The 288,358-nt window shown below is 41.6% G+C and overlaps 1 protein-coding gene across 1 annotated transcript; it reads left to right on the top strand.

Moving 5' to 3' along the window:
- The first annotated feature begins 96,769 nt into the window (after positions 1 to 96,769).
- Positions 96,770 to 227,013, top strand: LOC114647684 (B-cell lymphoma/leukemia 11B-like). Its single transcript, XM_028796301.2, has 3 exons — positions 96,770 to 97,098; positions 143,194 to 143,520; positions 224,462 to 227,013. Exons 1-3 carry the CDS (start codon positions 97,047 to 97,049, stop codon positions 226,243 to 226,245), a joined length of 2,163 nt encoding a protein of 720 aa, XP_028652134.1. The 5' UTR covers positions 96,770 to 97,046; the 3' UTR covers positions 226,246 to 227,013.
- The last annotated feature ends 61,345 nt before the right edge of the window (positions 227,014 to 288,358 follow it).

Raw genomic sequence — 288,358 nt, 5'->3', positions numbered from 1 at the left:
GGACTCTGTAGTTTGTACACACAGCCCTGCTGGATACCTTGGGGGCCACCGGGAGTCGCTGTGAAGGGGCTAGTGGGCTCTTGCATGCCCTATAACCCGGGAGTGCGTCACAGTCACGTGACTGGAGGAAGCGACGTGCTCCCGGGATGAAAAGGACTGTTTGCCCTGACCCGGAAGGAAAACGGACTTGTGGGTTTGGCCAGGAACCACTTCCGGGTCAGGGGCTATAAAAGGATTGTGGGAAGCCCAGAACACTGAGCTGAGCTGGGAGGTAGGGTGGCAAAGTGTCTGGGCGAGGAGGATTGGTTATTGGAGAATAGTTTATTGGTTATATGAATGGGGTTGTGGAGAGTGCTTTGTGCACAATATTCTTATAAAATAAAGAATATTTATACTTTTACCTGGTGTTCAGAGTGGTACCTGAGGGTTCAAATGGTGGCTCAAAGCCATATCTGCTACACTGGCGTAGTCGGCAGGATTCTCTGGCCGTCGGATTTGACAGAGGACCTGAATTTAAATAAATTTTACTGTGGACAGAACCCTGAGAAGACAACGTCCAGACACGCAGTAACATCGCCTGAACCTACCTTCACCACGTCCGATATGGGGAAGAAGAAGGACAAGCAGAGCGACATCGCCAGCGGGAGAGCCACGCTCGTAATGGCCGACACCCGGGAGGAGCTACGGAGCAGCTGCACAACTCGGGAGAAACCTCCATGTACAGACGATCGCTCTAAGGTACGTGCCGGGAATTTAACAAATAATGCATTTGAAATAACACTTTGTCCCGGGCATGTACCTCGGAAAAGATCACTTGGAGGCTCCGCGGGAAAGCAGGGATATTCCCGAAGATAGTGACACGCTCCTGTTCGAGCCAATGAGCAGTAATGGCAACTTCCGCATGTCGACGGTCGGCGAGGAACACGTGATCGACCCTGGTATGTTCTGGGAACGAGGAGGTCCGCGTCCCGCTGTTTGTGCCTTCGTCTCTGATCGTTGGAGAGCTGGGAGCTGCGGCTGAAGCACCGTTAAGAAAGGTAGACGAGTACCTGCGGCGGTTTGGTCAAGAGCGTCCCGTGTTATATGATTTGGCGGTACAAGTAGGAAATACCAGTACCGTATATAATGAAATAGGGACGCAGTATGAAATGGGCCCGCGTTTGATAAGTAGCGGGTGCCAAACCACTGCGAGCCCTACACGAGAGTGTGGGATAAGGACAGAAGGGGCGGGGGAAGCGCCAATCAAACCGGAGCAGTTGGAAGGTACTGTCTCTCGGGGCGATAAGGTGCTGAAGACGCCGCCTCCTTCTAATAAAAAATCAAAGGGTGTTCAGACAGAAAAAGGGCTCTCTTTTACTAATAGAGAGAGCCAAACTGTGGATATACCCCAGATTAAAAGGGCGGTTCAGGGAAATAAAATCTGTGCCGTACAGCATAAAGGGACACAGTGTGATCCGGCACCACGTTTAATTAGTAGCAGGTGTCAAAGCACTGTGAACCCGACAATAGATTGTGGAATGGTGACTGAGTGGTCGGGTGAAGGTCCGATCGAACCGGGACAGCGGTATGAGACAGCTTCCCAGAGCGATACGGACCTCGAGACCCCGACCCACGTGATGAGGGAGTTGTCGCTCGTTACTGGAGGGGCGGAGGAAGTGCCGATCAAACCGGGGCAGCTGAAAAGTGCTGTTACCCGGGGCAAGGTGGTACTAATGATGCCGCCTCCTATAATGCGTAGAACAACGGGCGTGCAAACAGCAAAGAGGCTCTCTCTTTTCCATAGAGAGCCTCACGCTGTGCACAAGCCCCAGAATAAGCAGGAGATCCACAAACTGAAACACGGGTCTCTTGACAAGACAGAGAGAAGGGCTGAGAGCAGCAAAGTGGCCGTAAAACCCTCCTTGGCGGAGGGAAGGGCGGAGCAAACATTGACAGAGTTCCCGAGATGTTTCTGGTCTCGCAGAGGGGGACAACCGGGCCACGTGTGGCGAAGTTGTCCCCAGAGGACAGGGGAGCGGTGGGACAGAAGATACACCGTTCCCCCAAGGTTCGCTGGGGAGCCTAGACAACGTAGCCAAGGTCCGGCTAACGCGTCGTCCTGGAGGAGGACGTCCCTCGTGGGGCTGGTCGTTTCGCCCCAGTTGGCTTCGCTAAGGGGGGGGGAATTGTGGTGGATTGCCGGCTTTCGATTCCGGTTCTCACCCCCAGGCCGCCAGGAGGAGCTCTCCCAACAGCGTGAACGTCCCCCGAGTTCCAGCAGGGCCTCATGGACTATGTAGTTTTTATACGCAGCCCTGCTGGATACCTTGGGGGCCACCAGGAGTCGCTGTAGGAGGACTCGGAGGCTCTTATGTGCCGTATAACCCGGGAGTACGTCATGGTCACGTGACAGGAAGATACGATGTGCTCCTGGGTTGAAGAAAAGGACTGTTTACTCTGACCCGGAAGGGATAAGGAACTGTGGACGGATTGGACAGGAACACCTCCGGGTCAGGGTGTATAAAAGGACGATGGGAAATCCCAGACACTGAGCTGAGCTGAGAGGAAGGGTGGCAAAGTGTCTGGGAGTGTGGAGGATTATTGTTATTGTTATTATTATGTTTGTTATTATTATTATTGAGTATTGTGCAGAGGAGGGTGCTTTGTGCACAATTATTATTATTAATAAATCATTATTTGGACTTTTACCTGGTGTCTGACGTCTAGTCTGAGGGTTCAAGGGGTCACGGAGACCATAATCTGTCACACCCATTTAGTTACTTTTTTTTTGTGAGCAATGAATAATGTAACAGACTTACTTTTAAAAGTAACGTTCCCCAGCGCTGATGCTCACTGTTGTCCACTCTCACATGCGCATACAGAGCCCACCCCTACAACTTAAACCTTAATGGGTGAGTCACAGGCTGGTCCGATGTACTGTATATCGACCCGCAGTTTCAGGGCGGAAGTGACATCACTGCATCTCTTGACAGGCAATTCAGAATACACATTTATAGGTCGTCACAAATCAAATTGCTTGACGCGCTAATCTCACCAAACCCTAATGTTAATAAAACTAACCCCACACCATAACCATTTATCCTACGCTACGCTAGCCATACTAACCCCTAACCTTAAGTTCCATCCTTCAACTGCTGGCGTAGACCTGTGGTGACGTATGGCGCTCTGGCTCTGCAGTTGGATATTACTGGACTTGTCTGACTGAGTCACTGGGTATGTCACATTATGTAAGTGGTGGTCATTGGAGTGCACTGCCAACTGTCCCCAAACCGAATTGCTAAGATTATGTAAGTGGAGTGTGTAACTAAAATGCACTGTGAAGGTTGTGTAATATGGCAGCGCCCTACAGTGACAGTCATGTAATATGACATGCTGAGATGAGAAGATCAGCCCCTCGAGTTATTAAGTTTGGTATGCCCTTCCAACAAGAAGTCATTTAATGTGAGGTAGTGGGTAGCATTGCCACATTACAGATAAAGTGACTTGGCCTTCAATCCCATGCCCAGGTGCTGTTCTTGTGGAACTCGCATGTCCTCCATGTCCCTGTATCATCATGGGTTTACCTCGGGGTGTTCCTACTGGTTAAGTGAAGTGGTGATTTCAAATTTGTGGCGTGTGGAGGTGTATTTGAGTTAATATTTATATCACCTTGACTTATTTTGTCTAACTTACAAGGCACGTCACTACTTTAAATTGGTTCCATGTCTTTTGGGGTTTTTTTTGGTTAATATTACATCCAGGTGAAGTGAGTTGCTCAGGGTCACATGGTGTCGGGTCAGTAGCTTGCCTTGAACACTCTATTCGGGCCTGTCTCCAGGTAGATTCTGTTTCTTCCTCACTAATCCAATACCAGGCCAGGATACTCTTTTTTTATATTTGTGCCTCTACATAATTAGGGGCCGTGAATCCTCTTTGTCTGCCTTTTTGCCCTTGTGAGGCCCTATGATGAGCTTCTTCTCCAGACAACATGGCTCTTAGGGTCATGGGGCACACAGACCTCTCCACCACCCTACACTGGCGATTCCCAGAGAGGAGTTGGAACACAGGTGGGTGAAGTAACTTGATTGGTGGTCACACCGTGTCAGGTCAGTAGTGGGATCTGAACCCACAACCTCAGGGTTTTGAAGTCCAAAGCTTTAATTTCTATTCCACACTGTCTGCATACAGCTGGCCTTACAATGCAGTGGCCCCTCTGTCCAGAGTTGTTTCCTTCCTTGCACCCAATGCCAGCAGGAGACGCTTCAGCCCACCACCACCCTGAATTGAATTACGTGGGCTTGGGGGTGTTTTACATTGCTATTCCTACACTGAAAAGTAATTCATAAGTGACACTCTTATTAGTGAGAAAAATGTGAGTGTTGCATTTAAAAGTGTGCAGTTGTGTACTCTGGAAGTGTGACATTTCACACCTACACTGTTGGTTTAACGCTAATTCATTTCCTGCGTGGCTTCCCTGATTTAGCTCTGTGACTCTATACACAAATGGAATGCCGTAATACGTGATGATTGATTTGTTGACCTCATGAACCACAGAGTCCATGAGGGTTCAAGTCCAGTACACTGACAGAGTGGTTGGGGCCGCTGCCACAGAGCCAGCGTCTTAATGCAGAATTCCACACGCTGTTGCTGTTTATGTGGAATTGGCACACTTTTGGTGTTGTCGCTATCCAGTTCCTAATGCCTAATGCTGCTGGTGTAGGCTTTGCCCTCCATGACACCGTGACAGACGGCAGTGGCGTAGCTCGAGTTCGCGCCACTCGGGGCGGGGCAGGGCTTCAATTTACCGCCCTCCAGCGTATCTGAATATGTTAACTTATTTAAATAGAAAATTAAAATGACGTATTGAGAAAAATTAAGATACATTTTGCATAGATATATTTATACAGTGCATCCGGAAATTATTCACAGCGCAAAATTTATTAAAAATAAAAAAACTGACAAATCCCACGTACATAAGTATTCACAGCCTTTGCTCAATACTTTGTCGATGCACCTTTGGCAGCAATTACAGCCTCAAGTCTTGTTGAATATGATGCCACAAGCTTGGCACACCTATCCTTGGCCAGTTTTGCCCATTCCTCTTTGCAGCACCTCTCAAGCTCCATCAGGTTGGATGGGAAGCGTCGGTGCACAGCCATTTTAAGATCTCTCCAGAGATGTTCAATTGGATTCAAGTCTGGGCTCTGGCTGGGCCACTCAAGGACATTCACAGAGTTGTCCTGAAGCCACTTCTTTGATATCTTGGCTGTGTGCTTAGGGTCGTTGTCCTGCTGAAAGATGAACCGTCACCCCAGTCTGAGGTCAAGAGCGCTCTGGAGCAGGTTTTCATCCAGGATGTCTCTGTACATTGCTGCAGTCATCTTTCCCTTTATCCTGACTAGTCTCCCAGTTCCTGCCGCTGAAAAACATCCCCCAGCATGATGCTGCCACCACCATGCTTCACTGTAGGGATGGTGCCAGGTTTCCTCCAAACGTGACGCCTGGCATTCACACCAAAGAGTTCAATCTTTGTCTCATCAGACCAGAGAATTTTCTTTCTCATGGTCTGAGAGTCCTTCAGGTGCCTTTTGGCAAACTCCAGGAGGGCTGCCATGTGCCTTTTACTAAGGAGTGGCTTCTGTCTGGCCACTCTACCATACAGGCCTGATTGGTGGATTGCTGCAGAGATGGTTGTCCTTCTGGAAGGTTCTCCTCTCTCCACAGAGGACCTCTGGAGCTCTGACAGAGTGACCATCGGGTTCTTGGTCACCTCCCTGACTAAGGCCCTTCTCCCCCGATCGCTCAGTTTAAATGGCCGGCCAGCTCTAGGAAGAGTCCTGGTGGTTTCAGACTTCTTCCACTTATGGATGATGGAGGCCACTGTGCTCATTGGACCTTCAAAGCAGCAGAAATTTTTCTGTAACCTTCCCCAGATTTGTGCCTCGAGACAATCCTGTCTCGGAGGTCTACAGACAATTCCTTTGACTTCATGCTTGGTTTGTGCTCTGACATGAACTGTCAACTGTGGGACCTTATATAGACAGGTGTGTGCCTTTCCAAATCATGTCCAGTCAACTGAATTTACCACAGGTGGACTCCAATGAAGCTGCAGAAACATCTCAAGGATGATCAGGGGAAACAGGATGCACCTGAGCTCAATTTCGAGCTTCACGGCAAAGGCTGTGAATACTTATGTACATGTGCTTTCTCAATTTTTTTATTTTTAATAAATTTGCAAAAATCTCAAGTAAACTTTTTCACGTTGTCATTATGGGGTGTTGTGTGTAGAATTCTGAGGAAAAAAATGAATTTAATCCATTTTGGAATAAGGCTGTAACATAACAAAATGTGGAAAAAGTGATGCGCTGTGAATACTTCCTGGATGCACTGTATATAGAGAAACAGCAATATTTTTTCACATATAATTATTTATTAGCATCAACTAGACAAGAATATAGTAGAGACGTAGATAAGCTGTGTTCTAATTATTAGTTTAATATAATTACGCTGCGAAAACCAGAACCGGTGTGGTGTACAAGTGATAGGTGGAGATGAGCAAGAACGCATTCGGATTGATAACGAAATGAAATTATACATTGTGAATTAGTTCTTTATCTTCCTAGAAATTATTATCTGTGTCATGTTTCTGTTTATTTTTGTTATTGCCTCATAAGATTTCAACTGCCGTGTCTGATGCCTTCACAGAAGGACCGTCTGAAAATGATTTTTGAAGCATTTGTGGATGAAAATCAGAGAATTTGACTTTTTTTCATCCATCCATCCATCAATTTTCCAACCCGCTGAATCCAAACACAGGGTCACTGGGGTCTGCTGGAGCCAATCCCAGCCAACACAGGGCACAAGGCAGGAACCAATCCTGGGCAGGGTGCCAACCCACCGCAGGACACACACAAACACACCCACACACCAAGCACACACACTAGGGCCAATTTAGAATCGCCAATCCGCCTAACCTGCATGTCTTTGGACTGTGGGAGGAAACCGGAGCGCCCGGAGGAAACCCACGCAGACACAGGGAGAACATGCAAACTCCACGCAGGGAGGACCCGGGTAGCGAACCCAGGTCCCCAGATCACCCAACTGCGAGGCAGCAGTGCTACCCACTGCGCCACCGTGCCGCCCTTTTTTTCATTCATGAGTGATATTTTTCTGAACCCTGCTGCTTACACGTGAAGTGTTCTGAGCCTTTTGGCCAATAATGCCGCCCCCAAAAATGTGCTGCCTGGGGCGGACCGCCCCCTCCGCCCGCCCCTAGCTATGCCACTGATGGACGGCACCCCTGTCAGTATGGGATTCCTATCCCTTACCTGGCTGAGTCCATGGCACTGAGTGGGCACAAAAAAGAGCAAGATGTTTTTTGCCCATACAGGAAGATTGATAAAACACGCCAATTTGCAGTTTGTTATGGTGGCTTCCTGGCAGGGATTGACCAAAGACTCTGGCTGGGCTGGGAGGCCTGTACAATACAATACAATACAATACAATACAATACAATACAATACAATACAATACAATACAATTTATTTTTGTAGAGCCCAAAATCACACAAGGAGTGCCACAATGGGCTTTAACAGGCACTGCCTCTTGACAGCCCCTCAGCCTCGACTCTCTATGAAGACAAGAAATAACTCTTGTAGGGAAAAACAAAATGGAAGAAACCTTGGGAAAGGCAATTTAAAAAGAGACCCCTTTCCAGGTAGGTTGGGCGTGCCATGGGTGTCAAAAAGAAGGGGGTCAATACAATACAATACACAGAACAGAACACAAGTAATCCTCGATGCCATCGTAATATTACAAGTTCAGAGCAGAATTCAACAGTAGATGATATTACATAATATAATTTGTAGGGTGGAAGAATGGAAGTGCTCTTACTCCCTAGACACACTAGGTGGCAGCCTTCCTGTGCGGGTACCCACAAGACATGCTGGGAACTGAAGTCCCCAAGGGCAGCCTTGTCGGGTTCTGTAAGTGCCCCCCGGGGGGTGCTTCAGGGATTCATCATCCCTACTTTGTGGAACTTTGACCTGGAAGTACTTCCAATGGGCTGTGCCCCAGTACCAGCAGTATGTCTGGGTTTAAGATAAAAGAAGCCACTCAACCTCCTTCTTGCAAGTTGGAGTCGGGTGTGAAGGACAGACAAAGCTCAACTGGAAGGAATGGAGGAGAAGCAAGAAAGATAGAGAGACAAAAAGAATTTGAATTTTGATTGTGTTATTAAGAAGCCTTTTGTAAGGCGATTCATTATAATAAACCTTGTATTTGCACTTGGCACTTTGTGTCTGGGGTTTGGGGTGCTGCAACACCCCCTACTGGTCACAACACATTTGTGGATTTAATGTTGCTCTTTTAATCCTCTTTAATAAAATCCCTGTGTGCGTCCAGGTGTCCGTGTGTGTGTGTCTTCTGGTGAAGTGAGCATGCGCGGGGCACGGTGCGATACGCAATATAAACTGTCAGAGAAAGTTAGAGGCATTTTATGGAAATACAAACCAGTATTACTGCGAGAGGAAATTAAAGGTACACAATACAGTGGCGCATATTACAGCCACATACAAGCCAGTATTACTGTCAGAGGAGATTAAAGGCATATTACTGACGCGCACGCCTGTATTACCGCCAGAGAAAATTAAAGGTATATTACGGACGTACAAGCCAGCGGACATACAAGACAGTATTACTATCACAGAAAATTAAAGACACACAATACACGGCAGGGCGGCACGGTGGCGCAGTGGGTAGCGCTGCTGCCTCGCAGTTGGGAGATCTGGGGACCTGGGTTCGCGTCCCGGGTCTGCCCTGCGTGGAGTTTGCATGTTCTCCCCGTGTCTGCGTGGGTTTCCTCCCACAGTCCAAAGACATGCAGGTTAGGTGGATTGGCGATTCTAAATTGGCCCTAGTGTGTGCTTGGTGTGTGGGTGTGTTTGTGTGTGTCCTGCGGTGGGTTGGCACCCTGCCCGGGATTGGTTCCCTGCCTTGTGCCCTGTGTTGGCTGGGATTGGCTCCAGCAGACCCCCGTGACCCTGCGTTCGGATACAGCGGGTTGGAAAATGGATGGATGGAATACACGGCAGCAGCCCACGAAGAACGGTCAGCTCAGCAAGTAAACATCAACAAAAGAAAGGCTGAAAGAGAGAAAAATACGACCAACAGAAAGAATGAGGTCAAAGTCCCTTGCCATTTAATATAGACTGTTCCTACTAATGTTTATACACTACTGTTCTAGCGCCCGCTATTGTAACGGGCTAAATGACTAGTAATATAATATTCTCATTCCACTTAAACCAATTTAAGGTTTCAGGAGTCTGGAGTCTTAATAGTATCATTGGGTTCAAGGAAGGTGTGGGAAACAGCCCAGACACAGACAGGTAGACATGATTTTATCACCCAACACACATTTGTTTACACTATTTACACAATAAGTGACCCACACAACCCAATGCCGCAGCACCAATCACCCCAAAGTCCAGGCCCCACAATGCCTTTCTCTTCTCTTCAGGCCATCTCCACTCCTCTCCTCCGAGCTCCGTCCTCTTCCACCTGACTACAGCCATCGAATGGAGGGAGGCGGCCCCTTTTATACACATCCGAACGTGCTCCAGGTGCCTCCCGATTAGCTTCTGCCGGTATTCCCTAGTGTGGCGGAAGTATCGGCTGAGCACCTGGAAGCACTCCGGGTGTCCCTGATCTTCTTCCCCCCTCCAGAGCACTTCCGGGTGTGGTGGAAGTGCTGAGGGCCAGGGCTCCTCAGGCATTGGGGTGCCCCCTGGAGGTGACCACGGGCCCCCATAGGGTTGAGCTTCCAAGCTCAGTTCCCGTGGTCCCCAAAGCAACCAGCCCCCTCGTGGTCTGGAGGAGGTGTAAGACCTCCTCCGGTCCTTCTGGGGGTCCCAGCTGGGTACCACTCCCAGCCGATTGCCACAAAGCAAACAGCCCTGGATAAGATGCCAGTCCATCACAGGTCACAGTGGCACCAATTTAAACTCGGGAATAAGGCACATTACACATTTTTAGTGATAACTCAGTTATAATTCAGTTCAGTTTATTTTGTATAGCACCTCACAGAGTGCTGGTGTACAGCACAATGACAAGTTCACAGACAGGTATAAAATTATGTTACACATCAGACAATTTGCTATTAAACTGCACACTGCAGACATTCATTTAAGTGGATCTGCATACATTTCAGTCAAACCATGTAGAAATGACAACACTTTTTCTACATGATCCCCCCATTTCAGAACACCATAATGTTTAGGACAATTGGCATTGTGTTTGTGATTTCTCAGGTGTGTTTCATGGCTTCATAAAATATCTCGGCTTGTTTCTGTCCTTTGGAGTTTGTAGTTGCCAATATGAGGACAGGAGCTGTGCCAATGAAAGCCATAGAATCCACTATGAGGCTGAAAAACAAGAATGAAACCATTAGAGACATCGGTAGAACCTTAGAATGACTTTAATTCACTGTCTGGAATATCATGAAGAAAAAAGAAGACTCTGGTGAGCTCAGAAATACAGTACGTCTTTGTATTATAAATCACTGATTACATAACACAGATTTGTTTAAATGCTAACCACAAGGAGGCACCCCAGAACCTGAACAACAGGCACAAGTAAGGTGAACACAATTCAGGGTTAGAATAAAATGATATTTATTTAATAATAACACCCTGGCAAGCTTATTTAGGTCCAGCATATTATGGTTAAACTAAGCAGGCCTCTCCATCTCTATCTGCTCCTCCTTGTCATGTGTTGGTTATCCTTGACCTCCTGACTATGAGTCTCTCCGATGAGGTAGGGCAGCTCCTTCTATGTAGGACGTGGGGATACTTCTGGTATTGCATGCTGAAAGAACTTTCCGGCCCCACAGAAGCTGCATGATTGGGATTAATAAAGTATCTATCTATCTATCTATCTATCTATCTATCTATCTATCTATCTATCTATCTATCTATCTATCTATCTATCTATCTATCTATCTATCTATCTATCTATGAAGTATGAAGGTTCTCTTTCTCCAGCGCCCCCTAGTGGCACCCAAGGACCCCAACATGCAGAGATGCTCAATTCATTGGGTAACATAGTCATCCACCTAAGATGCCATCATCTGAGGGGCGCTGTTTATCAAAATTAAGGGTCACACTCTCTGGTCACTGAAGGGGACCCCCACCCATTAGGCTGTCAAACTCTGATGATACTGAGCAGGCATCGTTACCCACTGGGCACCATTAATGAAAGTAAAAGTGTGCATGCTGTGTACGCCAAGGGGCACGTGCTCTGTAAAGTCCCACAGAGGGGCATCTTTTGTGCTGCTAAAGGACACTAAGGAGGAATAAGTTAAGAATAAGACTACCCTCTGTGGATAACAATGGACAATGTCTGTCCATCCTGCCTAGGGCTCCAAAGGGGCTTCAACTGACACAGCTAACAGTGTCACCATTGCACACTACAGTTCCCAGGCAACCTTGCTGGTGACCAAGTTGGGAACAAACATGAGGAATGCTACCAACTCTTGTCCAGGAGGATGAATTTTTCATAAAATCCAACCACATAACCCATCCATTATTCATTCATCTCAACTGGGACAGAAATTGAGGAACTTCCTGGCCAGCTTACGCTTTCACTCCTGTGTTCTTTCCAATACGGCCTCCCACCCGGGTAGGATATCATCCTCAACCCCAGTCGGGATGCCAGTCCATCATCTCCAGCACTTCCAAAACAGACAGAAAATAAAGCTCTTCAGAACAGATTAACATAAATAGAACCTAACAATATCGGTCCATTAATGTTACCATTGAGCAATGGCAAACTGATGATGGAGGAGAGGAAAACCAAAAACCCCAGTCAACAGCATCAATGGGGAAATTAAACCTCTGGGGGGATCCACGGTCAGTTATAACAGTCAGACGCAGTCACAGTCCGGAACACCTCGACCAACTGGCTGAGCACACCCCGCTAGTTGTTGGGGAAAAATCCTGAGAGGAACAGAGGAGAAGAACCATTAGTTTCTAACGCATGTATATGAAAAGCACAAGTCACCACAGTGAGTGATGCCCCCCAACAGCATATTTACTAGGCTTTTCATAACAGAAGGAGACAATACCAAATTATAGTCCCAAGGCTTTAACCTTCAATATTCAGTAAGTAAATACATGAAGTGTAAGAACATTCCTGTCTGGTAAATAAGTCTGGAGGACACGCACTTAATGACCTGGCAAATGGACAAACAGATGACTCAAAAACCTAAAAATGAAAACTCTACCATAATGCATTGCTTCTGTTTTCTTCCTCACATAAGTGCCAGACCTTTCTATTTGCATTTACTTTATCAGTCAGTCAGTCATTATCCAACCTGCTATATCTTAACACAGGGTTACGGGGGTCTGCTGGAGCCAATCCCAGCCAGCACAGGGCGCAAGGTAGGAAACAAACCCCGGGCAGGGTGCCGGTCCACAGCAGGGCACACACACCAGGCACAATTTTAGGATCACCAATGCACCTAACCTGCATGTCTTTGGACTGTGGGAGGAAACCCACACAGACACGGGGAGAACATGCAAACTCCACACAGGGAGGACCTGGGAAGCAAACCCGGGTCTCCTTACTGCGAGGCAGTAGCGCTACCAGGGCGGCACGGTGGTGCAGTGCAGAGTTTGCATGTTCTCTCCGTGTCTGCGTGGGCTTCCTCCTACAGTCCTAAGACATGCAGGTTAGGTGCATTGGCAATTTTAAATTGTCCCTGGTGTGTGCTTACATTTACATTTACATTTACATCATTTAGCAGACGCTCTTATCCAGAGCAACTTACAACAGTGCTTAGTAGTCTACGACTGTTCTTCAGTCTTTAAGGCTAGGATTAAATCTACTGTCATTAAACAAGTTACCGCTGACCAAGTTGTACACAAAACCATGCTAGAAGAAAAATAGTAAGTTATTAGTACAAAATTTTTTTTTTTTTTTTGAGAAAAAGGGTAGAAAAAAGTATGGGGACTTTAGTCTAAGTGCTGTTGAAAGAAGTGTGTCTTCAGACGACGTTTGAAGACAGTGAGGGTCTCCGCTGTTCGTACAGCAAGAGGAAGTTCGTTCCACCACTGAGGAGCCAACACTGCAAAGAGTCTTGATGCATGTCGTCCTCTTCTTTTAAGTAGGGGTGGTTCGAGACGAGCAGTGCTTGATGTTCTGAGACAACGAGAAGTGACACGCTGCTTAACCAGTGCTGATATGTAAGGTGGTGCAGTTCCAGTTTTGGCCTTAAAGGCAAGTGTTAGGGTTTTGAACCTGATGCGGGCAGCCACAGGGAGCCAGTGCAGGTTCCGCAGCAGAGGTGTAGTGTGCGAGAATTTGGGAATATCAAAAACGAGTCTTGCAGCTGCATTCTGGATCAGTTGAAGTGGTCGTGTTGCCTTTAGTGAAAGTCCAGACATCAGAGACATGCTTGGTGTGTGGGTGTGCCCTGCGGTGGGCTGGTACCCTGCCCGGGGTTTGTTTCCTGCCTTGCGCCCTGTGTTGGCTGGGATTGGCTCCCGTAGACCCCCGTAACCCTGTAGTTAGGATATAGCGGGTTGGATAATGGATGGATGGATAATACATCACTTGACAATTGCTCCATTTTCATCCAAAGGATACTCAACATATGGTGTAGTGGAGTCAAAATATGGATGACCCTGAAGAACAGAAAAAGCAATTCCTGCATCCATTTTAAATAAAACTAATGATGGTTGTATGGAAGGGATAACAGGGGGAACAGCAATAGACATCATATTGCCCAAAATTTGTAATTTTACGATTGTACAAGATGCAAGAGGTACAATACAATACAATTTATTTTTATATAGCCCAATATCACACAAGAAGTGCCGCAATAGGCTTTAACAGGCCCTGCCTCTTGACAGCCCCCCAGCCTTGAATCTCTAAGAAGACAAAGAAAACTCCCAAAAAAACAAAATGGAAGAAACCTCAGGAAAGGCTGGGTGTGCAGTGGGTGTCAAAAAATTGGGGTCAATACAATACAGTAGACAGAACAGAACACAAGTAATCCTCAATACAACATAACAGTGCAATAGAAATATTACAAGTGCAGAGCAGAATTCAACAGTAGATGATCTTCTTCTAGAATACGCTACCGTGGCTGTTCGTTTGTCTGTCCAGGATTTTAAATCACCTGTAACTCGCAAATCATTTGACCTATTGACCTGAAATTTGGTACACATATACTACGTGACGTCTACTATCCGCTTTCAGGGCGATGATTGAACTCCAAGGTTATTCCTCTTTTTATTTTTATTTTATTGTAGAATCAACTCTCAGCAGTGGCCATGCGGCACATGCATACGGTCGCCGTTCTCATCCCTACCACCATCGCTGTCACTTCCCCTACCTCTTCATATCTTAAATCATTCTTGAGGCAGATTGAAGACTTAAGTGCCAGCTTAGGTGAAAAATTAAAGAAAAATGTCCTAATCTGGGATCCTGAGTTGGTTCGTCACGCGGCAATGCGCTGTATAAGTGTGTGTGTGTGTGTGTGTGTGTACTAAGTAATTGCAACACAAACGTTGACTTAATCAGTTTTAACGCGAAAAGATGCCAACGAAAGAAGAGAAGAAGAGAGCTGCTAAAATGGAGAAAAGAAGAGCTGCTCAGGAAACAGCAAGTGCATCAACCTCTGAGCAAACGAATGGTAAACGTACAGAGAAAGAGGAGGAAGACTAGGAATACTCAAGTCAAGAGTATTCACTGCACGCTATCATTACTGGTATCACATTATATGATTTGGATTTGTTCAGACTCCTGGAGACCTCGGCCATCAAGGTATCTCCCTTTATTGGCCATTCCACAGCTGAGTCAAAGCTGGGCCAGCCAATCTGATGAAAGAACCCCTCTACCCGATGATTCCCATGAAGAGGTAAGAAGACCAACATGGAATATTTTCCACCCTATTGCTTAAAATTTAGAAAATGCATGTATGGTGTAACGTTCAGGTGAGTTTGAGGGCTGGGTGGGCATTGCAGGCCTCAAAGGACTGTGTTCAGCAGGTCGGTTCTAGAACCTTCTCAATATGTTTACGGGTGAGTGAGTCAAAGGCTATCCCACCAGAGTTGGTCAAAAAAGGATGGAAACAGGACTGGACAGGACCCTACAGGGACCACTCACAAGCATATAAACTCACCATATTTACACACTGCGAATCTCTTCTTGAGCCTTCCTTGCTTGAACATGTCTGGTCGTGGAAATTTTCCTAAAATGGAACTTGCAAAGCTATTCAGTTATTGCAAAAATAAGGTAATAACAGGAGAAAAAGACAAAATTTATTATACTAACAGACCATTATGAATACCTGGTGAATGTGGCACTCTGATGGTATTGTACAGTGTGACCTGACTTTCAAAGTCCCAAAGTTGGTCACTTGTGCTGCATGTATGTCCACACATAAAGTCTCATTTGTTCAATGGCTCTCATCATCATCAGAGATGGGATCAGGGCTCGAGAAAAACACCTCCATAAATAACACAGAGAACTACACACAGAGCTTAACGTGGAAACAGATACATGGCAGTAAACGGTGTGCTTTAGTGTGCTTTTTAGCCCTTCGCTTGACTCTGTTCAGATTTAATACAACTTCCTAATCACGTGCGTTTCCCCCCTTGGAGTTTCATGCCAATGTTATATATTTATTGTGACGATGTTTGTGATACTAAAAAACTGTAAAAAACAAGGATGTACTGTATCTGTTACATTTTAACACCCGCTGTCTTACAGGGCCTGTCGATTCTGCACTTTGGATAACCGGCAGAATTTAACACTTAATCTAACAAGTAGGACCGCACCTGACACAAGTAGCAATGATACGTCGTCTAGATTTATAGCAGCTGCCCGATCATCCGAGTCAGATGTGATGTTGTATCTTTTTAAAGGAATGTGCATGCCTAGATTAAGTTGGTGAAAAGTTCATTGTGTACTGAGTTTTGTTTTGATAGATAGATAGATAGATAGATAGATAGATAGATAGATAGATAGATAGATAGATAGATAGATAGATAGATAGATAGATAGATAGATAGATAGATAGTCCAACAACTCTCAATTTAGGCCATTTTTTAAGCATACGTTATGCAGGAAAGTACAACTTTATGATAAAGAGTAAACCGATAGGTACTTTTGGTAAAAGCGATCAAGACTTGAAGTTGTGAAGGCCACATCAACTGATCCTTGGGCTTCACCCACTAATGGTATACAAGGGGTCGAATGGAACCCCTTTTCACAAAACTTGGGATTGGTAATATAGGCAATGTGCAGTGTTGTTTATTGCTGTTTTTAGGTTGCTAGTCATGAATATGATCATAATTATTCTTTGCTGGTGGCCCTAGCTCTCTAAGAGCCACTACCAGAAGATTACAAATGACAGATTTCAAACTTAAGCGTGTGAGGTATCATTTTAGACTATTTCAAAATCAATAGTTAAGAATACTGTGTTTTTTTTTTATTTTTAATCCTTTATTAAGCTTGTATCAGAAGGTAAAATTGACCGTTTACTATTACAATCGGCAATACTTAGATTGTAAACATTTCAACGGAAGCACACATTTTAATATTTCAGTTATTCTTGTTTATTATGTACTGCTCATGAATCATTATACTGTATTTCTTACGAACTTACTGAATTAGGGCAGCTTATGTTTATTCATACTTTTATTGCTTTTGGTTTTGACCATTTTGCGTTTTCAATAAACATTTGATCAGCAAAATTAATATATTTTTGTGGCTACTGGGCCCAAATTTGCAGCTCCTTCATGTAGTGTCTGCCGGAAAGCTAGATGTAATTTTTAACTTGGCCATAAGATGGCAATCGAGTCCACGTTTTCAGCAGACACTTGCTCTCGCTCGTTCTCTCTCTCTCTCTCTCCGTCGTCGACTTTAAAGAGTTTCGCCAGGTTTTCAGAGGCGGCGGCAGCGGCAACAGCAGCAGCCGCAGCTCCTCCTCCTCCCACTGTCCGAAGTTTTTCACGGTGTGTTTTGTCATGAAGATGTACCGACACTGTGTACTCAAGCTAAACAACATTTCTCAACAGGTGTTCTTAAAAATTGTTTTTGTTAGAATTTCGCATCTCTTATTTTTGGACCAGGTATATTCCTTTCACGTTTCCTTGTATTTTCTATGTTACTCTAATTTGTTAATACTCTATACCGAATGACTGTTATTGAACCTGACTTTCCCGTTGATTGAGTGTGTGTGTCTTCATGTGTAGGCTACCACATGAAAGACTGGTACCTCCTACACGATTGGTTTTAATCAACATAACAGAACACGTAAAGATACATTAGAAAGTATCTTAACTTATAAATTCAAAAGACGTTCCTTTGGGTTGATTTGTGACTTGAAAGCAGGGTGATATTGATGAAGTTTCTGAGTGTGTGTGTTTATGTGTGTGTGTGTGTGTGTGTGTGAGAGAGAGAGAGAGAGAGACAAGTGCTGGACTAGCCTCCCACCCAAAATGGACTCCTGCCTTGCATCCAGCTACCTGGATTGGCCCTGGCTCCCTGCTAATCCCTGTAGTTGCATTTGACAACACATCCACAGATGATCACCTGGATTGAGATCTATGGAATCTGAAGGCCAACTTGAACTGTTCTTCATGTTTTTTATAGTTTCGAATAATTCTTGCAGTGTGGCACAGAGAATTATCCTGCTGAAAGATGCCACTTCCAGGAAATATAGTTTCCATTAACGGGTGTATCTGGTCTCCTATAATGTTTAGGTAGGTGGCACATATCAAATTAACATACAGTAAATGTTCTGGCCCAGGGTATCCCAACAGAACATTGCCCGAAGCATCATACCCCCTTCACAGGCTTATCTTCTTCCCATTGTGAATCCTTTTGTCATCCCTTTCCCAGGTAAATGACACACATGTACCTAGCCATCTACACAATTAAACACAAAATGGAATTTATCAGATAGATGACCTTTTTCCATTTACTGTATACAAGGTTCAGTTCCAATGCTAGCATGGGCTTAATAGATGCTTTGATGTTGGGCAGGGGTTAGTGTGGGCTCTCTGACTAGCTTGTGGCTACACAGTCCCACACACTGTAGAGTCTGATGTACTGTGTGTTGTGACACCATAATCATCATTAAAATTATTTGCGATTTCTGCCACAGTAGCCATAATGTGTGTTCGTACCAGATGAAATAGCCTTTGTCAACCTCTCACATGAATGTGTGTTGGCCGTCAGCTGCCTCCTCAGACTCCCGTCAATAGGTACTTGCCAACCGCTGACAATGAGCACAGATGAGCCTTGCCATTTCAGTAAAGCTCTGACCAAGCTGTCTGGTTGTAATGATTTGGGCCTTATCAACATCACTCAGGACTTTACATCTGCACATATCAATATGTCCACTACCTGTACCTACTGTCAGCTTGCTGTCCCTGACCTTGACATGTACAGTTGTTACGAAATAGTCGGCATCCTTTGGGAGTGCTAAGAATGTTTTAGATCATCTACTGTACATGTGTGCTGCTACATGTCCATCTGTCATCTGCTGCTGCACATTTATCAAAATTAAAATGTTTTTTATTTGTCACATGTACGAGGGAAGTGTGACAGTGGTGAGGTCTGAGGTAGGAACGACGGATGCATTCAACGTGGAGGTGGGATTACATCAGGGATCGGCTCTGAGCCCTTTCTTATTTGGAATGGTGATGGACAGGTTGACAGATGAGATTAGACAGGAGTCCCCATGGACTATGATGTTTGCTGATGACATTGTGATCTGTAGCCATAGTAGGGAGCGGGTTGAGGAGACCCTGGAGAGGTGGAGATATGCTCTAGAGAGGAGAGGAGTGAAGGTCAGTAGGAACAAGACAGAATACATGTGTGTAAATAAGAGGGAGGTCAGTGGACTGGTGAGGATGATGGAGTAGAGTTGGCGAAGGTGGATGAGTTTAAATACTTGGGATCAACAGTACAGAGTAATGGGGATTGTGGAAGAGAGGTGAAAAAGAGAGTGTAGGCAGGGTGGAATGGGTGGAGAAGAGTGTCAGGAGTGATTTGTGACAGACGGGTATCAGCAAGAGTGAAAGGGAAGGTCTACAGGACGGTAGTGAGACCAGCTATGTTATATGGGCTGGTGACGGTGGCACTGACCAGAAAGCAGGAGACTGAGCTGAAGGTGGCAAAGATAAAGATGTTAAGATTTTCATTGGGTGTGACGAGGATGGACAGGATTAGAAATGAGGACATTAGAGGGTCAGCTCAGGTTGGACTGTTAGTACACAAAGTCAGAGAGGTGAAATTGCGTTGGTTTGGACATGTGCAGAGGAGAGATGCTGGGTATATTGGGAGAAGGATGTTAAGGATAGAGCTGCCAGGGAAGAGGAAAAGAGGAAGGCCTAAGAGAAGGTTTATGGATGTGGTGAGAGAGGACATGCAGGTGATGGGGGTCACAGAACAAGATGAAGAGGACAGAAAGATATGGAAGAAGATGATCTGCTGTGGCAACCCCTAACGGGAGCAGCCAAAAGAAGAAGATTTGTCACATACGAATTATACATAAAGTACAATTTGCAGTTAAATGCTTAATTGCTAAATGCCAATGACCATGTGTCTAAGAAGAATATAAAAGGACAATATAACTAACATTGGGGGATTGCCTGTAGTTTACACACATGACCAGTAGACGTCAGGTGACTCCCACCATTTATAATCTTCTTTCACAGTTTAATTTCTTTCTGCTTCTTATCCTCACCTGGAGGGAGTGAGATACCCGTGTCTTCAGAGCTCTGGGATTCTTCAAGCTCCCTTACGCCTAAAGTACAAATCTCATTGCCACCTTTTAGACTCTGCCTTATTTTACTTCATTGCAAAATTTCCTTACAAAAGCTCTTCCGACAAGAGTTCGGTTTTTAAACCCAATGTTCACTGCTCCCCTTGACTTGCTGTCTTGCTTCTCAGTTCCTTTGCCTTTAAACTGTTTGTTGCAGTAATCATGTCACTTCACTTTATTGAAGACCACTGTGACAGGCAGCCACGGCCATTACCCGGCTGGGATACCAGCTGGATGGAAGGACTGGGGAAGAGAGGATCTGCAAGACGTTATACTGTATCAATCGGAACGCTAGAGGCTGTGGCACCACGGATTTCCACAGGGCATGCTGGGAGTTGGAGTTTGGTACAGCCCTGGGGGCCACCAGGGGGAGCTGCAGAGCCCTACAGTGGACTTCCACCACACCTGGGAGTGATTCTGATGAGCCACCTGGAGCATTCCCTGGAACTAAATAAAAGGAGCCACCTCACTCCATTCGGAGAGCCAGAGTCAGGAGGAAGAAGGACAAAGCTTGCCGAAAGAGGAGTGGAGGCGGAAGGACAGAAAGAGAGAGACGAAGAGAAGAAAAGGACTGTGAATCATGTACTATTGATGCTTTGTACTGTGCTGTGTTCTGGGCAGTGAGGAATAAGTAATTCCCAGCTGTACAGCAAGTGTGTTGTGTGCTGGAACTCATGTCTCTGCCTGTCGGTGTCGGGTTAGGGCGGCTGTACGCACCTCGGTGGTCCACACCACCCTTTACTGGATACTGTAATTTCATCACACATCCCAAAAACATGAGATGACAATTATTAGATGACACTAAATTGACACAGAATGAGTGTCCATGGGTGTGCCCGATGAGTGACTCTTATTGCGTTTCTTGATGCGTCACACCAGCATTGCCAGGACAGGCCATACATGAATTAAATTACAGGTAAATGCCGTGATTGCAACACCAAACTAATGCTAAAATGGGGGGGAAATGATCAAAGAAAGCACTGGCCACTATAGAACTGGATAATAATTAACAAATGTGTTAAATAAAATAATGAACTTTTATAAAGCACTATTAAAATGAACAAAGTGTTTGAATGCAAGGTAAGAAATGCAAAAACTCAAAATCCAGCCTGGTGTAACATTTAGGTGTATTCAAGGACTTAACTGTTCGGAAAGTTGAAGCATTTTAAATTTTTGTTCATTTACTTCATTTAAGAGACAGATGTCCTATTTTAGTTTATAAAATAATTTTAAATACAACACCTCATATTCAAAACTAACAGTGAGAACAGAATTTAACTGTTATGAATTATTTTTGTTTTCATTTGTTTTTTCATCACATTTTTCAAGATTTTATTTGCGTTTTTATACATGCAATTATGTTTTGGTTTTTTTTGGGGTTGATGAATTAATTTCTCAATCTGAATTCATTTTATAAGAGCTTCCATTCTGAATCTGAATTCATTTTATAAGAGCTTCCATTCTGAATCTGAATTCATTTTACAAGAACTTCCATTCTGTATGTGGGTTCCTTGGCTAGATGGTTGCCACCACAGGATAACCAGATGCTATTGGATCCGCAATCCGAGAGTGTATTGTTTTTGCATGTAGAAGTGTTTAGGAAAGACAATTTAACCCATAAGATTCTTTTTATATTGGTGGACAAGGCATTACTGGAAATGCCTAAATTATTAGCCTTGGTTTACATGTATACCCCGCTACACTTTGCTTTTAACATTCACTTTTCATTTCTTTGCATCACAGCCAGCAATGGCCGAGGCTGTTTACCTCCGCTTCAATACCTTAGCAAGAGCTAGAAGTTGCTCTGCTGACAAGCCACACTTCTGTTGGGATGTCTGAATCAGTACCCCTGAAATGGCTACATTTTATAACTACACTAGCAATATCCTGAAGCCACCTCAAGACCTGTAATAATAATATAATAATACATTTTATTTATATAGCACCTTTCTCATGCTCAAGGCACTTACAGAATATAATAAAGAATGGCAGCGTATACAGTATATAGCATTGTACAAACCAGATAAATAGATAAAGAAGATTAAGGCAGTGAATTCTGAACAAAAAACAGACAACATAATTGATGGTCTTGCACACACACACACACACACACAGGTTACATTAGCATTGTGACAGAGAAGTAAACTGAGAGAAGGGTAATAAAGTCAGGCAGAGCTAAAAGCCTTCCTGAACAGATGAGTTTTGAGTTGTTTTTTAACTATGGATGTACTATGGATGGGATACATACAGTGCATCCGGAAAGTATTCACAGCGCATCACTTTTTCCACATTTTGTTATGTTACAGCCTTATTCCAAAATGGATTAAATTCATTTTTTTCCTCAGAATTCTACACACAACACCCCATAATGACAACGTGAAAAAAGTTTACTTGAGGTTTTTGCGAATTTATTAAAAATAAAAAAACTGAGAAATCCCATGTACATAAGTATTCACAGCCTTTGCTCAATACTTTGTCGATGCACCTTTGGCAGCAATTACAGCCTCAAGTCTTGTTGAATATGATGCCACAAGCTTGGCACACCTATCCTTGGCCAGTTTCACCCATTCCTCTTTCAGCACCTCTCAAACTCCATCAGGTTGGATGGGAAGCGTCGGTGCACAGCCATTTTAAGATCTCTCCAGAGATGTTCAATCGGATTCAAGTCTGGGCTCTGGCTGGGCCACTCAAGGACATTCACAGAGTTGTCCTGAAGCCACTCCTTTGATATTTTGGCTGTATGCTTAGGGTCGTTGTCCTGCTGAAAGATGAACCGTCGCCCCAGTCTGAGGTCAAGAGCGCTCTGGAGCAGGTTTTCATCCAGGACGTCTCTGTACATTGCTAAAGTTATCTTTCCCCCTTTATCCTGACTACTCTCCCAGTTCCTGCCACTGAAAAACATCCCCACAGCATGATGCTGCCACCTCCATGCTTCACCGTAGGGATGGTGCCAGGTTTCCCCCAAACGTGACGCCTGGCATTCACACCAAAGAGATCAATCTTTGTCTCATCAGACCAGAGAATTTTCTTTCTCATGGTCTGACAGTCCTTCAGGTGCCTTTTGGCAAACTCCAGGCGGGCTGCCATGTGCCTTTTACTAAGGAGTGGCTTCCGTCTGGCCACTCTACCATACAAGCCTGATTGGTGGATTGCTGCAGAGATGGTTGTCCTTCTGGAAGGTTCTCCTCTCTCCACAGAGGACCTCTGGAGCTCTGACAGAGTGATCATCGGTTTCTTGGTCACCTCCCTGACTAAGGCCCTTCTCCCCAGATCGCTCAGTTTAGATGGCTGGCCAGCTCTAGGAAGAGTCCTGGTGGTTTCGAACTTCTTCCACTTACAGATGATGTAGGCCACTGTGCTCATTGGGACCTTCAAAGCAGCAGAAATTTTTCTGTAACCTTCCCCAGATTTGTGCCTCAAGACAATCCTGTCTCGGAGGTCTACAGACAATTCCTTTGACTTCATGCTTGGTTTGTGCTCTGACATGAACTGTCAACTGTGGGACCTTATATAGACAGGTGTGTGCCTTTCCAAATCATGTCCAATCAACTGAATTTACCACAGGTGGACTCCAATGAAGCTGCAGAAACATCTTAAGGATGATCAGGGGAAACAGGATGCACCTGAGCTCAATTTGGAGCTTCATGGCAAAGGCTGTGAATACTTATGTACATGTGCTTTCTCAATTTTTTTATTTTTAATAAATTTGCGAAAACCTCAAGTAAACTTTTTTCATGTTGTCATTATGGGGTGTTGTGTGTAGAATTCTGAGGAAAAAAATGAATTTAATCCATATCGGAATAAGGCTGTAACATAACAAAATGTGGAAAAAGTGATGTGCTGTGAATACTTTCCGAATGCACTGTAGGTATGGTACTCTGCTCCCAAAACCATTACCATTGAAAGAACTGCAGAAATCAAACATGGATGAATAAGACTGGCTTCCTCAGCTTCAGTACCTTTGCAGGGGCCAGAGAAATGCTTATGTCCTTTGGCTTCTGCATCAGGACCCCTGAAAAGGCTGCACCAACAGAGACCATGGCAACTTTCTGTCAGGGTACCTTTATCCTTTGCTCTCCTGATCTCTTCCTCTGAAAGACCTTTCTGTCTCATGTAGGAAATCAGCCTCTGCAAATTCTCATCTTGACCCAAGCTATCCTGCATTTACTTCCATCCACCCATCCATTTTCCAACCCGCTGAATCCGAACACAGGGTCACGGGGGTCTGCTGGAGCCAATCCTAGCCAACACAAGGCACAAGGCAGGAACCAATCCCAGGCAGGGCGCCAACCCACCACAGGACAAACACACACACACACACCAAGCACACACTAGGGCCAATTTGGAACTGCCAATCCACCTAACCTGCATGTCTTTGAACTGTGGGAGGAAACGGGAGCACCCAGAGGAAACCCGGGGAGAACATGCAAACTCCACGCAGGGCGGACCCAGGAAGTGAACCTGGGTCTCTTAACTGTGAGGCAGCAGCGCTACCACTGCGTCACAATGCCACCCCTGCATTTACTTTCTTCCAATTTTTTTTTTTTTGCTAAATTCCTGTTTAAATACACACAATCACAAATAACAAATCACATTCAACATGTGGGGCAGATGATATCACTAAACAAGGCAAGCTTCAGTGAGATAATATTCAAAGTTTAATTTAATTGTTTCTTTGCAGAGAACCCAAGCAAACTTCCAATACTACAAGTCAGAAGTAGAAGAAAATATACAACCTGAACAGTTCAAATCAATGTTCATACTGCAAGATTTGCTTCAGTATATCCGAGACAGAGAGATGTCTATGCAAGTTAAAGAGTTCATTGTTCTTACTCCAACTAATGCGTTCTTTAATAATATGCACCTTCAAGGGCAGCCTCTGTCATCTTCTTTATTCGGGTCCATGTTAGATGACACTGCACTTTGGGCCTTTGACAGCATGAAGTTTCTGTGCATCTTCAGAACTGCTTACAGCCTTTCTTTCTTGTACCAGACACTGAATTTTAAAATTCTCCTCTTTCAAAAGCATCAATAGAAGTGCAATCTTTTATATCATGGTTTGATGGAAAATTTTCATAAATGATATCATACAAAAATTGGATGATTGAAAATTTTCCTTAGCCTTTCCACTTGTCAATTCAAAGTAATTTTAAGCTAATTATGAGATACAAGTTAAACAGCAAAGTTCCCAAAAGTCACTATTTTACATCTTCTTGCAGTCATATACACTCTGGCTGGTTTATCTAAGCTTAAATATATAAATTATAATGGATAATAGCACTTTTATTAAGATTTGCTTTACATTTGTATATTTTTCTAAGAGTTCTTAGCTTTTTTCAATCCCAGAATTCAACACTCTGAGCAAACACATTGTTATTCCCTTCAATTTGTTTAGCTGATTGCTCCCAAGAAAAACAGAAAAAACAAACCCCTTTTCCACAGTGGTCTCAAACCTGGCCGCCAATGTTTTTACCTCTAAACCCTTATAAGCCCATCCTTTCTGTCTCATGTAGGAAATCAGCCTCTGCAGGTTCTCCTCCCATCCCCAACAGTCCTATATTTGCTTTTCTCTAAACCATTTTTGGTAAACTGCTTTTTAAATATACACAATCACAAGTAATAGTAGTTTTTTCCCATATGAGCAGTGCAGGATTTATGTATAAGCTACACAAGCTATAGCTTAGGGCCCCCGCCTTCTTGGGGGCCCCCAAAACAAATTGTCCGAGTGAGCAATTGTCATATATACTTAAATATACTACAGCATTATTTGTCCCAATCAGGCCTGGCCTTAGGCATAGGCGAAGTAGGCGACCGCCTAGGGCCCCGGCGTCCAGGGGACCCCGGATCGACTCCTTGGTCTAATTTTCACGCATTTCACAGAGCTTCCAGGGGGCCCCTGGACCCCCCTTTAGCCTAGGGCCCCATAATACCTAAGATCGGGCCTGCCTATGAGCTGTATAATAATGAGCTGGTCAAACAGTTTAAAAGTTACATCCATCATCCAACCTGCTATATCCTAACTGCAGGGTCATGGGGGTCTGCTGGAGCCGATCCCAGCCAACACAGGGCACAATGCAGGAAAAAAACCCCGGGCAGGGCGCCAGCCCACCGCAGGACACGCACACACACACCAAGGACAATTTAGGATCGCCAATGCACCTAACCTGCATGTTTTTGGACTATGGGAGGAAACCTATGCAGACACGGGGAGAACATGCAAACTCCACACAGGGAGGACCCGGGAAGCAAACCCTGGTCTTCTAACTGCGAGGCAGTAGCTCTACCCACTGTGCCATCATGCCGCCTAAAAGTTACATCTTATCTAAATTATCCTAAAGTAAAAACAATTCAAATATTATGAGTTATTACCTAAACTGAAAAGACTTATATTTTTATTCCTCATTTTTTGTGGATTAAAGCTTAACTTGTCAGTGTTTGGTTTGCTTTGTTTCTGATTTTAAATAATAGACCTCTTTATCAAGCAGCTCTGAATTACTTCTCGGAATTGGACTAAAAGTCTGACTAGGATCAGAATCTGTCCTACCTCAGAGAGCAGACCAGAGGATTTATTTATGAAGCGCCCTACACCCACTCCCAGCTGGGATTTTACGACATAGCGAGCCATAAAGTGCTACTCATCATAACGCTTTATGGTTTCCTTGAAAATCATAATGGTACTCTGTAGTTTTCTGATTCTAACATAGTGGCTTTGCCACACAAGTAATCCTCTTTAATAAAATCCCTTTGTGCGTCCTGGTGTCCATGTGTGTGTGTGTCTTCTGATGAAGTGCGCATGCGCGGGGCACGGTGCGATGCGCGATATTGCCGTTAGAGAAAGTTAGAGGCATTTTACGGAAATACAAACAAGTATTACTACGAGAGAAAATTAAAGGTACACAATACAGTGATGCATATTACAGCCACATACAAGCCAGTATTACTGTCAGAGGAGATTAAAGGCATATTACCGATACGCACGCCTGTATTACCGCCAGAGAAAATTAAAGGTATATTACGGACGTACAAGCCAGCGGACATACAAGACAGTATTACTGTCACAGAAAACTAAAGACACACAATACACGGCGGCAGCCCACAAAGAACGGTCAGCTCAGCAAGTAAACATCAACAAAACAAAAGGCTGAAAGAAAGAAAAATAAGACCAACAAAAAGAATGAGGTCAAAGTCCCTTGCCATTTAATATAGACTGTTCCTACTAATGTTTATGCACTACTGTTCTAACGCCCATTATTGAAACGGGCTAAATGATTAGTAATGATACAAAATTGAAGGAGTAGGAAAACATAATAAGGTAGGATATTGTATTAAGCTTCATGTGATTGTTGCCACCTCTCAATAAAATCAAAAATGATACGGTAACAAGCACCGAAATAGAGTGACCAAAACACGCACACACTGAATGAGTGTAAACCCCAATAATGGGCTTGTTGATTTAACACCACAGCCGTACTTTCAGGTGAATCACCTTCCCGCTGTTATGGCCACGGGAAACAACTTGTAAAGTAGCAGTTATACTGAAAGTAACCATGGCTATAAGCTGTGCTTACTCTTCCAGTTTTCCTGATTGTCCTTCACTGTAGTGTGCCGTGCCTCTCTCTGTGATCCCCCTGATCTTTTGTGAGATACATTTATTTATCAAATTCCCTGGGAGTCTGTGCCTGCCTTCTTAAACCTTCCCAGGCTTGTAAAGTGTAATTGGTATGTTTCAGGGGGTCATGGAATACAGAGCTCAGTGCACCTGTGTGACATTTCACTGTCAGTCAGCTATTGAGCCCTGCTAATCTTCAGAGTAATGTGATGGCTACTACAATTGGCATCCATAAGCACCTGTGTGTTGATACTGTGATATCACATGTGATTAATGTATGCATCCTCATCTACAGTTGGTGCAATGATCATTATGTGCGCTGATTTGCTTGAATGCAGCTTCCTTTAACATTACCTCAAGCGAAATGTATAAATCTGCATATTAGCTCGTGTGTTGTGAGAGCATTCAAAGTTGGGTGTAAAATTCAAGAAATACTTGGTTGTGACATAATCAAATCTTCTCAATTCACAAAACGTTACCAACAGTTTCATTTCAGCAGAGTGCATGGCTTTTCCGGGTAGATGTAGCGATTGTATAATGTAAAAGATTCATATTATTATTAATTATTATTATTAGCCCAACTTTGTTAAATTGATATTGTTTTCTAAGTTTATTGTTGTCCAGCATTTCCAACACATTCTGCTTTTCCTGGGATGTGAGGGGTGATTTCTGCCTGAACACCTTCCTCTAGCATCTCTTAGAGAGTTCGGACAGGTCACAAACTCTCCTAAATTATGTTCAAGTAAGGAGTCGTTTCCTAAATGAGGAAAATTGATACAACGGTTTTACTCCCACTTTTTAGAAAGTCAGATTTTGAGCCAGGATGATCTTCCTACTCGTAGACACTTGATGAATACGGACACTGAGTTTTGTTTTTCTGACCATTTTCTAAATAACAATTGAGTTTGGTAAAAAAAATAAAAGAAAAGGATTGGTTTTGGGTTTGGTCTTTAGCTTGGCATAATGAATTTGTAACTTCTCCTTTTTGTTTCAATAAAAATCACTTGCCTTTACCTCAGGCACAAGAGTAACTACTTGTATTAGTTGAGCACATAGAATAAATTACATTATTTAAATGGCGTTTTACAAATCCATTTTTCAGGATAGGGTGGCCATTATCAGCAGTCAATTCTCACCCTCACTGCCACCCATTATGCCTCCATCCATACATCACCCAAAATACTCTACACTCTGCCACTGACGTTTCCTTCCTCCTCTCCAATCACCCTTTACCTTTCCACTTGACCCTATCCCCTCACATCTCCTTCAGACCATCTCCACCTCACTCATTCCTGTAGTTACACACATCATTAACACCCCTCTCAGCTCAGGTATATTTCCTACCATCTTCAGATTCGCTCTGACCCTCTTAAAGAGGGGGGCCACCACCCTGGTCTACCAATCCAAAGGCACTGTCCCCGATGTCCATGCGATGTTGCAGAGGCATGTCAACCAAGACAGTCCACGGTCGAACGCCTTTTCCAAGTCCACAAAACACATGTAGACTGGTTGGGCGAACTCCCATGCACCCTCCAGGACTGTGCTAAGGGTGTAGAGCTGGTCCACTGTTCCGCGACCAGGACGAAAACCACACTGTTCCTCCTGAATCCGAGGTTCAACTATCCGACGGACCCTCCTCTCCAGAACCCCCGAATAGACTTTTCCAGGAAGGCTGAGGAGTGTGATCCCTCTGTAGTTGGAACACACCCTCCGGTCCCCCTTCTTAAAGAAGGGGGACCACCACCCCGGTCTACCAATCCAGAGGCACTGTCCCTGATGTCCATGCGATGTTGCTGAGACGTGTCAACCAAGACAGCCCTACAACATCCAGAGCCTTGAGAAACTCCGGGCGTATCTCATCCACCCCTGGGACCCTGCCACCAAGGAGTTTTTTGACCACCTTGGTGACCTCAGTCCCTGAAATGGGGGAGCCCACCTCCGAGTCCCCAGGCTCTGCTTCCTCATTGGAAGGCATGTTAGTGGGATTGAGGAGGTCTTCGAAGTACTCCCCCCCACTGACCCACAACGTCCCGAGTCGAGGTCAGCAGCACCATCCCCACCATATACAGTGTTGACAATGCACTGCTTCCCCCCCCCCCGAGACTCCGCATGGTAGACCAGAATCTCCTCGAAGCCGTCCGAAAGTCGTTCTCCATGGCCTTCCCAAACTCCTCCCTCGCCTGAGTTGTTGCCTCAGGGTGAGAATTGACTGCTGATAATGGCCACCCTATCCTGAAAAATGGTATTGTAAAACGGCATTTAAATAATGTAATTTATTCAATGTGCTCAACTAATACAAGTAGTTACTCTTGTGCCTGAGGTAAAGGCAACTGATATTTATTGAAACAACAAGGAGAAGTTACAAATTCACAACCACCGAAGCAGCATTCCGCTTGGCCTGCCAGTACCTATCCAGAGTCCCACAGGACAAAAAGGTCCTGTAGGACTCCTTCTTCAGCTTGACGGCATTCCTCACCGCCGGTGTCCACCAACGGGTTCGGGGATTTCCTCCATGACAGGCACCGACCACCTTACGGCCACAGCTCCGGTCAGCCGCCTCAACAATAGGGGCACGGAACATGGCCCATTCGGACTCAATGTCCCCCACCTCCCTCGGGACGTGGAGTTGAGGCTACTTCTCACAGGGGACTCTGCCAGATGTTCCCAGCAGACCCTCACAACACGTTTGGGCCTACCAGACCTGACCGGCATCCTCCCCCACCATCGGAGCCAACTCACCACCAGGTGGTGATCAGTTGACAGCTCCGCTCCTCTCTTCACCCGAGTGTCTAAGACATGTGGCTGCAAGTCCGACAACATGACCACAAAGTCAATCATCGAACTGAGGCCTAGGGTGTCCTGGTGCCAGGTGCACATATGAATACCCCTATGCTTGAACATGGTGTTCGTTATGGACAATTCATGACGAGTACAGAAGTCCAATAACAAAACACCGCTCGGGTTCAGATCGGGGGGGCCATTCCTCCCAATCACGCCCGTCCAGGTCTCACTGTCATTGCCCACATGAGCATTGAAGTCTCTCAGCAGAACGAGGGAGTCCCCAGAAGGTATGCCCTCTAGCACCTCCTCCAGGGACTCCAAAAAGGGTGGGTACTCCAAACTGCTGTTCGGTGCATACACACAAACTACAGTTAGGACCCATCCCCCCACCTGAAGGTGGAGGGAGGCTACCCTCTCGTCCACCGGAGTTACCCCCAATGAACAGGCTCCAAGTCAGGGGGAAATAAGTATGCCCACACCCGCTCGGTGCCTCTCACCAGGGGCAACTCCAGAGTGGTAGAGCCCCTCTCAAGAAGATTGGTTCCAGAGTCCAAGCTGTGCGTCGAGGTGAGCCCGACTATATCTAGCAGGAACCTCTCAACCTCGCGCACTAGCTCAGGCTCCTTCACCTTCAGAGAGGTGACATTCCACATCCCAAGAGCCAGCTTCTGTAGCCGAAGATCGGACCACCAAGGTCCCCGCCTTTGGCCACCACCCAACTCACACTGCACCCGACCTCCTTGGCCCCTCCCATAGGTGGTGAGCCCATGGGAAGGGGGACCCACGTTGCCTCTTCGGGCTTTGCCCGGCCAAGCCCCATGGGTGCAGGCCCGGCCACCATGTGCTCGCCATCAAACCCCACTTCCAGGTCTGGCTGCAGAGGGGGGCCCCGGGGACCCGCGTCCGGGCGAGGGAAAACGCCATCCAAATTTTTTGTTGTTCATAGGAGGTTTGCTGAACCGCTCTTTGTCTCATCCCTCACCTAGGACCAGTTTGCCTTGGGTGGCCCTACTAGGGGCATAAAGCCCCAGACAACAGAGCTACTAGAATCATTGGGACACGCAAACCCCTCCACCATGATAAGGTGGCGGTTCGAGGAGGAGGGAGAAGGACAAACAAACTGTAATTGCTTTTATTTCACTATTGGCACGTAGACTTATCTTGCTCAACTGGAAGAACCCTAACTCTCCTCTTTTAAGTCAGTGGGTAACTGATGTTTTATACTATTTGAAATTGGAAAAAATCTAATTTGCACTTCGAGGATCGGTTCAAAACTTTTTTAAAACCTGGCAGGACCTGATCGATAATATTTTAGAATAAGCGTTTATATTGGGGATAAGGACTCCTTTCTCACTTTACTACTCTCAATAGTTTTATTCTGGTTGTTGGTGTTCCTCTCTTTCTCATGGGTGGGGGTTGATTCAATTTTAGTTTTGTTAAGCTTGACTTAATGTTATGGATTGTTATATGCTGTAAGAAAGGCGCTATATTGCACCCGACCCGGCACAGACTTGACACGGGAGGCACATATAAAACAAAAAGACTTTTATTTTTTATTCAGCTGGAGGGCATGTCTTCCCTGTGAATCCCCCAGCTACAACACAGTCACAAGCACTAAACACTAAAGTCAAAAGCACTCCTCTCTCTTTCATCACCACTCCTCCACAGCTTTGTCCTCCTTCCACATGACTCTGGCCATTGTGTTGTGGTTGCTGGCTCCTTTTATGGCCCTCCCAGAAGTGCTCCAGGTGCTTGATCACTTGTTTCCGGTTGCACTCCCGGGTGGGGATGAAGATTAGTCCAGTTGGGCTCAGGGTCCCATGCCGTGCCCCCTGGCAGCCACCCCAGACCCCAACAGGGCTGTGGAGAACTCCAGCTCCCATGAAGCCCTGCGAGAGACTGAGGCACCGCTCCAACCCAGGGGGGCGTCCATCCAGCGTCCAGGGGGAGGTACTGCACTGTCCAGGGCTGCTCCCCCTGAATACACATTGAGGAGGCGTCCCGGCCAGGTGTGGGACCTGGCCGTCCACCACAATGCTTTAAATAAATTCAATAAAAAAAAAGAAAGAAAGAAATGTTGTTGTTGATGTTGCTGTTGTTGTTCCCTCGATCCTGACCAGTCTACCTGTTTCTGCCGCTGAGAAGCAGCCACACAGCACGATGGTGACACCACCAGGCTTCACCGTGGGGTTGGCGTTAGGCAGGTGTTCATCAAACGTAACACTCGGAGATCTACCTAAACAGTTTAATTTTTGTCACATCCTACCAGAGACTCTTTATCTCTAATGTTCTCAGAGTCATTTAAACTATCATTTGCCTTTAACTCAAGATTGGCTTCCATCTTGCCACTCTGCCATTAAAGCCTGCTTGATGAAATGCTGCTGGGATGGTTGCCCTTCCAACAGATTCCCCCATGTCAGCAAAGCTCTGTTAGACTGACCATTCGGTTTTTAATCACCTTCCTGACCAAGGCCCCTTTTGCCCAGTGTTACACATACAGTAAGTGCTTTGGTGCCATTTTCAAGGCTATAAAAGGATAAGACATACCACTGCAGACCAGGAGGGGGCACCATTGTTAATACTTTCTCCTTCCTCATTCACAGTACGGAGGCTTTTAGACTAGAAGACCACTGCCATCCCTTCCATGTCTGCCTCATACAGAACTCGTTTCTGCCTGCCCACCAACCTAAAAGCAGCCAAGCCAAATGAACTCCCTGTTCATTGAGGACCTGAAGACCATCCTGAGCACCTTCATTATGTTTTCTACAGCTGTAGCTATGGTTTTTGTACTCTCATGTGCTATTTACTTTGCCTGTTTTTTCATCCAACATTAAATAGGGTTGTCACCTGACTCCCCAGTCTTGAACCCATGTCTTTATCTCACACCGGTTTCTCAATAGCCAACTCAAGAAAGTGTCCTGGTGGTTTGGAACTTCTTCCATTTCAATTATTGAGACCACTGTACTCCTAGGAACACCCAAAGCTTAAGATTTTATTCCCTTGACCTGATCTATGCCTCACCACAATTTGATCACGGAGGTCTTCAGAGAGCTCCTTGGACTTCATGGTTTCATTTTTGTCCTGACATGCAGTGTGAATTGTTGGATCTTCTATACACAGGCACACAGATGCCTTCCTAAATGGTGTCCAACCCATTTCAATTTGCTAAAGGTGGACTGTAATCAAGTTCTAGAAACATTTCAAAGAGAATTAAAGCAAACAGGATGGACCTGAGCACAATTTGGAGTGCCACAGCAACAGGTCTGAATACTTATATGAATGAGAAATTTCAGGTTTTGAATTTTAATAAATGTGTAAACTTTTCTGAAAACATGTTTGTCATTGTGGGTAATTGAGTGTAGACTGATGGTCAAAAATGGCAGATTTATCTATTTGAAGTTAAATCTACAACACAATAAAGAGCACAGAAAGAGATGATGCCCAAACACTTTCTGGCTATCTGGCCTTCCTCTCCTTCTCATGGGTGGGGGTTGATTTAAACTTAGTTTTGTTAAGTTTTGATTTGATTGTATGGAATGTTATATGTTTTTTTTAATAAATTCAATAAAATATCAAAAAAAAAAATGTTGTAAGGAGACAGGTGGAAAGGCAAAGCGAGTTCCAAAATAGTTGGTGCCTACCTGGCAAACCCAGTTTAATTAAAAAAATAAATTAAAAAAGAACTTGACAGGTGCATGATGGCACCCACAAACAGTACAGGTTGGCTCTTCTCATTGCCCTCTATTGGCGTTTTCAGGCAATTACGGTCTGGAATTGCTCCTGACAGTGGGGATCTCAGTTCTAAATGAAACACAGCATTCTGGGGATGTCTCCCTTTTTATATTGGCCAGACCACAAAGGGCGGGGCTTCTCTGGCTCCAATGCCCTCAAAGGATTGTTTCTCAGCACTGTGAGCAAAAAAAAAAAAGAGAACAAAACTGTTAACAACAGCGCCCCCTCTCACCCTGGGGTGGTATCAGATATCTTAGGTGTGTCTGGAAGGTGACCCTCAGACATGCATTCATGTCAATGAATTGTCTATAGTATACAGTATAATCAAACAAATCACCAGGACCAGATAATATTTATCCTTGAGTTCTTAAGGAGGCTAGTGAGTACACAGTTAAACCCTTGACACATATTTTTAGGAAGTCACTGAGCACTGGAGAGATTCCAAAGGACTGGAAAATGGCAAATATCATCCCGTTATATAAAAAGGGTGACAGGGCAGATCCAAGCAATTACAGTATAGGCCAGTAAGCTTAACATGCATCACAGGAAAATTAATGGAAGGAATTATTAAGGATAAGATGGAGCAGCACATGGCAAGGACAGGAGTTATTAGGAACAGTCAGCATGGGTTCAGAAGAGGGAGGTCGTGTTTTACTAACATGCTGGAATTCTATGAGGAGGCAACAAAAGGATACGATCAAAGTGGACCACATGAGATTATTTATCTGGACTTTCAGAAAGCACTTGATGAGGTGCCACATGAGAGGTTGGGCATCAAATTAAAAGAAGTGGAAGTTCAGGGTGATGTTTGTACAGTGCATCCGGAAAGTATTCACAGCGCATCACTTTTTCCACATTTTGTTATGTTACAGCCTTATTCCAAAATGGATTAAATTAATTTTTTTCCTCAGAATTCTACACACAACACCCCATAATGACAACATGAAAAAAGTTTACTTGAGGTTTTTGCAAATTTATTAAAAATAAAAAAAACTGAGAAATCCCATGTACATAAGTATTCACAGCCTTTGCTCAATACTTTGTCGATGCACCTTTGGCAGCAATTACAGCCTCAAGTCTTGTGGAATATGATGCCACAAGCTTGGCACACCTATCCTTGGCCAGTTTCGCCCATTCCTCTTTGCAGCACCTCTCAAGCTCCATCAGGTTGGATGGAAAGCGTCGGTGCATAGCCATTTTAAGATCTCTCCAGAGATGTTCAATCGGATTCAAGTCTGGGCTCTGGCTGGGCCACTCAAGGACATTCACAGAGTTGTCCTGAAGCCACTCCTTTGATATCTTGGCTGTGTGCTTAGGGTTGTTGTCCTGCTGAAAGATGAACCATCGCCCCAGTCTGAGGTCAAGAGCACTCTGGAGCAGGTTTTCATCCAAGATGTCTCTGTAGATTGCTGCAGTCATCTTTCCCTTTATCCTGACTAGTCTCCCAGTTCCTGCCGCTGGAAAACATCCCCACAGCATGATGGTGCCACCACCATGCTTCACTGTAGGGATGGTATTGGCCTGGTGATGAGCAGTGCCTGGTTTCCTCCAAACGTGATGCCTGGCATTCACACCAATCTTTGTCTCATCAGACCAGAGAATTTTCTTTCTCATGGTCTGAAAGTCCTTCAGGTGCCTCTTGGCAAACTCCAGGCGGACTGCCATGTGCCTTTTACTAAGGAGTGGCTTCCGTCTGGCCACTCTACCATACAGGCCTGATTGGTGGATTGCTGCAGAGATGGTTGTCCTTCTGGAAGGTTCTCCTCTCTCCACAGAGGACCTCTGGAGCTCTGACAGAGTGACCATCGGGTTCTTGGTCACCTCCCTGACTAAGGCCTTTCTCTCCCGATCGCTCAGTTTAGATGGCCGGCCAGCTCTAGGAAGAGTCCTGGTGGTTTTGAACTTCTTCCACTTACGGATGATGGAGGCCACTGTGCTCATTGGGACCTTCAAAGCAGCAGAAATTTTTCTGTAACCTTCCCCAGATTTGTGCCTCGATACAGTCCTGTCTCAGAGGTCTACAAACAATTCCTTTGACTTCATGCTTGGTTTGTGCTCTGACATGAACTGTCAACTGTGGGACCTTATATAGACAGGTGTGTGCCTTTCCAAATCATGTCCACTCAACTGAATTTACCACAGGTGGACTCCAATGAAGCTGCAGAAACATCTCAAGGATGATCAGGGGAAACAGGATGCACCTGAGCTCAATTTTGAGCTTCATTGCAAAGGCTGTGAATACTTATGTACATGTGCTTTCTCAATTTTTTTATTTTTAATAAATTTGCAAAAATCTCAAGTAAACTTTTTTCACGTTGTCATTATGGGGTGTTGTGTGTAGAATTCTGAGGTAAAAAATGAATTTAATCCATTTTGGAATAAGGCTGTAACATAACAAAATGTGGAAAAAGTGATGCGCTGTGAATACTTTCCGGATACACTGTAAATGGTTGCAGAATTGGATCAGAAACAGGAAGCAGAGGGTGATGGTGTGAGGAACCTCATCAGAACTGGCTGATGTTAAGAGTGGTGTCCAGCAGGGGTCAGTGCTGGGGCTGCTGTTATTTTTAATATATATAAATGATTTAGATAGGAATATAAGTAACAAGCTGGTTAAGTTTGCAGATGATACCAAGATAGGTGGATTAGCAGATAATTTGGAATCCGTTATATCATTACAGAAGGACTTGGATAGCATACAGGGTTGGGCATATTTGTGGCAGATGAAATTTAATGTCAGTAAATGTAAAGTATTACACATAGAAAGTAAAAAATTTTAGGTTTGAATACACAATGGGCAGTCGGAAAATCGAGAATACACCTTAGGAGAAGGATTTAGGAGTCATAGTGGACTCTATGGTATCGACTTCCTGACAGTGTTCAGAAGCCATTAATAATGCCGCACCCACTACACAACGAAACAACTTGGGACCCAGTTGCCAACCCCCCAGGCAGACACGCAGTCCAGTCTCACCCTCCGGAAATGACCCTCTATCTGACGCAGCCAGGTGTTACGTGGGTGACCCCTTGGCCTGGTCCAGCCACTCGGGTCCCCAACAATGAGGATCTTACGAGCCAGATCACCCTCGGGGAAACGTGCCACATGGCTGTAGTGCCGTAACTGACGCTCCCTCACAATGTAGGTAATGTGCCTCATTTGGGACTCCATGAAAAACTGCTCATTCGACACAAAGTCAAACCAGAATGTTAAGTTATATAGCACGGTGTGTGGAGTACAAGGAGATTCTGCTCAAGCTTTAAAATTCACTGGTGAGGCCTCATCTGGAGTCCTGTGTGCAGTTTGGGTCTGCAGTTTACTAAAAGGACATAGCAGCACTTGAAAAGGTCCATAGAAGAGCGACTAGGCTGATTCCAGGGCTACAGGGGATGAGTTATGAGGAAAGATTAAAATAGCTGAGCCTTTATAGTTTAAACAAAAGAAGATTAAGAGCAGACCTGACTGAAGTATTTAAAATTATGAAGGGAATTAGTCCAGTGGATCAAGACTATGTCTTTAAAATGAGTTCATCAAGAACACGGGGGACACAGTTGGAAACTTGTTAAGGGGAAATTTCACACAAACATTAGGAAGTTTTTCTTTACACAAAGAACGATAGACACTTGGAATAAGCGACCAAGTAGTGTGGTAGACAGTAAGACTTTAGGGACTTTCAAAACTCGACTTGATGTTTCTTTGGAAGAAATAAGTGGAAAGGACTGGCGAGCTTTGTTGGGCTGAATGGCCTGCTCTCGTCCAGATTGTTCTAATGTTCTAATGTACAGTATACATACTGTAAATACTAGGTAAGCAAAGTTGATTTTGGAAGTCATAGTTGAGGGAGTTAACAGTCTGAAACAAACACAATTAGATGTTTTCTCTACTCAGCCATTTTCTAGCTCACTTCAGGTCAACGGAGAGCCAGTGCCTATCATGGTAGCATTGTGCTGAAAATGGAAACTATCACAGAGTACACTTACACACACACACATACACACACTTACACACACAAATGTCATCAATTAACTCAGCAATTCATTCTCAAGCTTTGCATGCAAATCGTTAACAGTAAATATTTCCATTGTGGCCCAGGGGCATCTGCCGGCATAATTTTTGTTCAAATAATTTTTGTCCAAATGGTATTTTGCATGACAATTTCACAAAAATATGCCTAAAAGCAATTTTGAAATGGTCTACAAAAAACACCCCAAGCTAACACATTATCATTTTTCATCTCCCAACTACCCAGTTTTAATTTGTGCAGACATTTTCTTTAGCCTGTTTTGATGCTCACGACATCATGTGCGTTGTTTGTGTTTCTGACTGTTGCAAAACTGCACCGCCACCCCGCCTGAGCTCGCACATACTCAGCTAAATCATAAGCCAACTGAGAGCCCAAGTCAAGACCAAAGAGCTTCAAAGCGCCCACAAGATACTTTTCTTGTTTTCAGCTTACATGTGCACACACACAGACACACACTACCAGCGGTGGCTGGACTGGTGCACTTCAGGTCCAAAATAAGAAAAGGAGAAGACAGGATTCAAAAGCACTTAAAAAACACATCTGAGGTAATACCACAAGATACGGAGATTGAAAGAGAGGTAATCACTACCCTAGAAACCCCACAAAAGGCAGTGGGAAGCCCAAAGTGCAAAGCTAATGCTTTACAGATAAGGGATCGAGGTGTGCAAGCAAAATCTGCCTCGCCAGCATCCTACAAGGTCATCTAATTGAGATTACTCTTTTTTTTTTTAACCACTGCAGAAGAGCAGCTTTTCATCTACTGATGAAATACACGCTAAGCCGAGACTCACACACACACACAAAGGGGGCATGGAGGTGCTGCGAGCAGTTCGTGGCTCAGACCACAGCTGCCGTAACAGACACCACGCCTGTGAGCAGGAAGTTTGAAGAGCTGCACAACGTGAAACCGAGAAGGCTATTAGTCAAAGCCGAACTGACCTCCTTTCCTGTAGGCTAACGGTCCTGTCGGAGTAAAAGCACCATCTCATGTTACTGCCCTTGTATATTTAAACACCATATGTACAGCCCATGCAGAAATGAAGTGGAATGGTACAACATCCAGGACAGCTTTCTGCCTTGGGTCCAGTGCTGCTGAGATAGGCTCCATTCAGCACTGTGGGTTTAAGAATGATAGAATATGATATGGCATGGTACAGCATGCTACAATCTGGCGAGCTATTATATGATATATTATGGTGTGGTATAGTATAGTATGGCATAGTATGTTATTGTGTGGTATGGTATGGGTTTGTTTTGTGTTGTAGTGATATGTTAAGATATGGTAGGCTATGCTAAAATGTGGAGTGATATGATGTTCTACAATATGACATGGCATGGCATACTACAATATGGTATGGTATGTCATGGTGTGCTGCATTTTAATATGATTTGGTATCCTACAAAATTGTATAGTATTGTATGGTATTCTTAAATATGGTGTGATATGGTAAAAAATATGGCATGACGTGGTGTAGTATAGCATGGCATGATATGGCACAGTATGGTATGTTATTGTATGGTATGGCATGTTATTTTATGGTATTGTATAGTACGGTATTGTTTAGTGATGTATGATATGGAATGGTAAGCTATGCTACAATGTAGTGTGCAATGGTGTATGGTATGGTATGGTATAATACAGTGTGGTATTGTATGGAATACTACAATATGGTATATATATATGGGCGGAGTGGTGGCTCTGAGGCTAAGGATCTGCGCTGGTATCCAGAAGGTTGCCGGATCAAATCCCCGTCACTGCCAAAAGAGATCCTACTCTGCTGGGCCCTTGAGCAAGACCCTTAACCTGTAATTGCTCCAGGGGCGCTGTACAATGGCTGACCCTGCGCTCTGACCCCAAGGGGTATGCGAAAACTAACAAATTTCTAATACGAGAAATCGTATAAGGCGAAATAAGGAACAAAAAAAAAAAAAAACATGGTATATGTTATGATATGATATGATGTTGTGTGGTATGGCATATGATGTAGTATATGGTATATAGTATACACAGTTTGTATGGTATATGGTATATATGGTATATGTTATGATATGATATGATGTTGTGTGGTATGGAACAATAAGTTATATGATATGGCACAGAGTATATATAGTATATATGGTTATATGGTGGGTGGCGCAGAGGTAGCGCTGCTGCCTCACAGTTAGGAGACCTGGGTTCGATTCCCGGGTCCTCCCTGTTTGGAGTTTGCATGTTTTCCTCGTGTCTGCGTGGGTTTCCTCCGGGCGCTCCAATTTTCTCCCACAGTCCAAAGACATGCAGGTTAGGTAGATTGGCGATTCTAAATTGGCCCTAGTGTGTGCTTGGTGTGTGTGTGTGTGTGTGTCAACTGTGGTGGGCTGGCGTCCTGCCCGGGGTCTGTTTCCTGCCTTGTGCCCTGTGTTGATTCGGATTGACTCCAGCAGACCCCTGTGACCCTGTGTTCGGATTCAGTGGGTTGGAAAATGGATGGATGGATGGATGGTATGTGGTATGGTATGTGGTATATACAGAACATATGATATGTATGGTATGGTATGAAATGGTATATTATTTTGTGATCTGGTGTGATATGGTATGATATTCTCCAATATGGTATGGTATGATATTGTGTTATATAGTATGGTACAATATGGTATGATATGGTATGTGGTATATACTGTATAGTATATACAGTATATATGGTATGTGGTATATGGTATATGTTATGATATAATGTTATGTGAATGATATGGTATGAAACAATATGTTATATGATATGGTATATGTAGTATACTGTATATGGTTATATTGTATATGTAATGGTATGGTATGGTACAATGTGGTATAATATGGTATGTGGTATATACAGAACATATTGTATGTATGATATGGTATATATTGTGAGATGTGCCCGGACACCACCAGACTGAGACCACATCTTAATAAAAAGCACACGTTTATTTAACAGTCCTGCACAGCACACTGTGCTCCCAGCACTAAACACCCCTAACGCGGGCCTTTCTTCAAATGTCCGTGGGCCGCCTTTCCTCTCTCCACAGGAGCTTCGTCCTGCTCCCACTCCCGACTCTAGCTCCCTGATTGTAGGGAGGCGGCCCCTTTTATTCTCACCCGGATGTGCTCCAGGTGCCTGATGACATTCTTCTGGCAGCACTTCCTGGTGTGGCGGAAGTGCTGCCATTGCACCCAGAAGTACTCCGGGCGTCCCTGGAAGGCTCTTCATCCATCTTCCCGGGTGTGGTGGAAGTGAATGCCTCCCAGGCTCTCTGAGGCTTGGGGTGCCCGCTGGCGGTGGCCAAGGGCCCCAACGGGCTTGAGCCACCTTGCTCTTCTCCCGTGGTCCTCTCCCGATCCAGGGCGGTTGCCCTCTCGCAGCCCGGAGGACGCAAACGTCACCCCCCGGTCCTTCCAGGCATCCGCCCCCTGTGACAATATGGTATATGGTATGATATGATAAGGTGTGGTATGTTATGGTGTTAGAAAATGACTGACAAATCTCTGTTTTGTGGTCCACCCAGGTACATAAATACATGCAGGAAATAGTGTGCTTGTATGAGAAACAGAACTGATTGATTGAAGTTAATCAATCAATTAATTAATTATCAGTTTTGCCTTTGGAAATGCCAGTAATTAATTCAATAATTTGGTAAGACTCCCACCTTATTTTCCTAATCTTTCCCTGTTGTAGGAGGTGGGTTTCTGGCTGTTACAAATCAAGGTAAATGAAGCCCACTTGTTTTAGGAAATGGAATAATCTAATTTATTAAACACAAGAATAAAATACAATATGTTGACATAGAAGACAGGACACAAGGCACACAAGACAGACAAACATGTCTGTTTACTGTTTGTTTAGAATTCTAATTTATCTTAACACAGATACTGCGGTGGGTTGGCACCCTGCCCGGGATTGGTTCCTGCCTTGTGCCCTGTGTTGGCTGGGATTGGCTCCAGCAGACCCCCGTGCCCCTGTGTTTGGATTCAGCGGGTTGGAAAATGGATGGATGGATGGATTAACACAGATAAAAAATTTTTTTACAAACCAAGTCTTTAAGGATGATGTCTGATGTTGTGTGGAGTTGAGTGTTATTGCTCTGGGTTCAAATAAATCAAGGAAAAATGGGGTCTTTGTCCAAAACATTATGGAGGCCACTGTAATTGCAAACTGCCCCAATCTCCCTATGAAACCAGGAAACTATAAAGTACACTTTTGTCAGAAGGGGACCTTGTTTTTCGATTTCCTGGATAATCCAGTTGCTGATTGTGTCAGGGTTGTCTGTGTAGGTATTTGCTGTCTTGCAAAGGAGTCACCGCTTTGAAGTCTGGCTGGTTGAGTATACAAACAAATACAAAGTTGTGATAAAAGAACTGCTGCTTCCTTGAAGGATGTCTGTATTTACCTGAAATTAACATGTTTGACAATATTGGTTTCTAATCAGCAGATCTGTACTTATTAATGGTTGGTAACAATACATTTTGTTAACTTGTGTTTTCATTAATTGTTAAACCCAGGAAATTTAGATAGATAGATAGATAGATAGATAGATAGATAGATAGATAGATAGATAGATAGATAGATAGATAGATAGATAGATAGATAGATAGATAGATAGATAGATAGATAGATAGATAGATAGATAGATAGATAGATAGATAGATACTTTATTAATCCCAAGGGGAAATTCACATTCACGTAGATGTGCCATTGATTAAACTGATTGTCCAGGACTGACAACAGCAGGGACTGAAGGAGATTTAAACTCCTGGCCAGCAGAAGGCAGGGGGGACAGTCCACAGAAAACGCTGCCAAGACACTCGGACAGAGCACAGGGGCTTGCAGGCAGACAAGGGTACGTGGTTGGCATGATGTGAGGCACAAGAACGGCAACACTTCCAGGGAGGAAGAGACAGCTCCTCAAGGAGACGCCGGTTGTGGGTCCAGCGAGAGAGGGAAGCCGCATGAAAGGACCAAGCAAAGCTGACAGACGAGACATGAAGCGTGCCTAGGTCACAGCAACACAAGGAGCCCAGAGTGGAAGAAAAGGGAACAACGAAGAGACGCTGACAGGGATTCAACAATTTGACACAACTTTTGTTGGGAAACGAGTGTCCGGGGAACAAAGTGCATCCATGGACAGTTGAACAATTAAGTGTTAGGGTAACACAGTGCGCAAACTGGACTCTGCATCACTAAAGGTTGTATCCTCCACTTCTTGCTTTTAACGGACTTTTAGAGTGTGGACTGTGTGCTTGCCTTTTAAAAAAAAAAGAACATTTGTTCCTGATATGTTTAGATTTTGTTAGGTTCATTTATCTTTTTAACGTATTTTTTTATTGTCTTGTGTAATAGAACTTACTGTTGCTTTTTTCTGAAATTACTGTTGTGTCTTTCATTGTGTGTTTACTCACCACCCAATTTAAAGAAACCTGTGTGCTATTATTGGTAAATTTCAGGAGTTCCCAGTCTCTTAATAAAACTGGGTGGCGTAGTCGGATATTTAAATGGTGTCTAAGTTAGATTACCTGTAAGTGTGACCAGACACCTGTTACACTTTACTTTGGAGTTGGCAGGATGAGCTTTTATAATCGAACCCTGTTTAAAAATTCTTTACTTATGGCAGCGTTAATAGAAGAACATCCCTTGCAGGCACTTACTGATTCGGGAACAATAGAAAATTTCATTATCACCTGTTTTGGTATGACAAGCTGAATTTAACTCTATTTCTTTAAAAATAAAACAGCGTATTGTTTCTGTAGATGGGAATCCTTAAGGACGGGTTTTGTTAGAACTCATGGCTGAAGCTATCAGACCTGAGGGTGGGAACATTGCAAAATGTTAACTTTTCTTTTTATTCCTAGTTCATACGCCTTTTTTTATATTAAGGTTTCTATAGTTAGTAAAACACAACCCTGTCATTAACTGGACACCCAAAGCAGGGATGTGCGGTGAGGGGAGGCAGGGGAGGCAGAGCCTCACCTGTCATCATGAAAAGTAAAAAAAACTAATAATGTTAACAATAAAATTAAATTTGTCTACTGGTCTGTGCTATAAATTTGTTTTCTGTATGATTCCAACATTTTTGGTCATTTTTATAGTCAAAATCGCTGAATTGGCGCATTTCCTATTCAAATACAGGGGAGGTGCAGCAGTGACGAGACGAGACGAGCCTCACCTCGGACTGCACTCTCCCTCTCACACGGGGCTGATGCATGCAATTGGCGCTTGCCTGTTGCTGTCTCTCAGTATGTTGCCAATATAATGTCTACAGACATGTATAATAAACCACTGTCTGGCTAATACCTTTAATGAATGTGTGTGACATATTTAGTCTTGCTGATCGGACATAAAACCGCAGCGAAAAGGCACAAGATGAGGCAGACAGTACCGTGCCGTCCTAAAGGGGACAGATGTGAGCCCAACAGGTGCTCGTTGCTGCTGTTCTTCTACACAGAGGCTCTGGGCGCCAATAAGTTAGCGATATCAGAAAGTCAAGGGCACTGCAGAGGTCCGTTTATTTTAATTTTTTAATTCTGACTGACTGCCAGAATGGAAGATTAAGACTTTTAAAACTAAAGGAAAATAAGGAGGACTTTTACAAGAAAGTGACTGAGATTTTCGTAGAGAAGGATAGGCACATGGACTTCATCCTCTTTAATAAAATCCCTGTGTGCGTCCAGGTGTCCGTGTGTGGGTGTCTTCTGGTGAAGTGCGCATGCGTGGGGCATTGTGCGATGCGTGATATTACTGTCAGAGAAAGTTAGAGGCGTTTTACGGAAATACAAGCCAGTATTACTGTGAGAGGAAATTAAAGGTACACAATACAGTGACTCATAATACAGCCACATACAGGCCAGCATTACTGTCAGAGGAGATTAAAGACATATTACCGACGCGCACGCCTGTATTACCGCCAGAGAAAATTAAAGGTATATTACGGACGTACAACACGGTATCCTTCAATAAGGGTGCGCACAAAAAGGTGAGCCTCAAAAGGGCGACCTCAATTGGGCGCAGCGAATAAAGGCGCGCGTAAATAAAGATCTGCACCTTTGTTGCTCTTCACATATTCCAGAGCCATTTGAACTAAATTATCTACGAACGCCTTTACTCGCTGCGCCCAATTGAGGTCGCCCTTTTGAAGCTCGCCTTTTTGTGCGCGCCCTTATTGAATAGAGCCGTACAAGACAGTATTACTGTCACAGAAAATTAGACACACAATACACGGCGGCAACCCACGAAGAACAGTCAGCTCAGCAAGTAAACGTCAACAAAAGAAAGGCTTAAAGAAAGAAAAATACGACCAACAAAAAGAATGAGGTCAAAGTCTCTTGCCATTTAATATTGACTGTTCCTGCTAATGTTTATGCACTACTGTTCTAGCGCCCGTTATTGTAACGGGCTAAATGACTAGTTTACAAATAAAGGTATAAGACCATAAATGGTTTTCAATTACATAAAAAATGGGATCAGACTAAGAAATAAAAACAATCCAAAATTTAAAAACTTAATTATGCCCTTAAGTAAAGTATTATTTTGTTTGTCTTTTTATCCTTTTGTTGAACAGTTTACTTCAAATTAATTAAAGCATCAGAATTAAAAGCTTTTAAAAACAACTAAAAATTTCAATCAAAATCAAAATTGAAATCTGTTTTTTTGTACACCACTCTCTACTTTCATTTGTATTGTATGTGTATGAATTATGGAATTGGGAACAGCAAATTTAGAACACATGGAGGGTGCAGAATAAATGCGCTCTCTCTCGCTGCTATAAATGTGACGTTCTTTCTTAGCCAAATATGAACCTTACCTATCTGTGTGTAAAGAATGCTAGTGAGATATGAAACATAACCAGTAGTCAAAGTGCATGCTGCCAATTGAATAGTGAATAAACTACTCTTTTGGGTTCATATATTTGTAAATCTGATTCTGAAGGAGTCACTGCCTCACCAGCCATGAACCTCACCGCACGTCACTGACCCAAAGACATCGTAAAATGGAGTTCTGAGTGTCACACTTCTTTTTTATGAGAAGTAAGATGTTTGCCAGTCTACCTGAATTCAGAATCAGTCTCCCCAAATATTAGGAAGAATTCTATTCAAGGCCTATTCAGCCAGCAAAAGTCAGGGATAATATTAAATGTCTTATCTTACCGAGAAGCAAGCCATCACACACAGCACCATTTTCGAATGTAGTTCCCAAAACTACTCTTTCTCAGAATGAATGAATCATTAGTTGAGCTAGGCCATCTTGCCACAACATTAATGAGACACATTTTTGCATCACAAATAATTTGCACATTAATAGAGTGGAAATGCTTTCCATTTACATAAACAAATTCATTTTCTGAAGGTGTCTTCAAAACAATGTGCAACAGTCGAATGCTCCAATTACATTTGGAAAACCGGATTTTTCAACCACAGTGTAAGGAAATCTTATCTGTCTGAATGACAAGCAGATAATACCATCCTATACAGCTGGCATGAGGCAAAACTCAGTGATGTTTGTGAAATACTCGTTCGCTCAGTCAGTTTACGTTGAAAAGCTCCTGTGGCTAAAATCCTCGAGGGATAAACAGAACTTGCAAAGGAAGAGCACAATTTCTCAAAATCTGCCTTTGTACAGCACACCACGCCAAGAGGAGAGCTCTTGGAAATCAAAATCGACTTAAAAGCCAGTCATCATCATGGAACACAAAATCAGTATGATCTCTAATACGCGCTATCTTCTAATTCTTCCATTTAATGATGTCTTCTAACAACGTTACACGGTAGTTGGAATAGTTTGGGCATTCTGTGCACCATTAGATAATTACAGATTGATTACACTCAAGTGCCTAGAGAAAAGCCAAGCAAAATGACACCTTTTATTGGCTAACTAAAAAGATTACAAAATGCAAGCTTTCGAGGCAACTCAGGCCCCTTCTTCAGGCTAGATGTAAGATGTATAAAGATGTCTTGCCTGAAGAAGGGCCCTGAGTTGCCTCAAAAGCTTGCATATTGTAATCTTTTTAGTTAGCCAATAAAAGGTGTCATTTTGCTTGGCTTTTCTCTACATTCATAATGGCTAACACGGTACAACACCCTAGTACTACTCAAGTGCCTTAAATTTGTAAATGATATACAATTAATTTCTATGTATTTGATAAAGCCTGCATCATGGATGTAAATCTAAAAAAGAAAGGGAAACCACAGAAACAATAGTACTGCTTTGATGGTGGGTGCTGTTTATTTAAAAAACCATGCAGAAACGTGCGTACGTATGGTGTGAGGCTTCCACCAAGTTTAATTGTTATACATTTTGACAAGAGTGTGGAAACAGACATATGCAATATGAAGCTCCAGGAGATGAAAAGCAAGTAACGTTGAAGTCAGGACAGGCAGAAGGCCAAATCAGAAGATTAAAAGAACTGTCCACCAAGAGCAGAACACAAGACGAGAAATAAAAGTCAAAAGCTGAAGGAAAGTCGAAACTAAACTTAGTGCTAAGACCTGTTTGTCATTCAAACTGGCTTTGCTAAGGACATTTTAAGAAAGAGTTGTATCCACTGACGTATAACGCATACTGAGCCAGCTGCCATATTTATACTGTGTGGCGGACGGGAAGGCCCGGAGGAGAGAGTGTGCTCAGGGCATTATCTCCCCCTGGGACGCTATAGGGCAGCCCCCTTGGTTACTGCAGGACCCACAGGGCATGCTGGGAGTTGCAGCCCTGTTGGGTTCTGTGGGTGCTGCCAAGGGGTGCTGCAGAGTATTACTATGTTGGGCTTCCACCATACCTAGCACTAAAGAAGCCAGCAGTCATTACTCGGGGTCCGGAGTCGGGAGGTGGAGGCCAAAGGTTACCTGGAGGAGTGGAGGTGGATTGAGAGAAAGAGCAGGAGAAAGAAAAGAGAAGAAGGATTTGGTGATTTGGAACTGTGCTGTGTGGGTGGGAAATGGGTGGGGGGGGGGATAAAAAAGTGTGTGTTAAACTTATGTCCAGTGTCTGAGTTTGGGCAGCTGGAGTGCCCTCTGCAGGCCACAACCATCACATACTTGATGGCTGTGACAGCTGCAATCCTGTGACACATCCAAAGAGTGGCATATAAACAATGACAAACAAGACAGAAAAAGTAAAAACCTTTTCAAAATGAATTAGAATAAAGTTTGAACCTCACAAATGAAATCCTGGTAATTAAAATGCATTATATTAATAAAAGTACAAGTGTTACAATATCACAGTAATGAAGTAGCAGTGACAATTTCTTGGTCCACAAGTACAAAGACTAGTCTGCTTCATATGCCATAGTCACGAGTTAGGCTGCAGAATTCTGCCATGGACGAGGAGCGCGTTGACGCACCGATTACATAAAGAATCAAGCTGGATTGGGACCCGAGTCCAGAGGGTGACATCTCAGGACAACACAGGTACAGTGTGAGGTTTTCTTATAGTGGCTGGAGTGCCAATCCTGCCAGCAATCCCCAAGTTGGAGGACCTGCTTACAGGGCTGGATGCAGATTAACATCATACCCAAGATGGAGCAATTACAGGATAAGGGCCTCGCTCAAGGGTCCAATGGAGTAGAGGACATCTCTTAAAGATGAACTGAGGTCAGGCTGACGGCTGATATCAGTAATGGAAGAAAATGTTAATTAATAAGGGGCAAAGAGTCCCAAGGAATATTGTGGGAAGCCAAAGCATCCAGGAGATGCAAAAGCAGTGACAGCAATGTCAGAACTGGCAGAAAGTCAAAAGAACTGGCAACCAAGAGCAGAAGGACAAGACGAGAAATGAAAGTCGAAACCGAAACAAAGCCAGACCAAACCTAGCACTAGGGCCTACTGGATATTCATTCAGTCTACAGTAGCTGCACTGAGGATTTTTAAGAAAGAGTTTTACCCATTGAGGGATAACACATACAGACGCTGCCGCCATTATCTACACCATCACATTTGTTTTTGTTTTTTTCTTCAGCCAAACTGGAGTTTTTTTTATTTTTTTCTGTCCTCCTGGCCATATGACCTTAACTTTTTCTTTGTTACACACTGTACAATATTTTTGCCTAATCTCGTTTGTTGATATTTTATTTTAACTTCCTTTTATTTAATTTTGTGAAGCACTTTGAGCTGCATTGTTTCTGTGAAAGCGTACTACTTAAATAAATATTGTTGTTGTTGTTGTTGATGTCAGTAATGTGATGGCTATGATCACATAATGCATCCAAAAAGTGTCACATAAACAATGAAAAACAAGATGAGGAGAAAATAAAAATTAATTAAAGCTAAATTTAAACTTCACAAACATAATCCTGGTAACAAAAAAAAGGTAAAAAAATTCAGGTATTAAACACACTATAATTTTGCAGCAGGGGAGTAACAAAGAGTGACAATACTGTACACTATAGCAGCATTTTCTACCCTGTGGCCAGCATCAGGTGTGTCATGGCTGACCCTGAATGAAACCCTGCCAACCTCACAGTTCTGATAATCGCACTCAATTCACTGCACCAGCATTGAAGATGGATAGCGACCAGTCCTGGATGACCTCCCTAACTCCTGTGTAATTCGTCAAGGTGGAAAAGCATTGATGATCGCACTTGATTCAGTTAATGCTCTGAATTTCTGGTAATTGACGCAAGACGCCCAATCCCTTCCCTCCACATTAATAAACCAACTTAATTTAACGAGGGGGACCACCAAACTTCCTCCTCTCATACGATCAGGCTAAATTCATGTAGGGGTACCCCTGTGGGTCGTACTAAATTCACAAAGGGTGTCCCAGTGTGTTCACATGTACAAAAATGGGTCATGACACAACTGGGAAACACTGCATTATGGGATCTAATCATGGGCTGGCCGGTTCAGTCCAGTCATCATGAACAATTGTAGTAAATTTAAGGAGGATCTGAGTGCACATTGAATATCCCAAATGTTGATTCCTAAAATGAAGCATCACTGCATCCAATATTCCATGAAGAACTCCATTAGGAGTGGTGAATATTTACAAGCGTTTCGTAGTTGGTGAACAAACACACCAGTTATGATAATGCTTGCTTAGGTTCTAAAGGTTGCCCTAGAGAGACAAAACTGCCATTTTGTGACATTGTGCTAGGAAGGCCACAGTGGGACGTCTTAGAGTTTTGCTCAGATGATGTTGAAGTGTTAATTGAGCTCTGGATGCTTACTCACAAGAGGTACTGTAAGCGGGACCATTAGACTTTGATTTGAAACATCTGTATATTTGACTAAGTCTATATGTATTTTTCTTTTATGTTATTTTAGTGCATAGCTTGCATCATAAACTTAGCTCAGATATTAGACAAATGACTTCTCTAGTCTGCTCTTCTCTGGCATTTCGAAGGAAAAGGCTGCATCATTTCATGGTGTGATTTTTTTGTCATAGCTACAACATGACAGGCTGTGGAACTCCCTCCCTGATTACCTGAGAGCCCCACAGTCGACTGAGGCCTTTAAGCGAAACCTAAAAACTCATCTTTTTAGAAAGACATTTTGTTAAAGTATTTTATAGATTCTTCTGTTTTTATTTTTTTATTTTTACTCTGTAGCACTTTGGGATTGCTAAAATATAAAGTGCAATATAAATAAAATTTATTATTATTATTATTATTATGACAGAGAACTTTTCACTGTTAAAAGACAGAAAAACGTGACTGTTCCCTTCTACATGGGGGTGAATATAGAATGTTATTTTCTTAAACATATTGTACAGTGGATTCAGAAAGTATTCAGACCTCTTCTCTTTCTGCACACTTTATGGTGATATAGATTTAATTTTAAATGGATACATTTGACATTTTCCCCCATCAATCTGCACTCAATAATCCATAATGACAAAGTGAAAACATGTGCTCAGAAAAGTTTACTAATTTATAAAAAATAAAAAATCTCTCATTCCTAGAAGTATTCCGACCTTTCCCTGTGGCACTCCAAATTGTGCTCCTTGAGATGTTTGTAGAACTTAATTGGAGCCCACCTGTGGGTCTCTGAATTGACTGGACACTGTTTATAAAGGCACACACTTGTGTATTGAAGATCCCACAATTCAAACTTCATGTCAGGACAAAAACCAAGCCATGATGTCTAAGGAATTCTCTATAGACCTCTGCGATCAAACTGTGGTGAGGCCGAGATCAGGGGAAGGGGATCAAACCACTTCTAAAGCTTTGAGTGTGCCCAGGAGAAGCCTGGTATTATTATATCAGATCAAAGAGACAGCCCATGTATTAAGCAAAAACCATGAGATCTACTGATTACTTAGATTTCAACGTGTCTCAGAAGGTAGCACACTTAGTTCAGAACGTGAGTTCAAAAATACCTTTCAAGGACGAGGGAAGATAAACTTTTTAAAAACCTCTGATGCAAAAAACAAACAAACCAAAGATGCTTTACACAGTACTTAAAGACTTTAATAAAGAATAAAAAATCAGGAGCGGTCTCCTCAAGACTTTATCGTATACTTAGATATGGGGATGAATATTTGAGGAGTAAACCGCAAGACAATGATTATATTTTTATATCATGTAAATTAAAGAACCATCAACAACAAATTAAATCATGTTAATGATATAGTGAACAATTATTATTTGTATGGAAAATATGGTTGACGTAAGTGAAAGCATATTGAAGTTATCGTGTTTACACACACACAGACACATAGACATAATTCCAAAAATGGTATTTTCGGACTCAGGGAAGTCTAAAATGTCGAGATTCATCAAAATCTCGAGGTCAAATTTTTGGACGATTACAATACTTTCCCTATACTTCGTATTTGAGAAAGTAAAAAGTAAGGCTGATCAAAAAAGGAGTAATAAAATAACGTAAACAAATCACAAAAATCACTAAAACAAAACATTAACTTAAGCAATAGTAGGGGTCAAAAGCTAGGAAATCCAATCATGTAAAACTTTAATCAAAAAACAGGAATCCAAACATAAATCTGTAATTCGTCTTCTTATTTTATATAGCTGGGACAGTCCAGCAGCTGCATCATCACAGGCCCATCTCCTTGGCCTCCACATACAGGATGCAGGGCAGATAACACAGAAAAGTAGTATATAGGCACTAAGTATATTACAAAATAAAAGAAAAATAGATAACACCATATTAATTAGAATAATATTACATACAGTATATTCAGGAAAAACTCAGACCCCTTCACTTTTTGAAAACTTTATTGAGTTTTATAGATTTAATTTTAAATGGACAAATTTGCCTTTTTTGTCCATCAATCAATCCTCAATAACCCATAATGACAAAGTGAAAACTTGTTTTCAGAAAGGTTTGCAAATTTATTAAAAATCAAAAACTGAAATCTCTCATTCCATAGAGCTATTCAGACCCTTTACTGCGGCACTCCAAGTTATGATCAGGTGTATCGCATTTTTTTTAATTCTTTTTGAGATCTTTTGCTTTGTGTCCATCTGTAGGACACTGAATTGATTGGACATCACATACTGTAAAAAGGCACGCATGTAAAAGGTCCCACAATTAGGTTCTATTGAATAAGGGTGCGCACAAAAAGGCGAGCTTCAAAAGGGCAACCTCAATTGAGCGCGGCGAATAAAGGCGTTCGTAGATAATTTAGTTCAAATAGCTCTGGAATATGTGAAGAGCAACAAAGGTGCAGATCTACTCGTAGTCGAAGGCTACACATTGCGTCCAATTGAGGTCGCCCTTTTGAGGCTCGCTTTTTTGTGCGTGCCCTTACTGAAGGATATCCACAATTCACACTGCATATCAGGACAAAAATCAAGCCATGAAGTCCATAGAGCTCTGTGTAGATTTCCAACCTCAAACTGTAATGAGGAAGAGATCAGGATAAGGGGTGTAGAACTATTTTTAAAGCGTGGAGTGTTCCCAAGTGAACAGTGACCTCAATAAAAAGTTTGGAACCACCAGGAATCTTCCTGTAGTTTGCAGTTTGGTCAAACTCAGTAAAAAGACAAGAAGCTCCTTGGACAGGGAGGTGATCAAGGACCCAGTGGTCCCTCTACCACAACTTCAGAAGTCCCCTGCTGAGATGGGAGAACCTCCTGGAAGAATAACCATGCCAGCAGCACGCTGTCAGTCAGACTGAAGCTCCTCTTGAGTAAAAGGCATATCACAGTTTCCGTGGAGTTTGTCAAATTGTATTTAAGGGACTCGGAGAGGAAAACGATTCTCTATGCTGATGAGACAAAAATTAAACTCTTTGGGCAAAACTCCAAGCAGTATATCTGACAAAGACCAGGCCTAGCTAATCACCTGCCCAATACCAAACCTACAGTGAAACATGGTGGAGGCAGAGGCATGTTCTGAGGGTTGCAGGGACATGGAGATTGGTCAGAATTGAGGCAGGGATGAATTCAGTCAAATACAGATGTGTCCTGGATGAAAATCTGTTCCAGAGTGCGCTCGGCCTCAGACTGGGGTGACCATTCAGACCTTTCAGCATGACAATGCCTCGAAGCATACAGACAAGAGAATGGTGAAGTGGTCCAGCCAACACCCACACTTAAACCCATAAGACAGCTAAGGAGAGACCTGAAGATGGCAGTTTACAGATGCATCCGATCCACTTTAATAGAGCTTGAGTGGATCTGCCAGGAAGAATAGGATCAATTGCCCAAATCCAGGTGTGCCCAGCAATGTTCCCTCTAAGGAGTAGCATATAGTGAGCAAAAAACATTGTTTATGAGCGACATTTTGTTTAAGCCAAAAATTTATGAGCACCAACTCCGACGGTCGGAGTGAGCGATTGTGCGATAAGTACGAGCGACGCCGTCGGAATGAGCCATCGTGCAGGAAGTATGAGCGACGCTCTGAATTCGTGTGAGCGATCGCTCACGCGCTCAGCTTAGAGGGAACATTGGTGCCCAGATTGTAGAGACTTGTAAAGACTCAAAGCTGGAATTGCAGTCAATGGGGCTTCTACAAAGTACTGAATTAAGGGTCTGAATACTTCTATGAATGAGAGATTTTAGTTTTTGATTAATTTAACTTTGCAAACATTTCTTAAAACATATTTTCACTTTGTCATTATGAGTTATTGAGTGTAGACAGATGTACAAAATTGTTAAATGTATCCATTTAAAAGTAACTAAAGTGTGCAGAAAGTGAAGGAGTCTGAAAACTTTCTGAATCCAATGTATGTACGTCTCATCATTTTGTTTTAGATAGATAGATAGATAGATAGATAGATAGATAGATAGATAGATAGATAGATAGATAGATAGATAGATAGATAGATAGATAGATAGATAGATAGATAGATAGATAGATAGATAGATAGATAGATAGATAGATAGATAGATAGATACTTAATTAATCCCAGGGGGAAATTCACATATTCCAGCAGCAAAAATATTAAATTAAAGAGTAATAAAAAATGCAGATAAAAAAACAGACAATAACTTGAATAATGTTCAACGTTTACCCCCTCTGGTGGAATTGAAGAGTCGCATAGTTTGGGGAGGAATGATCTTCTCAGTCTGTCAGTGGAGCAGGACAGTGACAGCGGTCTGTAACTGAAACTGCTCCTCTGTCTGGAGATGACACTGTTTAATGGATGTAGTGGATTCTCCATAATTGATAGATAATTGTTTTGTGTTATGGTTAGGGGTAGGGTTATGTTGTGGGTCTTTTTCATATGATGTTTTAAATTATTTTATAGCCCACTGAGTTCATAAATAGGAATAACTTCAAATTAAACTGATCAGACTGTTTGATGCACTATGTGATGAATGACAGAGCAGGGCTGAGTATTTTAGGCAGTAAAATGTGTCAGAGTTTTACAAGGCCCTAGTAATGCCACGGAAACTTGACCTGACAATGCTATAACTTGTTGCCATGCTAGGATCAGAAAATGACCTCTGGACACTGTAAGGGTTTGAAAATAGCCCAAGTTGCTTTAGGATGAGCGTGCGCAGATATGCATGGAGTCAAATGAGCTGCTCAGTTTTGATCTACCCAGTCACTGCCAATTCCTAGCCTGTTAAGAAAAAGAAGGAAGTAAATAATTTTTAACACCAAGTAAAATACAATGAAGTGAAAATAAATAAGTAAAAGGACAGACCGAAAGCTGTGACTGCTACAACCACCTTTGTGAATTTCACAGGGAAGTGAAACTGGTATTATTGCTAATTTATGAGACTTCAGGCGGAGGGCCGACAAGGGCCCCTAATTAATGCACTAATGCATAAGTGAGACCACATCTGAAGTGTTTGAGCAGTTCTGGTCAGCACGCTACAATAAAGGCACAGCAGCACTTGAAGCTGTGCTGAGGAGAGCAGCCAGGAGCATCCCAGGACTGAAGGACATGTCCCACTATGACAGACTCAGAGAAATAAACCTGCTTATGCTCAAGCAGAGGAGACTGCGTGGGGACCTCATCGAGGTCTTCAAAATCCTCAATGGCATTCATAAAGTAGATCCATCAACTAAATGTCAAATCATATACTGGAGGACATCTGTGGAAATTAAAGGGAAGAGCATTTAGGGCTGAAGTCAGGAAGCGCTTCTTTTTGCAAAGAGTTGTGGGGCTCTGGAACAAACTACCGAGACTTGAAATTAAAGCAGAAACCTTGACAACCATTGAGAAGAATCTGGAAGAAATATTAATTATTAGCTAAACAGACAGGCTCGATGGATTGAATGGTCTTTCCCTTGTTTATCAAATTTACTAGTTGTCCCCCGCGGCTCCACCTGTGTAGTAGTGAAACGGGAGAAACTTTAAAAATCAATAAAAACATTTTAAAAAATGTAATAATTTGTATTGAGAAGAATTTATATTGATAGCTTTCATATCCAAGACCCTCTTGATAAACAATATTTTCAGTTTTGCTATCAGAGGCGAGAATGTAGCTGTGATCTCTTTGTCAGAAATGTAAAAAGTTGGCAAGGTATCTCTGGCCAAGCGGAAGGTAGGTATGCTCCAACGTCAAACGTTGCCACTGTATCTGATCGTGTTCAGCTCTGATGGCAGAGTATCCTCCGCATTGGGAGAAAAGCACAGGGCCGTGATATCTCTGCCAATGAGCAGGTACCCCCTAAAACACACGTACCTGTGATCTCTCTCTCTCAAAAACATCAAACGTTACCCTTTAACAATCTCTAGATGATAATGTCTGCTGAACAAACAGGTATCGCTAACTAAGCGGAGATACACTCCAACACGTGGCGAGAGGAAGAGCGACTCGAAACGGAGGCTGGCGCGTGAGTGAGGAGGGCTCCGCCCAGCTCCCTACTCCTGAGGTCCCGCCTCCCCCTCCCCTCGGCCCGCAGCCTCTCTTTCGGATTCGCGCAAATAAATCTGTGCCACAACCGAACTGTGATACTTAGCACAATGAGAGAAGTCGCAAAATCAACCGGAACGTTCAAGCAAATTATAGAAAAAAACCCGATCTAAATCCGTTAAGTAGTTCTCTCATGAAAAGCAGACAGACAGACGTTGGATTTTATATACAGTATAGAGAGATGTTCTTTTGTTTTAAATTAACTGACACCTTCCATTAAGAGCAAAAAACTGTTTGGGACAACATCATTTAATAATTTTGTGGAAACATCTAACAGGGTGAATACTTCCAAGTTTGAGGTAAGAAAGTGCAAAAGGAGATGATAACAGAGAGACATTCAGTGCTTGGGAACCAGGTAGACCTCATTTAATGTGCACACGATACCCTCATGTTCGGAGCAAATCTGACAGAACACGCAACACAACTTCTGGTCCGGGCTTTGGTCATGCCAGGCCTGGACTATTGCAACCCTCTGCTGGCAGGAGTACCGGCATGTGTTACCAAATCATTGCAGATGATCCAAAATGTAGTGGCACCTGTGGTGTTCAGCCAGCCGAGGTGGGTACATGTCACTCCTCTTTTCAGAGTACTGCATCGGGTACCTGTAGCAGCACATATTAAGTTCAGATCCTGCTTGCTTGCAAAGTTGTCAGTGAATCAGAATCTGTTCATATGGGGACACTTGTGAGACCCTATGCTCCTTCTCGCCCACTCAGATCTGCTGATGCCATTTCCACATGGCATCAAATCTCAATCAGGACTCATGTGCACTGAAGCTCCTAGCTGGTCGAGCAGGCTGCTTACCTCCATTCAAAACTCTGACTCCCTCAGTGTGTTTAAGAAGTTTTTGAAGACTCTCTTGTTTGGTGAGTTTTTGTCTAACTACAGTTAGGTCCATAAATATTTGGACAGAGATACCTTTTTTCTAATTTTGGTTCTGTACATTACCACAATGAATTTTAAATGAAACAACTCAGATGCAGTTGAAGTGCAGACTTTCAGCTTTAATTCAGTGGGGTGAACAAAACGATTGCATAAAAATGTGAGGCAACTAAAGCATTTTTATAACACAATCCCTTCATTTCAGGGGCTCAAAAGTAATTGGACAATTGACTCAAAGGCTATTTCATGGGCAGGTGTGGTCAAGTCCGTCGTTATGTCATTATCAATTAAGCAGATAAAAGGCCTGGAGTTGATTTGAGGTGTGGTGCTTGCATGTGGAAGATTTTGCTGTGAACAGACAACATGCGGTCAAAGGAGCTCTCCATGCAGGTGAAAGAAGCCATCCTTAAGCTGCGAAAACAGAAAAAATTCATCGGAGAAATTGCTACAATATTACGAGTGGCAAAATTTACACTTTGGTACATCCTGAGAAAGAAAGCAAGCACTGGTGAACTCAGCAACGCAAAAAGACCTGGACGTCCACGGAAGACAACAGTGGTGGATGATCGCAGAATCATTTTCATGGTGAAGAGAAACCCCTTCACAACAGCCAACCAAGTGAACAACACTTTCCAGGGGGTCAGCGTATTGATATCCAAGTCTACCATAAAGAGAAGACTGCATGAAAGTAAATACAGAGGGTGCACTGCAAGGTGCAAGCCACTCATAAGCCTCAAGAATAGAAAGGCTAGACTGGACTTTGCTAAAGAACATCTAAAAAAGCCAGCACAGTTCTGGAAAAACATTCTTTGGACAGATGAAACCAAGATCAACCTCTACCAGAATGATGGCAAGATGCTTTAGTTGCCTCACATTTTTATGCAATCGTTTTGTTCACCCCACTGAATTAAAGCTGAAAGTCTGCACTTCAACTGCATCTGAGTTGTTTCATTTAAAATTCATTGTGGTAATGTACAGAACCAAAATTAGAAAAAAGTTGTCTCTGTCCAAATATTTATGGACCTAACTGTATGTTTAGTAACCCAGGGATTGTAACTCCCTTGCATTTTGTTCTGAGCTGTTCACTTGTGACGCTCACTTTTGTAATCTTGTCCCGTAACACATTTCCCAAACAGTCCCCCATACTGATGCTAACTCAATTCTGTTGACCTCTTTTGTAAATTGCTTTGGATTAAGGTGCCTGCTAACAAAATTAACACTGAACTCATCGTCATGTTCATGAAACCAGTTTCAGCTGAGCTTTGCTTTGAGACATGGTGCATTATCATGCCAGACATAGCCATTAATAGATGGGCCAATTGTAGCCATAAAGGGATGTACTATACATGGTCAGCAACAATACTCAAATAGGCCGTGACATTCATTGGTATCAATGGACTCCAAGTGTGTCAAGAAAATGTTCCCCACATCATCACACCACCACCAGCTTGGACTGTTGAGACAAGGCAGGTTAGGTGCATTGATTCATTCCTGTTGGCACCAGGCAATCTGAGTGCCAAAGTAGAGATTGAGATTCATCACACCAAGTCTTCAGCTTTCCAGTTTTGGTAACTTTGTGCACACTGCAGCCTCAGCTTAATGCTTTTGGCTGACAGCAGAGAAACCCAGTGTGGTCTTCTGCTATTGTAACCCATCTGCCCCAAGGTTCGACATGTTGTGCATTTTTGAGATGCTCACCAAAGATGTACAGAGTTTATAGTTAATAAAAGTTATCATTTATAAAAGTATCATTTATAAAAGTTAAGGGGCATGCACTCCAGATATCAAGTAGAGTAGCTGTAGGGGTGCGTGCTCCAAATCTTTCCATTAATTCTGAGTTATAGTCAGCGAGAGGCAGCGTTTTGGTAACAAAAGGGGCCCTCTCCACACCTAGGGCTCCATACGGGATTCAACCAGCACTTCTAACTAGTCTCCCAGTCCCTGCTGATGAAAAACAACTCCAAAGCATGAAGCTGTCACCACCAAGCTCCACCGTTAGAATGGTATTGCGCAGGTGATGAGTGGTGCCTGGTTTTCCCCAGACATGACACTTATCTTGGTTTCATCAGACCACAGAATTTTGTTTCTCACCATCTGAGTATTCTTTAGGTACCTCTTTGCAAACTCCAAACAGACTTTCATCTGTCTTTCATTGAGGAAAACCTTGTGTCTCTTATAAAACCTAGATTGGTGGAGTGTTGCAGTGATGGTTGCCCTCCTGGAAGTTTCTCCCATCTCCACACAGGTTCTCTGGAGCTAAGCCAGACTGATGACCAGATTCTTGCTCACCTCCCTTACCATAGCATTTCTCCCACGATTGCTCAGTTTGGCCAGATGGCCAGCTCTTGAGAGATTTGTGGTTTGTTCCAAACTTCTTCTATTTAAGAATTACAAAGACCACTGTACTTGTGAGAATCTTCATTGCTGCTGGAATTTTGTACGGTTTTCCCCAGAAAGTAATCCTATCAATAGGTTCTGCAGGCAATTTCCTCAACATCGTGGTTTGGTTTTTGCTCTTATACACATTGTTAAAGGCAGAAGAGTGGTGCAGTACCCCTCAATTTGGAAACTGGGTTTCTTCACACAGGAAGGTATATGCATACAACGATAAATACAGACACATAAATAGAATTACCGGCCAATTTATTAGGTACACCTTCCTAGTACCAGGTTGGATGCCATTTTTCCTTCAGAACTGGTGTTAATTCTTTGTGGCATAGGTTCAACAAGGTGCTGGAAACATTTTGGTTGATTTTGGTCCATATTGACATGATAGCATCACACAGTTGCTGCAGATTTGCCAGCTGCACATCGATAATGCGAATCTCCTGTTCCACCACATCCCAAAGATGCTCTCTTGGATTGAGATCTGGTGACTATGGAGGCCACTTGAGTACAGTGAACAACTCATTGTCATGTTCACGAAACCAGTTTGAGATGATTTGAGCTTTGCGACATTGCGCGTTATCCTGCTGGAAGTAACCATCAGAAGACTGATTATAAAGGGATGGACATGGAAGCAACAATACTCGGGTACGCTGTGGCATCTAAATGATGCTCAGTTGGCATGAAAAGGGTGCAAAGTGTGCCAAGAAAATATCCCTGACACCATTACACCACCACCAGCCTGAACCATTGATACAAGTCAGGTTGGATCCATGCTTTCATGTTGTAGACAACAAACTCTGTCCTTGCCATCTGAATGTTGCAGCAGAAAGTGAGACTCATCAGACCAGGCAACGTTTTTCCAATCTTCTGTTGTCCAATTTTGGTGAGCACATGTGAATTGCAGCCTTAATTCTTGGCAGACAGGAGTAGCACCCGGTATGGTCTCCTGTTGTGTGTTCAGAGATGCTCTTCTGCATACCTCAGTTGTAACAAGTGGTTACTTGAGTTATTGTTGCTTTTCTATCAGCTTGAATCAGTCTGACCATTCCCCTCTCACCTCTGGCAACAACAAGGCATTTTCACCCAGAGAACTGCTGCCCACTGCATATTTTCCCTTATTCAAACCATTCTCTTTAAACCCCAGAGATGGCTGTGTGTGAAACTTCCAGTGGGACAACAATTTCTGAAATACTCCGAGCAGCCCACCTAACACCAACAAGCATGCCATGTTCAGAGTTACTTAATTCACCTTTCTTTCCTGTTCTGATACTCGGTGTGAACTTCAGCAGGTCATCTTGACAAGGTCTACATGCCTAAATGCATGGTGTTGCTGCCATGTGATTGGTTGATTAGATATTTGCATTAACAAGCAGTTGAACAGGTGTGCCTAATAAAGTGGCCACTGAGTGTATACAGTATGTACAAACACATACACTTCCAGCTGGCCCTGTGTATGGTGAGTGTCAGTCTGGATATGTGCCTGGGTTGGCATTGTGATGGACTTGTTCCTGCCTTGTGTCCAGTATAGCCAGGTTAGGCTCCATCCCCATGCTCTCAGACCATGAATTAGTCTAAGTAAGGTTATTTTTTTTATTGTTAAACTCCTTTGACATGCTGCATTGTCATGTACAGATATTTATAAAGATGGTTTACCACTGCGACACTAGGATGACCTTTTTCCAGTATATGTTTTCTCATAACTCACATTGTTATGCCAGTCGTCATGTGGTTTAATGAATTTGTAAAACCCTACCAGTCTCACAGTTGTGTATAATGCAGACTGAAGCATTGTAAATTCTATTCATCCATTTACACGTGTGTATTTATCCAGCTCTGTGTCTATATTATGGATATGATTCATACATTGATCAGTCTGGCTATCTATCTATTCACACACATTTCCATTAATATATAGTGCTGTGAAAAAGTATTTGTACCCTTTTTAATTTTCTCTATTTTTGAGTATTCATAACACTTCATTGTTTCTGATCTCCAAAAAAATTCAGTGAGGCTGAGTAAGCAAAAAACACAGTTTTAAAAATGATCATTTGATTTAATAAAATAAAAAAAACTTCACTAACAGTTATATCATGCATGTGACAAAGTAATTGCCCCCTTGAAATTAATTTACATTTTTATTATGTTGCATTCTTTTGTTAAAATCATTCAAATTCATTTTTTCCTGATCAAGCACCTAAAATGACAAAGCAACAAAAGGATTTATTTATTTTTTTATAATTTTACTAAAATTAAAAAAAATATATCTCATATTGGCTGGTGCCCTGCCCGGGGTTTGTTCCTGCCTTGTGCCCTGTGTTGGCTGGGACTGGCTCCAGCAGACCCCCGTGACCCTGTGTTAGGATATAGCGGGTTGGATAATGGATGGCTGGATGGATGAATGGATGGATGGATGGATGGATGGATGGATGGATGGATGGATGGATGGATATCTCATATTGACACAAGCATTTAGACCCTTAACTCAGTCCTTAGTTGAATCCCCTGTGGCAGCAATTCCAGTCTGGTGTCTTCTTAGGTTTGATGGGACAAGCTTACAATAATAACAGGTTAATAACAGACACCCGGGCTTGATGGCTGCCAGCATTGCTTAAATAGAACCTTTCCAGCAATGTGAAGTTGTCTATAAGGTCACAACAAGCTTCACACCATGCCTCAATCAAAAGAAATTCCAGAAGACCTGTGAAAGAAATTACCGAAATCAATCAGTTGGGAAATTAGGGTTAGAAATCAATGTCTAAAACCCTGAGACCTCCAGCAAACCACCATAACAACCACATTTGTCCAAATGGAGAAAACCTGGCACAATCATAAATCTGTCCAGGAGTGGCTGACGTAGTAGAATTACTCAAAGAGCGCCTAGAAAATCTAAACGAAAAGTCACAGAATAACCCAGAAGAACATCTAAGGAACTGCAGGCTTCTCTCAGCTCAGTTAGTGTCAGTGTTCCTGATTAGCCAACCAAAAAGACACTGGGCAAGCATGATGTCCATGAGAGAGTTACAAGTTGAAAACCACCTCTAAACAAGAGGAACATAAAGTCGCATCTAGGATTTACCAAAAACAAACATCTTGATTACCCCCAAAACCTTTGGGATAATGTGCTGTGGACTGATACAATACAATACAATACAATACAATACAATACAATACAATACAATACAATACAATACAATACAATACGATACGATACAATACAATTTATTTTTGTATAGCCCAAAATCACACAAGAAGTGCTGCAATGGGCTTTAACAGGCCCTGCCTCTTGACAGCCCCCCAGCCTTGGCTTTCTAAGAATACAAGGAAAAACTCCCCAAAAAAATCCTTTGTAGGGAAAAAAATGGAAGAAACCTTGGGAAAGGCAATTCAAAGAGAGACCCCTTTCATTGTAGGTTGGGCATGCAGTGGGTGTCAAAAAGAAGGGGGTCAATACAATACAATACACAGAACAGAACAAATCCTCAATACAGTATAAAAATAAAAATTTTACAAGTACGGACCAGAATTTAACAGTAGATGATATCACATAATATGACTTGGATTTGTTTAGAGTGCTGCCTCCCCCATTTGGCCATTCCACAGCTGAAACAGCACTGGGCCAGCCAATCCAATGAAAGGACCCCTCTTTCCCACGATTCCTGTGATCCTCCATCAGGGATGACTTTACCTTAGGCAGGCAAAACAACATGGCAGGTGGGCCGTGGCACCAAGTGCCACATTTCAGTACCGAGAAGAGAAACGGAATAGGTGAGGGTTAGTAACAAATTCTAACTATCATGTTACTTATGTTTTAGTGCTAATGACTAACAACAGAGATGCAGTCTGTACAGTTAATCAGCAGCTCTAGTCAGGGTATGCTAAACTGAAGTGGTGAGTCTTCAGCAAGGATATGAAAGCTGAGACCTCAGGGGCATCTCTTATAGTAGTAGGCAGACAATTCCACAGTTTAGGGGCCCTGTAACTAAAAGCTCGACCTCCCACTGTTGCACTGATGAATCCTAAGTGGAACGTTTTGAAAGATATGAGTTTTGTTCTGTCTGGTCTCAAGCTAACACAGCTTTCCACAATGAGAACATCATGTCCACAGTCAAACAAGATGGTGGTAGTGCGATGATGTGGGGATTCTTTGCTGCTTCATGCTCTAGAAGACTCGCCATAATTGAAGGAAGCATAAATTCAGCTCTCTACCATAATGTACTGAAGGAGAACGTCCTGTCATCCACAATGTGATGCTCAACCACAACTGGGTTATGAATTAGTACAATGATCTGAAGCACAAGAGCAGGTCCACCTGCTAGATAAATATACACAAGATAAAATACATTCTGCGGTGGGTTGGCACCCTGCCCAGGATTGTTTCCTGCCTTGTGCCCTGTGTTGGCTGGGATTGGCTCCAGCAGACCCCCGTGACCCTGTGTTCGGATTCAGCGGGTTGGAAAATGGATGGATGGATAAAATACATTTCATTACGACACAAGAAAGAGTTTACAAAATAGATTTTTTTTCACTATGTTTTAAAAATGATGTCTTCAAGGTGGTGGCCATCATTAATGATACACTCTTCAAGACGATTTCTGAACACTTGCATGACTCGTTTGGCCATTTCAAGGTGAATAGCAGCGATTTCTTGTAAAATAGCATCCTTGAGGGCTTCAAGGTTTTGAGGTCAGTGTGTGTATACCTTCAACTTAAGATAGCCCCACAAGAAGAAATCACATGGAGTGAGATCAGGCAAACGTGAAGACCACCCGACATCACCACCCAGAGAGATCAGCTTCCCCGGAAACATATACTGCAAAACTTGCATGGATCTCCACGCCGTACAAACTGTTGCTCCATCCTGTTGAAACCAGGCATCCACCACATGCATTTCTTTCCGTTGGGGCTGCAAAAAGTTCTCTAGCATTTCAATTTAATGGTCTGAAGTGATGGTGACCGTTTCTCCCCCATCCTCAAAAAAGTAAGGGCCTACAATGCCAAATTCTGCAACGGCGCACCAAACTGTAACCCGCTTATTGTGCAGGGGTCTCTGATGAAGTTCACGAGGGTTGGTTTCAGCCCAATAGTGAAAGTTTTGCTTATTTATACAACCATTCAAATGGAAATGTGCCTTGTCATGGCACATGATGATGGCATCTCGATAAACGGTTCACAGAATGTTCGCGCACAACTCTCTACGGCTCTCACAGTCTCTCACAGTGAGTTCCTGCGGTCATATCATTCTGTATGGATGGAAATTAAGGTCCTCATGCAAAATCCTCCTCAATGACGTATTGGAAATGCCTAAGGCAGGAACATGTTTCCGCGCTGAACATCTAGGAGACTGTAAAATTGATGCCTTTACAGCTTGAATATTTTCAGGCGTTTGTACACTCTGAGGATGGCCTGGAGATTTTCTGTTCAATGTTGTACCCATCTGTCTAAATTTGTTCACCCACTGAAGAACTGTTTGGGACGTCACCATTAGGAGGAATGCTGAAGTGCATTCAGAAGGTGTGTTGCGTAGTGATGATGGATTCGTTGTTTTTGAAGAACGCTTCAACAGCAAAAGCATGGTGTGCACCGGACCAAGGAATGTGGCCGACTGAAAACTACAAGAGATCGCCTATCAAAGGACCCTCACCCCAACCCATTTGTCTGCCTCTACCTCACGCAATGACCTGGAGAAATGCGGTACTTCATTTTGGCTCACCCTGTGTATATGAGGGTCATTTGATAAGTTTGGTAAAATTCTATGAAATGCATCACAACTCATTTGGTAACGTCACGGCTAGCAAGTGCCACTCTTGAAACTAGGTCAGGCCAAATTTCAGCCAGAAGAGACATATTTACATTCTACAGATGTCTGAAGCAATTTTCCCCAAAAATGGTGTTTAACTTGCTTTTTACTTATCAAACAACCCTCATATATATATAATGATATATATATTGTGATGGACGGCCGACAGCTCAAACAGGTCGAAACCCCCAGGATGCTAGATGGTGACTTCCCTGCAGCTTAGTAGTGCCCCAGATTCCCGCAGGGCACTATAGAAGATGGAGTTCGGCTTCACAGCCCTGCTGGGTACCGTGGGTGCTGCCAGGGGACGCTGCAAGGAGACACGGGGATTTCTGTTTCCAATATAGCCTGGAAGTACTACCAAGTCATGGGGACGGAAGTACTTCAGGGCTGAAGAAAATACAAGTCTCCATCTGTGCTGGTGAATTACATGGACGGAAGGACAGAAGCACTTACGGGTCAAGGACTATATAAATGACTAGTGGAGACCCGGCCAGGGAGTCGGAGTTGGGAGGGAGTGTGACGGAGCTGCTGGGAGGAGAGAATTGTTTAATTATTGTATTATTATTATAGTCATTGCCTGTTTGTTGTGGTGGAGGTGCTCTGGGGCACTATTGAGAAGAAAGTAAAAAAATATTCTTAGCACTTTTAACCCGAGTCCAGTGTTAGTCTGTTGGGGTAATGGTGAGTAACAGCACTACTAAGCGTCCACTTTGTGACTATATATATATAAGTAGATAGTGAGAAATTTTGAGGCCCCTGTAGGCAAACCCTGTATACTTGAAGTCAGAAATAAAACATGGGTAATGCATTGAATATTAACTTTCAGATGGGAGTCTGGATATGACTACGAAAGATGGTGGTTCTTCGGGTTAAAACCATTTCCAGCAGTTGGTCCACGTGGATGAATACCGGAAGTGACAACAGTGGTGGAAAAGCCATCAATCTTCTGGTGTACAGAGGGAAGGAGAGAGAAGGTGTTATTGTTGGGTGCCAACCCCTGGAGTGGTAGAGAGTTATTATCACCAGATCCCTTAAATTGTCCCCATGCTCATGTGCATGACAATATTTATCTTTTTTTTATATATGTCCATGACCTATATGGTTATCATCACATGATTTTCAAGGACTATCATCCTTAGTCTATACATCAGTTCCAGGTACTGTAGAATTTAGGAATCACCACCAGTGTTGGTCGGTAAGGCTCAACAGAAGAACAGTAAAGGGCCTTTTATACCTTAACAACCCCCTTATCAGAAAAGCAGTCCTCATCACATCAACCAAGGTCTATGAAAAATGAAACATTCGCAACTGGTTCCTTCATTTCTATTTCCAGAATAGAGGGGTTATCTTATGGCTGGAAATAGATTGGCCATTTTGGACCTCTGTGGTCAAACTGACTTCCTCTGGAATAGGGCAGCGAGTTAAAGTGGACTTCCTGAGACAGCAACGTCCTGTTGGGTCTTGTGGTCAAGCTGACTTCCTCTGATATGGAGAAGTTCACTTGAATAAACTTCCTGCTATGTTGCACCAGACTGCGCAGCCAATAAAAAAAAACACAAAATAAAAACAAAAATCATTTAGTAAAACACAACCAAGCTTATCACAAGCCTTGTAAACGATATCTGGATACGAATAACAGTAACCATCCTTGAAAGCTGCTTCCAAAAAATTCAAAACAGTCTGCCTCTCTACCAAACATCCACACATCTGTTTTTGAACCTCCTTCTTTCCATTAGAGTGTTGTTAGATGCCATTTTATTTATTTATTTATTTTGTATCAGAGGCAGCACTAGGACAAGTGAATGGAAGTTCTGGACAGGAGGCCAGTGTATCTCAGACAAGCTCATCCACTCCAAGCCCATTTATAGTCTGCTCAAGATTTTTTTTTCTTTGTGTTCTGGTTTCTCCCAAATATCCCAAAGCCATGAAGATCTTCATGTATAGTAAGTATGCTCAGTGATGGGCAGGCATCCCACCCAGAACTGTTTCCCAGCTACTATCTGAAGCTACTGGCATTGGCTCCAGCACCAGTTCAGAAGATGGCTTTAGGAAATGAATGGATCAATCCTTTGTGTTTTATTTACTTCTTTTCCATGATATTTTTCTGAATTTTTCCCTAATTGAATATAAAAATACATTGTTTGATCTCAGTCCTGTTGAGATTAATGAAGTTTATCTAATCTTGTTAAATCTATTTTAATATTTACTATGAGAGAGCACTAAATAAAAATGCTAGGTTCATGAAAAGCTTTTTATAGTCCCAACTAGGATATTGTATAACACAAAACTTAAAATTCCTTTGCTGGGTTGATGAACCATTTGGGTCGATGGTTGATTGATTCCTTTGACTGATTGTTTGATTGATGGATTCTTGTATCTCTTGTACGCTCTAGTAGGCTCATGGAGGATGCTGCATTCTCCCCACGGTGCTGGTTTCCACTATGGTTACTCTGTAATCCCATGTGGAGTGCGAGCTGCCCTTATACACTTCACCTCTTGTAAAGGCTCTAGCAGTTTCTGTGGCCCTGTGGCTCTCCTCCATGATCCTATGAGAACATACAAGAGAAGAGAAGAATACAGCGAAATTAGGATTAGGGTTACATATGCACAAGAAAGTGTGGGGAATTATGTTAATTATTAATTATATCAATGACAGAAAATATTTTGTATGGTAATATAAAACAATTTTGTGACTATCTGAGTGTAGCATTTCTGAATGTTAGGAAAGGTCTGATCTGTACCTTTATTATACCTGAGGCATCACTTTAGGTCGTGAAGAGATTATTATCAGACCATCTAACATCTTGAACCAATTTTTTAATAGATTTTCACTCCCACTGCCACCTCTGACCATCAGCATGGGTTGTCCATATTTGAAGTCCAAGTGAGAAGACAACTGAGAAAGCTACACAAACAAAAGCCATCAGACTAATCAGTTCTCAAGTTCTGTGCTGAGCAACTTTGTGGTGTGCTCTAGATAGATAGATAGATAGATAGATAGATAGATAGATAGATAGATAGATAGATAGATAGATAGATAGATAGATAGATAGATAGATAGATAGATAGATAGATAGATAGATAGATAGATAGATAGATAGATAGATAGATAGATAGATAGATAGATAGATAGATACTTTATTAATCCCAAGGGGAAATTCACATACTCCAGCAGCACCTTACTGATACAAAAAACAATATTAAATTTAAGATTGGTAATAATGCAGGTAAAAAACAGACAATATCTTTGTAGAATGTTAATGTTTACCCCCCAAGGGGTGGAATTGAAGAGTCGCATAGTTTGGGGGAGGAACGATCTTCTCAGTCTATCAGTGGAGCAGGACAGTGACAGCAGCTCTACCACCTGTTCAGTTTGTCACTAAGGTTCCAGAAAGTTCCACTACTATAGAAACCCTCCTGTGGGTAGGCGCCTCTTCACCTAATGACTACTGACCAGTGGCACTCATGTCTCACATCATGATGGCTTATGAGACACTGGTCCTGGACTATATGAGTCCTCATGTGGTAGACCACCCGGACCCACTGCAGTTTGCCTATTTGACAAAGACTGGAGTGGAGGACACAATTCTCTGTCTACTTCACAAGGCTTATTATCACCTGGACAAAGCTGGCAGCACTGTTAGGATTATGTTTTTTGACCTCTCCAGTGCCTTCAGTACCATCCAGCCATCCCTGTTAAGAGGTAATCTCAAGGTGGATGAGCCTATGGAGTCCTGGATAAAGGACTGTCAGGCAGACCACAGTTTGTGAAACTTGAAGACAGTGTGAGCAACACTGGAGCACCATCATGTACAGTTCTTTCTCATGTTCTCTTCAATCTCTACATCTCAGACTAAAAATATAACACCAGGTCTTGTTATTTGCAGAAATTCTCAGATGATTCTGCACTTATGTGGTGTATTGATAAGGGAGGGTGAGACAGAGAAGAGGAATCAGGGGGAGAACTTTGTTTTTTGGTGCCAAGACAATTGTCTGCAATACCATCAGCAAAACCAAAGAACTACTGACTGAGTTTTGCTGCACCAAACAGTCTCTGTGTCTGGTCACTATTCAAGGAGTGGATTTGGAGGTGGTGAACTCCTACTTAGGGTTCCACATTAATGACAGGTTGGACGGATCGTGGAACACAAAGGAACTATATAAGAAATGGCAGAGCAGGCTCTTTTTAAACTGCATTCCTTTATTGAGGGAAGTGAAAGCCTTTCCATCTTCTATAACTCTGTGATGGCCAGTGTGATTTTCTATCCTGTGGTGTGTTTGGCTGGTAACATCACTTCAAGAGTGGCCCACCGAATCAACAAGCTGATTAAAAGGGCAGGCTCAGTTATGGGATGCGCTCTGCAACCCTTGATGGTCGTAGCGAAGAGGAGAATTAAAATGAAACTGAGTGCCATTATGAACAACTCTGCACATCCCGTCTCTGACACACCAACACTGAGGACCTTCAGACAACAAATTATTCAGCAGACGTGTGTCAAGAAATGTGACTGGGGGCCCTTCATACCACCAGCAATACGTCTGTATAATACTTCACTGGGGCTGGAACTGTGAAGTCATTCTGGTGTATCTGAGGGGTATGTTGTTTGTCATAATACTATTAATACAAATATCATTTATTGAGCTTCCATAAAAAGCCAAATTTACCCACATATAAAGTTCTAAGTATCTACCAAAGAAAGTAAATACCACATAAAATTTACTGAGTCATCAGAAAAGAAAAAAAAGCGCTTGGCTGCATGGTAAAAGAATTTGCTTCATAAGCTTCATGTCCGTTTCTAGGCCACAAACCTCTGCGTTCTCTCCTGTATGCAAGCGCATTAAAGAGCAATAGAGAGCAAGATGGAGTAAGAATGACCTGGTTGAGTGTGGTGTTTTTTTGTGAGAGAGTGTACTATGCAACATTGAGGGGAAACACACCAAGTCCAACTGACCCTGAACTGGACAAATGCATGGATAGATAAAAGAAAAAATGGATGGTATATAATAGTGAATACTATATAAAGATACACAGCACAATTCCTCACATTTATTATAAAGTATATAATAAAGTATAATATACAGATATATACATAGATGTATGTATATACACACATGCACACACATACAAGTAAAATATAATCTGTTTGCAATTGGAGCAAATTCAGGTATAGCGACACTCAGGATCACAGCAGGTCTGACTGGCAAGCTTGGTGGTTAAACTTCAATGTCATCAGCGGACTACCCTACCTAAGTAGAAAGGAGTACAGTTGTGACTTAAAACTGTCAGCTAATATGTCAGTAATGAACACTAGCTGAGGTAAGTTACATGTAAATAATTCTAAAACATAACTGTGCTTTTGTAATTATAGGAGTAACTTATGGAGAGTCATTTTCAAGGTTTGAACTGGAAACCAGATGTTTTGCAACTTAATACTTTTGACACTATGCACACCGGCTTAGGCAATATATCTTATGACTCCTCACCATATGCATTATATTTATGTACGTACTGGGCGTATATCGTGACAGATGGCCAGGGCCATTACCCAGCCAGGACGCCAGCTGGATGGAAGGACCAGGGGAGAGAGCATCTCTAAGGCGCTACCTTCCCCGGGATGCTAGACAGCAGCCTTCCTGGGTGGCAGTGGTACCATGGATTCCCGCAGGGCACACTGGGAGTTGGAGTTTGGCACAGCCCTGTTGAGTTCCGTGAGAGAAGACACGGGGAGCTCCAGAGCCCTACTTTGGGCTTTCACCACACCTGGGAGAGATCCCAGGTCTGTTTAATGAGCCACGTGGAACACTCCCAGGACCAGCTTAAAAGGAGCCGCCTCACTCTATTCAGGAAGCCAGAGTCGGGTGGAAGAGGACAAAGCTTGCTGGAGGAAGAGTGCTGGCGAAAGAAAGGAAGAGAAAGAGAGAATAAGAGTGAATTTTGTGCTTGGTGCTTTGGGCTGTGATGCTGTGGGGAGCGAGAGAAAAGCGCTTCCACACAGAAATAAAAAGGTGTGAAGTGCAACACTTGTGTCTTTACCTGTCTGTGTTGGGTTAGGGAGGCTGTACGCGCACCAGTGGTCCATTATATATATATATATATATATATATATATATATATATATATATATATATATATATATATATATATATATAGTGATGATTTTGTGGAACCAGGAGAAGTCAGAGCAGCCCTTACTTGACACAAGCAGGCCAAGACACATACTTTTACCACACAGCACACAATTTTATTATTCTTCCTCGTGGGAACCACTCCACTTTACTTCCCACTAATACAACAGCGATCCAAATTACAATTCAATACACCATAGGTCATCTTCTGCTGCTATTCGCCACCACTCCCTCTCTGTTAAGCAAAGTTTTCTTCCTCCCGACTCTCGCCCCTGATTAGCAGTGGCTGGCTCCTTTAAAACAGGTCCTGGGAGTGTTCCAGGTGATTCATCAGCATTACCTGGAATCACTCCCAAGTGTAATGGAAATCCAGTACCGTACTCTACACCTACCCCTGGTGGCCTCTATGGGTACCAACAGGGCTGCATGAATGTCTCACTCCCAGTCTGTGCCAGAGGAACCTGTGTTAATACAGCTGCCCAGGAGAGTTGTTCTCCATTATCCCAGGGAAGGTAACACCTCGCAGGAGTTTTCTCCCCTAGTCCTTTAATCTCGCTGGTGTCCCAGACCACGACCATGGACACCCATCACATTATATATATACTGTATGTGTATATATATATATATATATATATATATATATATATATATATATATATATATATATACTGTATATATATATATATATATACAGTGGTGTGAAAAACTATTTGCCCCCTTCCTGATTTCTTATTCTTTTGCATGTTTGTCACACAAAATGTTTCTGATCATCAAACACATTTAACCATTAGTCAAATATAACACAAGTAAACACAAAATGCAGTTTTTAAATGATGGTGTTTATTATTTAGGGAGAAAAAAAATCCAAACCTACATGGCCCTGTGTGAAAAAGTAATTGCCCCCTTGTTAAAAAATAACCTAACTGTGATGTATCACACCTGAGTTCAATTTCCGTAGCCACCCCCAGGCCTGATTACTGCCACACCTGTTTCAATCAAGAAATCACTTAAATAGGAGCTGCCTGACACAGAGAAGTAGACCAAAAGCACCTCAAAAGCTAGACATCATGCCAAGATCCAAAGAAATTCAGGAACAAATGAGAACAGAAGTAATTGAGATCTATCAGTCTGGTAAAGGTTATAAAGCCATTTCTAAAGCTTTGGGACTCCAGCGAACCACAGTGAGAGCCATTATCCACAAATGGCAAAAACATGGAACAGTGGTGAACCTTCCCAGGAGTGGCCGGCCGACCAAAATTACCCCAAGAGCGCAGAGACGACTCATCGGAGAGGTCACAAAAGACCCCAGGACAACGTCTAAAGAACTGCAGGCCTCACTTGCCTCAATTAAGGTCAGTGTTCACGACTCCACCATAAGAAAGAGACTGGGCAAAAACGGCCTGCATGGCAGATTTCCAAGATGCAAACCACTGTTAAGCAAAAAGAACATTAGGGCTCGTCTCAATTTTGCTAAGAAACATCTCAATGATTGCCAAGACTTTTGGGAAAATACCTTGTGGACTGATGAGTCAAAAGTTGAACTTTTTGGAAGGCAAATGTCCCGTTACATCTGGCGTAAAAGGAACACAGCATTTCAGAAAAAGAACATCATACCACCAGTAAAATATGGTGGTGGTAGTGTGATGGTCTGGGGTTGTTTTGCTGCTTCAGGACCTGGAAGGCTTGCTGTGATAGATGGAACCATGAATTCTACTGTCTACCAAAAATTTCTGAAGGAGAATGTCCGGCCATCTGTTCATCAACTCAAGCTGAAGCGATCTTGGGTGCTGCAACAGGACAATGACCCAAAACACACCAGCAAATCCACCTCTGAATGGCTGAAGAAAAACAAAATGAAGACTTTGGAGTGGCCTAGTCAAAGTCCTGACCTGAATCCAATTGAGATGCTATGGCATGACCTTAAAAAGGCGGTTCATGCTAGAAAACCCTCAAATAAAGCTGAATTACAACAATTTTGCAAAGATGAGTGGGCCAAAATTCCTCCAGAGCGCTGTAAAAGACTCATTGCAAGTTATCACAAACGCTTGATTGCAGTTATTGCTGCTAAGGGTGGCCCAACCAGTTATTAGGTTCAGGGGGCAATTACTTTTTCACACAGGGCCATGTAGGTTTGGATTTTTTTTTCTCCCTAAATAATAAAAACCATCATTTAAAAACTGCATTTTGTGTTTACTTGTGTTATATTTGACTAATGGTTAAATGTGTTTGATGATCAGAAACATTTTGTGTGACAAACATGCAAAAGAATAAGAAATCAGGAAGGGGGCAAATAGTTTTTCACACCACTGTATATATATATATATATATATATATATATATATATATATATATATATATATATATATATATATACAGTAGAGTCTCGCTTATCTGACATAAACGGGTCGGCAGAACATCGGATAAGCGAAAATGTTGGATAATGGGAGGTGTTAAGAAAAAGCCTATTAAACGTCAAACTATGTTATAATTTTACACATTACGAGCCTAATACAGTGGAACCTCGGTTCACAAACATCTCTGAACACGTACAAATCGGGTTATGACCAAAAAGTTCGCCAAACTTTTGCCTTTGTGCACGACCACACACTTGGTATAGGAACAAGCCAGTTTCCCTTTTGGTTTGTGCGCGCCAATGATTTCTGCACGTGCTCAGTCTCTCCCTGTGCAGCGTTAGAGAGAGAGCGCGAGAGAAAGACACAGACACACGCACACACACACGCACGAGAGAGAGACACATGCACGCACACACACACGCACAAGAGAGAGACACACACGTAAGTGAGATGCACGCACACATGCGCACGCGCGAGAGAGACGCACGCACACACATACGCGGGAGAGAGACGCATGCACACACATACACACGAGAGAGACACATGCACGCACGCACACACAAGCACGAGAGACACACGCACGCACACACACATGCACACACACACACACAAGCATGAGAGACACACACGCACGAGAGGGCCAGCCACATAATCCACTGTAATCATGTTTTACAACAAAACAACAGAAAAATTTAACTGAAACAATGAACTTAGCAACAAAAAATAGACTACACTCACGCTCGCAGCTTGCAGTTCTTGTTGCCGATTGATGCGTTTTTTTTTTTGTTTTTTTTTTTCTGCGGTGGGACATCGGATAATACAGAATGTTGGATAAGTGAAGGTTGGATAAGCGAGACTCTACTGTATATATATATATATATATATATATATATATTGTAACAATAAAGATCACAAGACATTGCGAAGGCTTGGGGCAGCCACCCATATAATTGTAGGCTCCATGTTCACACTATTCAGTCCAAAACAGAACTAACTCCACATTAACATTTAAAGGCCATTATAGGAAGTGATGTCATCAGGACCGGAACCAGAAGTGACGTCGTTGGCTGCCCCAGAGCCGGGCGGGATTTCCCTAGAATAGTCTGTAAAAGATCGAGAGGGAGAATTAGTGCACTTCGCCACCCCCTGGTCCGGCGTGGAATTACATGTATTCGAACCCTTTAGTTGCCTCCTAAACACGTGTGTGTGACAATATATATATTGCTGGGATGGGAATCAGCACCTCCAAATCCGAGACCATGGTCCTCAGCCGGAAAAGGGTGGAGTGCCCTCTCAGGGTTGGGAGCGAGATCCTGCCCCAAGTGGAGAAGTTCAAGTATCTCAGAGTCTTGTTCACGAGTGAGGGAAGAACAGAGCGTGAGATCAACAGGCGGATAGGTGCGGCGTCCACAGTGATGAGGGCTCTGCCTCGGTCTGTCGTGGTGAAAAAGGAGCTGAGCCGTAAGGGAAAGCTCTCAATTTACCATTCGATCTACATTCCTTACCTCACCTATGGTCATAAGCTATGGGTAATGACCGAAAGAACGAGATCGCGAATATAAGCGGCTGAAATTAGTTTCCTCCGCAGGGTGTCTGGGCTTTCCCTTAAAGATAAGGTGAGAAGCTCAGTCATCCGGGAGGGGCTCAGAGTAGAGCTTCTGCTCCTCTGCATCGAAAGGAGTCAGATGAGGTGGCTCGGGCATCTGATCAGGATGCTTCCTGGACATCTTCCTGGTGAGGTGTTCTGGGCACGTCTAACCGGGAGGAGGCCCCGGGGAAGACCCAGGACACGCTGGATGGACTATGTCTCTCGACTGGCCTGGGAATGCCTTGGGATTCCCCCGGAAGAGCTAGAAGAAGTGGCCGGGGAGAGGAAAGTCTGGGCATCTCTGCTCAAGCTGCTGCCCCCGCGACCCGATCTCAGATAAGCGGAAGAGGATGGATGGATGGATGGATGGATGGATGAATGGATGGATGGATGGATGGATGGATGGATGGACAAAACTAGAAATGTGCATATGCACAAAAAAATTAAAATGCATAAAACTGTGTGTAAACAAACTTCCACACACTGCCCCTTCATAAATCCAAATTAATGTGAAATTTAATGCATGTGCATGCGCCTACAGCCCCAACCTGACTCTTCCCAGAATTTCACTTATTTGAATAGGCAAATAAATATAAATAGCCCCTTTCATTCACTGTTTTGTTAAAAGACAATGGCAAAAGCTTGTTGAAAAAAGAATTTCAGTGAATGCAAAGTGGAGGCAAAGAAAAATGTACTGTTGGTGGCTTTAGCAGTGGTGTAAGCAACAAAAGGAAATTGATGGAGTGGCACAGCATGGCAAAGGCATTCAAAAGTTCAAGTTCAGAAAGTCACACAGTTCGCAAAATATAAAAAAAAAAGTAATCAGAGCTCTAAGTCAATGTGAAAAGGCGAGTCGCAGCCCACCGTCTGAGTATACAACACCATTGGAGGAGGTGGCGGAATTCTGGGGCTCACATCATTTGAGCAGCGAGTTGCAGCAATTTTTGGCTGGACACTTATAACCGGCATTTAAATGTCACTCAGTCAATGAGTTGGCAAGGGGGTGAGAAGCCACATCTTCAGCAGGAACCTACTGTCATCGTGTTATATGGTTCATACATAGTGATACATACATCATACAGATAACTTACAATTTTGGTCAAAGGGGTAATATTAAATGTCTTACCAGCCATCACACACAGCACCATTTTCAGGTTTGTTTATAACACTACTATTTCTCAGAATAAATAACTCATGAGTTGAGCTAGACCATTTCACCACGACATTAATGAGATGCATTTTTGAGTCACGGATAATTTGCTCATTAATAGAGTGGAAATGATTTCTATTTAAATAAGCAAATTCATTCTCTGAATTTATTCTCTGATTTAGTTGAACACTCTGATTATATTTGGGAAACCAGAAGTTGCTGCGAATTGTGCTTTGGTGTTTGCCTGTGCAACCACAGTGTGAGGAAATCTTATCTATCAGGATGACATGCAGATAATACCATGCTATAGAGCTGGCACGGCGCTATTTCAGTGATGACTGTGAAATACTCGATTGCTCAGTTAGTTCACATTGAACAGTTCCTGTGGCTAAACACCTGAGGGTGGACAGAACTTGCAAAGGTGCAGCTAGTGCACAATTCCTCAAAGTCTGCCTTTGTAAATCCAGTGCCACTTCAACATATATATCCAAGAGGAGAGCTCATGGAAATCGAAATCGACTTAGAAGCCAGACATCAGACATCATCATGGTAGAGGAAATCAGTATGATCTCTAAATACATGCTCTCTTCTAATTCTTGAAGTATTAATGACATTATTTACTGTCAGTGTCATGAAAATTTAAAAATGGTACAAAAAAAAAATAGAAAAACAAAACCAGGAATCGGCTTACTTACAAAGTAGCAATGTTATTACTGCACTGTTGGCACACTGGACACTGAGCGAGCTACCGAGCACCACTACGCCAGTGTTGCCAGATTCAACTTCTGTCATTATCATATATGTGCTTAAAACTGATAGTTCAAAATAAATTATCGTACACATAAAAACTAAATTATATTATTTAAATGAATAACTTTATTAAAAATGAGTATAAAGAGTTAGGGTTCATAGACTAAAAATGTAAATTTAGTTAGGTGTTTTATTTACATAAATACCAGATTGGTATAAAAAATATTTATTGATGAATTACAACATTCTAAACATTGTCACCTTCTATATACTTCCCCTCCCGATCTCTGCACCACTCCATACGTATCTTCCATTGATTGAAACAGTGCTGGAAGTCTTCTTACTTGAAGCTCTTCAACAGGCTTGCTGTTTCTGTCTTCACTTCATCCATTGAAGAAAAATGTGTTCCCTTCAGGTCAGTTTGGATTTTCGGGAACAAATAAAAATCACAGGGAGCTAAATCGGGCAAATAGGGAGGATGATCGAGGACAGGAATGTTTTTGTCAGTCAAAAATTGCTTTACGGAAAAAGCATTGTGTGCAGGAGCGTTGTTTTGTTTTGTCTCGCTGTTTGCTTTTTTTACCCGACATTGTTGCGGCAACTCGTGTAGCGATTGTCGTGCAAATATTGACTGGGCTATTCACAGGATACAGTATACCTAGCCGAACAGCGGTTTTAGAGGGCATGTAGGAGGAGATATGGTTCTATGATTTACGTCCAGCCAACCTCCAGATGATTTTCCAGGAAAGCCCCAAGCCTAGTCAGGTTATTTTTGTATCTCACCTTGCATTGTGCATGCAAAATAGTAAATGGAAGGGGAGTAAGGAGGAGTGGTGGCTCTGAGGCTAGGGATCTGCACTGGCAATCAGAAGGTTGCCGGTTCGAGTCCCGTAAATGCCAATAGGGACTCTGCTCTGTTGGGTCCTTGAGCAAGGCCCTTAACCTGCGATTGCTGAGCGCTTTGAGTAGTGAGAAAAGTGCTATATAAATGCAAAGAAGTATTATTATTAAGGCCAAATCGATCGGAGGTGGGTTCAAATTGTTCTATCATGGTGTGGATGGGAGGAAAAATGGGGTAGGGGTTATCCTAAAGGAACAGTATGTCAAGAGTATTTTGGAGGTGCAAAGAGTGTCAGACAGAGTGATCGATGATTATGAAACTGGAAACTGAAAGTGTTATGATGTTAATGGTGTATTTGTGCCCCGCAAGTTAGGTGTGTATGATGGATGAGAAACAAGATTTCTGGAGTGAGTTGGATAAAGTGGTGGAAAGTGTATCTAAAGGAGAGATAGTGGTGATTGGAATGGATTTCAATGGACATGTTGGTAAAAGGAAAAGAGGAGATGAGGAGGTGATGGGTAGATATGGTGTCAAGGAGAGGAATGCAGAAGGTCAGATGGTAATGGATTTTGTGAAAAGGATGGGCATGGCTGTGGTGAATACGTATTTTAAGTAGAGGGAGGAACATAGTGTGATGCACAAGAATGGAGGAAGATGCACACAGGTGAATTATATCCTATTCAAGAGGATCAGTCTAAAGGAGATTGGAGACTGCGGCATGGGAAAACATAGCTAGGAAGCATAGAATGGTGGTCTGTAAGACGGTGTTGGAGTTCAAGAAGCAAAGGAGAGTGAGGGCAGAACCAAGGATTAAATGATCGAAGTTGAAAAAGGAAGACTACAAGATTGAGTTCAGGGAGAAGGTAAGACAATCAATGGGTGGCAGTGAAGAGATACCAGACAGCTGGGCAACTACAGCAGAAGTAATAAGGGTGACAGCAAGAAGTGTGCTTAGCGTGACATCTGGAAAGAGGAAGGAGGAAAAGGAAACCTGGTGGTGGAATTGGGAAGTACAGGAGAGTATACAGAGGAAGAGGTTTGCAAAGAAGTGGGATAGTCAGAGAGATGCTGAAAGTAGACAAGAGTACAAGGAGATAAGACGCAAGGTGAAGAGAGAGGTGGCGAAGGCTAAAGAAAAGGCGTATGATGAGTTTTATGAGAGGTTGGACACCAAGGAGGGAGAAAAGGACCTGCACAGATTGGCTAGACAGAGGGACCGAGCTGGGAAAGATGTGCAGCAGGTTAGGATGATAAGGGATAAAAATGGAAACATACTCACAAGCGAGGAGAGTGTGTTGAGCAGATGGGAAGAGTACTTTAAGAAGCTGAAAAATGAAGAGAATGAGAGATCGAAGGTTGGATGATGGGGAGATAGTGAATCAGGAAGTGAAACGGATTAGCAAGGAGGAAGTGAGGACAGCTATGAAGAGAATGAAGAACGGAAAGGCTGTTGGTCCAGATGACATACCTGTGGAAGCATGAAGGTGTTTAGGAGAGATGGCAGTGGAGTTTTTAACCAGATCGTTTAATGAAATCTTGACAAGTGAGAGGATGCCTGAGGAGTGGAGAAGAAGTGTACTGGTGCCGATATTTAAGAATAAGGGGGATGTGCAGGACTGCAGTAACTACAGGGGGATAAAATTGATGAGCCACAGTGTGAAGTTATGGGAAAAAGTAGAGGAAGCTCAGTTAAGAAGTGAGGTGATGATTAGTGAGCAGCAGTATGGTTTCATGCCAGGAAAGAGCACCACGGATGAAATGTTTGCTCTGAGGGTGTTGATGGAGAAGTATATATAAGGTCAAAAGGAGCTGCATTACATCTTTGTGGGCCTGAAAAAAGTATATTAGAGGGCACCCAGAGAGAAGCTGTGGTACTATTTGAGGAAGTCAGGAGTGGCAGAGAAGTACATAAGAGTTGTACAGGATATGTACGAGGAAAGTGTGACTGTGGTGAGGTCTGTGGTGGGAGTGATGGATGCATTCAAGTTGGAGGTGGGATTACATCAGGGATCAGCTTTTGCAATGGTGACAGGTTGGAAGATGAGATTAGACAGGACTCCCATTGGAGTATGATGTTTGCAGGTGACATTGCGATCTGTAGTGAGAGTAGGGAGCAGGTTGTGGACACTCTGGGGAGGTGGAGAAATGCTCTAGATAGGAGAGGAATGAATGTCAGTAGGAACAAGACAGAATACATGTGTGTGAATGAGAGGAAGGTCATAGAGTGGTGAGGATCCAGGGACTAGAGATGGTGAAAGTTGATGAGTTTAAATACTTAGAATCAACAGTACAGAGTAACTGGAAGTGTGGCAGAGAGGTGAAAAGTTCAGGCAGGGTGGAATGGGTGGAGAAGAGTGTCAGGAGTGATTTGTGACAGATGGGTACCAACAACAGTGAAAGGGAAGGTCTAGAGGACAGTAGTGAGACCAGCTATGTTATATGGGTTGGAGATGGTGGCACTGACCAAAAAAACAGGAGACACAGCTGGAAATGGCAAAGTTAAAGATATTAAGATTTGCATTGGGTGGGATGAGAATGGACAGGATTAAACATGAGTACATTAGAGGATCAGCTCAGGCTGGACGATTTGGAGACAAAGCCAGAGAGGCGACGTTGAGTTGGTCTTGGTAACTTATCTAGGTTTATTGTTACATACATTATATACAGTATAATATAATATAATATAATATAATATAATATATATATATATATATATATATATATATATATATATATATATATATATATATATATATATATATATATGTATATATATATATATATATTGTAACAGTTGAGGCATGGAGCCACCTCTAACACCCTCAGGTACCACTCTGAACACTGGATAAAAGTCCAAGACTTCTTTATTTTACAATAATAACGTGCACCAAGCACCCTAGACTCCACACTCATAAACAATAACTATTCTCAATAAACAATACAATCCTCCACTCCCAGACACTTCTCCCTCCTACCTCCCAGCTCAGCGTACTGGGTTTCCCACAGTCCTTTTATAGCCCCTGACCCGGAAGTGGTTCCTGGCACAACCCACAAGTCCGTTTCCTTCCGGGTCAGGGCAAACAGTCCTCTTCTTCATCCCGGGAGCACGTTGTTTCCTCCAGTCACGTGACTGTGACGCACTTCCGGGTTATAGGGCACGCAAGAGCCCACTAGCCCCCCTACAGCGACTCCCGGTGGTCCCCAAGGTATCCAGCAGGGCTGTGTATACAAACTACAAAGTCCATGAGGCCCTGCTGGAACTCGGGGCACCATCATGCTGTCCGGAGGGCTCCTCCTAGCGGCCTGGGGGTATTATAAATACCAGGGGGTGCTGCAGCTCCCCAAATACCCAACACAAACAGGCACAGACACAAGTTAAAAGGCACAAAGAGTCTTTTATTGTGGAAAACTCTTTGAATCAAGTGTTTCCCACCACCACAGCCACAAGTACAATTAAGAACAATAAGCACACTCTTTGTTTTATTTTGTCTCTCTGTCTTTCAGTGGTCACTGCCTCCTCCACTTCTCCACATAAGTTTTGTCCACTTTCCATCTGACTTTGGCTCTTCTACCTGAGATAGGCAGCTCCTTTAATCTTCTATCCAGGAGTACTTCCAGTCTTCCGTTCATGTGGTCCGAAAGCACTTCAAGGTGAGATGAAAACTCCATTAAATAGGGCTCACCCCAGTCCCCGCAGCACCCCTGTCAGCACCCACAGAATCCAACAGGGCTGAGTCGAAGAACTCCATGTCCCATGCTGCCCTGTAGGAATCCAGGACACCACTGTAACCCAGGGAAGCTGCCATCTAGCGTTCTTGGGGAGTAAGTCCCCTAAAGAAGCTCCCTTCCTCCATCCTTCCATTTCTTGGGCATCCTTGTTGGGTTGGGCTGCCAGCTGTCCCTTACAATTATATATATATAATTATGAACAATATATTTTGAAATGCACATGGTTTAACAGCATTTATTCCTCGCTGGTGTCAGGGGTTAGAACTGTCCTCCATTTCTCTCTGTATGTTTAACTATCTCTCAATCTTGCAAAACCACTTTGTCCATTACAGGACTGCTGACAACTGAAGTCTATCCCAGCAACACTGGGCACAATTTTTTCCCCAGTCATTGAGTTCGTAGCTTGTGAAATGAACAGTACAAATTAAAAAGCTCTGGAGAAACCTTAATGAAGAGACCAGAGGCTACAATTATTGTGTAGAAGAAGCTGGGCCTCTCATTCAGTCATGCGTATTGAATAAGACGACGACTGTGAGAATGTGCTGTGTGATCACAGAGATCTGATATTACAAACAGATGGTGAACAGTATGTTTTATGTACACATTACTTTTACTGTTTTTGGGAGGAGACAGTAAGGACTTTAAGTAGAATAACTTTCTGTTTCTCCCTCTGTAGTTGGTCTAACCTCAGAAATGGCAGACCTCCTGTGTCAATACTGGCATGTGAACTTTTTGTTCTTTTGCAATAATGGATTTATTTAATACACTTTATTTCTAATCCCACCACTACCACCAGTTTTGGTTGGGTAAAAAACTTGTAAAGCAGGACGGTTAGAACTGTACATCTTATGCAGGCACCTGTGGGTCTTATAAACTGTGCAGTGCACAAAGAAAAAAACTAGTAACTTCTGTATGTGCCAATTCTCAACTTCAAACCAGACATGATTTCATTTGAAGCCATTTTTTGCCTGCCCTATGAAGATCATATGTAGGTCAAAGGCTTCTTTAGAATGCCAAGTGATTATTTTTTGGGTGGCCCCAGTCCCTGTTATGCACTTAATAGACCTAAATACCCTCTTAATTAATGCATTGGCATTTCAATTAGTTTATTACATCTTAACTTGTGTCATAACCGTTGGACAACACCACCCTCCTAGGACACAGATCTGTAAGATGAGGCACTCAGCCACCTGCTTAATCCAGGTGAAAATTGAGGGGACATCTGGTGTTGTCTCTAGTTAGACGCTGTGGTTAAGGCATCCATCCATCCATCCATTATCCAACCCACTGAATCCGAACACAGGGTCACGGGGGTCTGCTGGAGCCAATCCCAGCCAACACAGGGCACAAGGCAGGAACCAATCCCAGGCAGGGTGCCAACCCACCGCAGGTGGTTAAGGCATTTGACCTTAAATCAGAAAGTCCTTCCAAGCCAGTCAGTCTACTTGTGTTTCCTGAACTTGGGAAAGGTATACAACTGTGTCCCTTGGGATATCCTATGTCAGGAAGATGGGTTACCAGGGCTATTTGCTCCCTATACACCCGGGATTACAGCTTAGTTCACATTTCCAGCAGTAGGTTAGACTTCTTCACAATGACTGTTGGACTCTGCCACAGTTGCCCTTTGTTACCAATCCGGTTCATAATTTTTATCGACAGAATGTCTAGGGACAACCAAGAGGTTTGTTTTTGGAGATGATGCTGTCTTCATGGGGTGGTTTTCAGCACAGTGTGAAGCATTCAGGATAAGGACCGGCACCTCCGAATCTGAGATCATGGTTTTCAACCAGAAAAGAGTAGAGTGCTCTCTCCAAGTTGGGGAGGAGGTTCTACCTCAAGCTGAGAAGTTTCTTGGAGTATCTCGGTGTCTTGCTCATGAGTGAGTAAAGAAAAGACAGAGATGGACAAGCAGACTGGAGCAGCATCAGCACTCATGCAGACATGGTATTGATCAGTCAGTCTTTTGGAGTTGTAGAACAGTAGTCAATGGAGAGATGCTCCAAACATGCCATGTTTAGTTGTTATTATGAATGGATCCCCATCTGGCTCAAAGGTCAGCGGGTACCCTCATCAAAACTAAGCCAGCTATGTCCAAGAAGCTGAGCCCAGGTGTAGTGGTAAGGATTGTGGACAACATAACAAGACAATGTTTGTACTGTTGATGTGAATGATCATCTTCTCTTTTTTCATGGATTGTGAACAACAAGGACACAAAGATGTTTGAAGGCACTCTCTTGAATGGCCATAGAGAATGAAGTGAGTAATAATTTTCACTTTGATGAAATTGTGAGGAGATAAGCAAGGCATACACCTCTGTAAGGTAAGACTATTTATTTTTTATCTACACTTATTCTCTACTTCTGTTTTCTACTGTATTTAGACCTGGTCATAGGTTTCGCTTGTATTTTGTTGATTTATTACACAACGTTTATGGTAATGGCTATATTGTGATTAGAAGAACCTACAAATTGCTCAGGTGCACCTCACACGGTTGTATGTTTAGAGTGAAGCTTATGAGCTTTAGGAAAATCCCATGATGCACCATTCAGTCGGCTTTAGTGAGGACAGCTGCAGTTGGAGTGAGGAAATTAAGGCAGCCAAACAATGATCATGCTATTTCCTTATTTGTGTTTTACTATATTTGTGTTTTGTTATTTTTGATTTTTATACTCCGACCCAAATTGCAAGTTCTTCATGTAAAACATGCTAATCCCAACACCATTGACTGATGTATAAGTAATGTAGCGTGTTCGCTCCACTCGAATAGTTTAATAAAGAAGATTGTGTTAGATGTCCTATAAATACATATTAACATTGGCAGTTGATTGGTCAATGGCATAGCTGATATGGGTCATGTTATTGGAGCCTATGGAAGGGGCTAAGGCATCAAACTAGAAAAGGATTACACCACACCTAGTTCAGTGGAGAAATAGGACCTCCTAAAAATCAAAGTCTCTCCCCAGACCGGTTTTAATTGGTTAAGATAATTTTAATACAAGTGCTATAATTAGTGGGCTCAATAAATCATAATCATGATGTCAAAAAAAAAAAACAGTTTAACTCCTAATTTCAAGTATAGTCAAATACTATAACAAGTTTAACCATTAACCGATGAGTCTGAATATGCAAATACTTCAATCCAAACACCACCTGACAAGCACGGGCTAAGGGAGTAATTCAAAGTGTTTAGAGAAATGGCAAAAAAGTGAAACAATTAAAGAAAACAATGTGAAAAAAAACAATATGTACAAATCACCTCAAATACACTAAAAATTAATGTGACCCCCAAAACCAGGCTGCCAGGTGGGTGAGTGCAAAACCCAAATTGCCACTTCTAGTATTCTGTTAGTCATTACCCAACCCGCTATATCCAAACACAGGGTCACGGGGGTCTGCTGGAGCCAATCCCAGTGCGCAAGGCAGGAACAAACCCCGGGCAGGGTGCCAGCCCACACACACACACACACACACACACACACACACACCAAGCACACACTAGGGACAATTTTAGGATCACCAATGCACCTAACCTGCATGTCTTTGGACTGTGGGAGGAAACCCATGCAGACACGGGGAGAACATGCAAACTCCATGCAGGGAGGACCCGGGAAGTGAACCCAGGTCTCCTTACTGCGAGGCAACAGCACTACCACTGCGCCACCATGCCGCTCCACTTACAATTACTCAGGCTAATCAAATATCCCTCCAATAACACTTTAATTTTCAATGAGTGCAGTAGACTTCAATTTGTCCAATAGAACACATAATCTAATAAGACAAACAATGAAACAAAAACAGTAATGACAAAAATAACAAATGATAAACAACAGATAAACAGTAATCAGTGCTCTTTCTAAAAAAAAAAAAACAACTCTCTGTATATAAAATCCAACGTCTATCTGTCCACTTTTCTCGAGAGAACTACTTAACAAGATTTAGATCGGGCTTTTTTCTATAATTTGCTTGAACATTCCGGTTGATTTTGCGACCTCTCTCATTGCACTAAGTATCATGGTTTGCTTGCGGTACAGATTTATTTGCATTAATCCGAGAGAGACACAGCAGGGTGAGTGGAGGGGGGGGATAGGGCCCTCTTCCCTCACGCGCCAGCCTCAGGACGTATCTTACATTCGCTTAGCTAGCGAACGAGAGAACTACTTAACGGATTTAGATCGGGCTTTTTTCTAGAATTTGCTTGAACATTCCAGTTGATTTTGCGACTTCTCACATCGTGCTAAGAATCATAGTTTGCTTTCAGGAGCCATACATTCACAATTATCCGAGACAGAGGCTGCGGGCCAAGGGTTGTGGGAAGCATTACGTCAGGAGTAGGGAGCCAGGTAGGGCCCGCTTCACTGTCCTGTTTCACTTCAACGTGGGCGAAGCCGTGGGGCATGGTCAGTAAAATATAAGAGAAACATAATTTAGAGAAAAATCAAATAAAAAAATTAAAATAATACCTGAAGCCACTTTTGGATAGGGTACAAAAATACAACAGGTTGTCCAGCATTTACTTGGTTTCAGACTACAAGGAGGTACAATTCACCCTTAAAGAAAATGAATTTAAAAAACTAACTAAGAAAATGAACTGCCACATACTGTATCAGCGAGTGATAATGGAGAATCATTCTGTTCCACTGCAAGGCCCAAAGGTTTCTCTGCAGCTCTACCATCTGGCCTTAAATAGCTGTCACAACCCCACTTCAGATACTCCTGGGTCCTAGTGTCCCAGGGATACAATTCTGTCTCTGAGATGAGAATTCAGAATTACAATCAGAATTCACTTTATTGGCCAGGTACACTAATGTGTGCTAGGAATTTGTCTTCATAGTATTGGTACAACATACAAGGAAAGGACAACACAGAATATGAAAGATAAATATAAAATAATAAAACATGATGCATCATACAAGGGAAATACAAAAGATATAGAGATAAAGTAGGATTAAATTGTCCAGGAAGTTTTCTGTGCAGGTAAAGTTCAAAACTGACTAGTCAGAAAAACTACATGTGGAAAAAAACTGCTGAGATGACATGTTGTTTTAGTTTTGAAGGCATTTGCCTGAGGGAAGTCTTTGGAACAGGTGGTGCCCTAGGTGAGACAGATCAACAATGACCTTTGTGTCCCACTGTCTTACCCTGGACTCATACAGGATATGAATGTGAGGTAAGTTACCGCCATGACTTCAGATTGACCTGAGCCTGAGCACAGGCAGCACCAAACCAGACAGTTATAGATGAGGTCAGAATGGACTTGATGGCTGTGTAGAACAGGTCCAGCATTGCTTGAGGGAGATTGTATTTTCTCAGCTGACCTAAGAAAACCATTCTCTGATTGGCTTTCTTAATAATACATGTAATGTTATTCTCCCACTTAAGTTCTTCTTACAACACAGTGCCAAGCAACTTAAATGACTCTGACATCCTAACAGCTGAGCCATTTATAGTAAGTATAAGCTGCCTTTGCCTTCTATTACTCAGACATGGTGGTAGTGTCATATTTTGAGAATTTGCTGGAGAAGGACCTGGACAACTTTCAACTATTGAAGGAACAAGAACTCTAATCTGTATTGAAGGATTTTCTAGGAAAATCAAATTATCTGTTGTGGCAGGCGACCGGGGTCCATGCCCAGCCGGGATGCCCCTGCACACTATATTCAGAGGGAGCAGCCCTGGAAAGTGCAATACCTCCCCCTGGACGCTAAATGGCTGACCCCATGGGTTGGAGCGGTGCCTCGGATTCCCACAGGGCTCAATGGGACTTGGAGTTGGTTGCAGCCCTGTTGGGTCCAGCAAGGACCGGTAGGGGGTGTTGTACCTGGGACTCCTGAGCCCATGTGGGCAGCCTATTCGTCACACCCGGAAGTGCAGCTGGAACTCAGTGATCAAACACCTGGAGCACTCCCGGGGTGGATTATAAAAGGAATCAGCGACCACCACTCAGCAGCCAGAGTCGGGAGGAGGAGGACTAAGCTTGCAGAGGAGTGGTGGTAGGAGACAGGAGTGCTTTAGTATTGCGTAGAGTACTGTGTTTGGGACTGTGTTGTGGCTGGAGGGATTACAGGGAAGACGTGCCCTCCAGCTGAAGAAAAATAAAAAGTTTGTTTATTTTACGAGTGCCTCCATGTGAATCTGTGTCGGGTCGGGCACAATATAGCACATTTCTTATACTGTCCTTAGCTGAGGAAGGCAGTGACTTAGGATATGCAGCAGAGTCTACATCAGAATGAATGAAGAAAAAAAAGTTATGGAATGACCTAGTTATGCTTATTAGACTGGCACCTTCAATAAGGGTGACATAAAACATCTGAGGGGCACGATTGGTTACTTTTTTTTCTTTCCAATTGGACCACAAGCTGGTGAAGTGACTTGCTCATGCTCACACAGTGTCAGCACTGGGGTTTAAACCCACAACTTCAGTGTTTGAAGTCCAACATCATAAACTATGGGCCACACTGTTTAGAATATTCCATCCAAAATGATATTTTTTATATGCAACTTTATATGTACTTTGTAGTGATGGCAGAGAAAAAATGTTAACCTCACGTTTTAACGGAGAAAGGAAATAATACACATTTGGATAGACTGGGAGCCTCTTTTTTCTTAGGAGACAGCATTCCTTCAATGTGGGAAGTAAAACCCTTATCATGGTCTGTAACTCTGTGATAGCCAGTGTGGTGTACTGAGGCGGTAATAACACTTCAAGAGAGGGGACCACCAAATCAACAAGCTGATGAAGAGGGCAGGCTCAGTTACAGGATGCCTTATTAACCCCCTAGAGCATAGTTTCTTAAGGTATGGGTTAGGACCCAAAATGGGTTGTGCGTTACTGCCTTTTATGTCAAGCAGGCTCCTGACTGACCATTTTATTTAATAGGAAAGGCTCTCAAATGGTGTGTGAAGTGTCTTGCAATGGGACAGTGATTCTGTAAGGGGAAACCCAAGAGGAACCCCATCACTTCAAAACCCTCCAGCCCCACCAACCCTCATCGCTTAGCCAATGTGACGGTCTTCATGGACTGGGTCTCAAAGACACTAAGAAAGGCAAAAATTGGGTCACAAGAAAAAAACTGCACTAGAGGTAGTAGTGGAGGAAGGAATGAAGACAGCACTGATAGCCATTATGAACAACACTGCACATCCTCTCTCTGACACAATAACATCGAAGACTTCCAGCCAACAAATTATTCAGCAGAAGTGTGCCAAGAAACACAACTGGGTCTCCTTTGTACCATTGGCAATATGGAGGTATAGCACCTCACGGGGAGTGTGTCTGCTCTTTTTATCTTTAACCAACCTTTTTCTTTAGTAATTCTTGTGTGTATTTGTCTAATTTGTTTCACGAGCTTCTTTAAAAAGCCCAATTGTCCCCTCAGGACAAATAAAGGCCTAATTTATCCTAATCTGCTGATCAATGTTGGACTAGAGCAAACAATATAAAAACATCAATAAAAAAAATCTCACAACTCTACATACAAAGTCATCCAATCATATGCTTAAAATGGGCAAAACGCATTCATCTTTTGCTAAAATATTGCTAGATAAATACTTCTGGAAAATCAGCACAGTGCACACAGAGGAAATGCATTGACACGGGAATGAGCTCTCATTTATTGGTGAACAGTCCCGTCTTCAATTCAAAAGCTCACTTCCATGTCAATGCATTTCTTTTGCGTGCAGTGCTCTGATTTTATGGAAGTACTTATTTAACAATATTTTAGCAAAAAATTAATGTGTTTTGCCCTTTGTGAGAATTGGAGTGGATGACTTGACATGTGGATCAGATGACATAAGTCAGCGGTTCTCAAACTGTGGGGCGGGCCCCCCAGGGGGGCACGAAGTAACAAAAAGGGGGGCACAAAGATATGAAAAAAAGAAAACAAGAATCGAAAATATGAAAAATATATCTATTGAAACCAAAACAAATTAACTTAAACTTCATTCTGATACTAGAAAATAAATATAGAGTTAGATAAATGTTGATAAAAGTTAAGTAGGTATAATAAAATATGCATCTATGATATATCATTAAAAAAGAACAAATTGGTATTAGTGGGCTCCTTTCAAAAAAACGTTAGGGGGCGCGATTTAAACTGTTATGAAAACTCGGGTCGCAAATACTTAGGTTGAGAAACGCTAACATAAGTAATGTGAGATTTTTTTTCATGGATGTTTCTGGTATTGTTTGTTGTGGTCCAGCATTGATCACCATTGAATCCTATTCTGCCATAAACCATCCGTGTGTTCAGTTACGACTTTTTCTTTTATTTGTATTTTCAGAGCACATATGGGCAAGAGTCAGAAATGCAGATCTTCTCATTATTGACAGTTTTAAGAGACCTGTGGCCATTATGTGTTTTCTTATATGGGTAAAACTTTCCATCGGGCCATTTACATATATAGTCCGAGTACACACGTCATGGCATATCAATTGGACAGAACGTTCTTGTGCAGTTTGAACACATATGACTGTCAACTCTATCATGCAGTGTGAGTAGTCACTTGACCACTATTTATTAAAATTACACATTGTATGCCCAGCATTACTGGACAACTTTCTTCAAAGAAACAGCTGTAGCCTTCCAAAGCCAATGTTCTCTGCCATGTATAATCTTAATCTTGATTGTTTTAGGATGAAAACATCCCACTTGTTCAAGATTATCTTGTAGCTCAAACTTCACCCTCCTGGAACAAGATCGAGAGCTTCATCCATTCATTTTCTGTACCCATTTTTCCAATTCAGGGTTGCATGTTTTCCCAGTTCAAGGCAGGAACTAACACTAGACAGGACACCATTCTATTTTAGAACACATGCATGATTACATCCACAATCAATTGCTTTTATTCATTTAATCCAAAGTTATTAGGCCCATCTTTTAAATTAGAAATCCAAAACCTTTCTTCAGTACGCCAAATGTGGACTATGACCATGTAACCAGAACCTCTCTTGAATCCAAACACAAAAAAAAATAATTGTAATGAAGTCCCAGATGCCAAACGGGCATTGTTTCTTTGCTATATTCTCCAGTACAGTGTATTGATTTATAATTCATATTGTAGCACTGCTCTGGTGCTCACCGCTTCCAAACAAAAGGATTCTCACTCTCTTCATTGCTCTTTTAGATAGTTGGATGTCCTTAGAAGGATAGCTTGTCATTGCCACACCAGTTGGAATTATTGCACCTTTGACAGGTTTTATAGACTCACCTGCATCGGGCACTGAAGTTACTCTTTTGAATGACAGATTGTCAGCTCATACTATTGGTGACTCATCCCCAGGCTGAGCAGCTTGTCAGTGCCATACAGCGAAAGAGCAACTTCAGTTTAGCTGCTTCTCTGTCTTTTGTCCTTATTCTTCTTGACCTTATCAGCTCTTGATTCTTTTAACCACTCTTTGCTGGTCTCTTCCCTCCCTCAATAAGATTCAGCAGATCTACTGTGGACTGGTCCATATCCTACTTTTCTGACCAATACTTTTGTGTCTGCTGGTCTAACTCATTATCTTCTCTCCGCAGAAACTCTCCACAGGTGTACCTCAAGGATCAGTGTTGGGTCCACTTCTCTTTTCTGTCTACATTCGCTTCTTAGGCATTGTAATTTCTACTTGTGGCTTCTCCTACCACCTCTGTGCTAATGTTGCATAGATCTTCCTCTCATTTCCAATCGTCATAATGGATTGAATGATTGATTCACCTCTCAATGTCAGATATACTGTACATGGCTTCTGATTCTACTTACTCAGAAATGTCTCTAAACTCTGGTCTTGAAGATATCATCCATTCCCTGTCAGTCATCATTTTGAATTTCAGTGTGAATCTGGACTCCTTGCTTTCATTTATTGAATATCTTTCTTCAACGACCCAATCCTGTTGTTTCTTCCTTCATACTACTCAGAGGATTGGACCCTTTGTCACTAATTATGCCACGCAGCTCCTTGTCCAGACCCTGGTTCTCCATCAGCTGGTCTATTCCAACTTTTTTTTGGGCAGGACTTGCTTCAATTGCTATCTGACTCCTGCAGCTCTTCCAAATTGCAGCTGCTTGACTGCAGTTCTTTGTTTCTTGTTTCTCTCCCATTACTCCTCTACTTCAGTCTTCTCACTGGCTTCCTGTTCCTGCAACCATCCCATTCCAAATACTTATCTTGACCTACAATTTTCCGAATGGTTCTGCTCCTCAGTATCTTCAGTCTTTGGTTTCCTATATGTCCTTCAAGAAGTCTCCATTCTGCCTCTGCTTGGCTGCTGAACATTCCTCCTCTTGCTAGTATAGAGAATTCAAATGTATTCAAAGTAACATATTTATATGAATACATATTGTATCCGATGACTTTGGGCAATGTAAGAGTTAAATATTAAAGAATTATGCCCATACTTTTTATTCTCTAAGTAATCTGGGTTGCAACCAATATTTACAAACCAAAGGTTAAGGATGTGACAGGTAATGAAGAGGTGGTCACTCCTTTGGCCAGACGGTGAATATGACTCTTTGGTCCAGATAATGGTGGCAAGGTTATGGGTAGAAAGTAATTATGTCCATTTGAAAATTATTAAAACCCATTAAGCTATTGGTGGTGTAAGCAAATAGAGAGAAACGGAAGACTTGGACACCGGGAGTCAGATAATGATGAAAAATATACAGAGTGACATAATTGGAATAAGAATTGTAATAAATATGAGGTTCCATCGGACTAACGACACTCACTTCAGTGAACTGAGTTGATTTTGTGCTCTATGCCGTAAAGACTTGTTCTGATTGCTCATTCAGAAACTCTGTGTTTTCTTCCAAGCGAGAATGAGGTTTTATCCACGACACTAGACGTGCTTCACCATTTTTCCTCCAAAGCTGTGGAATGATCTCCCTTTGTTTATAAACTGTACTCAATTTACTCCTGTTTAAGTGTCATTTGAAAATGTACCCTTTTGTTAAATATTTTGGAACTGCTTGTTGTCTCTTCTACAGGACAGCTGCTGTTGTACTGACAAAGAGTTTGGGATACTGATGTGTTTCTTAGTCTATCTGCAAGTGTAATAATATAGTAGTACTACTACTTTCTCATGCTTATTTTTTAATCTTGTTCTCTGTTGCTTTGATGCTGGGACCATCAGTCGTTCTTATATGTGGTACAAGGGGGCTCCGCCCCCTGCTCACTTCGCTCGCCAACCCCCGGTGTTGGGTAACCCAAAATACATTGATGAATGTATGAGATATATTGGTTCATTCATTGATAGATTGCGTCATCTGGATCTAACATGTAGATCTGTGCATATTTGCGTTCGTGATTTGGCTCAGGGTGCACTGTTCCAATCCGATGTAATATTTGTCCACATACGCAAAAGCAGTATGGGCCATTGCCAGCTGGTGGCCTGATATTTACCCCGGTAGATGCAAAAGCAAATGAACTATTGTAGGATCTAATGCAGTCCATAAAGTTTTTACTTTCGGGTACATTGTTAGTTAGAAACATCCGTAGATATTCAAGATATTCATCTAAAGGAGGCAGTCTAACCTGACCCTTTTGACAACAACGTGTAAACTCTTTAGTTGTATTGCCAGTTGTTTCTTCAGGGAAGTTAAGTGAATGACAATGACAGCAAATGATATTCATTAATCCTAATGAATGTTCATTAATAGTGGATGCATTACAGAATGCGTTGTCAGCTAATTGGCGGAATTGTTTAGCGGCTGTTTGTCGTTCCTTTCTTTGCTGTTTATCTATTGCCTCTGCTGTTTGAGAGGCGCATTGTAGGCACCTGTGTTCATTAATTGTATTCAGGCGGGCTCGTTTCTGTATGCCCGTTAGTTGAAAAGTTTCGCTTTGGAGATGGAGCCGGAGCCGTGACCGTGACTCCATTAGTTATCCGTTGTCTACCGTTAGTAATATGGATAATTGCACTTACTGTTAATACGGAGCGTTTTCTGTGGTTGTACTGTTAATAATGCATCACTGTAATGTGATTCACATATGCTATACGGTTTATTCATTTATTCTTATTACCCGGACCATGCTATGTAGTGTGGACGTTTAGTTCAGAAGCGCGTTGTAGGCGCCTGCGCATTTCGTACTATCTTTGTGGACCTTTGCGGACCCAGTAGTGTCTTCCGTTTGACTCTCGGGTGCAGTGCAGAATCCTCTTTTCTGTGTGGCGTTAGTTGAGCTATTTAGTTTTTGAGCCGTGACTCCTTCGTTCGCGGTGGATCAGAATTCGCTTGCGGTTTATGAGACGCGCGCTGTAGGCGCCTGCGCACTATGTCTCCTGCGTCCATCGCCGTGTACCTGGGTCCGTGCCTTCCGGTTTACCATTCTCGTTTAGTAATATGGATAACTTACTTTGTAAGTCACCTTGAATAAAGGCATTTGCTAAATAAATAGATATTAATAATAACTTGAAGGATAGTGAGCTCTGCGGTGGGTTGGCACCCTGCCCAGGATTGTTTCCTGCCTTCTGCCCTGTGTTGGCTGGGATTGGCTCCAGCAACCCCCGTGACCCTTTGTTCGGATTCAATGGGTTAGAAAATGGATGGATGGATGGATAGTGAGCTACACATTTAAAAAATATGCTTCTAAAATGGCACTTTATTGAGTTGGGAGATTCTTTATAGGACCATTTCTTGACAAAGCACCATTTCATTCTTGGAAGGGTTCTTTACAAAGGAAGTTGGTTATTTGGTCTTTGAATAGGTTTCTAAAAAAGAAATCTTTAATGTATTGTAGACTGCCCAGCAGAATAGGAACAGATCAAGAAAATCTGAACTTAGACTACACTTTGTTACTATATTAAAGCAAGAGTCCTTTAAAAATTATGAACCCTTTGGTCTATCTGTGCATACATTTTCTTAACCTACTTATCCAGGGCAAGGTAGCTGGAGCCTATGCCAGCAATAATTGGGCACAAGGCAGGAACAACACCGGGACAGGATGCCAACCCACAACAAGTTGACATCATGCAGAGACATTGAAGCACATTTAACAATGCCTGTATGTGTTTGGACTGTGTGAAGAAACCAGAGCCTCTGAGGACACCTACACAGACATGGAGAGAACATGCAAACTCCACACACAGTGCACCCTGGACATGAACCGCAGTCTCCTCATTTCACAAATCTATTATCGTCTAATCATAGTTATTTATGGAGCCTGTTATGGATCTCAATAAGTGATCTCTCTGGGTGGCTCTGACAACTTTATTTTTAAGAGTGTACTTAAAAAAATGATTTAAAGAGGAAGAATCTATTGGCACTCCGTACCAGAGCTATAATAATTTTCTACTAGTTTTCTTAACCCGCTTGTCCAGGGCAGGGTTGTGGGAAGCTGGAGACTGTCCCAGCATTCAGGGAGCAAGGTAGGAACAACACCTGAACAGGGCACCAGTCATTCAGAGGGTGCACAAACACACATATGGGCAAATTTAGCACATCAATTCAGCCGTATGTCTCTGGACAGTCAAACATAATAATAGGAATGCAATATCTTCATGCAAAATCAGTATTAGAAAATATTTAAGACTCTAATTGGTGAATAATAATTTTGAGCATACTACTGTATATTGCATTTTTATTGGTATTTGATTATAAAAATTGATACATGATGATGATTGATAATTAGATGGCCCTGGTTCAATTGTTAGTTCTGTGGCTGGCCATGTATGTCAGGCAGTTTAGTCATGGTCCAACCCGCTATATCCTAACACAGGGTCACGGGTGTCTGCTGTAGCCAATCCCAGCCATCACAGGGCGGCACAAGGCAGGAACAAATCCCGGGCAGGGCGCGAGCACACCGCAGTGGCCATGTATGCATTTTGTCAAAAGAGAATTTGACAGCTGTCTCTAGTCTGGGAGCACACAATTCATTCAAGCACACAATTCTTTTGAGAATCTCGGCCACCACCATTGGTCTCAAACATACTATCTATCTAGATTCTGAATATTCTTAACCGTTTCCTCCTATGGTCCAAACATAAGCAGCCATCCCTTTATCTGCACCTGCTCCGTTCAACACAGAAGTCGAGGAGGCGGGGCCTAACCCGGCAGCCTCGGGCGCAAAGTATAAGGCAACCCCCAACTGAGTGCCAGTCCTGTGCCACACCGGGTCAGTCGAACTAGCACGCACTTTTTTTTTTTTTTTTGATTGGGTAATTCAGTATGCGATTTAAGTGGGGCTAACGAGTCTTGAGGCTCAACTTTCTGACATATACCTAATAAATTCGATATACCCGCACGTCTATATTAGAAAACAAAGGCTCGCAAGACATATGTTTTGTTATAAGATGTAACGGTATTTACAAAAGAAGAAAAAAAAAATACTGAATTGAGCATGTGGATAAATATAAAACTACAAATTACTTGCTTCAGCCTATGTGTGGTCTGTTTCGATATTGGCTTTCTATCTAATGTAAACGATCTCATAATGAAAAATGCCTTATGTAATGCATAGTTCTTTGACAATAGAAAAGCAATATATAAAAATAAAATCATACAGACTGCACAATAAAAGGCGGTCTAGCTTAAGCAACGTTGACGTAGGTCGGTTACACTCGAGCTGCCTTACTGAGTATGAGGCATATGAATCATCGGGGCACACCAACTTTGGGTCATTGCAACTAATACAAATACTGGTATGCCTTAAATCGTTTTTTGTTCTTGAAAGAGTGAAAGAACTAGCGTGAAAATCAGATTCCTACCAAAAAGCCATCTGCCAGAGTTGCCGATGCACCTTTTTTCTTGATCTTCTAGCTTAATTTTACTTTTTCGGACGTATGCATTTCTTTTTGTTAAGGTGGTAAGAACGCACCTACGTCATCGTTTACGGCTTCAGTTGTCCACCTTAAGTAAAGTCTGCTCCGCCTACTACGCTGTGATTGGTCAGTAAGGAACATACTGTCAACTGATTGGAGTGGGAGTTGTTCACAGAGACGTACCCGCCTCCATGTGAAGCACTCACTCAAACACTCCCCTCCTCCGTCTGCCACCCTCGTTTGGAAGTGGGCACCGGTGGCAGGTTAAGCCACCTTGAACTTGGTTGCTGAGCTCAGTTGGGTGTCAGAGCTGTGACGTGCACACGCAAGCGATTGGAGAAAACGCGGCGGGGTCCAGGACACTGCAAGCCTGACACTTTTGTGGATTTGTGTGTTTTAAGACGTACTATCATTGGCGCGTCGCTACTTATCAACTCCTTGAAGCTTTCGGGGCAAAAAAGAAGACGATGTCCAGGCGGAAGTTGGGCAGCAAACCGCAGCACCGGAGCCAATTTCAACGTAAGTTTCGGGGCTACCTTGTCTCTCAGTTTATTTACTGTTTATATGAGCGTATTTTCAGAATGTGGAGGGAGGCGGTCTCGTGGACGACAGCCCAGGTAATTAAAACACTCGCAAGCTTGTTTTTTTTCCGCTCATGGTGTGGATACGACGCAAGTCGTGCTTCACGATCGCCAGCTGTCTGGACTTCCTTGTTTCACGTACACGTGTAACGGCATAAGAGCGCGTGCTAAAAAAATACTTTGTATAGCCAGTTGTGTGCCCCCACTGTAAACTTGACATTTTAGCGTGGCGCTGCGTTTCTCCGGTAGACCCAGTTGTAGGACGCCACCAGGGCACGTGCCCCTCATCTATAACGCGCCCGTGTGTGAATTTGAGAGACGTTTTTTTTGTACAAAAACTTTGACGGTCGAGGTAGTCCGACACTAGCACGTGAACGCTTGAGTTTGTATCTGTGATATGGCTCTCTTTTTTGATCATATTTTTTTATTAGCTGGAAAATGAGACTGGCATGACTGACGCATCGTGCAACCTATTAGATGATGTTACCGCCTCACATAGTCGTGGAAGATGAATTTGGCAAGAAAGAGTTAATAGTAAAGTAAGCGAGATCAAGCATGGATTCCAATTGAGATCATGTGTTAAGATTATAGTTGGAAATTGGGCTTAATGCTTGCCTTGTCTGTATTTTTAAGATATGTGTTTGGATAAGAACAAGTCAGTTGAGTAATTAATACGCCATTTATAACGTCCATCTACACATTCTAAACGGTGAGGTCAAATGACAGTTCACTGCAATTGATCGCGTGTGTGTGAGAGAGGGATTGGCGTCCCGCCCAGGGTTTGTTCCTGCGCCCCCACTACCTTGAACCGAATAAACGGAGAGTGGAAGGATGGAAACGCAATTTGAATGATAAGAAGTTTTACACCCTGGACTGGCGCCTTGTCCTGGGATTGTTCCTGCCTTGTTCCATATTTATACTGCGTTAGGCTCCATCTCCCCGCTACCCTGTTCGTGAAAAAGCAAGTTTGGAAGAGGGATGGATGGAAAGAAGAAAGCAGTTGCATTCATATAATGCCTTATATAGTTACATAATTAACTTATGTTGGGACACTAGTGTTTTAGCTAGTCTAATCCGGATGAAAAATTGGTAAAAATCCCAGCTGTGAAAGTAGAGTACCCATTGAAGAACCATCGATTTTTTGATAAACGATTTTTATGAAACAAAATCTGGGTTGTTTAAAGTTCGGATGGTCTGTAAGAAGTGCCACCTCCAGAGCTCATCCTCATGTTTAGGTTTGGAACAGTGCGTCCCATTTAGTCGAGGACATTATAGCTGAATGTTGAAAAGGAAGAACCTTGATATCAAAAAAAAAAAAAAAAAAAAACTGACGAGGGCGTTATTTTTAACACTTTTTGTAGCAGTCACGGTGTTTTGAACTCCCCCTTCCGTGCACAACTCTTTTTACGACCTGCCCCACCCCTCCCCCATCCTGTTTTTACCTATTAATTCATTTTCTGACAGGTGGGGTTGCAGAAAGTCGCAGTCCACCCAGGCAGCAAAACACAGAAGACTAGCAAACCGTGGATGGGTCGCAGGTGGTACTCCTACCATTCAAACTTCAAATCTGTAAAGAAAAAAATAAAATCCACCCATCAATCTATCTTCCAAACCCACTTATACATTGCAGGGTCGTTAAGAAGCCGGAGCCCACCTCAGTATGCATCGGGTGCAAGGCAGGTTAACTCGAACATACAACAATCCCAATCTCGTTGAATGTACTCATAGCAGTAATTTAAGCAAAAAAGTCAATTTCTACCATGTTTTTAGGCATCTATTTTGTTTTTGAAACTGCATATTCCATGTCATGATCGTGGGGTGCCGGAGGCTATCTATCTATCTATCTATCTATCTATCTATCTATCTATCTATATGCTTAATTAATGTGCTTAATTGTAGGAGTTTATAATCGAGGGTTAATCAAGTGGGGTGACGGATGAAACTATTGTTGGAGCATGCGTGGCAAGCAATATTAAATACATAGTATTAAGAGAATAATGAGGAATCATGTTTTATTGTGTAACAGTTTTGTTTTAAAGAGTTTTCTACTTACTTGACTACATTTGATTGCATTTCTTTTATTTTCCCATTTGGAGCACATGCAGGTGAAGTGACTTCCTCATGCGGTCACACTGTGTCAGTAGCGGGATTAGGACCTTCAACCTCATGGTATGAAGTCCAAACCACTATGCCACACTGCTTAGATCTTCCCAATACTTCTCGTTCTCTGACCCGCTTATCTCAGAGATGTTTAAAATATAAAGAAACTCGTGAGTTGAGCACAAAATATTGTGTTGTAATCCTATTTGGTAGTAAAACATCTTTCGGTTGGGCATGCTGTTAAAATGAAGATTATCATATAATGAAGATTTATCAGTAAAAACAAATTTCAAGGCGTGGGTCGTTAGCCAGTTCCAAAGCTGTATTGAAGGCTAAAAAGAATATACGCGTGATCAGCGCATAGCTCTAGGTCGTGGTTAGATTCCCGACTGTACTTCTGTACATGTGCTTTACGTGAGCAGGTTTGTTTTTCTCAGAAGAATCACATGTTCAGTGAGATTGATTAGTGAGTATAAATAGTATTATCCAGTGTTCGTTTTTGTACGAGTGTGAATGGATAGACGGATGCTTTAGCTGCGCTTGTTTTACAGGTTTTTGGTACTTTACTGCAGTCAGATTGCCTAGCACATTGACATTTGTTAGTAACTCACTGTAATATAAAATACTGACGAAGAAACTACATTAAGTTTTAACCGTAACTAAGGTACAAGATTCACGTCACTGGGCGGCACGGTGGCGCAGTGGGTAGCGCTGCTGCCTCGCAGTTGGGAGACCTGGGGACCCGGGTTCGCTTCCCGGGTCCTCCCTGCGTGGAGTTTGCATGTTCTCCCCGTGTTTGCGTGGGTTTCCTCCGGGCGCTCCGGTTTCCTCCCACAGTCCAAAGACATGCAGGTTAGGTGGATTGGCGATTCTAAATTGGCCCTGGTGTGTGCTTGGTGTGTGGGTGTGTTTGTGTGTGTCCTGCGGTGGGTTGGCACCCTGCCCAGGATTGGTTCCCTGCCTTGTGCCCTGTGTTGGCTGGGATTGGCTCCAGCGGACCCCCGTGACCCTGTGTTCGGATTCAGCGGGTTGGTAAATGGATGGATGGATTCACGTCACTGCCACGGCTCAAAAGCACTAAGAAGAGCTAAAAACGGAAGCTTCAATTAACCAAAGGAGGGCGCTAGATTCGAAGTATCATTAAGAGTAAGTCAAAATCGGAAGCTCTATCTGAACTGCGTGGATCACCCGCTTCTGTTTCGATGTAATGTCAGCGGCGGTTTGATAAACAACGTGAATCAACAGTCGTTTTATAGTCGGTTTGGAACTAATAGGTTTACCTACCACTTTGTTAAAATATATTTTTAAAAGATCGCTGGTTGGTTTTAACCCTCATTAGTCTCTTGAAAGTCCGACAGAGTTTTTGAAGTAAATAAGAACAAAGCTGGAGAACCTTCCATCTGTGGGGATCCGAGGTAGATTTATTAGGAAGAGGAATTTGAGCGCGATTGCCCAAGGTGAAGGAATGGTTACATTCAGGCTGTCCGCAGATGAGTATCAAACACGATTTACGAGTTTGTCCGGGTTCTGCACCAAGGGGGGGAGGAGGAGGGGGAAAGAAAGTTGAGCAACAGGAGAGGTACACGGAGAGTACTGGGTGGCCCCTTCTTTTGCGCGTGAGTGCGCGAACACTAGGGCGTGCTTTTGTCTGCCCATCTTTTGCGCGTGACTGTGCGAACACTCGCGCGTGCTTTTATCTGCCCTTTTTTTTGCGCGTGACTGCGCGTACACTCGCGCGTGCTTTCGCCTGATCGTGGTTGGATGGTCTGAAATTGACCCGCTGGTTGGCTTGCTGGACTACATGCCTGAGGGCTGGGAGCTTTTCAAATGAGGTGTGCTAGTTTGCTTGAAATCTATTTGAAAATAAACTCCACCCACACCTCTACAGTTTTATTAAGCTGCTACACTGGTATTAAAATGTCAGTGTTTGAATAAGAAGTTGGTTATATGCCAGACAATGACTGATTCGTGTCTTACCTCAATATGGCCAGACTCCCACAACCCTGTACTGAAATAATATGATTCAGAATATGAGTAGATGAACTGGGTTAGTAGAAACTGAAAATGGGGATGCTAACAGCACAGGGCTGGGTACCTACTAAGTTTAATGAATATAAAAGTGAAATCTTGTATAGTAAGGATCATATTAGAAGTAATTTCACCTCATGAAATGCCTACATTGAAATAATTTACCAAGGAATTAAAAACACCTTTGGTATGCAACCTTAGAATAGCACCATAGTGGTGCGCTGTATGCACATGTGAGGTCACATCTGTAAACACAAAATATGGAGTACATGATGCTGTTGGAGAAACTTGGAAAGTAGAGTCTTCTCTGATTTTAGGACTGTGGAAACAGAACAAAGACTGATAAAATTAGGTGTTTACAATTTAGGCAAAATGAGATTTAGAGGGTTTGCTTTATTATTGCAATCCAAGAACAGACAAGTTTAGATTGCTGAACAATGGTAATCAAGAAACTCCGAAACATAGACATTTTAATTTAATTAATGGGTGGCCCATAGGTTATTATTCTCAAAGTTGCAGTGTCAGTTTTTGAAATCCAAAGACCAGTTGTTGACTGAGGATTTTTTTTGATATACTTTATTAATCCCCAAGGGGAAATTGTCTTTTTGCATGACCTTTGGAGACATGGCATAGGGTCAGCCGTCATTTAAGGGCCCAACGGAGTAAAATCCCTTCTGGCAGTAACAGGATTTGAACCAGCAACCTTCCAGATGCCAGCGCAGGTCCTTAGCCTCAGTGCCACTACTCCTCCATATGCCTGTGCTTCCTTCGAGCGAGTTTATATTCTCAGAAAAATGAAAGGTTCAGTAAGATGGATTAGTGATTATAAATTGGACTGGCATTATCCTGTGATCATTAGTGTCAGATTGTGGCTTGAAAGACTGTTGTGTTTGCGGCAGTTGTTTACCAAGGATTTTGATACTTTATTTACTGGAGCCATATTGCCTAATACATCAGCTTGTGTTAATGTGTGCTGTTAGTAACTAATGTTGATTGGCAAAATTCACCTAAGTGTCCTTTGCAGAGTTTGCCAGTGACTTTGTCAAATTTTTCCTTGACAATTCGCTGTGTGGACAACTATGACAAACTTACATTTTTTTTTCCCAGCTCCCCATGATGCTTGGCAAAAAGTGCTCATGTTGGATGAGGATATCACTATTGAATCTGTAGTACCTGCCCGATTTGCCTTGCAGAGAACTTTTACACATATGGTTTCTAAATGTACTCCATCTTACACTTTACAGTGCTGTCCTATATCTGCTTTGCACATGTGTGAATATTTTATGGCAGATCGATTGGTACTTCATACAGATATGAGCTTATAACAAAACACTTAATTTGTTCTACATAGATTCATTGTACTTGGTGACTTCACTAAGGATGTTCTACTCTGTGTTGCATAGTGCATATTGGGTAGTGACAAGGACAGCCCCCCCCCACAGTATATAAAGCTGATCCCTTGCCTCACAGGTTAGCAGGGTGGTAGTCATAGTAAGAGCTTGGGAGATGCAGAGAGAGATAAAGGACTTGGAAGTATTATGGCATTTGGGGTACAATTTTATTTCAGGGAGGCACGTGATGTATTGGGTTCCACTCAAAACTTGTTCAGCTTCTCCTACCGCATTGACTTTATTTTTTGATGAGTTCCCTGAAATTCTCAAATTTTTCCACATTTTTGTAGCACTTAAGGTGAAGTGAATTCAGTGGGGTTCACTCATGCCTATTAGTAACTCACTGTAAGATAAATGAATGGCTATGAAATAAAATTATGTTTTGACCATAATTAAGACGTAAGAGTCAAAGCTCAGGTCACTGTCCCAGCTCAAAAGCTCCAGGGAAAGCTAAAAACAAAAGCTTAATTATCCAAAGAATGGCGCTAGATTCAAAGTAACATTGAAAGAGTAAGTCATTTTATAAATACATGCAATCATCAGAGAAACATGGAGAACCCATTTCTGTTTTGTTGTGACATCAGTTGATGGTTTGATAAAAATGTAAACAGCTTTGAGAACCAGTTGTTTGATAGGTGGGTTAGACCAATTAGTGCCTACCTAGGGACATTTTCATTAATCATTCAAGTGTGTGGTACTAGGGTGTTGTACCGTTTTAGCCATTATGAATGTAGGGAATGTCCACTCCTGGCATACAGACAACCACCAAACCTGCAGCAACTAATTGTCCGAAGCTCCCTAAGTGAACCAACAGAAAATGGCACATCTCCCTGCCTACAGGAAAGATGTAAAATGTGTGCTCACATTTATAATACAGACCGTATAGTTATACCACACTGCCGACTAGAACATCACATAAAGGGATCATTTTCCTGCAGATCATCTAATGTGGTCTATCTAATTCTCTGCATGAAATGTCCCGACAGTGCACTCTATGTGGGAGAAACTGGACAAACACTCCACCAGAGAATGAATTTACACAGGCTACACATTAAACGTGGCAACACAGATGTTCCTGTAGCGGCCCACTTCAACAGCCATGGACACCGTGAGAGGGACTTTAGAGTCACAGTGCTTATGGGCAACTTCAGAACACAGCAAGAGAGAGAAGAATGGGAAGTCAAACTCATGCTAAACTTTAACACATTACAACATGGCTTAAATAGAGACAAGAGTTTTATGGCTAGATGCATCTCTTGGACCGACACAGACAGCCTGTCTACAAACCCACATTGTATGGTAAAACTAATCAGAAACATCAATAGACTTTGTTGGACAGTTATCATCCAAAGATCCAAAGATCTTAACCATACATTGCTCTTCTCTCTTGTTAAATGAATCTTAGCCTGAAGAGGACTATTAATTTGTTACATTTAAGCTGTCTCACTTAAAGATTTACCAATGTCATTACTTGTCCTGGTGTGTATATACACACAGGGCACTCCAGTTTCTGTATTATATTTTGCCTGAAGAAGGGGCCTGAATTGCCTCGAAAGCTTGCATATTGTAATCTTTTTAGTTAGCCAATAAAAGGTGTCATTTTGCCATAATTCTCACTACATTAATCATTAAAAAAAGTCTACTTTGTAAAGGATCACCATCTTGCTTTAGATCCTACAATAACTTGTTTGAGTGGAGTTTGGACATTCTCCTCATGTCTGTCTTGTACTTGTAAGCAAGGACTTCTGGGATAGGTCAACAAACCCACCTCACCCCACACCCTCTCCAGCCTTAATTTGGATTAAGCCAAATTGAGAATTGGTGTATTGTGTGATTGATTGTTTGGTTTGAATACAGCAGCCTCTACTGATACACAATGGAATTGCAAAACTGCCTACGGTGAAATTAATTTGGGCTTCCACACAAGAATTGAAGAGAAATACTCTTGAGATCAATTTGCAGAGAGTATCAAGAGCATCTTGCCTGTTTTACTTTTCTCTTCCAGACCTTCATTGGTTAATTCTTGTTCATTTTGACTGAGTTATATTAAAAAATAAATAAATAAATGAAAGAGCACTGTGGATGCAAAAGAGTCACAGGTGTTTCAGTTGAGGACCCCCCTAAATCTATGTATAAAATCTGTAGCAGTTGACTTTTTGCTTTTCAGGTTGTAAGAGATGTTAAAGTTTACGGTTTATAGTTAAGTCCCCACATTAAACCTCATTGTGTCACCCTGAGCAAGTAACTTTATCTGTTTGTGCTTTTACTGTAACGTAAAACACTGTACTATATCTGCATACTTCCAAAATCTCGTAGGATGGCATTCATTATGAAGAAAAGCTATATAAAATAAAAGGTGTTCAACTTACTGAGGATATTTTTGATCTTACAATACATTACAATACAATACGATTTATTTTTGTAGACCCCAAAATCACGCAATGGGCTTTAACAGGCCCGGCCTTTTGACAGCCTTGACTCTCTGTGAAGACAAGAAAAAACTCCCAAAAAAACCCATGTAGGGAAATAAAATGGAAGAAACCTTGGGAAAGGCAGTTCAAAGAGAGACCCCTTTCCAGGTAGGTTGGGCGTGCAGTGGGTTACATGGTAGTCATATTTTTAAAGTGATAGAGAGATGGAGAGAGTTTCAGACACATCTATCTGTCAAGCTTAAACTTCTCAAGCCTTGACCAGCATTCAGCCCATCAGTGAGTAATTCATGGCAAGTCTAACAATCTTATATTTTTTGATTACTGGGAAGGCATGATGGGGCACATCCATCAAAATTGCTTGTTTGTTATAATATTTCTTGAACTTCTGCAAAAAGGTACATCTCTCACATGGCGCAGATGCAGTGGATTCACAAAAAGCTTTCAGATCTTTCCAAGTTTTTTACATTTTGTTTTGTTGCACCCTTGTGCTAAAATCATTTAAATTCATTTTTCCCCCACATGATACAATACTCAATACTGCAGAATGATAAAATAAAATGGGACTTGAGAGTTTTTTTGCAAATTTATTAAAAATAAAAAAAACTAAAATGTCCTGCTGACACAAGTATTCAGACCCCATTACTTAGTTGAAGCCCCTTTGGCAGCGATTACAGCCTAGAGTCATCTTGGGTTTGACTAAACAAGCTTCACACACCTGAATTTTCTGCCATTCTACTCTGCAGATCCTTCCAAGCTCGGTCATGTTGGATGGACAGCTATTGTCAGGTCTTTCCAGAGATGTTTGAGCAGGTTCAACTCCAGGCTCTGCTTGAGAACCTCAAGGACATTCACAGAGTTATACCAAAGCCACTCTTGTGTTGTCTTTGCTTTGTGCTTGGGGACATTGGTCCTGTTCAGTGGTTAAAAACATTGTAGTAGTATGGACAATATGCAAAAATGGAGACTAATGTGTGTGTTTTTAAATAAAAACATAATTGAGTTTCCATAGCCATAGACCCATCACTTTGGATCGGAGACCAAAAAACAGCTGTTGGAATTGTATCACTGAAGTTAGTTTTGGAAGAAGAGTTTCATGCAGTGTCTTCACCACCATTTTTTGGGATGCATAAGGAGGATCATTTGTTCGACTATATGTCATGTGGTCAAATTGTTAATCAGTTTGTATTCTGATTTCCATCCATCCATTATCCAACCCGCTATATCCTAACTACAGGGTCACGGGGGGTCTGCTGGAGCCGATCCCAGCCAACACAGGGCACAAGGCAGGAAACAGACCCCGGGCAGGGCGCCAGCCCACCGCAGGTATTCTGATTTTTTTCTTTAATATTTTATGGATGTATATTTCATTTGCTTTGTCTTTTTGGGAGTTTTGGAATATGGAGAATTCATATTTAAGGTTTCTTTTGTGCGAATGGCAGTCGTTGTTGAAATATTTAATGACTTGTCATGACTGGATTTTGTTTCTTGTAGGTGCTGCCATTTTGGACTTTTGTCTGTGTACAGTTTGCTAGCCATGTAGCTATGCAGAACAACTGGAGGTCACAACCCATGATGTCACTACATCAAGCGTATATAACATTCAGGGCTCATGCACTTCCTGATTATGTGAGACTGACTAAAAACTTTAGGAGTGTGTGTATTAATTATAGCCTACTAGGTTTCAGATATTACGCAATGTTATTTTGACTGTGTCTTTGTTTTAGCGATTTGGCTACAACAACAGATAGGAAAGATTCACGGTTTTGGCCTTTGCTTGTTTTGTGACTTACTGTACGTTTCACCTCCTGATCTCAGTTTAAGGCATTACATAAATGAGACCAGCACAATCAAAGTCTTCATTTGTAAATGTGTTTTAAGGAAGGCTCAACTTCACAAAAATGTGTACGTGTATGTGCATGCATATTACACGCTCAACACTTTCACTTGCACATCATCATTTACAAATCTCCTTTGTTATTGTACTATTCTGTAACTGTGTGTGAAGTTTTTTTTTTTTAACTGTGTAAGCAGCTCCAAATCTACCAAATCAAATTCCTGTACTAAAGTGATTCTGATTCTGACATTGCAGAAATTCTCCTCCAATACAACAATGTATGACCACAACCAAGTTAAAAAATGAGGAGCAATCACAACACTCTTCCCTTATCCACTTTACTCCCTCTGATTCCCTCTTCCTTGGACCCATCAAAGGTATCATCCACAGGAAAAGGTTTGGGGAAAATGCCAAAGTTTTTGAAAGAATGAAGAAGTGGCTGTGTGTAAGGGGGCAATTACGAGGGTGAGTCAAAAATTTTCCGCACTCAGCTGTAGAATTTATTTTAATCAACTTTCAGAAAAAACAAATACATCTATTTTCGACATAATCCCCATGCTCTTCAGTACATTTTGTCCATCTGTCAACAAGCTTTCATGTTGCTTCATTAAAAAATATTTTAGGCTGAGCTGTGAGCCATGAATGCACCGCTGTCTTCACCTCATCATCAGACGTGAATCTTCATCCTCGTAGGGCTTCTTTCAAAACCCAAGTCTGTCTTGGATTTTTGCATTGGCAGAGCGATGGCCGATTCACAAATGATTTGCCACATCATCTACTTTCACTCGTCTATTCAACAGAATAATTTAATGAGCACACTGAATGTTGCTCGTCAGGCATGGCCGTGGATGGGTGTCCAGCTCCTTCTTCATGGCTGACACTTGTGCGACCTTCGTTGAACTTCTCTATACATTCCTACACACTTCTTCATGACAAAACACTTTCTCCATACTGTATGCAAAGTCTTTGGTAAATATCAGCACCAGGCACACCCTCAGACCACAAAAAACGAATCACTGCACGTTGCTTTCTTTCGGGCAAATCACTGGTGAGGCATCAATTTTTTCTCACACCGCAGTTACAAATGATCTGACGTAACGCGTTCATACCTGCACAGCAGTGACTGGGGAGACAAGGACCTGGTATGGAAAGTGCTAGTAAGACAGAGCTGCTAACAGAAGTTTTAATATAACCAGAATGCGGATAATATTTGACTCATCCTCGTATATAGGAACAGGAGTAGTGTACCACATCTATCTTCCTAATGAGTATGTTTGTACAATTGTAGCATCACATTCTGAAAAGGATTGCATTGTAAACCTTTTAGGCAAATTTTATTGGCACCGTGTTAAGAAGTAGGCATACAATGGATTCAGAAAGTATTGAGACCCCTTCACTATTTTGTTATGTTACAGCTTTATGCTAAAATTTTGCCCATATCAAGCAACTCAGTACCTTAGAATGGTAAAGCAAGTTCAGGATTTTAGAAATTTGTTTGCAAATTTATTAAAAACGAACAAAAAAACCCTGAAATCTCACATCGACAGAAGTATTCAATCCCTTTCATATGACACTTGAAATCTGGCTCTGGTGCATCCGATTCTGTTGATCATACCTGAGATGTTTCTACACCTTGTTTAATGTCCACCTGTGGTCAGTTCAGTTGATTGGACTGAAAGGCACACACCCATCCATAGGAGGTCCCACAGTTGAGCAAAACCCAAGGCAGGAGATCTGATGAATTGTCCAAAGAGCTTAGAGACAGAATTGTGTTGTGGTGCTGATCTTGAGAAAATTGCAAAAAACACATTTCCTTCAGCATTGAAGGTTCCCAAGATCAAAATGGCCTTCATTGTTTTTAAATGGAAGAAGTGTGGAACAACCATGTCTCTTCCTAGAGCTGGTCAAACTGAGACATTGGAGGAGAAGCGCCATGGTAAGTGAGGTGACCAAGAACATTATGGTCACTCTGGCTGAGCTCCAGAGAACCTATCTGGAGATGGCGCTGCAACACTCCAGAGATCTTGGCTTTATGACAAGAGTGACAAGAGAGAAGCCTGTCTTCAGTAAAAGTCACATAAAAGCTAGCTTGGAGTTTGCCAATGTGCACCTAAAGGACTATCAGACTGTGAGAAACAAGATTCTCTGGTCTAATGAAACCAAGATTAGTGTCATGTCTGGTGGAAATCAGACAACTCTTATCACCTATGCAGTACCATTCTATTTGTGAAGCATGGTGGTGCCAGCATCATGCTGTGGGTTATTAGATAGATAGATAGCTGTCCATGTTCTCTCCCCGGTCCTACCTTTATGAAGGTGTCCCAGCCAGGTTATGGTCCTGGCTGTTTGCCACACCATATAATAAAAAAATAGAGTAAATGTTTGTTTCCTTTCAAGCATATGTCTCACTTGAATATTACTAAAAGAGGAAAGTGGACAGCAGATGTATTGTTAAAAAAACAATTACTATTATTCAAAATAAGGAATCGATTCCTGAGGTTTGTCACTGCCAGTGTAAATACTTGTGTACGCTTTAGTAAAGCTGAGAGAAACCATGTTTTGAGGTGTGGTGTAAGAATATGAAGATTTTTGAGAGGGTTGTATGAATAATTACTTTGTTACATGAATATTGGCTCTGGATGAAGAATAAAGTGGTTAAAAATATCTGTACAGTTTACTTACTTTCTTTTAATTATTAATGGGCGGAGTGGTGGCTCTGAGGCTACGGATCTGCACTGGCAATTGGAAGGTTGCCGTTTCAAATCCCATAAATGCCAGAAGTGACTGTACTCCACTGGGTCCTTGAGCAAGGCCCTTAACCTGCAATTGCTCTGTCCTGGCTATGATGTTACTCTGCATCCAGCCCTGCAAGTAGGCCCTCCAACCTGCACCGAAAACTTGGGGGTTGGTGGCAGGATTGGCACTCTCACAGTGTTCCATTCCTCATGAACTAGTGTGGTGCTGAGGTGTCACCTGTCGCATGGCTGCACTCGGGTCCTAATCTGTGATCCTGAGGTGGTTTGTCATGTGGTGGGTAAGGCAATGTGCTGTATCAGCGCATGATCCTAATCTCTCTCCTCTCGCTTTTAATTATTTGATTAGATTATATAAACCTTATTAATTCCATGGGGAAATTCAAATGCATACAGCTGCAAAAACATAAAAAACAAGAGTATAGATAATAGAGTCAATCAATCAATCAATCGATAAGTAAAATAAATACAAATAAACTTAACGAGTACATCAGGTGGAAGCATTGAATTGCTTTAGAACAGTGAGCAGAATAGACCCTCCAGCGGCACTTTTCAGCACATCATGGTGGAATGAGCCTGTGGCTAAAAGTGCTCCTTGAGAGCGTCTCCTTAAGGGGATTTTTCATGATCGCATCTAATTTTGCCACCATCCTCATTTTCACAACAGCTCCCAGCGTGTCCAGGGCTCGCCCTGTGATGGAGCAGGCTCTCCTGATAAGTTTGTTCACACGTTGTGCTTCTTTTGAGCTCATGTTGGATCTGCTCTCTACATCTTGTTCTGTCACACCCATCACCTGCATGTCATCTCTCACCACATCCATAAACCTTCTCTTAGGCCTTCCTATTGCCTGGCAGCTCTATCCTTAGCATCCTTCTCCCAATATACTCAGCATCTCTTTTCTGCACATGTCCAAACCAATGCAATCTCGCCTCTCTGACTATGTGTACAAACAGTCCAACCTGAGCCGACCCTCTAATGTCCTCATTTCTAATCCTGTCCATCCTCGTCACACCCAATGTAAATCTTAGCATGTTTAACTCTGCCACCTCCAGCTCTATCTCCTGCTTTTCATTAAAGAATACAAAAAATTGGGAGTGGTCTCCCCTCGACTTTCTCGTACACTCAGGTATGGAGATGAATATTTGAGGAGTAAACCACAAGACAGTGATTATATTTTTATATTATGTGCATTAAAGAACCATCAACAACAAATCAAATCAAATGAATAATATATTGAACAATTATTATAAAAGAAAAGTTGAATAAATCAGACACTACAGCTGCATGAATACAAAACTACCACTTCCGGTTAGCGGAAATAGCTCAAAAGTTGATAGAAATCTATATTTTGTACCAAATACTTGTATGCAAATTTTGGTTGACCTAGCAGAAAGCGTACTCAAGTGGTTTTTACACAACACACAAACAGACATGCAGACATAATTCCAAAAATGGTATTTTCGGACTCAGGGAGGTCTAAAACGTTGAGATTCATCAAAATTTCAAAATCGAATCCCTATGAGAAAACAAATCGGACTCAGGGAGGTCTAAAACGTCGAGATTCATCAAAATTTTGGACAATTACAATACTTTTCCTATACTTTGTATATGAGAAAGTAAAAATTGAGTAAAACAAGTAGCTCCATTATTAATGCAAAATATATGCTCTGTTTATATTTTATACAGTGGCGGGATAAATCTTGATGAATAATTTGGTGAGATGACCAGTTTGAAATACCTAATGCGGCTGACTGACAATGTCCTGAATGTCTACAGCTTGTCTCACCCTTTTGCACGTTTTCTACCATTCTTACAGTTCTCAATGGTCCAGCTAGCATGTCCTTCGTCGCTAGAGTGAAATTTATCAAACAAGCTTTAAAAATTGTGTTATGAGAAGGAATTCTTCCTCACTGAAGCATGTTAAACTTTATAGTAAATCTTCTTTGGAGCTCTGCTACAGAATTAGATTCAAGTGTGCCGTAATGGCAAACATGCGATGAAGGACCTACCAGCTGTCCATTACCACTGAAAACGCTATTAGTATACAACATACAAACCCCAACTCTGTTCACTCACTCTTCATAATGCTCTGAAAATGGTTACATCATTGTGCCCCCAGCCGTTATTTCATTTCAATCTAGCGCTACGCTGCCTTCACCTCACAAGCATGTCTGTCATCCCCTCCTGTCTCCATCTTTCTTCTATGTGTCGTTGTTGCTTGTCCGTCATCTAATTTCGATTCCTTCACTGGTTGTGAATGTGGTAGGTGGTGATGTTGGGAATACTTTTATTTATTTATTTTTTTTTAATTTTCCTGCCATAGCAATGAAAAGTCCCTGTGAAGTGTTAGAGATGTTGTTTTGCATACTACTACAGTATAATGGTAAGTCAGAGAGGCGAGATTGCGTTGGTTTGGACATGTGCAGAGGAAAGATGCTAAGTATATTGGAAGAAGGATGCTAAAGATAGAGCTGCCAGGGAAGAGGAAAAGAGGAAGGCCTAAGAAGGTTTATGGATGTGGTGAGAGAGGACATGCAGGTGATGGGTGTAACAGAACAAGATGCAGAGGACAGAAAGATATGGAAGAAGATGATGTGCTGTGGCAGCCCCTAGCGGGAGCAGCCGAAAGAAGAAGACAGTATAATGGTATGGTAAATAGAGGGCGGTATATCACTCACCACAGAATTCAGGCTTGAAGCAGACGTTGCTTTTTTTATAGCGCGTTTCAAGACACTCAAAGCACTCAAAAGGGAGGATCCACTTCAACCTCCACCAAGGTGCAGCACCCACCTGGATGTTGTGACGGCAGCCATTTTGCACCAATACGCTCATCACACATTAGTTATCGATAGTTAGCCTGGGGAATATCCTTAATGAAAACCTGCTCCTAACTGCTCTGGGCCTCAGAATTAAACTGAAGTATAAGTTAAATATTATAAGAACATTTTAATCTGCAGAATTGAAACAATAAAATAAACATAAAAATCTGACTTACCATAAGTAATAATATAATACTAAAAATAAAATTCTTATCATTAATATGTAATGCTTCTTAAAACAGAATTATAAAAAATAAGTTAAAGAGGAATTCAGGCACTTAAGCGGTAACCCAGTTGTTGAAATGTCTGCTTAGGTGATGATTGATTGTAATTCAAACTTACCAAAGTAAGGTGAAGCCATTGTGCAAAGCACTGAAGTCTCTGCCAGTCGTTAAGCCGCGCTGTGCTGACATGTTTCTACCATTTTCTGTAGTGATGCACACTTGTCTTTCTTATGTCAATTCCTGCGATTCCCTTGTTTCACTCAGGCCCATGCTCACTGACATGTCTCTTCTTTAGGTGATAGAATTGGTTGCTTGTATTACTGCCTTTGGCTAAGATCACTGCCTGTCATACTTCGCTTTCTTGCACAATCCCACAGTAGCGCGTCCATGTTCATTTGACTTTTGCCTAGTGGACAAATGGCAGAGTGCTGCGATGTGTGTTTTAAAACTACCCATAAGCCATCACAAATGTGATGTATTGCATCAGGTTCTATCCTTTACTTTGGTTTGCCCTTGAACCTTCCTTAATCCTGGCATCAGTTATTTATGAAAACATCTGTTTCAGATATCATATTCCTTCACCTTCTTTGTTCATTGCTTTCATTGATTTTTTTCATCAGTCTAAGTTTTACATGAAGAGGAGGCAAACATATCTTTGTTGGATCGACAAATGGCTTAAGTGCCACACTTTTCTGCTCTTATGGATTGGCCAGTTTCTTTTTAATGTAATGATGCTATTTATCACACAGATATTCCAATTGTATTTATCGTATTGTATATGTATACGTATGAGAAGCATCCACTAAACAGTATCATCTCCAGACAGAGGAGCAACTTCAGCGACAGACTGCTGTCACTTTCCTGCTCCATTGACAGACTGAGGAGATCGTTTCTCCCCCACACTATGCGACTTTTCAGTTCCATGGGGGGGAGGGGGGGAGGGTAAACGTTAACATTATTCAGAGTTATTGTCTGTCTGTATACCTGCATTGTTATCAGTCTTTAATTTAATATTTTCTTAATCAGTATGCTAATGCTGGAGTATGTGAATTTCCCCTTGGGATTAATAAAGTATCTATCTATCTATCTATGAGAGCTTGTAATAAAATGATATACGATAGGAACATTTAAAAGGTTATTTTTGTGATCAGCAGGCCAAAATCCATATGATCTACAATATGAACTTGACTCGATTGCATATTTTTGACCTCATCACTAAACTTCCATTTACACAGAAGTAAAAGCAAAATAAGCCAACATTTATATTGCAATGGTGGAGCAGTAGTTATTTCTTCTTATTCAAAACTTCAAGACTGTGCCCAGTTGCTGCTGTGTGGATTTTGCCCGTTCTCCTCCTTGTCTGTGTGGGGTGCCTCATTAGCTTTTCCTCCCACATCTTGAAAAGGTGCCCATTAGGTTAACCGGCTTTACCTAACTTGTCTCATGTGAGTGTAGCGGTTGGTTCTTGCTTTCCCGCCAGGGTTATCTTTAGGCCCCACATAACCCTGAATTAGATTTTGCAGGTTTAAAAATATGTAACATTGCATGCTGTTTATTTCCTAGTTGGCATTTTGAGCTTATTGCATTTAACTTTAGTCTTTTAAATAGTCAGTGGAACTTTACTTTATAAAATACACTGCAGTAGCAATTGCTTAAAATCAACAAATTAACAAATTGTTTGGTTCTCATGCCATTCATAAGGAGAACAGAAGCAATAGCTGAATGCATTATTGACAACAACATACATTTACACCTACAATTTAAAAATCGCATGAATGTGAGGGTTTGTGTCGGTGTGCACTGCATCGGACAGGCTGCCATTGGAGGGTTGATTCCTGCTTATGCCTAATGCTATAAATAGAAGATGTGGCTCTCTGTGATTCTGGAATAAAATAAGCAGATGGGAAATGAGAAGAATTTGGAAGCATCTGATAAGCAAGAGTAAACTGTTGTTAATTTGAAAGAGAGTTGTAATAGCTGCTGTTCTGAGTAGAAGTCCTAATGAGAAGGTAATCAGAACAGAGTAGCGTCAGTTAATAATACCGGAACAGAGTGAGGTGTGTTTAAACACCGCCATAGAGAGCAAAGCTATGGCCAAGCCAATCACAAGCCATATTTAATATGCTTGTGTGACTCGTCTCCCACATGGAATCTCATCATACACAAAACAGAATTGTCCATTAAGATACTCATTCATAGGGAAGGCTTTAAATTTAAAATTGGGAGGAAATTCATGTAATAGCACCTGGAATCATCAGAGTATTAAAAAGTTAGTAAAGCCCTGAGAATTTTAAAATACCGCTGCTTTGGGGAAAAATAAAATACATCTATGTATTCTCACATATTTGTAGTCTCCCATTAATGAAATGCATATTAATATGAGCTTAAACAGATGATATACACTCACTGGCCACTTTATTCGGTACACCTTGCTAGTACCTGGTTGAACTCCCTTTTGTTTTCAGAACCTGTAGTAATTCTTCTTGGCCTTTGATTCAACAAGGTGTTGGAAACATTCCTCAAGAATTCTGGTCCATATCGACATGATAGCATCACGGTGTTGCTGCAGATTTGTTGGCTAAACATCCATTCCACTACATCCTAAAGGTGCTCCATTGGACTGAGATCTGGTGACTGTGGAGGCCATTTGAGTCTAGTGAACTCATTGTCATGTTCAAGAAACCAGATAGAGATGATTTGAGCTTTGTGACATGGCATATAATTTTGCTGGAATTAGTCATCAGAAAATGGGTACACTGTGGTCATAAAGGGATGGACATGTTCAGCAACGATACTCAGGTAGGCTGTGGCATTTAAGCAATGCTCAGTTGGTACTAAAGGGCCAAAAATGTGCCAAGAAAATATCCCCCCCATTACACCACCACCAGCACCCTGAACTGTTGATACAAGGCAGGATGGATCCATGCTTTTGTGTTGTTGACACCACATTTTGACCATTCTATCCAAATGTTGCAGCAGAAATTGAGACTCATCAGACCAGACAACACTGTTCCAATCTTCCATTGTCCAATTTTGGTGAGTCCATGCGAATTGTAGTTTCAGTTGCCTGTTTTTAGCTGACAGGAGTAGCACCCGGTGTGGTCTCCTACTACTGTAGCCCATCTGCTTGTGTGTTTTGTGTTCAGAGATACTCTTCTTCTGCATACCTCAGTTGTAACGAGTGCTTATTTGAGTTACTGTTTTCTTTCTATCAGCTCAAACCAGTTTGACCACTCAACAAGGTATTTTTGCCCAGAGAACTGCCACTTACTGGATATTTTCCCTTTTTCAGACCATTCTCTGTAAACCCTAGGGATGGTTGTGTGTGAAAATCCCAGTAGGTCGTCAGTTTCTGAAATATTCAGACAAGCCCATCTGGCACCAACAACCATGCCACGTTCAAAGTCACTTCAGTCCCCTTTCTTTCCAATTCTGATGCTCGGTTTGAACTTCAGCAGGTCGTCTTGACAATGTCTACAGGCCTAAGTGCATTGAGTTGCTACCATGTGATTGGCTGATTAGATATTTGCATTAACAAGCAGGTGAAATAAATAAAGTGGACGGTGAGTGACAGCTTTGTTACACACTTTAAGAAATATGTCAAATTTAATCTAAATGGGAGTGAAAGAATGACATTTTATAACAAAAAGTAAGGTATTTATTTATCTACTGCATGTTTTGTGCTAACATGACAACATTCTAAACACAAGGCCTGTATCAATGCTGTTAATTAACAGACATACTTACCAGTGGTAAGTTTTCATAAGCAAAATGACCTCATGCTCCTGTGCCATCTCAGCTGACTTGAGTAGCCAGAGGGAGGGCTCGCCTCCGGAGGGTATGCCCACAAATAACAAGAAATGGAGGCATGATTGAAAAGACTGCATAAGAATAGACATAATGGAAAGAGTATAAATATTACACATAATAGCTAAAACAAAAAAAAAATAACCATGAAAGGCATAAAGACACATTAATACGTAATATATATCCAAGTTCATCTGTGCCAATTTAGTCCTGTTTTGGGAGAATTGACCTAACAGGATTGATGGTCCTAAATTGTCCCTGGTGTAAGTGTGTGCGTGTGTGTTTTCACCCTGTGATGGATGGAGTATTCCTGCCTTGTTTCCGATGCTTGTTCGACATGCTCCAGCTTCCCCGCGACCCCGCTCAGGATGAAGTAGGCTTCGAAAATGAATGGATGTAAATTTAACAAACATGGTGACATTTTGTCTAAATCAAACACAAATCTTCTAAACTGAGTAGAAACTAGGTGTTTGGTACTAGATAATTTAAATAAAGATCATTACACCATGATGTTTCCTCTGTATAAGCCAAGTCTGCACCCTCCCTTGCCTTTTGTACTCTCATTAGTCTGTCATGCGATGCCCAATCAACAACTTTAGTCAAATTGAAAATGTAGCCCACCTTGAGGGGTGGGGGTTGATTTGTTTTGAACCTATTTTTGTAAAATATATGATATTATCTTTGTATGGAATATTATTTGATTTTAATAAAATAAAAAAAATGTAGCCCACTTTGCTCCTATTGACTGTATTTGTTGTGCCTTCCCAGCTAAATCATGTTAACATTTAACGCTGACCCGTTCTGATTTGTCGTGTCCCCATCTTTGGTAAATTCTTCTCTTAATATGTTTATTATATACAATGCCTTCAGAAAATATTCAGACCCCTTCATATTTTTTACTTTTTGTTTTGTTTCAGTGTTGGGCTAAAATAAATGAAAGGCTCATCCATAACACTACCGACTTATCCAGAATACATGAACACTACATTGGCCTTTTTGTTTAGTTTGTGTAGTTTACATCTTTTCCAGTTTGACTCCCTCTTAAGTAACATACGAAAGTAACTCTCAAGAAGTATGCTTCCTAGTAGTCTCATGACTAAATGATTCATTTACTCTGCTTGTCCTCGCATTGTAGAAATAAGGAAACTTTTGCACTTTACACTCTTGTTGCAAATAAAAAAATCTTGATAGTTTCTTTATTGCTATATGTCAAAGTAATTTTTTTGTACTTGTCCTCATTAAAGGAGAACTCCACTCAAAAATAACATTTTCTGGGTGTGTTACTTACCCTATGTAGCTTGTAATGATGCCAACAAAAAAAAAAAATCTCATGTTTTCATGCAGAACGGAGATAATGAAGATCTGATATAAAAGACATCTATGGTGACCAATACTGGGCAACATCAAGCAGTATCAAGCGATATCAAAAAAAGTGTTGCACATAAAAAGTAAAATGTGAGGTTTGAATAAACAATGGGAGGTCTGAAAATCGACAGTCCACCTTATGAGAAGGATTTAAGAGTCATAGTGGACTCTAAGTGTTCAGAAGCCTTTAAGAAGGCTAACAGAATGTCAGGTTATATAGCGCCTTGATGTGTGGAGTACAAGTCACAGGAGGTTCTGCTCCACTTTATAACACACTGGTGAGGCCTCATCTGGAGTACTGGGTGCAATTTGGGTCTCCAGGCTACAAAAAGGACATATCAGCACTAGAAAAGGTTCAGAGAAGAGTGACTAGGCTGATTAGAGGACTACAGGGGATGAGTTATGAGGAAAAGATTAAAAGAGCTGAGCCTTTACAGTTTAAACAAAAGAAGATTAAGAGGAGACCTGACTGAAGTGTTTAAAATTATGAAGGGAATTAGTCCAGTGGATCGAGACTGTGACTTTAAAATGAGTTCATCAAAACACAGGGACACAGTTGGAAACTTATTAAGGGGAAATTTCACACAAACATTAAGGTGTTTTTTTTTTTCAAGGAGAACCACAGACAAATAAAGTAAGTGACCAAATAGTGTGGTAGACAAAACTGTAGGGATTTTCAAAACTCAACTTGATGTCATTTTAGAAGAATTAAGTGTATAGGACTGTTGTGCTGAATGGCCTGTTCTCATCTACATAGATTGTTCTAATGTTGTAAAATCAATGAACATTACTTGTGTTGCATAATCCACATGTTAAGTCATCCAGTCTTGTGCTCACAAAGTCTAAAGCGCATGTATTTTAATAAAAATATTCTTAAATAAACCACCTCTGGAAGATATTCTTGTAAGCAAAAATAGAACACACTCGGACACGTAGAGCCATCGTTAGATTTTCATTTATAGCAGCGAGCCTCATTTGTAGGACCTTGGGATTGGTTAGTGTCAGTCTGTGAAATGGGTACGGGTAAATTAACCTTCTGCTTGTCTAAGCATCTAAGACACAGTGCCTTGCGATGTATTCATGCCCCATGGTGTTTGTCCTGTTTTGTCGCATCACAGTCTGGAATTGAAATGGATTCTCATTTGGATTTTATGTAATGGACTTAACAATATAGTCCAAATTGTTGGAATGGAATGAAAATAAAAAAAAAAAGAAAACAAGTTAAAACTGAAAAGTTGGGGGTGCATATGTATTTGTCGCTTTTGCTATGAAACATCTAAATAAGATTTGATCCAGCCAATTAACTTCAGTAGTCATACAATGAATTGATTCGGGTCCACCTGTGTGCAGTTCAAGTGTCACATGATGTCTGTATAAATAGGCCCCTGACTTTGCAACACCATTAATCAAGTAAGATAAAAAACAAGGAGCATTTAGCAATATTTTAGTAAAATGACATATACATTACTTATTTGTCTAATTCCTTTATCCAAGGTGACTTACAACATTGATGGTTACATTTCTTTTGTTTTTTTTTTTCCCCAGTTGCACGGGCAGGTCACGTAACTTGCTCAGGGTCACACAGTGTCTGATGCAGAATTTGAACCCACAGCCTCAGGGTTTGAAGTCCAAAAGCCTTAACCACTACACCACACTGCCTAAAATGTGTGTGTTTGTGAGCGTATGACTGGAATAGTTGGCTTGTGGGTTATGCAACATGAAAAATAAGAGATTTCATGGACTTTTTGATATCATTTGCTGTGCTCCAGCATTGGTGACCATAGAACTCTGTAATACGAGAAATTTTCTGAGCTCTGTTCTGCATCAAATATTAGATTAAAAAGTTTTCTAGGCTATCACTACAAACCATCCATCCATTATCCAACCCGCTATATTCTAACTACAAGGTCACAGGGGTCTGCTGGAGCCAGTCCCAGCCAACACAGGGTGCAAGGCAGGAAACAAACCATGGGCAGGGCGCCAGCCCACCGCAGAACGCACACACACACACACACAGAGACACACACAGACACACATGTAACGGCCGACCCCTTACCCGGCCGGCAGCTACACCTCCAAGCCCTGTGGCCTGGATAAATTACTGAGCTGAATCTAAATAACAAGCCGTACCTCTAACAAATGAAAATTTTCCCCACAATCGACGGTTTAATCAAGCACGCAAAAAACAGATGATATGTAAAAATAGGTAATTAATTATATTAAATGAGCAATAACAAGAAAAAAAAAAGCACAATAAATAAATAAATAAATATATAAATATATATATATATATCCCTCCACCAAAGCAACACCACCATATATATATATACATACACACACACAATAAACCCTCCCTTGCCCTTGTAACATAACAAACAACACAAATAACAAAAACTGAATGAGATGCAGAACTGAATGTTCGTGAACTTGAGTCCGAATATATAATTGTCTTGAAATGCAGCTGACTGGTTAACCAATACGTGGAGTGTTTGTATTTCCCGGAACAAAATGGAGCAGCCTCACCGTGAATCCTCGGCGCGTGGTGGATGATGAAGTCCGACCCCAGGGTCTCTCGTGATGAGGGTATTGAAATAAGTCCGGCAAATTGAAAAATAAACTGGATGAAAATGCACGATGTGGAATACAGCAGGTACAGATGGCTCGTGGTCGTGAAAATGAAAAGTCTCCTTCTCTCCTTCCTCCTTTTTCTGTTCCCTCCTGATTACTTAAATAGTCCTGTGATGGATGTAATTGATTAATAGCAAACAGGAATTTTCCAGGATTGAGGTTGCAGTCTCCTCCCATCATCCGTCCCCCTTTACGGGGACGACATTCACTGACACACAAACAGCAAACGGGACGATGGAACAAGACTCACGTGGTACTAACACTGACAACACTATTACTACTATGTAGCCCCACTACACACACACACACAGCACACACTAGGGACAATTTAGAATCGCCAATCCACCTAACCTGAATGTCTTTGGACTGTGGGAGGAAAACCACGCAGACATGGGGAGAACATGCAAACTCTACGCAGGGAGGACCCGGGAAGTGAACCCTGGTCTCCTTGGTGCGAGGCAGCAGCGCTACCACTGTGCCACCGTGCTGCCCTCACTACAAACCATATTAAAAAAAAATTTTTTTGGGTGGAGCATTCATTTAAAGCAAGCAAACATACTGTATATTACACAAAACATGCAACATCATTGTCTTAAGTATATCAGTGAATGCAATACATGCTATTCAGCAGTCTTTCACTTTGATGTTAGGGTTAAAAATGTAGCTTTTTACCACACAAAGTATAGACTTTTCAGTACTCAATTTGCAATGTAGAATTGCAAGATTTGTTTTAATACTTTTGAAAAAGTGTGTTCTGCATTTTCCCAACATAAACTGTAATTAGCATTAACCTAAGGCAGTTTTATTATGTTAAATGCCAACTATTTTTTCTGGTATTCTAATTGGAATTGCATGTTCCCTGTGTTACAAGATCTTTTTCTCAGTTTCATAGCCCTGGCAGTTTTAGTTAGATTAGAAAAACTTTATTCATTCCAATGGGAAATACAACAGAAGAAACACAAAAAAAACAAAGATGCAGACTCACAGGACAGATAATACAGCCAATTAATCAATTAATTAATAAATAATTGCAAATAAACGTAGCAAGTACATTGGCTAGAAGCATTGAATAGGATGAAAGCAGTGGGGCAGAAAAGATCCATAAGGGCACTTCACAGCACACATGCTGTGGATTGAGCTTGTGGCCACAAATACTCCAAGAGATGGCATCCAATTTGGCCATTAGTATCTTTTCCACAATAGCTTCCAGTGTGTCCAGGGTTCATCTTGTGATGGAGCAAGCTGTCCTAAAAGTTTGTTCACACATTGTGCTTCATTTGTTCTCAGGTTACTTCCCTAGGAGACTGTAACAAAGAACACCAGACTGGCCACTATGGAATGGTAGAACTTTTCCAATAGCTTGCTGCATACATCAAAAGACCCGAGTCTCCTTAGCAAGTCCCGTCTGCTCTGACTCTTCTTGTTCAGTGCCATTATCTTGTCAGGCCAGTCCACTTTGTTGTTCACGTGAACCCCCAGGTAGCTCTTCACCACTTCCACAACCTCCCACTGAATAGTGAATGGTCTCAGAGGCTTCTTGACACCCTGGAAGTCCACCACCAGATCCTTTGTCTTGCTGCTGTTGAGTTGCAGGTCGTTCCCCCTGCAGTACAAGACAAGACCTCCACAACTTTTCTGTACTCTGACTCGTCTCCATTATTAATGTAGGCTATGATAGACAGGTCATCTGAAAGTTTCTGTAGATGGCAAGCGCTGGTATTGTGTCTGTTGTTTGCCTTCTTTAAATAACCGATGAGATGGGCTGTCTGAGATGCAGTCCTAATTGCTCCATTACATTCATTTTGTGACAAGTTGCCGACAAGCAAAGACAGAGGCTTTTACCAGCTCGTCTATTTCACTGGTTTACTCAAGAGAATGGAAGCAAACCAGGCTGTCTCAAGCAAATCACTTTAAATTAAGAGCGCATCTCAAAGACAGACAAACATTTGATAATGTGTTTTAAACGTTCGTGTCAGTTTTAATGAATGTGGCATTCTATTATTAAACTGCGTCAAACGTTTCAGTCTTCCTGTGTTGTGCTGTCTTCTCAGGGCTGCTTATTTTAAGCACAATTAAACCCCACACATCCACCACAGATTCCTCTTCTGGTTAACTTGGTTGGAAGCAAGCACAACTTGAAGATTTCTGGTATAACGTTATACGAGTCTGTCAACAAAGGTGTTTCTTTTAAGTGCTGCCTGCGGGAAAGGTTCACCTTGTCCCTTAGGGTTATTAGAGTTAATTAATAGGTTGCTATTTGATATTTTGGTGTCTTATTATACTTTATATTAGTATATTAAATAAACAGGAAACTCTTATAAATGAACTCTCAAATTTGACGCTTGTTCCCCATGCTACTGATAACAGACAGATATGGTCAATTGAGAAAATATCCAGCCTCCTTCACTATCTGTACACTTTATGGTGTTGTAGATTAATTTAAAATGCAGAAATTTGCCATTTTTGCACATCATTCAATACTAAACAACCCTTAATGACAGAATAAAAACATTTTTCAGAGAGGTTTGCAAATGTATTAAAAACCTAAATCTGAAATCTCTCATTTCTATTAGTTTTCTGACCCTTTACTATCCATCCATCCATTTTCCAACCCGCTGAATCCGAACACAGGGTCACGGGGGTCTGCTGGAGCCAATCCCAGCCAACACAGGGCACAAGGCAGGAACCAATCCCGGGCAGGGTGCCAACCCACCGCAGACCCTTTACTATGGCACTCCAAATTGTGGTCAGGTGCATCCTGTTTGCTTTAATGCTCCTTGAGATGTGTGTAGAAGTTGATTAATCGAGTCCACTTATGGCAAATAAATTGATTGGACATCATTTAGAAAGACACACATGTACCTATGTATAAAAGGTCCCCCGATTCAGAATAAAGCCATAAAACCAAGGAACTCTCTATTCGCCTTCTGTGGTGAAGCTGCGGTGAGGCATAGATCAGGCCTTAGGTATAAAACCATTTCTGTAGCTTTGAGTGTTCCCAGGAGCACAGTGGCTTCAAAAATTGTGAAATGGAGGAAGTCTGGAACCACCAGGATTCTTACTATAATTGGCCGTCCAGCCAAATTGAGCAGCTGGGAAAGAAAGGCCTTGGTTAGAGAGGTGACTAAGACCCTAATGGTCACTGTAACAGAGTTTCAGAAGTCCTTTGCTTATGTAGAAGAACTTGTCGGAAGGGCGACTATTTCAGCAGCTCTCCTTAAATAAGATGTTTATGATGAGTGGCTAGACAGAAGACATTTCTGAGAGCAAGAAGAAAAGGATTTTGGGGTCTGATGAGACAAAAATAAAAGCCCTTGGGCAGAACTCCAAGCACTATGTCTGGCAGAGACCAGACAGTGTTCATCAGCTGCCTAATTCCATCCTGACGGAGCAGCATTGTTGTGGCAGTATCATGCTGTGGGAGTGCTTTTGAGCTGCAGGGTTAGGAAAATTGGTCAGAATTGAGGAACGGATTAATGCAGCCAAATAAAGAGAGGTCTTTAAAGGACCAATGTGCACGTGACCTTAGTCTGGGAAGACGGTTCGCATTTTATCTCGAAAATGAACCACAGTATACAGCAAAGACAACACTGGAATGGCTTCAGGATGAGTCTGTGACTGTCTTTAAGTGGCCAAGTCAAAGGCCCAGACCTAAACCCCAAGGAACATCTGTGGAGGGACCTGAAAATGGCAGTTTATGATTGGATGATTCCCATCCAATCTAAAGGGAGTATAAGAATGGGATAAACTGCCCAAATCTAGGTATGCAAAAGATTTAGAGGCTTACCCCAGAAGACTTGAAAGTTAGAATTGCTGCCAAATAGGGCTTCCAATATGTAATTAAGGGTCTGAATACCTACATGAATGAGAGATTTCAGTTTTTTGATTTATAACAGATTTGAAAACCTTTCTGAAGATGTGCTTTCACTTTGTCATTATGGGTGATTCAGTATAGACCGATGGGTAAAAATGGTAGGGTTGGTCCATTTAAAATTAAATTTCAACACTAAGTGTGCAGAAGTGTGGAGTCTGAATTCTTTCTAAATCCACTGTACATGGGCCATTACTTCTCTCAGTATTACCAGCTTCAGTTGCCCACATTTCCATTTGCAACGAGACTTCTAGTATGATTGCCTCCTGCAGTGATTTCCAGCTCTTAAAAGTTTATTGTGGTGTTTTAGACCAAACCGTGACCCCTGACAGACGAGCCAAACTTCAGTCACTTACAGCTGAATGAGCACAAGACCAGTGGCACATGCTTAACGTATTTAAATTCCTTCTATTTACACACCAGGCACTTCATGTTTCTGCTGCTTGTGTTGTGAAGAGGGGGACTGAACGCACCCCAAGGAGGCGCAGTTGCTCCTCCGAAACCTCCTCTTAAACGGTGATACAGTGGGAAACAGTTTTTTTTTTTACCTCCTCTTTGCTCGATCAGCTGCTGGCTCGATCTGCATCTCGCGCGGTGCTTTGAACATTTAAATGCCTGTACAGCACCTCTCCTACTCTTTGTCTTTTATTTCCGGCCCCGGGCGTGGTTAAACATTTTGGCACAAAGTCTTGTCTCGCGGGATGTGAGTTCTTGATATTTTTTAGTTTATAATTTAAAAATGGAATATGAATCTGAAAATCTAACAATATCAGATTAAAGTTCGATAAATTTTGAAAAGAATGATACCAAACATATATATGTAGGTTTTAAAAGTAGGTTTTAAGCCCGATTTAAAGCATGACAAAAAAGTGGACATAAAAATGTCACATAAAATCATTGCACTTTTAGATATATAGAGTAGAGATATATATATATATATAATACACACACACACACATATAGTAAATGATATGTATGTGAAGGTTTCTGTTTCAAGATGTTTTTCCTAAAAGGGCCAGTAGCAAATTTTAAAATTTCAGTAGTGACAATATTCTGTATTTCATGAAGGGGTTTTTATCTCTAAAGTAATAATTTAGCTGTTCTCCTTATTGTAAAGCTCAGGATAATGTTGTCTATTAAAATTTACCTTAGGTATGTAGGTAGCCTCATTATAACTGTAGGATTCCAAGAAAACAATTGTAATACTAAGTATCTTACATAACCACTAACAGTAGTAGGGTGTTGTACCCTGTTAGCCATTATGGATGTAATGAGAAGTCGAGCAAAATGACACCTTTTATTAGCTAACTAAAACGTTTACAATATGCAAACTTACAAGGCAACTCAGACCTCCCGTTTCGCCTGAAGAAGGGGTCTGAGTTGTCTCGAAAACTTGCATAGTGTAATCTTTATAGTATGCCAATAATAGGTGTCATTTTGCTGGACTTCACATTTTTTAACCACTAACAAAAAGAACTAATTAACTAAATCCATCATTATGGGTGAATTTTCAAATTAATCTATTCAAAGTTTACATTGTAATGCATGCACTATAGATTAGTGAGAAGTACCGTAGATGATTATCACATTTTTGCTGCCACGAGTCAGTCACAGCTTCATCTCTCAATATGGTTGCCTATTAGATAGCCCATAACAGCCATTTTCAATTTCAGGTTAAATGCTACAAAAACAACAATTTGTCCTGAACATCAATAAATTAAAAAAAAAAAGCTGATTTTTGGCTTCAGTTGACAGTAAAGGGGCTGTTGTGAAAAAGAGTGGGTAAGTAAAGTTTTTAGGAGCCCACTTGGATGGTGTCTCATTATCACCTAAAACTACCAGTCCTGTTCAAAAGAATTAACCACATTTTCTTTCACTTTGAGAAAAGGTCGAGGAAAGTCAATAAGTCGGTCTGTCCTCATTCAACCTCCAGATACTCACTTGCATCGAGAGATGCACAATGGAGGGCAGGCTGACTAGCAGCATCACTGTATCACTCTGGAATGGTGTTAGGCTGATACTGACTAGTGCTTAAGATAGCTCAGTTCATCTCCTGTAGGACATTTATGATGAGAGATGTCTGAAGAAAATCCTTCTAGCAAGCGTAACCGCCAGCCTTAAATTTTCTGCCCCCAAGTTAATTAGCTGCTCATTCACAAACAGTCATAGTTTGGTTGACTTGATTTGTGGCAGAGACTCCCTGATGTCCACACTGCCAGTTTGTGTATGTTGTGTGTTTTCTCTTCTTCAGTATTGTGCAGTACTTTCTGTTTACTTGTTCTGTTATTTGTAAATCTCATATTTAGATTTTTAAGCCGGTATAGCATATTTATTAATATACTGTATATTACTGTTTATTAAACTTTAAATATTGTACCTTCATGTTGAATGGTTCAGTACCAGCGAAACACATTTTGTGTAGCACTTTGTACTCCTGCATCCATCCAAGACTGATTGCTGACATGTGCCCAGTGCTAAAGGGCTTCTCTAAACCTGAAGTAAATTGATCAAGCGTGATGATTACTGGATGGAAAGCTTTTATTTTTCCTTTTTTTTTCATATTGCCTTTTTGTTTGGTCATTGATAACATTCACTGTGAAGAATATGCAGTTTGAAAGGAATTGAAAACTATTTTGATGTCACAATAAGTGTACAGTTTTGGAGTTGCTTAACATGAGATTTCAGCAAATGCCATTAGGCTTTGTTATTTATGAGAACTGAGACATGCAACAGTTGAAAAAAGGAAATGCATCTTGAATAAGAGAACATGTATACAATTAATCCATTAAAAATACTGTGTGGTGTCGCTAAAGGGGCCAGTAATTAAATTAGTTCACAGAAGTTATTTGGAGGTACTCTATAACATTTGGCAAGCAACAATCAGGAAATTAATTCCTGAGAATGTAAACCCCCATGATATCACAGCTACCAAGAACTAACATAATCCATTTCTTTATGGCAACCCACGCTACCTAATAGCATGAACATCCTAAATTAGTCCCTTTTATTGCCTTTTTTAAGCATTGTGATTGAGTAATAGAACACAATGTTTGTGCATAAAAAGGTCTTACAAAAACCATAAAGAAAGGAACCCAGAGAAATGCTTCCACTGTGTGCATTTTGTACCATTTCTATAAAAGCTGGCAGTTGTTTGGTTCTTGTGTCACTCATAGAAAAGTCACTTATTCATGATGAATTGGATCCTCAATGTGTGTAAGTGCTGCCATGTCCATTACTGATAGACAGATAGATACAGTGCATCCGGAAATGCACTGTAGATAGATAGATAGATAGATACTTTATTAATCCCAAGGGGAAATTCACATACTCCAGGAGCAGCATACTGATTAAAACAATATTAAAGAGTGATGAAAATGCAGGTATAACAGACAGTAACTTTGTATAATGTTAATGTTTACCCCCCGGGTGGAACTGAAGAGTCGTATAGTGTGGGGGAGGAACGATCTCCTCAATCTGTCTGTGGAGCAGGATGGTGACAGCAGTCTGTTGCTGAAGCTGCTCTTCTGTCTGGAGATGATCCTGTTTAGTGGATGCAGTGGATTCTCCATGATTAACAGGAGCCTGCTCAGCGCCCGTCGCTCTGCCGCAGATGTCAAAGTGTCTAGCTCCGTGCCTACAATAGAGCCTGCCTTCCTCACCAGTTTGTCCAGGCGTGAGGCGTCCCTCTTCTTTATGCTGCCTCCCCAGCACACCACCGGGTAGAAGAGGGCGCTTGCCACAACCGTCTGATAGAACATCTGCAGCATCTTATTGCAGATGTTGAAGGACGGCAGCCTTCTAAGGAAGTATAGTTGTCTCTGTCCTCTCTTGCACAGAGCATCAGTATTGGAAGTCCAGTCTAATTTATCTGTTTTATCTAAATTTAAAATTTATCTACAGTAGAGTCTCACTTATCCAACCTTCGCTTATCCAACATTCTGTATTATCCAATGTCCCACCTCAAAAAAAAGAAAAAAAAAAAGCATCAATCGACAACAAGAACTGCAAGTTGCGAGCGTGAGCGTAGTCTATTTATTTGTTGCTAAGTTAATTTTTTCAGTTACATTTTTCTGTTGTTTTGCTGTAAAACATGATTACAGTGGATTATGTGGCCAGCCCTCTCTGGCGTTTGTGCATGTGTGTGCGCGTGTGTGTGTCTCTCTCTCTCTCGCGTGTGTGTCTCTCTTTTGTGTGTGTGTGTGTCTCTCACACGTGTGTCTCTCTTGTGTGCGTGTGTCTCTCTTTCTCTCACGCGTGCGTGCGTGAGTGCATGTGTGTGCATGTGTGTGTGTCTCTGTCTCTCTCTCACGTGTGTGTGTCTCTCGCGCCCGTGTGTCTGTCTGTGTCTCTCTCGCGCTCTGTCTCGCTGTGCAGGGAATGCACAGGGAGAGACTGAACACGTGCAGAAATCATCGGCGCACACAAACCGAAAGGGAAACTGGCTTGTTCATATACCGACTGTGTGGTCGTGAACAGAGGCAAAAGTTTGGTGAACTTTTTGGTCATAACCCGATTTGTATGTGTTCAGAGACGTTCGTGAACCGAGGTTCCACTTTATTAGGTTCGTAATGTGTAAAATTATAACATAGTTTGACGTTTAATTGGCTTTTTCTTAACACCTCCCATTATCTAACATTTTCGCTTATCCGACGTTCTGCCAGCCCGTTTATGTCGGATAAGCGAGACTCTACTGTATTTATTTACTGTGGAAGCAGGTACCATTTGCATAAAAATTAAGAATGAAACAAAACATGTCCTCTTTAACATTAATAGAATCAAAAATATCTTCATTATTTACATTATCGGTGTGGATTATTAAATAAGGTCTTTGAGTATAAAGCTCAGTGTCAGAGCTTCAGTCTTTGTCTCAGATCACCATGTACTGTAAACTTGTGCCAGCTCTTTAACTAGTCAGTGCTCAAAGTATAAAAAATATGGAAGTAATTATGTGATAATTGTTAAGTTACTATGAATAAAGGAATCAAGTAAATAAGCAAATATAGCAGACTCCTGCATTTTAAGAAGAAGGGCAAAATTTAAATTGTAAATGATTAACAAATGAATAATACTCCCTTTTGGCAGAGGTTTACCCATCTTGTTGCAGCCAGGTTTTATTTTTAATTCTCTCTTTTTTTTTAATAAAATGTGCTGAAAGTGCTGTCCTTGCAATCAATGACACATCCTACATTAAAATTTTTATCACCATGCCACCTCAATTCAAGCCTGTAAAGTAGCGTGAGTGAATACAATAACAATTTATTTCTTGTATAGCCCACAATCATACAGTGAATGCCACAATGAGCTTTAACAGGCCTTGTTTTTTGACAGCCCACCAGCTTTGACGCCCTGAGAAAACAAAAAAACAAAAAACAAAAATGGAGTTTGCCCTCAAAGGTTAGCAGAGCAAGCCGGTGTTACTTGCTGGCTTACTGTGTGACCCCTGAGGAAGTCACTTTAACTGCTGTATTATCAAAACACCTGCACTCTACTTCTGGATATGTCAGACATTTTGGATCAGATTTATTGGCCGAGTAAATGAGAATAATTCATGTTTAAACACCAGGCGCCTTAAGTGTTTCACGGCTTTAATAAGCTGCAACAAGTGTTGGACTGAGGTTGTCATGCTACTGTAATTCTCAACTTTGGTACAAAAGTGTTTGTATTCAGTACAATGTTCAATAGCACAAATTGGGAGGTTGGTGAAGGTTACACACAAAACTGATGATCAGTTTTATTTTAATTAAAAATTAGCTGAAATCCTTGCCATTGGCCAGGTATAAATTAATAGGAAAACACTGTCTTTTGGCTAAGCATCATAGACGCATGGAATAAGCTACCAAGGAGAGCGATAGACAAAAGGACTTTAGGGACTTTCAAAACTTGACTTGATGTTATTTTGGAAGAATTGCCGTATATACACGCATTTAAGTTCTCCCGCAGATAAGTTGGGGCTTGATTTTACTGTATAATTTCTGGTATTTTATAATGTCGGTCGTATAAGTCGAATGCGGAAAACTCACGCTATTGGTCCAAGAGATTATCACCTGAGAGAGTAACCACAGAGCACACTGCCTTTTTTTTCTATGTATTGTGCCTACGAGACCACATGGTAATACCTAAACTATTCCGAAGTGACTTTTGTACTTTTTTGTGTTTTTTGTATCTCACACCCTCATACACCTTTATCGGAAGAGCATCCCTTGTCTACGATGGAGTGTTCAATCAGAATACAATGTAAAGCTGGTTTTAAATTAAAAGTCGTTGAAGTGGCGAAAGAAATTGGTAACTGCGCTGCTCCAACAAAGTTCGATGTGTCTGAGAAACTGGTGCGAGATTGGAGGAGGCAAGAAATGTTAAAAAAAAAAAAATTAAGTGTCGCATTTTTGAACGGGCGTATAAGTCGGGGTCTGATTTTATGATCGATTTTCCGGTCCCGACTTATACGCAAGTATATACGGTAAGTGGATGGGACTAGTGAGCTCTTTGGGCTGAATGTCCTGTTTTTTTTTTCCAGATTGTTTTAATGTCCTAAACACAACCCACAATAAGGCAAAAAATATTTTCTTGGACAAAGGTTCTAATCTAGCAATAAAATTAAATAATTATATCCAAATTAGTTGAGAAAAAAATGTTTCTCTTAGAAGAGAGCCTGCTTTGGCGAGTACAAACGATTTTCTGTACAGATGACATTATCCTCCCATCAACCCCAGCACACCCCTTGTTGCTTAATGTGCTGTTTTTTTGGGGTACATTACAAGTCCTCTTCCTGCTACACCATATTCCCTACAATTGGTATCAACAGAAACATACATGAAATATTAGTTGATAATTGGACAGCCAAAAAACTAACAAACAAACGGCTTAAATTTATTTATATAGATTTAAGACTATATAACGATAACTAAATGCCACTTCAGGGACTGCAATCAAAAGCCTCTGAGATTGTCGCACATTCAAAATAGTGCCAATTGAACAGTAATGCAGTTTGATGTAAACATTATCAGTATTTTAAAAACATATATTAATGAAAACAATATTTGTTCTTGCAGTGGTGCACTTGTTCAGAAGCCACTGACATTGTCAAAGATTCGCAAGTCAGTAAATGAAACCTTGTATAAATGTTATAGTAGCCATATTTTACAAACTTTTTCCACAGTGCCCACCCCAAGAACGTTCAAAATCCTGCTTGTGGCCCCCACCATAATGTATACGTTATAGTAGCCATATTTTGCAAACCTTTTTCACAGTGCCCACCCCAAGAACGTTCAAAATCCTGCTCGAGGCCCCCACCATAATAGATACCTGATTAAGTGTAACTGAGAGCAAGGGGATGAGTGTAGAAAGTGCACGAGTATGTCTCCTGTAATGGTTCTCTTTTTAAATGTCTTTGTACAGATCACTTTTATTGTTATTATTAATTCTAATTGATGCAAAGATATTAAAATGTACATATTTCTTTATTGATTAATACAATGTACCAAATGCCAAAAATAATCTTGTTAGAAAATGTAATTTATTGCTAATAACAACAATAGTTTGTTTCTTGTATGGCTCAAAATCGCACAAGGAGTGCTGCAGTGGGCTTTTAACAGGCCCTGTTTTTTGACAGACTCCCATGCAAGAAAAAAAAAACATTGTAGGGAAAAAAATGGAAGAAATCTTGGGAAAGGCAATTCAGAGAGAGACCCCTTTCCAGGTAGGTTGGGCATGCGATGGTTGTTAAAAAAATGGGGTTAATACAATACACAAACACAACACAAGTAATAGAACAAAGTATATGTATCAGCCTGGTTGAAGATGAAATTGAACTCTTTTCGATAAGAGGCCTTTCTTGACCCCCTCTTTTAATAAGGTGCATTGTCATTGTCAGCTTTTAAAGAAAGACCACCCGGCTAAAACAAAACTAACATGTGATACATCTGATACAACAGAGCATCAGAACTGTAGGAACAGATATGAGAAAAACAGGCCCAAACAGCTTGTCCATACTGTTCACCTACAATGTCCAAAATAACATCAAGTTGAGATTTAATGTCCTAGTCCCCATCTTACTGCTTGGTAATGTATTACATGTGTCTGTAGTTCTTTGCATGAAGAAAAACTTTGTAACATTTAAGCAAAATCGGCCCTTAACCTCATATTCTTATTGCAGAATGTATTTTAAAGTAACACTTGGGATGTACTGTACTAATTCCTTTAATAAGCTGAAACACTCTATTCTTGTCATCTTTTAATTTCTGTTTTCTTAAACTGAAAAGGTTCAACTCCTTCAGTCTCTCCTCATAACTGGACTTTCTCTAGCACTGCTATGTCTTTTTTTTTTGGCAATATGATGGCCAAAACTGTACCCAGTACTACAGATGAGCCCTCACTAGTGTGTTATTTATTTTGGACATGTTATAAACACTTCGAGCTACATTATTTGTATGTAAATGTGCTATAGAAATAAATGTTGTTATATAACTTAAGTATAATCTCCCTTGACTTGTACTACACATATTGTGATATATTCCTTAATATCCCACTAACTGCCTTAAACACGAGTGACATGTCCACTATGCCTCCTAGATCCTTTTCATAAGGAGTACTTTCAAGTATCAGACCTCCAATTGTGTGTTCAAATCTATTTTTAATCCATTTTTTTCTTCTTACACGTAATTTACATTTACTTGCGTTAAATTTCTTTTGCCCATGCCTGTATGCCATCCAAATCCGCCTGCAATAATTTAGCTATTTCTGCATTGTCTACCCTTCCACCTACAGTGCCCTCCATAATGTTTGGGACATAGATAACTTTTTCTTGATGTAGCCCTCTGCTCCACAGTTTAAATTACAAATCAAACACTTAGACGTGATTAAAGTGCACACTGCAGACTTTCATTTAAGGGGTATTTGCAGACATTTCATTCACACCATGTAGAAATGACCACACTTTTTCTTCATGGTCCATATATCAGGGCACCATAATGACTGGGACACAGCAATGGCAGGCATATTAAAACCGTCATGTTTAGGACTTTGTTGCTTATCCCTTGCATGCAATGACTGCTTGAAGTCTGCAATTCATAGACCGCACCAGTTACTGAGGATCTTCTCTGGTGATGCTCTGCCAAGCCTCTAATGCAGCCATCTTTAGTTTATACTTGTGTTGAGGACTTATCCCAATAAGTTTTCTCTTCAGCAAATAGAAGTCCTGCTCAAGTGGATTTAAATTGGGTGCCTGGCTTGACCATTCAACAAATTTCAGTTCTTTTAGCTTTGAAAAGCTCCTGTGTTGACTTAGCATTATGTTTGGATCGTCATCTTGTTGTGGAATGAAGAACTGTCAACTGAGTTTGGAAATATTTATTGGTACTTGAGCAGATCAGATGTTTCTACACACCTTAGAATTCACTGTGCCACTGCCATCATCAATGAAGGGAAGTGTGCCAGGACCTGTGGCAGCCATATATGCCCAAGCCTTAACACCCTCGGCACCATGTTTAACAGATGGTGTGGTCTGCCTTGGATTTTGGGCAGTTCTTTTAGGTCTCCACACTTTGCTCTTGCCATCTTTTTGATGCAGGTTCATCTACAGACAAGACCTTTCTCCAGAATTCTGCAGGTTCTTTTAACTCCTTTTTTGCAAACTGTAATCTGGCCATCGTGTTTTTGTAGCTAACTAGTGGTCAGCATCTTGCAGCATGGCCTCTGTATTTCTGTTCATAAAGTCTTTTGTGGGTAGACTATGGATAGTCGATAACCTACAAACTTAACCAGCTTATTAATTATGTTCTTGTCCAGATTGTTTATGTATATGAAAAAAGAGAAGTGGCCCCAGCACTTATCCCAGAGGACACTGCTTTTTATAGCACCTAATTCTGAAAAAGTTCCCCCCACCATTACCCTTTACTTCCTGTGCATGCATTAAATTGAAAAGAGAAACAACGAGCAACGGTACGTGAACACAAAAAGATAAGCAACAGTCAGGCCTTAACATGCCTGTGCTAAATCGAGAAAGAGGCACTGAATTCCACTGGACACTCCGTTTGTAGGCTGCGATTGTCAGGGCTAATTGTGAACAGCAGCACACTGAGAGGGTGACAGGAGGCTGGACTGCAGCTACATGTGGAGCAAATGATAGCGGTGGCTTTTATTATTTTATTTGCTAACACATATTCCAAAGTGACTTAAAAGGTACATTTGAGCATTTTTCATATTTTTTGTTTTTACATTTTGACTGCAGGTAGGTTAAATGACTTGTTTAGGTACATGCAGTGAGTTGCTGGCAGAAGCTAAACCCAAAATGTAATGTTATATACCAGGGGTCTCCAACCTTTTTTCCCCCAGAGACCTACTTTTACAAAATGAAAATGGCTGAGAGCTACTCATGTTTTCTAACGTTTATTCTCATGGCTTATTTCAACCCAAACAAACTGAATAAGCTTGTTTTGCATGAACATTTACAAAATATTGGTGTCCACAAGTCACATTTTGCATTAAAACATCACAAAAAATATTTAGTTTACCTGCAAGTGCACTTTGTATGTCTGTAAGCATTTCCTAGTGTATCTCACACTATTGAATTCAAACATGAATGCTGTCGAAACAAAACAATGCAATTCCAAATCCACAGATATGACTTATTAATTTGTCATTTTGTTCCATGTCACTGTGTCACTTTATTCACATGTCCAGTTCCATGTGTGATGTGTTTTTTAGTTTGTCAGATGACTGGCACTGCATGGAGTCAAATAAGAGAGGCAGGTGTGTGGTGGAGTGGAGCCACTGAGGTTCACTTTTCTGGAGTCATTTCAATGTTCGTCTCTCAGTCTTGTTCTGAACTTTGATTTCATGACATTCACGTCAGACTCACAGGGGTATGGAGACCCAAACAAAGCAGACATTTTCAGAGCTGCTTGGTGAAGATTCTTATAGTTATCTGGCTCTACTAAGCTCCAGAAATGCTGTTGAGACTTTAACTGCACATTATTTTGAAGGTTTACTAATATATAATATATAAAATCCAATGTCTCTCTGTCTGTATGTCTGTCTGCTTTTCACGAGAGAACTACTTAACAGGTTTACATCTGTTTTTTTTCTGTAATTTGCTTGAACATTACGGTTGATTCTGCGACTTCTCTCATTTCGCTCTGTATCAGAGTTCGCTTGCGGTACCGATTTATTTGCACGAATCCAAGATAGATCCACGCAACGGGCCGAGGGGAGGGGCCTTCCTCACTGACTCGCCAGCTTCGGGGCATGTTCCTTAACTCCGCTTAGCTTGCGAACGAGAGAACAATTGAATTCAACTTTGTTTGATATTTAAAATAAAGTGTTACTTAGGTCTTGATGAGTCTGAGTCTGGATATTCTCATAAGTGTATGCAACATTGAAAAGATAGATTGCAATTCAGATTGTGGATCGCGATTTTGTGTTAAAAGGATGGTGATATGATTTTTTGGGAAGATCGGCCACCCTAATTTGACTAGTCAAGTTTTCAAATTTATGTAGGATTCATTAACCCTTTGGCGAGCTACTTGGAAAGGGGTTGTGAGCTACCGGTAACTCGCGAGCGACGTGTTGGAAACCCCTGCTTTAGGCACAGTGCCTACCTAGCATCACAGTCATGATACAGCTTGATCCTTCTGAAGCAGTGACAGTTGTTTTCTCTCTGATGGTAGCCTGAATTGTTGCATTGAATTAAGCACTAGCATGTTCTTCAAACTTAAAACACAATTAAACTTTAATAAATAACACTCTCTTTTTTTGTCACAGTTCAATCTGAAGAGTAAAAGCAAAGCACACTTTGCATGGCTTGCTAGGACATGCAGAAATGTACATGTGAAGCTGCCGGGCCTGCAAAAGGAGATGTGAATAATCAGATCATGGCGTACTGGTGACTTTTCTAACATGGTGTCCAACCGTAATGTTAGAGCAGTATTTGTTTTCACCATTTTAGCTGCAGGCCTGCCATACATAACCTCTTTTTTGCTCTCATTTAACGGCTTATTAGGCTTTTGAGAAGAGCAGCTATAATGCCACAGAGTGACAAAGCTGCCTTGCACGTGATCTGGCATTAGTCTTTGACATCAGATATCACTATCAGTCTTAATCTGAAACCAGCTTGGATAATATTTATTGTTCAGTTCTTTACAATTTATAAACAATTGAATAGTATTAAAAAATGAAATCGATAACTGAAAAGTAACTTTTAAATTCTGTTGTGATTGAAGAAGTTGAGAGAGCTATAAGTACACAAAGAGTGCCAATGCAGGTTAGAGGAATCTGCGTAATCAGTATTTCTCAGCCCTGATTCTGCTGGTTTTTTTGTGTTAACCAATGTTTTAATCTGATGGCCAGTTGCTGCTCTTATGTGAACTTCTTGTTCTAATTGTTACGCTGCTAGTCTATACAATTGGAGATAAACAATCATGTGTGGTTTAGTTTGCCATTTACATTTTAACAAGCATTTTTTTGCTCTGACTTTATCTGAAATGACCTGTTGTATTCAAGAGTATCAAACATGGTGAAAGTAAAGAGCAACAAAACAGGTCAGGAATTTCATTAGCCCATCTAGAAAAGGGTCACCCCAAGTCAGTTATCCCCCAACTTCTAACTGTAGGCCCACTAATGCTTAATGCTCTAAATGTTCAAAATACAGTACACAAAAAAAGCCTATATAGAGAGAGTGAAACCATTAAAACTTCTGGCTCAATGAGATAAGTCCAACAGATATTCATTATAAAATACAACAAAAACAGTGCTCAAAGAACAAAAAACAAGTTGCCATAAAAGGCTAAAATACATAAGTCCTAGCATTCTAAACTGAAGGCAAATCCAAAGAGAGAAGCCAAATGAAGTCAAAAAGAGAGTAAAGCCTAAAGAAAAAGCAATACTTAAAAACTCCAACACACACTCAGTGGTCGACTCTGGCTGAATATTAAAGGCAAAGGGAGGACCCAACAGCAGTGATGTCAGGCACAAAGTATACACAAAACAGAAATAATAAATAATGAACCAACATAACAGAAATTTCATAAAAATGTGAAAAATAATTCTTAAATTCCAAAACCACAAAAAAGCAGAAAATACATACAAGCCAGGGAAAATAAAAAATGTGACTGTAATACAGCACAAGTAAGTATGTTGGGTGTGTGTGGTTGGACTGGTGTCTTCTCGAGGGTTGGTTCTTATCTTGTGCACAAACTACTGGTTAGGCCACAGCATCCAAGTGAACCTGAACTAGATTAAGAGGATTTTGTTTTCATAATTGTTTTTCATTTATTTAGGTTGTATATTTTATTCTTTAAAGGTCAAGGTTCCCACCTTAATTGTGCTTGTTACCATAAGCAAGCACTGGTGCAAATAAAGAGGTGTTCTGTAGAAGAATGGTGTATTCCTCATCAGTTCTATATCTGTGTGACAATCAGACAGAAAATTCAACTCACTGCAACATCCGGCCATAGCTTTTATTTTTCTGGTTACGCAATACATTTATGTAAATTTTATTTGAAATCTTTATATTTTATTGATTCTAAGCACTTTGCTACAGTGAATCAAATTAGATATTCCTTCCCCTACCTAGCAAACATAGAAAAATATGAATTATGAAACAACCATTTAAAGATACTGAAATGTTCAAAACGATAGTAGTTGTCCATAATGTGTAATTAAGTGAAATTTCTGTGTAACAAGTATAGTCAGCTTTTATGATGTTTTGTTAGGCACTTAAATCATCACTTAAATTGCTATTCTAAAGTTATTGAAAACACAGCATCAAGGGTTGTAACTTCAACTATGGATTAACACTGTGGCTTTTAAATCCTTAAATTGATATATTAGCTTTTAGTTAAGTTGTGAATTGATTTTTAGAATGATCATTTAGAGATATTTTTGTTGGTAAAGAAATGTATGTGCCTGACCCAGAGAAACAAGTTAAACTGAACATATTTTCTTTCTCAAAGTCTTTCTCAAATCTCAGTTACAATATTCATAAAGCTTTTCTATATCACACATACAAGATGTGCAAATAATTCTTCTGTACCATCCTTGACCTCTTCATCATACATCTCAAGGAGCAAGGATGTAGCCCTTAACACTGGGGTAGTCACACAGGGCCAGGTCTGAAGTAAAGGATAAGTGTTATGGAAGAAAAATGAGACTTAGGGGTCATTTAGGGATAATATAGTTGATAATATAGATAATATGCATTTTGGTATGTTTCTATATTAAAAAATGGCATTAATCTTAGAAGTAGTATCAAAGGGTTGATAAATGTCAGAAACTTATTCAAGCAAATCATGAAACCAGATAAAGGTCAAGTGAACTACAAAGAACAAAATGATTCTGGGTGATGGTTCAAGAAGTTGGCTGATGTTCCCAGTAAGACTTGACAGATATCTTGTAAACTGTAACTCAAGAAGCATTGAAAAGTGTTGTAAGATTCAAGAATGTAATAGACATTAGTCTTTTAATTTGGGGTATATGAGCTCGTCAATACTCTCTGCTAAAACACCTCATGTCTTTTAGCCAGTCGAGGTGAATGCAAGCTAGTGAACCCACCAGAGTAAGCATTACCTCAGCATTATTATGTGAATTCACTTATCTATGAATATAGCTCTATTTCTTTACTTTGTGACCGTTCCATCAGAGCTGTGATGGAGTGTATCCCCTCTTCATGATGATAAATAAGACACAATGGACAAGCTTCCTCCTGCCTGGTTCTTCAAGTTGACTATTAATAGAGATATATATATATATATATAAAAGCCAAATACCACTGACTCACTTATCACAAAATCTCCTGAACCATGAGCACCTGGGACTTGAAATGTGGAATGTAGGTTACCCTTGGTCCATAGGTGCTTGCTAAGAAATGGTTTTAAAAATTTTGTGATCCAAGTGCGAAATTTCTTAGTTTTTTACACCCATTCACTCCTTTTCTTTCTAAAGTAAATTAAAAATACTTTCATTTTTCTGAAGAGTTTTGTTTTGATATTTTTGAGTTTCCACAAAGCATTTATAATTTTCCATTTATTTATTTTTTTAAAATAATTTAGTTAGATTATTCCAAGGTGTATTAAAGCTAATTTTTTTTTGAGGATTTTGATTTTCATACTTTTTTTATTTGATTCTTTTTCATACTTTCTTCACGAATTCTTCTATTAAGTTTCCATCCATCCATTATCCAACCCACTATATCCTAACTACAGGGTCACGGAGGGTCTGCTGGAGCCAATCCCAGCCAACACAGGGCACAAGGCAGGAAACAAACCCCTGGCAGAGTGCCAGCCCACAACAGGGCACGCACACACCCACACACACCCACACACCAAGCACTCACTAGGGACAATTTGGAATCTCCAATCCACCTAACCTGCATGTCTTTGGACTGTGGGAGGAAACCGGAGCGCCCGGAGGAAACCCACGCAGACATGGGGAGAACATGCAAACTCCACGCAGGGAGGACCCGGGAAGTGAATCCAGGTCTCCTAACTGTGAGGCAGCAGCGCTACCCACTCTTACCAGAAAAAGGTTTTCTAATTAAAATATGTATACATTAAGGTTGACAGTATATATCTACATTTTACCTAGGCATATGTATATGTACATGGCAACAGAACAGTAGAACAGTTTGATGTTATTAAAGTTAATGAAAAGATACAAAAGCAAATAAAACCATCCATAGCAGTTTCCGTTGATTTAGGATGTAGATGGAGTTCTTGATTCCTGAATGTGATTGCCTGACCAGCTGACACGGAGGAGAGGAAAACAAAAAACTGATAAGATTGGTGCAGTCTGAGAAAAATAGAAATCTGGAGGACCAAAGCAGGAAAACAGAAACAAGCAAATCAAGTAGTTAACTCTGATGATAATCAGTTTCTGCATCATGAATGTCAGAATGACTTCAGCCAGCTGGTTGCCCACCCTCCACTGGGAACAATTGATACATAAGGTTTCCAAATCCTCCTCGTTTCCTCCAGTACCCAGGTGACTGCAGTGCCACCACACAGGATGGGAGACAAAAAACATAAAAAAGCAATGGTTTAATGCTGGGTACCTATTAACGCATCAAAGAGATAAACTTATAATCAGATCATTATATAGTGATACTAGGGGGCTCCGCCCCCTGCTCGCTTCGCTCGCCAACCCCTGGTGTTGGGTAACCCGAAATACATTGATATATGTATGAGATATATTGGAGTGTAAAGGTGTAGATGACGAACAAAGGAAGTAAAGAACCCATAGCATGGCACATTAGAAAGATGTATTGGAATATTTCTTTATACACAACATTTGTAGTAAAGATGGTGTGTTGTCCTTGAATGAGTTTTCCTTGGTATGGAGTATCTATAACTTTAACTTTAATGTCAGATGAATGCCGAACGCTTGAGAAGGCAACATAAAGTTGTCCATGTCCAAATACAGGCTCAGAGAGGTATATGCCAACTCTGTCCATGGTTTGTCCTTGGGATTTGTTGATTGTCATGGCAAATGCAGGTTTAATGGGAAATTGGCGTCGTTTAAGTGTAAAAGGTAATTCCAGGTCAGAACTTGTCTGCTTCTGCTTTTGTATTGGCCTCTCTTTCAACCTCATGTAGCATTTTTATAGACTTAGCTAATGGGTGATTGTTTATGACTTCAGCGACGTTTCTCATTATCAGCTCTGTGCATTGCTTGTTTACAGGAAGGTTCATTCATTGATAGATTGCGTCATCTGGATCTAACATGTAGATTTGTGCATATTTGCGTTCGTGATTTGGTTGAGGGTGCACTGTTCCAATCCGATGTAATATTTGTCCACATACGCGAAAGCAGTATGGGCCATTGTCAGCTGGTGGCCTGATATTTACCCCGGTAGATGCAAAAGCAAATAAACTATCATAGGATCTAATGCAGTCCATAAAGTTTTTACTTTCGGGTACATTGTTAGTTAGAAGCTTCCGTAGATATTCAGGATATTCATTTAAAGGAGGCAGTCTAATCTGACCCTTTTGGCAACAACGTGTAAACTCATTAGTTGTATTGCCAGTTGTTTCTTCAGGGAAGTTAAGTGAATGACAATGACAGCAAATGATATTCATTAATCCTAATGAATGTTCACTAATAGTGGACTCATTACAGAATGCATTGTCAGCTAATTGGCGGAATTGTTTAGCAGCCGTTTGTCGTTCCTTTCTTTGCCGTTTATCTAATGACTCTGCTGTTTCAGAGGCGCGTTGTAGGCGCCTACGTTCATTAATTGTATTCAGGCGGGCTCGCTTCTGTATGTCCGTTAGTTGAGATGTTTCGTTTTGGAGCCGTGACTCCTTTGGTTGCGTTGTTTGAGAAGCGCGTTGTAGGCACCTGCGTTCATTTTTTTTATCCAGGCGGGCTCGTTTTTGTAGCCCCGTCAGTCGAGCTCTTTCTTTTTGGAGCCGTGCCTGCTTTGCTTGCGGCATTTCAGACGCATGCTGTAGGCGCCTGCGTTCATTGATTTTATCCAGGCGGGTGGTTGTACTGTTAATAATGCATCACTGTAATGTGATTCACATATGCTGTATGGTTTGTACGTGTGAGGATGCCGTACGTTTAATACGGAGAGTTTGTTTATTCTTATTACCCGGACCATGCCGTGTAGTGTGGACGTTTAGTTCAGAAGCGCGTTGTAGGCGCCTGCGCCTTTCGTACTTTCTCGCGCCTTCCGTACTCTCTTTGTGGACCTTTTGCGGACTCCGTAGCGTCTTCCGTTTGACTCTGGGGTGCAGTGCAGAATCCTCTTTTCTGTGTGGCGTTAGTTGAGCTATTTCGTTTTTGAGCCGTGACTCCTTCGTTAGTTGAGCTCTTTCGTGTTTGAGCCGTGACTCCTTCGTTCGCGGTGGATCACACTTCGCTTGCGGTTTATGAGACGCGCGCTGTAGGCGCCTGCGCACTATGTCTCCTGCGTCCATCGCTGTGTACCTGGGTCCGTGCCTTCCGGTTTACCATTCTCGGTTTGTAATATGGATAATTACTGGAAAGCCAGATTTAAAATACAGGTTTTTTAGAAGTTTTTTGAAATGTTCCACAGATTTAACATGGTGTAATTCTATTGGTAAAATGAGTTGGGCTTTATTAAAGTCACTCAGGTCTTTACACCTGACCATCTCTACACATGTATGATGAATACATAATGTCGGCTTACCATCTATAATATAAACCTCAACATGACTTGCATTGCTGTTATGAGATAGACAGTGTCAGTGTCTTCATATGGAGGTAGTCAGAATGTTTTGGCTCATCATTGTATAGTTGCCAATTAACCTAATTTTAGGGATGTGGCACACAAACTAGAGTACCTGCAGAAAAACCCACACAGATATGGGAGAACATGCCAACTTTATATTGGCAGTTCCCAGGCTAGATGTTGGACCCAGAATACTGGGTATATAGTGTCATCCACTATATATGCCTTGTTAATATTTTAATAATCCTAACCATTTTTAACAGTTGCTTTGTTTTATATTTCACTAAGTGAGAATGGGAATTTCTTGATACCTGATATGACAAACATGACACTATTTAGAGGGCAGTTTTTTAAATCTCTGGTGACTCCTTTTTTATTTTCTTTTTATTAAATTCTTTAATCATCAGGGTATGCATTCAAATTTTGACTATGGCCAGCATGTACATTATAGTCCTGTCATTCTCAACAATGTTAAAGAACGCATTACTTGTGTATGTTTATGTAAATATTTTGTAATACTCTGCAGAAATCTTCCCAATGTGGACAGAATCGTTAACACCCTTTGTGTGTGTGTGTGTTTTTTTTATGACCAGGTGATCAAGATGCTGCTCAAGTGCTACTTCCTTCGCCAGAAAAAATGGAAATGCCTCCCACAGGGGACATCGCCACCTGTGACATTTTAACCTGTGGACAGTGTCGGCATAGCTTCCCTTTAGCAGACATCCTGCTCTTTATTGACCACAAAATAGGACAGTGTGGCAGCAGGGGTGGCTACTGTGTGAAGGAGGGAGAGTTAAACAGCCCACATTCTCCCTCAAACTTTGGAAGATCACTGAGTCTGCCTGTAGGATTCATTGGCCAGGAATCTATGGACATGAAGATGTTGTCAGCTTATGGTACAGAAGAGACTGTCAGAGAAGGTAAGGGACAAAAAATTCCAATGAATTCACTTAACTAGCTGTTCATGGAGCTTACAAGCATAAGATTAATTTTTATGTAAAAATTCAATATGGTCCATGCTCAAATTGAATGGATGATATGCTGCTAGGAGTTTAAGTATCTCGGGGTCTTGTACACGAGTGAGGTAAAAAGGGAGTGGAAGATTGACATGCAGAGTGGTTATGTAATCATGTGGATATTGCACCTGTCAGCCATGATGAAGAAAGAGCTGAGTGAGAAGGCAAAGGTCTCGATTTATCACCTGATCTCTGTCCCTGTCCTGACCTATTCTTACAAGATTCAGGTAGTGGCTGAAACAATTACATTGCGGATGCAAGTGGCAGAAGAGAGCTTCCTTCATAGGTTGACTTAGTGAAGAGGGAGGTGCGCAGTTGCCAAAGTAGAGCCTCCTCAAAAGGAGCACGTTGAGGTGGTCTGGGCATCTGATTAGGATGTGTCCTGGATGCCTCCCTGGGGATGAGTTTTGTGCATGTCCAACTGGGAGGATGTGTCAGGGCAGATCCCAGGACATGCTGGAAAGATTAAATCTCTCAACTGGCCTGGAAATGCCACAGCCTCCCCTAACCGGAGCAGTTGGATGAGATAGTTGGAAGAAGGTACAGCATTTCTGGGCATCTTTGCTTAGACTGCTGCCTTGTAACCCAGACTCGGATAGTGGCAGAAAATGAAAGGATGAGTGGATGGATCCATGCTCACTGCTCACATATGCATAACAGAGTGGTGTTTAATACACTGGAGTATACCATAACTGTTAAGTTCTCCACAATCCCAGCATGAATAATATTTTGTAATCACCCACCTGACTGTGCATCTGTTCAAAATGATGTTGCAGAATGAAGTTATTAAAAAATATGTTTGTTTAACCACAAGCTACAATAACATTAATACTTTCTTTTTTTCCAGAGTTTTTTTTCCCCAAGTTTAGCTTTAGTATAGGTGAGCTACAAACCAAACCTTTTAGCTTGTTGCACAAATGTGTAGCTGACCAACTTATAGATTGCATTTCTTATACTGAGTGTCAAAGTGGTTCGCACTGTTGTTTCATAGCTTCAGAGGCCCTTTTTAACATACAGTCTCATGTTAGCATCTACCAGATCCAGGGTTGATGACTCTCACCATTTTATATATTTGTTTATTGCCTGAATTTGTAAATATTTGAATTTCTCCTCGCAGATGCTCACTTTCAAAATGCATTTAAAATATTGTATCTGATATTAACTGTTATCTATTGTAACTATTACATATATAGTTCTTGCTGTGCATTTATAATATTCTCTTTAACATTTACATTTTTTGTCTTAGCGGACCCTTTTATCCAAAGCGACATACAAAGAAAGTCCACATAATTGAGTAACATCAGTCTGGGGACTGTTGTGAACAAGTGTAGCATGACAAGGTTACAAAAGTTGATCACCACAGGAGAGATAAGCTATAAAGTTAGCATAACACAAAAAATAATGATAAGAGAGCTATCCACAGAGAAAAAATAATCATTAATAATATGACAAATATTCACAAAACTGTAGGAAGCACTATAACATGTCTAAAATTTGTTTCATTATTTCAAGGGTCTGGATAAGGCCCACTGTCTCTCTCACACACACACACACACACACACACTGAACACTCAAAACTCTCACAGGGTATACAAACAGCAAGTATACATACGCTGTACTGCACACTCCTAAGAGACAAACAAGTCGGTACAAGAAATAATAAATCCTATAAATAAATGAAAGTAATAATGCAAGATTATCATGGTATGTGAATCTCTCTTTTTGTGCTTGGTTGGCTTTCTGTTACGTGGCTATATTAAAGAACCTAAATTCATTATTTTATTTTAAAAATTGATTGCCTGGTTTTTCATTCAACTAGAAACAGTTTTTGAATTGTTTGCGTTACTGGACATAAGTTGTTCATTAAAAAAAACAAAAAAAAACTTTTTAAGTGAAAAACAGTATTTAAAGTACATTGTTATTTTATACACTGCATTTATTTTTAAATATTGCATATTTCTTTGGAATTTTTGGTTAAATAATTGTAAAAAGTAAATTTATTTTTTATTATGAATTTCAGCGGTTATTGTAAAATATTCCGACTGCCTCTGACTGCCAGTAGTTGGCATAATTATAAAGAGAAACTAGGCCGTTGCATACTGCCACACATAAACACCTGAGGTTTGCCTCCCAGGCTCATTGAAGATAAGCACTACCACTCCGGGACACATGGGGGCACTGGTGCTGATGGCATCTTCTTTCTCCCTCGGCCCTGAGAAACTGCCTAATGAGGCCAACTGATTCCACCTCCTCTGGTCCATCTCTCGCTCTCTCTCTCTCTCTCTCTCTCTCTATATATATATATATATATATATATATATATCCATATTACTAAACGAGAATGGTAAACCGGATATGGACGCAGGAACATGGGCCGTGGACGCAAAAGACGTAGTGCGCAGGCGCCACACAAAGCCCCCCTCCAAGCAACGGAAAATAAGAAATGAGGCGCCGGGCCCATAGCACACAAAAAAAAAGGAGTCAGACGCAGGCGCCACACGAAGCCCATAGCACACGAAACGGGACGCACACAAAAAAGACACTTCAGACCCACGACACACAAAGCCCCCCTCCACTAACAGAAATAAGAAATGAGGCAACGCGCCCCTAGCGCACCAAAAACAAAGGAGTCAGATGCAAGCGACAACACAGCGCCACACGAACCCCATAGCAAACGAAACGGGACGCACACAAAAAAAAGGCTTCAGACCCACGACACACAAAGCCTCCCTCCACTAACAGAAATAAGAAATGAGGCAACACGCCCCTAGCACACCAAAAACAAAGGAGTCAGACGCAAGCGCCACATAGCACACGAAACGGTACGCACACAAAAAAGAGGATTCAGACCCATGACACACAATGCCCCCGTCCACTAACACAAATAAAAAATGAGGCAACGCGCCCCTAGCACACAAAAAAATAAGGAGTCAGACGCGAGCGCCACACAAAGCCCATTGCACACGAAACGGGACAGACTACGGACATAGCACACGAAACGGGACGTACACAAAAAGGAGAATTCAGACCCACGACACACAAAGCCCCCCTCCACTAACAGAAATAAAAAAATGAGGCAACGCGCCCCTAGCCCCCCTGCCCAGAGTAAAACGAGAAAGACTACGAACCGTCTGACATGCTGCAAGCAGGATAAAGCGAGGTCAGAAGGAAATTCACATTCTCGAGCAGCAGCATACTGATACAATAAATAATATTAAATTAAAGAAAGATAATAATGCAGGTGAAAAACAGACAGTAACTTTGTATAATAATGTTAAATGTTAACGTTTACACCCCCGTGTGGAATTGAAGAGTCGCATAGTTTGGGGGAGGAACGATCTCCTCAATCTGTCTGTGGAGCAGGACAGTGACAGCAGTCTATCGCTGAAGCTGCTCTTCTGTCTGGAAAGTGATCAATAAATAAAAATAGAAAAATTAAAGTAAAAAAGCACACATACACATACGCCACACAAAGCCCAGCCCCCCCCCCAATACCCCAAACTAACCCCCCTCCCCCCCCCACACCAGAGCAAAACAGGAGAGACTACGAACCGTCAGAGTAGGAAACAAAGTAAAACGTCATAAACAGGTTAAAGAACAGGGACAAACACATAGAGAGCAGGTTACAGAACAAAGCCACCCTGCCCAGAGTAAAACGAGAAAGTAAATAATATTAAGTTAAAGAAAGATAATAATGCAGGTGAAAAATAGACAATAGACAAATAGACAAAACTGAATAATAATGTTAAATGTTAACGTTCCCCCCCCCCCCCCCCGCATGGAATTGAAGAGTCGCATAGTTTGGGGGAGGAATGATCTCCTCAATCTGCCTGTGGAGCAGGATAGTGACAGCAGTCTATCGCTGAAGCTGCTCTTCTGTCTGGAAAGTTATCAATAAATAAAAATAGAAAAATAAAAGTGGAAAAGCACACATACACATATGCCACACAGCTATGTGTGTTTTAGAGGGTAGATGCTCATTGGCAGAGATATCACGGTCATGTGCTCTTCTCCCCATGCGGGGGCCAGTCAGAGCTGAACACAATCCGATACAGTGGCAATGTTTGACGTTGGAGTGTACCTACCTTTCACTTGGACAGAGATACCTTGCCAACCTTTTACATTTTTGGCAGCTACATTCTCGCCCCTAATAGCAAAACCAAAAATATTGTATATCAATAGGCCTTTGGATACGAAAGCTATCAATATAAATTCTTCGCAATATAAATTATTACATTTTTTTAAATTTTTTTGATTTTTAAAGTTTTTCCTGTTTCACTACTATGTGGGCGGAGCCACAGGGAACAGCTAGACCACTATAAAGCCGAGACACTCCTGGCAGTGGTTGTTTCAACTGATGAATGGAGTTCCTGTTCTGAATACTGACCAGTCTTCAGAGCACTGAACTACCTTGAGCGTATTTTATTTTTGCCTTGCTTTTTTGCATTCTGCTGCCATTCTACGCACCATCGAGCACCTGTTTATTTTTGGACCTAACATTAGTGCCCCAACATTACTTTTTTGGATAATGTGTTCATTCATTCGAGTTTCCACTATACGGTATCTAACAAAAGTGAGTACACCCCTCACATTTTTGTAAACATTTTATTCTATCTTTTCATGGATAGAAAAGATAGATGAAGATATGACACTTTGATACAATGTAAAGTAGTCCGTGTACAGCTTGTATCACAGTGTAAATTTGCTGTCCCCTCAAAATAACTCAACACACAGCCATTAATGTCTAAACCGCTGGCTGCAAAAGTGAGTACACCCCTAAGTGAAAAATGTCCAAATTGTGTCCAATTAGCCATTTTCCCTCCCTGGTGTCATGTGACTCATTCATGTTACAAGGTCTCAGGTGTGTTAAATTTGGTGTTATCGCTCTCACACTCTCTCATACTGGTCACTGGAAGTTCATCATGGCACCTCATGGCAAAGAACTCTCTGAGGATCTGAAAAAAAGAATTGCTGTTCTACATAAAGATGGCCTCGGCTATAGGAAGATTGGCAACACCCTGAACCTGAGCTGCAGCACGGTGGCCAAGACCATACAGCGGTTTGATAGGACAGGTTCCACTCAGAACAGGCCTCGCCATGGTCGACCAAAAAAGTTGAGTGCACATGCTCGGCGTCATATCCAGAGGTTGTCTTTTGCTACAGAGGTTGAAGGGGTAGGGGGTCTCAGCCTGTCAGTGCTCAGACCATACGCCTGCAGCACACTGCATCAAATTGGTCTGCATGGCTATCGTCCCAGAAGGAAGCCTCTTCTAAAGATGATGCACAAGAAAGCCCGCAAACAGTTTGCTGAAGACAAGCAGACTAAGGATATGGATTACTAGAACCATGTCCTGTGGTCTGATGAGACCAAGATAAACTTATTTGGTTCAGATGGTGTCAAACGTGTGTGGCGGCAACCAGTTGAGGAGTACAAAGACAAGTGTGTCCTGCCTACAGTCAAGCACGGTGGTGGGAGTGTCATGGTTTGGGGCTGCATGAGTTCTGCCAGCACTGAGGAGCTACAGTTCATTGAGGGAACCATGAATTGCAACATGTACTGTGACATACTGAAGCACAGCATGATCCCCTCCCTGGGCCGCAGGGCAGTATTCCAACATGGTAACGACCCTAAACACACCTCCAAGACGACCACTGCCTTTGTAAAGTAACCAAGGGTAAATGTGCTGGTCTGGCGAAGCATGTCTCCAGACCTAAACCCTATTGAGCATCTGTGGGGCATCCTCAAGCGAAAGATGGAGGAGCACAAGGTCTCTAACATCCACCAGCTCCGTGATGTCGTCATGGAGGAGTGGAAGAGGATTCCAGTGGCAACCTGTTAAGCTCGTGTGAACTCCATGCCCAAGAGAGTTAAGGCAGTGCTGGAAAAGAATAATGGCCACACAAAATATTGACACTTTGGGCACAATTTGGACATTTTTCATTTAGGGGTGTACTCACTTTTGTTGCCAGCAGATTAGACATTAATGGCTGTTTCTTGAGTTATTTTGAGGGGACAGCAAATTTACACTGTTATACAAGCTGTACACTGACTACTTTACATTGTATCAAAGTGTCATCTTCAGTGCTGTCCCATGAAATGATATAATAAAATATTTACAAAAATGTGAGGGGTGTATTCACTTTTGTGAGATACAGTCGTGCAAAGCTTGAGAACCTCTCTCTCTTTTTAATATTTTTCTTCTGCTAGCAAGCTTTGCAGTGGAGAGCGGGCTTTATTGAATTACACTGTCAAATAGTAAAATGTCGGGGGGGGGACGAGAAAAATCATCTGAACAACTAATTGGATCACTCATGCTAATTGAGAGTTTAATTGGGATTGGAAATGTTAAAACCCAGGGGTTGAACATCACTACACAGAAAAAGAGGGCATCTGAATGACACAAGAGATGTTGTTTTCAAGCAGAATGTCTTTTATGTTAAAGACAGCAAGAAGGAAATGAAGTCAGTGAATCAAAGTGTTAACTTGTGTGAGCTGTCTGCAGTGTAGTTTTATGTACAACAGGCTGGTTTTGTCTCCTTTGAGACAGAACACATACTTCCAGCTGACCCGATAAACACATTTTGTCATTAGTATGTCTTTTCCCTTCATGCATCATTTTTGTTATTTACATTGAATGTACAAGAATGTACTGACAGACTGCAAAGAGGAATTGGTAGCCAAGCACCAAAGTTGTCCCATACATGAAAAAAACATACTGTAGATGTCATTTCCACCAGGCAAGTGCCCCCCAACTCAGTTTATTTCAAAAATGTGAATGTGTCCCCTTTGTCTGCGCTCCCTCACGAAACTAAAAAATAAGTAATTTGTCCCCATCATTCATAGTCTTTAGTCATTAAAAAATGCCCATGGCACTAGTAATTTACAAAAGCAAATCAGGATAAAGGCATATTCATTTGGAAGGCTCTCTACTATAAGCCTGAGATGAAGGTTGCAGGAGGCTAACCAAATTACAGTCTCTGGTGACAGGTCTACCATGCATGCAATTTTTTTTCTCTTGGCAGCCAGCATATTTATTGTTTCTTCATATGTTTGGGATAGAATTTATCCATTTGTTTTTATTTATCTGATAGCAAATGCATCCCCCTAACAGAAACAAGCAAATTCTCCCTTAGTGAAAGTCCGGTTATATGCTGCATCCAGCACATGAAGCGTGAATGGCTGCCAAGGCAACTCTGAGCCTCTCTTGTCAGTGTGCTGGTTTTCAAATCCACACTCTTAAATGTATCCGTATGTACATAATAAAGTTATGCTCTCTGTTTGACATGAAAGGATTCTGTGCATTCTATTGATAATTAATGGCCCATATAGTGCACACATCAACAAATGACACGAGTAATACAGGGTGAGTCCAAATTATGTTAACACTAATGGCACTGCTATGTATATACTTGTATACAATTTTGTTGGACAATTTATCTGCCACATATGGTACATGTGTTGAACATGATGGCGAGCAGGTCGAGACATTCCTGTAAATCATCTTGTACATATGAAGTATGTTTTGTGAATAATTTGTTTCTGCCATTCAGATGTTAACATAATTTTCACTCACTCTGTATATACAGGGTGTCCCAAGAGTCACTATACACTTTTTTAATAAATTCTTAAAAAATGACACAAGAAACTGAGTTTATTGATATTTCTAGCATCAACAAAGGAGTCTTTGCAGTTTTACTTACTAGGCTTGCCATCACATTCCAATGCCTTAAAGACTAGTTGTATACCTCCACATGAGCACTTCCATGTTCAACAACTTTCAGCCACCTTCGGAAGCAAGCCTCTCTGATGTTTTGCAGCATCTCTTCCCCGACCTCGCTGCAGGCCGTGCGGATTCTTTCCTCAAGCTGCGAGAGGTTACAGGGCTTAGTGGCATACACCTTGCTTTTGATATTGCCCCACAAAAAAAGTCACAAGGTGTAAGGTCTGGGGAGCACGAAGCCCATTCGAGGGGACCCCTTTGACCGATCCATCGGTCAGGAAAATTGATGTTCAGGAAATCTCTGACTAACCTGGCAAAGCGGGGAGGGGCTCCGTCTTGTTGAAAAAAGACATTAAAAAAGGTCACTCCTCGCCTGAAGTTGTAGCACAACAAACTTCTGCAGCATCTCCAGGTAATTTTCCCCTGTAACGGTGGTCGTAATAGAAAAAAGGAAGTGTATAGTGACTTTTGGGACACCCTGTATATGAACTGTATGTCCATCCATCCATTTTCCAATCCGTTGAATCCGAACACAGGGTCACGGAGGTCTGCTGGAGCCAATCCCAGCCAACACAGGGCACAAGGCAGGAACCAATCCCGGGCAGGGTGCCAACCCACCACAGGTATATGTATGTGTGTATATATATATATGTATATATATAATAAGGGTGGTGCAGTGGGTAGCGCTGCTGCCTCGCAGTTAGGAGACCCAGGTTCACTTCCCGAGACCTCCCTACATGGAGCTTGCATGTTCTCCCCGTTTCTGCGTGGGTTTCCTCCGGGTGCTCCGGTTTCCTCCCACAGTCCAAAGACATGCAGGTTAGGTGCATTGGTGATCCTAAATTGTCCCTAGTGTGTGCTTGGTGTGTGGGTGTGTGTGTGTTTGTGTGTGTCTGTGTGTGTCTGTGTGTGCGCGCCCTGTGGTGGTCTGGCGCCCTGCCCAGGGTTTGTTTCCAGCCTTGCGCCCTGTGTTGGTTGGGATTGGCTCTGGCAGACCCCCGTGACGCTGTAGTTAGGATTTAGCGGGTTTGTTAATGGATGTATGTATGTGTGTGTATATATATATATATATATATATATATATATATATATATATATATATTAGCATGGCATAGTAGATAGGCTCCCTGAGGTTGTGGGATCAAATCCCGTTACTGACACTGTGTGACCATAAGCAAGTCGATTCACCCGCCTCTGCTCTAATTAAAAAAACAAAAGAAAGATAACCAACTGTATTTCAAATATACTAAGTTGCCTTGGATAAAAACGTCAGACAAATGATAAGTATTAATAATAATAATAATAATAATAAGTAGTCTTTTTCTTAAACATTCTTGTCTAGCTACACTGTGATGGTTCAACATCTCAGTGGCTGTCCTGCCTGTATTAACAAATAGTAGAAACCCACATAGAAGGTGTGACGCAAGATGCAGTCGATGGTAGGACCCCAGCTGCAGACAGGATGTAGTATGAGTGAGTCCTATGAGTCTGTGCTGCTAAATCCACAACAGGAAGAACAACAGTGCCAGTGACAAAAGACCACCACCACCAACACCAAGGTAATGCATGGTGCCCATGAGGTGATTGCTTCTGGGACATAATTACTGATGAAAAACAATGGAAGTCCATAGAATGACGGTATACAGACCCTCCCTAAGCTCTCAGGTGCCTCTCTAATTCCCAATATGGATATATGGCCCTTTAAAGAGGACATGAGGTTTGGGAATACAAAGCCACTAGGAGGAGTTCTTGGGAGACAGCGCCAGGATTTCTGAAGGCCATTGTGAACCCTAGAAGTAATCTGTGGCCCAGCCATCATACCAGTGTTTCCCAACAATGCTTTAAAATCCCCTTCAGGTCTGAAGCCACTAAGATGGAGGATTGTTAAGATGGTGTCATGCTACATGAACGGATATGGTTTCTAGTCAGAGCATGTGAAATTTAATGACAACAGTTGTTGAATCTCATTGCCTTGAAGGGTTTCAAGCTGTGCATTCTATTACACGATACCTTCAGGACTTTTCATCATGTTCTACTATTATGCCGTAAATATATAGTGAGTTCATCTCCTTTTGGCACCCTATCAATGTGAACTTGCGTAGCAAACCTAATGACTGATACTGATGCCAGACTCACACTTTATGATTTTAGCCCCAGTATCCCATTTGCAGGCACATTTCTGAGATTGGTGACACAATCCCCAGATCAGGGCCATATCACTGTCCATGCCTGTCAACAATGCTAAGTGCGAACAGTCCAGCGAAGCATATGAGATAGTCTTTGAGCTGTTGCAGATACCCTGATCTTTTCCAGCATGTATGAAATTATGAGCACAAATCCTTACAGTGTGAGCAGACAAGTTGTGAATATAGAAATGAGCAAGTGTGATCACAAGGGGAAGCTGCTCTTCTAGATTCATTTTGGCAAAGTAACTTGAGAAGAAACTGACACATCTCGCTTATGTTTTCATGATATAACAAAGAATAGCACTCGGACGCTCTTTGTCAGGGAAGAAATCTGGCAAATTGTGAACCTTGTCTGCGTTTCATTGTGTGGTGTGTACAACACTATGACAAGGCAAGAAAGAATATCGTGGAATATGAGTGGTTCAGCAATTTTTGTCTGTTGAAAGTCATGTAGTGCAAGTCTACTGAAAAGTTTAGCAAAAATTTTGTTCTTTTTTTTCACAACAAAAGGGGATCTATGTTATCCCCAAAGTTCAGTTAGGCTCTCCTCTGTTTGCCCAGTCCAAAACACTCATACTCCTTTTCTTGCTTCCACCCTCGTAGAAGTGGCCATAATGTTGACCAAACTACTAGTTGAGCACTCATTGGCTGTCAGCTCTCACACACACAAGACAAGTGACATGCTGCAATGAATGCAAACCAGATGGTCATGCAGAGTCACGGAGCACTATGACTAAGCTGCTGAGGGTGCTTTAATACGCGGTCATGGGTGCATGCTGCAACTGTCCATGACTCTGGGTTTTTCTTAAGATTATATAAATGAATATGAATGGAAATATTTTAAAGTAGTTGTGTAGTGAAATGGTGAGGGGAGGGAGGCCAGAAGAAGGAGAGGAGATGAAGAAGCAAGCAGAAGGCAACATAGAAATGCCAGTTTGATGAGAGAGTGCTTTGAACGGCATATATTAGGTTTGATTAGGTTAGTTTAAACTAAAGCTTAACATGAATAATTCCTTCAGTTAATTTACTCATGATGAATAATAATAATAATAATACATTTTATTTATATAGCGCCTTACCCATGCTCAAGGCACTTACAGAATATAAGAAAGAACGGCAGGGTATACAGTATATGGAAACTGGCAAAGATTGTTTACTAATACAGCTGTTATTGCCTTGTGATGCTCAGTCAGCATGGGTTCATATGGATGGAGGTCTTGTTTTACTGATATACAGTTCTGAGAAAATTAACAAAAGATCAGAGTGGTGCATATGATATTATTTATCTTGATTTCTCAGTTAGCATTTGATATGGTCATGCACCAGAGACTGGGCATCAAGATAAAAGAGGTTGGAGTTCAGAGCATAGTGTGAAAATGGGTACAAAATTGGCTCAAACACAGGAAGCAGTGGGTTATGGTACAAGGAACCTTAGGTGATTTTAAAAGTGATATCCCTCAGGGGTCAATGCTGGGGCTGCTCTGTAAATAATCTGGATAGAAAAATAAACCGCAAGCTTGTTAATTTTGCAGATGAAACTAAACTAGGAGCAATGGTACATAGTGTACAATCAGTCAACTCATTACTTAGGCACTTGGACAGACTTGGGCAGATGAAACGAAATATAAGTTTGTAGGGTATTGCATGCAGGAAGTAGGTAAGTAATAATGTTAGTTTTAAATACACAGTGGGTGTTCTGCAACTGAAAAGTACCCTTTATGAGAAGGACCTCAGAGTGGCAGAGGACTTGTCACTGTCAACATCCAGACAGTATACACAAGCCATTAAGAAGCCAGTTAATTAGTGCCCTGATGTGTAGGGTACAAGTCACAGAGGTTATGATTAAGATTTATAAAACAATGGTGAGGCCTCATCTTGAGTAGTATGTGTATTTTGAGGTCTCCTAGCTGCATAAAGGACTTAGAAGTGTTAGAGAAAGCCCAGAGGAGAGCGACTAGCCTGATTCTAGGACTGAGGAATATAAGATGTGAGGCGAGAGGGAAGGAGTTGAGCCTTTTCAGTTTAAGCAAACACGGGTAAAAAGGTGACATGATTGAAGTCTTTAAAATTATGGATGGTATTAGAACAGTGGATCCAGGCTGGTACTTTAAAATTGTTATAGAACACTTTAATCTTGTTTGAAATTTTATTTTTAGTTGTCGTTTTTTGCAGTAGTTGTAGTATTGTACTGTTCGCACTTAGTATTTATGTGAAGTGGGAGACTGGTCACATGACCGGGACCATCGTAATCGGCACATCACCATAAGTAATGGTATGAATACTATGACAATCCTGACTTAAGTTATCCCTCAGTTGGATAATCAACAAATGAAACAACTTTAGTGTCAGCTAGCTTTAATACATGTAGGCCTAGCACTGGCCTCCATTTCTGTTCTGAACTGTTTGTGACATTTTGCCCCTGTGCTTCATTTGCTCAGTTAACTTTACAATCTTTTTTTTATTGATCTTACCGGTCTTCGACAGTAAAATAAGATATATAGTCTTTCACTTATCTATCTATTTATCTATCTAACAGATATATACTGTATATACCGTATATATACTGTGTGTGTGTATATATATATATATATATATATACATAGATAGATAGATAGATAGATATGAAAGGTACTATGTACTAGATATGAAAGGCACTATATGGTACATAGATAGACAGATAGATAGATATCACAAGTACGACAAAGAGCCATATAAAAAAAAAGTTTGGGGCAGCCACCCATATGTTGTTCCTGGTTGCAATGAATAATTGTAAGGTACAGACTTGTACGGGTTCGAGTCCACAACTGAACTGATTTGCTGGCACGAAGATGGTGGCTTTAAGGGAGAGCGGAGGAAGTGACGTTATCACTGGGAACCAGAACCAGAAGTTGTGTCATTAGGGCCAGGACAGGAAGTGGCGCCATCAGTAGGGCCGGAGCTAGAACTCATGTCATTGGGCCTGGGGACAGGAAGTGACATCATCAGTGGGCCCGGACATGGTACTGGCGCCATTGAGGCCGGAAGTGGAAGTGGTGTCATTGGGGCCAGGGGGAATTTCCCGCAACTGGTCTTTAGAGATGTGAGAGAAAGAGTTAGTGCCTCTGCCACCCCCTGGTCTTGCGTGGAATTACTTTCATTCAGGCCCTTTAGCTGCCTCCCATGCGCATGTGTGTGACAATAGATAGATACAGTAGATGGATGGGTGTACTTTATTTGTCCCCAAGGGTAAATTAGAGCTTTACAGAAGCTCAAGAAAGGGAGATATATAAATAATATAACAAACAACAACCCCCTAGACACACATAGAAATTCTGGCTTTGATAGTGAAGAACTGATACAATCAATAACAGGGCTGTAGGTGGCAGTAAGATGGTCAGACCTGACCAGGTGTTCATTTGAATATGTTAACATTTGAATAAAGCAGGTCCAGCTTGTTGCGTCTGAAAAGGGTATATGCCATTAGACATTGTTTCAAAACTACTCATCGTTCTGGTGCCAAGTTTAAAAATGAACAAACAGAGTGATGTTACTCCTAGGCAGTAACATGGACAAATTTATTCAGTTTTTCAAAGTCTGGGTCACACTTATCAGCTTTAATTTCAATGTGCTTTTACCACTCTGTCTGATCATATCAGATGAACACTGTCCTGCATTAAATAGCATCCCCATTTGAGCTGCTTCTCCAGTATAAATAAATGCCACAGTACCAGGAACAGTCCATGACTCACCATAATAAATAAAAGGTTCATCCAATGTATTTAAAAAACGATCAGACATTCCACATTTACGGAGACAGGCCAGTTCTGAGTCCTTTCCACCTTTCTTTAATTTTTGCTCTGTATTCTTGCCATCTTTGGACAAGCTGCTTCTGCAATATGGTGGAACAGTCAGCAGTGATCACAGAGCTACCAGCTGGGCCCCGTAGGGGATAATTTCATATGCCCCTCTTTATGTACTCAAAATCTCCTACATTCTCCAGTGTACAAAAAGCAGTAGATATAGGCTGACCACTCAGGACTGCATCTGCAATGACAGCAGCAGATCTTCAATTAAAAATGTATTTAAGATTAACAGTAATAAGCCAGAAGCCACATCTAAACATTATCATTACTAATAATTCAATTGTTTAATAATCTTATAATAATAATAATTTTATAAAAAAAAGTTGTCCCAAAAAAAAAGAGAGCTCACGTTCCACAGAATAAGTGACCAAGTAATGTGGTAGAAAGTAGGACTTTAGTCAAAACTCGACTTTCTTTGTTGAATGGTCTGTTCTCATCAAATTTTTTTCTAATATTCTAATAGTGATTGCACAATAGTCTGAGTGTGTGCGAGTGTATAAGTGGGCCCTGTGATGGAACAACATCCTGTCCAGGGCGGAGTTACCTGCCTTTGCACCCTATGATGTTCTTGAATTGGATTAAGCACATTTGAGAGTCATTATATATATATATATATATATATATATATATATATATATATGGAAGAGAAGGTCTGTGATACGGTTTGCATATTTGCAGTTGGAGATCCACGAAGGGAGAAAAAACGAATCACGTATCATAAAATAGTTTTATTCCTGAGCTTTCAACCCTATCAGGGGTCTTCATCAGAGGATAATGCTTAGACTTACAAGAATCAAAGGCAATATATAGCAACACATTCAGTATGGGGGGGGGAATGGCCGGGGGGGGTGGCGGTGACTAAGTCAGTATGATCGGGGGGGGGGGGGGGGGGGGGGGTTGTATAGTTTAATCATTGTTTATATGTCCTTCTTAAGTTGGCATATGCTGGGTTTATGTCCAAGTGTCTGTTGATGGCGTTTTCATCTGATAGCCAAGACTCGGCCAACTCTCTGGCGCTTTTTGTACTGGCCTTAAATTTTACTTTTTCGTTGTCCCAGTTGAATGTGTGTCCTGTCGATTTAGTATGTGCATATATCAAGGATAATGCGTCCTTTCTTCTGACGGCGTTGCGATGTTCCTGTACACGTGTTGAGATTTTTTTTTTGACGTTTGTCCTATGTATACAGCTGAGCAAGACTTGCATGGAATACTATAAACTGCGTTTCGTGTTTCGGCTGTCGATTTCTTGTTTTTAGCATTAAACAGGACCATGCGCAGATTGTTCGTGGGTTTATGTGCTATTCTGATGCCCCACTTGGTCAGGGTGCGTGCCGTGCCTTCTGACACATTATGGTGATACGGGAGTGAATGCCAGGTGGGGTGGGGGTTCTGATTTACGTCGATTGTATGCTGATTCCTTTGGCGTCTGCTGTGTAGACTCCGATTAATGAATGATTTTGAGTATCCGTTCGAGGTGAAAAGTTGAAACAGATAGCGTCTCTCATTAATTTTTGTTTCCTTGGTATTACAATGCGTGTGGACTCGTTTAAATAGGGTTTTCACGCAGCTCCGTTTATGAGATACCGGGTGGTTGCTGGCGTAGTGTAGGATCTTGTCTGCATAGCATTGTTTGCGGTAAACACTTGTGGTCAGGGTGGCGCTGACTTAGTCACCGCCACCCACCCCCCCCCATTACCCCCCCCCATACTGAATGTGTTGCTATATATTGCCTTTGATTCTTGTAAGTCTAAGCATTATCCTCTGATGAAGACCCCTGATAGGGGTTGAAAGCTCAGGAATAAAACTATTTTATGATACGTGATTCGTTTTTTCTCCCTTCGTGGATCTCCGACTGCAAATATATATATATATATATATATAATATACAGTATATTATATTAAAAAGTTGTGTCCGTGTTTTTCAGCCTTGACTACTCCCCTCCACATCACTCACCTAATCATTACTCCTACTGCACACATCCTCTCTCCGTACCACCCTGTGACACTCACAGTCCTAACTAAAAAAGTGGCAAGAGATGATAATGAACGTCAAAATAAGAAAATGAACAAAAGAACAGCTGCATATAAAAAAAAATCAAGAACAAAGAGAATCGTTCAATAAACGAAAAAGAGAAAAATATCTCAAACAATATGCAAACAGAAATGCAAAAAGCAGTGTTTATAGAATGTAAGTTAGAGGATAAAGTAATTTATGATATTGTTTTTGACAAGATGTAAATGTAATTTCATTTTTTATTTACTTTTTATTACATTTTACTTTTTTACTTCTACTTTTACTTTTTTACTTTTCACTACATTTTGGTATTCTAGTACTGTATTCTATTTTTAGTATTTTAGTGTTTAGGGAGTAGAGTTGGTGAAGGTGGATAGTTTAAATACTTGGGATCAGCAGTACAGAGTAATGGGGATTGTGGAAGAGAAGTGAAGAAGAGAGTGTAAGCAGGGTGGAATGGGGGGAGAAGAGTGTCAGGAGTGATTTGTGACAGACGGGTATCAGCAAGAGTGAAAGGGAAGGTCTACAGGACGGTAGTGAGACCAGCTATGTTAGACGGTGGCACTGCCCAGAAAGCAGGAGACAGAGCTGGAGGTAGCAGAGTTAAAGATGTTAAGATTTGCATTGCATTGGGTGTGACGAGGATGGATAGGATTAGAAATGAGGACATTAGAGGGTCAGCTTAAGTTGGACGGTTGGGAGACAAAGCCAGAGAAGTGAGATTGCGTTGGTTTGGACATGTGCAGAGGAGAGATGCTGGATATATTGGGAGACGGATGCTAAGGATAGAGCTTGCTAGACAAGAGGAAAAGTGGAAGGCCTAAGTGAAGGTTTATGGATGTGGTGAGAGAGGACTTGCAGGTGATAGATGTAACAGAACAAGATGCAGAGGACAGAAAGATATGGAAGAAGATGATCCGCTGTGGCGACTCTTAACGAGAGCAGCCAAAAAAGGAAGAAGACTACGTTTTAGTATTCATTTGTATAGACAGTTAAAATAGACAGTTGTAGTGAAATACTCAAGTAACTGATTTTCTATCTATAATAACTAAGGACCAAACCGTCTTCCACCCGCACCCCGCATATTCTTCTATATACCATCTCTTTAAACACAATCGCTTTTTTTAATGGAGTAGTACACCGACACCCTTCGAGTGGCTCAGCCACGGCATAGCAAGCGGCCACCCCCGGGGGTTGGCAAATGAAGCGAGCAGGGACGGAGCCCCCTAGTGTGTGTATATGTACATATATAATTTATTTATTTTTTTGTATTAAAGTAAACCCATGTATTTTATATATTTGACTGTGTTTGAGTATGGGGTCACCACGAAAGCATCCCTTAAAGGCTACAAGTGTTACTCTAGCATGTTTTCCACCTGTACACGGTTTTATTTCAAGCCAATAAAATAGGTAGATTTATTAAACCTTTGGTTAGAGGAGTCATACATCATGCTCATGTACACCAACCCCAATACCTTTTTTTTTCTTTTTAATGTTACTTTTCCAGAACAGACATAGGCAGAATGAGTGAGGCTAATTTAGCATATGGACTATAACATGGATAATGGAAATGGTCCAATAAATTTCAAATGAGCAACATTTGAGGGCTCAGGCTTGTGAGCGATGTCTGCTCTCAGCTGTCTGGGAACACACAAGTGCAACTTATGCTGTGTTTTCCAGCTGCGCAACTTTTGAAGTGAACAAGCCTGCCTTTTTCATTGTTATTTCAGAGGCTATTCCAATCCTTTTTGTTGTTTTCTCATGTGAATTTGAAATGAGCCATCTATGTATTTATTTTTTGTGTATTGCAAATTTTTAGTACATCTTGTTAATAACAACACTGTTGTGTTTAATTTTTATGTGTGAAAAGTTTAGAAAGTTGACATTTCTATTGTGGAACTACTAATGTGTCTGGCAGTGCAGCAGCTAATGCTCTGTATTTCACATCAAGTATATAATTTATTAAATTCTTAGATAGATAGATAGATAGATAGATAGATAGATAGATAGATAGATAGATAGATAGATAGATAGATAGATAGATAGATAGATAGATAGATAGATAGATAGATAGATAGATAGATAGATAGATAGATAGATAGATAGATACTTTATTAATCCCAAGGGGAAATTCACATATTCCAGCAGCAGCATACTGATAAAGAAAATATTAAAGAGTGATAACAATGCAGGTATACAGACAGACAATAACTTTGAATAATGTTAACGTTTACCCACCCGGGTGGTATTGAAGAGTCGCATAGTGTGGGGAGGAACGATCTCCTCAGTCTGTCAGTGGAGCAGGACGGTGACAGCAGTCTGTCGCTGAAGCTGCTTCTCTGTCTGGAGATGATCCTGTTTAGTGGATGCTGTGGATTCTCCATGATTGATAGGAGCCTGCTCAGCGCCCATTGCTCTGCCACGGATGTCAAACTGTCCAGCTCCGTGCCTACAATAGAGCCTGCCTTCCTCTCCAGTTTGTCCAGGCGTGAGGTGTCCCTCTTCTTTATGCTGCCTCCCCAGCACACCACCGCATAGAAGAGGTATGATATGATATTTGGGTAGACTCCCCAGGGCAGCCACTTTTAAGGAAGTTAGAAATTGTGTTAAAGTTCTCCATTTATATAAATTAGTCTTTCCACTAGAAAAAAGGCCTCATAAATACTTGTAAATTGATGAACTGCATCAGTTACCTTTTTATTTTACACTAAAAATGATTCTTGGAGTATGTTTATATCATACAGCTAATTTAAAATTACTACGCATTAACTTATTTTAAGGCTTTACGTGTCCTTTGCTAGAGGAAATAAATAATATTTCTTGGGTGTGACATTTACAAGTCAACTTTAATGGACTACATTGCTTTAAACACCAGCACCAGTCGTAGAAATCTTTGCCAGTACTCAATTGCCTTATGTTGTCTTTACTCAAAATTAAGATTTTTTTAAACTCAGAAAATGATTTTTGGAAAAAAAAATTCCACTACACAGCAACTTTAAGTTGATTTAAATGAAAATGAGCAAATTCATAAGCTCAATGTATTTGTAATTGTGAATTTCCCATTGGGATTAATAAAGTATCTATCTATCTATCTATCTATCTATCTATCTATCTATCTATCTATCTATCTATCTATCTATCTATCTATCTATCTATCTATCTATCTATCTATCTATCTATCTATCTATCTATCTAATACAGTTGACATTGTTTTTTTTCAGATACAGTACCTCATTTCATTTACGTTTATACAAAGCAAACAGGTTTCACAGCCATATAACCATCATTTGCATTGCAACATCACTCAGTAATGTGGCAGAGATGACAGGTTTTTTTTTTTGGGAGGGGATATTTTGCAGTAAAAAAAAAGGTGAATTAGCATAACAGTTGTGAATTTGCATACTGGACTACCTTTTTTGTAAAGATATTTCAAAGAGGTTTGGGGATTTCTACTCATTTAAGCAGTGTCAATCAAAGATCAAGACATAAAAAAACTTTTTAATTGCCAAATATTTGTACAAGTTATGCAAGTGGCTTTTGGCGTGTGTGACAATCCATTTACACGCCATACAACACAAGAGCATGTGTGTATTCTCCATGCGAAGATGGGAGGCTGTATAACTCTATAAATATTATTCTTGGGTGTAATTGGTTGTTTAGGTGTGTGGTGTATGGAATGGGGCTGGTTCAAAAAAAAACTTATAAAGAATGTAATTGGTTGGTTTTTAACTTTATGAAAGCTGTACATCAGATTTACACATTTGGTTTAAATTAGAGCAGCCTAATTTGATTAAGTGGAAACAGGGTAATATAATTCCACCATTGTCTTTGATTCCCATGATCAGTTAGAACAGACACCGTCCAGGAGACTTCAGCCAACTGGCCGTCCATCTCCTGCTAGTCATTCTACAGTAGACACTGTGCTGGGTCATCTATTTTGACAACAGAATCTTTCCACTCATTGATTCCAAGGCTCCCGGTATCTCAGATGTCTTTTCCCTGGGCAGTAGAGCAGTGGTGCCCAGAGCCACAGCGAGTTACCAAGAGGAGAAACAGAACAGAGGAGTGCTAGATCTGTTCATAATTATGTTAATGCTTGTATTTATGCAAAAAATAATTGATTCTGTTTGTCCCAATAAGTATTACAAGGTTAGCTAATGGTGGATAACTACTCGGAATAGCTAGTTCAATTCCATTCCACTAAGGCTGTAGTAGCTGGTTGTGAATTTTTACCTGTATGGGGTATGTACTGTACAGGTTTTTTTTTTCTCATTATGATGTGATCTGAATGATGCAACAGCCCAGGATTTGCTGCTGGAGAAAGTTTTGGTTGACATGGTAACATCATTTTATCTTTTGGTGTGGCACAAGACCACCCTGGCACTGAAGCAACAAACATCACAAAAAAGAGCCTAAGTTTGTGCTTTTTATTGCCAAGCATTATGCCGTCATTTGACAGGACTATGGGATTGCAAAGTGTAAACATATGATTTGGAGTTTTTCTAGTAAAAATAGAGATGCCTGCTTTTACAACTGCCAGTGAGATTTGGATTATTATCTTTTGCCACATGAAACGTGTAAAAGGCAGTATTTTTCTTAACATTCTTTTACTGTGTGGTATTACAAGAACACTACCTAACAGATGCTAATTAAAAAAATGACTGCATATGCTAGAAGAAGCAGGAGCCCATTTTTATACATTTTGTTGCTATTAATTTTTTTGACTAGGTGGAGCTGATGATTTGTTAAAATTTCTTTTTTTGGTAGTGGAGGAGACACAGTGTGCTCCGTTGTAAAACCATAAAGTCCTTCTACAATAAATGTGTATGAAGATGTCCTTTGAAATGTGTAACCTTTGCATTTCTTTGCAAAGAACAAATAAATAGATAAATAAGTTTTTGCGGATGCAAATATTATTCAAAAAATGTAGGTATTCTTTTTTTTTTTCCTTCATCTGATAATTTACATGTAAAAATAAAAGCAGTGACGAAAATGAGGAACCAAGAATAAGAGACCAGGCACCTTGCGTTTGTGCGTACCTTGTGTTTGCAACAATTTAGATAAAATCTCAGAACATTTCCCCTCCGAAACGGAAGCCTATTCATCTTGGTGAGAAATGTGTAAAAGAAAAATCACTGAGCCATGTTGGGTAGTGGCCTAGTGTACCACTTACTTCCTCTTTTGAATGGCAGTGTTAATTTTGCCCGAGCAAATTATCCTCCTGCTCTATGACTGTTACAGAAGAAGATGAAAGTATGTGCAGGTGACACGGCTGCCTTAATTAAACTGATTTGTGCTCCACTCCTCTCCGTAGAAGAGTCTGACTAATACGTGGCGTGTAAGCAGTAAGCCATGTTTCACTTAAGTCTGGTTTCTGTGGTTAACCTCACTCACTACTCCCTCTTAAACCTATTACTATTCCCAAATTGTGCCTTTCCGCCAGCAGTCTAAACTTGATTACTTTGGAACCCACGGTGTAAAATTACAGACATTTTTAACATAATAAATGGACTGAAACAATTTAATATATACATTCATCTAAAGAACTGTGTTGTCTAAAAAAAGGAAGAATTAAATCCCAAGCCTTTGAATGGCAAAATGGAATTGTGTCTGTGGGGTGCCGAACTTATATCTGAATGAGTGACAATTTTAATTGAATACCTAAGGAGTTTGACAAAAAGTACCTTATTTTAAAATGGAAATGAAAGGGAAAAGTCTAAATCACACAATCCCATTGATTATTCCTTCATACTGAAGATTATGCACTAAAACAAAAAAAACTTGCATAATTGCTGCCATCTGAGATCAAGAGTTGGTTGTTCTTTATACACCGAAATAACACAACATTACTTTCTTAAACCTGCTTAAGTCAATTCAGAGTCATGTAAATATCAAAACGCAGATCATACTTATATCATTTTAAGATGTTTATACAAATGTACCACTTAAAAGCTTGGACACATCTACTTGTAGAAGCTATTTTCGTTAACTGTTTTCTACATTTTAAAGTAAGAGTGAAAACATCAAAACTATAAAATTACACATACATAGTAATGCAGTGGCAATAAAAGTGTTAAATATATATTATGAATACTTTAAATTCATCCAAAGTAAGCACCCTTTAAATTGATAACAGCATTGCACACTCTTGGTTTCTCTTGATGTGTTTTTGCAGCAGCCTTGAAGGAGTCCCCATATACACCGAGCACTCATTGATGACTTTTCCTTCAGTCTGTCGTCCATCTCATCCAAAGCTCTCTCTGTTGGATTTAAGTCGGGTGACTGTAGAGGCCAGGTCATCTGCTGCAGCACTCCATCACTCTCCTTCTTTGCCAACAGAGCTCTTGCATATCCTGGAGCTTTGTTTTAGGTCATTGTCCTGGTGAAAAACAAATGATGCCCCAACTAACTGCAAAACCAGATGGAAGTGCATGTTTCTGCAAAATGCTGTGACAGCGACCGTATGCTGGTTAACATGTGCCCACAGTTCTAAATAAATCACCAAAAATGTCACCAGGAAAGCTCAACCCATGTCATCACACCTCCTTGCCTGCTGCTTCACAGCGAGAACCACACATGCAGACATCATCCGTTCACTTTCTTTGTCTCGCGAAAGGCATGGCAGTTGAAACCAAATTTTTTATGTTTGGACTCGTCAGACAAAATGACACATTTCCTATGTTCTGATTTGTCTATTTCCCATGTTTCCTGGCGCCAAAAAGTCTCCTCTTCTTATTTTTCTCCATCAGTAGTGGTTTCTTTGCAGCAGTTCTACCACGAAGGTCTGATTCATGCCGTCTCCAATGAACTGTTAATGTTGAGCTACAGTATGTGCCCTGTTTGAATAAATGAAACATTTTTTGGCTGTTATTTAAGGGCAGTTTATTGGAATCTTCAGCAGTAGAGGTTGCATTTCCTGTGGTGGTCCTTGAGAACCGCTTTTTTCATAGAGCTCGATGGTGTTGGCGACTGCACTTGAAGAAACTTTCAGAGCTTTTGCAGTTTTCAGATTGACTAACTTTCATTTTTTAAAGTAATAGTCAACTGTTGTTTGTCTGTGGCAAGTTGACCTGTTCTTGTCATATTGTGGACTTCTATAAATGAAACTAATGACTTTCTACCTTTAAGTGGCAGACAGTTTTTTGATTAATAAATTCCTTCTGCCTGCTTTTTGTAAACACTCTTTATAGACCCAAAACACAGCATGTTTTTCATTAGTTTGTTTTGTTTTTGCTTTATATTCTGTATTCTATCAACATCTTTAACTTAAATATTGGAATAAGAGAAGGTTTTATATTTTAAATCTATTTCTTCCTGAGTGCCAGTTGAATAATTGTCAAAAAACAGAGCTTGTTAAAACCCATTAAGGCATTCCTTGTGTGATTTTGGGCTATACAAGAAATAAATTGTTGTTATCATATAAAATATTTGTTAGCCACATCAGAGTGAAGACAGATAAAATAATAATAATTTTAAAAATGACATAGTATTTTCACCCCAGTTAATGAGAATGCACGCATGTAGAGAAGAGAGATGTATAGCAGATAAGGCAAAAGATGACTCAAAGAGATTCACAGTGAAATAGCAAATGTTCTAAACTTTAATTTTTCTGAGGTCTTCACATGAGAGGCGGTAGATATCCTCCCAGAGGAAAAAGGTACTACGAACGAGGAAGTGAGTTTTTTGGAAATTGTAGATGGAGAAGTGCTGCTTAGATTAAATAATAATAATAATATAATAATAATGCATTTTAATTATAGGCAGAAATCTAGGAGATCACCAGGATCTCCAGTACTTAAGGAGGTTAATGAGTATAGATATAAACTCCTGACACATTTTTAGAAAGTTGTTACGTACTGGAGAAATTCCTAAGGACTAGATAAAGGCAAATATCATATGAAAAACGTGATCAGGCAGATCCAAGCAACTATAGGCCAGTAAGCTTAATGTGCATCAAAAATAAATTAGATAAATAGATAGATAGATACTTTATTAATCCCAAGGGGATTTTTTTAACAAATTGATAATCTCTATATAATCTCTAATAATGATGCATATTTGTTGTACGGTCAGTTTTACTTTTGATATTTGTTTAAAGTACAGTACAGAAAACAAAAAACTAAAGCCTGGCATAGATTAGCTAAAATAGAAAATACAATAAACCATTATTAATGTATTTAATGGATATTGGTATCCATTTCCCTACATAATATCACAGTTGATTAGTGCGTATTAACCAGTGCAACATTAACTTCTATATGGCTACTTGTACATGGATGCAGTTGTTTCCTGTGTTCTTTATTTAATTGTTGCTAACAATGTCTTGTTTCCAATTCTGGCAAAAAAGATAAAAATGTTGCTGCTAAATCAGGACTATGATTGTAGAGCTTAAGGACTTTCCACTTGCATTTCACAGTTGTTCTTGTGTTTAGTCTGCACTGTTATCACCTTGTCATTTTTCACCAGTCTCGAGCTCTCAAGCATGCACACAGGGAGCCACTTTGTCATGAGAAATGATTGAAGGAAGATTCAGCCAATAATCTGTTTTATACTTCTGCTGGGACATTCTGCAAGCAGCTCCTTAAACATATTTCATGTTGGAGAAAAAGGTTATTGGTTCAGAAATTATATACAAAATAGTTTGCTTTCTCAGTCATTTTTCCAGCTTTCTTTTCCTAAGACAGGACAACAGGGGCCAGAGGCTATAGTGTTCATCGCGTGGGGGTTAACACACCTACATGGTGCACGACATACTTCCTGATGAATCCATATTGCCTTGTGCCTCTCTAGTACTTTGGTGTGGTACAAATACTGACACAGGCTACAGACATGAATGGAGTTGGGTTGAGTTGACATTGCATGTTGTCATGGATTTACATCATGTGTGCTACAGGTCAGCCCCCAATGGACAGAAACTACAACTATTTTTTGAACATTCTAGCTGTAGATCAAATAGATGGGCTTAGCCTGATGAACTAAAGCTATGGTTCCTCTTCTTCTGTACAGTGTTTTGAAGCCAGCCAGACATGTTTTGCCAGCAGCCAAACCACATGAACTTCAGAACAGGTCATCCAGCTGAAGCTAAGCATGTTCAAGCCCAGCCAACACTTGGATAGGAGACCAACCAGGAAAAGCTTGGGTTACTGATGGAAAAGGTGCTGGCAAGGCCAGTAGGGGACACTTAAACCCTATAGTCAGTGTGTGGATCCCATTGCCCCAGTGCAGCAATGGGAACACTATGCTGTAAAAATGGCATCATCCATTGTCCTGACTCTCTGTGGTCATTAAAGATCCCTGGGACATCTTTTGTAAAGAGTAGGGTATATCCCGATGTTCTGGCTAAATTGCCTACCACAGCCTACTTATTCTGGGCCCGTAACCATCCCCTGTCTCTGATTGGCCATGTCGCTCACTAATTCACCACTTAACATCAAATGTGTGGTGAGTATAGTGGCGCAAAATGCCTGCCTGATGTTCAGTCATCCAAGTGGATGCTGCACATTAGTGGTGGTTGAAAGTCTCCCCACTCAAAATGTAAAGTACTTTGAATAGCGGGAAAGGAGCTGTATAAATGTAACAAATTATTATTATTATTAAGACACTGTACTGGTCATTTCAGCAGATTCTTTTCTTAACTCTGTAATTATGTTTTCTTAGGTTTTATATTTAAGTTTCATGTCTTGAAAATGTATCGTTTATTGAAATGCATGTTGATTGAATAGTCACTGTTGGGAAGGATGAGCTAAAAGAATAGATCCATCCTTATGTCTTACACCACAACCATCTTCCACAAGTTTTTAAGATGCATGTCAGATGTTAGTCTAAATGCCCTGCATTCACCTTTTGTTTCTTTTTCCCTGAATACTGTCCTACAGCCCACAGTGTCCTTCATTGCCAAATTGCAGTGAAGCTCCTGGTAAGTTCCAACACTTCATTATTCCACCTTCCATAACCAAGAGCTCCTCATTAGATCAGCCTGAGAGCATTTGGCAGCTCTGTGAATGAGGCTTGTTTGAGGATGGAGGGTACAAAGGAAGACATGCAAGCTCTAGCATTTTGTTCACGCCTTTATTTTATTGTAACAGGCTTATTAGCAAGAGCCCATTGTTGAAGTGGCACATCTGAATAAGTTCAGGGCAGGCTCCCACGGTTAGAGTGAAGAATTAATGAGCTGCACGTGTTTAATTGAGACTGTGATCTGGTTAGGTGCAGGGAACATACATGGATTGGTTGGGGGGGAGGGAATATGTGGGTTAATAACAACCCCCCTGCCCCCAACATGCCACCTTTGTTTGTGAGTTCTAAGTGTATTGGGTTAGCAGGTGGGCTACCTTCCCATATTATTTGTGCTCTATTCTCCCTGGCTTTGGAAGACAAAAGACTACTTGTACTAAATTATAGACCCCAGACGTTTCTTTTCTTTCTTTTGTTCTTTACATGAACTGCTGTCAGCTTCTTAATTTTTCCAATTACATAGTGAATGGGGGTATCTGCTGCAACTGATCCTAATGGATGCCCAGCTTTAGCCCCCTCGGCTTCTTTCCACCTTTCCAGCTCTGTGTTTGAGTATTTACTGAAGAGACTGTAACACGATCAGCCTGTCCACCCCAAGGGCTTCTTTCCAGCTTGTACGTGCCCCTAATTAAATTTACAGAATTTTCTGTGACACAAATGCTCTACTTATCCAGGGACTATCCAGGGTAACTAGGGACGCCTCCTCCTGGTCCCCTCTTAACTGCTGACTCATTATTGCTGCTCATTTCTTTCCCACATCCTGTCCTTATTATAGCCGATTCACCAGGTAAGATGTCACCATACCCCTGAGCTGCCTGTCCATGGAGAGATGGAGTCACTGGCTACATTCCACTCACTGGAGTACAAACACAGTTTTCCTTAGAATGCATTATAAACCTTTAATATCCCTGCTATCTGTGATTTTACCACCATTTAGGAATAAAATGGATTTCATTAATTCTTTTTTACAAGCGGCTTTACTCACTTGTTAATTTTCATACAGGGTTGCAGTGGACTGGCAGCATTCAGCACAAATCAAGAAACGATTCTTGGATTAGGTGCCAGTCTCTCTCACACACACGTGCACCTACCCACTCTTGCTCGAACTAGGACACTTTAGAGTCAACCGAACCAACACATCATTCCATACAGGCAGGAAGCTAGAAATACCCGGAGATTACCCAGGCAGACACAGGAAGAATTAACCAGTTCCAACTGGCCTATGACTGGGCCAGGATCTGAAGCAAGGAGGCAAGAATATTGCCAACGATGCACCCCCATGCTGCCTTCCTTCAGCTGATCACTTTGTACTTTGTACCACATTGGTGTTTGGACTGGAGAAAGTGTGTGATGTATTTACATTTACATTTATTTATTTGGCTAACAACTTTATCTAACATTTGAGATACAAATTGATTGTGGTTGTATTTATTATTATTTATAAAGCACCTTTTGCAGGCACCGTCACAGAGTGCTGTACATCATGAAAAAAAACACACTGTTACAAACATTTACAAAAAAATAAAATTAAACTAACATTTCAACAAGTGAACCATAAACAGAAGAGCCAAAATGGCTACCCATATGCTAACATAATGAGGTGCCTCTTCAGCTGTTTTTTTTTAAATATATCAAGTGTATCTGTAGCCCGTAAAGCACAAGGACGTCTATTCCACCATTTTGTTGCAAAAGACTGGAAAGTCAGAGACTTTAGCTGAGTACGTGGAACAATAAGAAGGCCTTGGTTAGATGACCTAAGTGGGCAACTGCTAGTATAATGTTGTAAAAAATCTGAAATATATTTAGGTGTTTGACCATGTAGAACTCTATAGGTGATTTCTAAAAATATAAAACAGATTATAAATTCCACCCTGAGCCAATAAAGAGAAGATAAAATTGGAGCAATGTGAGACCACTGAATGTAACAGGTTAACAGTCCAGCAGCAGCGTTTCGAATAGATTGAAGATGCAGCAGCGACATCTTGTTTTAACATGTAAATAAACAACTACAGAAATCCGTATGTGAAAAGATTAAAGCATGCAGTAACGAATCCATTTGAGCCTTTGACACTGTTATTCTTAGCTTTGATAGAATCCTCAGATGATAAAAACAAGAGCGAGATAAGAACCTAACATGAGCATCAAGATTTAGAGACTTGTCAAACATAACACCCAAGTTTCGAACACAAGATTTAAAGTTGAATGAAACAGCCAATAACATGAGGCTGATCTCTGTATGCACATTTATTTTTATTTTTTTTAATTGAGCTGTGTTAAATAATTAGCAGCTAGCCATTTATTAATTTCATCCAGACAGTCGACCAGGGAAGATAACTTATGAAGGTGTTGTGGTTTAAAAGAGTATGAAAGCTGAATATCATCGGCATAAATGTGATATGAAATATCTTTAAAAGAGCAGCATTACTATGTTTTGTATTTCAACTTGGAGCATAGGCAAGTGAAGTGCCATTTGCAAGATTTGAACCTACAACCTCGGGAGTTTGAAGTCCAAATGTTCCAAAGCCTTAACCACTACACCACAGCAAATGGCACCCACACTGAAGTAGCACCCTGTCTCCTCATATTCCTGAGCCGGATAAGTGGATGGATGATTTTGAACTAGTATTAGACTTAATCAGCTAAACTACTGTTCAGAAAACAAGGCAACATTTTAACACTGAAATTTGGTATATGCCTCTTACCTTCTGGGGCATTTCAGCTTCTTTCCCAATCGTGCAGCTTATCCTTGTGTTGCAATTTTAACAAGTGAGAAAGTCAAAGTGTTTTTCTAATTTTCTGACAGTATGTTAAGTCTAACCTACCAGCTTTTAGCAGTGAGTCATATTTGGTGATCTCTGAGACTGATGTGGGATTTTCAACTTTACCCTCTGCAGAGGTAACTCTTGGTTTGCCATTTCTGTGGTGGTCCTCCTCCTAGTTTCATCAGCTTTTTTAACTACAATTAAAGAAACTTTCAGGGTCCTTGACTGAGCTTCATTTCTCATATGAAAATAATGACACAATGTCTTTTCTCTGTGCTAAGTTGTTTTTGCCATTTTATGTACTACTATGCAGTTCAGAACAGGTAATCCATCTGAAGCTAAGCATGTTCGCACTTGGCCAGTACCCATCCAGGAAAAACCTGGGTTGCTCCTGAACGAGGGGTTGGTGAGGCCAACAGGGGGGACACTGACTGTGCATCCCAATGCTCAAGCACAGCGACGGGGACACTGTGCAGCAAAAATGGAGCTTTCCTTCAGATGAGATGTAAAACCAAAGTCTTGAATTTCTCTGGAAATGAAAGATCCCTGGGCATCTTTCGTAAGGAGCATTGGGTTCCTCAATGTGCTGGTTATGTGGCCTGGTCATTCTGGACCACTAATCATCCCCCATCTCTGATTGGTTAACTACGTCTCTCACGCCTTCACCACATATTAACTAATGAATGGTGAGTGTACTGGCACAAAATGGCTGCTGTTAGATCATCCAGATGGATGCCCCCTGATGTAAAGAGCTTTGAGTGTCTTTAAAGTGCTGTCTTTAAAGTGCTATGTTAATTCAGTGTTGACTTGGTAATCAGGATGATATGATTGTGGTTCAACTGTTTCCAATAATAAATTTCACCAAATGAAAAAGTTCTGTTTTTTAAAAAAATGAATACACACATCAAGTTTACTGTTCAAGTTTTTTAAAAAAAAAACAAGAAATAGAAAAAAATAGAAAAAAAATTCATACACAGACATCAATTTTACTGTTCATATTTCAAGTATTTAAGCATAAGCCTTTAGATTAAAATGTCTTTAAGATGGCAGATTCAGTCAGGTGTCTCAAACATTTTATTTGTACTGTGTATGAAGTGTATACAGTATATGTTAGTTGCTTATATGTATGTATGTATGTATATATACATATGTATCTACTATATATATATATATATATATATAATAATAAAATCCTAAGCCTAAAACTGCCATGATTTTATGTCACGTTTTTTGTCACGCTTTAAATCGAGCTTATTTTGAAACCTACATATATATGTTTGGTATCATTCTTTTCAGAATTTATCGAACTTTAATGTGATGTTGTTGAATTATCAGATTCTTATTCCATTTCTAAGTTATTTTTAAGTTATAAACTAAAATATCAAAAACTCACATCCCGTGACAAGACTTTGTGACAAGAGATTTAACCATGCCCGGGGCCAGAAATAAAAGAAAAAGAGTAGATGACAAAGACTGCTGCTGTACAGGCTTTTAAATGTTCGAAGCACTGCACGAGATGCAGATCATGCGGCACAGCAGCAGCAGCAATCCATCAGCTAATCGAGCAAAGAGGAGGTAAAAAAAAAAAACTTTGTTTCTCATTGTATCATCGTTTAAGAGGGGGTTTCGGAGCAGCGACTGCATCTCCTTGGGATGTGCTCAGCCCCTCTCTTCACAACGCGAGCGGCAGAGATGCAAAGTGGCTGGCGCATAGCGCAGGCCAGGGGGATTGGAGAGTGAAGCGAGCAGGGGGTAAGCCCCATAGTATATATGTACATTTCAATTTTTTTTCCCAGGCTTACACAGCTAGTATAAGTATATATATATATATATATATATATATATATATATATATATATATATATATATATATATATATATATATATATATATATATATATATATATATATATATATATATACACACTAAATACTCTATACAGTAAATATGTGTATAAAAATAGTTCTCACTTTGCTCATTTTACATTTGCACATTTTTAATTTGGGACTGACTACAGAGGTACAAAAACACTGAATTTTTACCAGGTCAAAAAAGGCAGTAGCCTTGGCTGAGGTGTGAATTGCATGCTGCACATCTCTTGGCTGGTGAGTACTTTCTGTGAACTTCTTGTCCCCACATGGTAGTGTGTTTCACTCGCCTTACATTATAATATACCATAGCTCTTTTGAGGTCGTGAATGTAGAAATGGCATAGAAGAAAAGGGTTCATTTAGGGCAGTGGTCACAATTCATCATCATCTTTGCACTGGGTACATGTTCTCCCTGTCTTTCCCCCTTTTGGTCTCTTTTGCTCACCATTTGTTGGCCACTATCAGAATTACCCAGGTTCCCTGGTTGCCCTCTAAATTCCCTTATTTTGTTTTGTGCTATTTGTGCTGAGTTTTTAAGGCCAAATACCTCACATTCATGTCTCCTCTTAGTAATTGTTAGGGAATATTTTCAGACACTCAAGTCTCTTGTTGTCATCTTCACATATTCCGGATAGTCTTCATGGTACAATGGAATTCTTTCTTGCATGTCTCCTCAATACAGCTGACAAATATGCAGTACAGTCAATAAGTAAATAAATCATATAATATATGTACAATTTCTTAAGGTTGGCTGTTCTAATGCTGACTCACAGTCACTTCAGGAGACAGATAGTTTTGCTTATCCATGTTCTTGTCCTTTAAGATTTCCTTGATGTCCTTGACAAATAAGGCATCAATTACTGTGGTGATTTCCAAGTATTGCATAAAGGGTCTCAGTTATAACCCTAGGTAGGTTCTGACAAAGGCACATTTAAATTTTCTTTAAAAAGTCAGTATTTTCATCTGTTAACACTGTCAGACAGTCACAGCTTTGTAGCTTTTCTGTGAAGCCCCAAGGTATCACCTCAGTGATCTGCTTCTTGTATCACAGGTTACGTGAGACATGTACGGTTCTTTCTCCTCAATTAGCAGTTTGCAGAGATGTTCCACACCTTGCCTATTGCAAACAATTTTTCTGCTTTATAATATGCTGTATTATAATTAATTTCAAGTGATGTTTTCCTGAATTTACTTCTTTGTACTAATGCTTTGAAGTTTGGTTGTATTCCAATACATTTGCTGTCATAGGACATTCAGAATTGCAAGTGTTGACTCTTCAGTCCATCAAGATTGTTTGGAAGACTGGTAGCCAACATGTTGCTACATGTCTCCCAGAGACTTCTTAACAGTTTAGTGTGAGCTTGTGAAGTTTATGTATCAAGATTCTGCTGTCATGCTTCTCCTTCAACTACATTAGAATATTAGAAAATCTGTGATGAGAACAGGCCATTCAGCCCAGCAAAACTTGCTAATACAATCCACTTAATTTCTCCTAAATAACACTAGGTCAAGATACAAAGGTCGCTACTTTCTTCCATACTAGTTGGTAATTTATTCCATGTGTGTATTCCATGTGATCCAGGCCTTTAATGACCTCTTGGGCACAGTGTGTCTGTTTGCAGAGAGAATGTTGACTGCATTGAGTGGTTTACTTACCTCAGCAGTGATATTCATGTCTCTGGTGACTTTTCCTATGAAGTCAGTAGATGGATTGGGAAAGCATGGGGGGCCATGAGGTTGCTGGAAAAGTGGTGTGTGGCGCTCCCGATATCATTTAGAGTCCTGGTGCTTCCTGTTTTGCTGTATAGTTGCAAGACATGGAAGCTATCCAGTGACCTGAGACGAAGACTGGACTCCTTCAGTACTGTGTCTCTTCAGAGAGTCCTTGGGTACTGCTGGTTTGACTTTGTATCAAACTGGTTGCTCATGGAGTCCGGAATGAGACACATTACTTGCATTTTGAGGGAGCGTCAGTTACGGCACTATGGCCATGTGGCACGATTCATTCACCAAGGGTGATCATTGTTGAGGACCCAAGCAGCTGGACCAGGCCAAGGGGACTCCCACGTAACACCTGGCTGCAGCAGATAGATGGTCATTTCCGGTGGGTGGGACTTGACTGCGTGACTGCCTGGGGGTTGCCAAGCAGGATCTCGAACTGTTTGGTCGTGTGGTGGCTGCGGCAACATGCTGTACCAGTGCATGCTCCCCAACCTGACCTAACCTGACCTGTCTTTGGATCTCTGTATGAAGAAAAACATGCTAAGATGTGTGCAGTATCCACCCTTAACAAGTGTCCAACTGTGTCTCTTTGTTTTTGTTGAGCTTATTTTAAAGTAATGCCCTGGATCCACTGTACTAATTCCTGTGTTCATTTTAAAATCTTTGATCATATCAACTCTTAATCTCTGTTTTCTTCAACTGAAAAGGTTCCAACTCCTTTGATAATTGCCAACATACCTTGACCATTAGTTCCAGACTCCCACAACCCTTTGTGTAAAGAAGTGTTCCATGCTTGCTAATTTAAATGCGCTTCCTTTGAATGTACAATGGTGTCCAGTGTACATCAGTCATTTTCTAACCCGCTTAGACCTAAACAGGGTCGCGTGTTGTGCCATAGCAAGGACAAACCTTGGACAGCGTGACAGTCCATCGCAGGGCGAACATACACAGACAACAGAACCACACCCTGGGGCCAATTTAGTATTACCAAACCTCTTTGGACTATGGGAGGAATTTGGAGTACCAGGAGGAAACCCACACAGACACAGAAAGAACATACAAAACAACCGGGATGTGAACTCCAGTATCCTTACACAATTCATATATATTTTTTTTACTTTTATAATGATACTGCATCAACTTTATCTTGAGTATTCAGAGTCTTCACGTAGCGTTTTCTACTCAGAATTAAAGAGGTTTAATTCTGTGGGCCTCTCCACAGGCACTTTAATTCTTGTGATGCACACTTTTCGTTTGCTCAGTATCTAGTGCTGTTGTGTCTTTTTTTTAATGTGCTGAAACTGCACAGATGACACATATGATCCCAGAAGTCACCTTCTTAGGGCATTATACAGCCTGAGCATCATACCTTGATTTATTTTAAACAGTTTTTATAATGTAATCTAACTTTTAAATTTGCTTTTGTAACATAAACCCCTAATTCCTTTTCAGAGGTTTCTTTGTGACCCATCCTGTATTTCTAATTAATGTTCCTTTTGCCTGAATTTAGCACTTAGCATTTGTCTCCATGAGACTACATTTTTCAAGTGTTCCCCAGTTTCGTTGTGTCAAGATCTTTCCAATTGCATCTAACCTCTTATTATATTTACCATTCAGCTTATAAGCTCATGTGGCAGCTCCAAGTGACATTTTGTTAGGGCAGTTGAACATCAGGCCTTCGTCAGATATCCCCACTCCTTGGTTTGGTGACTTGTGTCAATATAGGAGCCAATGCCTTGTCTGGGATGTGCAATATTTGAGTCTTCACTGTTCAAATGCATACAGTAAAAGATGTCATGTCTCCGTTTTATCTGCCTTCTCCTTTTGTTGCCCAAACTTCTGTTACACTTGTGCAAAAATGCACAAAGATTAAAGCTGCTCCTCAGAGAGTTTAGAAGCGTGCTTCTCTTGGGGGTTGTGTCTTTGGGGGCAGTAAGGTTGGTGGAAAGGGCATGAAACGGGTCATGGCTGAAGGTGCAATTATAGCAAAGCAGGAACTAAGCAGCAAACTCCCAGAGCGAGTGTCTAGTTAGTGTACAACATCTGTTGATGGGTTTCAGATGCAGGCCAGCCCAGCACAGCTATTTATAAAGCTCATGAGAACACAAGCCAGGCAGCCTTTCTCTTTTGACTGAGCATGTTTGACTGTGCCAGTGAGTTTTAGCTTCTGACCCATCACCATCTGACCAACAACATAGAAATGATCACACTAGTGATTTGTTTTCCACAATTAGGTAATGAAAAACTTGAAAATTGTCTAGTAAGGTACACATGTTAGTGATGGGGAATTAATAATATTCTCTATCCACAGAATTGCTACATGTGGCCAGTAGATTATATAAAGTCTGTAAAACCATACATTACATTTCAAAAGCACATATTAAAATTATATATATATATATCTATATATATATATATATATATAATATGTGTGTGTGTATATATATATATATATATATATATATATATATATATATATATATATATATATATATATATATATATAATCTATCCTCTTTAATAAAATCCCTGTGTGCGTCCAGGTGTCCGTGTGTGTGTGTCTTCTGGTGAAGTGCGCATGCGCAGGGCACGGTGCGATGCGCGATATTACTGTCAGAGAAAGTTAGAGGCGTTTTACGGAAATACAAACCAGTATTACTGCGAGAGGAAATTAAAGGTACACAATACAGTGACTCATATTACAGCCACATACAAGCCAGTATTACTGTCAGAGGAGATTAAAGGCATATTTTTTTTTTTCTTTATTTTGCCTTATACAATTTCTTGTATTAGGAATTTGGTAGTTTTCGCATACCCCTTGGGGTCAGAGCGCAGGGTCAGCCATTGTACAGCACCCCTGGAGCAATTACAGGTTAAGGGCCTTGCTCAAGGGCCCAGCAGAGCAGTGGCCTTTATGGCAGTGACGGGGATTCGAACCAGCAACCTTTGGGATACCAGCGCAGATCCTTAGCCTCAGAGCCACCACTCCGCCCCAACATTACCGACGCGCACGCCTGTATTACCGCCAGAGAAAATTAAAGGTATATTACGGACGTACAAGCCAACGGACGTACAAGACAGTATTATTATCACAGAAAATTAAAGACACACAATACACGGCGGCAGCCCACGAAGAACGGCCAGCTCAGCAAGTAAACATCAACAAAAGAAAGACTGAAAGAAAGAAAAATACGACCAATGAAAAGAATGAGGTCAAAGTCCCTTGCCACTTAATATAGACTGTTCCTACTAATGTTTATGCACTACTGTTCTAGTGCCCGTTATTGTAACGGGCTAAATGACTAGTATATATATATATATATATATATATATATATATATATATATATATATATATATATGGTTGAAATAGTTTACTGTCAAATAAATGCAAAGAGTACACGACACGTGTTTCGCCCTCATTCTGGGCTCATCAGGTGTATACACTCCACTGCACTCCCTCTCGGGAATTGAACCTCGGACGTCAGCGGCGATGCCCCTAACGTTGCGCCACGGCATGTGGTTCGTTTATTTGACAGCATGTAGATCGGGGTAATTACATTCACGGCATTCGTAGTCTGTGTCACAATCTGATTGTATGGGTGGTTACCTACCAGGTAACGCTTGTGGTTGGCCAGCAATCTGCTAACATCCGCCATATACATATATTAGAAGAGTATACAACCAACGAGCAAGAAAGAGAAATTCAAAAAGGGGTTTTGAAAAATACATCCTGTCTATATTTCTCTGTTAGGTACTGCACAGACAATGCAACTAGGGAAATTCAAGACTGATGCTTCTCTTTTCTGAAAACTGAAACCTGGATAAGAATACCTTTTGGAATAAGGAACTAAGGTCACTTTCACCAGATGTACACTGACTAGAGATGTAACATTTTTTCAGAGAAATTTGGTAAAGATAGCTTTAAAACACCATTATCCTCCAAATGAGTAATAATCGTGTTTGAACTGTTATTTTTGGGGCTTTTTTCTTTCTTATATGTTGCCAGACCTCACAACTCAGCTTGTGTGTCTTGGTGAGAAACATGGCAAATGAATCCAACAGGCCACACATGTACATTGAACACTCTGATTTTAGAATGGCATTTTGTCTTTCTTCTGAAGCCCTTTTGGTATATTTTTAGGAGAAAGGATCTTACTTGTGCTTACAGGTTGTCAGGTTATTTTTCATGAAGTGAAAAGAAAACAATGCTAACAGGAAATGTAATGTTTGACATTGTCATAGGAAATCTCTTTATCGGTGGCTAAAACAACTTGACAGTTTCATTTAAACACATTTTTACATTGTTTGTAGCACTGTATCTAAAAGAGACCATTTTTAGGGATGGTGTTTAACACGACTGCCAAGTGTTTAGCACTGCTTGCTCTTTGTCGTACCACCTGCTACTATGATTAACAATCATCCATCGTTCTGTCATCTGTGTATTTTGCTCCCATTATGAGGTTGTAGGACTGTACAGACAATCCTTGTTTCTAAAAATCTGTAGCCATTTTAATACAGCATCTTCCACTTTATTAAAGAGCTCAAAAGTGTTACCAGAACATTAATTGTTTATTTTTCTTACCTGCTTATCCAGGTTAGGGTTGTAAGGGGTAGACGCTTATCCCACCATCATTAAGCACAAGGAATGAACACATTCTGGACATTGCACCAGTCCATCACACCTACACACACACACACACACACTCCTTCATATAAAGCCATCACTGGAGTACCTGGAGAAAAATCCACATCAATATGGGGTAAACATGTATACTCCAAATAAACAATAGCTGGAATGATATTTTTGATAGTAACCTCTCTTTTGAGAAAATTTGCTTTATCCAGCTTCATCTTTTAGCCAAGGTTAAGCATTTTTTATCTCCTAGTTATCTTGAGAAAGTCACTCATGCTTTTATTTTTTCTCGATCTTTTCTCAGCTTGATTACTGCAACACGTTGTATTCTGGGATCAGTAAATCCTTGATATGCAGGTTGCAGTTGGTTCAGAATGCCGCTGCTTGTTTTTGTGGTTGGAGCAAAAAAGTTTGCCTCAGTATCTCCAATTTTAACCTCTTTACACTGGCTGCCAGTTAGCTTTAGAATTGATTTTAAAATATTGCTGCTGATTGTGAAATCACTACATAGGTCTGCTCCTGCCTATTTTTCTGAAGTGTGTTATATACAGCAGCCATCCAGAGAGCTCAGATCTACCGGTCAGTTGTCTCTTGTTGTCTCTCAAGTGCCAAACTGAGGGGGACAGGGCTTGTACAGCTGCCGCCCCTCGTCTGTGGAATTCTTTACCTAATTACATTAAGAAGTTACCTTCAATGGAACTGTTTAAAACGAAATTGAAGACTCATTTCAATTCTCTAGCCTTTCGTGACCATCACTGATACTGCTGTTTCCCTCCTCTTTAGTCATTTTTTTTGTTGCAGTTTGCTGCTGCTTATACTGCATTTTATTCTGTTTATTTTATTTATGTTTATTGTATGTTTTATTGTAAAGTACTTTGGCCACAGCATTACTGATATTGTTTTAAATGTGTTCTATAAATAAATCGATATTTACATTTGAACCCGATGTGCCTGAGCTGGGAAGTGACAGCATTACAAAATGTTGACATAGCATTTTAGGATAAAACTGAGAAAGGTGAACATTTGGTCCATAATTGTTGATGACACAATGATGATCATAAGGTGCTGTTTCAAGGTGAGATGGGATCATTTAATCATAATAGTCCCACCTCATTGGACAGATGTGCGAACAGGAAAGGCTCCAAAGTGACAATGGCCAGTCTGGTATTTGAACCCAGTCTCCCAGACCTGTGAATTGGCAGTGCCAACAATTGCACCACCTTGTCACCCTCAGCAGAGGATCTAACACAATGTGTTTAAAAACAATAAAAATTGAATAAAGACACACACAAAACTACAAATCTGCAACATATGCATGATAATAGCATAAGAAATTTGACAGACGAGAGGAGACCATTCAGTCCATTTGTCACTCATTTGTTTAGCTAACAGCTAAGCTGTTCTAATATTTCATTCACTTTCTTCTTAAAGTTTGTCAAGGTTTCTTCTTTAACTCCATGACTCAGTAGTTTGCTCCAGAGTCCCACATCTCTTTGTGTTAAGAAGTGTTTCCTGGCTTCAGTTTTTAATGCACTTCTCCTTAATTTCCACTGATGTCCTTAAATACTTACTTCACAATTTAGTCAAAAAAATTCTGCTGGATCTGCTTAATCTGTGCCTCTGAGGATTTTGAAGGCCTGGATCAGGTCCCCACATGGTCTCCTCTGCTCAAGGCTAAACAGATCTAATTCTCTCAGTCTGTCACAGTAGGATATGTTCTTAAGTCCTGGGATGTACCTGGTCGCTCTCCTTTGCCTTCAGGTGCTACTATATCTTTCTTGTACCGAGATGACCATAACCACTTGCTTTTATTACAATAAACATAATAATCTGTTGTCTGATTTTTTTTTTTTTTTTTTTTTTTTTTTTTAAATCTACTTGTGTAGACAAACTAACAAGACAATGCAGATGAGCTTCTAGGCCTGCGGTGGTCATGTTTGAAATGATCGCACCCCTGAGTCTGGAGTTATAGTCTTAATGTGCAATAGCTGGGAGAAGATGGATTGGCCAAAGTTAGAAGCCACAACCGAGATACCTAAAAATGTCTCAAAATGCAGACATAATTTGAAGATGGCTAAGCATCAGAAAGAATACAGCATTATGTTCTACCATGCCAGGAGCTCTGACTGGAATAAGATACAGTGCATTCAGAAAGTATTCACATTTGTTTTGTTGCAAGCTTATGCTAAAATTATGATAATTCATCTTTTCCCTCATCAAGAAGCACTCAATGCCTTAGAATGACAAAGCAAAACAGGATTTTAGATTTTTTTGTAAATTTATTAAAAATCAAAAACTGAAATATACTGAAGTATTCAGACCCTTTACTCAATTCTTAGTTGAAGCCCCTTTGGCAGCAATTTACAGCGTAGAGTGTTCTTGGGTCTGTTGTGACAACCTTCCCACAACTGAATGCTGGGATTATCTGCCATTCCTCTCTGCTGATCCTGTCAGACTTTGTCAGGTTAGATGGGGACTGTTAGTGAACAGCTATTTTCAGGTCTGTCCAGAGATGTCCAATTGGATTCAAGACTGCTTCTGGCTTGGCAGTTCAAGGCTTTCCCCCGAGCTGTCTCCCAAGCCTTTGTCTTTGCTTTGTGCATATGGTCATTTCTCTACTGGAAGTCAAACCTTCAGCCCATTCTGAGGTGCAGAGTGCTCTGGAGAAGGTTTACTTTAAAGATATCTCAGTACTTTGCTCCATTCAGCTTTCCCTCAACTCTCTTTAGTCTCCCAGTTGATAAACACCCAAAAGCATGACACTGCCACCATCATGCTGCACTGGTGGAATAGTTTTGTACAAGTGAAAAGCGGTGTCCGGTATCCTCCAGGCATAATGCTAATCTTGGTTTCATCAGAGAAGGGAATCTTGTTTCCTCACAGTCTGAGAGTCCTTTAGGTCTCTTTTTACAAACTTGAATTGGGCTTCCATATGTCTTTTACTGAGGAGAGGCTTCTGTGTGGCCATTCTGCCATTAAGCTCAGATTGGTGGAGTGTTGTAGTGATGGTTGTCCTTCTAGAAGTTTCTTCCATCTCCATGCACATTTTCTGGAGTGGAGTTTGAGTAACTATCAAGCTCTTGATCACCTCTCTTACCATCTTACCAAGGCCTATCTAACCCAGTCGCTTAGTTTGGCCTGGCAACCAGAGGTAGGTAAAACTTATGGTTGTTCCAAACTTGTTTCAGTTAAGAATTATGGAGGGCACTGTGTTCTTGGGATTGCTCAGTGCCGCAGGCATTTTTTTGTAACCTTCCCCTTCTATGTGATTTAACACAATCCTTTCTATATGATCTACTGGCAATTCCTTCAACCTTCATGGCTTGTTTTTTTGCTTAACTGTGGGACCTTTAGTCAGCTGTGTTCCTAATCATGTCCAATGAATTGAATTAACGACAGGTGGAGTTCAAACAGGGTGTAAAAACCTCTCAACATTAATCAATACAGTAGAATAGGATGTAAAGAAAAGAATCTGCATACTTGTATGATTGTGATATTTAAGGGTTTTTTTTTTCTAAAAATCCTGGTTTTGCTTTGACATTCTGGGGTATTGAGTGTTGCTTGATGAGGGAGACAATTAATTTAAACGATTTAAGCAAAGACTGCATACTGAAATATGAATATACTTTCTACATACACTGTATACAACAATTTCAAGCACACTTAATCCAGTTCAGGATTGTGGGATGCTGGAACCTTCCTGGGAAGGAACCAACTCTGCATAGGGCACTAGACCACCACAGGACCCAGTCATGCACACACTCTTACTTAAATTGGGTCAGTTTAGAGTCCCCAGGTGAACTAACCTGCACATCTCCATACTGTTCAAGGAAAGCCCACAGCATTCTGTGAAAACCCATGAAGAAGTGAGGAGAACGTGTGTAGAAGTCACACTCTGATGGGAATAATCATAACAATAAACATTGGGCTCCTACGTGAAAGTGCAAATCAGAAAAACTGATTGCATTGTCCTAAACTGCTTTCCTAAGGTTGATCCCACTCTTGCTTGTTACCCAACTGGCATTGTACCTGAGTCTCAACCCTAGACATGGCCCACTGGGAGGAGATGGAGGGCATATCCACTAAGCACTGGAGGATTTGTAAGTCTCAACTGCTCTGAGGTTTCAGGAATTCTAATGGAGAAGTGGCAAGAACTTGTTGGAAATAGGGTGGCTTGAGCAGTCATGTTCAATGTATCCCCACCACAATCCTTGTCAGAAAAAAACAGAATGAAAATAATAATGAATTGAAATTTAATTATACAGGCAATAACAAGGTTAACTTTATATGTGGCTTCCAATGTGGGGTTTGTCAGCATACATTTTCTACTTTAGGAACTTATGTAAATGTACCATCAACAGTAATATTGTACATTTTATCATATTCTTTGATCTCATATGAAGGACTCTTCTTCCCTCCCAAGTTTCTTCCTGCTTTGTGTCTGACGCTGCTGGGTTGGCTTCATACGACCCTGAACTGAACTAATAATAAGCAGGTTAAGAAATGAATAAGGAAAGAAGATTCCTTTTCTTGCTTACTGTTCAGATTTGCACCTCCATGATGAAACATAAATACAGGATTTGCTTTAATTCTGTCCTACTCTGAACTGTAATACTGCTCACCCTTATAAATTAGGACCTAAAATCTCAAACATTATTGCGTACTATCTACAATTAAAGGCAAGCTCTATTCTTTGACATTATTGCATCTAGTGGTGTAATTGTTATTGTTGCAACATTTTTTGCATAAATCAGCTTCCTTGAATGCATTAAATACTTAACTAAGCCAACCCAAATGATCTTTATAAATCAATAAATCTTCACCACCAAGAAGCAGCAGCACCGCACATTAATGCAGTACAGTTAATAATTAAAATCAATATTCGAGTTATTTTCAATTATTAATTTAATGATCACTTTGTCTAATAAACATACTTTCATTTTATGGGCTTGTTTAGCAGTTTTGGTGAAAGACTTGCAGTGTAAATCAGAAAATAAGCAGTGAGAGAGTGTGAATATACTTGTTAGAAAGCATTACCTAAATTTATAATAAGAATACATCTGCAGTTTTTATCTTTAAGTGCTTCCTGTATTTCTTGGTCTGTAGTCCTGTCTTTAAATGACTTCACTATCAGGTAAGAAGACAAAAGTGCCCCTGCTTGTTATGCAACTGACATTGCACCTAACCAGAAGTTTCAAGGTGAAGTACAGTAGTTGTACTTACTAATAATCACATCAGAGAATAACAATGTGTTGCATGTTCATTTGCGCTGGCAAATAAGAATGTCACCACACTCTGTACACATGACAATATTGACCCTATAAATCTATATATACACAGCTGATAAATGTGTCTGCATTTGTAAAAGCCAAAAACTGGCTTCAATCTAGAATGAAGATTGTCTGTTTTTGTGGCATTTGTCTATACTAGGGGTAGACAAAGTTAGTCCTGGTGGCTCACAGTGACGGCAAGCGTTTGTTTTAACCCAGTTGCTTAATTAGAAACCAATGCTTGCCGATAGCAGGTTGTACTTCATTTTATGGCTTGGTAGCATTTAATTTCAGCCGTGTCAGGTCATTCTTTTATCTCAGATTTTTTACTTTCTAAGAATATCTGTTGTTTATATTTATGTATGTGTGTGTGGGTGTGTGTGCATATTTTTTTTATATATATTTATATACTAGGGGGGCAAGCCCCCCTGGCGCCTTTGACGCCCATCCCCCAGTTGCAGTCAGAATATTAGTAAAATCTGTAAATGTACAAAAGAAAATTTATTATTTATTGGAGTAAACATCATGAAATTCTATAAATATCCATCCATCCATTATCCATCTCGCTATATCCTAACTACAAGGTCACGGGGGTCTGCTGGAGCCAATCCCAACCAACACAGGGTGCAAGGCAGGAAAAAAAAAAAAAAAAAAACCCCGGGAAGGGCGCCAACCCACTGCAGGGCGTGCACACACACACCAAGCACACACTAGGGACAATTTAGAATCGGCAATGCACCTAACCTGCATGCCTTTGGACTGTGGAAGGAAACCCACACAGACACGGGGAGAACATGCAAACTCCACGCAGGGAGGGTCCGGGAAGCGAACCCAGGGCTCCTAACTGTGAGGCAGCAGTGCTACCCACTGCGTCACCGTACTGCCCTCTATAAATATGTAAAAGAAAAAATTATTATTATTTAATGGAGTAAAAATCATGAAATGAGAATAAAATATTTACTCTCTTATTGATTGGAGTATTTCCATTAAACTGATGTCCACTATGCTCGATGAGTATTATTATAAGAGACCACATAAATAATCCATTCATTTTAATGGACATTCTTATAGATTAAAAAAACTTTTTTTAAAAAATAACTCATTTAAATAACAGGAAAAAAATCATGTGAAAGCTAAAGTGGTATGCAGTGGGTCCTCGTAACTTGACTTTCAGCTAACTAAATCACCTAAATTCAAACATTGGTGTTATGAATAGATAATTTTTTTTTAATAGTTAGTTCCTGTGAAAGAAAGTTTACTCGATCAAAAATAAAAAAACACGACTTGCTTGATATTAAAAAACATGACTTTCTTGATATTTTAGTTTATAATTTAAAAACAGAATAAGAATCTGAAATCTAACAATATCACATTAAAGTTCGATAAATCCTGAAAAGAGTGATACCAAACATATATATGTAGGTTTTAAAATAAGCCCAATTTAACACATGACAAAAAAGTCACATAAAATCGTCTCACTTTTAGGCGTAGGATTTTATATATTGAGAGTAGATATATACAGTATATATAATATATATATGTTGTGAGAGGTCACCCAAACACTGTCAGACAGACACCAGCACTTTATAAAACACACGTTTATTCGCCACAAAAAGTCCCACACAGCTCATAGTGCTCCCGCACCAAGCAGCCTTAAATACGGGCCTCTCCAATGTCCGTCGGCCACCTTTCCTCTAGCTCCCCGACTGTAGGAAGGCAGCCCCTTTTATATACACCGGGTATGCTCCAGGTGCTTGTTGATGACCTTCCGGCGGCACTTCCTGGTGTGACGGAAGTGCTACTGGGCATCCCTGGAAGGTCCTTCCTCCACCTGCCCAAGTGTGGCGGAAGTGCAGATCTCCCGGGCTCCACGATGCTCAGGGCGCCCCCTGGCAGCAGCCACGGGCCCCAATGGGTTGGAGCCTCCTTGCTCCGTCCCCGTGGTCCCCTCCTTATCCAGGGCAGTTGCCCCCTCGCTGCCTGGGGGATGTACAGACTGCCTATATGTACTGTATATATACAGTATAGTGAGTGCTACAGAAGACAGATGAGCATTATCTCATGCCAAGGTGGAAAATGCCTGACATCCTCAGGAGTTCAAGGGAACTGGAGTCCAGAAGTGCAACCCTGTCAGGTCCCCTGGGTGCTGCATGATGGTGCTATTGGGTGGGGGACTGCCATATTTATTGTACAACCCAGAAGTGCTTCCCACAAGTCATCAGAAGCTGTTCTGGGGGCTCATCAGGTGTATACTCCTTTGTTTCCCCTTATGGTTAAGCCTCTGACATTGTGCCACAGCGGCTGGTTTGCTTACTTGACAGGATGAAGATTAGAGTATTACATTCATAGGTCTGATTATATGGATGGTTACCTACCAGGAATTGTGTGTGGTCTGTTGTCCAGTTGGCAAACTTGCACCACGTCCTCACAGTTGCAAGAAGCAGATCATAGATATATGACACAGTACCTACCAAATAAAACAAAGAGTACACGACATGTGTATTCACTAGCCACCGTGGTGCGACATCAGAAGCTTCGCCTTAGGCGCAGACGTCCGAGGTTCAATCCCCATAAGGAACTTTCCAAATTAGACTTGATGTTAATTTAGAATAATTAATTGGATAGGACTGACAAGCTTTGTTGGGCTGAATGGCCTGTTCTCGTCCAGATTGTTCTAATATATTATCCTTTAAAAATCGCCATTGAAATCTTTAGTTAACCGAGTTAAATTACAATACTGTATAAAATAGTTGCTGTTGGGAGTGTATTCTAACTGCTTGTGATGCTGAATTAGATAAAACAAGAATATAAAATGAATGGAAATTTGTATTTATTCTTTTGAAAATGAAATGAAAATGAAATAAAAGCCCAATGTGACTTGGGTAATCTTGTTATTGTACATACTGAATAAATGAGGCACAGTCTGATAGCTGGTTTTGAGAGAATTTATGTTAAAAGTATTTGTGTATGCAGAAGTGCACAGTTTCATTGGGCTACCTTTTTATAAATGTAATAAACATATTATCACCAGCTCGGAGTCACCCATTCTCAGGTCTTTTTCTGATCTCTTTATCCTGTCGGCTAAATCACTTGCTGTGGGAGCTTTCTCGGGGCCCAGTCCCAGATCACACTGTGATCTCTTTACCTTGGCAGCTGTCACCCTCACTCTAGGGGAATGAGGTGATAGGGGGTTGAGGACACAGGAAAGCACTCTGCATTTAAGGGTTAATTATTTTTGATTAATTAGCAAGCAGGCCAGTGGCATCCTCTAAGTCTTTTCAGCTCATTAATATTCGTCTCCGGGTAATTAGTGCGCTGTCACCAGAGAGCCATGCCCTTGTCCCTCGTTAAACACTGCCTGCATTTCCATTTTTAATTAGCTTTTGTTATCTCCTCTCCTTGGTATCTGGTGCATTTTTTTTGTTCTCTTCTTTAAAGAACAATTCTGGGGTGCACAAGTAAAAAATGAAAAGATCGACATCCTTAATGCTGTCTTATTTGCCCTTTGGCCTAGGCAAACCTAAACAGAGGTCTGCATTATGAAATTGCATTTCATTTTCTCATTTACTTGGCACTTTTATCTAAAGTGCCTTACAAGTCACAAATAAATGGCTGTTATATGTATTATATTTTTATATATACAGGGAGAGATAGATCTGCTCAGGATGTCACACTGAGGCATTTTTGAACGTTGAACCTAAAACCTTACGGCCTTTGCATTTGCAGACTACTTTGCATTCTGTCTGATATTCCTGAGGCTGAGGACAGGATCTACCATATCAGTAGTAACCTAAATCGTCATCTTTTATCCTGTTGTGTTTTCGAAGAGACAATTTTTAGACCTAATTGTATTTCATGTGAAACTGTAATTGAATATGAACCAAGGTAAGATGTGCTGTGGACAAGCAGCAATGAGACATTTCCTTTTTCCATTGCATTGCTGCAAATGAGGACAGTGACAGTGATCAAGTCCGTCGGCTGCAGTGCAGCTTTCCTATAATTTTATTTTTAATGCAAACTAAGCACTATTTACATGAGCAGTTCTCAACAGGATATTCTCTGTAGACTAGACAGTATTTTTTCACATAACCGAATCTACACTTTGTTTTCTTCCTTCTATGTGCTGCCCAGTGTTGCTTCTTTGTGTGCTCCCCTTTTCTAAAGTGCAAAGGTCCATCACCCTGTCCTAGAAGTAGCAGGTTCAAAAATGGATGAATGCATTGATGCTTGTAGTCTTGAGCTGTAGATGATTTCAGGCAGTGAGAAGGTTATAAAATTGCACCTCCTGCATTGTTTTGGAAGAGCCACGGGTTGCTCATAGTTCATCCATTCTTGCAGGACCAAGTCGACCTGTACTTGAGTAAGGCCCAATTTTTACTTTTTTTTTAACTTTCTTTTCTTTATTCTTTCCTCACTTTGAAATACATCCAAATCATCCCACCCACTTTTGCTTCTTTTCTTAGAATCCTGTTCTCACCCTTTACCCCTCTCTGACAGCGTGACTAAGTGGCGCTGTCACTGTGCCGATGCTGTTGTTCACAGCCTGAATTCGGCTGCACACAGCAACGTGACTCAGCGGCTGGCAGGGATCAGCTGTGACCACAGCTTCATGGAAGACTTTGAATAAAACTTTTTACTTTTTTTCTTGGGCTGCCTATGGCCTTTACATGTGATTTGCACAGATGTAACCAAATAGTTTTATTTTATAGTCAATGGGGCACAGCAAACATTTTTTTTCTTGGTTTCTGACATCTTCATATAATAGGGACAGGAGATTTTGGAAATAACTTTTTAACCTACTTTGTAACATAAGCACAGAAGTCAGTGTCATAGGACATATTGTGATCTCCATTATTCCCTTCAGTAAAACAAGTTTGAACCAGAAGTGTCTGGCATTATATTTTTAGCTCAAGCGACTCTCACACAGACTTATGGAATAAAATAGAGCCTATCTTGTCTACTGGTCATTACTGTGCATGGTTAATCTGCATCAACAAGCACCATTTGCTTGAATAATTCCACCCTGCCACTTTCCTTCACTGCCTCTTTGTCCAAACCCACTTAATCACTTAAGATCAGTGAAGGCCTGAATTGGGACTTCCATTTTATATATTCCTCATGTGGATCCAACTGTCCAGTCAACTGGGAATCAAAAGACTCCAACTTGTGGACCTCTGTGTGACACTTGTGAAATTACTGCAGACCTACTGCTCAAGCAATGGTATGGCACACCAGTTAAACTATATTGGAGATTAAAGAAGTGTGGTCTTAGCATAGCTATGAGAGCACTTTGTAAAGCATGTTGAGATGTGGCAGTGTAAGGTTTTAATGATTACTTCTAAGCTTTGCCAGCTCACTAGCCATTTCAGTGCCCTGTTGAACTTATCTGGGTTTGTGATCCACCACCTACAAACATTTAGAGCCTAGTAGACTCGTTTCTATATCAAGGACCCTTCTTCTCCTCAAGCATCTTCTTCTTTTGGCTGCTACCGCTAGGGGTTTCCATATCTTTCTGTCCTCTGCATCTTGTTCTGTTACACCCATCACCTGCATGTCCTCTCTCTTCACATCCATAAACCTTCTCTTAGGCCTTCCTCTTTTCCTCTTAGTTGGCAGCTTTATCCTTAACATCCTTCTCCCAATATACCCAGCATCTCTCCTCTGCACATGTCCAAACCAACCCAATCTTGCCTGTCTGACTTTGTCTCCAAACCGTCCAACCTCAGCTGACCCTCCAATGTCCTCATTTCTAATCCTGTCCATCCTTATCACACTCAATGCAAATCTTAGCATCTTTAACTCTGCCACCTCCATCTCTGTCTCCTGTTTTTTGGTCAGTTCCACCATCTCCAACCCATGTAACTTAGCTGGTCTCACTACCGTCCTGTAGACCTTCCATTGCACTCTTGCTGATACCAGTCTGTCACAAATCACTCCTGACAGTCTTCTCCACCAATTCCATCCTGCCTGCACTCCCTTTCTCACCTCTCTTCCACAATCCCTGTTAATCTGTATTATTGATCCCAAGTATTTAAATTCATCCACCTTCGCCAATTCTACTCCCTACTTCCTCACCAGTCCACTGACCTTCCTCTCATTTACATACTTGTATTCTGTCTTGTTCCTACTGACCTTCATTCCTCTCCTCTCTAGAGCATATCTACGCCTCTCCATGGTTTCCTCAACTCCTCCCTACTATCACTACAGATCACAATGTCATCAGCAAACATCATAGCCCACGGGGACTCCTGTCTAATCTCATCTGTCAGCCTTTCCAGAAAGGGCTCAGAGCCGATCCCTGATGTAATCCCTCCTCCATTTTGAATTCATCCATCACTCCTACCGCAGACCTCACCACTGTCACACTTCCCTCGTACATATCCTGTACAACTCTTACGTACTTCACTGCCACTCCCGACTTCCTCATACAATACCACAACTCCTCTCGAGGCACCCTGTTATATGCTTTCCCCAGATCCACAAAGACACAATGCAACTTCTTCTGGCCTTCTCAAAAGCAATACCCTCAGAGAAAACATTGTATCTGTGGTGCTCTTTCTTGGCATAAAACCATACTGCTGCTCACTAATCATCACCTCACTTCTTAACCTAGCTTCCACTACTCTTTCCCATAACTTCACACTGTGGCTCATCAATGTTATCCCCCCATAGTTACTACAGCTCTGCACATCCCCCTTATTCGTAAAAATCGCCACTAGTACACTCCTTCTCCACTCCTCAGGCATCCTCTCACTTTCCAAGATTCCATTTAACAATCTGGTTAAAAACTCCACTGCCATCTCTCCTAAACACCTCCATGCTTTCACAGGTATGTCATCTGGACCAACAGCCTTTCCATTATTCATCCTCTTCATAGCTGTGCTTACATTCTCTGGAAAAAGTCTGTGGATTCTCATCAGTAATCTTTGAACCCAGAGATTCAACCATGGAAGCCATTCACCTCACATCAAAAGATAGTGTATAATGCAAACAATGTTGTTTTTTTTTTTGCAAATGGCAGTGATTGCATATTACAGTGAGTATCATTTAGGGTAAAGGATACTTCTTATATGATGTCATTAGCATCCCCCTACTTGAAAAATAATGTTGTTATCCTCCGCATCCTGGATTTTTAATAGATTTGAGTCTCATCTTTTGCAATGTGAGAGGGTTCTGCAATGAATTGGTGCCCCATCCAAGGCATTGTGTCCAGAGTGGCAGGACCTACTTGGGTACATGCTTATTTTCACTCACTCACTCACATTTGGGGCCAAATTAGACTTTCCAGTTAAAGCAAACAGGATGCCATTAGGCTTATGGGTGGAAAATCCAAGTATATTAGAACATTAGAAAAATTGTGACGAGAACAGGCTATTCAGCCCATTGAGGTGGTCCATCCCATTCATCTCAATTGTACTTTCTTGGAAAACCTGTGCAGATCGGCAGAAAGTGTGCAGCTAACATCCATATGGAGGAATTAAACTCAGCATTTTATTTTCGTTATTAATTAATGTAACAAAAAGATTCAAGCATTTACATTAGATTTATATCTGAGCCATGTTATAGTTTGGTATCTGGGCTCATGTCTTGTCATTATTTCCAGAGTTTTATTTTGAGAAATTCCCAGTAACCTACCAAATCTCACCTTTTAAATACAGAAGATTAATAATTAGTTCTAGTTTTTACATAAACAGGAACGTAGTGATTAGTTAATTCTAGGTTGCACACATTCTGCCCATATCTAGGTGGGTTTTCTTTGTCTGCTCTGGTTTCTGCCCACATCCCAAAGACATGTTAGATTAATTGATGACTCTAAATTGGACCTTTGGATTGGACACAAGTAGGTGGATATGTGAGCCATCTGTCCTAATAACTAACAATCAAGCATTCATTTTATGCGGTTTCTTTGTACAGCAAAGCATTTTTATGTGATGTTTTCCTTTTTGTTTTCTTCTTAATGAAGAATTGACATGCTAGCAAGTTATGTCGTGCCTAAGGCTGATGCAGTGAGTTGGATTTAGGAAATTTAAGCAGCAGTACTCTACCAAGATTTTGTCCTTTGTTGCTTTGATCACTAGGCCGCACTACAAGTTATTCCAGATTCAAGAATTGATGCCATATAACAGTCTCATCAATATCTGGAATGTTGATTGTGCAATCAGCAGTGGGTGGAAACCCTTAAAAATAGACCCAGTTTGCATCAAAGCCATGACAGAAGGTAGATATGGCCTGGTTTACATATTATTAGGTTTGCTCTGTTACACATGCTACTGTTTCTGGAGGGCTATCATGGTCACCATAAAAAGGCGATAATCTGACAGAGTTTGATCAGAGTGACATAGGGAAGCTTATACTTTCATTTTAGCGCATTAGAATGTTTGACATCTTCATTTTTGATCACAAGAAAAGCCTTTCATAGCGCCTATATTATCACTTTCTACCATCTAAAGAATTACTGCTCCCTTTGCAAGTTGTTGACTTATAGTGGTGGATCTCCATTCACTGCATCCATTTCAGTACTTACCCTCAACAGCTCACCATCACCAAATGCATCTGAGCAGGTATCAAGTCCTACTTCTCCCTCAGAGTCTATAAGAGTTAGATTACACTTAGGGGTTACATAGAGAAACTAAAACATACTCTAAAGGTACGCTGCCAAAATAAGGAGAGATATGATGTGAAGCACCTTTACCAAAACTAGTTAATCACCACCTCTTCATTAGAAAAATTTCAAAGAAAGTCAGACCATTCAGCCTAATAAAAGCTCACTAATTCTATTTGCCTAATTTCTCCAAATTAACATCAATTTGAATTTTGAATGTTCATAAAGGCCTATGTGTCTGTGTCTGTCTGCGTGAAAACTTTTAAATATTTGTGTGATACTTACCCTGAACAAGTTTCCTTCTGTGTCCCCACGTTTTGTCAGAGATCGACTTTTTTCTTCACTCTGTACACCTCAGATTACAAATATAACACCAAGTCATGTCACTTGCAGAAATTCTCAGATGATTCTACACTTAAATCATACAAATCGCTCCAGAAATTCCTTTCTTCTTAGTGCCATATGAGTTTTCAATAAGAAATATCGGAGATAATGATTAAGGTTTTGATATAGATCCTGTAGCCTTTTTTTTTGGTGTAAATACAGTATGTATTATCTAACTGCCTTACCTTAACCTTTTTTTGTTTCTATTTGTCTGTTTTATTTCATTCTGTCTGTTATTAGATGCAAATGAGAAGGCAAATTTCGTATTTTCTTGTGTAAACATGACTAAATAAAGAAACCTTAAACTTATGGGTTGTATTGATAAAAGGAATGAGACAAAGGAGAGGAGTCAGGAGGAAAAGTTTGTTTCTTGGTACAAAGAGAATTGTCTGCATCTTAACATCAGCACAACCAAGGAGCTGGTTATTGATTTTCACCACACCAAACAGCATGTGTCCGGTCACTACTCAAGGAGTGGATGTAGAGGTGGTGAACTCTTACAAGTACTTGGGAGTCCACATTAATGACAGGTCGGACTGGTCTCAAAGCACAGAGGTACTATATAAGAAAGGGCAGAGCAGGCTCTCTTTCCTTAGGAGACTGCGTTCCTCTAATGTAGCAAGTGACATCCTTCATATCTTCTATAACTCTGTGATGGTCAGAGTGATTTTCTGTGACGTGGTGTGCTGTAACATCATTTCAAGAGAAGCCCACTGAATCAACAAGCTAATTAAAATGGCAGGCTGAGTTCATTCTTTGCATTTATATAGCGCTTTTCTCACTACTCAAAGTGCTAAGCAATTGCAGGTTAAGGGCCTTGCTCAAGGGCCCAACAGAGCAGAGGCCCTATTGGCATTTACAGGATTCGAACTGGCAACCTTCCGATTGCCAGTGCAGATCCCTAGCCTCAGAGCCACCACTCCGCCTGTTATAGGACACACATTGTACTCCGGAGGTCATAGAGAAGGAGAGGATGAAAACAAAACTGAGTGCCATTATGAACAATGCTGCACATCCTCTCTCTCACACACAAACACTGAGGGCTTTCAGCCAACAAATAATTCAGCAGAAGTGTGTCAAGAAGCATCTGCATTATGCCACACTAGGACTGTGATAGCCATGTCAGAACTTTACTTTTTTTTACCTACTTTCCTAAACCATCCCACACTCCTTCCTTTCTTCCTGCATTCCTTCATTCCCCTCGAGCTTCAAGAGGGTGAGCAGGTTAGAAAATGGATGAATGGATATTTAATTTGGAGTTTTCTATATACTGTTCAGTGTGTGTTTTAGACTTTCTTTTTCATAAATAATTGGTAATGGGAAAGAGAAGTCAAGAAGAAGATGTTATAGTATGATAGATAGATAGATAGATAGATAGATAGATAGATAGATAGATAGATAGATAGATAGATAGATAGATAGATAGATAGATAGATAGATAGATAGATAGATAGATAGATAGATAGATAGATAGATAGATAGATACTTTATTAATCCCAATGGGAAATTATGTAGGCTTGTTAACTTCACAGCCTGTGAAAACTGACTTGTACAAAAATGGTAAAACTAAGTAATTACACTGTCAAAAATATCATTTTTACTTAGGTGATCAGACTCTCTTGGATCAAATATAGGATAGGGGATGTTGCTTGGTTAGGTTGACGTCTACACCCATGGTTCTATTCATACCGAGAAGGACAACTGTTGCAACAATACGTCATGATTAGGGTAGAAACAGCCCATCTCACGACAAGCTTAACATTGTACATTGTATGATTAAGTCCTTAGAAAGATATCAAGAGCCAATCACAAACCACTTAAAAAGGCAGAATGATTGTGAAGCTCAGCTTTTCCAGTGTATACTCATTACGGCACTGATAAGAAAGCAGAAGACAGAGCTGGAGGTAGGAGACTTAAATATGTTAAGATTTGCATTGGGTGTGACGAGGATGGACAGGATTAAAAATGAGGACATTAGAGGGTCAGCTCAGATTGGACATTTGGGAGACAAAGTCAGAGAGGCGAGATTGCATTGGTTTTGACATGTGCAGAGGAGAGATGCTGGGTATATTGGGAGAAGGATGTTAAGGATAGAGCTGCCAGGGAAGAGGAAAAGAGGAAGGCCTAAGAGAATGTTTATGGATATGGTGAGAGAGGACATGTAGGTGATGGGTGTGACAAACCAAGATGCAGAGGACAGGAAGATATGGAAGAAGATGATCTGCTTTGGCAACCCCTAATGGGAGCAGCTGAAAGAAGAAGAAGACTCATTACGGAAAAATCAGGTGTACCACCCTGGTAATACGCCTACCTACAAACTTAACTCCTCTGCCTTATCTTGTGGCTGAAAGCTCAATGAAGATTTGTGCATTTAATCATATATGTTTTATATTTCTGAATAATGCCAGTATTAGAATGCATAACCATGTCATTCTTCTATGTTAACATATACAACAAATTAAAAGAACTAGAACAGTCCCTACAGGGCCAGTCAGCTCGTATAGATTACAGAATGTAACAATGACAAGAAAGGAAAAGAACATAAATGACTTACCTGGAAATGTAAGACTTTTTGTCAGAATTAGTCAATAATGTTGCTGATAGTGTTAATGAGAGCCGTTCTATGATATACAAAAGTTTAAATTACATATTTTCTTTCTTTGCTGCCCCTTCTCTTGTCTGAATGTTATGTGAGTTTTCTCAAGGGGTGTGTGTGTGGTTTGACATCAATAGACGCAATCACATGGTTTGTAATTTGTCAGGTTGGTAGAAGTGATGTGTCAGGTGATTAAATGGAATGCACATAATTTGCTACAAAGATGAGACGAATAAAACAGTTTTGAAGAAGAAATCCAGACTGTTAAAATGAGGCTATTATACAGAATTGGCCAAAAAATACATTTGCTTTTTATTTATTGATAAATTGATACTTCGCACTTTATTTGTTCCCAGGGAAAAACATGGGTTTTTTATAGAAGCTCAATCATTAAACAAATAAATAGCATTTTAGATAGAAATTTATTTGTCCCCAGGGGCAATTTGGCTTTTTACAGAAGCTCTTTAAATAAACAAGTACATCATAGTTAGATAAGTAAATAAATAAATATACACATTTTGTTCTGAACACACACCAGAATAACTGTAATGCAAGGAAATTAAAAAGAGAAACGTTCTGTCTTGGCAGTCCCAGTCCCAATGAGGCCTTATGCAGACATACTGCTGTTAGTATAAAGGACTCCCAGTAGCGTTTATGTCATGTCAAACACGTTCACACCATCCATCCATCCATTTTCCAACCCGCTGAATCCGAACACAGGGTCACGGGGGTCTGCTGGAGCCAATCCCAGCCAACACAGGGCACAAGGCAGGAACCAATCCTGGGCAGGGTGCCAACCCACCGCAGGACACACACAAACACACACACACACACCAAGCACACACTAGGGCCAATTTAGAACCAGAATGACTAAAAAAAATAAAGAAGAAGAAGAACTTCTTCTCTGCAGCGTGACTTAGTTGTGCCTAAGTTGTTGGGCTTGAAAGCACAAAGCTGCCAGTTTAAGACAAAGCCCTGGCTCAGTGCGTAACCTTAAGCGAGTTACTGAACCCGCAGTCCTCCAAATATAGAAATATGGAAACAACTGTAGCATGTACTTGTGATTATATCCATTTCCTAAAATCTAATATTTTTTTCTTCATGTACTTTCATGCAGCTGGTAATCTGTTATTGCTTAGGGAACTTAAAACTTCTTTTTTAATTGTTTTGTGGCTTTCATTCATAATCCAGAAACATGGCAGTGACAATTGGGTATCAGTAAGTGGATTTTTCTTTTCCTTTTTTTAGGGTCACTGTTTCACAATTATCTGCTTTGATGTGGTGCTTGTTGCTTTATGTAGCATCTACTTGGCTCCAATATTTGCCCTGCTATATAGAAAGATACTTTCTGGAAATCTGCTTGCTGCAGACCTAAATTATGTCCAATAATGTTGTCAGGTACAACAAAAGTGGGAGAGATATCTAAGAAAATTTAATAGCTTCATGCATGTATTTAATGAGTGCTCTATTCCCTAATGGTTCAAGCACATCTGTCTTGATTGCTATAGAAATGCATTAGAATTTTTTTTTTTTTTGCTTTTCTTTATTCCTTATTTTTTCTATCAAAAATACACAAAGAAAGTGTAAGATATCACTGAGCAGGTATGGTGAACAAGTTATTTAACTGGACAGTTGAGTTTAATTCAGTTTATTCTTGTATAGCACAGTTCAGTGAGTTACAGATGCCTTTTTTACATATAACATTGTTGTAAATGTCTAATAGCGGTAATAAGTACAGGAGAGTAGGTTGAAGTGGTATGGTGGTATATGTGATGAGGAGAGACAATGAAGATGTGGGCAAAGTGATGGGAATGGAAGTACAGGGAATGCGAGAGCGAGGTAGGCCAAAGTGGAAGTGGATGAATAAAGTTAAAAGAATTGAAGGAAATGGGTCTCACTTAGGACTAGGTGCAGGGCAGAACAGTTTGGAAAAGGTAGATCAAGCAGATCGACCCCACATTGAAATGAGAAAAAATGAAGAGGTAGAAGAAGAAGAATGTTGTCAATGTTCTTCAGAGCCAGAGAGGCAAATAGCCTGACTACAGTGTTTTACCAGTCCTCAGTCTCTTGTCTTCCCCAAAAATGTAACAAGAAAAAAATGTGCATAGCAGAACCTTCAGGTGTGTTCAGAGACTTAGTTAGCTGCTGTGAAATTTTGGAGCATTTCAAACATTTCTAGTCACTTCATCAAAGGGTTTATGACATTTTTGTGTATTACATATTTTTGTAATATGGAATCATATTCAAAAACAGTAATAATAGAATTTAATTGCATATACTAATAGAGTACATAAAATATCTTGGTAAGTCTTTAGTTTAGGTACTGCAAAAATGCTTTTATTACTTTTTTATTATAATGTAACAAGACCTTAACACACACTTCTTGGGTGAGGACGATATATTTTATTAATCTCTAAGGGGAAATTGTCTTTTCGCAAGACCTTGTGTCTTCCTGAGCATCAGTAAAGTGTTTGCTCATCTCTGCAATGTGACCTACTAAGAAAACTTCACTTTAGAGTGTTCTGAGATGGCTTAACTGAGACACATTTCTCCTGACATTACATACAGTATTTAGTATTAGACCTGTGAATCCTTCATATTAACAAGTCATTTGGCTCACATGTCAATATGCCACACCACACGAAGATGGATAACCAACCTACTGATGTCTGTAAAGACCAAAAAGAAGCCTTTGTTATGGTCTCGATACATAACAGTAATTCAGTAACAGATGCAGTACCTTTACTAAAGTGTTACCAGAATCTTTTTTAATACCATTTTACACTATCATGTGATTTTCAAAGAGCACAGATTCTAACTCAAGTGATAAGAATTGTGTGCTGTTATTAGTTGTTGAATGTGGAGGCTTGTGGTTAATTGCATTTAAATTTCTTAAACATAACATTTTTAAAAGAATACCTGATTAGGATTTTAAACTGTGCCAAAGTCTCAAGTTAACTGCATCCAAACATGTTAGATAGCAGCAGGCCCAAGGAGAGGGGGATACAGCCGGTACATCGCTCTGGGGCCTATGAAGGTCAAGGGGGCCATGAAGCCCAACGCGTCCCATAATTTTTATTATAATTTGAACATTTATTTATTTAATTCATTAAATTTTTATTGTATCTTTGTAATTTTACAAGTCTGTTTAGTTTCAAAATTAAAAAGGCACGTGGGTCACAGGGTACTTAGCAGCAGTCAACAGTTTACGACGTAAGAGACATTCATGAAAGCCGCCCTGGGAGAGAAGCCACATGGTCTACAAGGGTATTCCCTGCTCGGTGGCAAGTGATGAGGAGGAGGGGGTTCCGGGCGCAGTGAGAAAAAAGTCCTCAACCGACAAACAAGTACGTCATGTAGTCACCGCGTTCTGAGACACGAGGGCCCACACACCTTCTTTGCACCGGGGCCCGGATTTTCTCTCGGTGGCCCTGGATAGCAGATCACTGTGGCACTTTTTCGATAAATTATAGCATCAGAAAAATATCGAAATCTTATAATCTTTAGATAATGCTGCGACAAGGTTGTTTTTAGTGTAACAGAAAAACCAAGTGCACGTTTAGTCACCGAGACATTTTTTATACATTTCTACAAAAATTCAGTTCCTTTTAATTTTTGCTTTTACGGATATGAGCATCATGTCACTTACCCGTTTCAGTTTTAAGGAGTTGGAGAAGAAAGATACTGTGAAGTAAGATGACGTGCAACCACAAAGACAAGCATGGGATGAGGCGGAGGCCCTAAGCAGGCCAGTAGTAAATACGAGGCCTACATTGTGGCACAGTAGGAGGCAATCCTTACCTCTTATGGAAATGAATCAATAAACAATGTCAATACTACCATATTGAATAAATGCCAAAAAAGGGTATCATTATTAGTAAACTGAATAAATAAATACACACCTAACATCACACCTTCCTTATATGGTCATCCAACTCCGCCTCCATCTGACCTTGCCCCATCCTGTCTCCTGCAGTGAGGTGTGTTTGCTTCAGCATGCCAAACTGTAGGTGTTTCAATGTCTTGCCATAAGGAGTGGCTGTTGAATGAGTAAAATAAAAAAATATTAAAAATATGGAAGTTGAAGTAACCTCTCTCAAGGTAAAATCGAAACACTAAACTAATTTGTAGTTGAAGTCGTATGGAATGTTTCTCTGTTTAAAAGGTAGGCATGGGAGGACCATGTATAAAAAGTGCTGTCATTTCTACATGGTGTGACTGAAATGTATGCAAATCCCCTTAAATGAAAATCTGCAATGTGCACTTTAATCATGTCTGAAGTGTTTGATTTGTAATTTTAAACTGAGCAGAGGGGGAAATCAAGGAATTTATTCAAAACATTATGGAGGGCTCTGTAGCTGTTTCAGAATGGGATAATCCACTGGTTATATTGTTTGTCAGTTACTAGCTCCTAATGTAATATAGCTTATTAAGGATGAAAGCATCTGACATCTTTTTGATAAAATTTACTGAACTTATCTGCTTTTGCTGCTGACACGGTATCCATATATACTGTACAGTATACTAAGGAGGAGTGGTGTCCCTGAGGCTAGGGATCTGCGCTGGTATCTCGAAGGTTGCTGGTTCAAATCCCATTACCCCTAGAAGAGATCCTACTCCACTGGACCCTTGAACAAAACCCTTACCCTGAAAATTGTTGAAGGGGTGCTGTACAATGGCTGACCCTGTGCTATAACCTCCAAAGGTCATGAGAAAAGATGATTTCCCCTCAGGGTTTAATACTGTGTACCAAATACCAAATATGACTCTCAGGATTTAGTCGGCACTGTTGTGTCTTCCTCTCCCGTGATGCTTGTGTAATAGCATTGCCTTAAGCGTGCTTTCATATCATCTCCATATCCAAAAGCAGTCTCTTGTTCATTAAACATTGGATTGGGCTGTTTGGATTTTCAGGTCACCAACATTGGACACTATGTGTTTATTACTCCATGCTATCATTATGAGTTAAAGACATGCTGTGCACGTGACGTGTTTTGTTTTTTTGTTTTGTTTTTTTAAGTTTATTAAGCATCTTGAACAATTTTAGCTAATGTCAATGTTGTTTTCTAAACATTTCTAGATGGCAGCACTTCATCTCCAAAGAAATCACATGTCTCTTCATATCGGTCATATGTAATGCCAATGGCACAAGCGACACAATAGCTGGCTTATGTGAAAGCGGCCTTTAGTAAAGCGATTTGCATCACTGATGGCAGTGCCCCTCGAGAAGACTAGACCCTCTGCACCCCTCCTCCCCCTCCCCTAAAAGCCCATTGGGAAATCTGACTTTGGCACTGCTCATTAACACTAAGCAAATCTGCATTTTTAATTAGCTTTTATTGCTCCTGTTTAGCATTCTACTTTAGAGCCATTATAAGGAAGAAAGGAGCAGAGGCAAAGCAAAGGAGAGAAGGCGCAATATATTGTGTTTGTTGCTATTTACTGCTTATAAATCCATGCTTTCTTTGTGGGTTAGGAGAAGGCTGGATTGTCAAGAAATACATCATTACCTGAAAACCAGATGTTTTTGAAAGAGAAGTATTTTTTTAATGTTGGTTTTATTGTTTATTTAATAGCTTCATGCACGTGTGTTTAATGAGTGCTGTATTCCCTTGTGGTTCAAGCACATCTGTCTTGATTGCTACAGAAATGCATTATAATTTTTTTTTTTTGTGCTTTTCTTTATTCTATTTGTTATTTTTTCTGTCAAAAATACACAAAGAAAGTGTAAGGTATCACTGAGCAGGTATGGTGAACAAGTTAATTAACAGAACAGTTTAGTTCAGTTCAGTTTGTTCTTGTATAACAGATGCATTGAGATGCATTTTTACATATAACATTATTGTTGTAAATGTCTAGTAACGGCAAATCCAAAAATGATTCTTGTGCATAAACACAGTATGAAATGTATTGCCATAATGGATCACAAACTCCCTTTATCATAATATATGACATGGAGCTAATACTTTCTCACCTCTGTCCTTCCCAAAGTCATGTTCATCATCCACCAGCCGTGATCCACTCATGTATGGCACATTTCACCATTTCTTCCATTGCTGCAGCTTCAGTGCACATTCAGAGTTTTATGATTTGCATTTTTCTTCATTTTTTTATGACTTTCATGAGCTGCATTCTTAGTAAATATGCTTATAATTAGTTTTCCTTTTTTTAAACTACTCATTCTGAATTTGACATAGCCAGCAGCCATTCCACCTGCACCTCAGAACAGGTCAACCATGTGAAGCTAAGCATGTTCAGGCCCGGCCAGTACTTATGTATAGGAGACCATCTAGGAAAAGCTTGGGTTGCTTTTGGAAGAGGTGTTGTAGAGGCTAACAGGGGGCACTTACCATGAGGATCCCAATGCCCCTGTGCAGTGATGAGGATGACTATGCTGTAAAAATACAGATTACTCTGTGATCATTAAAAATCGCTGGGCATCTTTTGAAAAGAGGAGGGTGTATCTTGATGTCCTAGTTAAACTGATCACCACAGCCTGGTCAATGCGGCCTCCTAATCATCCCTCCCCCCTTCACCACCTAATAGCTAATGTGTTGTTAGCATTGGTGCAAAAATGGCTGCCATCGCATCATCCGGGTGAATGCTACACATTAGTGGTGGTTGAACTGGCTCCCCACACACTGAAGCACTTTGAGTGGTGAGAAAAGTGTTATAGAATGTTAAGAATTATTATTATTATTATTATTACTATTAATTAATTATTTGTTATTATTATTATTATTATTAGATGGCAGTTAGACAGTGTGGCTAAAAAGTGTAATTATTTTACTGTCTTTTCCATAATGCTGTCTTGTGGAGTCATCTTCACCACATTTTTAGGGAAACAATCTGGAAGTGAGCAGATGTGACATCACAGGATTATGGATACATACAGTAAGTCATGACAATCACTTCCTGATCCTCCAAGTTCATGGAGAAAAACTAAATTTTAATTATGATTTAGGGTTGTGTATGACAATTATATTTGACTTCCTGGCTACAAATCTTGTCTGCTCTGTCATTTCATATCTTCAGTATAAAACGTTGCTTAGATTCCACACTGAAATTTTGCTTACGCTAGAAATTCAAAAACTGGCATACGTACAAAAAAAAAAATTGGATTTATGAAACCATTCCTACGCCTGGTCCCATGCCAAGTTCCTTTATAAGTCTCAGATCAATTTAAAAGTATGCACTCTTGCATGTGCTTTTAGCACTTCCCTGTCACCACCTGCCAGTAACCATGTATGGCTTAAAAACACACCCCTTTTGAATATTCATGACCTAATAACCATATAAACTTGGCCATGTTCCCGAGTGAAGTCTTTACTTTCAAACTATTAAAGAACTCAGAAAAGGAAACTGCACTGAATGTCAGTTTGAGGTTTTACTGACATTTTGTAGAGTTTAAAGAGTGGCCCAGGGTGCCTGCCTAACCACCCCCATAGATGCATTATGTTACCAAAATAAGTCTCAAATAAAGGGTATTTTTCCTCAGTTTTTAAAGGCCACAGTTAATATAAATATGGTAATCAACTTATTAGACACAGGGTGATGCAGTTGTAGTGCTGCTGTCTCGTAGCAAGAAGTCTGGGGTCATGCCCCATGTGCTCCTTGCCTGGAGTTTGCCCATTGGTTTCCTCCCACAGTCCAAAGACATGCAGGTTATGTGAAATGGCAATGCTAAAATATCTCCTGATGTGTGTGTGTGTGTTTTCACCCTTCGATATGCTGCACTCTTGTCTAGGAGTTGTTCCTGCCTGTGTCTATTGCTTACAAGGATGGGCCCCAGTTTCCCCCTGTCCTGGATAAGTGGGTTTAGAGGATGGATGGATCAATGAATAATCTGTCCTAGCCAATGCGACTCTCATTTGCATGTCACCAATCCATACAGAGCAAAACTCTACAATTTCAATTATAGGTTACTTAAGTGTTTCAGATTTAGTTTGAGAGAGGTAATTTCAAATTATATGTGTTTTATACAGCATTTTTCTTTTTCACATGCCCAAATGGTGCACATGTCCTCAAAACAGATCCTCGGTAGTCATTGCCTGGTCATGAGAACCATTAAATGGTAATTATGTATACATTTTCTAACTTCTTAAAAAAATGCTAATTTTGCCAAATTAAAATATATAGACAAACAGAACTGTCATTTAAGTATCGTTAATGGTATTTGTGTCTTATTTCATGATGATGACTGACTTGTGAGCCGATTTATGCCGACGTCGTCCTGGAGTTGTGTGCTGAATGATAGCCTACATTCCAAAGACCATCATGCAGAAATCACATGGTCTCCGTTCTGTCACAGGTTTAGAACAGCTGGGTTTAGAAATTTGGATGGAGAGATGAGACAGACATCAGAGTGTGACTGATGTGCCATTGAAATACACAGTGAAATGAGTTTGTCTGTTCACTTCATTGTCCTGGTACACAGAGTTGCTAAAATGGCTGCAGCAGACAAAACTTTCTATATCTTTAAGCCAATTCTCATGCCAAGTTCTTGTTATGCACATTTTTGTGCGTAAGCAACTTTTCTACATGAGGCCCCTGAACAATTTCTAAAACTTTTACTGCCTCTCTCATTCGGGGCAGTAAACTTAATAGCAGAAGCTGCTTAATTGTTCAAAACACTTCACCTTCCACGTAATATATCAGCATCTCAGGTAGTTTGGTGGTATACTGGTAAGCTCTGTTGTCTTGTATTGTTTGTGTGCGACTTCATTTCATAGGTATTCTTCATTCTGTGTGAAGTTTAAGTACACTCCCTGGGGTATAGGAATCTGTCTTCTTCAATTGTAAGTTGTGTAAAATTTAAATTAGTCCAGTGTGAGTGTGTGCATTAATGTACCCTAAACTGAACTGGTGTCCAGTTCGGAGTTGGTTTGTCCTTTTGCGTTACTGATAGCAGAGAGAATAATCATTTCCCTATGACCAGGCAATGAAAGAGGCATGGCTGGATCACACATACTTCTGACAAATGTTCTTGCTTTACCTTCAGAATACCCCACACCATAGCTTGTGGTCTTATGTACTGAAGAGAATTCCTCCCAAAACACGGAATGGCTGTGTGCCACTCCTTCTACACCTTCAGCTTTGAGTCTTGTCATTCCCATAGTCAATTTTTGGACATGACACTTCATAGCAGCTTTGTTAATCGTCACATTCTCCGTCAGTGCTTGTTCACTTCACACAATCAGGTCGAAATACTCCAAGCATGTAGTAGCACCTTTACAGGCTGTCGGGTCACTATCTCCATTTTTATCAAAAAACAGATCACATTTTAAGCTTTCTCTCTTCCCAGTCTCAATTTTAACCACCATTCACGTTTGTTCAATACTACAGTTACAATTTAAATGTCATTTCCACATAGTGCACTTCAAATTATCATGCCTCAGAACAGAAGACCAAATATGTATACTGTAGCCATTTGAAAAAACAAGTAATGAGACTGGGATGCTTAGCTTTCATTGATGCTTAATTACATTTAAGAATTAATCTGTGGTTTAACACATAAATAAGGAATTTCCGGGCTATAAAGAGATGAGGTGATGAAGACCACACCAATGAGTTTAACCTGTTTTATGACAGGTTTGACATGGCATCTAGTACCAGTTCAGTGTCACTGAATGGGTCACATTTTCCTTCTCCCGCCATTGCAGACGCAGGCTTTGCTCCTCCATGTTTCTGCACCCCTGACACTGTTTCTGTAGCATATGCTACACCGGGTCCCACACCCCTGCTCTTCACAGCAGACGATGTTTGGGGACAACTGAGGAAGCTACGCCCTGTAAAGGCAGTGGTCCGGATGACATGTGTCCCAAACTGCATAAGGAGTATGCAGACCAACTTGCTGCTCCTCTACAAATATTGTTCAATTTGAGTCTTAAAGATGCAAGGGTCTCAGCTCTGTGGAAAACATTGTGTCTTGTGCCAGTTGCCATAGTTGGGTGGCCAACTGAGATCAATGACTACAGACCAGTGGCCCTCACATCACGCATCATGAAGACACTAGAGTGGCTGCTTCTGCATCGCCTTAGAACACAAATCAACCATGACCTGGATCCCCTACAGTTAGCATACCAGGAGCACATTGGTGTTGAGTATATAGTCTATTACATACTACACCAGACCTACTCCTTTTTGGATGAATCTGGGTGTTATGTGAGGATTGTTTTTTTGATATTTCAAGTGTATTCAACACCATTCAACTCTCCATTCTTAAAGATAAACTGGAGAGGATGGTGGGGGGATTCCACCTTCACCTTCTGGATTCATACCTACCTGACTGGACGACTGCAGTTTGTCAAATGGTAAGATGGTAGTGAGCAACATTGGGACCCCACAAGGGACTTTTGTGGCCTCATTCCGGTTCACATTATACACAGCAGACTTTAAATATAAGTCCGACTTTTGTTACACTCAGAAGTATTCTGATGATACACCTATTGTGATGTGTATAAGGAATGAGCAAGAAGGGGAATATATAGGGATCTGACTGGAGCTTTCAGTGACTGGAGCAATAAGAACTGCCTGGCTCTGAACACAACAAAGACTGAGGAGATGATTGTGGATTTCTGCAAGTCTAAGCCTGTGAACATCTGAGGGGAGGACATTGAGGTGGTGCAGACTTATAAATATCTAGGTGTCCACCTTGATGACAGACTGGACTGGTCATTGAACACAGATGTCCTCTACAGGAAGGGGTAGTGCAGGCTGTTTTTTTCAGAAAACTCAGGTCATTCAATGTATGTAGAGAAATGTCTTTGTTCGATCAGACAATTGTTACCAGTGTCCCCTTTTTTTTGATGCTATGTTTTGAGGGAGTGCAGTATGACAGATAAGAAAACTAAGAGGCTGCACAAGCTGATAAAGAAGGCTGGCTTGGTGCTGGGCAGGACTATGAATGGCTTGGTGCTGGGCAGGACTGTGAACTCACTGGAAATTGTTGTAGAAAGGTGTATGGGCAAGAAGGTACAGGCCATCCTTGACAACAGCAGTCACCATCTCCTCAGCATTTGGGTGGGACAGAGACGTAAAGGCAGCAGACGCCATCTCTCACCGCACTGCAGAGCAGAACACTTTTGAAGATAATATGTTCTCACTGCCGTGAGATTTTTTAATGCTGTTATCACCACAAGTGATTCATGACCTGCTCACCACTCTACCTTACAACACTGTGACAACTGACCCATTTGTTCTTTTTACTATTTGTTTGTTCAATGGCTATTATAGTAATTTTAACAATTTTTACTCGTGTTCAAGCAATGGGATGACTGAGTTTCCCTGTAAGGATGAGTACAGTATCTATCTATCTATCTATCTATCTATCTATCTATCTATCTATCTATCTATCTATCTATCTATCTATCTATCTATCATGAATTGTGGCCACAAGTACAGGAAACTTGTTCATCAGTATTCCATATTTAATAAAGGACAACAACAGAGTAATGGGTGTAATAATCTATATATATAATTCACTAAGGCGGCCGACCATGGCAGGAAAGATGCAAGACAGAGCCAGTTTTCAGTTCAGTTCAGTTGTTGCTCTCTCCAGAGTTCCATCTTTTCATTCACTCACAGTCGTATCCTCAGACCCACCCCATTTGGACAACTGTGTCTTTCAGGAAGTCTTCACACATCAATAAATAATTATGCGGCGTATGCTGCGCTGCAGGTTGGCTAGTAATAATAATAATTCTTTGCATTTATATAGTGCTTTTCTCACTACTCAAAGCACTCAGCAATTGCAGGTTAAGGGCCTTGCTCAAGGGCCCAACAGAGCAAAATCCCTATTGGCATTTACGGGATTTGAACCAGCAACCTTCCGATTGCCAGTGCAGATCCCTAGCCTCAGAGCCGCCACTCCGCCAATAGTAGTGTAATAGTGTAGTCTTCGATGAGTAAAAGGATTTACCATATAGTATTAGTCTTCACCAAGCAAATTCCACGTTTAGTATTTGTCATCAGAAAGTGTGTTCTTCTTTGATTGTTGATATTTAGAACCTTAGACTGTCATGATGGTGTAAAGCAACTTCCTTATGAAAGGTGAGCCTACCTAATAGACAGCCTGAAGGAATCCCCTTCTGACTGTGCCAAGGAAAATGTGAAGATGGATGTACAATCATCAAAGACCCCAATACAGAACCTACTTGAAGTGTACTGTCCTATAAGCTTTTGTCAGCTGTTTCTGTATGGAAGTAAAAGTCACCTTTAAAAGCAAGTTAAATCTGTTCTTCCTTTGGTCCAACATTTTACTTGTCTTAATATTGAGTCCACCAGGGTTACTGGGGAGGATTATGTTGGTTGTACACTTTAAGTGCTTCCTGTATGTCCTGATCTGTATCGTAATGTTTAATCTAAGTCATTATCGGATAAGGAAGAGAGAAGTTTCATGGTATGGTGGTTACACTCACCAATCATGGCACCAGAGAATGGCATCCTGTTGCATGTTTTTTTAGCACTCTAGTCTGTGTAGGTGACAATAATGTTACCTCCTCATGCCATCTTCTCAGGCTGCTTTTCCTGGTGAGGGCTGCATGGGCAGCAGTACAAACAGGTCACCCTAGACCTCCCCATTCCCAGCTATAGATTCCAACTGTTAGTGGCAATTCCTGGATCTTCCCAATCTAGTCAAGAGATAATTAAATTGATTGATTGAATAATTAATTACATTTATATAAAGCTTTTTTAACTTACTCATAGCTCTTTACATTGACAATAGGAAAACCACTTCAACTGCCACCAGTGAGTAGTATCCACCTGGATGATAATGACAGCGGCCATTCTTGTGCCGTTACGCTCACCACATGTTATCTGTTAGGTGGTGACAGAGGGAGACAATTAGAGAAAGGGGTTGGTGAGGGGGCAAGAATGATAAGGCCATGATGAACAATTTAGCCAGGACCCTCAGAGAACACCCTACTCTTTCCAAACTGTTTATAGGGATCTTTATGACCACAGAGAGTCAGGACCATGATTTCACATCTCATGTGACGTCTGTCACCATTTTCACAGCACAATGTCCCTTTCACTGCACTGGGGATTTGGGATCCACACATACAACTCAGGGTCTAACTAACACCCCTTCTAGCAGCAACCCAGGCTTTTCCTAAGATTAAGGTGCATTACCTGTTCTGAAGTGCAGGTGGTATGACTAAGATGTAATCCCTCCAGAACATCCTGGTTCTGTCTTAGAGTCTATACTGGTGAGACGTACCCAGAGTGGCTACAGAGGGCCACCTTACAACATGCCCAGCCCGAGGGGCAGTGACTCGACTCCTTGAGACTCTCCTAAATTGTTGAGCTTCAGAACCTTTCACGAAGTGTTAGCCCAGCTGTCCTACAAAGAGCTTGTATTCAAGAGTCTCATTCTTTCAGTCATTGCCCACTGCTCATCACCATGGGTGAGGAGAGAGGAGTAGATCTTTATGGAGAGTTTTATCTCAAGACTGTGACATGGCAATAATGATCCTACAAACCTATGGCATGGCTGTAATTCTTAAAGAACAAACTCCCAGGGAGTGCCTCCTGCCAGTTAATAAAAGAGTCCAAGTCAATAAAAAAATATCACATCAGCAGAGAAGAAGAAGCCAAAAACCTTTGTTAGGGTCTCAGACTTTGGGAAGTCACTGTTTGAAGTTAAGTACTAAAGATTTTGAAACAAAAGAATGCTTGTGGCTAAGTTTCAGGCTGGTGTAGTAGAAATTTAAAAAATGAACGTATTAACATATTAAATTAGTGGAATTTGAAATTTACGAGTAGAAGCAGACAAGTTGAGGTTCCTGTGCAGGATTGCTGGGTTTGATCATTGTGATGTGCTTGGCTATGTTGGAGGACCTTGGAGTAGAATTGCTACTTCTCTAAATTTAGCCAGGTGAAGTTGGTTTGGATGGACACATTAGGATGCCTCCTAGCACCACTACAACTGCACTTATCCTCATCAGAGAAAAAAAGTCAGCGGCAACCCAGGATAAACCAGAAGGGTTAAATGTCATGACTGTCCCAGGAATGTCTAGAAATTCCCCAAGAGAAGCTGGAGGAAGTTGTATTGAATTGAGTTGCCAAGTCTGGCCATCTTGACATGTTGCTACTGCAACCCTCACCAGGAACAGCAGAGTGAAAATGAAGTAAAAGGTGTAAATTAGAAAAAAGCAGGACCCCATATTTTCGTGAAAGATGACAACTGTTTTTTTTTTTTTTTTTTAGACTAATTAAATTAGAATAGGCAACTAAAGATATGACAGACGTACTGAAAGAAGCACAGTTTGCCATTAGTGTAGTGATTCTGTTTTCCAGCATGGCCCCTTCTCTATCTTGGTGGTGATTTTTTTTTATTTATTTTTTAAGTCCCCCTCCATTGCCCACAGTTTTTATTCATTTTGTGTCTTTCGTTTTCTTTTAATGCAGAAACATTCCATTTGTCAGGGGACCCTTGGAAGATCTGATTTGCATAAATCCTTCATTTCCTCATTAAACTAATTAGCAATTTACAGTTTTAATTGGAATGTAGAGAGAACAGAAAATGAAGAACATTTAAAAATATCTTTTGGTGTTACCCCCCCAAACAACACCCTGTGATTCTGTTTGTTTAATTATGGGAAGGCTGCATTGATTTGATTTTGAGTTGAAAGCATTAGTGGCTTCATATTTCTTTTCTCTGTTCCCACAGTGACCCTTTGCTGTAACAATTTAGATTGTGAAACATGCCATCTGTTTTGAACAAGCCCACTTAACCCATATACTGTCATCTGATGGCTCAGTATGAATATTTGTGGATCATTTTAAAGATAATTCCTAAACAAAACAAAAAAAAAAGTAATATATAGTCATGAACAAATTTGTTCGTAACCCTCCACGTAAAAAGAAAAACCCACAAATGTCTCTGAAATAACTTGAAACTGACAAAAGTCACTGGTACCTTGCTTACAGAGTTTTGATTCAGCACAATATTTCAAATAATAACTGAAATGAAAATGGCATGTACTCAAATGATTTATTATTATTACTAGGGGGCTTAGCCCCCGGCTTGCTTCACTCGCCAGCCCCCCCAGCCACTTCACATCTCTGCCACTAGCGTATGTGGATTTCACTTTCAGCAAACAACATATCTTTTAATTCCCGTGGATACGCCTCTTCATTGGAAAAGGACTACTTTTCCCTGATGGCAACATGAATTAGCTGATCTACAAGTCTCCGACTTAAAGTTTAAATCCGAACAATATATTCAATCTCTTTTCGTTGTTCCGCTATTTCACCAAGTAATAATTTCCGTTCTGCGGTGGGTTGGCACCCTGCCCGGGATTGGTTCCTGCCGTGTGCCCTATGTTGGCTGGGATTGGCTCCAGCAGACCCCCGTGACCCTGTGTTCGGATTCAGTGGGTTGAAAAATGGATGGATAGATGGATAATTTCCGTTTGTTTGCGCTAATGCAATCTTTACTATCATTTTTTTGAGACTTTCGAATTTTCGTACTTCCATTTTCTCTAACCTGCTCTGCATGTGTATCGCGCCAATGTTTTTGAATTCTTTACGATGTTCTGCTTTATCATCTACTCTTTGTCTTTTATTTCCGGCCCCGGGCGTGGTTAAAGCTCTTGGCACAAATTCTAGTCTCGCGGGACGTGAAAATATCTCTCTGAAAAAGTCACGTCTCATCCCAGGCTAAAAAGTCTTGTCTCGTCCCAGGATTTTTTTATTATAATAGTGAGATTATTATTATTATTATTATTATTATTATTATTACATCCTTTAGAGTTTGCAATCATTGCAGACAAGCAATTTCTGGAGCTCTCCATGAGACGTTTGTACCTGTCCACAGGTCATTCAGCCCACTTGTCCTGAGCAAACTGCTCCAGCTATGTCAGGTTTGAAGGGGTCTTCTCCAGACTGCATGTCTCAGTTCTTTCCATAGATGTTTGATGGGATTCAAATCAGGGCTCATAGAAGGCCACTTCAGAATAGTCCACTGTTTTGTTCTCAGCTGTTCTTGGCTGATTTTAGCTCTGTGTTGTGGCTCATTAACCTGTTGGAGGATCCATGACCTGTGACTGAGACAGAGCTCTCTGACACTGGGCAGTACGTTTCACTCCAGAATGTCTTGATATTCTTGAGATCTCATTGTGCCCAGCACAGACTCAAGGCACCCTATGCCAAACACAATAAAGCAGCCTCAAAACATAGCCTAGCCTCCTCCATGTGTCACAGTAGCTATGGTGTTCTTTTTTTTCAAAGCTTAATATTTTTTGTCTGTGGACATTTGAGTTGATGTGACTTGCTAAAAGCTCCAGTCTTGTCTCTTCTGTCCAAAGGACTTTCACCCAGAAGCATTGTCAGTATGCATTTTAACAAATGTTTTTCAACAGTGGACTTCTTTAATTGAGCCCACTGTCACTCAAAAAGCGACGGTGCGATCAGACACTGATGGACCTTGACCTTGGAGTTCAGCTTGTATCTTTTTGGAAATTGTCCTTGGCTTTTTGTCTACCATTCTCACTATCCATCTGCCCATTCTGGACACATCCAGGGAGGTTGACTACAGTCCTGTGGACCTCAAACGTCTTTGTAATACTTGCAACTTTTGTAACATGATCATCAAGCTGCTTGGAGATGGTTCTCTTTTAACATTCTTGTCTGTCATTTTCTTTCTGATCTCCTCAAATGACTCTCTCTTTTGCTTTCTCTGGTGCATGTTCAGTGTGGGACACATGTTGATACCAAACAGCAGAGTGACGACTTTTCTCCATTTAAATTGGCAGAATGACTAAATGCACAATTAGAGACATGTATGATACGAATTCAAGAAAACAGTTAGTTTGACAAACACCTTGAATTCAATTGTTTATCATCTTTTCTAGGGGTACCAACAAATGTATGCAGGCCATTTTATAATATTTTTGTTGAAAAAGTGATACTTGGTCTCTTTTCACACTTGATGTGCTTTACTCGATGACATATGAAAGGCATGCAGCTATACAGGGGACAATTACTTTTCATTTTGTCACTTTTCTGGGGGCATAGGCACTTTCTCAATGTGATAGATAGATAGATAGATAGATACTTTATTAATCCCAATCTAAAGGTACCAACAAATTTGTCCACTTCTGTATAAAGAAAATCTATTTCTGCATCACTGGAGTGGATATTCCCAGTTAGACCTCATTCTTCTGTGCCTTTTACAGCAGACATAAATAAAAATCTTTTCTGTCAGTGGCGGAGTTAGCCTGCTGCTCTTACCCATTTTTTTTTTAAAACCCTTTGAGAAGACGCCTTTTACTTTCATATGTGTGATACAAGTATCAGACTTTAGAAGGGGAAATGGAAGAACGTTAACACATGTTAAAGGAAGGAACAGCAAACATTTTAATAAAAGCCACATCCATTCACCAATTTTTCATGGGGAACCACAGCATATCTCTACCAAGAATAAGCCATGAATGGGGGGTGCCAGTCAGACTGGGCCAGCCTGTGTTTGGATTGTAGAAATAAACTGAAGTTCCTAAAGGGCACAAACCCACGGAAATGTGAAGAATGAACGGTTTGCACACAAGTAGCACCTTAGCTAAAGTCAGAACTTTAAAGAAGTCACTCAGCTTGCTGCACCACTGAACAACCTTTTTGTTTTTTTTAGATCTGACAAATAAAATACTTGTATAAGAAACAGATCAGCAGCCATAACACATGAACAAAAAATCAGACATTCAGGCAGATGAAGTCTTAAGAATGTGTGCAGTATAAGGCTGTGGTCAGCTTCGTCCCAAGTTTCAGGGGCTTCAGGATTTCTTTCTTTAGTTCAACCATTCCAGAATTGCTCTTGAGCTAATTGAAAACACTGAACATTTGTTTAGTCTGACTCTACAGCGTGAACAGTAAGTTGACTTTTATCTGATCTAAGCTGTGCCCTAATTAATTATCTGCTTGAATAAAAAAAAGTGCTTTATATCTGTTTTTGTGCGAGTGCTGGCATCCTGCCCTGCGTGTGCCCATTGTTGGCAGGCTAAGCTGTGAAACCTCACAAATCCAGAATGAGAAAAAATTGGCACAGAGGTGGATGGATTACTGAACGTAAACATCATAGCAGGAGGATTTTCATAAATTGAGGGGAGTTTTAATTAATATTTAAGATTATAAGAAATAACATACTGTCTTTCCCCTTGTTACATTACATTTCAGCATTTAATGGATAGGTGGATTTAGATTTTTTTTCACACTTTAAAAACATCCATCCTTTTTATTTATCCATTTTTTCTCATTTAGTATCAGTGGGAATTGGAGTTCATCCTGCCCAACACTAATTAGCCCTTTTTACAAAAGTTTAAAGTGACACATGGATGGGTAAACTTACAGTGCCCTACATGACATTTGGGGCAAATACACATTTTTCCTTGATTTCCCCCTCTTCTGTGATTAAACTGCACATTGCAGACTTCCATTTAAGGAGATTGACATACATTTTGGCCACACCATGTAGAAATGACAACACTTTTTATACATGGTCCCCCCATTTCAGGGCACCATAATGTTTGGACGCGGTGGGCTGGCACCCTGCCCGGGGTTTGTTCCTGCCTTGCGCCCTGTGTTGGCTGAGATTGACTCCAGCAGACCCTTGTGACCCTGTGTTAGGATATAGCGGGTTGGATAATGGATGGATGGATGGATAATGTCTGGGCACAACAGCGGTGGTAATATTTAGTCAGTCAGTCAGTCATTCTCCAACCTGCTATATCAGGGGTGGGCAAATTCATTCCTGGAGGGCCGCAGTGGCTGCGGGTTTTTGTTCCAACCCAGTTGCTTAATTAGAAAACAATCCTTGCCAATAATTACATTTCATGGCTTGTTAGTGCTTTAACTCTGCTATGTCAAGTCATTCTCATATCCTAGATTTTTTTTTTCCATTCTAAGGATATTCATCCAAATACTCTGAAGTGTAAAATGGATGGGTAATTCTCAATCCTTCACTTTTTTCTCTTTCCTTCCAAGTATTTAATTAAACCAAATAGTGCACGATAAATACACACAGGTGTAAAGGGGTAACAAGCAAAAATGGATAACTGCTGGTTTCTTTTGTCATTTGCATCTTATTGATAATAAGGAGCAATTAAAAACTGAGAATGCAGCTGTTTAAGACTTAAATAAGCAATAAGGGTTCATAATCTTAAAGAGGGAGATAACTAAAATGAAGCAGAAGTGTTTCTAGAGCAATAAGTGCTTCTTATTAAGCAATTGGGTTGGAACAAAAACCTGCAGCCACTGCGGCCCTCCAGGAATGAATTTGCCCACCCCTGTGCTATATCCTAGCACAGGGTCACGGAGGTCTGCTGGAGCCAATCCCAGCCAACACAGGGCGCAAGGCAGGAACAAACATGGGCAGGGCGGCAGCTTACCGCAGGGCACACACACACACCCATACCAAGCACACACTAGGGACAATTTAGGATCGCCAATGCACCTAACCTGCATGTCTTTGGACTGTAGGAGGAAACCCATGCAGACACGGGGAGAACACGCAAACTCCACGCTGGGAGGACCAGGGAAGTGAAACCGGGTCTCCTTACTGTGAGGCAGCAGCGCTAAATATTAAATACTATAATATTAAATACTAAATATTACCACTGCGCCCCCGTGCTGCCCTGGTAATATTTACTTTATCACATATCGTTTGTGTGCCATGACTGCTTGACACCAGGAGGTGTCCAGGAGGATCTTCTCTGGTGATGTTCTGCCCAGCCTCTAATGCAGCCATCTTCAGCTCCTGCTTGCTTCAGGGGCTTGTCCCCTTAAGTTTTTGCTTCAGTATACAGACGTCCTGCTCAATTGGATTTAAATCGAATTAATGGCTTGGCCATACAAGAATTTTAAATTTTTTAGCTTTGCTAAAGTATTGTGTTGCCTCAGCAGTGTGTATCTTGTTGTAGGATGCAGCACATCCAATGAGTTTGGAGGCATTTACTTGCCTGTTTCTACTTGCATGTTTCTACACACCTCAGAATTCATTGTGCCACAGTTCCACCATCACTGAAGAGAATTGTGCCAGGACCTGTGACAGCCATACATTTACACTGCCACCACCACATTTAACAGATGAGGTGGTCTGCTTTGGATCTTGGGCAGTTCCTTTTGGTCTCCACACTTTGCTCTTACCATTACTCTGATCAGGTTCATCTTTGTCTCGTCTGTCCACATGACCTTTTCCCAGAATTCTGCAGGCTCTTTGATCCTTAAACTGTAATCTGGCCATCCTGTTTTGTAGGTTACTTACGGTTTGCACCTTGCAGTGTGGCCTCTGTGTTTCTGTTCATGAAGTCTTCAGCTGATAGTCGTCTCTGACACATCCACATTGGCCCCCTGAAGACTGTCTGATCTGTCGGATAGGCGTTAGGGGTTTTCTCTTTACCATAGTGAGGATTCTTCTGTGATCAGCAGTGGAGGTCTTCCTTGGCTTACCAGTCCCATTGTGATTCCTGAGTTCACCAGTGTATTCATTCTTCTTCATGATATTCCAGACAGTTGATTTAGGTCATCATAAGGTTTTGCTGATGTCTCTAATGGTTTTATTCTTGTTTGTCAGCATCATAGTGGCTCCTTTGACTTTCATTGGCACAGCTCTTATCCTCGTGTTGAACAACGGCAACTACAGACTCCAAAGGGTAGAATCAAGCTGAGGTGTCTTATGAAGCCATGAAACCCACCTGAGGAATCACAAACACCTGTGACGCCAATTGTCCCAATATTATGGTGAAATGGGGGGACCTTGTGGAAAACATGTTGATATTAAGTGCTGACGTGACCGAAATGTCTGCAAATCCCCTTAAATGAAAGTCTGCAATGTGCACTTTAATCACGATGTCTGAATAGTCTGGATTTGTAATTTAAAACTGTGAAGCAGAGGGGTAAATCAAGGAGAAATGTGCCTTTGTCCCAAACATTATGGAGGGCATTGTAATCTGTTCCGAAAATCAATTTTACTGACAAAAAAGTATTGTTGAAAAGCAGTGCACAATGAAACCATCAAAAGTGGACACATTCTTCGTGAAGGAATTCCATCATAATTCCCAATGCGAGTTTGTAACTTTATTATGCCAGCAGAGTTTCAGCTAGCCATGTTTTTTTATCTAATTTTAGCTTGTGTGTTTTTGACAGACACGTGTATGTTGTAATAGAGAATCAATGAGGAAATTTAACTAACTTTATAAATTAACTACATTTGATTTATATTATATATTAATTTATAATATTATATTATATTATTATATTATATTAATATATATATTAATTATATTTGATCTATGCTTGCCAAGTCACAATTTCTCTTAGCATTGTTTGGAGTGTTTTTTAAGTTTGTTGTCCCTGCCATGAAACACACAAAAATACAGCATTAGATGTGGTTTTAAACGTATAGTTCATAGTAATAGAAAAAAAATGAATGTAATCATGTCACAGTTTCATTAAGTTGTGTGCACTGGCCAGGCATCTGCGTTGTTGTGTTCCATTGAGACGAGTGCTCAGTGCAGACTCTTGCATGTTAATTTGCAAAGTGAGCATTTATTTGCCTTTCAAAAGCTGACTCCCGTGTTGGTAGATACCAGTATTGTTCCAACTAAGAAGTCTCAGTGTAGGAGCCATCTTAAAGCAGCGCGTAAATTTCATGTACTCAACAGATTTTGAGTGCTGGCTTCATTTTGGTTCTTCGTCTCTCTTGATGGCATAGGTCAACAACTGCTGCCGACGACGTCTCCCAGAAATAAAAACGTAGAAGTGTAAAATGTGTAAAAGTTGTGAAAAAATGGCAGACCACACAAACCAGTCCTAAGCTTTCACCTTTTAATCAGCACTAATTACCCAGTAGCACACAGTCCCAGGTCTGACTAACAGTACAGATGCCATCTACTGTATGTGAAGTTTGCACATCCACCAGGTATTCACACCAGAAGCCTCATGCATAGTCCAGAGATTTGCTATTTTATATATTTGTTGTTCTCGTATGGCACGTCGTATTGCGCAGCACCTACTCCAGGATTTGTTCCTGCTTTTTAAATGTTGCTGCCAGGATATGTCTGTTAACCTATACTGGAAGAGTAGATTCAGAAAATGTATAAAGAGTTCTACTGCTAAAGACCTCCATCTCCATCACCTTTCTGTTTCCCCTTACTCAATTCCATTTGACCTGAGGGGGGAACAGGGTGTCGTCCTACTGAATGTTCAGTTCTCATTCTGCTAGTACAGCAGTTTACAGTGACAGTCGAGTACACGGAGCAACAAAACTCACTGTGACTGTGACAGCCATGTCGGAACTTTACTTTCTTTTGAAATTGTCTTGGTTTTATAGTCATTCCAGTGTGTGTCTGTGTTTGTATTAATTTATTTATTTATTTAAAGAGATTCTGTAAAAAGCCAAATTACCCCCAGGACAAATAAAGTTATTGCTATCTATCTATCTATCTATCTATCTATCTATCTATCTATCTATCTATCTATCTATCTATCTATCTATCTATCTATCTATCTATCTATCTATCAATCATATGGTGCCTATCTATCTATCTATTATATGATGCGTTTCTATATTTATCTATCTCTCTGTCTCTTTCTCTTTCTCACTCTGTCTGTCTGTCTATCTATCTATCTACAGTGGGGCAAAAAAGTATTTAGTCAGCCACCAATTGTGCAAGTCCTCCCACTTAAAAAGATGAGAGAGGCCTGTAATTTTCATCATAGGTATACCTCAACTATGAGAGACAAAATGAGAAAAAAATCCAGAAAATCACATTGTCTGATTTTTAAAGAATTTATTTGCAAATTATGGTGGAAAATAAGTATTTGGTCACCTACAAACAAACAAGATTTTTGGCTCTCACAGGCCTGTAACTTCTTCTGTAAGAGGCTCCTCTGTCCTCCACTCGTTACCTGTATTAATGGCACCTGTTTGAACTCGTTATCAATATAAAAGACACCTGTCCACAACCTCAAACGGTCACACTCCAAACTCCACTATGGCCAAGACCAAAGAGCTGTCAAAGGACACCAGAAACAAAATTGTAGACCTGCACCAGGCTGGGAAGACTGAATCTGCAATAGGTAAGCAGCTTGGTGTGAAGAAATCAACTGTGGGAGCAATTATTAGAAAATGGAAGACATACAAGACCACTGATAATCTCCCTCGATCTAGGGCTCCACGCAAGTTCTCACCCCGTGGGGTCAAAATGATCACAAGAACGGTGAGCAAAAATCGAAGAACCACACGGGGGGACCTAGTGAATGACCTGCAGAGAGCTGGGACCAAAGTAACAAAGGCTACCATCAGTAACACACTACGCCGCCAGGGACTCAAATCCTGCAGTGCCAGACGTGTCCCCCTGCTTAAGCCAGTACATGTGCAGGCCCGTCTGAAGTTTGCTAGAGAGCATTTGGATGATCCAGAAGAGGATTGGGAGAATGTCATATGGTCAGATGAAAAATACTCTACTCGGCGTGTTTGGAGGAGAAAGAATGCTGAGTTGCCTCCAAAGAACACCATACCTGCTGTAAAGCATGGGGGTGGAAACATCATGCTTTGGGGCTGTTTTTCTGCAAAGGGAGCAGGACGACTGATCCGTGTAAAGGAAAGAATGAATGGGGCCATGTATCGTCAGATTTTGAGTGAAAACCTCCTTCCATCAGCAAGGGCATTGAAGATGAAACGTGGCTGGGTCTTTCAGCATGACAATGATCCCAAACACACCGCCGGTAACAAAGGAGTGGCTTCGTAAGAAGCATTTCAAGGTCCTGGAGTGGCCTAGCCAGCCTCCAGATCTCAACCCCATAGAAAATTTTTGGAGGGAGTTGAAAGTCCGTTTTGCCCAGCGACAACCCCAAAACATCACTGCTCTAGAGGAGATCTGCATGGAGGAATGGACCAAAATACCAGCAACAGTGTGTGAAAACCTTGTGAAGACCTCTGTCATTGCCAACAAAGGGTACATAACAAAGTATTGAGATGAACTTTTGTTATTGACCAAATACTTTTTTTCCACCATAATTTGCAAATAAATTCTTCAAAAATCAGATTTTCTGGATTTTTTTTTCTCATTTTGTCTCTCATAGTTGAGGTATACGTATGATGAAAATTACAGGCTTCTCTCATCTTTTTAAGTGGGAGAACTTGCACAATTGGTGGCTGACTAAATACTTTTTTGCCCCACTGTATCTATCTACCTACCTACCTACCTACCTACCTACGTACCTGCCTGCAAGAAACAGCTGACACAAGTTGTTAAACAGAGTAGTAAAAATTAAAATGCAAAAAATATGCAGCCATATCAAATTAAACATAAAGGCACCAACAACATGTATCAAGTAACAAACAATACTGATAACTGAACTACAGAGGATCAGTAACGGTGCAGGTGCTTCCGTAATGGAGGTTTGGTCACAGGTCGAGCAGATGCGTGTTTGCAAGACTGCTGGTATAGCATCACATGTTATGGTATTGTTTGTCCCAGGGTGTGTGGGGTCCAAAACAATGGAAGTGCTTACTTTAAGTCTTTCTTATCATTTATGTCCTCTGTGATTGGTGCGATGAACTGCAATGGCATTTACCCCCTTGGAAGTTTGCACTTTTTATTGTTATGCAACAGTGAATCAGTGTGGATTCAATTTGGCTTTCTTGACCCTGATCAACAGAAAAAAACTCTTTAACGTAAAAGTGAATGCAGATTTCTGCAAAGTGGTCTAAATTAAATGAAAATATAAAACACAAAATAATTTTTCCCCCCGTTTAATGTGACACACGTAGAGCATCACTGGTTCAGCCAATTGGCTTTACAAGCGCCAGCATTAGTTCGGTGTTGGTCACCTGTCTGGGGTTTCAGCTGATTATACTCAAAATGCACCCCTACATGTGAAAAAGCCTACTTGTGGTGAGTCAGTATGGTGGGTTTTCGTACAAAAGTTTTTCTGCAAACTTAACCAGCTTGTTTTTTATGTTGCTATCCAAATCATTTATATTTATTTAAAGAGTTTCTACACAAGGCTCCACTGCCTGTCCAAGTTTTCATCATGCACACAAGGATAAGCTGCCACTTAAAGGTGTGGCTGGGTTTTGTATTGACAGCTCTGAAGACAGCAAGGAAACTTTGGTGCACCAGCCGGATTGTCCATTTTATTGTCTGGATACAGCAAAGTCAAATCAAGAAAAAACAAAAAAGACCCCCGTTGTCATTTGTGGTAGAAATTTAAAACTGAGGAAGAAATCAACACATTAATTAAGAAAAGAAACTTTTCTTCTACTTGGATAGACAAAGACAAAAAAATCTTTGAGTCAGGAACCAGGCAGGAGGAAGCTTGTCCATTATATCTGTTATTATCTCTTCAGCAAATGCTAAAAAAGGGGGCATTCATCACAGCAGTCTGTTACAGAATGGTCCAAAAAATAAATAAATAAAAGCAGAGGTCCACGTTTACATAACAGTGCTGAATTAATCCTGACATTTTCTCTAATTGGTTTGTTGGCTTACACTCAAATAACTTACCCAAATAAAGTCTGTTCTATTACACTTGTTCTCATATCTGTTAGGTTCAGCTATTACTCTGGACGTATCTGTGTATGTGACAACTGTCCAGTCTTGTTGTTTTCAGGACATCTGCTGATCTCTTCATCATTTCCTAATACATTTTGTGTTTAATATCAGCTATTCTTCTAGCACACCCGTGTCATTTATTCACTTTACCATTTCAGCAGTCTCTTCATGACATTTTTAAAACAAATACTAATATATTTCAGTCTGCACTGCTATCCAAAATACATAACTATTGTTACCTCCAAATTATTCTCTCACAGTCTCTTCAGTGGGAGCGTCTCAAAAAGAGAACAAAGGTAGTCGCTGTAGTGTGCTCCCGCCAGTAAGGATGTCGTCTTCTGAGATGCCTGGGATCTTATGGCAGCTAAGGGGCAGGGCTAAATGCAGGTTCTCAGTGCCATGGGCGAAAGAAAGAGATGACAGCATTAGCGTCAGCAATTCCTTTTGTTGTGGCGGACTGGGGAGCTCCTCCGACACACATGCATGATACGGGGCACTCATGTCACCTTAATGAGATTAGTAAAGCAGTGGTATTTGTTTTGTGTTCATTTAAACTTTAACTCGTATGATTTTTTTTATTTTGTAAACTAGGAGGCTTTTCCCCCTGCTCACTTTGCTCTCCAACCACCATCCCCCTCACCCAGCCTACGCTATGCACCAGCCACTTCATGTCTTTGCCACTCACGTTGTGAAGAGGGGGGCTGAACGCACCCCAAGTTGACACTGTCTCTCCTCCAAAACCCCCTCTTAAACAGTGATACAATGGGAAACAAAAAGTTGTTTTTTTTTTACCTCCTCTTTGCTCGATCAGCTGCTGGTTTGCTGCTGCTGCTGTGCCGCCTGATCTGCATCTCGCGCAGCGCACTTCTGTCATATCACCTATGTCCATATATTCTATCTCTTTTCACTTTTACCTTTTCATCAATATCTCATTGAATTTTGATTCCGTGTTTGGAATTACATCTTGACAACGTAATGTATAACTACCCGTGAGTGAGTTTCTTTCTCTCAACAAGAAATGTGTCTGACAATAGCATTCACACAAATGAGAAATGATTTCTCTCGCAGGATTTCACTTTCACCAAACAACAAATCACAGATTCACCTCTTCATTGGGAAGAAAGGCTACTTTTTTTTTTTCCCCTGATGGCAACACGAATTAGCTGATCTACAAGTCTCCAAATTAAAGTTTAAATCCGAACAATATATTCGATCTCTTTTCGCTGTTCTGTTATTTCACCAAGTAATAATTTCTGTTTGTTTGTGCTAATGCGATGTTTACTATCATTTTTTTGAGACTTTCGAATTTTCATACTTCCATTATATCTAACCTGCTCTGCATGTGTATCACGCCAACATTTTTAAATTCTTTACGACGTTCTACTTTGTCATCTAGGCCCCGGGCATAGTTAAATCTCTTGGCACAAAGACTCGTCTCGTGGGACGTGAAAGGGTCTCTCTGAGAAAATCACGTCACGTTTCGTCTCCTTCCAACCTTCCAAGATTTTTTTTTATAATAGAGAAATGTATTTGCTCATTTTGTATTAAGAATATTTGACCTTTTAATGTTTTCTTTTAAAGGTTCTAAGTTGGGTTAAACATTTTTTTTTTAAATTAAAACGATACCCAGACTTCAGGTGTCTTAAGTGTCATCTTCATCTCTTTTACAGATACAGAAGAGCCATCTTGCTTCATTTGTCAGCTTTGCAAGGAGCTGTTCACTAGTGCCTGGTTCCTCCTGCAGCACGCACAGAACACACATGGTTTGAACATCTACTTGGATCCTGGTATGACACCTTTCGCTCCTGCAAACAGCGTTGGCGACCCGGAATCTCTTCATGAGTCTCTGTACACAGCACGGCAGCAGGATTCAGAGTGCCTTACCCACAGATCTTCACCTCTGTTTGTGCAGTCTCCCTACCAGCAGGTGAGCGCTCAGATGGACTCCTCTGAAAAGCACCATTTCTCAGACAGTGAAAGCAGTGCCTTAAAGTCCACCTCTCTCGACAGTACCGGACAGGAGCAAAACCTTGGCTTCTCTACTCGGCTTCGAAAGTTGGCTGGGACTATCCTTTCCATGGAGAAAGGGTCCCCAGGGTCCTACAGCCCAACATTTTCCGGAAGAGCAGATTCACCCCTTCTGCAAGCCCCCAATGCAGCCATGTTACTTGCCGCCAAAACTAAGGACTGTGAGTACTGTGGGAAGTCCTTCAAGTCTCTAAGCAATCTGGTAGTCCACCGACGAAGCCACACTGGAGAGAAGCCGTACCAGTGCCCCTTCTGCGACCATGCCTGCACTCAGTCCAGCAAACTGAAGCGCCACATGAAGACTCATAAGCTCAAAATGGAGGGGGCCTCATGGAACAGCTATTTGGAGGCCACGGCAGTTCTGCGTGGAAAGGGGAGGGTGTTTGAAAATTCAGAGCGGAGATCTGAGTACACCAAGCCTTCAGTAGGGAAAAACCACAACGTTTCAGTTATCGCCAGTGCTGCAGCAGAGGAAACAACTGTGGAAGATCAGGAGTTTGTCCTGCAGACAGCGGTGTCTGCCGATGTGCCCCCCAAAAAAAGCTCTGAACTTTCAGACGGGAAAGGTGAAATGGAGATGAGGAATGGCAGTGAGACTGCAGAATTGACAAAGAAAAAGAATTCTGGGAATAGTTTCCATCTGTTTGCCAACAAGAGCCTACTCTCCTCCTTATCTCTTACAGGCACTTCCGCAAGCACACAAGATTTGCTGCATCTGCTCAGCCAGAGGATAAAGCTGGAGGGACAAGATTCAGTACAGAATGGACAAATTCTGACCCTTCCATCGGTGTACCAGAATAGCCTGTGCTCCCAGTGGTTATCGACTTACAAGGAGTCCGTCAGCAAGATGATCAAAAAGGAGGACTCAGCCTCCAGCCCCACTCCCGATTCCCTGTCCTCTCTATTTGGAAATTCTTCTGAGCATTCGCTGGAGAAGGTCAACGGCAATGCCCTCACCGAGGACAGCTCAGAAGAGGCGATGTCGTCGGAAAGTGGAATTGCCAGTGGCAATTGTACCCCCAAGCAGAATGGGCAGGAGCGGGCAGTTTCAAGTGATGGGAGTGGAGGGCTTGGACCTGCTTTAGGTAGCAGAGGTGGCATTTTGATAGGAAAGCGCGGCGACACCTGCGAGTTCTGTGGGAAGCAGTTTAAAAACAGCAGCAACCTCACGGTACATCGGCGCAGCCACACTGGAGAGCGCCCATACCAGTGTACCCTGTGCTCCTACGCCTGCGCCCAGAGCAGCAAGTTGACGCGTCACATGAAGACACACGGGCAGCTTGGCACAAAGTCGCCCTTTGTCTGCCCCTATTGCCACGTGCCCTTCTCCGTCTACTCCACCCTGGAAAAGCACATCAAGAAGAGGCATGACGGAGAAGCAGAGGCTGACAAAGCGGCTCCTGCCAGTAGTACTGAAAACGAGTGAGGGTACAATGGGGTGATTCATTGAACGCTATGTTGGCATTCTTTAAGTTGCTGTCTTCAGGAGACAATTTCTTGCAAAGAAAAAAAAAAACTCAATTACTTGATTCTGGATATCTGTGCTCCTCCAGTTTTGAGTTGGACGTTACCTGTTTGGTCTTCCTGTGTTTTCAGATTCAATGTCAGGTGAAACCTTTTTGGTGGTGATGTCTTCCTATGGGTCAGCTTTATAGATACCACTCGAGAACTGTCATTCAGCTACTTGATGCTCCTTTTAACTTGAAAGCTGTGTCAGCCTAATTAGAGTAAGCACTCCATGGCCACTTGTGGTTCAGGTCTGTGGTAGGACCAACCAGGACAGTTCTTGGCCTTTGCCCGTTCTGAATCGGTGTCTTTTAGCCTGGTCAGTGCACTTAACGTTTCCTCAGGACCAGCTCTTCTTCTTCTTTCTTTCATTCTGCACAAAATTCCCCCGCATTTAGCTTATTGGATTAGCAGCCTTTTACCAACTGCGGTCCTTTCCAGATTCTTTGCCATTTTATTCTTTTATTTTTATATTTCATTTTCAGTTTTAATATAGAATGGGCCAACTGACCAAATAAATAAACTTAGTACAGGAGAAAAATGAGCCATGCAGAGCTAGCTGCCATAAGAACTTCAGTACAGCTAAGACATAAACAGAAGCCATACCCGGGTGGCCATTCTGCTTAATCACCTCAGTTAGTATATGTTACTGGTTTCCATTTAAATGGAATTTAAATGCCAGTTTTACTTTGTGTGTATGTATATATATATATATATATATATATATATATATATATATATATATATATATATATATATATATATAAAAAGCTGTCCACTTTTTGTTATTTGGTCGCAGGACATTAATGGTGTCTTTCCTACTTTGGTGTATTTAAAAAATACACATTTCAAAGCTAAAATGTTTGCTTCTGATATTTCTGCTGCTGTTCTATGCATTTTAAAAAGCGTATTCGATAATATTTGTGAATATTGGATTACCTGAAAGGTTTGTATTTGTATGTACATAGAGTTTTATGGTTTAAAATGAAAAAATGATTTTTATTCATGTTATGTGAACAGTTTAAAAATGGGGGTATATTTTATTATGTGCTTTGTTTCTTTAAAAAAAGGCAAAAAAAAAGAATTTTATTACTTAAAAAATGTTGTTAGTGATTGTTTTTTTTTTTTATTCATTTAAAAAAATATTGTTGTGCTGTTTTATAATACCGATTTTGAAAATTCCGTATGTTACGTTGAGTAGCATAGCTGTTAAGCACTGTTGGTTTTTGTCTTGTGTGTATATAAAGGCAAATGCATTGTGTTTCCATGTTTGGTACAATTAAATGAATGTAGGCCGTGTTCACACTAAACTGCATGTGACTTCTGTCCACTTCAGTTTGTCCAAACCTTTTTATTCATTTTGTCTTCTGAAGTTTCGTGGTGCTTTTTTATTTTCACCACGCATTTCTAAGCAAAGGGTAACTTCATTTTGCAATCACTGAATTCACAGTTTTGAGTTCACTTTCCTTCTAATACTGTTTTTTTTCCATCATACGCCATGATGCTTTTTTTCTTTTGGGTTTCCAACAAATCTGCCAATCGCACCATGATCCATCACAATCCGGACATTTGTGCTGTGGTAACTGCCAGCTGACAGTATGAGATCTTTGAGGAGGAACCTGTAACCATCATGGCAACCCATGTATTGCTTTGAACGTGTCTGAAGGTTAACATATTTTCGTTAATTTGTTTAGCAAACACGGTTACTCAAAGCAAATTACACAAGGGGTCAACATAATCAAGTATGGAGGACTGTTTGGCAACAAGTGTTGCAGGACAAGGCTGCAAAGTTGATCATCACAAGTAAAGAACTCAGAACAAAATATAAGTGAGTTACAATTCCTTGTTTACAAAAATGAACAGAATTTCACCAAACAAAGAGTCTTTAAGCACTTCCTAAAACACATTGAGGGAGTGGCAACTTTGAATGGAGGTGGGTAGTTCATTCCACCAACCAGGGGTTGGGGTCTTGGAAGTAGCATAGTGGACCCAGAAGCGACGTGTTTCCGGGGCGGAACCGGAAGTGATTTCCTTTTAGGCTCCGGAACCGGAAGTGCCATCTTCAGGGTTGAATCAGACAGGTTTTCCCGTCTTTGGTCTGCAGAGACAACAGAAGGTGGTTTAGCACACCCCGACATCCCCTGGCCTGGCATGGAATTACCTTGATCCGTACAACATCCTCCTACTCGCACGTGTGTGACCCCCCGTAGAGGTTCAGAAGACCCCAGAGAGGTGGAGATATGCGGTAGAGAGGAGAGGAATGAAGCTCAGTAGGCCCACCAAGACAGAATACATGTGTGTGAATGAGAGGAAGGTCAGTGGAGTGGTGAGGATGCGGGGAGTAGAGTTAGCGAATGTAGAGGAGTTTAAATACTTGGGACCAACAGTACAGAGTAACGGGGATTGTGGAAGAGAGTGCAGTCAGGGTGGAATGGATGGAGAAGAGTGTCAGGAGTGATTTGTGACTGACGGGTATTGGCAAGAGTGAAAGGGAAGGTCTACAGGACGGTAGAGAGACCAGCTATGTTATATGGGTTGGAGACGGTGACACTGACCAGAAAGCAGAAGACAGAGCTGAGGTAGCAGAGTTAAAGATGCTAAGATTTGCATTGGGTGTGATGAGGATGGACAGGATTAGAAATAATGACATTAGAGGGTCAGCTCAAGTTGGACGGTTGGGAGACAAAGTCAGAGAGGAGAGATTGCGTTGGTTTGGACATGTGCAGAGGAGAGATGCTGAGTATATTGGGAGAAGGATGTTAAGGATAGAGCTGCCAGGGAAGAGGAAAAAAGGAAGGTCTGAGAGGAGGTTTATGGATGTGGTGAGGGAGGACATGAAGGTCCTGGTGGGTGTGACAGAGCAAGATGAAGAGGACAGGAAGATATGGAAAAAGATGATCCGCTGTTGCAACCCCTAATCAGAACAGCCAAAAGAAGAAGAAGAAGAGGTGGTATCGCCAGATGCCATTCGTCAGCAGACTTGAGCGGACAAGAAGGAGCATAGGACCACACAAGTGTCTCCATTTATATTCATGTTGATCCCTGGACGACTATGTAGGCAAGCATCAAGGATTTGAACTTAATACGCAATGTTACAAAGTGAAAGTGTCGTGATCTGAAAAGAGAAGTGACGTGTGTCCACCTCGGCTGGTTGAACGTCAACATGCTGCTGCATTTTGAATTATATGTAGTGGCCTGAATACGCGTGCCAGTAGTCCATAAGTGATAAAACCAAGTCTTCATTGTAAGCATCAACAACGACATTTATTTCTAATGCAAATTTCATACAAGATAAGTAGCTCAAAGTGCTTTGTAAGAAGGTAAGAAAAAAGTTTCACTTACAAATAAATATAAAATTACTTGATGAAAGAGAGAGGTTGGGAGCATGCGCTGATTACAACGTGTTGCCGAACACGCCACACAGCAAACCACCCAGATTGAGATCCGAGTGCAGCCGTGCAATGGTTGACACCTCAGCATCACACTGAACACTGTGAGGTTTTTTTTTACAGCGGCTGGAGTACCAATCCTGCCACCAACCACCAAGTTTTCCCTGCCAGTTGGAGGACCAGCTTACAGGGCTGGATGCAGAGTAACATCATATCTAGGACGGAGAAATTGCAGGTTAAGGGCCTTGCTCAAGGGCCCACCAGAGCATAGTCACTTCTGGCGTTTATGGGATTCGAACTGGTAATTTTCCAATTGCCACTGCAGATCCCCAGCCTTAGAGGCACCACTCCGCCCACAAGTACTAGAAATTCCAGAGTCCTTGAAAATGGATTGAATTGCTAAACTGATTTTTTAAGCCATTAATAATTGTAACAGTAATTTCCATGTTATGGTCAGATGACCTGGGGAGATAGGAACACAAAAATCCCAGCTGGTGGGATACTGGAGAAAATAAACTTTCAGGAGTATTAAGGCCAAAAGACCACTATTGCTCATTCTGTGAAACACCAATGTGCGTTAATTCCTTCTACCCCTCTTGGGCCATAGGTAGCCAACAAGTGTCCTCCAGCCATCTCTGTCCTGCGCCTTTCTTTCTAGTTGGCTCCAAGTGAGGCCCATCATCATGGTGACTGCTTCCAGGTCCCAGCACCACATGTTTGTTGGTCTTTCTCTCTTCCTTTTGCCTTGAGGGCTCCAGGTCAGAGACTGTTTGGTGATGTTGGTGTGAGCTATCATCTCAACTTCTACAAGCATCTAGTTTGTTCACCACCAAAGGTTATTTTTGTTGATGGTATTGAGCCAGTGTATCTGGAACATCTTTAGCAGACGTGTTGATGAAAGTCTGAACCTTTTTTTTTTTTTTTTTTTTTTTTTTTTTTTTTTTTTTTTTACTGGTCGTAACTGTCATCCTCCTGGTCTCAACTCTATAAAGAAGGACTGACTCCTTTACATTAGCACTGGATATCCTAACATTGCTTTGTAGCATCACCTCCTTGGAGCTCGAGGTGCTGCCCTAGCCTTGTCAAGCCTGGTCGCAACATCAGTATCCGGAGCAGCAACAACATTTATTTCTATAGCCCAAAGTGCCTTACAAGATGACAAAAATAAAGTTACATGAAGAGAAAACAACTAAAAACAAGCAATAATGAATAAATAACAACACAACAAGGTAAGGTCAGATGGCTGAGAGGACAGAAAAAAAAACTCCAGTTAGGCTGGAGAACGAAATAAAATCTGCAGGGGTTCCAAGGCCAATAGTTTGCCCGTCCCCCACTGGACATTCTACCTAACCTAATTATTCCTAAATCAAACCTCGTAGATTTCATTATCCACATGATGGGATTTGATGAAGTTGGTCTAGTGGACAGTTGATAAACCCGCCCTTCATTCCATCATCTCAAGGGGGCTGCATGGTGCTTTGATCAGGTGGTGGTGGCACAGATCGCCACCACTGCAGAACCTGAGAAAACAACAGAGAATAGCGGTTATTAGTACAGATTGCAGATCCCCGAAGATAATTCTATGCCCGTATACTCTTGTTGGGAATACAACTAAAAGCTTCCCATGGAAAAGCCATTTTAAAATAATGAGTTTTTAGCAGTTTTTTGAAATGTTCCACAGAGTTAGCTTGGTGAATTTCTGTAGGTAAAGTATTCCAGATTTTAGGTGCATAACAGCAAAAGGCCGCCTCACCTCCTCTTTTAAGTTTGGTTCTGGGAATAATAAGCGGACCGCCATTCGAGGATCTGAGGTCACGACTTGGAGTGTAGGGGAACAGGCATTCCCAAATATAGGACGGGCGAGATTATTTAAGGCTTTATAAACCATTAGCAATATTTTAAAGTCAATTCTGAATGACATGGGTATCCAATATAACACTAAAACTGGTGAGATGTGCTCAAATTTTCTTTTTCTAGTTAAGATTCTTGCTGCTGCATTCTGCACTAATTGTAAGCGATTTATGTTATCCTGTTAGAAGAGCATTACAATAATTTAGTCGACTTAAAAACTCATTTTTCAGCATCTTCTAAAGTTTTTAGAGGTCTAACTTTTGCTATGTTCCTTAAGTAAAAGAAAACAGTCCTAGTAATCTGGTTAATGTAATTTAAATTTTAAGTCAGAGTCAACGATTACCCTTTAGATCATTAGAACAGGCCATTCAGCCCAACAAAGCTCGCCAGTCCCATCCACTTAATTTCTTCCAAAAAAACATCAAGTCGAGTTTTGAATGTCCCTAACGTCTTACTGTCTACCACACTACTTGGTCTCTTATTCCAAGTGTCTTATCGTTCTTGGTGTAAAGAAAAACTTCCTAATGTTTCTGCGAAATTTCCCCTTAACAAGTTTCCGACTGTGTCCCTGTGTTCTTCATGAACTCATTTTAAAATAATAGTCTTAATCCACTGCACTAATTCCCTTCATAATGTTAAACACTTCAGTCATGTGCTGTATCCTCTTAATCTTGTTTAAACTGTAAAGGCTAAGCTCTTTTAATCTTTCCTCATAACTCATCCCCTGTAGCCCTCAATCAGCCTTGTCACTCTTCTCTGGACCTTTTCTAGTGTTGCTATGTCTTTTTTGTAGCCTGGAGACCAAAACTGCACACAGGACTCCAGATGAGGCCTCACCAGTGTGTTATAATGTAGAGCAGAAGCTCCTGTGACTTGTACTCCACACATCAAGGTGCTATAAAACCTGACATTCTGTTAGCCTTCTTAATGGCTTCTGAACACTATCAGGAAGTCGATAGCTTAGACTGCACTATGACTCCTAAATCCTTCTCATAAGGTGTACTCTTGATTTTCAGACCACCCATTGTGTATTCAAACCTCAGATTTTTACTTCCTATTTGTAATACTTTACATTTACTTACATTAAATTTCATCTGCCTCAAATCTGCCCAATCCTGTATGCTATCCAAGTCCTTCTGTAATGATATAATGGATTCCAAATTATTTGCTAATCCACCTATCTTGGTATCATCTGCAAACTTACACCCCTTAATTCTTTACTTCCGAATATCCTCACTATATCTATGTACGCCAATCACTAAGATTTCTATTTTCTCCTTATTTACTTTGAGAAAGTCACTAGTCATCCATTCGGAAATACTGCTAAGACATTGGACCACAGAGGCAAGAGCGTCAGGGTCATCAGGCGCTAGCGATAAATAAAGCTGTGTGCTGTCTGCATAGCTGTGGTAGCTCACCATGTGCTTTGTGATGATTTGACCAAATGGAAGCAAATAGAAAAAAAAACAGCAGACCCAGTATAGATCCTTGTGGTACACCATATAGAATATCATGTATCTCTAAATTATAATCTCTGCAACTAACAAAGAATTTTCTACCTGTTAAGTAAGACTGATTTAAGACGCTGCTGGAGAAGCTCACTAATTGTTTAAGGTGATATCTGTGGTCTATGGTGTCAAATGCTGCACTCAAGTTGAAGAGAATTAGAACAGATACACATCCACAGTCCGCATTAATTCACAAATCATTTACTACTTCAACCAGTGCACTTTCTGTATTATGATTTGTTCTAAAACCTGACTGAAAGTCATTAAGAATAGAATGTTTATTCAAGTAATCATTGAGCTGCTTAATAACTAACTGCCTTTTGTAGAATTTAACTTAACAAAATGGCAGGGTAGAAATTGGTCTAAAGTTGCCAAAGACAGAGGAGTCGAGATTATTTTTCTTGAGTAGGAGGTTTAACAACTGCAGTCTTTAGACAGTCAGGGAAGCCCCCCGTATCTAATGATGAGCTCACTTTGTCAAGTACGTTAACAATTAGGACATCTGAGACTTCTTCATGAAGCATATTGGTACTGGATCAAGGACACGGGTGGAGGGGCTTAACTGAGAAATTACATAGTTCGGTTAGATGTATTCTGTTAAAAGAATTTGACTCACTTGAAAGGGTATGTTGGGATTCAATTAGAATAACATGGGGGTGGGGGGAGTGTACTGTGTTATTTCTAATATTTATTTTGTGTTTAAAAAATAAGGGAAAAACTTCACAAGTTTCACTAGTAGTTTTAAGGAGACATTCAATAACACTGGGTGAGTTGGGTTTAAAGATAGTCAATAGTTGAAAACAAAACTTGGATTATTAGCATTATAGTTTATAATTTTTTCGAGGAACAGAATTACCTCTCAATTGCTATATTCAGTTATTTTTGCCTTCAGTATTTCATAGTGGACTAGCAGGTTAGTTTTCCTCCATTTACGCTCAGTCCTCCAGCATGTTCTCTTTGAGTCTTCCATGGTATAACAGTGCTGGAGGATTTCTTAAATATTATTTCAGGTGCCTGTGGTATAGCGGGTCCACAGTTCCCATTCTAAGGCCAGTTTTAAAATAAATAATCACCGCACTCTCAGTTTAGCAAGGGGGCGTGGTGGTTGTGTGGCTGCTGCAGCTCCTGGGATGATTCGTGGTGTGGGCGTTTCTCACCTAAGTGCACAGGCGAGAAACCGTCCGCATCCGTGATTGTTCTCGGGGCTGCTGATTTGCTGCAACTGCCACGTCCTCTAAAAAAATAGAAGCGCGAGGCAGCTAAGGAGAAAAGGAAAGAAAAGAAAGAGACTGAAAGAAATGGAGGTTATAGGAAATAATAGTAATAATTCATTACATTTATATAGCGCTTTTCTCAGTACTCAAAGCGCTATCCACACAGGGAGGAACCGGGAAGCGAACCCACAATCTTCCACAGTCTCCTTACTGCAAAGCAGCAGCACTACCACTGCGCCACCTGTGAGGAAAGCAGGAAGCAGTGGAGAGAAAGAGAGAGCGAGCGAGCGAGCGAGTGCAGGCGTTGAGCCGACACCAGGGAGAGTAGTCATAGTGGTCACTCCCGTCGAGTTTATTTTGAAGAGCGGGAGTGACCAGAAGGCAGATGACTCTCCACGGAAGGCAGCGGGAGTCGGGACTTTGGGTGTGTATTCCCCAGCATGGGCGCTGTGGAACCCACATCGCTGTCTGGAGGAACCTACCGGAGCCATGGGTCGGTGAGGCAATCCAAACAGCTGAAGCAGGCACAGAGAAGGTCGGCTGCATGTAGGGCGACTCCCCTGTTGAGAAGCCCAGATGGGAGAAGCAAGAGGGAGCCGCCAGGTAGAAGAAACTGAGCTTGCAGTTTTTTTAAGAAGACCGCTTTCTGCATTATTTTAACCTTGTTGTTTTAAAGATTTTTTTTCTAAAGGATTTTAACCTCCACGTTTGTTTTTTCACTTGCTTTTAATGGACTATTTATTTATTTGGAGACTGTTTGGAAGACACTGCACTTTATTTAATTTGAACATTGTTTTGATGATTGTGTTCAATAAAAGCACTTGGCACTTTTGTACACCATCATTGTGCCTCACTGTGAGCTCATCGGTAACATTACCGACGGTGCAGGGTTCAAGGGCTCCCGGACAGAAGATGGGAGCCTGGAGTCGAACCCGCATCGTCACAGTGCCACTATGTCAGCTGCAGCTCTTACCTTAGCATTAACATTTTCCACTTTATTATTCACACTATTAGTACTATTGAAGTAAGCACTACAAGCGGACTGATTGTTTAGAATATTAGCCAACATTGAAGCTGCTGATGTATCAAAATGACATTTTTTAATAATACGCTTCACATTAGTTGTAGTTTTCAGTATTTCTACATTAAATAATATGCAAAAATGGAATGAAATGTGACATCCACGGCCTGCCTCACGTCAACTTTTAATCCTTTTGAAATGACTAAATCTAACGTGTGGCTCCCTCAAGTGTGGGCTGGCTGACACATTGAAGCAGATCGGAAGATTGCAGTAAATCCAGGAATTCTCTTGCTTTCAGGTCACAATGTTTATCCACATGAAAATTAACATTGCCTGCAATCAGATATCTATCATGGTTTGTTGTTATTATAGATACTAAGTCTGAGAATTCTTCATATTTTGGAGGTCTATCTATATATATAATTCACTAAGTCCATGGCAAGCAAGACAGCCACACCCGCCAACTCACAGAGCCCCGCCCACCAACAATTCGCTGAACAGCCGACCATGGCACGAGAGCGAAAGCATTTGCCAAGAATGTGTTCATTAATCAAGAACGAAAGTCGGAGGTTCGAAGACGTAGTCGTAGTTCTGACCATACATGATGCCGACTGGCGATCTGGCGGCGTTGTTCCCATGACCCGCCGGGCAGCCAACCGGGTAACCAAAGTCTTTGGGTTCCAGGGGGAGTATGGTTGCAAAGCTGAAACTGAAAGGAATTGACAGAAGGACACCACCAGGTGTGGAGCCTGTGGCTTAATTTGACTCAACACGGGAAACCTCACCCGACCCGAACGTGGCTCACAGGTGCATGCGACTGAGGCGGTGTGTGGAAAATGAACAGTCAACGTGACTCACAAGTGCATGTGGACTGTACACAGACGAAAGCAATTCAGGTGAGGAGATGGGGGCGGACACATGAGCAGGCAGTGCATACTGAACGATGACTAGATAGATAGATAGATAGATAGATAGATAGATAGATAGATAGATAGATAGATAGATAGATAGATAGATAGATAGATAGATAGATAGATAGATAGATAGATAGATAGATAGATAGATAGATAGATAGATAACTAAGATGACTTAAGAATTGCGGGGGCGGAATGGGCGTCAGATGATCGAACTTGCCTTCTAGAGGATGTAAATGTCCTAACACGGGTTCCGTAGGTGAACCTGCGGAAGGATCGTTACCGGTTATGCCGACCCATCGTTGGACGGTTAGGACCCGAAACCTCTCGGGCCCGCTTCCCCGCCCTCTCTCCAGAGTTCCATCTTTGCATTCACTTACAGTCGTATCCTCAAACCCACCCCATTTGGACAACTGTGTCTTTCAGGAAGTGTTCACCCATCAATACATAATTATGCGCGGGTTGGCTAGTTAACAAATAATATGAAAGGTTGTGAGTTTCCTTGAAGAACAACTGCTATATACTCAAAAAGCTTGAAGGTTCCAAAGCCAGCACTTTTACCGTTGAATCTCCTTGAATAAATATTCACTAAACTGTCTCCTTTTTGTCTTGGCAAACCAAATGAGCAAAGCTGTAATTTGGGTGTGGGTGCTGCTTCAATGAATACTGCAGCGCCATTTGAGTTAAGCCATGTTTCACTTAGTGAGAGGAAGTCAGTATTCCTATCACCGATGAGATCGTTAATGTAACAGACTTTGCTGGTTAGCGCTCTTAATATTTAGCAGAGTCATATTTAAGGGCTCGGAAGAGCAGAGTGTTGCGGCAGCTTGAAAAAGTAATAAAGTTATTCTTGTTAATGCCGCTTAGTGCACCTTTTCTTTAATCTATAATCTGTTGTTATAGTTCTAATATGGTGCACATCTATAGATGAAATGTTAATTAAATTATTTGCATTTATACCACTTTATCTGGGTTTTTTTAGTTAGACTATGGTTAGTTATCCATCCCTCCATTTTCAAACCCGCTGAATCCGAACACAAGGTCACGGGGGTCTGCTGGAGCCAATCCCAGCCAGCACAGGGCGCAAGGCAGGAACCAGTCCCGGGTAAGGCGCCAACCCACCGCAGATGGTTAGTTATTCTACTGTTAATACAATGTACATTGGAAGGTGAATTCCAGAATGAATTATCTTACCAGCAAGGTGTTATTGAAAACATCAGAACTACAATTACATAGTCGGGGAAGACAGATTACCGTTGAGATGTTTTCGGAGAGGACCCATGTGCCAAATCTGTTACGATGAAGCCCATCTCGTCTGAAGAAATGCGGTCTCTCCCAGAAGAGATTCCAGTTGTCCACAAGCCGATATTTCATCTCTTGCAAAGGCCTCTCAGCCAGTTGTTCAAGGACAGTAGTTGACTGTTGGCTTCATTCGACCTTCTAACTGACAGCAGAGGACCTGAAATGATGATTCTAGAGGCTGGGGGTCCTCTTCTGCATGGCCTGCATTAGAGCTGCGAAGTCTGCCTTTTAGAACTTCCAACTGTCGAAAAACGGATGTCGTTTATGCCTGCATGGAATATGACGGTTCCAACAGCCCCTGTCCTGGTGCTTCTCGAAGACTGTCGGCATTCTTCTTGTAGTGTCTCGAAGTCAAACACTGGAAAAACAAGAAACAAAAGATTTCTGTTTAGGGCATGAAATAAAAGGGTCGCGTACAATTGAATCCCCGATAATAACTTCATCACCGAGATCTGCTGGGGAGCGAGGAGGGTCAAAGTGGTTGTGGATTTCGACGCTTGCCTGAGTCAACGTAGGTGATGTGGCCTTGAGCCCCCACCTGTAATGTTGAAACAGCCGTCGTCGTCATTCTGTCGAGAAGATACAGAGGTAAAACTCACCTGGCCTCATGAGCAGGCAGGACGGCGAAGGGTTGATGTTGTTGCAAGAAGATGAGTTGATTTTGGCTGCAGAGGAGGTCTCTTCGCTTTCAGACCTCTACGGTGTGTCTGTCTTTCATGAATTTGCTGAATCTGAGTCTCAAGGGGCCGTAAGTACTTCGTCAACATGTTGCAGCTCACGGTCAGCCATCTTCCACTTCTGTTTCAGTCCTAGAAGAGGGAGGATGACAGCGAGAGAGAGATGCTTGCCAGGCTTCTACCTCTTCCTGTTGTTATACTATAACCTCCAATAGGCTCTGAGTTGGTCCTGTTGGCTTTAATGACTTTGATTTCTCCTTTGTTAATGTAGAAGCCAACTTGAGAAGAGGTAGCTGCCAAGTTATTGCTCTTATCTTAACCTGACAATTGCTCCAGAGGCACTGTACATTACCTGACCCTGCGCTCTGGCCCCCACAGGTCATGCGAATAGATCATTTCCTCTTGCGGATTAATACCGTGTTCCAAATCTTACATCTGCTGATGTGCGTGAGACAGGAGTGCCAGCACATCGGCAAGTCAAGGTCATTGAGCTGCTTCAAAGAGTCCACTGGATTCCATTCCAGTTGTTGATGACTTTATAAATGGAGTAGAGAAGCGGAGAGAGAAGGTAGCCTTGTGCTAAAGTAGTTCATTATCATTATGATGCCCTGCCTTAGAAGATTCGAGCGTCCACATTCCTTCCAACATCACAGGTGGACATGGAGTACTTTCATCAGATGGCAGTGGTCCAAAATGCTGCTGCGGAAGAAAACGGCGAATAATAGAAGTTAGTAGTGTGGTGCCGCCGGGATGCCCAGGAGGACCGGAGGAGGGCTCATGGATCCTCCGGAACACGAGGGGGCATCCTCCCTGGTTGTTGTGGGGACCACGGGTACAGAGCTGTGAAGCTCATCCCCGTAGGGGCCTGTGGTCACTGCCAGGGGGCACCCCAATGCCTTGGGAGTGTTGGACCTCAGTACTTCCGCCATACTGGGTAGTGCTGGGGGGAAGAGAATTGGAGACACCCGGTGGACTTCCGGTTTCACCGCTGGAGCTTCTGCCACACGGGGTGTGGCTACGAGCCCTCAGGATGCAGCTGGAGCCCTTCCGGAGTGAATAAAAGGGGCCGCGTCCCTCCAGTCAGGGGCAAGAGTCGGGTGGAAGAAGGACGAAGCTTGATAGAGAGGAGTGGAGGCGGTCCAGAGACAGAGAAGGCATTGTGTTGTGGCCAAGGACTTGAGGGGTGATTGGTGCTGAGGCACTGGGTTTGTGCACTTTCCTTGTAAATATCATGATGAATAAACATGTGTGTGGTGAAACCATCGTGTCTACCTGTCTGTGTCCGGGCTGTTCCCCACAGTAGTGATTAGAAATCTATACATTTTTGATATTACAATGTATTTTAATCTGTTAGAACTGGTGCAAGGGAAATAACCCAACTCTAAAAACTTAAAAGGTGTTTGACTTTAGGAGCTGATCCAAATGTTGCACACTCTTAGCCTGGCACATCTCTATACGTTCCAGATTTTCGATATGTAGCAGAAAAAGGCCACCTCACCACTTCTTTTATGTTTTGTGCTTGAAAAGATGAGCTAACTAGCATTCAAAGATTTAAAATTTTGATTGGGAAAATAAGGGAACAGGCACTCCAATATGGAGGAGTATTTTGGATAAAATTAAATAAATAATGTGCCATTTATTTATTTATTTTTTGTCCAAAATATTCCACAATACTTCAAAATATAAAGGGAGTAAAGCTATTTAGACCTTTGTATACAATTTTTAATAGAAGTTCTAAAGGACACTGGTAACCAATGTAACGATGCTAAGAATGTGGTACACTGATTAAATGTGTGTCTTGGTCCATAAAACTTTCTCATGAATTAATTACTTTTTGTTTTTCTGGTTACAGAGTTTATTTACCTTCATTGAAGTATATATTATGCATTACATTTTACAATTGACAGTTTTTTGTTAGCATTAATTGGTTGCCGTCTTTGTTTTGGTTTGCACACCACCATTTTGAGTGTTGCTTGTCTGGTTTCCAGGGATGCTGAGAGGATGTCGTGTTCGTATGATGTCAGCAAATATGGAATTTTTTAAACCAGTCTGGCAGCGTTATCAGATATGCAAACCTTTCAAAGAAAAGATGAATTATTGGTTTCCTGAAATTCTGGCTTTGATTCTTGCTCAACTTACTTACGATTCTCAAGGTCACGTTTTGACACAATTCATCTTTATCCTTTTGATCTTTCCTCTGGACGTATTCGTTCATGTCTTGTAATTCCCATCCGTTTCCTGAACATAGTCTACCATTCTTGTCTGCCTCAGCAGTTAATATAAAAGCTTGGATCACTGAAATAAGAATCCTGAAATGGATGATAATATGAATGAAAAGGTTCAGGCCGGTGGCGCAGTGGTAGCGCTGCTGCCTCGCAGTAAGGAGACCTGTGGTTCACTTCCCGGGTCCTCCCTGCGTGGAGTTTGCATGATCTCCCCATGTCTGCATGGGTTTCCTCCCACAGTTTTTAAATACCAGAATATAGATCTATGAATCAATTTATACTCCCCTCCATACCTTAATAATTGTAGGGACAGCAACTGCAATTCCCATCAGCCTCTATAAGGCTGGGGGCGTTGCTTTAAGAGATTGACAGGTGACCCCGCCTCTTGGGGAACCACACACAAAACACAAGGAACAAGGCTGAATATCCTCTCATACATAGAATGCAAACAGTAATCAAAACTGACAAAAAATAGTTAAGTATGCAAAAACTAAACTTAAATAACATTGCATAAATGATAATATTTAAAGGATAAAATACAAAAAAAAACAACAAACAGAAATGTAACAGTAAGTCAGGGGACATAACAAATGAAGCCTGTTTTCGGGTTGAATACTTAGCCAGGTGGAAGGTCGCAGCAATGGTGACATCAGGGTGGCCCTGCCTCCTGGGGCTTCACCCTCAAAGCACAAGAAATGTCTGCCCATTTAAAAATACAGTACATAATTACAAAGAAAAAATGAATAAACTAACAAATATGAAACTCGGCTGAAGCACAACATACACAGTAGGCTCATAGGGTCCACAATTGTCACACGTACAAAGCAAAAGACAATAGCAGAGCACAGCCTATGCCCTGTGTCACTGGGGGTCCTCCGCCTGATTCAGGCTTTTGCTGCCCTTCAAAGAAGCCCCTGAAATCCTGTTCTGATCGCCTTTCAAGTTGCACACACATTCCCTTCTGTACACGTAAAAGGTTTCCATTTTGAGGTTGGTGGGTTCTTGGGTTCAGGTCAGTGAACCCCCAGGCGAAGAAGCACTGGCTGAGGATAAAGAGAACTGAAAGAGGTTGAGGGTCCCAGATGGGAAAGCACCCATTTAATATGCAGGGCTTTGATGAACCGATCCCTGGATGCTGAAAATGACTCAAGGAACGTGTAATTTGACCTCCCTTGGACGAAGCCCCCCAGAGAACTGGAGATATAAGTAGAGAGTTACCTGCTGCTCCTCCACATCGAAAGGAGCCAGTTGAGGTGGTCTGGACGCCCGATTAGGAGGCCTTCTAGATGTCTCCTGGCAGAGGTGTATCAAACATAATCAAACTGGGGCAGACCCAGGATATGCTTGTTATGTTCTGTAATTTTCATTTAGTATTTATGCCTTTGCTGATTATAATCTGGACAATCCATGCATGGAATTAGGGTTTTGACACTGGAGGATTCTAAAGTTTTGGTCAGAAATGCTGCATTAGGCATATTTAGAAAGTTCATGTTTTGTTCATGTTTTACCGCGTCACCATTCATTTTGCTTTGCTGATGAGTGATGTTATTTTGGACTCTTTGTACGATTCCCACAATGCTCCACATACTGTGCTCTCATTGGAGTGACGGCTTAAAGATCATCCAAGGAATCCAAGTGTGATGGATAAACCTTGTTTCAATGTGGTAAAGAACTTAAACTGTACCCATCTTGGTCTTTGAATCTCTATTCCTGTGTTTTGTCTTTGATTTCTGGTTATTGTCGTTGTATTTGTGTTCAGGAGTCAGCCCCGTGGTGAACGTGGGGTACGGTACACATGGAGTAGGGTTTTTCCTGTTGAGCACCCAGCAAGTCAGAGCAACCAAAGGACTCTGAAGATCATCCCATGGATGCCACTGAGTGACACCTCAGCTGTGACCGACTGGACTGGCTGGGGTACAAACCATGTTGTGAGTGGTTGTCTCATCTCCTGGCTAAGTATACCTGGTGGTATGAGCTGGAGCTGTGGAAAAGATGGAGAGAGCGACACCAAAGCCTAGACAGGAGAAAAAGAAGCCCTGATGTTTTGCTTCTGGATTTATCTTGTGGATTATTTACTGTTTAATTGGATTATTCATTTATTTATTTGATGAAGAAGAAGATCTTAGGCCACCATTTATTTGACTTGTGATTGTTTAAATAACATGCACTGTGCCGTTTGTTTGGAACCTTCTCTCGTTGTAGGTGTTTCTTCATTCATCATCATCATCATCATCATGATCAGGAATGAAATGTCAGCTGTAGGCAACCTGGTCATTCCAGAATAGTGTGAGGGAAGCACTAAAGGGAGCCGAAGAGTAGACGCTAAAAGTAGCTAATGGCTCAGCCAGGAAATGAAGCAGTCGGGTGGGTTCAATTATCCACCAGGTGGAATACCAAACCTAATGCACCACCATATTCATCTCTAATTTCGATAACGGGAATGGGAACATGATGACGCGGCAAGTAAATGAAAGATGTGACAGTGACGAAACCCGACACTGTATGGTTGTGTTCCGATTCTTGGAGTAGCGGCTCTGAGGCTCATTATGGTTTTTTTTTTATTTGCCGTGCTCAGGTTATTTGATGTCGCCGGCCACCAGTTGCTTTAACGTCTCTTTGCTCTTTTAGTCTCTTCATCCCAGACTGCCCTTGAAGAATTATAGGGGTGTTTTTCATTCCAGAATGAAGTCCTTGGTGATGGACATGCAAAAATATAAAAGAAAAAAAAGATGGCAAGTGGGCTCGGCCCACAGACGCTTGAAGAGCCTACGTGTCGGAGTCTGAAGGGGCTTCACGCAGACTTGTCATTTGGCCTTGGCTTTTGCTCCCAGGCCTATTCTCTCTCTCCAGGTCGCCTTATTTCCTCAAATTGTTTTTATTTATTTGTGTTTATCTTTTGCTTTGTAAAGCGCCTTATGAAAGGCTCTACATATCGCCTCACGTCTCTCCCACGTTCAGGTGCATGGGCAGCTGAGGTGTGCCACTTTGGGTGCCACTGTGTCCACGTTTTCTCACATCCTGGATGCTGCAGACCTTCCGTGCAACTTCTTTGCTTCATCACACTTCATAGTTCAGCAGTTGATTTATGGACAGATACAGTAGTGCTGGGCTCCATTTATATTACAGTGAATTCTCAAACATATTCAGTGCCCATCACTTTCTACACACTTTTAATTTTAAATGGATACATTTGCCATTTATGCCATTGATCTACACTCAATAACTCATAATGACAAAGTGACATGTTTTGCGAAAGACTTGCAAATTTATTAACAATCAAAAACTGAAATCTCACATTCCTAGAAGGATTCAGACCATTCACTTGGTAGAAGCTCCTGTAGGAGGAGAACGGGCATCCCAGCCGGGATGGAGGATGTTTCATTACCCGGACAGGATGCCAGTGCAATGATGCAAGTGAATTGGCCAGCGGGACGAGGAAATAAATTTGTACCTAACTGAAGTGGTTTAATGGACAGACTGATAAAAGCAGACGATCGGAAGTCATTCCATCCCCCATATGCTAGGTGGCAGTGGTCCTCATATGGTGACCCAGACGGGACTCCCGCAGGGGTACTTGGGACATAAAGAAATGATTCAAAACTTAACAAAGCTGACATAAAAGAAAGGTTTGAACCCCAGCCAGGGGAGGAAAACGCAACCAGTGTGAATTTTGGGACCTTCCATACACGGAATACCAGTGTGTGGACCTTCTAAATGATTCAGTTTGCCACTGGTGGATTTCCAGTCAAGTTCTAGAAACATCTCAAGGAGAATTAAAGCAAACTTGGAGTGCCACAGCAAAGGGTCTGAATACTTCAAGAAATGAGAGATTTGGACTTTTAATACATTTGCAAACCTTTCTGAAAATAGGTTTTCACTTTGTCATTAGTTCATAATGATTCTAGACTGATGGGAAAATATGGAAAATGTATCCATTTAAAATGAAATCTACAACACGATAAAGAGTGCAGAAAGTGAGGGGGTCTGAAGACTTTCTGAATCCACTATAATCCGTGTCGCGCATGAACTAATTCAAAAGAGCGCCTTCATTGACTGCGGTGGACTGGCACTCTGCCCGGGGTTTGTTCCTGCCTTGTGCCCTGTGTTGGCTGGGATTGGCTCCAGCAGACCCCCATGACCCTGTAGTTAGAATATAGCAGGTTGGATAATGACTGACTGGCCTTCATAGAACAAGCTCACTTTTCTAAGAACGGTGAACTTAGCATGACGTATTTGCAAGTGAAGAACTTGAACGTGAGCGAGTTCAGTTTTAGGTGACATCTTGGATCTGGTTTAGGTCCAGATTGAATGTTTTGCCCTACCCTTGTGGAATATGACCTGGACACAGACAGGCAGACACATTTAAATCACCCCACACACATTTATTGAGGCGTACCATATTTACAATTCACTACTCACAAGCCCCAATAGCCCACAGTCCAGGCCAACACAATGCCTTCTCTCCTCCAGAAACCTTGTCCACTCTTCCACCCGACTCAAGTCCATCTCTGAAGGGAGGCGGCCCCTTTAAATAAGCATCCGGATGAGCTCCAGGTGTGTTCTCAGCAATCTCCCACCGACACGCCCCAGTGTGGCGGAAATGCCGGCTGTCTCCCACTCCGGGTGTCCCTGTTCCTCTTCCCCCCCCAGCACTCCCTGGTGTGGCGGAAGTGTTGGGGTCCAGGGTCCTCCAGGCATGGGGATCACCCCCTGACGGTGACCATGGGCCCCTACAGGGTTAAGCTTCCAAGCCCTGTACCCGTGGCCCCCAATACAACCAGGGCGGTCGCCTCCTGGTGGTCTGGAGGAGGCATGAGAAACTCCTCCAATCTTCTCGGGTGTCCCGGCTGGGTACCACTCCCATCCGGGTACCACACCCTGCAATGTAAGGGTGGAGCCGAATCCGAATACGGTATCTGGATAAGCACAAATATTTATTTTGTACGAATGTTTTGCCATTTATTTGTATTTGGAAAAAATAATGTCAAATCAAATAGGCGCTGTATGTGCCCGCCTGCTTGTGCTTAGGCTGCACGCCCGCTGACACGAGCAGGTGGTGAAGCTCTGCTTTTGCTTTTAGGAAATCGTTGTGCTTCGCCAGCCCACTTTATATTTTTCCCCGTTTGACATGCAATATGTGACGCGAATTTTGACTGACAGCGTAATTTGACCGGCAGTGTAATCGGTTAGTTCACCTGCATGCTTCTTCCACAGTCACCATTTGTGTCACATGGTTGGAAATAGAGCGTTAATTTATATGTGTACTTGCATCTGTTTAATTTCTTTTTTGACCAGGTAGGATATTATCATATATGGTTAAACGTGTTTGTTGCTGGGTATAACTCAATAAAGTGTCTTCTTATATAATACGCTACTGTGGCAGGTTGTTTGTCTGTCCAGGATTTTAAATCACCTGTAGCTCTCAAACTGTTTGACCGATTGACCTGAAATTTGGTACACATATACTACATGACGTCTGCTACCCGCTTTCGGGGTGATGATTGACCTTTAAGGTTATTCCTCTTTTTATTTCTATTTTATTTTATTGTAGCATCAACTCTCGGCAGCGGCTAGCAGGACAGCCGTGTGGCCCATGCGTATGGGCGCCATTCTCATCCCTACCACCATCGCCGTCACTTCCCCTACCTCTTCATATCTTAAATCATTCTTGAGGCAGATTGAAGACTTGAGTGACAGCTTAAGCGAAAAATTAAAGAAAACGTACTGAGTAATTGCAACACAAACACTGGCTTAATCAGTTTTAATGTGAAAAGATGCCAACGGAAGAAGAGAAGAAGCGGGCCGCTAGGGTGGAGAAAAGAAGAGCCGCTCAGGAAACAGCAAGCGCATCAATTTCTGAGCAAACGAATGGTAAACGTACAGAGAAAGAGGAGGAAAACTAGGAATGGTCAAGTCAAGTGTATAACGTGCAGTGCGCCTTTACTGGTATTTAAATGAAAAAATCTTCATAATTGTTGCATTTTATTCAAGAACACTGTAATAGCTTAATATAAGGCATGCAAAATTGAATAAAGTAAACTCATGGGTCATTTATTCTCATTTCTTAAAAAATACAAACTGAACTGAACAAAATTCAAAGTTCAAAATTGAAATGGTGAACTATGAACGTGAATTTATTCATTTTAACCTGTGTGAACTGAACTTTGAGTGAGTTCTTGTGAGGTGTGAACTTGCACAACACTTGACTATAATCCGTTTCAAACTACAGTACTTTGATTTCATGCCTTTGTCTTTATGTGTTGTGAGAGACGCCAGGCCGGGACTGGCACCCCAGCTGGAGCTGTTCTGAGTTTCTTGCCCGGTCCAGGATGCCAGTGGTATGGAAGGAGAGGGGAAGACAATTTGGTCACAGAGCTATCTCCCCCAAAACACCTAGGTGGCAGCCCCCCTGGGTTGCAGTATCACTATGCATTCCCACAGGGCATATTGAGAACTGTAATTCATTGGCTCAGTCCCTTTGTGGTTGTGGTTTGGGAAGCACCTGGAAGAGTTTTTGTATGATTAAACTCTGACTTTGAGCTTTTGTGTCCGGATTTTGGGGTGGGCAGCAATGCCCCAACAGGTCACAGCGTACTCATTGTATAATTAGAATTTTGTAAGCTTTGTAATTGCAATTTACCTGAGAACTTGTCATAGTGCTCTGCATCTCCGCTGAGTGAAGAGTGCTATATAAAGTGTGGCGTACGGCCGGGACCCTTGCCTGGCCAGGACGCCTCTATACTGGAAGGACCTGGGGAGAGAGAGTTTATCTGGGACATCACAATACCATACAAAAGAATTTATTTTTTGTAGACCCCAAAATCACAAAAGAAGTGTCGCAATGGGCTTTAACAGGCCTTGCTTCTTGACAGACTTTCTGAGAAGACAAGGAAAAACTCCCAAAAAAAACCTAGTAGGGAAAAAATGGAAGAAACTTTGGGAAAGGCAATTCGAAGAGAGACCCCTTTCCAGGTAGGCTGGGCATGCAGTGGGTGTCAAAAAGAAGGGGGTCGATACAATACAACACACAGAACAGAATAAATCCTCAATACAGTACAAAAAAAAATTACAAATATGGAGCAGAATTTAACAGTAATAATATGATTTGGATTTATTTAGAGTCCTGGAGACCTCAGCCATCAAGCTGCCTCCCCCATTTGGCCATTCCACAGCTGAGTCAGCGCTGGGCCAGCCAATCTGATGAAAGGACCCCTTTACCTCCTCCAGAACACTAGAGGGCAGTCCCCCTGGCTTGCAGCAGTGCCATGGGTTTGAAGCATGGACGTTCAACCCCGCTGGGGCCTGTTGCCACCACCAGGGGGCGCCTGGAGAATTGCAGAGCCCTTAGTTGAGGCACTTCCACCACACCAGGAAGTGCTGCTGGAAGAAGGTTCTCAAGCACCTCTGGGTGCCCTATAAAGGGAGCCAGCCGCCACTCCTCTGGGAGTCAGAGTCGGGAGGAGGTGGACTAAGCTTGCTGGAGGAGGAGTGATGGTGAGAGAGAGGAAGAGAAAGAAAGAAGAAGAAACGAAAGTGTTTTGTGCAGTGGTATGAACTGTGCTGAACAGGTGGGAAATGGGGGACGGTGTTTCCCAGGTGGAAAAAGAAAAGAAAATAAAGCATGTGTGCTGAACTTGTGTCCCGCATCTGTCTGTGTCGGGTTTGGGTGGCAGGCCACAAAAGGCAAACATAAGGAAGGTAATTCAAAGTACAATAAGTGGCACAAACTGGCATTACATTCTGGTGACGATGAAGAATGACACCTCTGTTCCTGTTCCATAAAACCTTAGTGAAATATGGTGTGTCTGTGGTCACAGTGGTAAAGTTTCAACCTCGATAAGTTGGTTTCTGTTGCTGTGTTTTAAGAGTAAACATGGCCACTCCACTGTCCATTTACATGAGTAGTGAGTAGTGATTCCCCCCACTAGATGGCAGCAGAATACTCTCCTGGGAGTTATTAGGACTTCACACTGTAAAGTGGAACATTACACATCACACCCCAAGTCTGACTCGGGCTTAACTGTTAATACATAGCATTCTGAGCTCCGGTCACGCTTAGCATTAACAGCAAGAAGATTAAGAGTTGTAAGTGCTGCTCTTTAACTGCCTCGTCATCTCACTCTCTCTCTCATTTTCTCTCTCATTCTCTCTCTCTCTCTCTCTCTCATTCTCTCTCTCACTCTCTCTCTCTCTCTCTCTCTCTCTCATTCTCTCTCTCTCTCTCTCTCATTCTCTCTCTCATTCTCTCTCATTCTCTCTCTCTCTCTCATTCTCTCTCTCTCTCATTTTCTCTCTCATTCTCTCTCTCTCTCTCATTATCTCTCTCTCTCTCTCATTTTCTCTCTCTCTCTCTCATTCTCTCTCTCTCTCTCTCATTCTCTCTCTCTCTCTCTCTCTCTCTCTCTCTCATTTTCTCTCTGTCTCTCTCTCTCTCTCTCTCACTCTCTCTCTCTCTCATTCTCTCTCTCTCTCTCTCTCTCATTTTCTCTCTCTCTCTCATTCTCTCATTCTCTCTCTCTCTCTCTCATTTTCTCTCTCTCTCTCTCTCTCTCATTCTCTCTCTCTCTCATTTTCTCTCTCTCTCTCTTTCTCATTCTCTCTCTCATTCTCTCTCTCTCTCTCTCTCATTCTCTCTCTCATTCTCTCTCTCATTTTCTCTCTCTCTCTCTCTCTCTCATTCTCAATCTCCACATGACTTCTATTGTGGGTGACGTCTCAGGCTGGCCCCGCCCCTTCTGACAGTCTGCAGACACTGAGTCCCGACAGAACATTCATGACACCAATACATACACAGTATTTATTTATATAGCACATCTTCATACTAAAAAGTAGCTCAAAGTGCTTTACATAATGAAGAAAAGAAAAATAAAAGACAACTAATGTTGTCTTATTTTAATTTCTTATTTTAACATAGAAAAAGAGTAAGGTCCGATGGCCAGGGGGGACAGGAAAAACAAAAAAAAACTCCAGACAGGTGGAGAAAAAAATAAAATCTGCAGGAGTTCCAGGCCACAAGACCACCCAGTCCCCTCTGGGCATTCTACCTAACATAAATGAAATAGTCCTCTTTGTATTTAAGGTTCTCACGGAAGGACTTGATGATGATAGTCATGCAGACTTCTGGCTTTTAATCCATCAATGTTGGAACATCACGGTTCTTTGAGTAGATGGTGGTGGCACAAGAAACCACCAAAAGGACATCGGAAAAGGAAACAGAAGAGAGAGTAGGGGTTAGTACAGATTTTAGAGCCACCATAGATAGTTATTATAATGAATTGGATATACGGAGTATCAGGATTAAATTACAGTGAAGTTATGAGAAGGCCATGTTAAAGTAATGTGTTTTCAGTAGTTTTTTAAAGTGCTCCACTGTATTAGCCTGGCGAATTCCTACTGGCAGGCTATTCCAGATTTTAGGTGCATAACAGCAGAAGGCCACCTCACCACTTCTTTTAAGTTTTGCTCTTGGAATTCTAAGGAGACACTCAGTTGAGGATCTGAGGTTACGATTTGGAATATAAGGTGTCAGACATTCCAATATATAAGACGGGGCGAGATTATTTAAGGCTTTGTAAACCATAAGCAGAATTTTAAAGTCAATTCCGAATGACACAGGTAACCAGTGTAGTGACATCAAAACTGGAGAAATGTGCTCGGATTTTCTTTTCCTGGTTAGGATTCTAGCGACTGCTCAGAACAGAGTGGTGGGCCACTTCACGTCAAGCCTGTTCAGAACTTTGCGTCTCTGCTCCACTGACGGCCTGTGAGCCTTTTGAGCTGTTGAGTCGGCCCCAGACATCCCCAAAAGTTTCTGTTCATTGCTTTCCAGCTATGGCCCTCTCCGTTGTCTCAAATTCTTACTGAAGATAACAAAATATTTTATTATTTTTTGATTTACCAGTTTGCCATTTTTTGTAACTGTTGGATTTGTATGTTGGCATTCTGTATTACCCTGAAAGTTTTCATATGCTTCATAAATGAATAAATTATCATCCATTCATTTCCTAAATCCACTTTTCTTATTTGTGGGTCATTGCATGCCAGCACTTATTCTGGCAGGATTGGGCACAAGGCTAGAATCCAACTTGGACCGGCAGCCAGCTGATTGCATGACACATTGACTCACACACCCACACTGTGTCCATACTGTGCCAGTTTAGAGGTGCCAGTTAACTTAAGTCACACATCTTTACAAGCCGAAGTGTCCAAAGGAAACACAAATACATGGGCACAAGATGACTACTGTAACTGGCCTGGAATTTGAAGCACTGGTCCCTGGAGGTACAAGGCAGCCCTGAACGCTCATGTCATCAGCTGACTATATTCTGTGTAGGAGCAAACATGATGGGTATTCGCCAGCGCAAATGCATTTCTGTTATATTGTTAAACTTCACTTAGTGTCGCCCAGCCAGACATTTAATGAGGCAACCAGGAGTGAATTTTGCTTAAAAGTGGGTGGGGACAAGTAGACACCTCTGTGAGTGTCACCTTTCTGAACCAATCCAAGGCCTCATGAAGGTGGAGCTCAAAGTAGGGGGCGGGGATTTTGAACTGCAAAATGCCGTGGTGCTCTCATTAACCTGATCAGCCAGACAGCAGCTTCTGATTATGATGAACTGCAGAAAAGCCTCTTCAAAAGACCCCTATTAAACAAATAAATGGGTGTTGTGTCTGCGGAGAGCACATTGTACGTGTTCAAAATAAATATAACCTGTTGCAAGGGAAGAACCTTTCAGATTTATATACTGGCATTCAACAGCACCAATGGACAAATGGTAGACGTGAACGATACGAGGTCACAGGGGCTGCATGTGCTCTCTGTTGTTCAGTGAGGATGACAGTGTAGGACAGTGTTTCTCAACCTTTAAGTATTTGCGACCCGAGTTTTCATAACAGTTTTAATCGCGCCCCACTAACATTTTTTTGAAACCCTGATAAAATTTATTCCAATATTTTCTGCTACCGATACACCGCTACAAGTTTAAAATTTCCCTACGAATAGCGAAATTACACCACATATGGCAACATTCACGCCCCCTTTTTTGTTACTTCCTCCCACAGTTTGAGAACCGCTGGTGTAGGAGTTGATGTAAGATGGAAATAAAATTGTGAGAGAATTAAGGGTAATTTAGTTATTATGGGGTAGTATAGTTATCGTGCATGAAGTGCACATTAAAAAGATATATATATTGTCACACACATGCGCATGGGAGACAGCTAAAGGGCTCGAGGGAAGGAAGCTCTGAGGCATGCCGGGATGTGGCAGAGTGCACTGATTCTTTTTTTCCCTTGCCTGTAGACCATTCCCGGGAGATCTCACCTGGCTCTCATGACGTCACTTCCGGGACCGAGCCAATGGAAGAAGACCTTACCGGCTCCAGCCCCTGTGATGTCACCTCCAGGCTTGAACCAATGGCCGATGATCCTGAGCCAGACCCATACGACCTCACTTCCTGTCTTCCCCTTTAAAAGTCTAACCGTTTCCCCTATGTGTCAGTCTTGTTTTGGACTCTATATTATGCACAACTGTGTTCTTTATTTGAAGAAACAACTTAGCAGCCAGGATACCATATTACACGGGTGGCTGCCCCAACCCTTTATCAGTGTGATGTCTCATTATTATGACAATATATATATATATAGCATTTGTCTTCGAAATAGCATGAAGAGACTGGGTAAAGAGATAGAATGTTCTAGGCAGTGGTTTAAGAAATTGGCTGATGTCATATATACAGGATGACTTGATAGTTGTCACATACGTACACAGAAATTCCATTAAAGGATAAGAGTTGTACTTAAGTAATATTAAGAATGAGACTTTTATTTAGGTATGTAAGTATGTTTTGGCTCATCGTCCATCTGTACTGTGAAGCATCGTCCTGTCGGTTTTGCAGTATTTGTCTGAATCTGAGCAGACAGCATAGCCACCCTGGACACTTCAGAAATCATCCTGAGACTTCTGTCAGCAGTCATATCGTCAATAAACACCAGTGACTGACTTCCATTGGCAGTCATGCAATGCCCATGCCATAGCACGGCCTCTACCGTGTTTACCAGATGCTGTGGTGTGCTACAGATCATGAGCCATTCCTTCTCTTCTCCATACTCTTCTCTGTCCGTCATTCTGGTGTATACTGATTTTACTGCACTGGATTTTTAAAAATAATAATCTGTCCTTCTCATGCTTGAGGATTACCAGAGGTCTGCACCTTGTGGTAAACCCTCTGCCTTTACTTTTGCGAAGTCTTCTCTTAATTGTAGACATTGGCAATGAACGGCCTACCTCCTGGAGAATGGTCTTGGTCTGGCTACATGTCGTGAATTGTTTTGTCCTTCACCAAGGATAGAATTCAACAATCATCCAGCACAGTTGTCTTCTATGGTTGTCCAGGTCCAGGTTGAGTTCTCCAGTGTGGTCCTTCTCTTTCCTAATGTACCAGATGGTTGATTTGACCACTCTTGGTGTTTCTATTATCTCTCTGAAGGGTTTGATTCATTTTATCTCTCTAATTATGGCTTTTTTTCTTGCATGGGCAGCTCTTTAGACCTCATATTGAAAAATTACACACTTGGAATCAATTCCAGGCCTTCTACCTGCTTAATAGTTACTGAAATAATGAGGAACCTGCTCACACCTGACCATGGAACAGCTTCTCAGTCAAAGGTTCAAATATTTTGAGCCCCTGAAAATGGCGTAACCATGGCTGTCATTCCTAAAAATTAATTCTGAAAGCCTACACTTCAATCATGTCATTATTTATTCATTTCAAATCGATTGTAGAAGCGTATTGAGCCAAATTTATGATAATTGGGTCACTGTCCTAATACTTATGGACCTAACTGTATTTGGGACAAATCCTAGAGATCTTTACTTTTATTAATTTATTGCTGTATATTTTATTAGACGTTCGATCGTATCGTTGTACTGCGTCTATGCCAAACTTCAATTTTGTAGATTTGCCGTTGTAATAATCTGAGTAAATGGTCGCAAACTCCATCTTCATTGTTCGAGACAACCAACTCTGAAACGCCTCCCCACCCCAGCCAACCCCCCTAGTTTGGTGCCCAAGGCAATCACCTGCCTGTCCTGTCCTCTCGCTGCGTCTCTGTGCTTGATGCAGTGCGGGGATTGCACATCACGTCCAGTCACTTTAGGCTTCTTTCACTCTTTCCTTTAATCCGCACCAAACTTTCTTTCTGTGATTCGAGGTTGTATTTAGCAGAATTTTTAATAATAATAATAATAATACATTTTATTTATATAGCACCTTTCCCATGCTCAAGGCACTTACAGAATATAATAAAGAACGGCAGCGTATACAGTATATAACATTGTACAAACCAGATAAATAAATAAAGAAGATTAAGACAGTGAATTTTTTACTCATTTAGTTGCGCCATTATCTGTAAATAACTGGAACTATAGAATTAAAATAGTGTAGCACTGCTGCTGGGTCCACATCCGAGAGGGACACGCTCTTCTGGTGGCTGCAGACTGTCCGAGAGGGCGTAAATACCTGGAGACGACGGCTATAAAAAGCAGCCCCCCTGAGCAGTAGAGACGACCCCTAACCGGTCGTGAAAGTCTGATGATCCTGAGTTGGCGAAGTTAATGAAAGTAAACCCAAGGGGGACCGTCTTGCCCAACTTTGATGATACTGGGTGGACGCCGTCACCCGCTAAGCACCGTTTAGTGCGCACGCTCAGTCCGCCAGTGGCGTGCGCGCACCTTTAAACTCCGCGGTATATTTACAAAGGGGCGCCGTTTGGGGCGCGCGCTCCGGACACCGATCGCCAAAGGGAACTGCCATCCATACCCACCAGACAGTTCGTCGAAGTCTAATAATACAGAATATGGACAACAAGGGGAGACGCCTGTCACACTCACCCAGGGCTCCAAATAGGCTTCGACAGGCACGGTCTGGTCCGCTTATTTCTTTGTACAGATCTCCGGTGGTAATGAATGCACACAGACCAAAACAGCTCTGATCTTTCGTTTCTTGGTTCTCTTCCTTGCCATCTTGAGCTGGCGAATTCTCACCCACCCAGCACTAAAGTGAGAAGCAGAGCAGCAACCGGCAGCTTTTAGTTTGAATCTCTCTGTATGGAATCGTTTCACTCCGGGGCACATGTGGAATAAACAGATAAATAGAGTCGTAAAATGTATTTGAGCTCTATAGGCTAACTAGGCTTCAGCCTAGGGCCTCAAGATCAAGAGGGGCCTACATTCAAATTGTTAGCAAAATTTTATTATCTCTCATGTAATTTACAAACTTAAAAATGGAAGGTGAAAGGGCCTCATAAGTGGAATAGCCCAGGGCCTCTTTTCATATAAATCCGGCCCTGGCTGTATACATAGCATCCAAAAATGTTAAATATGTGAAAATAGTAAATATGAGAACATTAAATCAGGTTCAATTGCAAATGTATTATTTATTTATTTAATTTATTTATTTACCTATTTATTTTTTCACGGAGGGTTCCCCACTTTACACATTCTTTTCTACATCACTGCATACACTTACTATCATGTACTTTAAAATTTCTCTACTCGTTTAGGTGTTGAATTCTGTTTTGTTCCTTTTTGTCACTTTTTGTTCAGCTTTCTTTTTCAACTTTCTGATTTTTTTCTTTTTTTCTAGTTTGAGTATGAAGTCAAATAAAATAATAATTTGTTCTTCAAATAAAATAATAACAATAATAATAATAATAATAATAATAATAATAATACACTTTGGTATGTTAAAGTGTCTGCGGTGGGCTGGCGCCCTGCCCGGGGTTTGTTTCCTGCCTTGCGCCCTGTGTTGGCTCCAGCAGACCCCCGAGACCCTGTGTTAGGATATAGCAGGTTGGATAATGGATGGATGGATTTTAAACTGTCAGCAGTCATACCACCTGAAGCTAAGGATGTTTGGGCCGGCCCAGTACTTGGATAGGAGACCACCTAGGAAAAGTTTGGGTTGCTACTGGGAGTAGGGACGTGAGGCAGAGCCTTACCTGCCATCATGAAAAGTGAAAAAACTAATAATGATAGCATAAAATAAATTTGTCCACTGGTCTGTGCTATGAATTTGTGTTCTGTGTGATTCCAGTACTGCGGTGGGTTGGCACCCTGCCCAGGATTGTTTCCTGCCTTGTGCCCTGTGTTGGCTGGGATTGGCTCCAGCAGACCCCCGTGACCCTGTGTTCGGATTCAGCGGGTTGGAAAATGGATGGATGGATGGATGATTCCAATAATTTTGATCATTTTTGTAGTCAAAATCGCTGAATTGGCGTATTGCTGTTCAAATACACGGCAGAAAGTCAAGGTGCGGCACAGACGAGCCTCACCTCACCTCAGACTGTGCTCTCCCGCACACACGGGGTTGATTCATGCAATTGCCGCGTGTCTGTCGCTGTCTCTCTGTATGTTGCCAATCTAATGTCTCCAGACACGTTTATTATACATCCTGACTTTCCACAGTCTGGCTAATTTCTTTAATGAATGTGTGCAACATATTTAGTCTTGCTGATGGGACATAAAACCGCAGTGAAGAGGCACAAGATGAGGCAGACAGTATACCGTGGTGCCCTGAAGGGGGCGCATGTGAGCCCAACAGGTGCTCGTTGCTGCTCTTCTACGCAGAGGCAGAGGCGCCAATAAGTTAGCGATATCAAAAAGTCAAGGGCACTGCAGCGGTCCGTTTATTTTTATTTTTTGTTCCGACTCACTGCCGAAATGGAAGATTGAGATTTTTAAAACTAAAGAAAAATAAGGATTACTTTTACAAGAAATTGACAGCGATTTTCGTAGGGAAGGATAGGCGCATGGACTTCATTTACATGTGATAAATATGAAGGCTGCAGGGCAAATGCGCTCTCTCCGCACTCTCTCACGCCGTTATAAATGTAACGTTCTTTTTCAGTCATATATGTATGTGTGTGTAAAGAATGCTGATAAGATATTAAACATAACCAGTAGTCAATGTGCATGCTGTCAAATGAATAGTGAATAAGCTACTCTTTGGGGTTCATATATTTGTAAATCTCACTTTGAAGGAGTCGGTGCCTCACCAGCCATGAACCTCACCGCACGTCACTAACTGGGAGAGGTGTTGGTAAGGCCAGCAGGAGGTCCGTATCCCATTGTCTGAATGTGGATCCCAATGCCCCAGTGACGGGGACTCTGTTCTGTAAAAATGGCTGAGATGTAAAATTCGAGGTCCTGACTCTCTTGGTCATATAAAAGATCCCCGTTGCATCTTTCGAAAAGAGTCCACTCTTAAAAGTAAAAGCGCCAGAGAGGTTCCTCAGAGCGATGCCCATCCTCAGGGAGGCTTCAGAAAGACCCTTTATTTATTTAGACCCGTTAACAGACTCCATACAGTAAATAACCATGAGCAGATGGTAGCAGATTTGTGAAATACCAACTCATGATGCTGAATGAATTTTCGCTGCATACCGTGGAACTGGCTAAGTTAAGTTAACCTGTTCGTGTCCTGCTGGGTAGCCCACCAAACATTAAATATTTCTTTTTGCACATATTAGAAAGTTATTCGAAGCAAAAAGAACCAACTTCATATACAAAGAACCCTTGCCAGAATTAAATGGTGTATAATTAAACCAGCAGTGTTTTCAAGAGTGGTTGCTCTGAGGCTAGGGATCTGCACTGGCAGTCGGAAGGTTGCCGGTTCGAATCTCGTAAATGCCAATTGGGACTCCGCTCTGTTGGGCCCTTAAGCAAAGAAAGCCCTTAACCTGCAATTTCTGAACGCTTCGAGTAGTGAGAAAAGCGCTATATAAATGCAAAGAATTATTTATTATTAAGAGTGAGGGTTTATCCCGATGCCCTGACTAACTTGCCCATCACAGTCTCGTCCATGTTCATCCCCCTAATCATCCCCTGTCTCTGATTGGCTGTCTCTCTCACCCCTTCCCCACCTATCAGCTCAGGTGTGGCGAGCGTACTGGCGCAGTAATGGCTGCCGTCACATCAACCAGGTGGGTGCTGCACATTGGTGGTGGTGGCTGAAGTGGCTCTCCACTCTCTATGTAAAGCGTTTCGAGTGGCATGACAAGCGCTATATAAATATAATTAATTATTCTCCTGTAGTGCTTTCGTCATGGACGCATTTTCCTTTCACTTATTAAATGTGTAAAGCTTGTCATTCTGTTTGGCCTGTGAACCTGCTAAAGTGCTGCGAGCCTGAAGTGTGCCGTACAATAACAATCTGAATTGAATTGAATGAAGGGGGTGTGCCAGTGTGCCCTGTGATTGACTGGCACCCCAGTGGTTGGCTCCCATCCAGTCCCGGGCTCGATGTTCCCTGGTCAGATGCCCATTTCTTCAGTGTGGCAGCTCCAGCAGAGTTAACTGTTCCTGTGTCACCCAAGCTGCTTAAACATTAAGAATGTCAGGGTTAGTCTCTTTCAATTGCACTGGCACCTGCTACACCCCCTTGTAAGCCCCCTAGTGTGGCAGGGTCAACGACTAAACAGTCAGCCTTGTGAACGACCAGCGTGCTGGGTACTGTAAACCTTTCGCAACCTGTAAGTATAGTCTCATGATGACGGGTTACTTCTGGGGTCCACAATTACGGTCCTGGTGGCCCATAGTGCTTGCAGGTTTTTGTTACAACCCGTTTCATAATTAGAAGCCAGGCCTTTGTCATTTGCATCTCATTATTAAATGATGGCTGTTCAAGAAAACAGGCAACGATTAAAACCTCAATGCAGCTGCTTGAAACTAAAATGGACAATTACGTGTTCTGACTCGTAACAAACGAGTTAACTAAAATTAAGCCTAAAAATATTGGCTTAGTAATAAAAATGGGTTCAAATTAAGAAACTGATTAAAGCGAAAACCTGCAGCCACTGCGGATCTCCGTGGAGGACTGTAACTGGGGATCCCTGGATTAGTCGATTGATTACGCATTGGCTTACTTCTGCGTCGACCCTTTACGTCCAGCAGGTCACTTTGCCCATAAGGAGTTTGTAGATAAGTTCATGTTCATATGCAACACTTCAACAATGTGGGACCCTCGTCATGCCGGTCTTTGTTACGTTCTTCTGCCCACTCAAGGTGGCATCTGCCTGGCCATCACCCCCCAAACCGACGTGGGCCCCTCTTTCTCTTTGTAGTCTTTTCATAGTTAAGAGGCCAACCATGTGCGGACAAGCTGGCAGATGTCCCGAGCGGAGACGGGGACCGCGCGGGGCTGGGCGGACGAACAATAAAAAAAACGGAGAGCCGCTGAGACAATAAAACGCCGCGGCTGCTTTGTAGTGCGGGAGTGCATCTCGACGTCCGTGCCAGTCTGCTCTGCTCTGCCCTGCTCGTCGTAATTGGATCATTACGACGTCTCTGATCTTGATAGCTCATTAACGGCAGACATTTTAATAAAAGAGAAATTCGACCATATGCAGAATATTAGTGCCCACCATCCCAACCCCCGCGCGTGTCACACTCGCATCTACAGATCCCAGTCCATCTGTTGGCGGTCGTATTTATTACACGGGCCTATTCACCCAGGCAAACTGTCTGATGGGAACCTAAACGGAGTCGCCAGTAATGCTTTCCTTGAGAACCGCTGGCACTTCTGAGCGTTTGGGCCATTCGAGCGCCGAGGCGGTCGTTAGGGTGGCGAGTTTTAAATGCAGGAGGCTCGTTTTCTTTTATTAGTGTTTAGTTTATGTCTTGGCAAGCAAACCGGTACAGAAAGAGAAGAAATAACAACAGTAGTATATAATATAATATAATATAATATAATATAATATAATATAATATAATATAATATAATATAATATAATATAATATGGTGGCACGGTGGCGCAGTGGGTAGCGCTGCTGCCTCGCAGTTGGGAGACCTGGAGACCTGGGTTCACTTCCCGGGTCCTCCCTGCGTGGAGTTTGCATGTTCTCCCCGTGTCTGCGTGGGTTTCCTCCCACAGTCCAAAGACATGCAGGTTAGGTGGATTGGTGATTCTAAATTGGCCCTAGTGTGTGCTTGGTGTGTGGGTGTGTTTGTGTGTGTCCTGCGGTGGGTTGGCACCTTGCCCAGGATTGGTTCCTGCCTTGTGCCCTGGGATTGGCTCCAGCAGACCCCCATGACCCTGTCTTCAGATTCAGCGGGTTGGAAAATGGATGGATGGATAATATAATATAATATAATAGGTTGGGGACCGTGCGCATTGCCGCAACCACTATAATATAATATAATATAATATAATATAATATAATATAATATAATATAATATAATATAATATAATATAATATAATATAATATAATATAATTCAAAGACTGGCGTTGTTAAACTGTTGTGTGTGTGTGTTCACCTTGTGATGAATTGGTGCCCTGTCCAGGTGTTGCTCCTGCCCTGTGCCCGATACCTGCTGGAATTTTCCCCAGCTGCCCCCCAGACCCTGCTCTGGATATGTGGGTTAGGAACACAGATGGCTGGATGGATGGATATAGGTATAGTGTATATTTGAATTCTGACCGGGACACTTTGCATGTAAAATATTTCTTCAAGCTTTGAAATGATTCCTAATATGTGAACAAAACAGAAACCCTTAATGTATTGTAGGTGGCCTAGCGTGATACTGAGATAACCTGAGTTGAGCCTGTGGGATTGTAAGCAGCGAGAGTCTCTCTAAAACCACAAACCCACTGGCATGGCAGAAATCTGTTATCACCTGTTGAACAAATTAATCAAATAAATGATCTTTCTGGAACCTTCCTGTTGATTGTACTTTTGGGATCTGAAAAATGATTCCCCTATGACGTCACTATGAAGAACCACTCTACAGGGAACCTTTAGTTTAAAGGGTGCAACGGTCATGGTCCTCTCATTGAAACGTCCAACCAGTTTCTAAGAACTCCAATATCAATGCAGGGTTCCAATGTACCAGAATCATTCAGGCAGCATTGTTATCTATCTATCTATCTATCTATCTATCTATCTATCTATCTATCTATCTATCTATCTATCTATCTATCTATCTATCTATCTATCTATCTATCTATCTATCTATCTAGTACACCACTCAATACTTTCATTTGTATTGTATGAGTATGAATTGTGGAATTGCGACGGTAAATTTAGAACACATGGAGGGTGCTGAGTGAATGCGCTCTCTCCGCTCTCTCTCACCGCTTTAAACGTAACGTTCTCTCTTAGTCAAATATGTACCTTACCGATGTGTGTGTAAAGAATGCTGATAAGATATGAAACACAACCAATAGTCAATGTGCATGCTACCAACTGAATAGTGAATAAGCTACTCTTTTGGGTTCATATATTTGTAAATGTGACTCTGAAGGAGTCGGTGTCTCACCAGCCATGAACCTCACCGCACGTCCCTGTTGCAGACACAGCACTTCAGATGCGTCTCCTGCTAGAGTCCATCTGCCTGAGTGTGTGGTCACCAGCGAGTCTCTCCGGACCAGTGGATTGTGGGCATACGAGGCTGATCTCGGAGCTCCTTTTTTACTGGCATCTCTGGTGGTCCCGCCCCTTCAGACAGCTGAGCACATGGATGAGATATTAATGTTTATGGGTTTATGGTTAATAGAACAGCAGTGTGCCTTGGGATGATTTTGGTTACAAAAAGTGTGCCACTACAGAAAGAAGGTTGGGAAACACCGCTCTAGACAATAGCATGAGGCTAAGCTTTTGGCAGACTTAATGAAATGACTCACAAAGTCATTGAGAAATTTTCAGACCTGTAAGAAAAGAGGGCAAAATTCATCTTCAAGTAAATATTGCTATCCTGATTGTAAAGGCAGAAGTGGCAGGTGGCAGGTACACCTGTTCCTTTCCACATCCATTGGGCAAGTTATCGGAAGAATAAGGGGACGGTGTGTGTCACAAACTGAAGCTTGGGAGCACAGTAGAAATGGGAAAGCTGGCATCAGATTGGGCAGAATGGTTTAAAGGGTCTGATACATTTTAGCCTGGATTTGTCCTATGTGTCTGATACTGGACAGGCTAAGAATTAGATAGATAGATAGATAGATAGATAGATAGATAGATAGATAGATAGATAGATAGATAGATAGATAGATAGATAGATAGATAGATGTGAAAGGCACTATATAATAAATAAATGTTGCTTTTGTTTGTCCCCACAAATACTGCACCTCCACCCAAATTTTTTTCACTAACCGTCACTGGTTATGTTAAAGATATGTATGTCAGGTATGGCTCTAAGCATTGCACCCTAAAGCTAACTGGCATCACCTACAGGGTGGGTTCCGGTTTTTCACCTCATTCTATCAGACAAAATTACCTATAATTATCCATTAAGCAAGTAAGGAAATGGGTGGACAAATCTGGTATACATGACACATGGTGGACCATTGATAATCTCAGATTTATTGGTCTGTGTGTTCAAGGAGAGACACTCTCAGTTATTGGAGGGTGGCCCGGCCTAAGACCCTGCACCTTCTGGAATGTCACACAGTGACCTGATGCAGCCACGCCTGGCATTTCACCAGCATACAGGATACACACCTGACATCACTGATCTAAAAGAGCCAGCAGACTAAACCTAAGAAGAACAAAAGACGCAGGTGGAGAAGATCACAGGGACCACCAGGGAAGGTAGTGACCCTTAACGAGAGGCCAGAAGATGCCGTCTGGAGCATTATCAGACATGTCTGCCTAAATTCTTGTTTTGTGACCAGATATACAAAAAGACAGAGCTCTAAATATGTGTCTGTTATAAAGTGCCTGTCTATTTATCTGGTGCCTTTGAGATCTATCTATCTATCTATCTATCTATCTATCTATCTATCTATCTATCTATCTATCTATCTATCTATCTATCTATCTATCTATCTATCTATCTATCTATCTATCTATCTATCTATCTATCTATCTGTTATATAGTGCCTGTCATATCTATCTATCTATCTATCTATCTATCTATCTATCTATCTATCTATCTATCTATCTATCTATCTATCTATCTATCTATCTATCTATCTATCTGCTGTGAAGTCCCTCTTATATCTGTCTGCTACATAGTCCCTGTTAATTTATCTGCTATGTATTGTCTCTCAAATCTATCTAGCTACTGTATTTCTCTACCTACTATATAGTTCCCCTTATAGCTGCTATATAGTGCCTTTCAAAACTATTGTTCTTCAATATAGTGCATTTCTATATCTATCAATCAATCTATCTATTATATAGTGCCTTTCTATAACTATCTGTTATATTACTTTTGCATCTATTAATTATATAGAGTCTTATCTATAGTATCTGTACTTGTTTCATATAGTGTCTTTCGACCTTATCTTTCTAATTTAAAGTGACTTTTATATCTGACTATTAATTACAGTATATAATGTCTTTTCTATATATCTACAGTGTCTGTGCTTATTTTAAAAAGTGCCTTTCCTGTATATGTGTCTTTTTATTACATGGTGACTTTAAAGTCATTAATTATAAAGCATTCTTCCTAATCTGAAATTGTTTTACATAGTGCCTTTCCTTCTTATCTATGTATTATGTGTGTGTGTGTGTGGGGGGTTATTAATTAAATTGTCTTTTCTGTGTGTGTGTATGTATGTATGTATGATATATATATATATATATATATATATATATATATATATATATATATATATATATATATATATATATATATATATGGTTGAAATAGATTACTGTCAAATAATGCAAAGAGTACGCAACACGTGTTTCACCCTAATTCTATGCCTGATGAGCCCAGAATGAGGGCGAAACACGTGTCGCGTACTCTTTGCATTATTTGACAGTAAACTATTTCAACCATTCTATGATCTGCTTCTCACAACTGAGGGCACCATGACGGATGTTAGCAGAGTTGCTGGCCAACCACAAGTGTTACCTGGTAGGTAACCACCCATACAATCAGATTGTGACACAGACTACGAATGCTGTGAATATATATATATATATTTGGTTGAAATAGTTTACTATCAAATAATGCAAAGAGTACGCGACACGTGTTTCGCCCTAATTCTTGGCTCATCAGGCATACACACTGACTGCACTCCCTCTCGGGAATCGAACCTTGGACGTCAGCGCTAGAGGTGAAGCCCCTAACGTTGCGCCAATGTAGATCGGGGTAACCTGGTAGGTAACCACCCATACAATCAGATTGTGATTCAGACTACGAATGCCGTGAATATATATATAATATGGAAGAGAAGGTCTGTGATACGGTTTGCATATTTGCAGCTGAAGATCAACAAAGGAAGAAAATGAATCACGTATCATAAAGTAGTTTTTATTCCTGAGCTTTCAGCCCCTGCCAGAGGCCTTCATCAGAGGATAATGCTTAGACTTACAAGAATCAAAGGCAATATATAGCAACACATTGGGGGGGGGGGGGGGGGGGTGATTCTTAACAGACATTTGGACATAAACCCAGCATATGCAAACTTAAGAAGAACATGTTCATAATAAATAAAATTTTACAAAATACCCCCCACCCCGAACACACTGACTTAGCTCACCCCCTAATTTCATCCACCCATTATCCAACCCGCTATATGCTAACACAGGGTCACCTGGGGTCTGCTGGAGCCAATCCCAGCCAACACAGGGCACGAGGCAGGAACAAATCCTGGGCAGGGCGCCAGCCCACCGCAGGACACACACACACCAAGCACACACTAGGGACAATTTAGGATCGCCAATGCACCTAACCTGCATGTCTTGGGACTGTGGGAGAAAACCCACACAGACACGGGGAGAACATGCAAACTCCACGCAGGAAGGCCTTGGGAAGCGAACCACAGGTCTCCTAACTGCAAGGCAGCAGCGCTACCACTGCACCACTGTGCTGGCCCCCAGTCCTCCCCCACATAATTTTTTGCTATATATTGCCTTTGATTGTTGTAAGTCTAAGCATTATCCTCTGATGAAGGCCCCTGGCAGGGGTTGAAAGCTCAGGAATAAAAACTACTTTATGGTACGTGATTCATTTCCTCCATTTGTGGATCTCCAGCTGCAAATATATATATATAATATGCGGCGGGCTGGTGTCCTGCCCGGGGCTTGTTTCCTGCCTTGTGCCCTGTGTTGGCTGGGATTGGCACCTCCAGCCCCCTGTGACCCTGTAGTTATGATATAGCGGGTTGGATAATGGATGGATGGATGTATATATATATATAGAGAGAGAGAGAGAGTTTGTTTTATATAGCTCTTTTCCTCCTTACCTATCAATGGTAATTTGCATATTCTTTTAATTCTATTAATCATTTGATATATGTTTATCTGTTCTTGTTTAATATAGTGCCTTTCATCCTTATCTATCTAGTATATAGTGACTTTTCTATCTGACTAGTAATTATATACAGTAGTGTCTTCCCTGTATATGCCTGTACTCATTTTATGTAGCACCTTTCCTCCTTATATACTTATCTATTTTATGGCAACTTTAACAGATGGATGGATACTAATAAAGCATCATTTCTAGTTATCTGAACTCATTTTATATAGTGCCTTTCCTCTTCATCTGTCTATTATATGGGAGTTTAAAACCCAACTGTTGATTATATTGTTTCTTTCTTGTGCTGTATCTCCAAAGCACTATTATGTGGTGACTGTTAATCATATGGTGTCGTCCCTATTGTTGTAGTCTATTTCATTGTTATGTTTCTATCATTTGGTGATTTTATTACGACTATGTAGTGTCTTTACTTTCTACCTTCCGTATCTGCACTTGCTTAATATAGTGCCTTTCCTTTCCTCCTTATCTACCTTTCTTTATTTTGTACTTTCACAGCTTTCTTTCTCTCTCGTGTTTGATGCTGCCTGATTAATTCTTCTCTCAACTTGGATCTGAATGCTCGGGTTTGGATGCTGAGTTGTGTTTCTCTTGATTTTTTTGGTAAAAAACAGAGCTTCTTGAAAATGTATCATAAAGCGACTGATTAATCAACCCAGATGTGCCCGTTTTTGGATGGGAGCTACTGGGATGTGGGCAGAACATGCAGACTCCACACAGACCATCTTTCAGGGTGGAGGGCTGCGCTGACGTTGAAAGTCCCCTGCAGTAAAGGCCGCTGCCATATATTTCATAAAAATCAGATGAGCCTGTATATGTGGCCATTGTCAGTCTCCTTAAGACGTCCTGCCCAAAGCTTTGGTCGTTCTCGACATCGGCCTGTCCAGGTCCCTCAGGATGCCTACTACTGGTCGCTGCTACCACCTGGAGGACACCTGTGCCCTTTGACCCCCAGGAGGTCTTGAAATCGTGTGTGACAGCTGTGCCACACGCCTTCCTAATTAGAGTCAAAGTATGAATAAAATAAATGACGCCATAAATGTCCTGCCACCCCCTTAATCGCGCCCTCATCCTATAATTACAGGATCAGGTTTGTAGCTCAGCTGGGAAAACAGGAGGATGATTTGTGTGAACTGCTGGCTGCTTCAGCACGTTGGTCAGTCCACCTGTTGGTCAGTCCACCTGGACATTAAGGCACTTTCTCACCAGCCTGCAGATCTTTGGGCAGCAGCTAACAATATATTTTATTCCACTAATCAACCCATTGTGATAGAAAAGCCAACAAATAAAACAGTATTTTATATAGCGCCTTCCCACAGTGACTTTTCAATAACCTGAACTATTGTGGCTTACTCTTGATATGTTTTGCAAACCCGGAGTGTAGGCAGGTGAAGTTAAACTATGGGGTTTACAGCCAAACACTTAAGCCGCTAGAGGGCTCCACAATCTACTCTGGACAATGGCGGGGGCACCAGTTCATGACTGGGCACGAATAATGTCAAGAATTTCACATCGGGCCAATTTAGAGACCCCAATTAACCTTCTATTTAAAAATGTGAGGGGAACAAATGCACAAACATCATGAGAAAGTGTCCACTTTGGGGGTTTTCCCCTTCCCAAAGGTCAGTTAAACATCGAACATAAAACAAGCTAATCAAACGAGAGGTCACTCGCGCATCTCCAAATTAAATTCATAATTTAACTTAAGTTTCTTTTTCGATGTGGACGAAAACAGGATTAGAAACTCAAGCGGACTCCGCGCAGGGTGCTGATTAAAGTCCGGCAGCCACGCTGACCACTGCGCCACCGAACATCGCCGCTGCTTAGTACGTCAGCTGTCACACTGAAAGTCGGATTACCGGAGACGCGCCGAATCTTCTCCAGGGGCAGTTTTTGAAACGCCGTAATTTTAGGAATCAGTGCCCCCAAAAGGGTGCCACCCCACCAGATAAGATGAAGACTTGCAGGTGATGATCATGAAGAGAAGCCGAACAGCTCAGAGTTCAGCCGCGTTTGACAAGGCACTTGTGTGTATGATAACGGGAAGACGTGAGGCTAATGACTGGATTTTTATTAAAAGAAAAAAATAATAAGCCTCTTCTTTAGCGTGAAAGAATACACAAAAAAATAAATAAATAAAAAATTAACACCGCAATTAAAAATAACTTAACTAAGCAGATGATTAGCGCACTGCGAGATGCTGGCAGGGCTTTGAACCCGCGGGCGCCTTTGTTGTTCTCCTGATGCGACCTTTAAAAAGAAAAGAAAACAGACGGCGCGGGGGCTGACGCTGAGGGACTCGGTTTAAAGCGCCTTTCATCACGTCTGTTCATTTGAAACGCAGGAACAACGATCAGTTCATTAAAGGATTACAGGGAATATTAACTCTACATAGGCACGGTATGTGTGAGCGTTTATATACACTCTTAAAAATAAAGGTGGTAAAGCGGCTCTTCGGAGTGATACCATAGCGATCAAAAGAAAAATTAGATCCGTAATTAATCATTAATAGATGGAAAATAACAATAGGGACCTGCTTTTAAAAGGGCTGTTACAAAATACGATATAATGGTCATGGCTAATCATATAATAATACATTTTATTTATAAAGCGCCTTTAGTCGCTGCTAACATTTACATAATCTTAGTGAATCAGAGGCCAGGAGCGTATAGCTGCAGCAATTATTAGGGTCTTAGATGCGCCCCCCACCCCTAAATAATGCCGTGACGTCAACATATGTGTTGGATGGAAAACCGACCCTTAAAGTTCTTGCACAGTCGTTGTTAGAACTTAGCACGGGTGGAAGAAGAGCTGGGCTATTGTAGGTCAGGGTCTGGAAACCTAAGTCTCTTGGATGGGTTGGGTGGGGGGATCTGGGGCTGGATGCCTGAGATAAGCAGTGTAAGTGCCATGGAGGAAGGACAGGCATCCTGGCTGGGATGGAGGATGATTTCTAGGGAAGCCATGACGAATGGATGTGAGCACTGAGAGAAGTTTAGATTCCCCCACATGGCAGGTGGCACAGATCCTCAGTTCTGAACCCAGTCAGGACACCCGTGGGGCATGCTGGGAATTGGAGTTTGGAAATGCAGTCCTGTCAGGTCCTTGGGTGCCACCAGAGGGCGCTGTTGAGGGAGGCCTGCCCTGCTTTTCACATGACCCGGAAGTGCAGCGGACAACTTGTGCTTAATACTTGAAACAGTTCCTGGGTCTAATTCAAAAGAAGCCTTAACATTTGGGGGTCAGAGTCAGGACGCCGAGGGCAACACTCACTGGTAGGAGGAAATTGATTATGTATTGTATGTTGAGGCTGACCTTTTGTCTAATAATTATTGGAAACATCCAACCATCCATTCATTATCCAACCTGCTATATCCTAACTAAAGGGTCACGGGGGTCTGCTGGAGCCAATCCCAGCCAACACAGGGCACAAGGCAGGAACCAATCCCAGGCAGGGTGCCAACCCACCGCAGGACACACACAAACACACCCACACACCAAGCACACACTAGGGCCAATTTAGAATCGCCAATCCACCTAACCTGCATGTCTTTGGACTGTGGGAGGAAACCCACGCAGACACGGGGAGAACATGCAAACTCCACACAGGGAGGACCCGGGAAGTGAACCCGGGTCCCCAGGTCTCCCAACTGCGAGGCAGCAGCGCTACCCACTGCGCTACCGTGCCGCCCTATTGGAAACATGTTGTTGGCAAATAAAAGCATTTTATTTGAGCCCGGAATCATGTTGTGTGATACTGTCTGAGGTTTGGGGCTCAGCTGTGCCCCCTTGTGGTTAAAGGGACTGAAGCCCCTGGAAGCCCCCCAACCACAATGCCACTGTGGGAGGAAGTCACGGTGAACTCCTGTGACCCGCACTCATGTAGTGTGATATCCCCAATGATTCAGTCCTTCCATCAACAAATTCAAGCAGGTCTGACTTTGTCTTTAGCCACAGGGGCAAATCGTAACAACAGATATTTCTGTAACACTTTTTCCTGGATGTTACTCAAAGTGTTTTACAAAATATGAAAGCAACAGTTACAAGAAAAGTAAAAGTAATTCAAATTAGGTAAGAATAACAATGAATAAACAACAAAACATAATTCAATATTTGCTTACACTTTATAATATAATGCTAAAGTCTGTGTGTGTCTGGACCCTCAGACTAATCTGATTGGTCACTTTGTCTTTGGTGATGCAATGGAAAGAGGAAGTGTGTGTGTGAGACACACGAGGAGGAGTAAAGGGATAGGAGGCATGCTGAGAGTCGCCTTCAAAGACGCTAAGTACAAAAGAAGACAGGAGGTGGGCAGAGAGACGTGAAATGACTGAGTCTGAGAAACAGGTGCCAGTCAAGGGGAGTTCAGACACCCGCAAAACCCAAGGAAAGGAACATGTAGGGCAAGAGATAGCAAATATTATTTAATGTATCAACAGGTAATGGGACTAGTAGATACAGCATATAATTAGTAGAGAGGCAGAGTGTCCAGTGCTAAGGTCAAGTGGCTGGGAGGACAGGAAAGAAAAAAACATCAATTAAGCTGAAGAAAAAAAAACAAAATCTGCACGGGTTCAAGGCCAAAAGACCACCCGGCCCCCCACTGGGCACTCTACCTAACATAAATGTTCTGAAGCCCTTCATCAATGCTTCAAGACTTCATCTCAGAGGATTCAATGAAGTGGGTCTCATGGACAGCTCGATCATCACAGGTGGCCGCACAGTGCCTTGTTCGGGTGGTGACAGTGGTGCTAGGAAACAAATTTATTTCATACTTATTTCACATTGCCTAACAAATGTAAGCAGGTTTTTAAAATATTTATGTCGGCGCCCCAGCACCCAGCTTTACAAACCGCCACTGCAAATAACCCTCTTCCAATTTAGCTTTGCTGTTGTGCGTCTCTTTCTCACTATTTTTCTCCTCATTGAAGTCACACGTTTTCCATTTTCACCCTTCGGATTCTCGTTCTGAAAATGGGCTCATCCACATTTATGCATCTTCCTTAAAGGTAACACTTTGGTGTGTTTAGTGCCGCTACCTTCCAGCTCCAATAATTTGGGTTTATCCCTGGTACTCCAGTTTTTAAATGTTGATATTGGATTAAGTATTTGCGACCCGAGTTTTCATAACAGTTTTAATCGTGCCCCCTTAAAGGAGCCCACTAATACCAATTTGTTCTTTTTTAATTAATGATATACTGTATCATAGATGCATATTTTATTATACCTACTTAACCTTTATTGACATTTATCTAACTCTATATTTATTTTTCTAGTATCAGAATGTAGTTTAAGTTAATTTGTTTTGGTTTCAATAGATGGATTTTTCATATTTTCGATTCTTGTTTTCTTTTTTTCACATCTTCGTGCCCCCCTTTTTGTTACTTCGCCCCACAGATTGAGAACCACTGGATTAAATAATAATTTGCAATGCACCCAGTCCATTTAGTTAGTGTGTCCTGGGACAGACTGGGGTCTCAACAAGGCCTGATCCTGATTTTAGAACCCAGCTCCTTAGTGATTCTCTGTATGCAGTTTGCATGTTTTCTCCATGTCCCTAAGATTTGGTTTAATTACCTGTGAGTGCTTTCTATGTGTCCTAAGGTAGGCTGATGTGCTTGATTGTCCCCAGGCCTGGATCAAACCAGTTTCATAATCTATTGCTAGAGGAACAACTGTGAAGCAATGGACCCTTGTTTATTTCTCTCCATCAGGATGTGATCGCTATTTTCTTCGTCTACTTTTCTGATTCAGGATAAACTCAGACCATGAGACTCTAAGTTGGAGCAAATGTAATGGGCTAGAATTCAGTATTCTAAAGAAAAGGACATTTCGGTGTGTTGCTTAGTGTAATGGGCTATAAACCAGTGTTTTAAAGAAAAGGCAGAATTTCTGGAAAATTCTGCTACAGGTTATTGCTGAGGGCGGCACGGTGGCGCAGTGGGTAGCGCTGCTGCCTCGCAGTTGGGTGATCTGGGGACCTGGGTTCACTTCCCGGGTCCTCCCTGCGTGGAGTTTGCATGTTCTCCCCGTGTCTGCGTGGGTTTCCTCCGGGTGCTCCGGTTTCCTCCCACAGTCCAAAGACATGCAGGTTAGGTGGATTGGCGATTCTAAATTGGCCCTAGTGTGTGCTTGGTGTGTTTGTGTGTGCCCTGCGGTGGGCTGGCACCCTGCCCGGGATTGGTTCCTGCCTTGTGCCCTGTGTCGGCTGGGATTGGCTCCAGCAGACCCCCGTGACCCTGTGTTCGGATTCAGCGGGTTGGAAAATGGATGGATGGAGGTTATTGCTGATGGCTATCTACAGGACACAAATATTTACCTGTCTTGCTAAAGAGTCACCTGCTTTGAATAGTCAGACTGCTTTGATTTAGTATCTCATCTACACACAATGTGGGGATACAGAACTGTCTGCTTCCTTGGAAAATTAACGAGTTCTGGGGACATTGGTTTCTAATCAAGTACTCAAAGTAAATGTGTTTACACTATTTGTTATACAGAGTAAATTGGCTTGCACCATTGTTTTCACTGATTACCATGTTCATCTATGCAGAAATTGAAGCGTATACTGTATATATTACTGGGAAAAGGAGAATAAAGGTAGAAGAGAACAGAGAAGTATGGTCTGAGACTTGGAACTGCTGTCTGTTTCTTTTATGCTTTACACAATATTGCTGTGGCTACACCCTGTAGCCACAGTGACTTGTACCTGGCCCAGGTTCCCCTAGGCCTGAGGTCGGTAACACAAACACAGTAAATGAGAGGCGAGGGTCTGCTATGAGACTGTGGATTGGGAAGAGCCTGATGTGGGAGGGGTGACATATCAACCCATCCCATATTCACTAATCCTCCCCTAACTGTGGAACATGGGACGGAGTGGAGTCTGCTGTGAGACTCTGGATTGGGAAGAGCCTAATGTGGGTGGGGTCAGATGTCAACCCATCCCATATTCAGTAATCCTTCTCTAATTGTAGAACATGGCAAAAGGCTGGGGTCTGCTGTGAGACTCCGGATTGGCTAAGGATTGATGTGGGTGGGGTCAGATGTCAACCCATCCCATATTCAGTAATCCTCCCCTAACTGTGGAACATGGGATGGGGTGGAGTCTCCTGAATGACTTAAGATTGGATGGAGACTAAAGTGGGTGAGGTCACATATCAACCCCACCCGTATTCAATAATCTTCCCCTAACTGTGGAACATGGCAAGAGGCAAGGGTCTGCTGTAAGATCCGGAGTGGGCAGGGTCTGACATGGACAGGGTCGCATGGAAACCCCTCTCATATTCAATAATCCTCCTCTAATAAGGTCATTCCACGCCCCCACCTCGGCCAGTCTGATCATCTCTCTTTGACTCTTGTTCCAGCGCACAAAGCCCTTATCAGCAGTACTAATCCAATTAGCAAGACTGTTAAAGTTTGGCCTGAAGCTGCCATTTGCCAACTCCAGGACTGCCTTGAACAAACAGACTGGAATATATTTTTTCATCAGACAGACTTAGAGACGTATACTTCATCTGCGCTGTCATATATTAATTACTGTGTGGACAATGTCACTGTCAACAAAAGGATTAAGGTCTACCCAAATGAGAAACCATGGATGAATAGTAAAGTCAAACAGCTGCTCAGGGAAAGGGACAAAGCCTTTAAATTAGGAGACACCTCAACCTATAGAGCTGCCAGAGCTAACCTCAAGTAGAGCATCAAGTCTGCTAAACTAATGTACAAATAATGGATTGAGGAGGACTTTGACAGTAACTGAAACTCACAGCGGATCTGGCAAGGCATTGAGTAATCACGGATTACAAAAAGAAAAATGACGTAGAATACACACTGGCCAATAGCAATGCCAACCTAGCAGAGGAACTTAACAGTTTCTTTGCACGGTTTGACAAGGACAATAAACAGCCTCCAGTCAGCTTCGAGCTGACCGGAGACTCACAGCCTTTGGTTGTACACATACAAGATGTGCGGCTGACACTCGAAAACATCAATACAAGGAAGGCAGCAGGTCCTGATAATGTGCAAGAACGTGTGCTCCAGGCCTGTGCCGACCATTTAGCGGAGTAATTTACACACATATTCAACCTCTCTCTCTCCTCAGGTGTAGTCCCCTTGTGCCTGAAATCCACAACCGTTATACCTGTTCCCAAAAAAACGAGGATAACCTGTCTTCATGACTATCGACCAGTCGCTCTCACCCCTGTCATCGCAAAGTGCTTTCAACGACCGGTAATCACCTACATTAAAGCCTCCATCCCAGCTGATCTTGACCAACACCAGTTTGCCTATCGGTCAAAGAGATCAACTGAGGACACCGTCTGTGTGGCTCTACATGCTGCCCTCTCGCACCTAGAAAAGCCCAACACCTATGTTAGGATGCTCTTCATTGACTACAACTCTGTATTTAATACCATCATATCTAACCAGCTGATCCAAAATCTCTATGCACTATGACTTGCTCCGTCCACATTCAACTGGTTACTGGATTTTCTCACCAACCTCCCCCAGTCTGTCGGGATGGGCAAACACACATCCTCCACCCTTACCCTGAGCACTGGTGTGCCACAAGGATGTGTACTAAGTCCCCTTCTCTATGCACTCTTCACCCATGACTGTCAACCCATCCACCAATCAAACATTATTGTTAAATCTGCGGATGATACGACTGTCAATGCACTCATAACAATCAACAATGAAGCTGCATATAAGGAAGAGGTTCAGAATCTGACAGCATGGTGCAACACCAACAACCTGGTCTTAAATACCAAAAAAGACCAAAGAAGTTATTCTGGACATTAGGATCACTAAAAAGACCAATCAGAGTCCGATAACAATCAATGCAGATGTTGTGGAGATAGTTTCCAGCTATAAGTTTCTAGGAGTCACCATTTCAGAGGACCTGTCCTGGGCTGACAACAACTTGGCTATAAGAGGCAAAGCACAACAACGCCTCTATTTTCTCAGGAAGCTAAGGAGAGCTGACCTCCCTCAGAAGCTGCTGGTTGATTTCTATAGATGCACTACAGAGAGCATCTTAACTAACTGCATGATGGCCTGCAGGTACAACAGCTGCACCAAGGCTGCTAAAGAAGCCCTGCAGCGGGTTGTAAAAACAGCAGAGGCCATTACTGGGACTGAACTGCCATCACTCAAACTCTCGTATAAGACTCGCTGTGTCAGAAGAGCCAAAAACATTCTCAAGGACAAAACTCATCCTGGAAACTCTTTGTTTGCGCTCCTCCCGTCAAGAAGACACTTTAGGTCAATCCGTGACTAAAAAAGAGCTTTTTCCCATCTGCCATAAACTTTCTGGACTCTGAATCTCCTCAGTCTGAGACCATTTTTAATTGAACATGTGCAATAAACTATATTGGTAATGCGCAATATACTAATGTAAAACAATATATACAGTGCATCCGGAAAGTATTCACAGCGCATCACTTTTTCCACATTTTGTTATGTTACAGCCTTATTCCAAAATGGATTAAATTCATTTTTTTCCTCAGAATTCTACACACAACACCCCATAATGACAACGTGAAAAAAGTTTGAGATTTTTGCAAATTTATTAAAAATAAAAAAATTTAGAAAGCACATGTACATAAGTATTCACAGCCTTTGCCATGAAGCTCAAAACTGAGCTCAGGTACATCCTGTTTCCACTTGAGATGTTTCTGCAGCTTCATTGGAGTCCACCTGTGGTAAATTCAGTTGACTGGACATGATTTGGAAAGGCACACACCTGTCTATATAAGGTCCCACAGTTGACAGTTCATGTCAGGGCACAAAACAAGCATGAAGTCAAAGGAATTGTCTGTAGACCTCCGAGACAGGATTGTCTCGAGGCACAAATCTGGGGAAGGTTACAGAAACATTTCTGCTGCTTTGAAGGTCCCAATGAGCACAGTGGCCCCCATCATCCGTAAGTGGAAGAAGTTTGAAACCACCAGGACTCTTCCTAGAGCTGGCCGGCCATCTAAACTGAGCGATCGGGGGAGAAGGGCCTTAGTAAGGGAGATGACCAAGAACCAGATGGTTACTCTGTCAGAGCTCCAGAGGTCCTCTGTGGAGAGAGGAGAACCTTCCAGAAGGACAACCATCTCTGCAGCAATCCACCAATCAGGCCTGTATGGTAGCGTGGCCAGACGGAAGCCACTCCTTAGTAAAAGGCACATGGCAGCCCACCTGGAGTTTGCCAAAAGGCACCTGAAGGACTCTCAGACCATGAGAAAGAAAATTCTCTGGTCTGATGAGACAAACATTGAACTCTTTGGTGTGAATGCTAGGCGTCACGTTTGGAGGAAACCAGGCACCGCTCATCACCAGGCCAATACCATCCCTACAGTGAAGCATGGTGGTGGCAGAATCTGGCTGTGGGGATGTTTTTCAGCAGCAGGAACTGGGAGACTAGTCAGGATAAAGGGAACGATGACTTCAGCAATGTACAGAGACATCCTGGATGAAAACCTGCTCCAGAGCGCTCTTGACCTCAGACTGGGGCGACGGTTCATCTTTCAGCAGGACAACGACCCTAAGCACACAGCCAAGATATCAAAGGAGTGGCTTCAGGACAACTCTGTGAATGTCCTTGAGTGGCCCAGCCAGAGCCCAGACTTGATTCTGATTGAACATCTCTGGAGAGATCTTAAAATGGCTGTGCACCGACGCTTCCCATCCAACCTGATGGAGCTTGAGAGGTGCTGCAAAGAGGAATGGGCGAAACTGGCCAAGGATAGGTGTGCCAAGCTTGTGGCATCATATTCAACAAGACTTGAGGCTGTAATTGCTGCCAAAGGTGCATCGACAAAGTATTGAGCAAAGGCTGTGAATACTTATGGACATGGGATTTCTCAGTTTTTTTATTTTTAATAAATTTGCAAAAATCTCAAGTAAACTTTTTTCACGTTGTCATTATGGGGTGTTGTGTGTAGAATTCTGAGGAAAAAAATGAATTTAATCCATTTTGGAATAAGGCTGTAACATAACAAAAGGTGGAAAAAGTGATGCGCTGGGAATACTTTCCGGATGCACTGTACGTAATATGTAATGTACTATTCATTAACAGGTGCAATAACAATTTATGCTGCTGTACTTTGAGCAATAATAATTTGCTCTGGTTACTTGATCACTTAACATTGTATACGACATATTTTTAATTTTTTGACTTTTCTTTAAATGCACCTTGGGACTGTCACAAAAAGTAATTTCGTTGTGTTACACAATGACAATAAAGTGCTTGAACTTGAACTTTAACCATGGGGCATGGGATGGGGTGGGGTCAGCTACAATAGTTGAGATTGGGCGGGGACTGATGTGGGTGGGGTTAGATGTCAACCCCTCCCATAATCAAGTATCTTTTTCTAACTGTGAAACATGGTAAGGGGAAGTGTCTGCTGTGAGACTCCAGATTGGGTGGGGACTGATGTGGGTGGGGTCGTATGCAAACCCGTCTTATATTCAATGATCTTCCTCTAACCATGGACCATGGGGTGGTTTGCTACAATACATGACATTGGATGTGGATTGATGTGGGAGACCCCCCATATTCAGTAATCCTCCCCTCTCTGTGTGATGTCTGAGTGTTATATGCATTACTTTATTCAATTCCCTAGTAATGGTATTCTTTATTTATTTAGTCCCCTAGTAACGATGTTGTAGCGGCTGGTTGGCTGCTAAGAGGGGTAGGCGGGGCCAGGGCTTGATAGAGTTAACATATGCAAGTGAGGCGAGTGCTCTTTGTGGAACCTTCAGGAAGACAAAGGAAAGTGGGTGGAGTCCAAAGCCAAGCAGACATTAGGGAGTTGGTGTATGAAGGAGTGAGAAACTGAGACATGCAGTAGTTACAACTTTACTACTGTGAATTTGTTTGTTTGGCAGGTGTGTCCTGTGATCAAAAAGAAGTGTTTGTCAACCTTTTTGGCTTTTGATCAATGACAACCCGAGGCAACATTTTCCCCTGAAAAACATTTAAAATACAGCAATGCAGTCCCCTTGGTGTAATGAGAATATATTAGAGAAGAGTGTTAGGAGGTCCCCCTTTGCAAAAATAGTGCTCTGCGTTTGTGCTCATTTACCAAAGAGCTTTATTTGGTTAAGATTCAAACAACTGATATGTGCTACATGTGAAGGTAGATACCCCATGGAAGATTTTTTTTTTTTGTTCTTTATTTCGCCTTAAACAATTTCTTGTATTAGGAATTTGTTAGTTTTCGCATACCCCTTGGGGTCAGAGCACAGGGTCAGCCATTGTACAGCGCCCCTGGAGCAATTACAGGTTAAGGGTCTTACGCAAGGTCCCAGCAGGGTAGGATCTCTTTTGGCAGTGACGGGGATTTGAACCGGTAACCTTCTGGATACCAGCACAGAGCCACCACCATATTACTCAGTATATCAATACCAAAAACCAAGCAGGCCGGGGCTTGACGCAGACACAATTTATGAAAGCGTAGGTTTAGGTTGTGAGCATGTGCTGATTTTAGAGCAGGTTGTCGCACCCACCACACAACAATCCACCCTGTAGGGCTGTTTGATTATCATTCAGTAGCATTAATAAAATACTGCAGCACCTGCGCCAAATACCCAATGGATTCTTTGCTCTTTAGATGAATTTTTTTGGTGCATCATTTTCCTTTAGAGGTCTCCATTGCCACCTTAGTCAGAAATCATATGCGACTCTGCAGGCTTGCTGTTTTTATAGCCGGCTCTGAAGCTGCTCACTTGAATGATAGAAGGTCAGCTCATTCTGCCGGTGACTTGCCGATGCCGTTACATAACCCTCTCTTTAAAGTCGCTGTCATCAGTGAGAACTTCCAAGTCTATGATACGATGGGGTGGTCTTCATTTCTGCTGAGGTAGTGCAGCCAGTGACAAAATCACATTAGCAGGGGTCTTGAGCACTTTATTTTGTCAGGAGGCACAGCAGGGATGTTGAGTGCTGTGCTGTTATGTGGTTCAGCAGGTTTATTAAACGTTGCACTTTTGTGCAGTGATGTTTCGATTATTGTGATCTTAAACATCCGGAGCTGTGGATGTATCTCTTGGCTGTCGTCTTTCGCTGAACTGATGCTGCAAACAGTCTTCCAGGTCCAGCACTGAGACTTTCCCTCCGCTGCTTCTCTGTAGTGTCTCTCCAATCTGCCTCTCCCTTTTCCTGCACACTGTTAACAATGTCCCTGCTCCACACAGCTCATCTGGGGTCAGTGGCAACTTGATCTGCCACGCTTTTACCCACCTCCATGAACCTGAAGCTCCACTGATGGCCGCTCACCCAATGCAAATGGAGAAGAGCAGACGGAGAGCTTGAGAGGAAACAACTCTCAACCGTCTTCCTCCTTGAACTGATGCTGCAAATGGCAGTCCAGATTCACAGATCTCACTCTTGAGACTCTCCAGCATCTCATCAGAAGAGCCCAGCAAGTCTGTTTTGGGAAAATGCTTTGTAAAAATCCCACTGCTGACACCAATGTTGCACGGCTCCTGAGTGTTGAATGGATTCTTTGCTCTTTACATGGCTCAATCAGGTGGCACACGGTCCTTAAAAGGATTGTTCACATTAGGAGGAGGAGGAGAAGGAGGTGGGAAGCGCCGATTACAGAGTATTGCTGCACCCACCACACAACAAGCCACCGCATCACTAGTAGGAGTTGATATGTGACTTTACAGGCTTGCTGCTTTTGCAAGACTGTCATATCTCAACAGGGATCCTGCCATAGCTGGGGTTATGTTCTCTTTTGTTCATTCTTTTTTCTCTTATTTCTGTTGATTAAGCAAGCTACCCTTGTTATCTTCCAATATCTTTTATATATGGGTCCCCCCAGTTGGCGAGACCACCTGCCAATGACCTCGTGAAACTGCCCTCCACCCTATAAATCTGGAGTGTCTTCTTGTACCTTGCGTTAATTCAATGTGCTGTGTGGTTACTGGATTTTTGACAATTCACCTTGTATTTCAACTATCCATCCATCCATTATCTAAACACAGGCTCCACAGGGATATGCTGGAGTCAATCCCAGCCAACACAGGGTGCAAGGCAGGAACAAACCCAGCCCACTGCAGGACACACGCACAAACACCCACACACAATTTAGGATTGCCAATGCACCTGCATGTCTTTGGACTGTGGGAGGAAACCCACACAGACACGGGGAGAACATGCAAACTCCACACAGGGAGGACCCAGGAAGCGAACCCAGGTCTCCTAACTGCGAGGCAGTAGCGCTACCACTGTGCCACCGTTCCGCCCTGTATTTCAACTATTCTTGGGTTTTTGTATTAGGATTATTGGGTTGCTTTCTTGTTTTAGGCAACTTCTATTTCCTCCACAGAGCTTCATTGTTATTGAAGAACATTTGTTTGTGAAGAATAACTCTTTTATTTTTCTTTTAAAGATTCTACAAGACCCTTTTTGTGCCTAGCCAGGGTTTTTGATTGGATTTCCCCCTCTAGTATTTTTTTTTTTTTTTGGAAGTACATTTGGGACTCCTAGTTCATTATATAGACTCCCCTGCGACTGGCGCTGAAGCTGCTCATTTACATGTTAGAATGCCAGCTCAAACTGATGGTGACTTATCCCCAGGCTGATGGAACCTGTAAGTGGCCTTACGATAACGAGACTGATTTTTTTTTATTCAGAATCCGATGACTCTACAGGCTCAGAATATTTTTGATTTTCAAAGTGGCGTCCCTTACATTGAATACATTCTTTTCAACACTTCAAAAACAATTGAAAGACATCACTTTTCATGATGCAGCCGTGGTGTTTTTCACGTCATCATCTGAGGAGAACTCCTTTTTTTATTGACATTAGGAATGTTCAGTGTTAAACCCGGGCTGTATGGTGGATGCCCCAGTGTAGACCCACCAGTTTCAGCCAGTGCTGCCAAATGCTGCAACCTGAGGCCAGGCACTGTCATGGAGCAAGAACTACAGTTTCTGGAGCAAATCTGCTCTTTTCTTCCTCATGGCCCAAGCCACATGGGTTCCCATGTTGTGTGAATAAGCAGTCACCATAAACTGTCTGTCCACGGGGAACCCAGCGCTGTAGGATCACACCGTGTGCATCAAGCAGAAGCACAACATTACATGCCCAGAGACACACGCACAATTTTTTGTGTTGTGTCAAATCCGTATGTTTCTACACGCCTGACTGTTGATTTGATTCTGGGTGTGGCCACTAGGGGGCTTCCTGGTACCCTAAATCTTAGACACAGGTTCAAATCCAGTACTTTTATTTTCAGGCTTCCTTCCTTCATTATCATTGCAGCTCTCGCACAACACAAAGCAGCCTGATAATACCCATAGTCCCTCTCTCTTTGCTCCTTCCGTTGGCCCAGCTCCTCTCCAGACACCCTCAGCCGAGTGGGGGGGGGCTCTCTGTTAACTCCAGACTCAAGAATACTTTTGGCGTTTAATGAATCGCCTCAATCAAGACTACAGTGGTCCTTGTGACGTTACTATCTGACAACTCCCCCTGGTGGCCCCCAGAGAACCTGACAGAGCATGGGCCACAACTCCCATGCTGCCCTGCAGGCATCCATAATGGGGCTTGCCAGTCGGGATACTGCCAGCCAGTGTAAAGGGGATGCTCCACCCATCGGACTGTGCTGCCTCCCCTGTTCTCAAGTCCATCCCAGCTGCTGCTCAGTGGTGGTAAGAATGCCAGCCCCGCCACAGCCACTGCAATAAGAAGCTATCATTCCCTCCCTGTGTGCTGGGGAGGCAGCATTAAGAAGAAAGACGCCTCATGCCTGGACAAACTGGTGAGGAAGGCAGGCTCTATTGTTGGCATGGAGCTGGACAGTCTGACATATGTGGCAGAGCGACGGGCACTCAGCAGACTCCTATCAATTATGGAAAATCCACTGCATCCACTAAACAGGATCATCTCCATACAGAGGAGCAGCTTCAGTGACAGACTGCTGTCACCGTCCTGCTCCACTGACAGACTATCTATCTATCTATCTATCTATCTATCTATCTATCTATCTATCTATCTATCTATCTATCTATCTATCTATCTATCTATCTATCTATCTATCTATCTATCTATCTATCTATCTATCTATCTATCTATCTATCTATCTATCTATCTATCTATCTATCTATCTACTTCCTGGCCAGGTAAGGAAGTGGGGGGTCTACACCAGCTGGGGCACCAGGTCATCCCCCCACGTGGGTCATAATGACAAATCCATAATCCATCACACGTCACAATCGAGGTTAAGAAACCAGGAATCCTCTGCGACATTTGAGCAGGGCTCTTGCACTCCCTAACCTCTTCTGTGAGATTTCTGGGTACCCACCTGGCACACACGTCACATGTTTTCTGAGGTGACTGTGTGGGTCGAGTTATTGGATGTGCCAGCCATGTTCAAGTGGCAATGCAACACACCAGCAAGTGCAGAAAGTGTTGTGTAAAGCGCCTCATCACGTGACGTAAGGGACGGCTGGCAGTTTATCCCGTCCGGGACGCCCCAGTAACGCAAGGATGGGGGAAGGCAGCTTATCAGGAGCACTGCCTCCCACAGGACGATAGATGGAAGCTTCCATGGACTGTAGCTTTGCCCCGGCTGGCCCACAGGGCACTATAGGACCTGGAGTTTGGTAACACAGCCCTGCTGGGTACCGTGGGTGCTGCCCGGAGGCGCTGCAGGGGATTCCCTACTGTTTACATCGCCGGGAAGTACTTCAAAGTCACAGAAGTACTTCCGGGCTGAAGAAAAATCCAATTCTCCATCTGACCCGGAAGTGCTAACAAGTCACGTGGGGGTTAAGAACAGAAGTACTATATAAAGGACTGGTGGAGACCCAGCAAGTGAGCCGGAGTCGGGAGGTAGTGGGACAGAGCTTACTGGGAGGAGTGGAGGAGAGAACTGGTGGATTGGTTGTTTATTATGATTACTTTTGCCTGTGTATGGTGGCGGAGGTGCTTCAGGGCACCATAAAAAGAAGAAGAATAATGGAAAGTCTTCTTGGTGATTTTACCCTGTGCTCAGTGTGTCTGTCTGTTGGGTTAACGGGGCGACAGCGACCCCTGGCATCTTACAGTGAGTGGCTTTACTTTTATTCTTTAGAGTTGTAGTTGTGTATGAGCGGCGTCAGTGTGTTTGTACACCGCACTGTAAGAACCCAATACCCCCAGTCCCCACCCCTTAATAAGCCCCCCCCCCCCCGTGTCAGGGTGAATCTGGCCACCCAACATGCACCTCACTTTTATATTTGATTGCGTCCCGTGAGCAGATGCTTTTGCCCAAACTTTATCAGGTGTGCCTTCCCAGCGGACTTTGCACGTTCTCCCCGTGTTTGCGATTCCTCTTTTCGCCCAAACAACAACAACATTTATTTATATAGCACATTTTCATACAAAAAGTAGCTCAAAGTGCTTTACATAATGAAGAAAAGAAGAATAAAAGACAAATAAGAAATTAAAATAAGACAACATTAGTTAACATAGAAAGGAGTAAGGTCCGATGGCCAGGGTGGACAGAAAAAACAAAAAAAAACTCCAGAAGGCTGGAGAAAAAAATAAAATCTGTAGGGGTTCCAGGCCACGAGACCACCCAGTCCCCTTTGGGCATTCTACCTAACATAAATGAAATAGTCCTCTTTGTAGTTAGGGTTCTCACGGAGTCACTTGATGCTGATGGTTATAAAGACTTCTGGCTTTTAATCCATCCATTATTGTTGGAACATCATGGTGCTTTGGGTAGATGGTGGTGGCACAAGCCACCACCAATAGGACACCGGAAAAGAAAACAGAAGAGAGAGTAGGGGTTAGTACAAATTTTGAATGAATAGTTATTATAATGAATTAGATATACAGAGTGTCAGGATTAAATTACAGTGAAGTTATGAGAAGGCCATGTTAAAGTAATGTGTTTTCAGCAGTTTTTTTAAAGTGCTCCACTGTATTAGCCTGGCGAATTCCTACTGGCAGGCTATTCCAGATTTTAGGTGCATAACAGCAGAAGGCCGCCTCACCACTTCTTTTAAGTTTTGCTCTTGGAATTCTAAGGAGACACTCAGTTGAGGATCTGAGGTTGCGATTTGGAATATAAGGTGTCAGACATTCCGATATATAAGACGGGGCGAGATTATTTAAAGCTTTATAAACCATAAGCAGAATTTTAAAGTCAATTCTGAATGACACAGGTAACCAGTGTAGTGACATCAAAACTGGAGAAATGTGTTCGGATTTTCTTTTCCTGGTAAGGATTCTAGCAGCTGCATTCTGCACTAACTGCAAACGATTGATGTCTTTTTTGGGTAGTCCTGAGAGGAGTGCATTACAGTAATCTAGCCGACTAAAGACAAACGCATGAACTAATTTCTCTGCATCTTTCGATGATATAAGAGGTCTAACTTTTGCTATGTTCCTTAGGTGAAAAAATGCTGTCCTAGTGATTTTATTAATATGCGATTTAAAATTCAGATTACAATCAACGGTTACCCCTAAGCTTTTTACCTCCGATTTGACTTTTAATCCTAATGCATCCAGTTTATTTCTAATAGCCTCATTGTATCCATTATTGCCAATCACTAAGATTTCGTTTTTTTCTTTATTTAATTTGAGAAAGTTACTATTCATCCATTCTGAGATACAAGTTAGACATTGTGTTAGCGAATCAAGAGATTTGGGGTCATCAGGTGCTATTGATAAATACAGCTGTGTGTCATCAGCATAGCTGTGGTAGCTCACGTTATGTCCCGAGATAATCTGACCTAATGGAAGCATGTAGATTGAGAAGAGCAGCGGACCCAGGATAGAGCCTTGTGGAACACCATATAGAATATCATGTGTCTTTGAGTTATAATTACCACAACTAACAAAGAATTTTCTCCCTGCCAGGTAGGATTCAAACCAGTTTAAGACACTGCCAGAGAGGCCCACCCATTGACTAAGGCGATTCTTAAGAATATTATGATCAATAGTGTCAAATGCGGCACTCAAATCTAAGAGGATGAGAACAGATAAATGGCCTCTGTCTGCATTTACCCGCAAGTCATTTACTACTTTAACGAGTGCAGTTTCTGTGCTGTGATTTGTTCTAAAACCTGACTGAAATTTATCAAGAATAGCATGTTTATTGAGGTGCTCATTTAACTGCATAATGACTGCCTTCTCTAGAATTTTACTTAAGAAAGGCAGGTTAGAGATGGGTCTATAATTTTCAAGAGAAGAGGGGTCGAGATTATTTTTCTTAAGTAGGGGTTTAACTACCGCAGTCTTAAGACAGTCTGGGAAGACCCCCGTATCTAATGACGAATTTACTATGTCAAGAACATTATCAATAAGCACACCCGATACTTCTTTGAAAAAATTTGTTGGTATTGGGTCAAGGGCACAGGTGGATGGTTTCATTTGAGAAATTATTTTATGTAAATCAGGTAAATCTATCCTAGTGAAAGACTCTAATTTATTTATTATGGAGTACTGGGGTTTCGGGGGATCCTTAGTGTTGGGGAGATATACTATGTTATTTCTAATATCATTAATTTTTTGATTGAAAAATATCGATTGGAGGCTTTAAATTTTGGGGTGCGGGTGAGTTTTCCCAGCAATAGAATGTCATCTGGACCAAGAACATTTGGCCCATCGGTTGATTATTCTCCCAGACTGCATATTAAGTAAACTCAGAATTACAAAAGTGCACGACCGAGTCAGTCCAACGGGATCGGACTAATCGTGCAATGAACACAAAACTACATAATGAGGGTTTTTATTTTATGATTACTAACTTGAATACATTTTCAGGTAATAATTAATTTGCTAAGAATATACCATGCGGCACATATGTCGGATTGGGTGACAGGATGTAACGCACTCGGCTGACATTTTCGGCGTTTCAGCTCGTCGTGTATTAAATTATCGCGCAGCATCCCACTTAATTGTGTTAAGTAAAGTGCAGGCAAATGAGACACGACTCCAGTGGTGCTCGCGAGCGACACCGGCGTGCCCCCGATAATTAGCCACCCTTGCTAATTGTGGCAGGATGTGAAGAACCGGAGCAGGTGAGCAATTAACAGGTCTGTGAAACGTGCTAAGCTGTGGGCAGACAGTTCAAACGCGAGATTGGCACCTCCTGCTAAAAATGTCTTTAAGGCCGCAGGAGCAGCAGAGCCTGCTGTGCTTTGATGGACTGGCGTGGCATGCTGGGGCTTCAGGTTAAGGCCGCGAGCAGCCCTGGAGGGGACACAGCGAGGGGTATTATATTAGGCCTGGCAGGTTTAGGGTGGTCACTTAATGTGACATGCATGGCATTGACACGTGGGAGGAAATAAGAGGAGAATGGGCAAAGGTGGTCAAACCAAGATCCATGAAGCTATGAAGCGGTAGTGCTAACGTCCAATCATTGGAGTGCATTATGGGCCTTTAATATAGCGCCTTTACATAGTGCAGAGGTGTTTACATGTACATCTTATACAACGTGAGCACCACCTCGCTCATGGGAACATCATGTAACATCATGAATTTGAAACTGGCATCAGGGGCATTTCTAGGAATGGCGGGTATTGGGGTCATAGCCCCCTCTTTAAGTTTTACATGCATTCTTACATGCATATAAAAACAAAGAGCAGGAGAGTCCCCCTTGGGGTTGCAGGCAAGTTCTTATACATATATACACTCACTGGCCACTTTATTAGGTACACCTTGCTAGTACCAGGATGGACCCACTTGTGCCTTCAGAACTGCTGTAATTCTTTATGGCATCGATTCAACGAGGTGCTGGAAACACTTCATTTTGCTTCATATTGACATGATAGCATCACACAGTTGCTGCAGATTTGTCAGCTGCACATCCATGATGCGAATCTCCTATCCCACCACACTCCAAAGGTGCTCTGTTAGACTGAGATCTGGTGACTGTGGAGACCATTTGAGTCCAGTGAACTCACTGTCATGTTCAAGAAACCAGTTGGAGATGATCTGAGCTTTGTGACGTGGCGCGTTATCATGCTGGAAGGAGCCATCAGAAGATGGGCACAATGCGGTCATAAAAGGATGGGCATGGTCAACAACAATACTCAGGTAGGCTGTAGGATTTAAACGATGCTCAATTGGTATCAAAGGGGCTCAAAGTGTGCTAAGAACATATCCCCCATGCCATTATAACACCATCACCAACCTGAACTGTTGGTACAAGGTAGGATGGATCCATGTTTTCATGCTGTTGATATCAAATTCTGACCCTACCATCCAAACGTCACAGCAGAAAACGAGACTCATCAGACCAGGTGACATTTTTCCAGTCTTTTGTTGTCCAATTTTTGTGAGCCTGTGAGAACTGTACCCTCGGTTGTCTGTTCTTAGCTGACAGGAGTGGCACCCGGTGTGGTCTCCTGCTGCTGTAGCCCATCTGCTTCAATGTTCAATGTGTTGTGCACTCAGAGATGCTCTTCTGCATACCTCCGCTGTAACATGCGCTTATTTGAGTTCCTGTTGCCTTTCTATCAGCTTGACCCAGTCTGGCCATTCTCCTCTGACCTCTGGCATCAACAAGGCATTTTCACCCAGAGAACTGCCACTCTCTGGATATTTTCCCTTTTTCAGACCATTCTCTGTAAACCCTTGAGATGGCTGTGTGTGAAAATCCCAGTAGATTAGCAGTTTCTGAAATACTCAGAGCAGCCCATCTGGCACCAACAACCATGTCATGTGCAAAGTCACTTCAGTCCCCTTTCTTCTCCATTCTGATGCTCTGTTTGAACTTCAGCAGGTCATCTTCACAATGTCTACAGGCCGAAATGCATTGAGTTTCTGCCATGTGATTGGCTGATTAGATATTTGCATTAACAAGCAGCTGACCAGGTGTACCCAATAAAGTGGCCAGTGAGTGTATAATAGAAGAGCAGGGGTTGGACCCCCTTGGGGTGTCATGCGCATTTGTACACTGCTATAAATTTGATCAGTAGGGCTAGATGCGATAGATCAAGGGCTCAAGTCTGTGAAGCCCCACTCTCTGGTTGATTTTTCCATTCCATTGTGAATCTGAGGGACCCAGTCTTCAGGGGGCTGAGATTTGTCAAAGGGGGCTTGAATAGCACAAGAAGCTGGAATAAAAGCGGCTCCACTAGCAGCATTAGAGGGGGGCGCAGACACAGCACATGCAGTGCACTTCGGATACGTTTTCCAGCTGCTGTTGTCCATTGGACCTCGTGCATAGTCACCAGCGAGATGGACCCTGACCTGGGGTCAGCTCATGGAGATGAATGTGGGTTTCTTCTGACTCCGAGTGAGCTGAACAAGACATACCTGGTTGGTGTATAAGAGCGGATCATAGCAGCTGGAAAAGCAAGGATCCCCAGAACACCTGAGCCGCTGAAGAAGTCAAAGGTCCTTTTTAGGGCCACAGTGGGACTAAAGTGGCTAATTCCATTCCTCTGTCTTTTACTCCCCCAGGTTGTCACTGGTGGCAGCACTATGAAGAAAAACAACTGACGACCCAGAGCTCGAGGGCTGGTTTAGTACTAATGCTGGTGGACCCCTAGATCACATTCAGGATGGCTCACTTCAGACAGGTTGGACCAGATGATCTGGCTCCCCTCGAATGTCCCCACAGATGCAGCTCCTGGTACCTTTGAGGATGAGTGATTCCAAAAAAAATGGTAGTGCAGAACTCCTGGGTCCAGACCAGCGTGGGACATGCTCCTCAAGTGGCTGAGACGAGTCCAAGGGGATACCTGGAGTTAGCTGGCATAAAAGCAGGCGAGCGTGGCATTAGAGGGGCTGCAGACACAGCACTTAGAGAGCACTCAGAATTTGTCTACCAGTTTCTAAAGTCCATCGTCTCTAATGCGTAGCCACCGGCAAGTTATGGACGTGGACCCTGGCCTTGAATCGATTCACAGAGCCAGGTGGAGTGGCATACAGGTTGTAATCTGACCACAGATGATTGGATTGAGGTGGAGCAGGGTGGGCTGGTTAAGCACTAAGACTGGTGAACCCCTCGACGATGTTCATGACGGCTTGCTTCAGATTGGGCAGACCAGGTTGCCTCCCACCCCCTAGTGTCTCTCAGGAGTCTGGGGTTTGAGAGGAGAGTAGAATAGCAACGCTGGATCCAGACCTGAGTGGGACAACAGACCCATAGACCGCAGGTTGTTAGAGGATAAGGGTGTACCCCAAGAAGCCGGCCATATAATCGTCCCAGTGGAGAGCGAGTGTGGAGGTGTAGACACGCCACTTTGAGTAAGTACTTTATTCAACGCCTTTGTGCTGCTGAGGACCATCAGCCTCAGCATGTAGCCATCAGCAAGCTTCGGAAGTGAACCCTGGCCTTAGGTCAGGTCATGGAAGTAGGGGACAGTGTGGATTATGGGATTCCTCTGACGCCAGATGAGTGGATTGAGGTGTAGTTGGGTGGTGTGTATGAATGGACGAAGGAGCGAAACAGCTAGTAGTGCATGGTGTGGTATAGCAGGTCTGCAGCTCTGAAAGAATGACCGGGTTTTAAATAATCTGTTTGGTCATGTTAGTCTCCATGAACGAGCAAGCACAAACGTGGGGAGTTGATAAGATAATTGGGGTGAGGCACACCTGCACATGAAGGTGCAATCTTTCCCAATTGCTTCATCGATTTCCTGCGGTGTGTGATTGAGATGCTGTGTCCACAGAGCCGTATAAGTATGGGCTGGCACAGAGATGGAAAAGAAATAAACGAAAAACAAAA

Source organism: Erpetoichthys calabaricus, chromosome 1 (genome assembly GCF_900747795.2).
Source record: "Erpetoichthys calabaricus chromosome 1, fErpCal1.3, whole genome shotgun sequence".
Classification (NCBI taxonomy): domain Eukaryota; kingdom Metazoa; phylum Chordata; class Cladistia; order Polypteriformes; family Polypteridae; genus Erpetoichthys; species Erpetoichthys calabaricus.
The sequence above is the reverse complement of the archived record's forward strand: the minus strand, read 5'-3'. Positions and strand labels throughout refer to the sequence as shown.

Coding starts and splice junctions, on each gene's coding strand:
- LOC114647684 (XM_028796301.2), top strand. CDS start 97,047: ATGTCCAGGCGGAAGTTGGGCAGCAAACCGCAGCACCGGAGCCAATTT. Junction 97,099..143,193: donor GCACCGGAGCCAATTTCAAC/GTAAGTTTCGGG, acceptor TTTTATGACCAG/GTGATCAAGATGCTGCTCAA. Junction 143,521..224,461: donor AGAAGAGACTGTCAGAGAAG/GTAAGGGACAAA, acceptor TCTCTTTTACAG/ATACAGAAGAGCCATCTTGC.